At 42.9% G+C, this 276,719-nt stretch overlaps 6 protein-coding genes and 1 long non-coding RNA gene across 11 annotated transcripts; 4 read left to right on the forward strand and 3 right to left on the reverse strand.

The window, feature by feature from the left end:
* Positions 1-4,595: 4,595 nt before the first annotated feature.
* Positions 4,596-47,779, reverse strand: tns3 (tensin 3). Its single transcript, XM_086128574.1, has 27 exons — positions 47,467-47,779; positions 36,828-36,995; positions 36,579-36,629; positions 35,928-36,050; positions 34,990-35,054; positions 33,006-33,089; positions 31,754-31,866; positions 30,525-30,585; positions 30,369-30,444; positions 30,152-30,281; positions 29,903-29,968; positions 26,506-26,619; positions 20,203-21,360; positions 16,957-17,108; positions 16,745-16,877; positions 15,873-15,959; positions 14,718-14,850; positions 14,107-14,636; positions 13,942-14,025; positions 13,118-13,249; positions 10,723-10,818; positions 9,843-9,920; positions 9,655-9,732; positions 6,547-6,715; positions 6,402-6,470; positions 5,405-5,434; positions 4,596-5,315 (listed from the first exon to the last, which is right to left on the reverse strand). The coding sequence occupies exons 2-27, from the start codon at positions 36,975-36,977 to the stop codon at positions 5,171-5,173; spliced, it is 4,107 nt and encodes a 1,368-aa protein (XP_085984700.1). The 5' UTR covers positions 36,978-36,995; positions 47,467-47,779; the 3' UTR covers positions 4,596-5,170.
* LOC147194445 (uncharacterized) lies at positions 40,857-47,195 on the forward strand. 3 transcript variants are annotated; one of them, XR_015102784.1, is made up of 4 exons: positions 40,857-42,452; positions 44,145-44,403; positions 44,484-44,607; positions 45,926-47,195. It is a non-coding gene; the product is annotated as an uncharacterized LOC147194445 (long non-coding RNA). The 3 variants fall into 3 exon arrangements; XR_015102785.1 differs by having other exon boundaries at positions 44,251-44,403; XR_015102783.1 differs by having other exon boundaries at positions 40,857-44,403.
* Positions 47,780-48,798: 1,019 nt separating the features above from the next.
* On the reverse strand, positions 48,799-66,562 carry dspa (desmoplakin a). 2 transcript variants are annotated; one of them, XM_086128436.1, is made up of 24 exons: positions 66,124-66,562; positions 64,512-64,596; positions 64,211-64,329; positions 63,966-64,113; positions 61,803-61,928; positions 61,627-61,686; positions 61,375-61,542; positions 61,191-61,295; positions 60,870-60,965; positions 60,653-60,778; positions 60,360-60,518; positions 59,952-60,106; positions 59,601-59,727; positions 59,334-59,520; positions 59,054-59,241; positions 58,015-58,196; positions 57,784-57,922; positions 57,163-57,356; positions 56,896-57,058; positions 56,724-56,807; positions 56,504-56,611; positions 55,096-55,194; positions 53,194-55,008; positions 48,799-52,499 (listed from the first exon to the last, which is right to left on the reverse strand). In XM_086128436.1, exons 1-24 carry the CDS (start codon positions 66,399-66,401, stop codon positions 49,299-49,301), a joined length of 8,112 nt encoding a protein of 2,703 aa, XP_085984562.1. In that variant the 5' UTR covers positions 66,402-66,562; the 3' UTR covers positions 48,799-49,298. The 2 variants fall into 2 exon arrangements, with proteins under 2 accessions (XP_085984562.1, XP_085984563.1); XM_086128437.1 differs by having other exon boundaries at positions 54,511-55,008; positions 66,124-66,561.
* A 9,759-nt stretch (positions 66,563-76,321) lies between these two features.
* On the forward strand, positions 76,322-115,496 carry slc22a23a (solute carrier family 22 member 23a). 2 transcript variants are annotated; one of them, XR_015102935.1, is made up of 11 exons: positions 76,322-76,867; positions 88,821-88,924; positions 89,026-89,180; positions 98,776-98,944; positions 101,923-102,050; positions 104,001-104,103; positions 105,914-106,149; positions 107,305-107,337; positions 107,606-107,729; positions 110,446-112,837; positions 113,486-115,496. XR_015102935.1 is itself a non-coding variant. In XM_086130103.1 (10 exons), the coding sequence occupies exons 1-10, from the start codon at positions 76,424-76,426 to the stop codon at positions 111,611-111,613; spliced, it is 2,664 nt and encodes an 887-aa protein (XP_085986229.1). In that variant the 5' UTR covers positions 76,322-76,423; the 3' UTR covers positions 111,614-115,496. The 2 variants fall into 2 exon arrangements, 1 of the variants encoding a protein (XP_085986229.1); XM_086130103.1 differs by having other exon boundaries at positions 110,446-115,496.
* Positions 115,497-118,405: 2,909 nt separating this feature from the next.
* Positions 118,406-124,009, forward strand: LOC147194448 (tubulin beta-2A chain). Its single transcript, XM_086130104.1, has 4 exons — positions 118,406-118,658; positions 119,666-119,774; positions 121,346-121,456; positions 122,423-124,009. Exons 1-4 carry the CDS (start codon positions 118,602-118,604, stop codon positions 123,493-123,495), a joined length of 1,350 nt encoding a protein of 449 aa, XP_085986230.1. The 5' UTR covers positions 118,406-118,601; the 3' UTR covers positions 123,496-124,009.
* A 2,471-nt stretch (positions 124,010-126,480) lies between these two features.
* Positions 126,481-136,152, reverse strand: dsg2l (desmoglein 2 like). The gene is made up of 14 exons (XM_086129783.1): positions 135,944-136,152; positions 134,850-134,963; positions 133,944-134,099; positions 133,711-133,852; positions 133,459-133,622; positions 132,129-132,263; positions 131,872-132,057; positions 131,343-131,617; positions 131,116-131,258; positions 130,659-130,880; positions 130,123-130,353; positions 129,658-129,779; positions 129,259-129,573; positions 126,481-128,890 (listed from the first exon to the last, which is right to left on the reverse strand). Exons 1-14 carry the CDS (start codon positions 135,998-136,000, stop codon positions 127,703-127,705), a joined length of 3,450 nt encoding a protein of 1,149 aa, XP_085985909.1. The 5' UTR covers positions 136,001-136,152; the 3' UTR covers positions 126,481-127,702.
* Positions 136,153-141,571: 5,419 nt separating this feature from the next.
* On the forward strand, positions 141,572-153,287 carry dsc2l (desmocollin 2 like). The gene is made up of 16 exons (XM_086129556.1): positions 141,572-141,858; positions 141,968-142,058; positions 142,194-142,390; positions 143,239-143,337; positions 144,124-144,279; positions 145,589-145,733; positions 145,822-145,976; positions 146,060-146,194; positions 147,578-147,763; positions 147,837-148,084; positions 148,160-148,302; positions 148,938-149,162; positions 149,249-149,470; positions 150,475-150,590; positions 150,695-150,940; positions 151,900-153,287. Exons 1-16 carry the CDS (start codon positions 141,820-141,822, stop codon positions 152,098-152,100), a joined length of 2,604 nt encoding a protein of 867 aa, XP_085985682.1. The 5' UTR covers positions 141,572-141,819; the 3' UTR covers positions 152,101-153,287.
* The last annotated feature ends 123,432 nt before the right edge of the window (positions 153,288-276,719 follow it).

Here is a 276,719-nt window from a genome sequence, read left to right on the forward strand (position 1 = left end):
CACTCCTGATAGGCAGAGTCATTCCTGGGGAAATCTTGAGCTGCAAAGGACTCTATAGCCAAGGCACATGATTATAATTGCAATTGGTAACATGAATAAACAGCAAATTTTAATGAGAGAGGCCATTATGTGTCCCCCAATTTTTTTTGATGTTGATTAACAACAACAACAAAAAAAAGTCTCTACTTTTTTTTTAAACATTCGGTTTTTGAGATATTTTCATTTTTCCAAAGTTTGACCTATAAAAGCTTGCGCAATACAGGTTTTACCATGACTTACAGTTATGTTTGAGGAAAAAAAGAATTCCACCTGCTGGACTCAACCGTTAATTCATAAATATTACGAAATATATTTCTATATAGGGTAGCATGGTGATCGACGGGCGGCCCGGTAGTCCAGTGGTTAGCACGTCGGCTTCACAGTGCAGAGGTACCGGGTTCGATTCCAGCTCCGGCCTCCCTGTGTGGAGTTTGCATGTTCTCCCCGGGCCTGCGTGGGTTTTCTCCGGGTGCTCCGGTTTCCTCCCACATTCCAAAAACATGCATGTCAGGCTGATTGGACGCTCTAAATTGTCCCTAGGTGTGAGTGTGGGCGTGAATGGTTGTTCGTCTCTGTGTGCCCTGCGATTGGCTGGCAACTGATTCAGGGTGTCCCCCGCCTACTGCCCGGAGATGGCTGGGATAGGCTCCAGCACCCCCCGCGACCCTAGTGAGGATCAAGCGGTTCGGAAAATGGATGGATGGATGGTGATCGACTGGTCAGAACGTCCGCCTCGCAGTGCAGAGGCAAAGGGTTCGATTCCGGCTCCGGCCATCCTGTGTGGAGTTTACACCTTCTCATTGTGCCTGCGTTTGTTTTCTCCGGGTACTCCAGTTTCCTCCCACATTCCAAAAACATGCAAGGTAAGTAAATGGAACACTGTAAATTTTCCTTTGGTGTGACTGTGAGCGTGAATGTTTTTTTTTTTTGTCTATGTGTACACCCTGCGATTGGTTGGCATCTTTACATATTCTCCCCGTGCCTGCGTGGCTTTTCTCTGGGTCCTCCAGTTTCCTCCCACATTCCAAAAACATGCATGGCAGGATAATGGAACACTCTAAATTGTCCCTCGGTGTGATTGTGAGTGCGGATGGTTGTTCGTCCTGTGATTGGCTGGCAAGCAGTTCCGCCTACTGGCCAAAGATGGCTGGGATAGGCTCCAGCTCGTCCACGACCCTTGTGAGGATGAAGCGGTTCAGATAATGGATGGATATTATTATATAACCTTTTATTCTATTGTTGTTATAATATTATGAAAACCTGATTTATTGGAGACAAAACAAGGGCAGACTCAGAATCAGCACCCCCGCCCCCCAAAAAAATGGAGAAAAGTTTCCTTGCATCTCAGATTAAAAATAAAATCATTAAAAAAATTGAAGGCGCATGTCACCGTGGTGTGGACTGATGTCATCAGGTGGTTTCCGTTGTTACGTAATTGGGTGTTTTGACCCTGATCCGACAGTGGATCTCTGCTTCCTCACTTTCTAGGATGTTTTTACTTGGCTGCGAAGCCTGCGTTCATGGTGTGGCTATCTTGGAAGTGGGACTTGGACCAATTGTTGCCCCCAAAAGCTCAATATTGAAATTGATTTAAACTGCAATTGATTTAGACTATGACGATTGGACTACTCCTTTGAAAGAGATCCAATTTCTCTGTTTATTTCTGCACTGACAAAGATTCAGTTAGCTGACTCCAGTTTTCAGTGGTTCAATTTATCTCACAAAAAAAAAGAAAGAAAGAGCACTAGTTATTTCGGCATCCCAGAACACATTTTTCCGTCGCCCTCCCTCTCTCCTTCACTTTAATATTTGTTCCCCTTCGAGGAAATAGATGCCCCGTGAATTAAAAGCACGTAAAGGGATCTGCTTGCAAACACGTGCTCTCATATCTCTGAAAAAACCTGGCCCGCTGCTGTTTATTGCCACAGGCCTCCTCTACTGTACATGGTAGATTTAATGCTTTCTAAATACAACCTGGTCTGCTCTCTTGTGTATTTTTTCTGCAATTACCTCTCCTGTGTCATTAATCTGCTGCTAAATTCATAAATGATGGCAAATTGCTGCACGGGCCCCCATGAGTTATCCAAACCCTCGTGCCCTCGTGTAGTCTTCACAATATTGCTTTTTTTCCCCCCTTCCAGCTTCTTGTATTACAAATAACAGAGCAAGACGAGCTTTCGGTTCCGCTGCAGTCGCCACACCTGCAGGCCTGCGCTTCCTTCCTGCCCACCCCGGGAATTCTTAACTTTCACCACCTGCAGATGGACAGTAAGGAAGAGGTGGAGGAGGATGAAGACACTTTCCCTCCCTCTTATATTCTCTCCCACCGCCATCAAGACAACCTGCCCAGGCTTGTGTTGCAGGTAAAATTCTCCAGCGTTTCTGTCCGCAGCAACCGAGGTTGCCTTCTTTTTAATCCAACACTTATTCAGTGGCACCTAGGGCAGTGCAGTTGACTTGTGGTTAGCACCTCTGCCTTATGGTTCTACACTGAAATTAATGGTGTGTTGAATTGACTTTATTTCAACGACGGGATGCTCAAAATAAAATGCTCTGGTTCCAGATACATTTTTAAATCAGATGCATAGTCTACGTAAATCACATATCTGGTTCCAGATGGTTTTATTTTGGGCAACCACTTGACAAAATTATCCATTTTCTCATCCGCTTATCCTCACAAGGGTCGCGGGGGGTGCTGGAGCCTATCTCAGCTGTCTTCGGGCAGTAGGCGGGGGACACCCTGAACCAGTTGCCAGTCATTCGCAAGACACACACAGACGAACAACCATCCACGCCCACACTCACACCTAGGGACAATTTAGAGTGTTCCATCAGCCTGCCATGCATGTTTTTTTGGAAAGTAGGAGGAAACCGGAGTACCCGGAGAAAACCCACGCAGGCCCGGGGAGAACATGAGAACTCCACACCGCGAGGCCAGAGCTGGAATTGAATTCGGTACCGCTGCACTGTGAGGTCAACGTGCTAACCACTGGACCATTGGACCACCTTTGACTAAATAAAATGGAGTAAATTCGGCAAAAACGTTTTTGCAGCTTAGGTTTGAATCTCAGCTGAGGCCTTCCTGTGTGAATAAGGACAAGTTCTCCATACACTCTTCAAGATTGGTAGGTGGATAATGACTGCTTAAATTGAATGAAGGGAGTTGGTTGGCAACTTCAAAATAATGCACAATATTTAATACAAATGTTTCATTGTTTTTATTTACAGAGCACAACGAAACAATTCCCTTTGCATATAAGAATAAACTGTAGCTCAGAGGTCCAGTATACAGGAGGTACACTTACATAAGGACATTTTACCATTTTTTTTCATAAGAAAGACAGATCCACACTGTGGTGATATAAGCGAAAGCAAAATGGAAATACAGGTTATGCCTTTCACAGCAACCACACGGTACACATAATACATGTCCTGGAAAAGACCGAATGAACGTTAAAATTACGGCTTCTTTTTAGACACGGATACAAGAAATATAGTGAAACATCCTCCAGCGCTGTAGTTCTGAAAACAGCAGTTTTCAAAATTTGCGGGAACATCTTCCCCTAGGGGGCACCAGAAGAAGGGGAGGCGCAGCAAAATGAGAAGGACAAAGCAAAGAATTTTGTAGCAAAATTGACTACGGTAATTGTTTTTTTTTTTTTTTTTGTCAGGTGCCTTCAGAAATTCATTTTAACGAGAGTATGGACTGTTCTCCTTCAGCCCGCAAGGGGTGCCAAAGATCTTAAGAGAGGCAGTAGAATGAGAAAAATAGAGAAAAATACTTCTAAACTAACTTCAGGTTGTTTGACGTGGAACGAGAAGATAATCCATCCCACGAAATATATTTTTCAGCTTTTCCCCAGCCACTATTGGACAATTCTGCAGTACAAAAAGAAAAGGATTTCTTTCACTCTTTTAGTTGAACAAGGGCATGGCAGCTTCAGAGAAATAAAGACAATATTTGGAAACCCGCTATTCAAACTTCATGTTAAAGAATCAGCTTTGAGGAGGGTTAGGACTAAATTCATGGCAGTCTATTGTATACAGAAATACTGCGCCATCCGTATCTGAATGAATAGAAAAGCTCGAGAGAAGAGGAAGCCCATTTTGTTACTGAGGTCACGCCACCCCTAGGGGGCACTATAGGACTTCAAGGGTGAGGCAATGCAGCGTGAGAAAGAAAAATAACGTATCAAGAAATAAAAACTGTTCGTAACAAAATTCTCTTTTTTGGTGGTGCTGGGGGGGTTGAGAAAAATAAATATTATTTTTCTTTCCAAACTTTCGAATAACTTGATGAGGATTTAACAAGGGATGAACGTAACAGTGTTGTCCTCACACAGTGTGTTTCAAATGAGCAGCAGTTTCAGAACAATAAAGAACAAAGAATAAGATTCGGTGATGGCAATATGAAGACTTAACAAAGGGTGATAATACAGCGGTTTATATTTGCAGCTCTTGATTTTCAAAGTAGGGGTAATCTTGAAACAGACTTTTTTTTTTTTAATTCACTGGGTTTGGTCAATATTGTTTTACTGTGAAATAATTTCATAGTGTTGTTTTCAAATGTTTTATTTAAATGTTGAATTGGCTCAGTGTCCCACAAAGTCATGCATGGGGACGTGCCCTCATAAAAAGGAAAAACAAAACCCCCCCAAAAGACAATACATTTGATATAATTGGACACTGTAACCAGCTTGTGTCATGGGGTAGAGGAATACACAATATATATTAGGGTTTACTTAAAATCATTTTCATCTCACACACACAATCACTCGCTCTTTTTCATTTTTCATGTTGACAGCTGTCGTACACACAGAACGGAAGACTTATAATGCAGAACATGATTAAGTATGGTTTAAAAAAATAAAACTTTTTTTTATGGTGCATAGATCATATATGCACACTATACATCCAATCAAACCAATTTATATACACGCACGCCACTCTAACACACACTTCTCCATGATTTCGTAAATGAAATGACATTATTAATGCCCTTACTGTTTAATAGTGAAACATCTCATATAAGGGTGTGGAACTGAAGTCATGAGAGTCCATGTTCAGCTGAACGTCTCGCTCGTCATCCTCTCACATTTATAGTTCCTCGTTTTTCCAGGAGGCGGGCCTCCTACTTACTCTTCAGCGAGCCAATCATCACCTTGGATACAAAGTTGACGATGGCGCTGGCCGGTTGCTCGGGGTCATGCTCAGCAAACAGGTGGCACACGTTGTCCATGGAGGTGCCACTTTTTCTGGCCACGAAGCCAAAGATCCTGCGCAGAAGCGGAGCAACGGGTAAGAGAAACAGCGATTGTGTGAAAAGGCTCTTCGGCTTCTGGTTGCGTATGAATCATGTCCTTACTTTGCTGACGTGCAGCCATCCCTTTTCCACCTGTTAGGAAAGAAAAGTAAAAATGGGAAAATTACACTCACAGGCCACAACATGAGGTGCACCCACATCCTCTGAATGCAAATATGCAATGATTAGCTGACATCTGGAAAAAGATGCCTCAAAAATCAAACCCAAGTGAAGAACTAAAAGATTAACAAAGTCGTTCTGGCTTTTTCTTTGTTTGTTGGGAGTTCACGGAAAAAATAATAATAATAATAAATTAAAAAATGTCAAAAAACATGCCTCAAAAGTCAAACAAAATGAAGTTCAAGCACTCATAATATGGCAACAAATCGCATCAGACTTGTTCAGCGCAGTAAGCTTTTCATGTTTGTTGGACTTCTCAACTCAACTCAACTGTATTTATAGAGCACTTTCAAACAGCCATCGCTGCATACAAAATGCTGTACATGGAGCAACTAACATATACAACGGTAAAGCAACAAATCGGTGACAAAGACGGCAGAAAGCACCGAACAACAAAACCAAGAACAAATCTGAGTCATGCTGAGTCAAATGCCAAAGAATACAAGTGAGTTTTGAGGCGGCTTTTAAAGATTTCTTCAACTTCAACCGATCTTTTTCTGATTTAATTTACTGCACCCGTTTCTCAAATTTTTTCGAAAACTGGGTGTTTGCAAATATTTAAGTACTCTTTCCTGTGCCACATTTCCAGCGCCTTTTCAAGTTCCATTTATATTTATGTAGTTAGCACCACTTTTTGTTTTTGTGTCGGCGGCTCTGCAGTGCCGTCACACATAACATTTAAAAAAGGGTTAAAAAAAATACATCATGAAGCCAAAGAACAAAGAAAAACAATGTGGAGAAATCTGGAGATGTGCACACCCGTGGCTCGAGCTCGACATTTCGTTTGACCTTTGACGCCGATTTTCCCCAAGTGTCCCACTTTTTTGGACCATTTGACTTTGGTGCTTTTGGTCATTGTTTTTCCAGTAATCTCACTCACTTTCTATCTTGAGGATCCAAAGCACAGAAGATGACCGTGTTGGCATTGTAGTGCCTCCTGAAGAAAAGCCTACAAAGCAGACAAGGTCTTAGTGCGTGTGCAAACTATTATACTGTATTGCGTGGTGTGTGTGTGTTCCACTCACTTCCTCTGGTTGTCAGTGAGGGTGATTCCCTGCGAGGACACCTTGAAGTGGACCACTGTGGAAGTGGGAGGCGGGTTGGAGCTCAGGGTCAGGCCGGTGGCTTTCTGCACCGCCTGCACCCCCGTCAGGGACTCCATGTCGACCGAGCCCAGGTACCACACATTACAGGCTGTATACACACACAACAAAGATTAGCATTAACCTTCTCCTGACTAGACTGCCTCAAGGTTTTTGTTGTATTTACACTGACGATGATGATGAGGCAGACGTGAACAATAATGAATAAATGATACAAACGCCAAACTTGAATCGGCCTCGACTGATTTAAAATGGGGACACTCCCACATGACTCCACCGGCCTCCATCTGCGATTATTGGCTAATTTAATGATGGGCATGCCTCGAAAGTGGCATATTTACTACATTTTAAAATTTACAGTGGTTGTTTTTGACTGTGTGTTACGTCAACGTCAAGAGCACATTCGCGGTTTCACGTTTATCCGAGCCGGCCGGATACAGTATGTAGACCGGGGCTTGTTGAAACATGGATAAGTCGTCACGTTGCAATATTCTTTTTCTCCACTAGAGGGCACAACTAAAAACTGGAATACAGTCGTACCTCTACTTCCGAAATTAATTGGTTCTGGAACAGGGACGTGCGGTCAGGGGAGGCAGGTGAGGCAGAGCCGCACCTCTGATTGCGCATTGCATTGCGCAATCATCACAAACTGGGTTGATACATGCAACTGGCACGTGCTGCTTGCCGTACATCTGCACGTCGCCAATATAATGGTTGCAGATACGTTTATTTGACCTGCTTTTCCACAGTCTGGCTAATGTTTTTAACCATTCAAGTTTAATGGTGCGAGTCAAGTGCGATCCTTTTTTAAATTTGCTGCGTCGGACTGCCAAAATGGAAGAAGAGGATTATATATCAAAGCTTAAAAACTTTTCAAAACTGGACCTTCAGTCAAAAGTGGACGTGATTAACACAGCTAGACCAACGCCGGAGCGAAAATGTTTGCTTCAAACTACGGGACAGCCCGGACAACTTTTCAAACGGAGTGGTACAGCCGAAAAGAATGGTGATGTGGTTGTCCTTCGAAACCCGTCTTTACTGTTTTCCCTGCCTTTTGTTCTCAACTTGTGACAATGTCTGGACTAACACGGGATATTGTGACATGAAAAGCGCAAGGATCGATTTGGCATTGAACGAACAGCGGAGGCTCAACGTTAGCATCCACAATGCCAAGGTAAAGGAAAACCGAGAGATTTTGAAAGACCTCATTCATGCAACCTGCTTTTTCGCGAAACAGGAGTTGGCATTTCGTGGTCACGACGAGAGGGCAAGCTCTTCTAATCGTGGCAATTATGTAGAACTATTACATGCTTTTGCTGAGAAAGATGAGAGGTTAGCTAGACATTTGGACTCATCCACTGTGTTTTCTGGCTTGCCCAATAGAATACAGAACGATCTAATTGAAGCAATCAGTGATGTGATAATAAATGATCTAAAAAGGGAGATCAATGCTGCCCCATTTGTTGCTGTAGAGGTGGACGAGACTAGGGATATCACAAACAAAGCACAGATCTCTGTTATTTTGCGCTATGTAGCCAAAAGTGAAGTGGACTGTGTGGTGAAGGAAGCATTTTTAGGATTTGATGACGTAAGTGATAATGGGCGAGCCCCTGCTGTAGCTGCGTATGTCTTGGAAGTGTTGGAGAAAAACAGCTGTGTTAAAAAACAAGTAGCGCAAACATATGATCCCGATCGCTGGGACAATGACACTCAAATGATGGATATCACTGGATATGATCGATGGCTGTCAAAAGCATCGACATGCTTTTTAATTATGGCATATGAGGGCTTTTTCAACGAAACTGATGCACTTTTTAGAGCGCTGCAAAACAAAGTCATGGACATTGGATATTGTTGTGCGCGAACCCACGACACCATCGGAGTTGTTGAACGCATGAGACAGGACTTTAACACACTGTATGAGCGATTTGAGCAGAAATGCAGCACACTTGGCCGAAACGACAGCGGAAGAAATCAGTCAGTCAGAGATGAGAGAAAACAAATGTTCTACAAGATTATGGACAACGTCAGTGTTCAGATGAAAGCCAGGTTTGATCATTTTGTGAGCTAGCTTTCCTCGGTTTGGTCGACTGTACAAAATTTAATGAGATGTCACAACATTTTGATGACACCAAACTGCAGAGCCTGTCAAAATATGCAAAGTTTTTTGACTTGTGTGCATAATGTAAAAAAACAAAGAATACAGTAAAGAATAAAAATGATGGTCATTTAACTTTTAACTGCGTCCTCATAGTTTTTTGCCCTCTTCAGTCTCAGAAGTGGATTTTGCCTGGCGTTTTGTAATTAACTCAACCGAGGACCTTTGCTTTTGTCGGCTTTTAACAATCCTTCGAAAATGTCCAAGGCAAACATCATCAGCATAAGGAGCAATTACCCAACTGGTGAAAACCTTTTCTGTGTGATTCACATTTACGTAAAACTATCGGAACGCCTCATGGCCCGATGGCCGAATGACGAGGACGCTGCATAGACACATATCTATCTGTCTACCTACACACACAGACACATACGGTAGAAGTCCCTCTTAGCCAATGGGATGCCAGGATGATGCTCGGTAATAGCCAATGGCAGAGCAGCTATAAGTATGTTGCGTTCAGGAAATTCGGAGCTGCGAGTAGCAGGCCATACTGTATTTTTACTTTTCGTATCTTGATATTTCTTTCATAACAAGAGGCAATATTTTCCTGTTGAGACGTTTCGTAACTAGAAAATTTCGTATGAAGAGACGTTCGTAAGGAGAGGTTCCACTGTACTAGTTTTCTTCTTTTATGTGGTCAGAAGTTTTGAGCCTGTTGCGAGCTGACCTCAGCGTTAATGAACCATCTTGCACAACCCAAAGTAGACTTTAATGTTAACTTGATATATTTTAAAAAACCTAGCAGTTATATATGTGGACTTGTGATGCCAATTGAGAGCAAAAAACAAAAAAAAAGAATTGCAATTGTGTCACTTGACCCAGGCAGTGTAAATGTACCGGTACAATCAAGCTAAAGCATTCTTAGAAGTTACCTGCTCCCTGTTTGAGCAGTTCTGCAGCAGAGTTAGTGACTGACTGAGACATGTTCTCCACCACATCTTCTAGAGGGTCTAAAAAAAAAAAAAAGTGAGGGTGAAAAATAAACAGTCTCACCTAAAAACAAGTCACATATTCGAACAGAATCAAGTCTGAGAAAGAGTTTGTGTTTGTGTGTTTTTACCTCTGTCTGGTATGATGAGTTTACAGGGCAGGGCCAAGGGAGTTATTGAATGTTGACAAACTAGTGCAGTTAAACTTCCTGTCAAACAACAGCAATGTGTTTTGTTCAAAATCAACATACATGTATCATACACACAGGGGATTTGATGCTTTGTCACTCTACCAGGGTTTTTTTTTTCAATTTTAAACACGTTATGATTTGCTTAAAAAAAAAAGTCCTTACTTTTGGAGATCTGTCTTGAATATCTTTTGACCGGCAATGCATTTAAAATAAAAAAACGGAATGCTTTTTGCTGGTCAGGAATTAATATGAGGTATAATAATGCTGACAATAGAATCGTTTTCAAGCTGTAGAAAGCAGGCCTCTCAATACTTGTGTTGGTCAAATGTACTCAAACGTTTTGAAAGTAACTTTTCAAACACTCTCCAGGGCTTCATTTATCTGATTCAGGTTCCCTCAGCAGCTTTTCGGCTGTCAGTACTCAATGTACTGCGAAGAGACTCATGTAAACATATTTTAAACAGGAATTTAAAACTTTGTGTGACAGCAGAGATAGGCCTGTTTGTTTTTGTTTTGTTTTTTATGGTGCAGTGTTTTGATCAGGCAACATCATCACCCACAAAAAAAAAAAATAATAATCGTAGTGTGCTTTCAGTACAGCTGGAACAAAATTGGGCTGTAGAGTGCTAATTTATTCATTGTTAATCAGCCACAAAAATCACGAGCACTTTGATCCATGTTTGTTTGTATTCATTTATACAATGGTAACAATATCAAATGAAAAAATCCTGGATTGTAAAATGCATTCGCGAACAACAGAGGGCAGCAGAGTGTCTGCAGCGACGGATCAATTGACCAACAGCCAAATGATGTCACTCACCAAAATAGGGCTCATTGGGGCAACCCTTCAAGCGAACACCCTTCTGTGTGCACTCAATCAGGAAGTGGCGCACTAATTCATTGGCAAGATCGCCGCCTGCCAAACACAAACACACAAAACAAGGTCATTACCGTACTTAATGATCCGTGGCCCGTTTTAGCAGGACCCGCCCGGCTGATTGGCAGCAAAAACAGCAATTCCCTCCAAGCAAGCCGGGTAATTCCCCCCCCCCCCCACCCCCCCCGAAGTTGCCGCCACTGGTGAGATGAATGGGATTATGATTCCACAGAAGAGCCTCGGAGAGGGGGGGGGGGGCAGGAGGAGCTGAGGAATGTCTCGACACAAAGGCTGGGAGAAAGACCCGCTCCTTGAGATGGGTTGAGTTTCACACTCATAAGAAAGCACAATGGGCTAAGCTGAGAGTGAGGAGGCGGGGGGAACCGTGTCATGATGTCACCACAGGTGCCTTTGGATTGGACAGGGATCATGTCGAACAAAAAGGACAGGTGTGTGTAAGCATTGGCCAGAAAGGTATGTCTGTACATTTTTGTGCCGTTAGGAATGAACTTGAGAAAAAAAAGGGCAGCATGTATTTGGATGCACACAGTTTTATTGTCCCGCAGAGGTACAATGATATGCAACTCTGTGTTCCTTTGTGTCACGCTGGAACATGTCCAGAGAATGTTTGGTTTCCCGCAGTCGGCGGTTTTGTTCCAGAAATAACTTCTTCTCACTCAACAATCTCACTTGTGTGACCCCATCCAGGCAGGACAGGCGGATTTCCCAGGAGAAGGTTTCTGGATGAATCACGTCCTTTATGAAGGGCCGAAACATTAGCTGTTCATCCGAGACGTGTCAGGCAACGGTGCTCTGTTTTGTTTCATCGCAATGACGCCAAAGAGGAGCCGTACAGTGTGATGAAAGGGAGACTATGGTTCCGGCATGCGAGGGAGGGCGGGAGGTACAGTGGACGGTAACACGAGATGGCTTAGGGAGTGATTCCCAGGATGTTTTTGTATGTTTGATTTTGGGAAGGAGATTATTAAACTCTCTGAAAGGCACTTTGTCAAGTACGGATGAGGAGCTAAAACCAGTTTACAGGTGGGGAGACCACTTTACCTTTAACTACTGAATAGCGCCAAAGCTTATTTATTACTTGGGTCTCTTCGTAAGCTCACAGAAGAGAACAACTACCATGTCAATTTTCACAAAAACCTGAAGCATATAAGCTACAATCAAGCAAAGTAGAGGAAAAAAAAACTGACATTTTGAATTACAGAAATATTTACCATGGTTCTTGCCGAACTTGACAACTATTTAGCCCAATTTGAGCATTTTTGTGCCCTTCCCATCAAAGTCAGCAAAGACTTGATTGTCATATGTCTCGAAAATATCCTGATCAATTATCTTTTGGTGTACAGTGTGTACAGTGATCGCCCCCCCCCCCTTCCCAAATCAAAAGCGGTCTGAGCGTACAATTGTAAATGTCAGACCTGTTTGATATTAATCCTTCAAAGTCTTTACAGTACGCATGTGGTCAACTAGGGCGGCCCGGTGGTCCAATATTTAGCGCATCGACCTCACAGTACAGAGGTGCAGGGTTCGATTCTAGATCCGGCTTCTCTCTGTGGAGTTTGTATGTTCTCCCCGGGCCTGCGTGGGTTCTCTCCGGGTACTCCGGTTTCCTCCCACATTCCAAAACCATGCATGGCAGGTTAATGGCACACTCTAAATTGTACCGAGTTGTGAGTGTGAGTGTGGATGGTTGTTCGTCTGTGTGTGCGCGCCCTGCGATTGGCTCGCAACCATTAAGAGTAGTTCCATGTGTCCCCCGTCGACTGCCCGAAGACAGCTGGGATAGGCTCCAGCATCCCCCACGACCCTTGTGAGGATAAAGCGGATCAGAAAATGGATGGATGAATGGATGGATGTGTTCAACTCTGAGTTTGGCTGAGTTTTATGAACTGTGACAGCAGCCAAATTGGAAGCTTGAGTTTGTTGAGTAGGATATTGTGTTGTTGAGCTTGTAAAACGTGTCATTCCCCACAATGAAAATAACAAAGTTTGAGGTTAAAACTGCAATGCAGTTACCAAATGCAGTAAACTAAGCTTAGCTCCTTCCATTGTGTGCGTCAACTACAATTTGTTGTCCTTTTTGGAATTTCCCAGCATTCTGAATGATTTTGGGGATTTGTGGTCAGGCTATTTTTCCTCCTCATCCGTAGGTTCTTTCACATTCACAAAATCTGTTAGGATGTGAATAGTCTGCATGTGTGGACCCTATTTAAGAGAAGCAAACCACCATTGCACACAAGGCACCAAAGTCTTTATACTGGACATTCCAAAATGTTAAGATAACTAGTGAACAATTCAGCTACTCGGATGCATTTTGTACCTTTTTTGCTCTGCTGGAGGACAGAAGCCGGGGGTGTGGCCACCTTCATTGCTAGCCCGTAGGCGCCTCTGAAGGAATGGCTGTCGCGCACAATGAAGCAGCCTGGTTCCTTGTCCTTTAAGACTGAGATGGCTGTGAGACAGAAACATAATGATCATGAGTTGGCTTTAAACTCGAGTGAAAGAATAATTAAACCCGGAAGCAGGAATGAGCACAGACGACTTGACTTGAAACATTTGATGGCAATTGCAATGTGAGGAGCGGAGCTATTGCATTGACACATTTCTGCCAGCAGTGGTCGCCCTCATTTCAGGGCAAGACGGGCTATACCACACAAGACGCTTGGTCCCACTTGACCTTTTGATGATGAGTTGTTATACCTGTTGTGTGGCAAGTCAACAAACATCCGCACCATGCTCTGCTGACATGCAGTGCTGCAAACTCAAATTATTTTACAGTTTACCATCAGACGTCTGTGCAGTACATGTGGATCAAATTTGACAGCAATCAGACAAAATGGACGTGTTTATTGTTAATGCTACCTCGAAATGACCCAAAATGAGCCACTTACAACCAAAATAGTAGACTTCCTGTGCCCTTTCAGGGACAGGTTTTTGAGAATTTTTTTATGAGTCTACTAATGATAGATATGCCTCGTAAATTTCATGTTCAGCTAACTGGATTTGGACTGTTTCACCTGAATGAACATGAGTACAAAATGTGGTGAGTTTTTTGAACATGTGAAAATGGCCCTTTATTTGTCCTCAAATGAAAAATGACAAAGAGACCAAGCAGTTTGAAGCGGTTCTGCTGCATAAACCTACCTTGGTCTCTTGAGATGTCAGGCTTGTACCAGAATTTGGATGTGTCTTGTACAAATTTGACAGTAACCTTGCTCGCAAGCACATCTGCAAAACAAAACGCAGCAGATTGAATTCTGAGTTAATTTTCAAGGCCACTAGGCACTTTTTTTTAAGCTCTTGGCTCACCTGGCAGAGGTGAGCCCGTTCTTGGTATCTGAGCCGACAGGTCGGGCAATACGTTGGGGAAGGGGATGCTCAGCGAACTCCCGCTGTGTGGACTTGAGAATCCGCTCAGGGCTGGGGAGGCTCTTCCCCCACGTTCCCCATCTGACACCCTCTTCTTCTCAGGCAGATGTGGGGGTTGCATCAGGAAGGACTGTGATTGATTCTCATCCAAGGAGCTAAGGTTATCCCTTTCCCTACTCCCATTTCCGAGCAGCAAGACAGGGGTCAGACAGTGTGAACCGTAATCGAGACCTAAGTCATCCTGCTCGTCAAAGCTTTGGGCCGGACTGTGCCTGAGGTCATAGCGAGCCATATGGCTTCGCTGGCTGCTTCGAGGCGAGCTGTGGGCGTTAGGAGCCGGGTGGACGTGTTGGGGGCCATAGTCCAGTGACGTGGGATGCTGGGGGGCTTGCCTGTTGGAAGGGAAGCTGTTCAAAGATGCTTGACGGCTCAGGACGGGATGCTCTGGCCAAGACTGATTCACTGATGGACTTCAGTTGTGAAAAGGATGACAGGGGAAGATCAACAATGACAACACGTATTTTTATATACGGAGCTGGACGGAATCCTACCTGTCTATCCGCTGATGCGACCCAACGATGGAGGCAGAATGTGTCGTATTTTGTATCCTGTGGCAGCTGATGGCGGAATTTGACACACCGTCAACTCCAGCATGATTGATCATCTCTGAATATCCTCGCGAATCTGCGTGAGAGACAAGAAAATGATAGAGCTGTTTTCTTTCCATTTTGTGTTCATTTGAATTGAAAGAACCCACAAAGGAAAGCATAGAAATAGCCATATAACTGGGAAATATTGCCTCAGAGAAGAGCTGTGAATTGAGTCCAATCAATATTGTGGCTTACAGGAAATGAAAACAGGAGTCATCAATCTTTATAAAACTACCTACCAATTATTTCCGCCACAAATCGGATTCGATTGAGCAGACTGACATAATTAGGTAAAAGTGCAGTGTTGTTAAGCTTTAGGCGGTTTCTTTTTTAATCAGTTGTGTGCAGATATAGCGTTTGTATTTCCCACTGCGTACACAGAGAAAGTTTCAGACAGGGGGAAGAAAGGTTTGTCTTTGTCTCATGGCTTCCCTGGCCCACAGTAACCATGGTAGTGAGACAGAACTGAATGTTGAATGTTGCCAGGATTCTGGCTTTGGGTGTCTCTGGTTTGAAGAGGCACAGCAGGGGCAGCGTTTCGTTCCCAGGCCGTCCGAGAGAAAGATGAACAAGTTTAGGCCACAATGAGTTAACGACACAGGGAAGTTGAGTCCAAATGAAATACAAGACGGCAATACCAACTGTCTGTTTGTGGGCACCTCCAGATTTACAATGTTGCTGTGACGTTGTGCGCTTAACAGAAAGGCTGCAAACCAACACGATGAAAGGATTAAGTCCATTTTATTGAAGTCCTTCCCCCACATGCTGGTACGACTTCCTATCTCGGTGAGCAATCTGGAAGACAGACTGTCTTCCACATCGCAGATAAACCCCACAAAACCAAATGGGTGTATTTTAGTCATCAGACTTGTATTGTCTAAAGAGGTTGCACCATTGAGTGGAACAAAGAAACCAAAGACCAGTCAGGAAATCGTCCCAGGTTTGAATTTTTTGTTTTGGTTTTTGGTTTCTCTCTCAAAAACATCATTGTGAAGATGTCAAGTCACAGAGCATACAAACGTATGCATTGCCTTGACAACATTGAAATGGACTTACCGTGATCTGTCCTGAAGCCTCCATAGGAATGAATGCTGGGAGGTGGTGTTTGCCGAAATGACTGAGTAAATTCTGACACATTTTTCACTGAAAAGACAAAAACAAGATATTTTTATTTACAGTATTTTTTTACTGAAAATCCTTTACAAAACCTGAAGGGCACCTCATCATCACTTCAGATCAGACTACACATCTTTCCAACGAGTTGTCAATCAACAGTGGTACTTGAACCGCGAACCTCCATGTCCAAAGTCCTTACAGATGATTAGAAGTCGAAAGACAACCTGAGAGAGATTCACCAAACCACCCATTTCTACTGCATCGTTTAGATCAGCCTTTACAGAACCCTTCTGGTGGGCATATCCAACTGGCAGAAAAGCCTTAGACATACACTAGACCAGTGGCGTGCGGTGAGGTGCATGGTTGGTGAGGCACTGACTCCTTTAGTGTCAGATTTACAAATATATAAGGAGCAAAAAAGGGTAGCTTATTCAATTGGCTAAACATTATATTTGCAGATATACGGCAAGCAGCACGAGCCAGTTGCATGTATCAACCCAGTTTGTGATGATTGCGCAATGCAATGGGCATTCAGAGGTGAGGCTCTGCCTCACCTGCCTCCCCTGACCGCACGCGTCTGCACTAGACTAGAGGGACTTTAACAGACTCCTGGTCTAGGAAAATGTTGGTGACGTGGAAATGTCTCGGCACCCTCCTCTGGCTCTTAAACCACTAATCATTTTCTGAACCAGCGTCACACACTCGCATCATATGAGGACCAAGACAAACCAAATCATTGTGAAGCATCTTGCAAGAGTATTTTAGGGCAAAATAGTTCTCTTGCACATTAGGGAGACACTAACTCGACTCACCGTAGGGTGTAGGTGGCGATATTGGGAAGGCGGGCGTGGGTGGAGTTCCGCCACACCCAGCTTCAACACCGCTGTCTGCATCTGGAACTTGCGTCCTGTAGTCAGCACTGTTACTCCTGCACAACACGGTATGCTGGAGACAAACGGTATAAATGGTAAAAAGCCACATTGAACACAAAGCTAGTCGGGAAAAGCTGTAAGGTTGATCGTACCTGTGTCTGTGGTAAACGGGGTGAATGTGTCCTCTGGTTTCTGTACTCCTCTGGTCCCGTCCTCCCCGAGTTGCAGAACCTTGGGCGATCTGTGACGTCACTCCCTTGGCAACTCAGACTTCGTGTGACATCCGCTTTGTCGGACTGGAGAGCTGGACGGAGGAAGCGGTGGGTTATTAAATGTGAAACGAATTGCTCTAGATGTGTTTGGGTTAGCTGTTGGCACATTTGCGTCACGGTTCTGAGAATCTGCGGGTTCAAATCTTGGCTTTGGCATTCCTGTGTGGAGTTTAGGTATTTTCTGGGTGCTTGTGGGGGTTTTCTAACATCACTACGCCTTCCTCCTTCGTTCCACTTTTTCCATATGTGTGTGAAAGCCTGTTTGTGACTAACTGGTGACCAGTCCATGGTGGATGCCACCTCTTGCTAAGACTCTAAGCGCTATAGAAAATGGGTGGATAGATGGATGTGCTTGAGTAGCCTGTTGGGAATATCCCTAATAATGGGGTGGCCTATGATCGGTCGAGGTTGTCGCCCACAGCCGCTGCAATAGCCTAAAGACGATGAGGCATAAAATAAATTGTTATACTAATGGATAGTATGGCAATACCGTCCACACTCATTATCTTTTCGTAAGTGAAAAGGGGCTTAAGGCATGCTGGCAGGTTCCTCAAAGGCTAATGCCTGCAGTCATGGTTTGAGAAGACAGCTGAGGAATGCTAGTGAGCTATCTGGTAGGCCAGCGTGTGTATGTGCGGGTGGGAGGTTGCGGGGTCTCGCTGCTGTGACTACGCTGAGGAACGTCACTATTCAGCACTAGGGTGTTAATTTGAACCCTCCCCGTGAGCTCAGGACTGTCAGCCCCCCGAAGAATGCTAATGATGCCCAAGTGCTAATAATGGGGCTCATTAGTCGCATTGTCTGATGATTGACCAAGAGCTGTCAAGTCGTGGTGGTCACATTTTATGAACTGTCTGCTGTTGAGTCTATTTCTGTTTCACTAATCCAAATATAGTTTTAGGACATTAAGTTGTTTTTGCGTAAAAGCGATCACAACTAAAACGTCAGCAACAAACGTCTCTGTGTTACTCGCCAGGCTGACAACACCACGCAACTAGTGGCATCATAACATATAACTGATTAAATTGAACCTCAATTTTTCCTCATCGTCAGCCTTTAATGTAGCTCATTTTTTTCAGTGATTAAGTATCTAAACTAGCATGGTGTTTTTTGTTTTTTTGGACTGCAAGTAAGAGTGAATAAAATAGAAAAATCCATAACATATAAAGGCTTTTTTTCCACGCGTTTTTTTCCTCCCCCTTAAAAACGCCTTCTTGTAGCTGATATGCACAGACAGGTATGGCTTTCTTTGGACTCAAATGGAAAAATACTTGCCCGAAGGCTCACAATTCCTTCTCGGAAATTCCTCAGGCCAACCATCATCTTCACCAGCCCTCCACTTTGCCAGCCACAAATACATGCTGGAGTTGTGATTCACACGCAGCCAGATGTGGATGACTGCCTTTTCTCTCTGCCTCATTAGTTTCCGGCTAAAAACACAGACTTAAGTGCATTGCAGCTGTCATTGACTATTCAAAGATTTAAGTGAGTGGAACCTAATAGCCTTGTTGTTTTTCTAGGCTGAAATTCAAAGATGATGATCAACTCTGACTTTTCCAGCGTTGTGAACGCCACACTGAAAGCTATCAAGACACTTACATGCTGCCTTTGATTTTTGCGGCATCCACCGCAGTGTTGAGCACAGAACGGCAACGGAATGATGCAGCGCGGCACAAGCTTGCCCATGTTTGGCTTTGGTTGCTAAGTATCTGAACGGGAAGTAGCCTGGTGCCTCTTCTTGTTTTGGACATGAAATAAGCTGCACTGTTGCAACGGAAGCCTCAGGCATTGCTTATAGCAATGAAGAAGAAGGACATCTACCGTAATTGAAATGATGCAAGTGTGGCTATGCTACATCTTTGTACTGAAATCCTGTTTCTTTCACTTTCAACCAACGTGGTACATTCAATGGAGTGGAGACCCCCCCCCCCCCCCCATCACTTTTCTTTTTGACCATCTGATCAGTCTGGTGTCTGAGAGCTCAGGACACTGGGACACAATTGATTGATTCCTGCACTTTCTCTCTTCTTCCTCAGTTGTTTTCACTGCAGAACTCATTCCTGCAAGTCTCTTGCTATTGTCACTCTGAAATCACTCTGCCAGGGTCTTTCCAATTGGATGCAACTAGATGTCGTGACAATGTAGGTTAAAAAAATGTTAAACATGAGTATGCCTGCCACGGCAAAGGCCTCACATCCTCATTTGCCGACGGTCATTGCGCTGCAGTAGCACATACACAATGAATAGGCTGTTGTAATAAGGCTTTTGGGCATAGAGAACTGCACAATTTTGAGACTGTTGAACAAGGACATCAAACTCATTTGGGAAAAATAAAATCTTGCCTGTACAACTTTAGCCAATAGTAACATTGAAGAATGTCCATCCAGCTATCCACCCATCCATCCTTTTTCTTTCCAGCTTACTCCAGCGGACTTCTTTTGAACTGATCGACGGTCAATCAAAGGGCTCATTTTGAAAAGGTCAACCATTCACACCATCACAGAGTGGGAAGTTTCCAAATTTTGTTTTGTTTCCAATAAAAAAAATCCAAAAGAAGTAGAATAGCAAAAGAGACACGCCGAGGCCAAGAGTAATCACGCAAATGCGCTGATAATGAGAACAACGCAGAGTGTGATGTCGGAAAAAGGAGACATTGGCTCTTCACCTTGCCAGGATTTCCCCCAAAGTGACTCTCAATTTGCAGCTCGGGTTTTTAAAACTACCTTAATCCATGTTGACATTGCCTGATTTATTTTAACTCTTTAATGTACAAAATATGTACAGACAAACTCTTTGAGGAACAATGTTCAAAAAGGTCCCCCCTCCCTCTCCTCGTGTAATGTGCTGGTCCCCCTTCTGATAGCTATACGGGCAGGCCTGAACAACGCGCCGACCTGCGAAACTTACTGAAAACATCTGAAACAGCTGGCAGCAACCCTGCTATTTCTGCAACTCAAACACGCCGGGTTGGGAATGGGGAGGAGAGATTAGGGCTGTTCACTCCACTGTGCAGTGCAGGAGGAATTATGTTTTTAACTTTTAAGGTATCATAGCTTCTTCTACCTTCACCCCGGGTCAAACATATCACTTTATCAACATCGCATCACTGCTGTGTGACTCTCTTACCTATCTGCTGCGTGTTGTTCTCGCTGAATCGCAGATTGATGACGTTGGAGCACTTGGAAGCGGAGCCATTTACATGCGCGCCGCCGTTTCTCTTGATGGAGCTGCTCTTGCTGGAGAGCGGCACAAAAGTGGGGTCCAGGTCCATGATGAGCTGGTTGAGTTGATCGATGGAGTTGTCAATGTCCATGGTAAGAGATTTGAACTCGTCGTCTCGTTTGGTGTTGTTATTGTTGAGTGTTGCTTGCTCCTTATGAGGATCTGTGTCTCTCGGAGCGGAGTCCTGCTGCTCCGAGGTCAGGCCTTCTTTAGGTGAAGTCCTCCTTTGTTTGTTCCCTTGGTACCTTTCTGCATCATTTCCATCCTCAGGCATGTAGATTAACTGTTGTGCGGCAACCATCTGTTGTTGGCGGACCCAGGACTGTGTGGAATAGCTTCCCTGTAGGTAGACGTGCTGCTTTGGCACAGAAGCGATGCTGGGCTTGGAGGGAACCACGGAGTTGCTACCGGAGCCAATATGGTCCCTTCTCGCATCACCGTACTGTCTCTCAAAGTCCTCCATGGGAGAAGGTAGCGTGTGATGGAGCTGAGTCTGGCTTTGGCTTTGCTGCTCCTCTCCCCCAGGACTCCCAAAGCCATCTGAGAGGAGGGAGTTCTGGCTGCTTTTATGGCAGGATGACGACAAGGTCCCAAAGCTGTCCACGCTATGCAGGTCCTGGCCTGTAATGACCTCATCATCCAGGATGTCTGTTTCCCTCTCTCGAGGACCTCTTGAGGGATGGCCATTCATGTGCACTTGAGCTGGGATTATTTGATGCATGCCCACTCTTGGGGATGGATCATCCATCTCCTCCAGCGAGGGGTCTTCCACTCCGAATCCACTCAACAGCTGTTTGAGCTGGACTTTCTCCTGCTGGCTGGGACCCTGGTTGGAGCGGACGGTGGTAGAGGTAACGGCGGCGGACGAAACGATGGGTCTGTCTGTCCAGAGGGAGGTGCTAGACAGGCCCGAGTCGCTGCTGACGGAGAGGGCGTGATCGCTGTGGTCGGGACTGGAGGTGGCGGATGTGGTGCAGGTCCCTCGACCCAGTGTGGCCTCTCCTCCGTTGGGGGTCTTCTTGGTAGCTGTTTTGTCCTGGCTTAGACTTTGGGAGCGTATCACTGTCAAATAGGAAACAAAAGGTTTAGTGAAAGGGTAGTGAATGCGCTTTTAACTAGCCAGAGGAATTCTTATTTATTTATTGGTAGCATTTCTGTAATCATCAGAGATTCGCAAACGTTGCGGTCCACTGAGCCTGGCTTCAGTTCTCAACTCAGTGATAATGTGAAAGTGAGACAGGATGGTCATCTGTCTTTATTTGTGTCCTGTGCGTGCCTGGTGACCGGCCCAAGGTGCGGTTTGCCTTTTCCCCAGTCAGCTGGGTTCCAGTTCACCCTTGAGCATGAACCGAATCAGAATCAGGATCAGATTTATTGGCCATGCAAGAAACATACTAGGAATTCACCTCCCAGTTACAACCCGTTCAAAGGAACAAAGTCAAGACTGACATGGGCATGATAGAATGCGGATAAGCGGTATAGAAAATTGATGGATGACTAATGACTCCAATATCAGTCAATGGAGCAAATACCTCATGAGGTTTTTGTTTGCTTTGTGGGGCATCATATTTGTGGTTGTCCTTTTTATTGCGGTAATTGGCATCATGCCTGCAGAAAGGCAATGGAAAGATTCTGGGGTTTGGACAATTCCACCATTCGTGACCCGTAGTGAAAATTGTGCAGATGCCATTCATTTGCAGTCTGGACACGGAGGGATGAACATCTCAGGAAGTCTTTGAGACACTCCAGAAGTTTTCAATAATACGTCCCTTGAGTTGTGGCTCGACCCTTTTTCAAAAAAAGAGTTGCTTGAGCGATTGGAAAAGTTGGTCGCGCATGACGGACGAACGTCAGATCTCTTTTTTTAAAGACACCTTGGCGCCGTTTTTGAATTGTGTAACCATTTTGCACTTTGTTGCTATTGTCGCCACAACAACTCTTTGCCTCCCATCAGGCATTCCAAGGGAAAGAAAAACACCCTTGAATCCTAATGCTCAGATTATATAACAGACCTGGAGCGTCTTCTGCGTGTCAGACGGCTGCACGCCTTGACCTCTGCATTCCTCTCCCTGCTGTGATCAAGCCACCCTTCTCCTGCCGACTGCCCCTTGACCCTTGGCATATGTCCAAACAACCTCTTTAATTCTCGAGAAGCACGGGAGGTCAGTCATTTGTGGCCGGGCCGAGTCACCATCCATCACTCCAGAGACATCGGGAGCAATACTAGAAGAATTCTGTCTCACTGCTCGTTTGACTTTTATGATTCCACTGAGGAAACCAAAGACATACTTGACTCACTTGATCTATCGCCTAAAGTTCAAGCTTTTGCCTCACACCCTGGCCACATCTAAATACCAGCCATGCATTATAATGACCCCCCCATGCCCACACTCCTGCTGCTACTCCAGTATGTATGACTTACCCCCCACATGCACAGACACACTGGTGGGAACGTGCATCCGGCCTTGCTAAACTAGCTCGGCTCAGGCCTCCTCTCGCAGCTTTCCAGTAAATCCCTCTCGTAACATTCCAAGCAAGGTGCGAGCTGCTTTACAGGCAGATGTTTGCCCCCTCTTTGCTGACCATCAATCCCTTGTCATTTCACCACACTAAATACTCCTACCTTTTCCGCAACATGCAGGTGGGCGCACAAGAGAATCCACATCTCCTGAGAAGTTGATGAGCAGCGCAAGCCATACAGAGAAACGGCAGCGGACATGGCTTTTTCCTTGCCGGATAATGTTCAGGGTCAAAATCGCTGGAGTGAGTTCTTTCTCCAGCGAGAAGGTGAGTGTGTTTGCACTCCACACAAGGAGTGTAAAAGGTGGGTGGGGGGGGGGGGCTCCACATCTCCAAAAAAGGGCAGAGGAATGTAAACATGTGAGGCGGGGCTTAGGGGAAGGGAAGGGGGGGGGGGCAGGGGAAAGGCAGTAACCAGACCTCCTGGCCTGCATCAGAGGGACTACCCCAATGGGGGGGCGGAAGGATCACAGAATGAAAACAACATTCCTTCCTGACGACTTTTCACTCTTCAGAAAGATACAGTACTTTTTAATTAAAGCGATTGCCCTCCACTTTTCACAAGAAGCGGCATCCTGGTAGTTGTCCTCTTCCCGCTTGTGTGTGTCATTAAATCGCATTCCTATCATCTATAGTGTACAATATCGTCCAGAAACAGATGTGGCCTACACTCAATTATGGGGTTCTGGAATCATGTTTGACCTTCATTATGGAAGGCAAATTCGAGAGCACTGAATCTCTGCGGCGTTCTTGTTTGGTGAGTTGTGTCAAAAACATGCAATGATTCATGGAGAAATATGTTGACGTTGTTAGTTTGTACTTGTTGGTCTGATAGCTTCTTGTGTAAAAAGATGTTATGCAAAAAGGAGGATTTTGTTTGGTCAGAAAGTGTGTGACATGTCGTGTGTTGGGCATTTTTTTTTTTCAGTTTCGACAGCAAAACATTTGCATCTGAGTTTATTATGTGACATCTGAATGGATCAAACGGTGAATTTGATGGACCGACTCTATCAATTAACTACCGCAGCTGCAATTTTAATATTCCATCTCAGTGTGTGCTCATAGCGGGCGTCTGTGGCCTTACTTATTCCGTCCACTTTGAATGTTTAATTTGACTTCAGGGCAGCACAGCAAACTAGTGATAAGCACATCTGCTTCCTACTTATGAGGTTTGGGGTTCGATTCTGGGCTGCATGTTCTCCCACATTTAAAAACCGTGCATGTTATGTTTATTAAAGACTCTCAATTGTCAATGAGTGGGAAGGCTCATTTATCTGTGTGCCCCACAAGTGAGTGGCGACATTATCAAGGTGTACCCTGTCTAGTGCTCAAATTCAGCTTGAAGAGGCTCCATTTGTTTGCAGCAATGGTTCTATTCAACTTTTCATATGAATAGATAAATAAATGAAGTTGAGTTGAGAGGACACGAGCGCTGTAGAAAATGGATGGGCAGAATTTGACGATACTCCTCAGTGGCTCAATGTTCTGACATGCGCTTTGCACACGCCATCCTGTGTATTGATGAGGAAATGATGATTCGTATGTTTTTCAAAGGGACTCTTGCAAGACAAATGTGCTTGCTTTGGCTTGTGTGAAAGTGGGTCAGCAAGTAGCGAACATGTGAAAATAGAACTCCGAAGGAGCAACATGATGCCAAAATTGTATGTCGCCTTGTCGCCTGTGGTCAGCCCCAAAATGATCCGCAAGAGTCCTATAGCCAGCTCTTTAGGAGGAGGTCTGATCTACGACTACGCAAATATAGAATGCGTCCTTTGGTCCCAAATTCCTACAATTCCAACATCCCGAGTGTCAAAAACATGGACACTTGACTTGGAATGAGAATGCTGATCCTTCTCATTTCCTTCTACTCTGCGACGATAGAAAAGTAGCGACTAAACAAAATTAAAGCATTGTGCGGTTGTCAAGTAAAATGAATGGCCGATTTTGACTGTATACTAAACTGTTTTTGGGCAGGGAACGCTTAATATTTTCTTTGCCCCATTCAAATTCAACCGGATTTTCAGAACATTATAAAATAAAGTGTGACTATCCTTGCGTTCCCTTCTCAGTGTTTATTATTATGAGTTGGCATCAGTTGGCAGAAGGACACCTTTAAATACCAACTTCCTACGAGATTATATAGCGTGTGATAAAAGAGGAAAAAAGGTACCGATTCATTATTTCTCCTTTTAAAACCAACTTTCAATCATTTCCAGCTGTTAGTGCCCAACAAAAATACCGTTTTGTCAGTAAACACCCGCTCCAAACTCCTTTTAAATCCCATTCTTAATTCACGCCTAGGGATAAACACACATTGGGACTGAATGGAGAAAAAAAAACAGCCATTGAAGTAAATGAGTTCTTTCTCCCCTGCCTCAACACACGCCATTTTAGCACTTTTGTGGCAAACACTTTTGAGACTTCCTCGGGCTGTGTCGCTTTGGAGGCCGTCAAAGAAGGGGACGCCATGTCTACTACGTTGCTGGGAAGAAGATGTCGAATTCTCACAAAGTCCCGCTCGGATGTAGTGTTTACATGAGAAAGCAGGGCTGTAAATATCCCACATGAATGCTCCAGAATCAAGTGGCGGGGTGGGTCGGGGGTCGGGGTGGTGGTGGCTGCGGTTTTGTTCAAGTCCGCTCTTTTATTTTTACTTTTTTATTGAAGGAATAAACGTTTATGTGAGCATAACACAGGTCATCTTCATCAAACCTTCATAAAAGCATCCAGTGACTCATGGGAATCGGGTGGATCTGTATCTATTCCGGGAGGCTGTTGTGAATGGCGCGGTTGCGTGGAGAGCAGTGACCACACAGAGGACGGCACGCCGCCAGCCTCTGACTGCTGAAGCGCTACAGAGGGTATGCGATGGTTCAAGCGCAACTATTCATTTGAAGGAACAACAAAATAGAAATGCCCTGAGAACTCAAGCGCCTGCCTTTGAAGCCGGCGCTCACATTCTTCACAGCAACACTCCTCCCTTTGACATTATTGAAGCCGTTGCGCGTCAAGTTCATTTTTCCTTCTCTTCTCCATCCATCCATTTTCTACAGCGCTTGTCGGCATGACATTTGAAGCTGATCCGAAAGCCTATCTGAGCCGAATTTTGGGCAAGAGGCAGTATGCGCCACCCTGGACTGGTCACCAGCAAATCGAAGGGTACATATCGACAAACACGAAATCACACTCATATTCACAGCTATGAACAATTTATAAGATGGCGGAATACCTGGAGAAAATCCACACAAGCACAGCGCGAACACCCAGACTGAGAAAGGCTGGCGCAGAGAATCAGACCTAACCTCAAAACTACAACGCATAAAGGCACGCCAAGCACGAGGTAAAAGAGGTTTGAAAATGTTTTGAAACACTGCTTAGCCAGTTGTGAATGATTTTATGCTTTAATGATGTGGAAGTTAGACCCAGGAACAGATTCATTTAATTTCTATTATTTCCTACGAGGAAAAGGCTTTGAAATCAGAACTTTGAGTTTCCAGTGTACGGTAGACGCCGCGATTTGTAGATAGGTCCACCCTATCTATCGATCGATCTATCATCAAATTGATGAATCCCGAGTGCAGAAATGTTTGTTCCACTGCAACTTTGTGACATTCGTTCTGAAGCATTCACACAACCACAAACGTAATATCTGATGAAGAAGGTATATATGTTCAGAGGAGTACTTACGTGCTCCAGTACCTTCTGCTTCACACATGTTCTGGTAGGAGTCCCAGCGGATCAGCGGGTCGGCGGTATTGTAGTCCACAGTCACGTCCGTGCCGTTATGCCATCTGTCAGCACCTGAGGCCAAAAGAAACATCAAATCTTGCAATGACCTCCCTTTCAGTACAATTTAGGGAATACTGTGCCGTAAACTCCCGCCCGAAAATAATAAAACAAAGAGCAATGCAAAAGTCATCATATCCAACTGTGTTCAAATCCATCATCCATGTGTGCAGTTCCCATGTCCAAAGAGATTTATTTGTCTCCGACATCTTCATAAGAAAGTTGTATTTCAAATTTGCTTGGAGCCAGACGATTCATCCATGTCTGACACGGGGAGCATAAATCTCTTCATTGAAACAGACAAAGGACTTTGTTACCAAATTGTTCACGACAGTATTGATTTAACCCTTTCGGGGACAGCGGTTACGATAGTGGACAGCTTATCATGTTATCAGGTTACAGGGTGCATTCAAAGGGTTAAATGCTAGAATTAAGCAATGGGGGCGACACGGACCACTCTTTGTGACTTTTGCTCAATCTAGTAAGATCAAATCAATTCCATCCAAAGCCATCCCAATTTTGCTCCTTTGTAGTGTCACTCCACCAGCATGATGAACAAAATGGAATTGTCAGATTTATGCCCAAGAAGGGTTTTCATGTTTACTGGATTTATGCCTTCAACCACGCATTCCAACACACATACAAATTAGAACTGAAGTTTGTTGTAAATGAACGACCCTGGTAAAAGCCTTTTTTGAATGCCTTGACACTGCAGGGGTATCAAACTCATTTTTGTCGAGGGCCACATTGAAGTTACGGTTTCACTTGGAGGGTCGTTATGACTGTGAATTTTGTGAAACCATATATATGTTTGACCGCCTCCACATATTACATACACAGCGAGCAACAAATAGATGCCTAACTAATTTTGAAATCAGAAGTCAAGAATAATGGATTGTTTAAACATTGTAATTATTACATTATAGATGAAAATTTGAAATTTTGGTCCAGACTTTAACAAGCATCATGGAAGTTGGCATGCTTGAATTGCTTACTCGGGCCATATAAAATGATGTGTCGGGCCAGATCTGGCCCCCGGGCCTTGACTTTGACACCTGTGCTTTACAGGCATGAATGAATCTCATGATATTGTTAAAGTGTACCGTACGTTGCATTTGGTGTGTGTGTGTGTGTGTGTGTGTGTGTGTGTGTGTGTGTGTGTGTGTGTGTGTGTGTGTGTGTGTGTGTGTGTGTGTGTGTGTGCAGCACATGCACACATACACACTTTTTCTCTATCTAGGCTCCAAGTAAGCACATGCTGGGCTTCGGTACCTCTCTGTCAGCACACTCAGGACTACATTTGTCATTTTGCCTCTGCAACATCCCACATCCCTTCACCCCCCCCCCCCCCCCCCCCCCTAGGGAGGCAGACCAAAGTGGAAGGAACAGGGAAAAGGGATCGAGGGGGTGCAGGGACTGTCTGTTTTTCCTACATCAAGTTTCTTTCATTAGGTTGTGACTAAAGGAGCAAAGGGCTTTGAAAAACCTTTTGGAAAAAGGCGGACTGGAAATGGTCTGGAAACTTATTCCTCAAGAGTCAAACAACAACATGTGTGACGTCACAAATCTTGTGAGACTTTAAGTTCGTGAGCGTCTAAATGATTGTTTTTTGTTTTCCTTTGGCTTCTATGTGTTCTTCACCACAGAATCAAGACCACCAATGGCAAGGAGAAAAAGTGTGATGTAACCATAGAAGAGGAAATGAAAACATTGCTGTGACATAACATCCATACTGGCACCAGTAGTAGGACAAGTTAGGCTGTCCCGTACTTATAAAACAGCCATCGGGCATCTTCAAATGGTGAGTTGGTTGACTTCTTTTTATTCTTGAGTTGTATGAAACGTGTATGATTACTTCGGCATGTTGTAATGACCTGTTTACCAAAAACATTGCCTGTGTCTAATAAAATGTAACTCCGGGATGGGGAACTTAAATGACGGAGGTGGCCACAATTTTCCATCAGTGCCAATGGGGTGGGCCACACAAGACCACACAGTTCCTAACGAGATGTGTGACAAAACATCTCTTTTTAAAAATGAGCAAAATCTGATCAGTGCGCATGTCCGTTTTTTAGTGAACAAATGTATGTCACAGTACCTTAATATATTTCATGCTCAATCCACGTACAACGATCTAGCTTTTGACCGCAACGTGTGTGAACAATCTAAAAATAACCACATCCTGTGATCCCCTCCTTCTGTTACAAAGGGCTTTCGTGCAGAAAAATTACTATTCAAGGAAGGCAAAAAAAATGCTGAACAACATCCATCCATCCATCCATTTTCCGAACCGCTTGATCCTCACTAGGGTCGCGGGGGGTGCTGGAGCCTATCCCAGCCGTCTTCGGGCAGTAGGCGGGGGACACCCTGAATCAGTTGCCAGCCAATCGCAGGGCACACAGAGACGAACAACCATCCACGCCCACACTCACGGACAATTTAGAACGTCCAAACAGCCTGCCACGCATGTTTTTGGAATGTGGGAGGAAACCGGAGCACCCGGGGAAAACCCACGCAGGCCCGGGGAGAACATGCAAACTCCACATAGGGAGGCCGGAGCTGGAATCGAACCCGGTACCTCTGCACTGTGAAGCCGACGTGCTAACCACTGGACTACCGGGCCGCCCGCTGAACAACATACCAACATTTAATGCAAAAACTCACTCAATTAAAAAACCTAAAAATGATTCAGGCACCATGTTCGCCCTGCATGTCATTCCAAAAGCACAATAAAATGTATTTGGCCAACTCATATTGTAAGTGATGTCTGCCATCGAGTGGTCACTGATGATATTCCAACTTGAAACTTTACAGCGGGACCGGGCCACCCTCAACACTTCCTTTGCGACTGACTTTTTGTAATGAGAACAAATTACCGTATTTTCCGCACTATAAGGCACTTACTTAGGACTATAAGGCATGCCTTCAATGAATGGCCTATTCTAAAACTGTTTTTATGGATAGGGCATTATAAGGCACATAGAATAGAAGCCACAATAGTGGCTGCAGTTGCATTATACGTCCACTAGATGGAGCCACGCTAAACGGAATACGATATAATACAATACAGCTTTATTTATAGAGCGCTTTCATAACCTCAGCATCTGTAAAAAAAAAAAAAGCACTTTTCAGAGCATTTAAAATACTACGTCGAAGAAATCGGAATATTGATCCATATATAAGGCACATCGGATTATAAAACGCACTGTCGGCTTTTGAAAAAAATGGAACGCTTTTAGGCTGCACTTTACAGTGCGGAAAATATGGTACCTTTTTTTTTTTAATAAATTCAACTTACCAGGAATCTTTTCCGGTCCCTCTGAGAAAACTAGCTCCACTTTTCCGTATTCTGGAAATCTGGAATCTGAAACACAACACAATGATGCCATGAGCATGAAGAGACAATATCCTGTTTTGCGGATTGGATTTGTGGAGAAGATTATTGGTCTTAAAATGTCAGGAAGTGAGAATTAAACCCGATGTGCTCCTTGATAAAGGAGACGAGTCGTGACCTGTTGGGTTTTTTTTCCGTTTGTTTTTTTTTTACCTTTGTTGGCGGCTTCCATGTCCTCTTTATCGAACATCAGCTTATAGCCCTGCAGTGCTCCCGTGTGGAACTGCAGCCTGAAAATCACCTCACGCTCTGACGAAATCTCACTCTTGTGGTAACATTTAATCTAAAACGGGAATAAACAAAATAATGTCAAACTGAAATAGAATACTGATGTCATTCGTGTATATTGTGCGCCGTTTATTTTCCTGACCATAATGTCCCCTTTGAGAAGCTGGGCAGGCTCTAAGGTGACACAGATCCGCCCCCTGTGGCCTGGACCGATGTGACTGTCAGGGGAAAAAGTTTGAATCAAACAAATTTTGAACCCTGAATTACAATTTAAACAGAGAGTGACTGCACTACTTACTAGATTCCAGATGAATACACCGCTTGCATTCCCTGGTAAACTTTGACGTAGGGTCGACATACTGCAAAAAAAAAAGAGATGTTATTTTAATTAGGGAACCTCATTATTCATGATTCATCCATCCATGTTCTAATCACTTTATCCTCACAAGGATCTGGAGCCTATCCCAGCTGTCTTTGGGCAAGAGGTAGGGGAAACCCTGAACTGCTTGCCAGCCAATCGCAGGGCACACATTGACGAACAACCGTTCACGCTCACAGTCACACTTCGGACAATTTAGAGTGTTCCAATAACCTGCCATGGATGTTTTTGGAATGTGGGAGGAAACAGGAGTACCTGGAGAAAACCCACACAGGCACGGGGGAGAAATGCAAATTCCGACGCGATAACCAGTTGACCACCATACCCCCCCTTTTATATTGCATGAGTTAATAATATTCTGTATTTGACGGCATATCCCTGATGGTTATTGGCTAGCATGGCAACTGCAAGAAAAGCTTCTCCTCTACGGTAAATGTCCTCTACTGTCAGATGTCTTCATGGTTTGATTCGTTTTTACTTTATATTAGCTTTATTTCACTTTGGTTAACTTACTGAGGCCCTCGCCCAAAAGCTAGGAAGAGAATCATAATCGCCGATGTATATAATGAGAGAAGCATCCGAGCAAAGAGGAATTTTGGTTCTCTCTCTTAAGTTACCTTTCAGGCATCTGCAAATGGTGAGTAATATTACTTTATTTTAGTTTTATTTTACCGCAGCTAGTATATTTTACACTTGCGTGTCCCTCAAGCCTGTTCCGTAACATTTCACAATTTTACTACGACCGTATTTCCACACTAAAAGGCGCACTGGATTATGAGGCGCAATGAATGGCCTATTTTGTAATTTTTTTTTCATACATTGGGCGCACCGCATTATAAGATGCAATCTACAATGCATCCACTAGATGGAGCTATACTCAAGGAAACACCAACAGAACGATCAGATGTCAGTAAAACTTTTTTAATAAAGCAGCGACACAGTTCGCTTAACCAACAACAAGTTATAACATTGACTCGTTAACGTTGAACTCACTTGCCGCTGCTCTATTTCCGCGTTCAACTGTGTAACCGATTGCCTTAAGTTTGAACTCTGCATTGTCAGCATGTCTCGAGCAAGGAGCCATTTTGCTGTCGAAATATTACCATATGTGGCAGAAAACCAAAAAAAAAAAAAAAACAACTTTTAACCTCCAGAGGACTCAAAGTTGGGGATTCCGTGGAGGATGATGCAGTGCAGGAATAAAGGTGAGGCGTTGATCTTCATGGATCCGCTTAGGAGACTGTTGAGGATCCAAACATACCTAAAAACACAACGATGAATCAAAGTTAGACAGGCAAGTGTGCAGGAAAGATTTACTTCATGTTTGCATCTTTGCAATACTTAGACTCTTTGCATATTTTGTTGTTTCCTGTTGTCATGGGTTATTTTATTCAAATCAGCAAGTCATCAACATTTTCTTATTTGTTATTAATTACAGTAATCCCTCGTTTATCGCGGTTAATGGGGACCAAAACCACCCGCGATAAACGAAAATCCGCAAAGTAGCGAACAATAAACATATACAGGTAATTTTCTTTTTTTTAAGTCCGCAAAAAGTCCGCAAACGCTCCGTGAGAAGCTGCAAAAAAAAACAGCGAGTCACATAGAGCAACATATACAGTACATGGATTTTTAAAATTATTTTTTTTTTTCTCATGAATATGTTTGAAAAAATCCCAGATGCACCGAAGCCGCGATAAACAAACTGTGAAATAGCAAGGGATCACTGTGTTGACCGGATCAAAAGTGGCTACTTTACAAACTAACAAAAGAGAGAGCAAAAATACTTCTATTGGCAAATTTGGTCCCAATAGATTGTGTTCGCTTTAGTAACATTAAACGGCCATTTTGCCACTTGCTGTTGACTGCAATTGACATCACAGTTGCTCAGGTAATGAATGACCAGTCATGGCTCAGCATCAGTAAACATTATTTTAGCTCCGTTATCAGCGTCATTTGATTGTGCTTCTCATTTCATTTTATGGCAGAATAGGAGAGTTATGCCGTTTTCATGTGATCGTAGCTTCATTATGAGGTTAGTGGTTGCTGGGTTAGCTATCAAAAGAAGTTTTTATACGCAATATGACATTTTTGGTAGATAGGGCTTGCTCCATTTTATAGTTATCTTCGCAGTGCTTTAAGCAAAATTGGATTAGTCATGTCATTTGGTAGGTATGTAAGCATAATACCTCGATATAATAGTTACGGTGAGCTCTTTTTGTGGCTGCGATTAAGTGTTTTAATTTTCACATCTACCTGTGCTGTAGAATGGCAAAGAAATGGAAGTCACGTACTCATTAATGAGACTGAAAAAATATCAAACACGGCTTCGTAATCAGTGAAAGATGACATGTTCCTCAAAAGTTGAATGGCGATCCCAGAAACTGTCGTGGTTCTTACCGCTTCTGTGAAGGGGTCATGAGAGCAGACACCTTATCATCGTAGTATTTCCTCATGGCGAAGCGGTCCAATGCCTGATCAGCACTTTGAGGAAATAGATGGGATGGGGGAGAAACAATTTATTTAACACTTGCAGGAATGATGACTCCGAGAGATTCAAGTTGTGCTGCCCCAGTAATTAAAGTGCGTTAACCCTGACTTGTACAAGGTCAACACTGACACACATGCATACACATGCATAATGGAGACGAGTGAAAGTAAGCAGAGGGACAAGGGATTCCTGCAGAGAGGAAGAGAATGGCAGCTTTAAGTAAACAGGGAGGCGGAGAGGAGGCAGTGTGTGCACAACTCGGCCATTCAGGCATCCCTAAAACCAACAAGCGTGGGGGCCTTTTCACCCGGACCCTCGTGCCTCCACCCCCCCACCCCTCCACGCAAATCTATTCTTTTGTAAATCTGACGCATTCTCTTCTTATCTCTTCCTCTGACTTTTCTTTTTCAGAGACTCCTGTCTTTCACGTTCACCTTCCCGACCGCGTCCTTTCCATCGGACTCTTTCAAAGTGACATTTCTGCAGCCGCATTTACGCACATGTGCCTTTTATACAGAACCCCGCAAAGTTTTGACATTGCCGCGACTTTCATACAGTGACACGAAATCCAATAATGAGATGCTTACTGCATAGTGAGGTCAGCATCGGAGTCTGGTGTGGCATAAAAAAAAAATGATGTGGCTGGCCAGATCCCAACATTCACTTCCCAGTCCAAAAGGTATTTTGTACAAGTGCTTTCAACACAGATGGGGGAAGTGAATGTTGGGATCTGGCCAGCCACATTATTATTCTTTTTTTGTGTCCGTGGGAGCAGCAGATACTTCTCATTTCTTCCAAAATCGGTTGTCATTACAGTAAACACATATTCACTCCAAGGATGTTCTGTGCTGCCGTCGTTCATGATCTAAGGCTTTTAAGCATATACAGTTGGATTGTTTTCCAATTTTTTTTTTGCAATATTTTTTTAATTTTTTGGGTGAAGGGGTTGAAGAAACTATTATCCTAGACTTCTGATTTCAAAACTTGTTTTACCTCAATTTGTTGTCTATATGTAATGATATGAAAGGGTACCTAAACATTCACAGTATACGGTTTCACAATCATAACGGCCCCGTGAAAGAAACCGTAAATACAATGTAGCCCGCGACAAAAAAGGAGTTTGCCACCCGGTCGACGATGCTAAATGCATGTAAGGTCCCATTCACAGCGCCGAAGAGCCACAGCAGAAGATAGCGGCGGGGCTAAGCGATAGAGTGGTCGTCTCCCAATCCAGAGATTGGGGGTTCCATTCCTGGCCAATGCGACCTTGTCGAAGTGTCCTTGAGCAAGATACCGAACCCCCAGTTGCTCCTGATGCTGCATCATCAGTAGATAAATGAGGAAGCAGTGTAAAGCGCTTTGAGTACCAAAGGTAGAGAAGCGATATATAAGTGATAACCCATTTAGTTTGATTCCGGCATCCAACGTGTGCTAGATCACCAATTCCCAGTTTTTGCGAGTTGCGCGTAAAAGGCAACAATGGAGAAAAGTAAATGTTCTCTTTGCCGAGCTTCACTGGGTAGACCAAGTAAAAACAGTCACATGGACTGTCAAAGTTGAATAGATACACCGAAAGTGACACCGTGGCCGGCGGCTATTACAGTGGCCACTTTTTTCTCTCTCGAGCTGATTCATGTCATTCTATATGGGGTGATTCACCACTTAAATTGTGTGGTTTTCCCTTTTTTTTCCTCCCTTCCTTGTCAGCCTCTGAATCACATCGACCTTGAATTACAGGAGGTAAACAAATGACTTGACTTAGTTCGCGGTCCGCCGAATGAGTCACGATGCATTGTTGTGGTTTGCTCGACGGAGACGGGGAGTGGGCAAACGATGACAAACGGCGTCGAGAAGACAAACATAAGACATTTATAGACACACATGAGCGCTTACCTGGCGGATACGTCTGTGAAGTGCACAAAGGATGAAATGACAACGCCGATTCGCCCTTTGCCGCCCTGGATAACAAGAGACGAGTCATCATGTTAAACAACATTGAAATGCTCTTCACAGTGGCTCCTTTAGTTAAAAAAAAAAAAAATCTGGGATGCTTTGTTTGCATTTCGAAACACATTTTTCCGCATTGAAGATAAGATAAGATAAGATAACCTTTATTTGTCTCACACTGGGGAAATTTGTAGTCTACAGCAGCAAAATTGGGGGGGGGGAAGAAAAAAAAAAGTGTTTCGATGCACAAAATAAATGTTTCATAGAGAACTGTACACAGTTCAATAAAAGTGCAATATAAAATATAGCATTAGCAATACAATATATTTGTAGAATAAATATAATAAATTAGCAATAGAATAGAAAACACAGCATAAGGTGGCTGTGCTATTTACGATGGTCACAGGTTTTCACGTATGTTTATTCAGCAGCCTGACAGCAGTCGGTAGGAATAGAAATAGAACGATCTCCGTGTTTTAAATGAGATTTTAAACAAATCATCACTCATACAGGGGTATAAATGAATTAACCATGGTAAAATGAAATGATTAAAACACACTGTACACTGCATATTACATCAACTGTCATACACGTTTAAAAAAGTTTCAGCGCCTGTTTCATTGGTCCACTGTGTTGTGTTTGGCAATTTCATTGGTCGGAGGTGATGAGGCTAAATGGAACTGGGGTATGAACTCGTTAGTAAAGACCCATAAATGAAAACAAAAGTTGCAAAGATGGCTGGAATATGGTGTGCACTCTAAATAATTCCCTAAAACACGAAAGGCAATTCCACTTCACCAAGAACGTCCAATACTTAAATGTTAAAGCACTGTTTGTTTGGCATTTCCAGGGGTGGGGGGGTCGGGGGGCTTGTGAATGCTTACCCTGCAGTGGACAACCACCACATGCAGCGGGTTCGCATTGAGCCAGCTCTCCATGGCTTTACAGATGGTGCAGATCTTATCGAGAGGTGGGGCATGCATGTCAGGCCAGCCAGTTTCCAGAGTCTGAAAACACACAACATAGTGTGAACACTACGCAATAGGGATGCATCAAAACCCGTTGGGTCTAAATATATCAATGGATCTTTGGCTTTTGTTGATATTTTTGTTCTTTGAAAAACATTACATAGGCTCCCTTCATAATTTTTTTTTTTTTTACTATTAGCACCCTTTATTTATTTACTGTTATTTTAACACTCGCCAATGTGATAAAATATGCACGTTCTGTTGATCTAGCTTGATTTTATTTCAGACACGGCAGGACCTCGGTTGACGTTCCATTCCGACAGCAACACAAATTAGTACAAAAGTTGGAACGTGCGAGAAAAAAAGTCATCATTAAGGCGAATATTTGTCTGAGAAACACATAGATGATAAATATAAAACAATCGCATTAACAGTCATGATGGCGCCAACCGACGTATTCTTGGGCCACTGCATGAACATGTTCTTCATGCGCTTTTAGCAACCTAAAAAACGGCATCACGTATGATGTACGGCAAATCCGGGCCTACCGTGGTCTCAAAAATCTACCTTTGGATTCATTCTTGACAGGTCATGTCTTTTCTCCGACAGGTTGATAATCTGTGGAAAACACAGGCAGTGAGTCAATCTGCATGTTCTTTTTGGACATCGATTCTCTAAATAGTGAATGAGCTCAGCATTAAAAAAAAAATCAGTACTTGGTCAACATTCATGCAAGAGTGACATCGATGCAGTGTGCGCACTTTGACCCCGAGGCCACAACGGCGACAACAGACTGTAGGCGTGCGTTATACTGACGAGGTAATTGTCTGCGTGCTTGGACTTGAGCATTCGTGTAACATCCTTCAGGTTGTGAGCGTAGATCTCTTCCAGGCATCCCCGCGGGAAGGACACTGCGATGATGCGCTCCGTGATGTATGTCAGGTCCAGCTCGTATCCCTCCTCCATGCTGAATGCGGGACTCTCCTGTCACAAAAGGAACGATACCGGTGAGTCAGGGCCTTCAAGCCACTTCACACCATCGCCACTTGCGACAGGTGACTTTGCCCGAGTCAATATTTGATGGGCAAAGTCCTCAGCGGTCCGTGCTTGTCATTGTGTCCGAGTTTTCCACCGATATACATGGAGAAGGACCTCAAAAAGCAGATAGCGTGGAGAGTGTTTGCACAGTAACGGTCGTCAGCTTAGCGCCACGAATGAGCAAAGCATCGGCTTGTTTATTTGAAAAGATTAAAAGCACTTATCTCTGCCAGTGATTCTCAACCAGACTGCCCGGGGTGCATGAGTGTGCCGTGTGAGAGCTCTTGGAGGCGTGTTGCGGCAAATGATCCCGTTTCACTCAATTGCTCCAAAAATGATTTTCTTTGCAAAAATGAATATATCTTTATTCAATTACCATATCTATGCCGACGACGGACAGTGCTAGACAGAACAAACAAATGATCTTCTATTAGATGACAGAAAATATATACAGTGGTAGCTCTACTTACGAAATCAATTGGTTGTGGAAGAAATTTAGTATCTAGAAAATGTAAGTTGAGACACGCTTTCCATGTAAATGCCCTAATCCGTTCCAAGTCCCCCCGCCCCCTCCCCAAATTCAGACATAAATGTTTTCTGCATAAAAATGCGTCAAAATATGTAACAAATACGTGTTACAATGAGATTATTGCACAATAAATGAGAGTTGTGCATAATGTAAAAAACAAAGAATACAGTAAAGAATAAAAATGATGGCCATTTAACTTTCAACTTCCTCCTCATGATTTTTTGCCCTCTTTAGTTCATGTTCTCTCTCAGAAGTGATATCTTATTACAATATTTTCCTGTTGAGGCGTTTCGTAACTTGAAAATTTCGTATGAAGAGACATTCGTAAGTAGAGCTACCACTGTAACTGAAACACGTTGGCCTCAGTGGATGGCGGGCTGTACTGAGCTCATGACAAGGCTCAAAGCCTGTCGACTTAATTCATGGATGACAGGACCTTGGCCAGACAAAGTCCTGGCCAAAAATACCTTTCACAAGTTGTACAAAACAAACAGTTTTCCCTTTATCCAGTGTGAAGGAAACACCTGTCAGCCGAGATTCATTTTTTTATTGTATTAACAGCTTCCCGGCGCACGGCCCTTATCTCTGTCCTCATTTCCTAAAAATTGTTTAAAAAAATCTCTAACCGACAACTCCAGAGGATTTTGGTTTCATGTGAGAGGGCCTGAGATTATGTCGAGGTGGGTCGAAGTCAAAATGTTTTCCAGTGTGGGCGGTCTGATTTTCCTTGATTGACAGTAATAGCAGTACAGTGGTGGCGAGGTAGTACGTCTATCTGCCTTGTAGTCAACAAATCTTAAAACCTCCTTTGTGGTGTTTTGATGTTCTCCACATGCTTGAATAAGTTTTCTTTAGGCTCTCCGGCTTCCTCCCACATTACCAAAACATTGATGTGAGGTTCACCCAAGACTTGAAATTCCTCATATTATGAGTGTGACTGCAAATTTTTGTTAATGGCTCAACAAACATGCAGTTTTGTTGGCTTCTTCAAAAGTTTCGGTTTGAAGAAATGCAAGGGTTCCGCCGATGCTGAGTTCACACACACAAAAAGTTATTTAGTGTGCTTTGAAATGGCTGGTCCACGTCTACTATTTCCAAGATTTCATGACCAAGAATAAATAATGAACCCATTGGCACCAGCGACATATCTTGCTCAAAGGACGATTGGGACTTGATCCAAACATAAGCACGCAAAGAGTTTCATATTTCTAAAAGAGGTGAAATCATATTATCATCCTTCTCATATGACCCTCTGATTGCTAACTGTGATTTAAACTATTGACAGTCAAGAACGCGTCTGAATGTGTCAATTGTGAAAAGCCTGCAGGCTACATCCCAACACTTTGAAGGGGGCCCGAGAGGGAGCCATGGAGCGGGGATGTTTCAGCCGAGCGGAATGAAAGAGGCCATGTGTCTGAAGAGGTCATCGCTCGGGGAAACGGAGCCGGGCGTTCAGTGAGTGTGCATGAAAGCCTGGCCGAGAGGTCCTTGGGGGATTGCTGAAACAAATGCCAGGGTTAGTCGATTTCCCTTGAGACTCTGTTGGAAACATTTTTTGGACTAATGGCAAATGAATGAACAGGCCGGCCAGCAGAGAGTGTCCACCTATCTTCAGGGCAGGGATGGGGGTTGGGGGGGGGGGGGGGGATCTTTGTACTTTTTGGATGTGTCAAAGTGCTTTGCTAACTGAAGATTAGATTGGAATCTAACCAACACTTAACCTCTGTGCGACCCACTGTTGTGAAAGTCTTTGTTTATTTGGTGTGTCAATGAGATGCAGAATGATTTCAAAAGAAAGGTTGCTTAAGGTTGGAGGCAAATTCCACACCGACAGTCACACGGAGTGTATACTGTAGATTGCACACCTACTGCACATGCCTGAAACTAGAAGAAAATGAGGCCACCAAAAAGAAATCCACGTCTTTCTGTTTTCCTCGAGGCCTTTGCAGCTCTCCAGAATGTGCCAAATACCAAAGCGGAGGTTTCTCAAAATCCATGAGCTAGGAATAGACATTTGCGCTATCCACAATGATTCCCAAACAAAATTAAATTATTACGGTTAAATGGATAGTCTGGCGGCCTGGCGGTCCGGTGGTTAGCGCGTTGACCTCACAGTGCCGAGGTGCAGGGTTCTCCAGCCTCCCTGTGTGAACTTTGCATCTTCTCCCCCGTGGCTGCGTGGATTTTCTCTGGGTACTCCGGTTTCCTCCGACATTCCGAAAACATGCATGGCAGGCTGACTGAACACTCTAAATTGTCCCTCAGTGTGAGTGCCCATGTGTGCCCTGCGATTGGCTGGCAACCAGTTTAGGGTGTCCCCCGCCTACTGCTCGAAGACGGCTGGGATAGGCTCTAGCGCACTCTGTGACCCTTGTGAGGATTAAGTTGATTGGAAAATGGATGGATGGATAGTCTGATATCATCATTACACAATGACATTGCTAATTGTCCCCATAAACCAATATGACATTAAATATTTCACCCAAAATCAACATAAAAATTGAACGGAGAGGGGTGCGAAAATTCAATCAGAGGTGATTCGTGGTCTAAAAATGAAGGAGGACCTTTTGTTTTTCAATAATAACAACATCGGTATACTCAACTCAACCTCCAAATTTCGGGAAAGGCTAAACTGTGGGAACTAATTTTAGTTAACGCTGTATTATTTATGTCACTCTCTTTGAAAGTTCTGAGCTCATGTTTCGCTGTCAACGTCATAATGTAACTGAATCAAATGCAGCTCCGCTGGTTGCAGCAAAGTCACGCACTCTCCATCAAGACATGACTACAATCAAGCCGAAGTCTTGACAAACGACTCCGTTAGCTACTGCCAACCCACAAAGACAAGATGAGCGTAGACGACCCTGACCGCGATAACACAATGTCTCGACAACCACCTCTCAAGCTTCCAGATTCATCCATCTCGTTCGTTTACCACCCACAATTGAAAAAAAAAAGCATCAGCAAGCTATTGTGTCACTAAGCCATAAGAAAATCCATCCATCCATTTTCTGATCCGCTTAATCCTCACAAACGTCGCGGGGGGGGGGAGGGGGGTGCTGGAGCCAATCCCAGCTGTCTTCGGACAGTCGGCGGGGGACGCCCTGAACCGGTTGCCAGCCAATCGCAGGGCACACAGAGACAAACAAGCATCCGTGCTCACACTCACACCTGGGGACAATTTAGAGTGTTCAATCAACCTGCCATGCATCTTTTTGGAATGTGGGACGAAACCGGAGTACCCGGAGAAAACCCACGCAGGCCCCATGCAAACTCCACACAGAGCTGGAATTGAACCCGGTACCTCTGCACTGTGAGGTCGACGCGCTAACCACTGGACCACCAGGCCGCCCGCCCTAAGAAAATCAATTGTAAAATGCCATACATTTACAGTACTGAGGCTTACCCGTTCCACAGCGAACCGTTATGTGCAGCCCTGCCTCAAGCTTTCAGCTTTATCCAAGACCACGTCTCTCATTCATCAGCCAAACCGACAGGAGCACTTGCCCCGGCACGCACTCAAGATAATTGCTCTTTAATTAGCTCTGACTGCTTTTGTTCTGGTATGAGGCACAAGATTAGGTCACAAAGGTAGACTAAGCTTTGCCAAGGAGCTCAAATCTTAAGGATGCACATGGCACTCCGAGAGCTGGCCTGGCGAAGGATCCAGGCTCGGAAGAGGTCCTTGCAACACTGACAAACCAAAAAAAAACCCCGAATAAAATAACAACAAATGTTGATCAGGTCTGCTCTGAACAAGCTGCGACAGGTTTATTAAGGTCAGGATGTTTGGGGGATTAGGGTGTGTCTCGCACACATAGCTCTTACCCTGCAGGTAAGAGTTTGGACTAGGTGGGCTCTTGATCCTCACTACATACATACAAAAGAGTAAAACATTTCGGAAAGGGAAGCAAAGGGCTGCAAAAAAGTGTTCGCGTAAACAAACCTCTTGTCAAGGGCGCCACCCTTTCATCTGGCCGGCAATTTATTACGGAATAATCTACCACACACGCAGCTGCCAACGTGAGCGGAACGTTTGGATTCCAAAACTTTGGCAATACGGGTTGAATCACGGCCGATGTTTTTCATTTTTGAGAGTTCATCGTGATGACAACAGTTGGCAAGAACTTTGCATACTTGGCTGTCCCAATGAATGAGACTGGGTTGAATCGCGCAGACGTTTGTTTGTGTCTGATTTTCCCGCTTGCTACATGCGTCGACAAGCTCCCGGGCTGTGTTTTCCATCACTGATGGCAATGTGGTCATCAGTTCAGCAGATTGTTTCTACATTCTTGTTTAAAAAAAAAAAAAAAAGGAGTCATGGAGGAAGATGAGGGAAACAAGCTGAACGCATGAAGAAACACTTCACGTTAATGCGTCAGTCATGAATTGGGTTCGAATGGAATCCAGTGAGGCTTTTATTTTCATTATTGAAGCAGCACTTTTGTAAGTTAGTATAATAAAGGGGATTCCCCATTTACAATAGTCCCGACACATTTTCCATGCTAGTATTTACTTTAAAAATATGAGGTTAGGCGGCCCGGTGGCTCGCGCATTGGCCTCAGTGCAGAGGTCGTGGGTTCGATCCCGGCTCTGGCCTTCCTGTGTGGAGTTTGCATGTTCTCCCCGTGCCTGTGTGGCTTTTCTCCAGGTACTCCGGTTTCCTCCCACATTCCAAAAACATGCATGGCAAGCTGATTAAACATTCTAAATTGTCCCTAGGTGTGAGTGTGAGCGCGGATGGTTGTTCATCTTAGTGTGTCCTGCGATTGGCTGGCAACCGGTTCAGGCTATGTCCCGCCTACTGCCCGAAGACGGCTCCAGCACCCCCTCCAGCGACCCTTGTGACGGATGGATATGTGAGGTTACGAACGGTGAGCAACTTGCATTCTCAGTGACATCAGGTTATGGTGTTCCACGACACAAAAGATCCGACACTCGGGTATGGACAGTATAGTTTTTCATTTCTTTGTTTGTTGTTTATGACGTAGAAGTGCTTTTCCTACAAATTTTGACTGTACTTCTGAATTTCCTACCGCGTGAATATAGGTCAGTGAGAGACTCAAGTGCATTTGGATTTATGTACAAATGATGGTGATGCCGCCACTCCAGCATAAGAACACCATAGCAAATTGAGTAACCTTGGCACGTACTGTATGCTGCGCATTCGCAAATGGTAACGAACAGGGCAGGCGTTTATTGGACGAACATGAAGCAAATAAACATTCACCAAGTAAATCTGCCTTGAGCTTACAGCATTATATGCAAACCCCACAAAATGGACCTGCAAGCTTTTTAACCCAACCACTTTGGCAAAACTGGATCTAAATATGCCATAGCAAAGGAGGCCAAGTCCGTTATCCCAACCCTCCGAAAGACATCTAGTTTTACCATATAAGCAATCGACCGAGGGCTACATGTTGCCCATTTGTGAGTCATGCAGCGCTTTTTAGCCCAATTAAAGAAAACTACAATTGCACCGCAAACGTCATGCCTGCAGACATATGAAAGCAATCTAAGGTTTTCCTACCCCCCCCCCTCCCACCCCACCCCACTACTTCAATCATTGGAACTCCAAGCAAGCTGACATATTGTGGAATCAAATACACTTGTTAGGCTTTAATGTGAGCTATATCGGTTGGACGCCGTGCTGACATTGTGAGCACATGATGGCTCAAATCCAAAATGAAAAAAAAAAATCATTGAAAAAATGGTACGAATGACCTATCATACATAGAAAATGGCAACAATGGCCGTCATGCGCGATCGCTACTTTTGAAGCACAGTGGTGGACACCATCAACTGATCAACTTTCGCTTTGCAAAATACAAAGTAGGAAATGCCAGCTGCTAAACTGCATGCCTTTTAAATCCTGCTGACTCGCACTCAAGAGTACGACAAAAAAAAAGATAGTGGGTACAACTAGCATGGGGAAAAAAAGCGATTTATTTTAATGCGTAGTTGTTGCCAATAAAACTGGACACCACACTCCACACATGGAGTAATGTTTTTTTTTTTTACGTTAACATCATATTTTAAACAGAAACCATTGACCTCCCTGTTCTATTCCATAAAGTAGTTCCAGTGTAAGCACGAGGTTAAGTATGGTTCTAGATCATCTGAGGCACCTCGCAAACTCTAAACTTACAGACGTATTGTCGCATGATGGACAACATGGGAATTTGATTGAACGGTACGGTGTTTTTTAAGGGTATAAACGGCTCGTCCTTACATGGGAGTGTCGGCGTGGGAGGAGCAGGAAGTCGTCGGATGGCTACTTTTTACTGCCCAAAATACATTCACACACACAAACAACAGAACAAATATATCCGTAAGGCTGTTTTTCTTAAAAATCGGGAATAATAAATGCAATATTCTAAACAGTCAAATCTAGTGAGTGACTTTAAAAGGAAAAAAAATGTTGAACTGGGTCAACATCTGCAGCCCTCGGCGTACAATGCTTTCGGAGAACAACTCTCTTCTTCCAATACTTACTACTTCTACTATTACTACTCTTCCTTCTGCAAAACCTGAACTGAGGCAACAGGACTCTTCTTGTTTGTTAGGTCCAGTTGCCTCGATTCAATGACCGTGACCCAGATGAATGGGATTCTACCTAGACCCTCCTCAATTGTCCATCCATCCATTTTCAACATTGCTTATCCCGAACAGGGCCGTGGAGAGTTGCCGGAGGTTATCCCGGCTGACATCAGACAGAAGGCAGACTACACCCTGAACCGGTTGCCAGTCAGTCGCAGAGCACAACTACTTGAAGTAATTTCCACCAGTCTGGTTGCCCTGTGGCACAGGTCACACAGGTCACAGGTCAGTCTTGGTACCATGACAAACATCAGCTCATCAGCAAGCTTCGCGAGCCCTGAAACAATCATGAACAATTGAATCAGGTGTGTTGGAGTCGGCAGAGGATCCAAAAGAGGCACGATATGGCTCTCGAGGAACCGGCGTTCCCTACCCCCTGTCATAGTCAGTCATGGCATGTTCATCTCAAGTTCACCATTCACTTAGAAGGTCAGTCAAAACACCTTTGTTTTTCCTGGAGTATCTTGCTCGCGTTGACAAAATCAGTCGGCCTACTGATGGTTGAAATCGCTTTTTGTGTACATTCCAGCGGTACAAGAGTTGAAATCAAATAGCCACTTAAATAGCTGTGATACAAAAAACAATGAACAAGTGTTGTGTTGAGACAAAATTACTGCCTGGTGCAGTTTGTCTTAACATGGATGAAGCCATTTTGTTTCCAATTTACAGTCATCATTAATTCATTCCAGGCAATCGAATCAGTTGGCTCTTTTTCGACTGAATTTCAACAGCATGGTCAGTTTAAACCCCCAAAACACTTGTTAGGCTTCAACATGACAACCACAACAACGGTGTGTACCCAACACCCAAGAAAACAAACAAACATAAAAAATAAAAAATGGGGGGTAGGAAAATCTTAGATTGCTTTCATATGTCTGCGTGATTATTGTTCCACATGATCAAACCCTACTTGAGTTTCTTGACTCCTGTTGGTTCAAATCAAATACCGGCAGTGATACCATCGCTCATGTAAATTTCTTCATACTTGGCAGGAGCCTTTGCCTCAAACTGCAGGAAAACATGTTCACGGTGACATAATAGAATCATTATAAGGCCAGAATTAGGTCCTGCCTTTTCCTGTCGTGTCTTCAGGCAGGCTCACACTGTGGCTATGACACCCATTTGAAGCTAACAAAACTGTAAAAAAAAAAAAAAAAAAGCCACAGATTTGGAGTTTACATTTTTAGCAAGTTTATAGGGTAACGCTAGAAGGCTAACATGTATTTGTCACACTTTTACATGTGAACAGAAGGGAAGAAAAACAACACAAGCCTCACTTTGTGAGAACAAAAAAAAAAAAAAAAAAACGCAGCCTGAAGGCTGTTAAAGTACTCCCTCATTATCCGTTCCTATCCCAAAGTCATGGTGGAATGTGTCCCAAAATGGATTTCATTCCCACTCTCACTCTATGTTCATCTCAAGCATTTCTTGGTCCTTCCTCTCACTTTAATGGCTTACACATGGCAGCCAAGTGGCGGCAACTCCCTTTGCCGAACGCACGTTGCCTCATCACAAAATAAGGGTTGTGCTTGTTCGACACATTTGTTTACCTTTTGCGGACATGCACCGTTCACATTTTTCCGACTTCCAAACAAAACCAGCAACAAAAGCCATAATTGGCAGTTTCAAAAGTGTTTATCCCGTTTTGCCGGGCGTGTACTTCATGTTGAAAGAAGGCTGCCTTAGAAGAATGATGCGCGAGGAGGGTGCAGATGGAAGCATGTGGGTCAATTGACCTTCCGTGCAGGGGAAAGGCCAACGAGTGATAAACTCGAGGTGAAGAGGAGAGGATCGCCGCCGCCACTGCTCTTGTGATGGAAGTGGGCTGGTATATGGCGTCAAAATGATGGCCACCCTAAGGCTGCTCTCACAACATAGCGGATGTGTGCTCCAAAGACAATCTACCAATAGATCCGAGTAAACACTGACACTCACAAAAAAAAGAGAGCCTTGTTCCTTTTTTGGTGCTCGGAAAAGACTCCCGGCTAAAGTCATCCACAATAATGGCAGCATGTGTTTCACATTATGAGCTGCGCCATATCACACCGAAGCCAGGAACCATCGCAAAAGTCATGGAGGAACACACTTTAACACTGCCATGGGGAATCTTTTTCTTCAGTTTTAGTACAAGTTATACTGCTGTGAAAAAGATGACGGCTGAGAATGGAAACGGAGCAGAGAACCTTCGCCAAACTAACCGATGTCTATTACCACTCTATTATGTCTCCAAACACATTTTTTTTTTCAGTTTTCGGAAGCAATGCAAAATGTACCAGGAGAAAAAAAAATTAATGCAGCAACTTAAAACATTATGTTTTTTAAGAATTTCATCGTTTGATATTTTGAGGCTTTTTTGTTACAGTTTCTGTGATAAATCATAAAAACCACATCTGGTCTTTTTAAAATAAAAGTTATAGACATTTATGGGAACGTTGTTAATTTAGCTAAGTAAGCAAGTTGTTTGTTCCTGAAGTATTTTTTCCTAATATTTGTCAGTTGGGGCAACAATAAAAGGGACAACAGTTCTGCAAACTTCTGAAATGCAGGAGCTTTCCAATTTTCACAACAACATAACTTAAAATATTTCGTGAAACTGCCTAATTTAAAATGTTAGTTTTAAAATTTCTTTCCTTTATGAAAGGATTTTGTTGTTCTACTTCTTCCTTTCATAACTTTGCTGCTGTGAATTGGGAATTTCTCCATTGCGAGACCAATAAAGGTTTTCTTATCTTAAATTTGTCGCCTTGAAATTTTGATTCACCCAATTATTTTTTTTTGTTCAGTGTAGGTTTGATGTGCTTTTCGTATTATAACATATCGAAGGGCCGAATGCTCCCAAGGGCTTGTATATGGCCCACGAGCCTCAGGTTTCCCACCACTTCTTTAACAGGTCAGGTTGACCGGCATAACTTCCAATAACAAGTACAAAAATAAACTTTCACATAGTGTGCTCAGTTTGAATGACTCCTTTCTCTGTCCTCAGACTCCTGTTGAAAGTTGTGGACGAACACACACGCGCGCACACACACACACACACAAACACAACACACACAATCGAGTGAGTGTAGGACGCAGGTCCAACGTAAATACGGTGTGAAACGTTCTGTTTTGCTTTTGCAAGCCCAATAAAACGAGTTTGTGGGGTGGCGGCAAAAAAAAAAAAAAAAAAAAAAAGATCCACTGTGCTCCACTATTACCTTGTGAGCAGGCAGAGGTTCAAATCCTCCCTGCAGCTGGTAATGATTGACTGTGTAAAGGCGAAGAAACAAGAGGAAAGTTCAGCCTTACCTTTGCAGACTGCGTGGAAGCACTTTTTGTGAGTCCTGCTTTGCCTCCCCCTCTTAGTCAGTCAGAGATGCAGAAAGGGCTGAGAAAGTGGCGAAGGTTTGAGGTCACAGAACCCTCAGCCCGTCATGGAGCTCACTCATTACAGCCTCGCTTTTGGACGATCGGGAGGGAATTCAAGATTGAGAAGGGCGTTGAGGGGCGATCCTTGCGGAGTGGCGCTGAAGCCGCCACTCGTTACCTCGGCGCACTTTCCTCCAGTCGAAGCTGCGCGCTGCAGAAGCAGCAAGTCCTGGCATGAGGATGGTCCTCCCACTGCTCGGATGGGGCCGTCTTCCTCCGGTTCCCCGCGCCTCCCAATCCAGGCCTGCCCCCCTCCCAGCCTCCTCCCCCAAACTCTGTCCGTTTGTTCACACGCACATTTCCTCCAGACACCCTCCCAACAGGACGCCGCCGCCTTCCCCCATTCCTAAATCCTCCAATGTGGAGACCAGGCTGGAAATGAATTGATACTTTATGAATGACCGTGCACTCATGATAGCACGTCGTGTAACGCGTGTATTATGCGGTCTTACCCATCTAAACCAATTAATATTTTTATCGACTTATGTTTAATTGTAGATTTTTATTCATGCTATTATTTTTATATATCTATGTTGTGTTTCCTTGCGCTATGTAATTACGAAGAACTACAGTGACTGAATTTAATCAAATTGACTAGTTCGTCCAATTTTGTTCTCATTTTCAAAATGAATCAATTTAAACTAAAAATAGGGATTTGGGATTATGAATTTACATTTTCCTCAGTGAAAACATAATTTTACTGTATCACGAAAAATCAATCTGCGTATAGTGAATTTTAGAGAGCTTCTCTTTTTGGATTGAATTATAAAAAATAAATTACGTTTGCCATCGAATTCAAATTTGCTGAGGTGTACCTGTATTATGAGTTTTAACAAGTTTTAAATTCGTTAAAATCTGCATTGTGTTCCAATTATTTTAAAACAGAGCATAGGATTTAGTATAACCTCTGAGGTTTTATTTTCTTTGACTTGCTCCCACCCAAAATGTCGAGATCTTATTTTTTTAAGTGAAAATTGGCGCCACCTTTTGGTAAGAATCGATACTACTGGTTTGTAAATAGAGTAGAGTACTGTACAGTACCTCATTTTTTTCCCCTCCATAAATATCCATTAAGTAAATTAATATCAGGGTGTCCCCCGCCTACTGCCCGAAGACGGCTGGGATAGGCTCCAGCACCCCCGCGACCCTAGTGAGGATCAAGCGGTTCGGAAAATGGATGGATGGATGGATATACAAAACAGAATCAAAACATGGAAATCAAGCCTTTATTTTTTTCAATCATTTTTGAGTAGTGTTAAGTGGCAGTAGTATTTTTACAGCTGATCAGTACTTTACTCAAGTCATTGTTTACAAAGTAAATGCATAAAAACATTTAAATTGAGCTTTTTTTCCTGCTTAAGAATAAAGCACATCAAAAGACAAGCTACAACAAAAATATCAAAAATGGCAAGAAGTACAGAAACTAAGTTGAATAAGCATTTTCAAATAAAAGACTACACTACAAAAAAAAAAAAAAGTATATTAAAATGGGTTGTTCCGAATATATTCAGGTATGCAAGGCTGTGAATTATAGTTAACGTAAGTTCAAAAAAAAAGAAAAACACCAGATCCAAACACTCATCCACGTCCAAATTCATATCCAATTCTTAAACATCCCAAATTCTCATATATGCAAGCAAAGACCTTTAAAAATGTTAAACTGTAAAATAGTTAATAAAAATCTATACTTGTAGTAATGACAAGATGTTGAATTAATAGTTGGCACTTGTGTTGTTGGATGAGAAGCCGTAGGAGTACGTAGATGAATAATCCACACTGCCTCTCCGAGACCCGCTTCTGGAGCTAGGCTTGGACCCAGACCGAGATCCCGGGTTGGAGACATTGTAAGGGCTGCTGAGTCCCTTTGATGACACGGACGAAGCCTGCAGCATCTTCATCCCGTTGCTCTCTTCGACCATGCAGCTATCCAAGGCTTCCTTGTAGGAGATCTTCAGCTTTGTCTTGGGACAGGTCAGGTTTTTCGGATAGTTGCGGGTATCCTGAAGTTTCTGCGCCCCAAGGCCATCCAGCCAACCTTTGCGGATGGCCTCCTCGATGGTAATGCGTTTTCCGCTGCTGGGTTCGACCAGGCCTCCAGTCAGGTACTGAAATTCCAGGAACCTCTGCCCGGCCTCGTAAGGTAGCCACGTCTCCTTCACCGCCTCTGCCGCGGACATCCTTCTCTTTGTCTTCACGTCCTCAAAACCAAGATAGGCTTTCTGCGCGGCCTTCAGCTTGCCGGCCATGGCTTCTTCAATCACACACTGATGGACAGCGTCCTGCAGTGTTAGTCTCTGCCCAGTTGCGGGGTTGATAATTCCTCCGGTGCTCGCCTGGGCCTCCAACAGTCTCTGTGCTGTGATGGTATCCAATATTCCTCTCCTGTGTGCTTCAGGAATGGTTATCTTCTCCAAAGTCTCGGTGTCGAATATGGCTCCCACGGGGCTCAGGTCATCAAAAAGCTCTGGGGGAGAGACTGTGATGGAAATACTGTTGAAGCGTTTACGAACGGTGGGAGAGGACGGTGCAGCCTGGGTGGGACTACTGCAGGTAATCACGTCTTCGGCACTGCTGGCTGAGATTGTCATATCGGTGCCGCTGCTCTTGCTGGAAATGTGGTCGGCAAACTGTGTCAAGGTTAAGGTTCCGGACCGATACTGATCCAGGGAGTTCTGGTCAATAATGCCACGCCGCATGCAGTCCTGAATGTCATATTGTGTCCCCGTCTTTTTGTCTACTATAACCAAGCGCGTTGAGCCGTCTGATCCTTTGATTGTGATTTCTTCCCACTCGCACTCCTGTTCTGACAAATCTAGAAAGGTGTCGTAGTCGATTAACTCGCGATGATAGGCCTCTCTCACTGACATCTCCAGATTAGTGTCTGGATCAACAATCACCACCCGCCTCTTGCGGAGGACATTACTTCGGCTCTCTTGAAATGCCTGTGCTTTCTTCTTGTCTTTAAGAGGCAGGAGTACAAGACCGGTCTTGGCATCCGTGATGCACCTCTCCTTTAGCTGAAGATAGGTTAGGTTCTCCTTTGTGTTTGGGTCAAAGAACCCTTTTGTGTCATCCCCTTCGTAGGTTAGGATCTCATTCATCTCCTCATCAAAATATCCTCGTTTATAAGCAACGGAAACGTCAATACGATGGCTCTGTTTTGGGTCAATGATCCCACCGCTGGCAATCTGAGCCTCGAGCAAACGGATTCCGTGGCCTTTCTCGATAAGCTCTTTCTCAATGGCCTGGAAAAGGGAGATGATCTTTCCTGTGGCAGGGTCAGTGTATCCAGTCACCGCCCTTTCTGCAGATAGCAACTTATTCTTAAATTCTTTTCCTACCAGGCCTCGCAGCGTGGCCTCTTCTACTGTCAAGAAGGTGTTGTTTACTGGGTCAACGATGAAGCCCGAGGCAGCTTGGGCTTCAAGAAGCTCCAAGGTGGTTCCCCTCATGAGCAAACCTTCCTTCATCGCCTGGTAAAAGGGCCATATTCTGTCATTGACCTCATCATAGATCCCTGCAATGCAGGTAGATCCGTAGAGGTAAGACCTCAGCTTATCCTCAATATCTTTGCTGGTGATCCGCCCTTCTTTAAGCCTCTGCAAATCGGTTTCATCGAGCAATTCAGAATTGATAAGCTCTGTCACAGAAACTTCCCCGCGGAGCCCCTTTACCGTCATGGGTTTGTCTGGGCCATGAAGCAAAAGTAAACCATGGACGGGTTCCACCGTACACTTTCTTCTAAGGTCACCATAGCTTGTCTTTTCTCCTGTTGTCGGATCCAGGTAGCAGGCGGGTCTTCTGTTCAAAGCTCTGTAGAGCTCCTCATCAATTAGATTGCGATCCAGGGCCAAGTCTTTTGGCAGGAACACACTCAGAACGGGGTCCAATATCCCCCCAACAGACTCCTGAGCCTGCAGCAAACGGAGTGCCGTCTCCTTGTCGATTCGGCCTTGTTTGCAAGCCTGGCCCGCAGACAACACTTTACCCGTGTAGGGATCTTTGAAACCAACACTCGCGGCTTCAGCTTTCACCAGGACGTCTCTGTCTTCTGTGTCCACAATCCCCCTGGAACAAGCGGTGTCCACGGGCATCTTGTCATTAAAAGCAGGGTCTGATATGTAGCCTGTTGCCGCCTGAGCCTCTAACAACATAAGTGCGCTCTCTGGGCTGAGGAAATTTCTGTTTTTTGCTTCAGTGAAGGCCATTTTGCCTTGAGAACCTGCCATCATACCGGCAATAATGCCTGTGCCCTTGAGATTCACTTGGATCTCAACGGCGACCTCATCCACTGTCTTTTTCCCCTGCAGCAGCAGCTCCAGAGTCGACTTGCTGATGATACCGCAGTCACAAAGCTGGTGGGCTGTGACTTTGCGACGCACCCCGTCAAATACAAGCTTCGAAGGGTCGATTGTGGCAACCTTCATATCCGTCTGGGTCTGTCTGTTCGACGTGCTCGGCCTTCTCTGCAACCTCTCAATCTCTCTCTGCAGTGCATCTCTCTTGAGACCTAGCTCTGTCACCTCCTTCTCAGAGCTCAACAACCTGCTCTTGTAACGTTCCTCAACAAGTCGAAGCTCTCTCATCAACCTCTCAATCTCATTCTTTAGACTCGACCTATCTTGATCTGTCTTGGACCTGTCTGATTCCCACTGCCTGAGCTGGGTTTCCTTCAGCTCGTACTGGCTCTTCAAAAGGGTGAAATCCTTGATAACTGTGTTTTTCTCGTCAATTAAGCGCTGCTTGTTGCGAAGCTCGGTCTCCAGGGAGTGTTTGATACGGGCCAGTTCATCTTCAAGGCGCTTTTGACGGTGTTTGTCCTGGTCCAGCAATTTAAGCTTTGAAAGCAAATCATCCCTCTCCAGTAGCACTTCACTGTACTTGCTTTGAGACTCGTGCACCATGATGGATGTCTGTGGAGATATGAGCAAATGCAAGATTAAAACATGTGAAGGGAGGTTGCCCAAAACCAAGTAGCTACGCGATCTCCACATACAGTGGACTTTCAGAACTCGGGGATTGAAGGGAGCTTGCCCAAAAACAAGTAGCGACGCCATCTATGTGTACAGTGGACTCTCAGAACTCAGTGATTGAGTGATTCAACCTAAAATTTTAAGTAAAACGTAGTCAAAGTAAAATACATTGTAAAATAATCAAATTAAAAAATAGATATTTCTCATTAATTCTACAGCGGGGGTTTTTTTCCTATAAGGAAAATTCATCTGAGTAAAATGAACAAACTACTGGAATGGATTCTGGTTGCGTTAAGTGGGTCCACTGTCATACTTTAACTCTGCATAAACAATTACGTACATACAATTTGTTTGAAAAGTGCCATATCGATAAAGTTTGATGGATGGATTGATTGAATTAGTACACGGTGATAATGAGTTAAAATCTGGAGTTGGTTATGGTTATAAGCACATGCGGATTGGAGCAGCAGCGGAGATTTATGACTAAACTCCCTAAACACACCATCTTGTGTTTGGCAATGTTGCATACATAAATGCTTGAGACTCCATAATTGTTCATGCAAAAGCAGAAAATTTGAAAAAAAAAAAAAAGTGGAATTAAGCAGAGGCGTTCCTTCGGTGCAATCAAAAATACCTCAAAGGACTGCTTTTGGAATTTGTCTATTTCGACCATAAGCTTTTCCCTCTCCTTGGTCAGGTCGTTGACGAGAGCCTGGAGCTCCGCTGTCCTCTTGCTGCTACTCTGAAGTTGGACATGCAAGGCTGAAATCTGAGATGCATTTTCTCCATCGGCAACATCCCTGCTCATCATCAACCGATCCCTCTCCTGCATAAGGACCCTCAGCTCCTCCTCCCGCATCAATTTCTCCTTTGTCAGGTTCTGAGCCTGAGCCTTCAGACGTTCGATTTCAACGGTGCATTCGTTGAGGTGGCGGCTCTTGTCCTCGATGGTTTTGTACAGACTTTCATTTCGCTGGTTGAACTCCACAATCTGGAGTTGATCGTGGTGGAGCTTCTGTTTCAATGTCTTCAGTTCGCCGATCACAGCTGCCAGTTCATCTTTGGTGACTTTGTGCTCCCTGTGGCTCTTATCCAGAGCATCCTGAAGAGCTCTGAGATCCTGCCCGTACTTTCTTTCAGAGTTCGAAGCCTCGACCTGAATCGACTTGAGGCTTGTGATGGTGGTGGTGTACCCTTTGCACGTCTGTGTCACCCTCTCTAACTCCGACTCCAGCCTCTTCCTGCGTGTGAGCTCGTCTTGGGTTGCCTTCTTTTGCTTCTCCATATCGGCTCCCATGGCATCCAGAGCGCATTGGAGTTCCCGGATGTGGCTCTGGAGCCTCACGGCACTCTGCTCTGCCTTGTTGCGGTCACTGGTCTGCTTCTCCAGCTCCACTCGGGTGATGCGGATTTCCTTCTCAGACAGTTTAAGCTTGTTAATTGTCTCCAGACAGGAGGCGTTGGTCGCCTTTAGCTCTCCCTCAGACTGTTTCAGGAGATTGATTTCCAATTCCAAGGCCCTCCTCTTCTTCGCTTCTTCTTCAATGTCACGTGTAAGCATGCTGATCTGACGACCTTTTTCTTGAATATTTTTGGTGGCCTCCTTGAGTTTGAGCTCATCGTCATCTCTCTGCTGCGTGAACTTCCTGATTTGCACTTCCAGCTCACTCCGCATCCTTGTCTCTTGGGTCAATGATGACCTCTGCTGGTTAGTCTCCATCTGCGCTCTGTTTTTTTGCTCTTCGGCGTGGGCAATGGACAGTTTGAGTCTACGGAGCTCGTCTTCGAGATCTCTCTTCTCTCCGGTGAGCTTCTCGTACTGCCGCCTCAGTTCGGCTGAGTCCTCTTCCTTCTGCTGCGAGGCTTTCAGGACAGTGGTCTTGGTGACGTGGATCTGGGTCTCGTACGTTTGCTTAAGTTGATTGACCTCCTGGGTGCACTGTGTTCTTACCTTTGAAACATCTGACTCGGCACTGCGGCGACGTGCCGCCTCCTCCTCCAGCAGTATCTTCAGCCTCTCCATCTCTCGTTCCTTGTCATTGACAGTTTTTTCCAAGTCAATCTTGAGCCAGTTAAGCTCGTCCAGCTCTTTCTGTCTGCGGCGAACGGCCGCCTCATATTCTTCTTGTTGGCTAGTGTAGCGCTCTTCGGCCAGCCTCTTTTTCCTCTTTTCTTCCTCCAGTTGGTACTTGATGCGGTTGAGCTGGTCAGTCAGCTCTTGGATCTGGCCGTGGGTACCTTCCAGGCTCTCCTTGGCGACAGATACTTGAATGGATGTGGTTCTCTTGACTTCCTCCAGAGAAATGAGCTGGTCTTTTGACTGGCTGAGCTCCAGCTTGAGGCGGGCCAACGCATCTTCCAGAGACTTGTTTTTCCCGCCACTATCCCCAAGCTGTTCCTTGAGGCGTCTAATTTCCTCCTCCAGCAGCTCGATCTTGGTGTTCCTAATCTGAGGAGAGAAAACCCGTTTAGATAGGCTTGATAATTTCTCTTCGGTCATCCAGCATACCAAGTACTAAAAAGTCCTGAAAGTTACCTTCAGCTCTTCCATGTTCTTCAGCAACTCCCCAAGAAACTTGTAGTAGTCACCTGAGCGAGTGAGGAGCTCGATGTACTGGGATTGGATGTTCGACGCCTGATGGTAGACAGAATTTCTAGAATCAATTTTCCAGTAGTATTGAACTAGACACCTATTTTGTGGGCGTTTATTGAAAACACAGGATTACAGAGTGTCCTTGGTTTACGAAGGGAAATCCCTTCCTATGGTGATGATTTAGCCAGACTATGTACATCAACTGTAACACCACGTAGTGTATAATTGACCTAGTTAAAGTTGTATTCCCAGTAAATATTTGTATTAATGAACTATAGAACTGTGAATTATAATTAACAATACAACTAGAAAAGGGCATTTAAAATATACAGTTATGTGAAATAATATAAGATTTTAAAAAAACAGAGACACAGCTCTGAGTATGATACGGTGGTACCTCTACTTACAAATGTCTCTTCGTATGAAATTTTCAAGTTACGAAACGCCTCAACAGGAAAATATTGCTTCTTGTTACAAAAGAAATGTCAAGATACGAAAGGTAAAAATACAGTCTGCGCTGCTAATCGCAACTCTGAGTTTCCTGAACGCAACATACTTATAGCTGCTCTGCCATTGGCTATTACCGAGCATCATCCTGGCATCCCATTGGCTAAGAGGGACCTCTACCGAATGTGTCTGTGTGTGTAGATAGATAAATAGATTGATATGCGTCTCTGCAGCGTCCTCACCATTCGCCCCTGCGGGCCATGAGGTGTTCCGATAGTTTTACGTAAATGTGAATCACCCAGAAAAAGTGTTCACCAGTCCAGCGATCGCTCACTATGCTGATGTTTGCCTTGGACATTCAAAGGATTGGTAAAAGCCGACAAAAGCAAACGTCCTCAGATCGGTTCTTTACAAAAAAACACTTCCGAGAGAGAACATGAACTAAAGAGGGCAAAAAACCATGAGGACGCAGTTAAAAGTTCAACGACGACCATTTTTATTCTTTCATCTATTTCTTTGTTTTATGCACGACTCTCATTTATTGTGCAATAATCTAATTGTAACATGTACCTGTTACATATTTTGATGCATCTTTATGCTTTAGAAAACATTTATGTCAGAATTTTGGTGTTATCGGAACGAATTAGGGCATGGACATGGAAAACACGTCTCTACTTACAAAATTTTCTAGCTGGGAAATTTCTTCCAGAACCAATTAATTTCCTAAGTAGAGGTACCACCGTATATGGCAGTTGTACACCACAACAAAATGTGAATCCTTTCATTTGTAATATCTTTCTAAAGCCAGATTTGGGATAAATCATTCTCATCATGCAAGTGTACTTAATGAAGCGACCAATGAGTGTGGAGTGCTGTGACTCAACAACTAAAACATGATGAATACCTCCTGTCTTATAACAGCAGCGGGCGACTTCAGCATGGTTCTCTTGATCGGAATATTAAGGAGCGTTTCCAGGCCGGAACTGTAGGAAGCGAGCTGCAACTCGTAGTCCTGAAAACACGACACACAGTCAGAAGAGAGGGGAAAGATTCATCTAGTAGCCCACGAATCTTTTTTTTTTTTTTTTTTGTCTTTAAGAGCACACATTTGAAGCCCGACCAACCTTAATGGAGGCGGCGCAGGTGTCTGCATCTTTCTGGACATCCTCCACCTTGTCTTTCTTTCCTTTGATTTCACCGTGAAGTATCTACGGAGAGGTTGTTCAGTTAAATGAGACTTTTCCATTTTGGGGACTATAGACGAATGTAAAGAAGGAAGCAGGGGTGGAAATATGCCTTCTGCTGGTTGAGGTAGTCCATGACCATCTGGATGTTAGTGAGTTTAACATTCTGAAGGCCGTCCTGGCGCTTCCGGGCATTGTTTATCCACTGGTCAGTGGAAGTGCTGTTCTGCTGGTAATTTTTCAGCTGCTTCTCGTGCTTCTCCAGATCCCACAATCTGAAAGAGGAAAAGCGTGGGAGGAGGAAGGATGAAGGGATGTTTTTGAGCCTCCTCCTTCCAAGAAGCCAAACAAAAAAAATCAAATGTGACGTTGTACTAACCTGGTATCGATTTGGGTTTGGATGCGGCGCCAGCGGTCAGACAGTTGACCCACCACTTCTGCGTATTTGGACAAGTCCACGTCGCACCTGTGGAAGGACTCCGAGACTTGACCGTTCCATTGAACCGCTTTGGCTAGCTCCGACTCCATCGCGGTCAGCAAGTCTTTTTTGTGCTCCAGCTCGATCTTCATTTGCTTTGAAGTAAATAAATACAAATCTGACATCATTTGAAATATCGGAAAATGTAATTGAGTAGATTCCTGATTGAAATTACATTTCTAAGAACAGATTCACACAGACACAGGTTTTATAACTGATTTCACAATGCCTCGCTAATATTCCATATGCAAACCACCTGTGACACGGCACGCATTCTTCTTTGAATTTATTGTGCCGTGTCCAATTCTTCTTTCCAGATGGTGCATTTTTATTGAAATTCCTCCCGCTCCCGTTTGACTGTTTTCTATTGCTCATCCTACCATACTTCATTTTATATTGTTCTTGTAACCCTGCAAGGTGATTTTTGTGACATGAAAGGGGCCGAAATGAAATGCTTGGTTCTTAACCTGTTTTTTTTATTTCTGGTCAAAGGAAGGAAAGGAAGTCAAAATGTGTAAAAACCTTCAGAGTGCTCTGGTAGTTGTCCAGTTCTCGCGGGTCCAGTGAGGTGGTTTCTTTTTCCGTCAGGCGGGCCTCATGGACTTTGACAACATCTTCAACCTGGAGAAGGGTCTCAAGCAAGGACTTCAGCGCTGACACTCTGTTGGCAATCACATGACATCATCGATTTAAACAACACTGAAGTGAATGCGTCCTTTTTGTTGTATTTCTTTTTCCAGGATGAAAGCGTACCTCTGGATGTAAGCTGAGTAGAGACCCTGCAGACCCCCAAGTTTCTGGCTGATGATTTCCAGCTCTGAGCGCAGGAACTTGGCTTGCTCTGAGTCGGGAGGGATCCCTTCCAGCTGCTTTAGAATCTTCTCTCTGAGGCGCAGGTATTCATCGTGAATGGAGTCCAGATCTTGGTGCACCAACTGGACAAGAACATTGTAGGGCACATTAAATCCAGCCTTGTCATTTTCAGAGTAAACCCTCGACTGGTCATCAGGTGATCATACGGTACATATAGACCAGCGATGGGCAACTTAAATGCTGCAGGGGGGGCACGCTTTTTAATCGGCGGTACTCGGTTACAAAGGACCACAGACTTCCGAGCCAGTTGCCCATCCCTGATATAGACAAACAAGCGCTCAAACTCGCATTCCCAACTGTGGACAATTTAGAGTTTCGAGCAGGGGTGCCTAAGTCCAGTCGCGTAGAACCCCTATCCAGCCTGTTGAAGCCTGATTCCAACGATCAGCTCATCAGCAAGCTTTTCAGAAGCCTGATAACGACACTGATCATTGGAATCAAGTGCGTTGGAGCAGGGAGACATCTGAAACTGGACACGGGCTCTCGAGTACCGACTTAGCCACCACTGGTCTAGAGCCCATAGATGCCACAAAGTGCTCAGCTCACTTCAACATAGTTCCTTGGCACCGAGATGGAATACGATTGCAGCAAAGCAGTACTTTTTGTTTAAATTAAGCTCATCAGCTCATTCCTCGTTCCTTTACATCAAGTTGCAACAAGATGGCAGCAAAGCAATGCTTATTGCTTTGAGTGAGTGACTTACTGCGGTTAACCGTGTTTACAAATTTACTCCCATATGCAGGGAAAAGCCACACAGGAGATCATATCAACTCCAAAGAGGGACGGCCAGACCCGAGATTCAAACCGCAACCTCAAAACTGTGAGGCAGAAATGCTAAGCCCTTGGCTATCGCTCTGCTCCAGCATTTTCAAGTGCTTGCAATTGTTGCCATTTACCTACAAAGTGATTCGTGCCATACCTGCAGTTGTTCGATGTGCACTAAGCACTCTTGCAGGCTGTTTTCCCCCGAGCAAATGTGCAGATGGCCGGTGAGTCCGGTCTCGGCCAGCTCCAGCCTCCTTCGCAGCTCCTGCAGACTATTGAGCAGCAGGATGCTGAGGGCCTGGATTTTGGGAGGCGCGGGTTTGCTTGGCTCCTTATCCTCCTCTTCAAATGCAAAAGAAGAAAAAAATTGTGATGTTAGTTATAATCAAATCAAATCAAGCTGTAGGTCATTGATGGCGAACCAGACAACTCACTGTAACCGGTCAGCTGGACAACCAGGGTATCATAATGGTTCTGGGCTTGATCAAAGTGGCCCTGGATGGTGAGTTTATCCTCTTCCCCGAAAAGGTCACAACCTTGACTGGTACGCAGAAACTCTTGGTAGTGGGTCTCCAGTCTTTTGATGATGCTACGGTACTCCTCGGGGCGCATTTTCGATATCTGCCAGGCAAACGACGACACGGGAGGTGAGCAAAAATCGGCCTAATTGTTGGAGTGGAGTCGAGGTTGTAATACGTTACCATGGAGAATGTGAGAGAGTTGATGTAGTTGATGTCCTTGAGGCAGTACTGCCACGAGATGAGGCTCTTGATGTTAATGTACAGCTGATTCCAGATAGCCAGGATGGCCTCATAATATTGCTCGTTCCTTAGGGAACAACCGCGTTTGAAGCATAAGAACAGACACGACGACTACAACACCAAGGCAGTAAACATGCGCTTGATAAAGCGCAAGTCAAGCCAGAATTTTCTTGGCAATGAATGTTCTATGTTCTACCCTTCTCAGGGGGGGGGCTGCCATTTTGCCCTGTGCTGACGACCGCTAGCAACTGAAATTGATGTCGATGTGCATTTGTTAGCGACTGCTCTTACTTGTTGGCCAGGCCGATGCTGAGGGGATTCGGCGGGGGGATCAGCAGACACACGGAGGGAATCAACATGTCCAGACCTCCTGGGCCAGTCACGAGCCACTTGCTGCGCTGCGTGTTGTCTTTCAGGATGCCCTCATTCCCTTTGAGGATCCCTTTCTAAAAAAAACAATTTCCAACAAACCACATCGAAGACATACTGCAAATTAAAAATCTTGACGAAGGCTTTCCAGATTGCTATTTATTTTGTCATTATACTGTCATGCAATGACATAATGACTGAAATACTTGTTATTTTTGCACTCAAGATTCCCTGACTGTTTTGGATAGAATCACACCTAAGGTGGTCAGGGTCTGTGTTGAACAGCCACTTCAGTTCCCAAATATGGTTCATTGCCCTTGGAGGACCCACCTGGTCCTGCTTGAAGTCACACAATGCCTGGACCATGATGGGGTTGTTGGTTGCTGTCGGTTCCTCTGGGTTGCGGGGCTTCAGCCTCACAATAGTCTTGGACTTGTTGACCAGGCTTTGAACCTGTCTCTTATTCTCCATGATTCGTTCCTTCTCTTTCTATAGGCAGTGAAAAGTGTGATTGGTGCATCCCATCCGAAAAATATTTTTTTTAAATCACAAACTAGAGAAACAAGTATTCAAAATCAAGTTGGAATATGTCCCAAAGGAATTTTGTATGTGCGCATTAGTACCTCCAAGAGTTTCAGGAGCTCCACAAGGTTTTCCAGTGGGGTGTTTTTGTTGCACTTGAACTTGGTCTGGACGTTCTCGCGGTCCTTTTTCAACTTCTCATAGGTCTCATTCGCCTCTCTGAAAAACTAAGCAGGAGATTTTTTTTTAAAAACACGTTTTTAGCATCTCCTGTCAGTTTTGACCATATACGACGAAGCCATTCAGGTGCTATTTTACTTGGCTGTAGGCTGCATTCTCCTTCAGATGAAGGTGAATACACTTGGTGATCTGGAGAAGCCAGCTCCACTGGGTCTGCAAGGTATCCATGTAGGCCTGAGGGCAGATACGCACAGAAAACCATCAAGAGGATCCAGCATGGACGACACTCACAACAGATAAAATTAGCACTTCCGAGGCCTATTTTGTACCCCCAATTATATAATAGGCGTCATACTCAGTCACATGTGCTGTCATATTGTTTCCTCGGCAATGCCTCACTGACCCACACATATTAGAGAAAGTACAGAGGGATCCGGAAGCCGGAAAAAAAAAACTCACTTCAATCTTATCCGAGGCTGGATGGTTGTTGCTCAGGAGGCCGTCTGCTTTCACCTTCAGCTTGTTCAGCTCCTTCTCTTTCTCCTCCAGATCTTTCATCAGCCTCTGTGTGAAGAAGAGGATCGAGGTGCCATGTCCCAAACGGTCCACCAAGTTGGGGAAGCGGCAAGAGAGCAAAACGTACAGAGTAGCTCTCTTGCTTCTTGGGGATGTACTGCTCGATGTTTTTGTCTCCCCAGTCAAAGACCAGTTCCTCTTCCTCCTTCTCGTTCACCCACATGATCGCGCGAGAGATTTCCTCAATGATGCTTTGCAGCTCGCGCAGCTGATTCACTCGGTTGTGTGACATTTTCTGCAATGAAACGCGCAGTAAATCAATTCAATCGATTCCCCAAAACCCCCGAGCACTTTTGCTTATCAAAGATTTTCTTCCTACCTGCAGGCTGTCCCATTCTTGTTCCATGATGTAAAGGTTGGACTTGTCACCCCTCATGCCCTAAACACAAGTCCTTTTTTTTAATTCATTGTTAAAAATGACCTCAGTTAAGAGGCGCTTCAAAAGACTGACAAACAAAAGGTCACAGAAGAGTGAAGCAGACCACGGTTACGTACCAGTTCGTCCCGGGCGCGGTCTACTTCCTGGCTCCTTTGAATAGTGCTGTGGAATTTGTTGTGGCTCATGATTTGTTTTTCGATGGTGGCCGAGTCTTCCCCCCAAGGAGCCGTCTGAATCATGCGCTGCAAGTTTAAGAATAACGTTAATAAGTTTGTGAATGTGAATGTGCATGTGTGTGTGCGCGTGTGTGCGTATGTCTACATTTTAAATAGTTTAAAATATATATATATATATATATATATATATATATATATATATATATATATATATATATATATGTGTGTGTGTGTAAAACGTGTAAACTTTAACTTTCATTGCATCGCATTGTACAAATGTACCTCATGAATTTTTCCAAACTGTAGCCTTCTCCCTTTTGTCCTCTAGGTGGCAGTCTATGGCCAACCCATCTTAACATGCAGTCGCAAGGAGGAAACTATTCCAACTATGCCCCTCTTTGTTCAGCTCTGGTCTTTTGATAAGAACAATCTCTGCCTGTCCCTGCACTTTACTACCATTTTTTTTCCACTCTCTCTTCTCTTTTGAGTCTTTGTTCGCACGCCACTCCCTTCTTCCTTGCTTACTGGGCTGAAGCCACACATGACGGCCTCTTTCACCAGCACCACTAAAACGTCTTCGTAAAAAAGCAGTCAGACCAAATCAGGTGTTATGTTAGTGTCAGCAAACAGCATTATGGGTGAGGTTTTGAAGAGGGCAGGAGGGCGTTTTCCCATAAGCATGTCGACCTGCCCTGTTCTTCCAACATCTGTCTGATAAGTGCCACAATTCACACTCAGTTACTGTTCTTTTTCGGCCTCCCCCTCGCAAACACATCGCTTCGTTCCCTTCAAACTAATCCGCCATATTCCCCTTCCCACGTCATTGTTGCACTCCTCGGCCTCGTTCACCGGCGGATCAGGTTTTGGCAGTGTGTCAATATGGTTTCGGTTACCAACAGGTCAGTGGGAGTGATAGGGAGAGTGCGCACCCTCCTCCTCCAACTCCTAGACTCATACATGCAATTATCCACGCAGCTTGTGCAACTTGGAATATGTCTTACGTGTTGCAACAACGCCATCTTCGAAGTTGTGCAAAGCTTTGAACATCTCTGATGCACGGGAAGGCCCCACAGACACTCGCAAACAAACTAAACTAAACTAAAAAAAAAAAATCATGTCTTGTCATCCCGAAATAATCAGAGCACATCACAAATAGAAACAGCAATGTAACTATATAATACAGTTTATTGTCTGTTTTTATTTTTGCTTTGTTTTGCTTTGCTGTCTGCGGCCAGGTTGGCATTGCAAATGAAGATCTGTCCAATCTGGATTAACAAAGGGAAAATAAATAACATAAAAATAAAATAATATTTATTTTTAAATGCTACCACAAGCTAGGCACTCGTCGCTATTTCTTGTGGAAGAGCTGACTGGCAGTAGTTGATCAGATTTATTCATTTTTAAAATTAAAATGTGTTCATATTGGTCTGTCTACTTACTTATTCATTTATATGTCTATTTTTTTACTTTTCCTGTGGTGTTGAGAGCCATTTTGTTTGTGATAATGGTTAGCACTGTTGTAAAATTGAAATGGGGAAATAAGTTAGCATTTAATGGCAAAATAATGTATTTACAAATATTCGCCAGTGTAGCAATTTTGACAAACTTTAAAAACCATTAGCACGCTATTTAGTTGTAGTAGTATTTAGTAGTGTGTGCGTGTGTATGCGTGCACCATGCCATGCATTTGTGTGTGGGCATGTATGTACATTACATCTTCGCTTTTACTTCTAAATTTGAATGATCATCTTTTGTGACACTGTAGACTTCAAAGTGACACTCAATAACAAGCTGATGGTCACAATCAATTTTCAGAGGTCTGCCATTGTTTTGCTATGTGGTGATCTCATCCAAAAGAGACCCAATGCTGCCATCTGCTGGCCATAGTTGGTGTTTTTTTTGTTTGTTTGTTTATTTTTTTACTTTCTAATACTCAAACTAGAGTTGGCCGTGACTTTTCTTTGTTCGTTCACATAAAAAAAAATGTTGATCCCAGCTGCCGTCACTGACTTGACAATGGCGCTCAAAGAGTTAAAGCGGAAGTAACATTTTGTTTCTCAACATTTGCACTCCAAACACCAATTGATGTCTTTAATGTCTTACCTTCTGCTGGCTAATCCAGGCCATTGCGTCTTTAAAGAGCCTCCCTCCTTCGGCAGCGCCCAGACTGCTGACCGTGTTCCGTTTGATGGTCATGGTGCCTATTAGTTGCTGTTGGACACCGCCATACATGTGCTCCAGCTGGTTTACACTGCAAGTTTAAAATGAGAGGAATGACATATTCAGTCTGACCAAGAATATCCAAATTGTTCGTTGCACATAGAAGGTAGACGCTTTTTTTGGTTTACCTGGAGAAGACGTCGTTGGGGATGCGCATTTGCTGCAGGTCCATTCCGTACGTCCTCAAGAGCTCCATATGATCGGACGCCATCATCAGCATCTTCTCGGCCTCCGCCGGTGGTCCGCCCTGGCAGGACAGCCGCAATAAATCAACGCGAGCCACATTCTCCGCTTTTCCCGCGACCACCCCTACCAGATTGGTATGTCAACAAGCCATTTTATCACTGTAGTGCAGTCACCAACTGACCACTAATCTGCTTTGTGCTCATTTCTAGCAATCGGGGCGCTCATGTCGAGGAGAGTACTCACACTCTGCAGGATCATCTTTGCTCTTTGCAGGTACTCATGACTCATGGCTTTCAGCTGCATTACTTTCTCTTGAATGTCCTCCACACTGCAATGCGACAAAGCAATAAATATTCCCGTTTTGACAGACAGCTTTCATTAAAACGGTTCGCGAGACAATTGCTACGGCTCTCAGGTTAGGAGGTTATTGCACCTAATCCATCCATGTCACCATTTCCCAACCATTATCGAGCAGTGACCCGTTTTTACATCAGGAAAAAACTGTCAGTACACCACCACACCCAAAAAAAAACCTTTATCGGTAAATAGGAATTAAGGCAAACCATTTGTATTGAATAGATAATTTTGGGACCAGTTCAGTAAAACCGAGTAATGTCCCGTGGCATGCTTGATGATCGCTCAAGGCACACGAACGTGCACCAACTGGTCGGAAAACACTGATCTGGGTTACTATGAGTGCCGGTCGTGGATTATTTATTTAATATTTAACGTCGAGGAAGTTTTCGTAGCCATTCCAAAGAACACAAAAGGTTGTTCTAATTAAAAAACAAGAACATACATTTATTCACATGAACACACACACACACACATTCTCCATGGAATTGATGTGAAGGCTTAAACAATTAAAAAAAAAAATCATTCCAAAAATAGTAATACGCTGTTATTAAGTATACAAAAGATGACCTTATGTACATTTTACCCTTCAACCTCTGTTTGATAAAACTTCATAGTAACTATTGAAGAGGTTGAACACACATGAATATTTTAGAAGTTGGCAGAAAGTGATAAAGCCTGATGATTTATTTTGTTTAATGCACTGAGAACACAGTCATATCTGGTTCTGTGACTATCATCATAAAACACTGATCTTAAGTCCCACAAAGTTGATGGTTGCGGGTTTTTTTTTCTTTTTTTAACATTTGAGGCTTTTTCAACGATCACTGTATAAATAAAATTACGCAATACCAACAAACAACAGTGTTATTTATGCTCTAAAGACATTCTAGGTTAGATTTTAACATTTTATCATTCTAACTTCAAACCTTCAGATTTGTTTCTTTTATGCGTACTGAGCAAACGGGTCTAGTGTCATATGTGGTTCAGTGGTTATCAAAAGTCTCTAAATAATGACATTGGCTTGACCTTTTTATTGTATGAATAAAAAATATATACAAATAGAGTCGACTGAAATGCTCAAATTCTGAAAGAAGGCTTTGTTAATAAAAGAGGAATAAACTATCGGCCACAATTTGCAAACGTCCAAAAGTCTGCGTGAGATCACCCAAGAGGGGAATTAGGGAGGGGCGTTCCAAGCATTTCCTCTGTTGTGGTCAGAACCTTATGCAAGAACATTCTCTGGAATCAAAGTCACCGCATAATCATTACGATACCGATTTTTTTTTAAAAACATGCTGATTCAGCACAGCTCCTACAAGGACTATGCCGTTTTTTTTTGTTGTTGTTGTTATTACTACGACTACTTTCGCTCTTGGTTGTAATTCTAATAGCCTTGTAATAGAGCAGTAACAGCATTCAAAAAAAATTAATGTGCCTTGGAACGATTATGTTTGATGAAGTTTGAGCGAATGCAACAGGTGATTTTGTCGCAACTTACCTTATGACACCTCCCCCGCCGCCGCCGCCGCCAGCTCCCATGCTAACTTGCATTTTGCGTCCGCCGGTGCCTCCTCCGCCGTGCATGGAAGACCTGGAGTAGGTAGTCTTGTGCGTCGTGTAGCCGCCGTCCGCCATCTGGTAGTCCCCACCTTGGAAACCGTTCCCAGACGCGAAAACGTCGTTCCTCATGTAGCTTGACGACGACAAGTCCGGTCGGGAATTACTGCGCTGGCCCATAGACGCCAGTCTGGACGTGGAGCCGCCGAACATACTCATCTCGGCACTGGGAGGGGGGTTATTTATTTATTTGTTTTGGTATCGGAGGGGGAAGTCAACCAGAGAGATTTTGTTGATTATGGGGACAGACCGTGCACCCTTTTTTGCCCCCGGTAGCCGTCTCCTGGTGCGCTGAGTTCGGTCTGCTGGGAAGAGGCGGAAGCTGAGCGCTTTTGGATCGCAAAGAAACCACACCTTTGACTGTGTGTGTGTGCGTGTGTCTGAGTGTGCGTGAGTGTGTGTGTGTGTGTGCGCGCGTGCGTCTGTGCGTGTTTGCAAAACACTCCCCACTCTTGCGCTGTCGCTGACAGGAATGAGGACTGAACTCACTCACTGACAGTGACATTCTACTGGTTGGCTCATTGCACGTCCAAGACTTTGCCAAGTTAGGGAATTGCAAGAGTGCATTGCGTTTGTAATGCACCAAATGTACATTTTAATAGGTTAACAACTTATCAATGTTTGTTTTTTTAAGGACAGGTGGCAAACGAATTTACACTTTACGTAGAATTAACAATGCTGATAAAACAACTATGCTGGATTTTTTTTTTGGAGGGGGGGGGGGTCAGATTTCTTTGTACTGCTTTTTCAGAATATCATTTTTGGTCATTAAGAAAAAATTTAAATCTGAAAAACAGGAAAACGATTCAAATTAACAGGTATTTTTTTCCTGAAAAAAAACCCTAAAAAATCCTGAAAAACAAAAACAATCAGAAAACAAACAGAAAGAATATTAAGAAAAAGCGGAAAAATATGCCATAAAACAAACAAAAAAGTGAACTAAAAATAGTTTAAAAAATGAAACCCCCAAAACACTAGTAAAGTACTCAGGAAAAAAAATCCCAAGTGAATCCAATACAATTCCCCCCAAAAAATGCTGAGCGACCTCTTAGCGCAAAAAATTGTTTTCCCCTTTTCTTATTTTATATAGTGGTTGTCCTGACAAGGAAAAAAATATCACTGAATAGACAATTTGCTGCAAGTGGTTAATCTTGACTGAAATGACAAAAAAAAGTCCTGCAAGAGCAAAACAAAACAACATCAGTGCTAAATCGGCAAAAAGTAGTAAAACAAATCCCCTTGCCTGTTTATGTATTTTTCAGAAATGTTTAATTTTTCTTGAGGCCAATAAAATCCAACACATTTCTTAATTGGGGCCATGGATGCGTAATATCTTGCTTCTCCGAATCTGTTGCATCTTTGATGTTAATGCCCCCTGCATGGTGTGAGCCCCTCTGCAGGGGCAAATCTGGAATTTGAGATTTAAGGGTGCTGGTAGATCTCAAAATATCTCAATTTTTTTGGGATGCTTACATTCACTTTTCGGGTGCTTGAGCACCCTTAAAAATGAGCAAACATGCCTCTGATCTTCTGAGTTGCTGATGTCCCCTCATTAAGAAAATGACAAGAAATCTTGCAACACTAGCAAGTTGAAGCATAATCTATTGTAAAGTCTCATTTATTAAAAAAATGGTTTTACCAATGCTCACTGCAAAGTCAAAGGTGAGACCTCACAAATCAAAACGTGTGAAATGAGTAAATCCTACAAGAATCGACTGCATTAAGCGTGTGTGTTTTGCCTTTTCTATTCTGCTTCTTTTTTTTTTTTGTCAGTGACGCAAAAGAGGAAAATAATGATGATAACCATAGAACAGGGAATTGGACTTTGGACTGTGACTCAGCAACGTTTGATAAGTCATACGAGATTCATGCAAACATGAATTCCCTGTGTGGTGACTTGTCCGTTGACACCAATTAAAAGAAGCAGCAGACGCAGTGGGGGGGAAAGAAAAATAAACCAATAGCTGTGGTCGCGTAAAGAATGTGTTGTTCCCGGTTCAACATTCTTGAGGTGACCAGGAGTTCCATTTGAGAACGTTTGTTGAAAAGCCAGTGACACTTGCAAGCAGCCCTTCCCTGACGACGAGCTCTGCGCTCTCACGCTGTCTAATTGCACCGTTTGCATGCGGCCACATGCAGGTAGGCGTGTCGGCCCCAGTGAAAGGCAGTGAGGAGTTCCAAGGGTGGGTCCGAATGCATGCAACAAACGTGTAGAGAAAGTAACCAATTGCCGCACACGCGTGTGCGTTAATGTAAGCACGGATGCGTAGTGTGAGGGGCCGGCTGGGGTGCAATTCAGAATTAGCTCATACCCACAACTAAAATGCGCCCACAAAGCATATTGAAATGCTGTCATACTAAAATGTGCATTTCAGTCATCTGTATGGTATCATATAGTATATATAGTAGTGAATGTGAGTGAAACATTTTAGTAGTGTGTGGAAAAAAAAAAACAGGAGGAGACTTTATTAAAATAGCACATTTCATACACAAGATAGCTCAATGTGCTTGATATCAAGGACTTTTAAATGCTTTAACAAACAAAAGTTAAAGACATTTAAGAGCAAAGGAAAGAAATAAAAGTACCTTACGAAAATTACTAACTGAGGTAGTGTGTCACAGGGTGTCAGTTGTGTGTCTGAGAAGAAAAAAAAAAGCACTGTGAGAGGATTTCCTTTGTTTGTGAATGGCTGTTTCGGTAGTGTGCAATGAGTGCATTTCAGTAGCAAGCGTAAAACTGTTTTCGGATGACGGGAAGAAATATGTGGTGTGTTGAGAGTGCTCGAATTAATAATGTATGAGCGAGATTTTTCTCAAATGTGATCAGGCTCTTTCAGTAGTGTCTGAGAGTATTTCAGAGTCTTATTATTATTATTATCATTATTATTATGACTATTATTATTTGTGTAGCACATTTCATACACAAGGTAACTCAATGTGCTTCACACAAACAAAGGCATAACACCTGCAAGACAACAAACAACCTTGAGAACTATGCCGACATTTTTATGTGGTCTCTGACTATATTAAATACTACTCTATTTTAATTATTGATATATAAAGTAAAACTGAATTAGCACAAAAAAATGATCTACGTAAATTAGCCTGCAACTCTGATTGTCCATGAGAGCGTTTCAGGCGAGCGTTTTCAACCCCTCCTTGTCACTATAAAATGTCTTCAGTGAGAGCAAGAGACAATGTGCCCTGTGGCTTGACAATTGCTGATCTATTGCAAAGTGGAGCGTCCTGTCGTAAACGTGTGGGAAAAAAAGGAGGGGAGGCATGGCTGTGCATAAGAAGTCAACTCAGACTCTTAAGTTCTCAACAAAACCAACACCCGGAGGTGGAATTCTGCCCTACTCTTCCTCCAACGTGTGTGTGTGTGTGTGTGTGTGTGTGTGTGCGCGCGTGTGTGTGTGTGTATTTCCTCTCAGCTACAGCGTATTCTCCATTTCCAAATAATTGATGACAGTCTGTTATAAACCCCCGTTTCTGGAAAGGCCGGTCTCAAGCTGAACACACCCACCGGCTGAGACACACCCAACATTTTTCCCTTTCTGAGCTCAGGTGTTATTTTTTTTTTTTTTCCCTCTCCAAATGCTTCAAACTAAACTTGACTGAACTCGTATGAGAACTCTGGCTAACGTGGAATGAACAACAGCAGCGAGGCCAGTGAACTTTGCTGCATTTTTCAGGGCTTGTGTTGCCGGGAATGAAAGTGTACATCACAAAATTCCCATGTAAAGACTCACGAGTGAAAGTTGAAGCTCTTTCCTCGTGCCATGTTCAGAATCGGTTTTGAAGAACAGAAGATAAAAAGATTATTTGAGTCATGAATTTAAGGTCGCAAATGCGGGGGGGGGGGAGTTTCGACTGGTGGGGCGTAAATATTTAACACGGTGTTTGCATGGCTCACTCCTGTTTTGCAAGCCGGTGAGGAATAATGACAGAGCGCAGTGACATTTGCTGCGTCCAACGCAACACTTGCTTGACTCCTCCATGTTACAATTTGCACTGACTGTGACACCACCTTGTGAGACGGTGTGACCTCATTTCCAGACACTAGTGTTGACATGATCCGCTGAGTAGACAAAAACTATATATTCAGTATAGAAAAAAAATAAGAAGAACTGGACTGACGCGCTCTCATTTGTTATGAGCAAGCATGTTCTCATTTCACTGGACGAGCCCAAATATCTCAGTGGTGAGAAATCGCCCTCTTTCCAGGACCACTGATGAATGTGTTGTTTTTTCTGCGAGTCGGCTGCACGGTGACCTAGCGGTTAGCACGATTGTTACATTTCTGTCGTTCGGGATTTGAATCCTTGCTCGAGGCTGACATAACTTTGGATTACGGCAGCACATAAGAATGGTGGTTAGAACGGTGGTTAGACCATATGCCTCACGGTCGATATGTGATGTATTTAAATTTCAGGTTCAGTGAAGACACCGCTTGTATTTTTGATCAATCAGATTTGAATTCACACAATGATGAAGATTTTTCTTTGTGGCGCAGATGATTTACAAATGTGCCAGGGCGCACAGTATAGCGACAACTACAGAGGAGGATATCCAATTTTTTTTTGGCCGATAAGTATCAGTGGCTGGATATCGGTAGCCTCCGCAACTATCTGATACCATAAAATAAGGCCCATATATAGTAGGCCCGATACCGATAACCTCAATCGTAATATCAGTAGTCGCCCATCCCTTCTTATATAGCTGCACAACATATTTAGGTACGAATGTATTCTTTACGTTTGGCTTTTTCCTTGGCTTTTTTTTTGTGTTATGTCTTTGCCAGTGTCGCAAAGTCGAAACATGCGACTATGACTATATCTATCTATCCATATTCTAATCCCCGTATCTTCACAAAGGGGGCGTGCTGGAGTCTATCCCTGCTGTCTTCGGGCACAAGGCCGGGTACACCCCGAACTGGTTACTAGCCAATTGCAGAGCACACATAGACAAACAACCATTCGTGCTCACAATCACAACTATGAAAAATTTGGAGTGCCCAATCAACCTGCCGTGCATGTTTTTGGAATGTGGGAGGAAAGCCGAGTACTGGGAGAAAACCCAAACAGGCTCAGTGGAGAACATGCAAACACCACACAGGAAGGCTGGCGCGGGAATCACCCGTGACTAGAACTAGAGAAGTGAAAATGACTCATCGCAACATAGTAAAGTTTCTCTATTGTAGTACCGAGATTGGAAAAGATAACTTTTATTTGTCCATTGTCTTCATAAAACCTCACAAATTTAGATTTTTAAGTCTGCATTTTGGTCCATTTGATGGCCATCATGCTATTTTGCATCACAATAATTCCAAGTATAATTCCTCTCATGCAACTAAAAACCGCAGAAAAGTCGCAGAAAAAAATCGGTTTATTTTCTCTTCATCTCCGAGAAGATAACAATGGTGTGAATTTAATTACATGCTTGTAAAACACACACACACACATCACACACACTCGCACACAGAATATACAAACGAGGCTAACATGAACTCGCCAAGGCAATACATTTCATAATAGTTTATGAGTATATCAGTTGAACTTTGAATCCCTTATTTCATGCCTAGTTCAAGGTGCAATCTAATAGTGTGCATGGGTGGAGTTTTAGTTCTTTCGGCATTTACATCAACCGCCCTCAGGTAGCTATAGGCGTTTGCGCCGTTGTGGGAATGAACACAGCTGACATGATTTGCGGCCAATCGAAGCGGCTCCCCTCATTCCGTTTAAAATCAGCATTACATGACCTGTGCCACAATTTAGACCTGTTTTCACCTGGTCTAAAGTCTAGTCTGCTTTCTGTCACCAAATTGTCAGTCACGCCGGTGGCTTGAAATAGAAAACGCCCTCGCTCTACCCAGCAAGGCGCAATGCTCTCTGCCAAATTCTTAAACGCAATAAAACTAGACTTGCCTTGGCATGCAAATGAAGCTGCGCCACCGCCTGTCTACGAAAATAGGGCCTACGTATTTTCCTGTGTTTATCTCATATTAACATGGACAGTCAGAAGCAAATGGGAGTACCAGCAGTGCTGTTTGCTTCCTAATACCATACTCACTACAGACACACCCTAGAGGGGTTTTTTTTCTCCAACCTTTTATGTATTACACATGTGTCGAGCCGGTTTAAGGGTACTAACCAGACTCTCTCTCTCTCTCTCTGCCACCCACACACAGACACACAGACACACACACACACACTGAGTCACTACCTGGCACAGGCCAGGGCGGCTGCTGACACACCTGCGTTAGTTGCCAGGGAGGAGAACAATCCAGGTTTGAACGTCAACAAACAGCACACAAGCGGGACGTAAATGCAGGAACGACGGTTGACTGGTTTCTGTTGGAGCACAGCCAGGTGTCTTAGTTTTAAGTTATGTGCACCCGCAACTTTGTTTGAGGGGTGTGTTTGCATAGAAGGAAAGTCATGATGCCTTTTTAATTGTTTCTTCACTTCAAAGGCAGTTAGAGAGCAGTTTAAAATGTTTGGATCTGATTGAATGATCGCACACAAGATCGTGTATAGTATATGCTCAAAAGTGCCAAATACCCCACTTTGTTCCCAAATATACTACTAACTGTACGCATGCGAAAAAAGAGAAGTCAGTTACTCCAAACTTCCTGCAGGGAGCACTAATATGTAAGAAACCACTCAACACTAAATTTTTTTTCCCCTCACTGAGCAACCTCATATTCCTTCACCCTGTTTTAGCCCGAAAGTTAATTAAAATTGTGATATAAAATTCTGTGAACTCCAAACGTTAACATTAATCTGTTAGAACAGTTACAGCCTTAAAAGCTTCCACAAAAAGGTGATCTTTGCATGTATTGACAAGTTATGACCACCAGGATGTAGCATTGCCGCACACAAAGTAATACGCTCTCAGAGGGTTTCTTCAATATATTTCATTGGACAACTGTGGTTGGGTAAAATATCAGCATTGTATGAGAAGTTTATTGCCTTTTTACACTGCCGTATGTTTTATTTCCGTTATAGTTATTATACTAATGGATGAAAATCCCCGCAACTGGCGCTTGTTTGCATGCTTTATACACCATTCACGAGTTATGTCTTCCAGCATATTTACTTCAATTACTGTTTTTATTGTTTGATGTATCACCCCTGTAAATAAGTCCATTTCGTTTTAAGCAAGGCTTAAATGTGATAAAACGTATGCGCAATTTATGCTTTTTTTATTACCAATGCAAACTTAATGAGCCCAAACATTATGATTTGGCAACCTTGTACAAAGCCACAGGCTACATGTCATAAAACGTAAATTAATGTGCACTCTCCTCCTTTTTATTCGGTCCACGATGGAAGACAAACCTCAAATGAATTATGCACACATACAATAAATGTATTGCTTCATTCAGGACTTTATTTAAAGAAAAATACATAAACAATATACTTGACATGTTCAACCACAAATTTGATTTGTTGTCACCCAGGGAAGATGAATGGTTTTCGGTTTCTTCTTCTACACAGAGTATCCATTTATTTGGTGACACTTTCATCTCATAATAATGTCCGATACAATATTGTGCCTTGACAGAGATAACGTCGCTCTATTTTGAGTGACACTGGAAGAAATATATTCATTTAACAATGTGGTTGTGGTATGGGCCATTGCACGACCACACAGCATTTGCTGTACATCTGCCAGCTGCTAGAGGAAATTATTTCTCATTTTGCTGCACATATCTGCAGTAATAAAGATATTGCTAAGTTACTGTCTCTCTTGTAGTGTTTCTCAAAACTAAAAATTGCTGTCTGTCATTGGGTGTGATTATCCAAATAATAATCTGGGACTGTCAACAGCAAAACAATGTACGTATAATCATAGCTAATAGTTTTTGTGTGATTAAAGCAGCATATGAGAGTAGCATAGTGAATAAGAACACTCCGAAATACAAACTTAGTTATTTCTTACTTATTTAATTAAATGAAAAAAAAACCCCACACACAGCTGACTGTTTTATACAGTTAATGCTATAAAAGGCAATTTGTACTAGAGTGAGTTTTTAACACGTTTACATTTTTTATGTTTAGAAATGGGAAACTAATTGGTTTGAGTGTCCTGCAATGAATTGGGTTTCCGCCTTTGAGGTTCAACTTTACGAAACAGCACGGAGAAACAACAGTCAACATTAATTCTATAACTTGACTGAAAAACTGAAGTTAAATTCGAGCCGATCAAATGGCAAACTGGCTGCGATTCTACAATCGTTCCTGGTCACGCCGTTGCCTCTTTTGTTGCTAGGAATATATATAACATCTGAATAATGAAATCTTTGCATAAACCAGCCATGCCTGCTTGTTTTTTTGTACCGACAATGGAGAGAAAGACATACAGACAAATGTATTACAGAATTATGAAACCAGTTAATGTCCGATTCTCATTCTTAGTGGTCATGTCACACATGACCTCTTGTTGCCACCTTTTGTCCCGCCCATTGGACGCTCAGTGTCTCTGGGAGTCTATGGACAGTGGGCGTGCAGAAGCTCAGCTTTTCTTCATGATGATTGGATGATCTCTCTGAGGCTGAATCTCTTTTTGATTGACAGCGAAATGAGCCAATCACCGATCTTATGGTGAATGCATCCTTTTCATTTTTTGAAAAGGAACGGAGAGTAGAATTCACGTATAAATAAACAGACACATTTTATGATGTAGGCCGAAATTTAGCTTCCCCTCCTTGACAGACCAGCATCCGCCACTGATAGAATGAAACCAAAGACCAAAAATTTGCAAAGGTAAATTTGGCAAGCTGTACAGAGACGAGATGCGGAGACTGTTCACGTCGGTCAGTGCCTTAGCCAATCAGGATGCAGAACGCAATTCACTGTTTAAAAGCATTTAAAAAAACTGCACAAAAAAAAAAATCCGTGAAACATGTATATACAGTGATCAGTGATCCCTCGCTATTACGCGGTTCGTTTATCACGGCTTCAGTGCATCGCGGATTTTTTCAAACATATTCATAATTTTAAAAAAATCATATACTGTATATGGAGTACAGTACTGTATATGTTGCTCTATGTGACTCGCTGTTGTTTTGCTGACTTTCGCAGCTTCTCACGGATATATATATATTTATGTATATATGTATACACACACACACACACACACATTATATATATATCTATATATAGATATATATACAGTGATCCCTCGCTATTTCGCGGTTCGTTTATCGCGGATTCGGTGCATCGCGGATTTTTTCAAACATATTCATACATATACATGGAGTACAGCACTGTATATGTTGCTCTATGTGACTCGCTGTTATTTTGCAGCTTCTCCCGGACTGTTTGTGGACTTTAAAAAATAATAAAAATTAACCTGTATATGTTAATTGGTCGCTACTTCGCAGACTTCCTTTTATCGCTGTTGGTTTTGGTCCCCATTAACCGCGATAAACGAGGGAGTACTGTATATATACAGTATATATTCATATATGGGCGTCAATTACACACGAATTGTCGCTATTCGCGGGTAGGCCCGGGGCCCATGTCACGCGGATAGCGGGGGTTCACTTTATGTCGAAAAGAATTAGCATAATATACGGAAACGGAACGCAAATGACCACCCCTCCCCTTCCTCCAAAAACACCAGCTTTTGTCAACGTTTTTTAAATATTAAATTGTCATTATTTTGATTGTATTTGATGACCACGAATACGCATATTAATGTAACAAATGAATTTGGTTGTTTGATTGGAGATGACGTCCCTTGCCTGGAGCCATGTTAGGTGAGTCCGCGTTTGCACGGGACTTCATGCTCAGCTCAGGTGTGTTACCAGCCTGTCACTTCCGGGAGCTCGCCGGCACCGACACAATGAACCGGACGACGGGGAGGAGAGTCGTCATATAGTTGGTGGACCGCTGCGTGCGCATCGGCCATACACAGTGGTGGCACAAGAAGTGTTTGCCTACAACAGAAGAGTCTTACTTCCAGTCCATTCGGTGTGGCTCCCCCCCTGTAACTGAGCGGATTGACGTAATGTGGAGTCGACAGGGTGGGGGGAGTTGAGGAGGTGGAGGCGGCGGAGGAGGAGGAGGAGGCGGAGGTGGTGTTCGTAGTGGTGGTGTTGGAGGGGGGCGCGCGCTGCAACCCCTCCTTCCCGAACACAAACCGAGGAGACATCCACCGGCGGAAGCGCGATGGCCGACACCGACGACCATCAACCGGAGAACGGCTTCGTGTCCCCCGAGAGCACGTCGTCGTCACCCGGTCCGCTGACGCGCATCGACTGTGCCGTCCTCCCGTTTCTTGGCGGCTTCGGGAAGTACCAGAAACAGCTGATCCTGCTCACATGGATCCCTGCGCTCTTCATCGGATTCAGCCAGCACTCTGACAATTTCCTACTCGCCCAGCCCAACAACACATGCATCCAGCCCTTCGCGAACACCAGTGCTTCCACCACCGCCACTACGACTGCCGCTGGAAACGTGACGTGGGCCCGCTCCTGGACGTCGGATGGCCCCCAGAACGCGAGCGGGCTGGCTGCTGGCGTCCACAACGACACGGGCGACGACACGCAGTGCCTGTGCAACGCGTGGACCTTTGAGCTGCACACCGGCCTTGTGCAAAACGTTGTCACGAAGGTAAGCTGTTGTCTTACTCCTATTTACACATTCATTCATTCATCCATCCATTCATTCAATGAATGAATGAATGAAGGGGGGGGGGGGGTCCGCAGGGTATTCTGTGCCTGACCACCTGCTCCATTTCAATGTTTTGCCCCATGAGTGTCCCCCAAAGCATGTCTATATGATTTCCATTACACCATTTCTACTCTGCCCTCTTTGACAACAGTCCACATTTATTATCTGGACCCTTGGCGTCACCTTACTGTCAGGCCTGGTGGAATTTGCCGGTGGTGGCGGCACACCAAGAAAACATAGTAGACCAGAGCCGTTCGATTTGGGGCGAAGGTCTTTAGGACGCACGCTCTGGAATAATACAACTCCTGACGAAACATCACCCCCACCACCTCTGCCCACCAGCTGCCCTGTGACTTAGCAACATACATTATTCCTGCGCGGCTCATTCGGGAGGGGGGGGGGGGCTTTTTCATGTCGCTTCATGTTATTGATCGAATAACCTCGCATTGCCGTAATTTTCTCATATCTGCACAGCAATTAAAAATCTGGCCAATTTGTGTGTAAAATGACCACGATCAGATAATGGAATCAAATCTTCGACACGCGCCCAACAAGGAGAATCAATGGAGATGAAAGTGCAATTTGATTAGCTCGCAGCTGCAGCCAGACAAGAGGAACTTATCCAGATTCCGCAAATGAATGCCGGTTGAGTTTTGCTGGCTTATCGGCACACACGCAGTGTGATTTTAAGCCAAGCTTTGAAGCGTCTTCGCTCTAATGGTGGTTGGGGCACCCTGGGCTCGTGTCCGCTACGGTGCCAACAGCCCATCTGCTTATCTCCAATAATGTCTGATTTAAATAAAGCAAACAAACCACAGCGACTCAGGACTAAATTGAGCAGTACAGTAATCGATTACATCTTCTGGTCAGAATGATTGATTTATTCATAATGCAGGAAATGTTTTACGGCTTCAACAGGGCACGCACACGCAGTTTTTTAATTTTTATTTTTAATTTTGTAACCAAATTTTAAACCTGAAAGACTGCCCTAGAACAATGTTATTACTGTTGCTTAGGTGCCCTGAAAGTCTGGACCCGTAGGCAATTGACTGCAATATATTAACTCATTCGGTACCAGCCAATTCTAGACCAAGTCTGAAAAGACGTTTATAAACGTCTTTGGGAGTGAATGAATAATAATAATTATCCATCCATCCATTTTCAACACCGCCTATCCTGAAGAAAGTCGAGGGGAGTTACTGGAGCCTATCGCAGTTGACTTTGGGTGGAAGGCAGAGTACACCCTGAACTGGTCGCCAGTCAGTCGCAGGGCACATATAGAGACAAATGACCATTAACACCCACATCCACACAGTCACTGAGTGGGAACCAATCACACCCTGCTTGCACACAAGTCAGGCGAGTGTACCACTTCACCGCCAGCGAATAATAATCAGCATATTTAATAATGATGGTGATGATCTTTTAGAGATGTCTGACAATCAGGCCCTTACTGCTTTTAATGAAAAGGGATTTGGGCTGAATGGTGCAATGAATTCAGTTTACCCAGCTTAAGTGGTAAAATATCTTGCAAGTGACTCTGTATTTTTTTTTTCTTGCGATATTAAAACAGTGGCTCATCCTCTCATGCTGGTGTCACCTCTGTGCATTCTGTATTTGTGTTGCCTTTGCATAAACACTGAGAATGTTATGTTGATGCCACAGCATGCTTGAATGGGTAGTAAAACCATACAACCTTGTCAACCTGGTGGCAAGGTCACCATGGGCAGAGATTGAATCAGAGGCAGCACTAGTCTACTCTCTGGATGCTTTCTATGCATTTTGCTACGCAGCTCTGGTCTCGCTACACTTTTCTCGCTTGCCAGAATTTGTAGATCACGCTCGCGTTTTGCCCATGGAAAAAAAGCGACGTGGTAGTTCTGCAAGGCTGGGTATCGATTCAGATTTCCAACATTGATTCGATTCACAAGGGCCCGATTCGATTCACTTTGATTGATTTTCGATTTAATCCAGGATTTTATAAAGTCCCAATTTATTTCCATTTGGAAAACATTCAGAAGAAGCAATGCTGCCAATAGTCGAAACATCTTGCTCTCGCTGAATATTTACTTTAAGAATTCATCCCTATGCAGTTGCATTAATCCTGTATTTTTTATTGAACATGACCTGATCAAAAAAAAAACAATAACAATTTCAATGTATCCAATCAAAGCATCTCCAACTGCATCTGCCTCGGGGCTGATGAGCACTGTGTTTGCGCCGGATTGCGTCTCGTTCAAAGATTTGTTGTGTTTCCAAAATACCTCACTTCCAAGAAGCAAATTTTTTTGCTCTCATCCTTTTTAAACATTTTTTTGAAACCCCAATACTTCCAGGCATCTACCTTCGAGCCGGTGAGCGCTGATTTCAGTGCTTTTGCCATGTTGTTTTGTTACGCTTCTCTTACTTAGTCTTGACGAGATCTTGCACGACTCGACAAGTCACATGAATTTATTGGAAAAAGACATTCGAAGGATCAAATTATGGTTTTTATGAATCGATATTGGGCAATGAAAATGAAATTGATTCAATTCGATTAATCAAAAATGTGTTTTTTTTTTAAGCCAGCACTACTGTTCTGCCCTCTGGGCTGTTTCAATAACATCAGGCAGAAAATCTGTAGCAATACGAAGGAACACAAAGACGACGACCCGAAAATGAACAATTGTGAAGTAATTTTGTTTTTAATTCTTTGTCCTTGTCATGTGAGATACTGTATTTACATGGCTTCCTGTTGTTCACCAGTAGTAAAAAAAAATGCATATAAGTTTGACGGAATGGCAACACCTCTCTTGTTCCTGGCTGTGTCCCACATTTTTGGACGGCCTTTTGTTGCTAGGCAGAATTGACAAAGTCATTGAACTGCAACAGGAAAAAAAAAAAATAGTCCATGCCAGTCATTGCCACTGGGCTGTTTGAAGATTATGTGATAAATGTCACATGCCATGCCAGCCAACCTACTTTTGTTGTCTAGATAGCGGCGCACAGATGGTCGGCAGTAGTCGGAAAATTACAGAAAGCACCCCCCACCCCCAAAAATCTGTAGAGCAGTCATTTGTGCCCGGCATAAACCACACACACGCGCACACGCACACACACACACAAAAGGCACATGCCAGTTTTGCCCACTGGGCTATTTGGTAGAAGACCAGCAGAACCAGGAGCGGTAAATATATTTTCGTCAAAAAGCACTACAGATAAGACTTTTTCCTGCACATTTACTTGACAATAAAAGCTAAAAGATAGATGCTTTGGAGGCGTCTTCATTTGCGTCGAATGCGGCGCCTCTCCCACTTGGGCTCCACCTCGTGTGCATTGCCACATGTTCCTGTCTCCAAGTAGATAAAATAGGATGTGGCAGAGCAGCAGGAACTGATGACTCTGCGTTTGCGCCTGTGTTTGGACAGCGTGGACACAATTGAGTTCAGCTTCCCATGATACTGTGTAAGTAAGGCAAGTGTCAACACCGGCCTAACACACGCACGCACGCACACGAGGCCCCATGTGACTGGACTCTTATGATCATGTGTGAATAACATGAGGCCACACTGTACTCTGCCACTGTACTCTGTACTCTGGCCACATTGAGTTCTCACTCTTCAGCTGCGAGGAAAGCTGCCTCCAAAGTTTCAAACGGTGAAGTGCTGAAATGAGACCATTCAAACATAATTCAATTCCTTGAGATACAGGACAATACTCCCCGAGAGGCTCTGAAAACATTTGGAGAATTGTCAGTCTGGTCAGTCGTTCTGTTTTCAGTTTGCAAGAGTCAATTCATGAGCTCTATTCCCGACAGATGCTTTTCAGTTGGTAGGGTGTGGTGCCATTTCTAGTACCTACTTCCAAGTGTGCCTGGCACATGGGGCTGGGTAATTAACCAAAATGTGAATGTGATTTCGATTTATGCTTCTTACAATCTTACAACCATTTAAATCGAAGAAAAACGATGAATGTGCAGAACGGCGTGGCACGTTTGCCAATTCCTGATGTTGCCAAAGAACCAGAAATGCACCATGTTGCTTGTGCTGCAAGCGTTGGGTGATTCTGCTCTCCCCTGAGTGTGCTCTTGGCTGTTTAATGACACCCTGGTTGGAGTTTATTGTAAAACTAAACAACTGGAAGAATTACACACATTGTATATTTAAATACGAGACGTGTTTCGTTGTTAATACATCGATTAGTGCTAATGCTAATGCTAAAGTCAAATCCTATTGACAAGCAAATAGAAATTACCATCGGCTTTGTGAGTCATAATCCATCAAATTACGAATACTCACACACAAACACTGCTGGAACACACACGCACACAGGTAACTTGACAATACTACAAATTTATGAAAAATAAGTTATAGTATCAGAGCACAATTGCAACTGTTGTCTTCTATTCGACTCTTACGTCCATTTTTGTACGCTTTGCCAATACATGTATTGCAGGAACAGCTGCTGTGTCTTATTGATTTTATTTTTTATTGCTTTGATTTGAATATATTCTTATTTTACTGTTGATTAAATTTTTTTGGTTGTTCTTTGAAGTTATAATTACCATTGAGTTTTCAAAGAATTCCAACACATTAACACACACTTCCACATGATATGGGATGAAATACGATCCCGCAGGCTGTTTTATTTATTCAATTTATTTTCGCTTTAGTCCTTTTCTGGGTTTACCACTCATCGTCGGCGCCATGATTCATGAGCGCCGCTTGCTGAGTTTAAGTCCCTTCCTTGCTGGCACTGAAAGTAGCATTTACAAAAGGTGGCAAAGGATCCAAAGTGGTTCATGTGAAGACCCGCTCTAATTGAGTCAAAGCCCTCCTCAGGGTCCGTCTTAATTGGACTGAGCCTCTGAAATGAGAATGTATCATTACCCTCTTGTGTAACTGACACTTCTCGGCTCACACTTGGAGTCTGAAACATTAGGGCGAGATCCAAGAGCATCGCCGGTCCGACGACGGTGTGGGTGGGTGTGATAAGGGAGGCCGTTACGTAAAAAGCGGCCGGGCCTCAGATGTGAAAGATGATTCTGTAGGATGAACACCCATGACGTGAAGAGGCCCTCACTGCACCGAGTGCACCTTATTCTGTTTAGCCAGCTGTTCAACTCCCCCCTCTCTGCCTGCTGCTGATCAGTGTAGGACACTCAGCTGTAAAAAGGAGGTGACCTCCGCCCACTCGCCCCATCAGCCCAGCAGTGCAGCCACTCAGGGTGCACGCGTGAGCGTCACCCGGGGGACGAAAGACGCCGGTGTTCGCCACAGATAAAACTTAAGACGAGGACCCTGCATGTCAGCTTTGTCTCTGATAAATGCAGTGAACATTTGGAGAGGCGGGGTTCAGTTATATCATTCATCACTAAAGTTTGGCGCAAGGTGTGGGGACATGATATCAGTATCGCACTGCAGATTTGTCATTTCATCACTGCGACATTTCAGGGTACACGGCTAGGGAAAAAAATATATATGCTAATGTTAGCTAGCCATATTGATTAGCCAATTTTAAATGTGAGAACCCCCCACTCAAAAAATAAGCATGTCTACTAAATGCTCTTTTAGTGTGTGGTGTACTTGAGTTGGTCAACACAGTAGCGCTGTCACTGGCGAATAATTTTAGAATAGGTTATCTCACCGATTAATCGGAATAGTCAGAAAATTAAGTATGACAAAAGAATTGCCAATTTTTAAGTTAAACAATGGCTCGAAATGCTTAATCTTTCAAAATAAATGTTGATTAATCTGATCATCGATTAGTTGTCGATTGATGGATTACGTTGGACAGCCTTACAAGGCAGAAAACGACACGTGTAACCGTATCGACATAGACTGCGACTCTCCTTCCTCATATCAGAGTTCTGTCATATGACCAAGACTGACCAGTGACAGTGACATCGTGCCGCGATATTACAGTTATTGTATTAGTGAGGTTTTTTTTTTTAATAGCTGTGCGGTCATTATCGTTGCCAAGCGCTCAATAATACATCGTTTTGATTTTGTTTTTCTGGTGGACTGGCTTGAAGTTGCCAGGCTTGAGCTTCCTATCGGTGTTTGTGAAATGCTGTTGCATAACTTAAAATCAATTTAGCTAGAGTATCTTCGAAACAACCTCATTACAAGTTAACTTCACCAGCTCCAGTATGGTTGCAAGTTTTGCATTTTCCTTTTCAAGTGTGAAAATCATGATTCAATAAATGAGTCCCCAATTACAAAAACAGCAACTTAAAAGTAACGTAAGCGTGAGTAACTCATTACTCTGCACCAGGGGTGTCAAACTCATTTTTTGTCGCGGGCCGGTGCAAAATCTCAACATTATTTGTTACCCATGACAATTCGGTACAGATTTCAGCAAGAATCATGATAGTTGAAACACATGATTTGCTCCCGCTGGCCAGATAAAATGATTTGGGGGCCCAGATCTGGCCCCCAGGCCTTGATTTTGACACCTGTGCTCTACACAGACAGTAATCATGTAAAGAAACCTTTTACTTTCAAATGCATGAACTCGTACGATGTAATATTTGACATGATGGAAGTCACTTGCCCAACAGTGACCGTGTCACGATTTGCATCTTTACTTTCTGCTAACATTTCGTGTTATCGCCACGACTTGGGTGGAGCTTGACCCACTGCAGTTTGCTGATTGGTTGTCAGAGAAGCGTCACTTCCTTGTGACAGCGGCACTGGAACGAGAAGGAGACAAAAGGCGCTGTTTCTCAAACAAAGCGGGTCTTTTTGTTGGAATGAACATGTACAAAGAGCACGCCATACCCCTCTTCGTCGAATTCATTCTTTGTACAACGTCACACTGCTTTGAAGGCAAGTCAACGGAACGGATACATCACGGAGCTAAATGCATATTAATTGTGTGGGGTGTCAATATTGTTTGTGACCTCCTGGCGGCGTGGAGACAACTAAGGTTTTGTTTGTGTCTTCCCCTCATGCTTGCCCGAATGTTCTTGTGGTCTGGCTTCCTCCCAAATTTCAAATACATGCATGAACAATGAACCGAATGAAAATGGACATTGATATGAAGTAGAATGCAATTTCAAAACGCAGAGGCTGAAATGTGGAAACAAAACCCGCTTTATTTCATGTACTGTACGTATTTCTATATACATTTTAAATGTAATGTCTCGATTAATAAACGCAGTCTGAATGTTTCCATGGAGTCTCATTGCTTAATGCAGCATGAAAAATGGAAGTGATAAAGCCACGGGTTTGTTTGCATTATTGTGGTAATCGGACTCATGATGACCGAATTGTGTTTACGCCACACTTGCTTGTATGAAGGTGTCGCTGTGAATCCTTCAAAAGGCTGCGGGGGCAATTAGGTCACAACTCCACTTGAAGTAGGAAAATAAACTTGCGTTTATATTAATTCACGGTTCATTTGCAATTACGTTCGCGTGAGCCTGACCTGGAATACCGAAACATTTATGAAATGTTATGGTGTCAAATGGACAGATTAATTTATTGCTTGTGTTTGTTTAAAAAAAATGACATGGGAAAAGGGCCTTCACAAAAAAAGAAAAAAAAAGAAAAAGCAGTTCAACGCCATCTTAGCAGTGAACCTAATTAGCAAAGAAGTGGGAATGAGAATTATTGGATGGATCGTGTCGATGGACCTGATGAAGTGACCAGTGAGTGTCTCCTGCTCTCCAGAGTTTTTTCCTCACTGCAGATGGAAAGCAAAGTGAAAGCATATTCTCATCCGTTCACTGGCTTTCTTTTTTGACGTGATATTGTCTTCAAGCCCCCACTCTGCACGCCTACCACTTCACAGTGTTTTCTACCCATGGGTGAGGTACAACTTGGAAGGGTCTGATTATCTCTGTTGCTAGGCAGTAACTATGCAGCAGTCTCGCCTGTTCACTGTATCTTTCTCAGATTGCTTTTTTTCTACCTTCTCTTTTTACTTATGCATTCCTCTTCTTCTTTTTTAGATCTGCTGTTCACATGTACCGCATGTATTATTATTATTATTATTTATTTTTTTCGCCTTTGCGACTCTAAGTGTTTCTCGTTCCCCCCACCTACTCCTTTGAAACATCCCACCCACGGCTTTAAAGTTCAGCAGGTTCAGAAAAGAGCAGCTCCAGCTCCAACTGTAAAGCACTTGGCTGAGCTTTGAATGTGCTCTTTCATTATGACTTTGATCATTGATTAATCGCGGTCGTATTTTTGCTCGGTGTTCCGTGACAAAATTTTACATAAAAGTGGGCTTCCGTTTGTTAGAGAGAAGTGGGGGGAGAATGCTTTGATGTGACATTATTATTATTTTTATTCAACTTAGTGCGAAGTATCTTCATTTAAAAAAAACAACGACAAAAACAACAACAAAAACCCTAAAGTATTTTAGCTTGTTTCCTCAATTAAACCTTATAAGTTTACATACTGGTACATTATGTAAAGTAGTATTTTAGTAGCACTAAATGGAAAAATAATTTTAATTAATTGCTGTAAATTTTCAGAAATCAAACTTCAACTGTAATGCTGCACATATTGCACCACAGCTTCACCGTCTCATTTTTTGACATTCTTGTTAATTCGAAAAAAATAAAACAACATTCTAACCAAAAATCTGATTGCATGCTTCGACGCACATTGAACTGAGGTCTTTGTTGAACTCCAGCATAGTTTCTGGGAAAAAAAATTGGTCAAATTCCAGCAGCGCCATTTTGACTTTAGGGTTTATTTCCCAAATCACGCTCTGTTAGCACCCCCCAATTCAACATTGTTTCCTCACGCAGCATAGGCCGCAATTGAGCAGCATGAATCCACGTTAGGTGTCTGACATAACCATTGTTCCACTGCAGTCGCAGTCATTTAAGAGAAGTCAGCAGACACTTCGAGGATTTTGACGGATTTTCTGTCCCCCCGCCCCGCTCTTCACGCTTCGCATTTCTGTCCGCTAATAGGTTTATCCATGCGTCTCGCTCAACTCTGCACACTGCCTTCTATTCATTATTCTCTAATGAGCAACACAATAGCAAGGCACCGGAACACAGGCGGAATGGGCTGCCTCGCGGACCAACTGCGCATGATGGGACTCGGACTGAACCTGATTGTTTGGAATTCTTGCTGAGAATCCATTCATATTCGTCGAGTAGCACCTTAAAGGATGAATCTAGAACACACCTTGTCTGTAAACAAACAAAATGAAGCTCAGCTTCCGGCTTGTAGATGTCATGGGCAATTTAAGTTTATTTTTTAAAGCATTCAATCTGTGAAGTTTAGTCATCAGTTTCTTTAGCATTTTTGTTCCCTTGCTTTACCAAACATGAACTGAACCACGACGTTAAAACCAAGGTATTCATCATATGGACGTTTTTGTTTTTGTTGTTGTTCTTTATGGTTCCACCTCAAGCGATTAGCCATTCCTGTGTTTTCACCATTATCGCCGGCCTCCTGAGTGCGACCCTAACTACAACGTAGCCCACAAAGAAAAACAGTCCCTTGAGTAGAACCTTCAGATGTCACCCTTCAGTATGTCGATGGTAACTGTCAGAGATGGGCACTTGACTCTATTTTGCCAGTCCGTCCTCCGTCCGCATCCTGGGTATGCTTCCGTCATCGTCCCTCCATCCATAATCATATAATTAATCGTCCTCCGTCCCCTTTCTTAATCGTTTGGATTGATCGTTTGTGAAATGGGTGTCCGTAGGCACTTTATGTTGTCTTACAGTACGTTCTCAAATACTGTTGAGATGAAAAAGGAAGGAGAGGAGTAATGTAATGACGACTAAGCGAGTCGTACGAACTAGTGTTGTGCTGTTAATAGCCTAATAGGAAAATACAGTGTTTGGCTACACTTTGGTTTGTTATTTTGCCTCCCGACACCACTGACTTAACCTGATTAGGGACGATTAAAGGGACGGATGAAAACCCACTTCGTCCTTCCTTAATCCGTCCATTGAAAAACATTTCTCGACCTCTCTGCCCCTCTCTGGCAACTGTGATATCACAATATGGCAGTAATAGATGGGAAAGTATGGTTACGAATAGCCCGGCAGTATCAAAACGCATGAACTTATGGCACAAGAAAGAACTGTTACTGCTGCACTCATTGTTTTTCATTTGAATGTTTAATATCTAAGGTGTGGAACTGTTTTCACACAAATATGAACTGGAAATGTGACTTTACTTCTATGTTAGCGTAGGTTAGTGACACATTGCAATGCATTTTGAATGCCTCGAAGCACTGATTTTTGCTAGTACAGTGCCATCACTATTTATGTCAGAACTTCAGTGATTTTGGTTATCATTATGAAAACTATTAACAGTTAGATAATCAGCTCCTTAATTAAACTCTGAGCTATTTTTGTTGTATTATGTTTGTCCTTTGCTGATAGCATAGCGGTACACTCGCCTGACTTGTGTGCGGGCAGCGTGGGATCGGTTCCCACTCAGTGACGGTGTGAATGTGAGTGTGAATGGTTTGAATGGTTGTTTGTCTATGTGTGTGGTCTGTGACTGACTGGCGACCAGTTCAGGGTGTATTCCGCCTTTCGCCCAAAGTCAGTTAAGATTTGCTCTAGAAACCTCTCTCCCAAGTTCAGTATAAGTGGTGCTGCAATGGACATTTAAAATAAACAAGAAATTGAAGAAACAAGGGTGGTCTAATATTTTCTCCATGACTGTAGAGAGAGGAACATGTGTCCTGTCGTTTTTGCTAGTGAGAGCTGCTAGCTCTATTTGCAGCATGTAGTTCCCATCAAAGAATTCACAACCTCGGTCAGTGAGAGATCTAGTTAATAATAAATGTGTATTGACGAATACCTTCTGCAGAAAATCATGCTCATGACATGTTGACAAGCTCCCCTAATTTTTGTGCTGTACAGTTTGGTAGCATTTGATGCTAGTCATCCAGTTGCACTGGGCCACAAAGGTCGCCGCATACCAGCTCATCTAGCCTCAGAATAGTTTCAGTCTTCCAACAAACTTTTCTGTTTTCATTCCGTCTCTCCGCTGTGAAGCGATTGCACAACAGGAACTTGTTTTGTGAGCCTCTTTTTTTTTTTTTTTTTCCTTCGAGCGACGGCGATACCAAAAGTGTGAATGAGTGGCATTCCTGGATCATGTGATAACTGAGTGATTCTGTGTAATCCTGGAGCGTTCCATTCGAAGCAAGTCGCTGTGATAGAGGTCATGTCAGGTTGAAGCAAGCGCCCCTAGCACCATGACATCCTAAAAAAAAAGAAGAAAAATATGCATTTAATTGAGAAACATCATGTAAGATGTTTATATTCTAACAACATGGAGAATGGGCACTATTTTGAAACATGTCCCTCGACTGAAACTAACTGATATCATCGATACCAGCTGTAGTGGAGACATAATGGTTGAACACAGTCAATTTCGGACACAGTGATTCCAACCTATTTTCTACCCACCGGAAATTATGTAAACAGAAATGATCTGTTCAGCTCTAGGGTTAACTCTTGGCAGGATAACGTCTTTATGCACTGTACAGGCAATGCTTAGTTACCATTTCTTCAATTTAACCACTCAAAAGTAACAAACGGCGTTCAGAAAAGAATCTGGGATTTGATTTCATCTGCATATTATTAGTTTGGAAAGTTCAGTAAAAACAACAAGTAAAAGGAGCGCATAGCTAAGTTAAACGTGGCAGACATTCTTTCACTTATATGACGCAGTCACCCTGCTCACGTCCCACCATCCTTCATGAGATGTCATGATCATTAATGGCCAGCGCTTCGGGCACAGCTTGTGTGGTCATTGACCACCACTGATCTCTAGCTTGGGAAATTTCTATCCAAGTCTGTCAAAAAGGGAACGCGCCACTTATAAATGTCAAACAACAAGACAGAATATAAAGTGGGTATTTTTTTTTTAACTTGACATACGTTTCTAACAGCTGTGTTTTAATGTGTCTTCAGTGGAGTCTGGTGTGTAACTCGGCATGGAAAGTCCACATTGCAAAATTCTCACTCTTGGTCGGGTCCATCTTTGGATACCTGGTGTTCGGAATCCTCGCAGACTGGTAAGACATCCCAAGAACGTAACACCCACTACAATAGTTTGACATTCAAGATGTTTTAAGATGGTACTGTAAATATTTTGTCACTGTTTCTTATTGTGTAGGTTTGGCCGTCACCCAGTGCTGATCATATCTGTGCTGTTTATGCTGGTGTTCGGCCTCACCGTGGCCTTTTCAGTCAACGTTCCCATGTTCAGCACGCTGCGATTCTTCGAAGGTTTTTGCCTGTCTGGCATCACACTGTCACTCTACGTCCTACGTAAGTACTTCTTCTTGAGGTTTTACAAAGTATTTGATTTTAGAACTGGGTGGCGGCCCGGATTAAATGTTCTCACGGGCCATCTTTTTGTATGAGGCAAGTTCCAAAACCCAAAGCAGTTTACAGTATAAGCAATGAAATTATAGTTTTGTGAACATTTTTAAGCCAGGCGCCCCCTCTTCAACATCCTAACAAAAGTGCCCCGTCCCACTCCCCCGTGCCAAACACTCACTCAAAAAATAACAAAACATCAAAGCCCACTTACAGCCAAGGCAACATGATTAATTATGCATCCTGTTGGGGGAATCCCTGTCATACAGGGAATGTCCATATTAAACCCTTGTCAACAGCAACAATGTAACTGCGCAAGTTTTATGCCAGGCCTCCATACTTTCACATACCGCAGTTTGGTGGACAAATATTTTTGTAGTTGTAGAAAGTCTTCTCAGGACTTTGAAAGCTGCTTATAGCTGTAAAGAGGGTTGAACATCTTCAAGTCAAGTCAAGTCAACAGTATTTATAGAGCACTTTCAAACAGCCATCGCTGCATACAAAGTGCTGTACATGGAGCAATTTAACATGCACAATAAACAGTAAGACATCTTCATATATTTTGATTTATAATGGTATAAAAAATGTTTCTTGATGTCCATATGCTGTTTTTTTTGGGGGGGGTGGGGTTTCAACAGAAGCAATTTTATTGTCGGGATTAACCTTTGAGTGTGAAGCACACCTGTACATGCTTGTTGAAGCTTTTTATTTATTTGTTTTTTTTTTTAATATTTGTATGGGCTTTTGTCTTTTCCATGTGGGCCTACCTGTATTTCTGATGTGTTTTTGTGTGACACTTGATATTTACCCTGGAGCCAATCTGTATTGACAAAACTCCGCGAGCACTCTGAGACGAAGGGACGGTCATTCAATAACACATTAGTAGGGAGAATCAATCCTGTCTGACCTCCACGCGTTCCCCTTTTAAGCATTCGCTGAAAAACTAACGTTGACAGTGGCCATAAACAACACAGTTTGCAAAAAGCGTCACGGTTTTAGGAGGTTTAGGCTGGGTAAAAAATATGCCACCGTCTTTTTCTGGCTGGATTTGTTTGCGATCGCCCGGCGTTGGTTTGTGCACAGCAGAGATGTAAACACTAATCCCCTTCCTTCCTTGATCATCAATCCACGTGCAATTAAGTCTCCTTCATGTTATCATGCTGCACTTTATCCTTTTACGTCATCCCAAACAGGCAGTGAGTATTCAAGGACCGAGCATGTGGCGCTTTGAACATGCTCTCCAAAAAGCTGTTCAGTAACATCCACCTCAAAGTTGGGGCAAAAAAAAAGAAAAAATGTAGTCCTTGACATGAGTCTCGTATATCCAGTGGATGGGAAATTTGATCGACAAGTTTGTCATAAAAAGACTCACGAGAAAGCCTAAAGAAGCCATGCCTGAAAACAAACAGGAAATGAGCTATCTGAGTTTAACCGGACATGCTCAAATTGGGCCCATCGGTATGTGCGTAACTCGCTTTAAATTATTTGTCACAGTCCAAATTTGAACCATTTGCACTGTACTTGAGAGATGGGCAAAATTCAAATGTGTAGCGTATGATTTTAGCACACAGTGTCAAAGTTTGCACACCCCAAAAACACAAAACCCGATGAACTCAACTCCACAAGGTCAGATCTCAATCTAACCCTCAAGTGGGATTCATAATGGCACCAAGCTGTGGGGTGTGTCCTGCCTCAAACCAAAGTGAGATTCATTTAATCGCTCTTTGCAGAGGATAAAGAATACAGTATGTGAGTACTGTTGTACTGGATTGTCTGCTCAAAGGGTTTTAACTAAGCCGCATAGATGCCAATCATTTCCTCAGTTAGCAATAGCCATAAGATAAGATGTGTGGTTGTTTTAAATACACGTATAGTTCGCTTTATTTTATGTTTAGTTGAGTAAACTTACACTGAGAGTGGCAAAAAACATCTGGAAATTTGACAAATGACAACTCGCAAGTCCGTTCACCATTGTCATATCTTAAGGCCTCGCTGCATTTAAAAACATGCAACATATTATAGAGCTCTCAGAACGCAAATCCTGATGCTGTAGTGGCCCGTAGAAAGTTTAAAAAAAGAAGAAGAAAATGTAGGAAACAGGATGCTAACTCATTATGTATGGCGGTTTAAAAAAAAAAAAAGCAGCTGCTGCAAGAAAATGTGGACACACACTTTGCGTCAGACTTGCCTGCCGTGCTGAGGCTTTAGAACGAGTTCAAACGTTGTTGATACGATGTGACACTTATACAGCTCCTGACGCTATCTGCCACGCAGGGAAAAGAATGAACGGGGAAAAGAAGGAACGCTGGCCGGGAACCGGGCAAAGCAGCCTCTTTGAATAAAGAGCGGTTGAAGGAATGTGGAGGCTCGGCATAGCTGACGAGGTTTCTCACCTGTGATTTGCACTTATTTTGTATCAGTTAAGGTGATGAAATCAAACGTCATGCTGCTGATTTTTTTTTATTTTCGCTGCAAGGAAGAAGCAGCCATTTATTATAGAATTGATGCAAGCTTTCCATTTATTTTATTATTTTTTTTTTTTTACCCTGACCCGCCAATGTGTGCTAGCCTAAGCAGTTAGCCAGCGAAGTGTGCAGGCTCTCCTCAGACTGCACCACTTTTTTTTTTGGGCATCATCCAGCACTTCACATTCCTCGCCCAGAACAATCCCAGATTCCCAACTAGTCTCCATGAACGGCCAAGCATAAAAGTAGAATGTAAAAACTCTCTATTCAAACAAACAAACCAAAAAGAATTGCAAACTTCCAACCACAAATGGGGTACCCCTGCGATCTTATGAGGTACCAATATTATTTCACTCAACCTCCAGTGAATTCAAAACGTAACAATAAAATCACACCGTTGTTTTTTGAATCAGAATTTTACTCACTTATCATGTGTGTTTTTCTTATGCTATGAAGCGTTTAAAAAGAAATAGCCGATGGATGGAAATTCACCCGTGCGGATGATGATCCATTTCGTGCTCAAAGCGTGCACTCGTGGGGCCTGTGCGTGATAAGCCCCTCCCTTAATTAAGCAAAAAACACTTGTTTAGAATGTTTTACGCTCTGCGAGCAGTCTGTGTAGTCGCTTGGCCGCCAGAAGCGATATTTCTCCTCTGCTGTTTTGCGTGTCCGAACGGGCACACTTGTGCACACGTTCGCTCTCGTACACGAGTGTGTGTGTGTGTGTGTGTGTGTGTGTGTGTGTGTGTGTGTGTGTGTGTGTGTGTGTGTGTGTGTGTGTGTGTGTGTGTGAGTGAGAAGGATGAAGAAAATGCAGACAAATCTGTGTGGATGTGTCATGACGGGCTTTTTTTCCCTTTACCGACGAAGAGATTTTTGCTTTTGTAGAGTACCGTCAGCTATAATAAATAAAGAAATATGACTGATTGCTAAATAGTGAGTCATTGCATGTCGTGGGTAAAGGGCAAGGTCAATGGAAAAAAAAAATGCCCATGTCAGTGCTTCTGCTGTTTAAACACTTGTGTGTTATTTTCACGTTGTCAGGCAGCTTGAGGACATCCTGGCGGAAAAGTTAACACACCAATTGATATCTCGCAGCGATGAGGCTTCATGATTGTTTGTCCACACAGGTAGCTTCCTTTGTGGTTGCTGAATGAGAGCAGACAGGTGTCATGATACTGTATGTACTCGTCTTAGCTTGGATAATTAAGCGACACGCGTAGGCGTGAATGATCTGGAACAACTGTTCAAACATGTTCATGTTGTGTGTGTGTGTGTGTGTGTGTGTGTGTGTGTGTTGTGTTTACGACACAACTTGAGAGCAAAATGTATTTAGATTTCAATTTTGAGGGTTGAAATTAGAGCAATTGCACTGGACGGGTAGTTGTGCTTTTTTTTTCCTTTTCTTTTTGCAGATGATACACACAGACTGCATTTTTAATGAACTTTGTTCAACCAATGTCTGAAGTCACATTTTCACATGTAATACATGTTAAAAGAAAAAAAAGCCATAATTCATTCAAATTGTCTTTTTCAGGCGGAGTGGTTGAAATCATACACAAATACACTTTGCCATGTCCTTGACACCCCCCGCCCCCCGCACCCTTTACAATCTTTTCTTCAGTCATCATCTTGATAAATGGGTCAAGGTGCCGATTTCTCCCTATCAAGGAGGGTTAAAGTTCCCTTCCGTGCGAGCTTTTGGCCCGTGCAAGCTCAACAAAGCTGCTTCTGCTATGACTCTACTTCAGCTTTCATCTGTCTGGCTGGAAAAAAAAAAACACTTTCCTGTTTGTGAGCGTGTCATGTAACCTCAAGCTAGCTCTCAAATTCCTGAGTGAAATCCACTGATTGACCACATCAACGCGGGCGATCTTAATTTGGCTATTGTAAAAATGAAAGAAGTCAGGGCTCGGTTCACATTGGAAAAAAAATTCCAAAACGTTATTTCGGGGCGGGGTCAATGTTCTGTATCGGTGACTCCTGCAAAGTTTTTGTGCTGATTGAACAAGTGTGTGTGTAGGAGGAAGGGGGTTAAAGTCCAAACAGACAAATACGCTCAAAAGGAAACACTCACCCAAGCTGAGTGTTTGACTGCACTTTTTAATGGCTAACTCTTTCAAGCACATGAATTAAAAAGATGGTGACCTGCGGCTTTTTGGCAGTGTCGATCACGTCCTTGATCAATGGCTATGGCCTTATTAATCGTCAATAGCTCCCTTTCATTACTCCTCGGTATCGACAGTGCCTCGGGTTACTTGTGTGCCAAGTCGAAACGAGTTTCCCTTGTTTTGTATATAATCTTGAAAGGTGAAAGACTGTTGCGGAAAAGCCTTCCAGAGATTTACCGGACACATTAAGTCAAATTGAGATGTTTTTTGATATATGCCACTGAGCTGCTATAAACGGAATTTCCTAATGTGGCAAACTGTCACCAACTTTCATTGTTGTTTAGTTATAAAGCCATATTAAAGGTGTACAAATGAGTTAGCCACTGTTAAATAGAAAAGGGCCTTCCTCCAAACCGCAAAGTTGGAAGCGTAGAACGATGCCAAATGTATTGATAAGACCAAGAATTAACATTAAGGGAGAACAGAGCGCGCATACTTAATGTCATTTAAATTACCAGTGGCTCTTCCTCCAGCCCCTCCTCGCACTGACAAAGCACTTTTCCTCGCTCGCACAAAAGCTCCTCCATCTGTAGGGCATCCAGTCGAGCAGCAGGGCTGGCTGGCTGGCTGGCTGCAGATCAGGAATACGCACCGTGCTGACAATGCTGCACTGGCCTGTCAGTCACAGCGAGCCAAAACTCATCAGCAGCATTGCACATGACTGAGCTCGCTTTGGTGCAGACGAGCACTTCCGACAATGACTTGAGCCTTAAAGAAGAGCCGGTCTTTAATCGCGGCTGCACAATCAAATACAGTCTAACCTCTAGTTTACGAATGTCTCTGTTCTCGACCAAATCGGTTTTCGAATAGGAAATTCGAGACTTTTACGACTCGGATTACGACCGAAAACTGTTTTTCGACCAAATTGAGCAAACCCGAATACGCCACTTGACTCCTCTCGGCTTCCTTACACGAGGAAGTGACGCTTCTTCGTGCAGTGTTCATTGTGAGCAGACGTGTTTGTTGTGATTTACGCAAATCTGACTGTTTTTATGTTATTTCTGCATCGTGTATTCACCCCTAATCATGGGCTAATAAAATAGTTTCGGATTTCGAACAACCTTCTGGAACGGATTATGATCGAAAACTGAGATGTGGTGACTGTACAAGACTATATCGGTAAATTAAATACAGTATATGGCTTGGGAAAGTACTGTATTGGCCCGAATATAAGACAGTGTTTTTTGCATTGAAATAAGACTGAAAAAATGGGGTCGTCTTATATTCGGGGTCTTGACATTATAGTATAATAATGTATAATAATTATACCCATTCACGACGCTAGATGGCGCCAGATATCATTGAAGTGAATGCTTAACTTGGCTCCCCGCGCCAACGTGAACCCCTGTCACAAAGAATAAAAATAAATATAGCAGTAGCACGAAGAAGAAAAATAAAAAATAGTGGTTAGAAATAAAAGAGAACAAAATAATAGAAGAGATAACAGAAAATTGAGAAACGTAGTGACAAGCTGGAGAAAAGCGGGTCGAAGATCGGCCAGGTTAGCCGACAGCTGAGGAGAAGTTGTGATGTAATTTACACTTCAAAAACCAGAAGCCATTCATTGACGAATGTGATTGCACTTTACATATTTAAATGTTCAGATATTAGGATTTGAATGATGCAAAATAACATGCTTTTTCTCTCAAATATATTGTTATAATCATTTGTTTCAGATGTACTGTAATTATTTTCTGTATAAAAATTTATTTGGTGTTCAAAAAGCATTTTCTCAACTTGAGTGTTTGAAAGTGCTCTATAAATACAGTTGAGTTGAGTTGAGTCTTGAAAAAGATGGTGTCGTCTTATAATCAGGGCCGTCTTATATTCGGGCCAATACAGTAATAGGATGTCGCTTTTGGTGGATTTTTTTTTTTGAATTCATGCACATCTGTTAAATGACCTTTTTTGTCAGATAATTTTTGGTTCAGTTTATGTCCCTCGTGGTGCTCTGACCTTGTTAAGTGTCATTGTGTCTCATGATATTTTTGAAATTATGTTACTAAACCCCACTTTATGTTTTTAAGTTACATTATGTCCTGTTTTGTGATGTGCGTCATGTTTTGCTGTGTCATGTTTTAGTTTATCATTTGCTTTTATCATTCGAGTTGTTTGGTTAAATCGAGTTTTAGTTCACTTCATGTCATGTCACGCACATTTTGTTTCGATGTTATTTACATGTGTGATAGCCACCGCAAACATGCAGGACAATCAGCGCACGTTGTTTCGTTCCACCTAATGATTGACTAAGTTGCATTTTAGAGGACAAACATTGGTTTTGTGATCAAACAAAAGACAAGCCGGAAGGATTCAACAAGCTGTGTCTTAGCTAATGTTTGTCACATTGCTCAACCCCTGAAAGCGTCACTGTTTTTGCAGTTAGTCACAGGCGGACAACTGCCTTTTTTCTGTTCGCTCATTTTATCTCCAAGGCCCAACGACAACGCGTGGGGCTCAAGATAAGGACACGTATCTCTGCAAACATTTGTGGCAAAGACCAAAAAGTTAGATGAATGAACCTGACAAGCTGCATGGCCAAAACGGCGTCATGTGACCAGTTAAAGGTTACCGTGGGTACAGGAAGTGGCGGCACTGAGCGCTTGTCGTGGTCAGCGGAGTCAAACAAAAAGTTTCGTCGGTTGAGCCGCGCTAGACGTCTGCCGTGGCTTGTATCCGATTCGTTTTCTGCTTTGGCTAGTCAGCAAAGCAGTCAAAGCTTCTTTTGGGATTATTGTCGTTGCTAATTGGCTCTGAAGTAGAGTTGATTACATCATTGTTGGACGGAAAAGTACAGGACAGCAGAATTTGGAAAGTTGAGGACATGGATGTTCCTAAAGGCAGTTTGTGCTACGAATTGTTCATATTCAGAAGTGTTTCCTTTTGCGACCATAAAGCATCGAAATGCAGTATCGATGACACTGTAATTGTCATGTGACTGCAAAAACATAACATTTATTTTCGTGAATGAACTGAATTGCAGACGTGTGGTTTGTCTTTTAGGAGAAGAGCTTTTTTTTCCTCCCTTTCTCGGGGGGGGGGGGGGGCACAAATACCGGTACTCTATATTAAAATAAACCGAGACAAATATGTGGGAACAAACAAACGACGTAGCTCCTCAGAATCGAGACACGATGGTGTGACCACGTCAAGTCTAATTGATAATAAAGTGTCCGCAGAACACAAAATTATGTTTAATGCTTTGCACTCATTAACAACATGCACGTGCGGGCGTATTTGCGACACTTCAATTAAACCGAAGGACTTGACATGCCTTGCTTGGTGCTGCTGTTTTGGTTAGCAGCTGGGCTCTGCCCATGTGGGATGTCTTTGAACTGAGATAGCTTGTTACTCTTTCTAATCACTATCCATTTTATTTGATTCATTATTTAAGGGGAGACTAGAAGTAAATATAAATGTACATATAAATACAGTATACTGACTGTGTTACTGCCTTTGCGTTTTGCACCATCACCACTCAGATGCAAGATCTAAAAGTTTGTAAAACCATTTTCTTGAATGAAACGTTTCCTTTCCTTTCCGCCCAAAATAGAACCAATTAGATGAAGCCCGTGATCGAGACGTTTTCATTTCCTTTCATGTAACGTAACAAGGCAGAGTGCGCTGATTGGTATGTCATTCTCGAGAACTTGCAGGCAAGTCTTTCGAGTTTGTGGCGTGAGATATGGTAATTTTGGTTAGCAAGGGATTTATGTCAGTTGGGCACTAGCTCAAGCTCAACATTGTGCGAATGCTGACCCAGCGATCTGAAGATTAGGGTCAACGTGAAGTGTAAGGCGCTTAAGGCTGCTTTTGTTTTCACTGTTTTTGCGTTTGTCTTTTGAACATTCGGTCATCATCGTACGGTTTCATACCAAAGTGACGCGTGTATATTCTTGCATCTGTGTGCGCTGTCTGGCCCGTTTGTTGCACATGATGCCCTCCGCCAAGATGAGGAATTCTAATCCCATGCAGGCCGCGAGCAGTGAACCGTCTTGAGTCGGGTCAGACTCAGCGGGTCCCGGACCCATCGGCCCGCTCGCCTCTCATTGGCCCCGTCATTCTAGCTGTGACGGTGTCCGCCAACAGAGAGCATAATTCGTGCCCGCCGAAGGCGGGGGACATCCTAATTGAAATTCCAGTCCTTTTATGCTGGAAACGAGCGGGATCGCTCGCCCCGACACCCACCTTCTTACGTTGACCTCTGTCACCTTACAAAGCCCGTTTTGGAGAGAGTTCACATTCTGGGCAAGCAGTGAAAGTGACGTTCAAGAAGATGGATGGATGAACACCGCTGATACTGTACCGTTCGCCCTCTGGGCTGTGTTTTGAAGCCATCCCACTGCGGCCACGAAAGGACTTCGCTGTCTGTGGTGACTTGCAGCCTGTGTGGTGTGAATGCAAATGCTGGAATGAATTGGTGCCATTCTAATAGTGGACAAATGAGCACAAGGACACTTTTTTTCCCCTTCATCCCCTCACAACAGTGCACTGTGCTGCTATGTTCAGTCTCACAATAACAGCATCTGCTGATTTATTGGAGATAATTAAAGTATTCTCGTCCTATTGTTGGCTTTCAGGGCTGCTTGGCACGGGTGTTTTGTTTTTAAAACTAGGGTCTGTGCTAGTTTTGTCGGAATGCAAATGTTACCTGGGAGTCATGGTAAAAAAACAGTAGAAGACATAAAAAGGCGGGGCAATCAATGTATCATTCCTTCGATTTGGAGGTGTTTTCCTAAGAATGACATCATCTTGAAAATTCATGTCAGTACCTGTGAGCCTGCGATGATCAACAGTATTTCTTGTTTTGGCGCATGACTCATCAACCTGAGCCCATGGTTACCATTCGCTGTTGTACTCACTCACATATTCACCTTGTTTCCTTGTTTTGTTTTGGGTCCCCCCGAGCAGGGATCGAGCTGTGCCTGCCAGGTTGGCGCTTCTCCATGACCATGGTGGCCAGTTTCGTCATGCTGGGCGGCCAGTTGCTGATGCCAGGTGTGGCTTACCTGTGCCGTGATTGGCAGGTGCTCCAGGCCGTCATCATCTGCCCCCTGCTGCTTATGCTGTCCTACATCTGGTAAGTTGTGACCCAGGTCCTCGCTGCAAATTTTTCAGTTCATTTATAAAAAAAAAAATCCTTTTCATGTTGAGGCACGAGTGGGCCATTATACGACCTGAGTGAAACAATGTCATGTGAATTAATGGCTATGTTATGTTTTCATTTCACCATTTAAAATGGTTCCAAGGCGTCTTGATAACAAATCTCTGACATAGGTTACCTCATGGGTCAAACCTGTACAGACCTTATTTCTTTTCTTGCGGAAATTCACCTATTTGAGAGTTTGGCTCCTCATTCCATATACAGTGAAACTCCTCTACAATGAAATCATGTTTACAGCAAGAAATTTTTCACAACTGGGGACTTTTCACTGTCGCAAATTTTATCTCAGATGTAAACACGAACACACACAAAAAATGTGCATGTGTACTTTTTATTTTTATTCCAATAGTGCATAAATATGAGCATACACTTATTTGACACTTCATATATCCAGCGTAGAAAGAAAAAAAGGGGAAAAAATTGCGAAATTTACGATCAGCATTTACTTTCACTTACATCAATTTTTTTTTGCTTCCTCCATCTTTCATTTTTATGACCTTTATCCTGTCTTCAAGCGTTAAAGCTTTTCTTTTCTTAACCCCTTGGTATGCAAAGGTCCGTTTTCTTTCGCCATTTTAGCAATGCAACGTTCGTGCTGCGTCTGAAACAAATAACTTCCTGTACTACTGCACATGTTTAAACCAGTGTAGTGGTTGCTGTTGCCGTTTCCGAATGAAGCAGTAGAGGTCGCTGTGGCATGCTGAGGTTGGATTAGACTTTTACGGAAGGCTTGTTTTTGTTGTAGTGAATCTCGTTGCGAGGCAAGAGCAGAGAAAAAGATTTCGTATAACGGAACAGGGGGATTTTTCGTTGTGGGGGGGGCAGAAAAGTGGGAATGGCTTTCATGCATAACATTTTTTTCACATTAGGGGGTATTTTCGCCCATATAGGTTATGTTGTAGAGCAGTTTCACTGTACTACAAAGTATGTATTTTAATGTCATGATGACTGGCGACAGAGCCATGGGTGGCTGCACTTCAAACCACAAAAGCCAAAAAAATTCACTGCAAACTGAGAAGCGCATATGAGCCCTCACAAAGCAGCATGGATTCTATTTTCCCCCCAAAACTGAGAATAATACTTGTCGATTGTTAGGTGGACCCCTACATGTGGCGGCGCGGACGCATTGGCAATCATGTGCAGTGCTGCTTCGTTTTGTTCTTTAATGTTGTGTTCGGTCCCTTGCAGTCCAGACTGCAAATACTTAAAAATAAAAAGGAGACATGTTCTTGTGTGTAATTCAACGTTACACGAATTTGTTCACTTTCTAGTGACCTTGCCCGAGACTGGAATCCGTCAGCGCACTCCGTCTTGTACTATATGTACACTGCTGAGGTCGACAAACTTAGAGGGAATTAGATTTTATGGTCGTGCGTATGCTGACGTTTGGCGTTCCTCCAAGGCCTACCTGTGCAACTAAAGGTGGTTACGCTCAGGAGCTCTTGAAAGGGCTACTCTGATCAAATATCAATATTGGAGATCTTAATGCACACGAGTGGGCTCAGCTGACTGCTGGGGCTTTCCTCTTTAGAGAGGGATGATGTACTGCGGGCGTCAGGCAAATATTGTTCGACTGTTGCTGTGCCAGCCACTTAGGGCAAATAAACACCTCGCTCCAATAGACGGCTCCTTATTTCCATCACTAAAAAAATAGGGACCAATTGTAATTATTTCAGTTTCAAGGCACTATTATGTGCATACCAGGCCTATTTGAGCTGTGTTTCTAACCAAAACAGAAGCACCTCACTGACGATGAATTCAAGGTTTCTTCCCAACGTCGATGACTCCACAGCCTTGCAGAGTTGTTATTTGGAATATGTTTCTATTTTTTGGATTATAATTACGATCAATTATAAATCGCTCCCGCGAATAGGTCGCACCAGCCATAAAATGCATAATAAAGAAGAGAAAAACCCCACTGGAGTCCGAATCGCACTGGAGTATAAGTCGCGTTTTTGGGGACATTTATTTGATAAAATCCAACACCAAGAACAGACATGTCATCGTGAAAGGCAATTTAAAATAAAAATGATAAAGAGAACAACACCATGAATAAGTGTACGATATGCTAGCGTTACATAACGCATAAACATCGAACTGAGAACGTGCCTGGTATGTTCACGTTACATATTCAGAGTTATCCAGATAACTATAGCATAAAGAACATTCTAGCAAGTTTACCAAACCATCCGTGTCACTCCTAATCACTAAATCCAAAGAAATATTCATCCTCCGTGTCACTTTTAAGCAACTCCGCCAACTACTGCGATAGAAGATGCGATGCGGCGCTTCCTCTTTTACGTCACTTACGTCAGAATCATCATCGATTTATCAACACCTGCCTAAAGCGCCCTCTTGTGGTTTAATGTGAAAATAACATGTGAAATGACAAAATAATGTGTTAATAATTTAACACATAAATCGCACCAGAGTATAAATCGCACCCCCGGCCAAACTATGAAAAAATACTGCGATTTATAGTCGGGAAAATACGATAATTCACATAATACAGGTTCTGTGCAAGACGAATAAATCCTTTACAAAGGCATACATAGAAATAAAGCTTAAAATGTAGATTTATATCTAGTATTCTACATCGAACAATAAGATACTTCTGCCTCCACTGCACATTACTGTCATCATATGTGAGCTAAAGCAGAACATGGCAGCTCAAAGCAGAAAAAAAATGGTGTAGATGGGACAGAAGAATCGAGTGCACTAGGAAAGATTTCCTCCCGCTTTTCATTTTGAGCTAAATCTGCCGCTGCAGATATGAAAAATGAGGTTGAATAGTCCATCCTCTCGGTGAGTAACCTCATCCCGCTTGAAAATGAGGTTTCGGACTCGTTTGTCGCGACCGATGAGCGAGGATTTCACTCTCGTCTGCTTGTCAGGATCTTCCCTGAGTCACTGCGTTGGCTGCTGGCCACGCAGCAGTATTGCCGCTCCAAGTGGATCATGGGACACATCGCTAAGAAGAACTGCGTCAACATGCAGCAGGACCCGGACAACATCCTCGCAGGTAAACAAAATAAATAAATAAATGAAATGAAATATTGAACAGAAATCAGCAGAGAGGTGCATTGCAGCGGCGCTTTCCTGCAAAAAGGCCCAAGTGAGACCATTAGATCAGTTTCCTGTCTGGTTGCCATGGCAATGGGCCACTCCTCAGGTAGAAGAAGACGCCGAACGCTATATTATTGCCACACGAGGACTTGCTTCGTTTTATCACAGCTCAGGTGGGCAGACGGGTGAGGGGTCGAACCCTTGAACCCACTTTAGCAACAAAGTGTGCTGTCGACGTTTCATACTTCTTTGCAACTTATTTTGATGCTGATTTGGTTCGTCGGCAGAAATTGACAGGATGGTTGCACCGACAACAGGTTGCAATATTGTTTCTGTTTGACATCCAACTTTGGGGAGTGCTCGTTTCACCACGGACCAGACATTTCCAGATTACGAATAATGGTGCCAAAAGTAACAAGTTTTGCGCAGCAGCATAAGAATACTAGGAAAAAAAACGCAATCTGAAGCCTTGATTATTCTGTAATTTTTTTCTTTTCTTTTTTAAAATGTTACTTATTTATTTTATTTATTGTTTTTTTTTTTAAATATTTGTGACCTAGAAATGTTTTGAATGGTGGTAAAAGCGTTCCATTTTGTACATCATACGTGATATTAAAAAAATATCGGCGTTGTATGAGGAATATTTCCGCCAACTGTATGTTGATTTCTGGACCTTCTAGACTCGTGTTTTCTTCTGACGTCCTTGGATACTGCATTTCATTGTAGCTTTTTAAAAAGCTCTGATGCAGCCACATGCGGAACAATCAATTGAAGAGTGCAGTCAATGCCGCACTGATCTTTAGCCTCGAGCGTCTCGCTGGGAAGTTTGCAGCTTGGCCATGGGGATCAATGTAAAAGCTGAGCGATCCGGTCAGCGATAACCCTGCAGGCACTGGTTTCTGGAATGTTGTCACATGCCCCAAGTTCACATGCATGGAAACGCCGAAGCGCAAAGTGTGACGTGTGTTTCACCGGCAACCAAACACATCCTGTAGGTGCCATTTCTTCTTTAATAACCCCTCCTGGGTGGTACCTTTTCTTAGAAACTGCTCAGTGAAGTATCACACCTGTCTTTCAAAGCAGCACCGGTGCGAGCACACATGCTCATTTTGGTAAGTTTGTATTGGGAACTTCGCACTCTCTATTACGGGGTGGCACGATACTGTTGGGGAACAACTCGGACGTGTGTGTGTGTGTGTGTGACATCATCTCTGGTCCTTGAATTAGTCTGCACTGACACTGGATTTCAATTTTGTTTTGTATTGGGATGCACCTACGCCAGTACAGTAATGGCAGTACTCTATGCTTGTACTCCTTCGATTCATCAAAATACTCTGATGCTACGACACCGATACCACTTCCCCAGCCTGCCATGCCACGTGAGCCGTATAGAGATACTTTCAGGGTAACACAGGTGACAATACTTAGCAGTCGAATGGAAGTGAAGCTTTTCAAAATGTTTGATGTGTTCTTAACTCGCCACAAGTTGTCTCGCCTATTGTGCTCCGCGCTGCTCATGACACCTTGGAGGCATTATCAGGTACTCTGTATCTGCAAGTACTGCAATGTCAGTAAATTCTAGTCTTGGTAATGTTGCATCCCGAGTATTTTATGACCAGTCTGGGGCATTTTCCCCCCCATTTAAAGCATGCAACAAAATTACACACATTGCGTTCTGCAAGGCCGCCTTGCTACTCTTGCTACACCTGCTTACTGTGGTCCAGATGGATTATAAAGTTGTTTCTTTATAGTTTCCTTTGAGTCCCAACCTAATTGAAAAGAGCTGAGTGAAATACAGTGAAGTAAAACGGTTTTCAGTCCAACGTATTAATTGTCATTGTATACATTGTAATTAATGTCAAGATTCCATCTGACTGCTCCGTGATTTGAATTTTTGTGTTCCCAGAATTGCAGAGAGCTCTTCAACGCAAGCCCAAAAAGACGTGCATCGTGAAAATGGCCCGAACGAGGAACCTGTGGAAGAATATTGTTGTGCTCTGCGTCAACTCGTAAGTGGGTTTTTTTTTTTTGGGAGAGGGGGCCGGGGGGGGGGGGGGGGGTCCGTGTGCCACACTCACTCAATTTAGGCGAGATTAACACTGTAAATTCAGTTTGCCAATTTCCATTTAAGAGCTACAATCTGTCAGATTTTTGTTTGTTTGTTTTGAACAGTCGATGTTCATGTACATTTTGAGTCACATATAGTATCCAGATGACGGTCTTTACATTCAATACATACTAGCATTAAGCAGAAGTAAGCAATAATACCAGCACATATATAATGCAAATAGGTCATGTTACGTTGCATTTATGTGGTCCTGAATCTTTTGTAACCGCTGCATAGACTCCACTGGCTACCATCAGCAATTATTTTGCTTATTTACTGACAGGCACGTCACCAATAGCAAATTTCTACTCGATCTCACGGTCTTTCTCTGTGGTGCAGTTATTTTTGAATGTGTTTAGTTGTCGTTGGAGCAGACATGGGCGTGTGTATATGTCACCGGTTTTTAACGGTGACGAGCTTGCGTTGGTGGGGCAAATCTCAATCCATCTTGGATTCCACTGTTCACTCGCAAATTCAATCCCTCTGTACTTATACCCATATATCACCGCTCCTCAATTCTATTTTGTCTTTCAAGAAGAGCACTTTCTTTCCATTTCTACCACGCTATCTGCTCTTCCCTCCATCCCTGACCTGCTCTTGAGCACGTACAGACACTCACCACGGCGTATCGCGTCACTGACTCCTGAAGTCGGCGTAAATTTTACATGAGCGGCCGTCCTTATGAAACTTTAGTCACACACACAAACGCAGACAGGCAAGGTGGGAGCGCCGCTTATGCTTTTGTGTGTTCTGCTGCGCAGGATGTGTTTGCTTGTGTGTCAACATGTGCGTGTTGACAGAGTACATTGTGGATTGCGTCGGATTACACAGAAGCGCAGTGGACTTTGAAATGTCCTTTTATTAGATGGGGTTGAATCAACACATCTTGCGCAACATCACGCGTGTTTCCTATTGCAAGTTTTAGGGTAATTTACAATCTGTATTTTTATTTAATTTTTAAAAAAATGCATGTACTGTATTGTAGATACAGTTAAACTCCTCTACAACGAAATCATGTTTGCAGCTAAAAAATCACAACAGGGGTTTTTCACTGTAGCAAATTTGATCTCAGATGTAAACTCTCACACACACACACACACACAAACATGTGTTCTCTTTATTTTTATTCCAATAGTGCATAAGTATGAGCATACACTTATTTGACACTTCATTTAGTCAGTCTAAAAAGAAAAAAAGGGAAAGAAATTGCGAAATTTACGATCAGCATTCACTTTCACCTACACCAATTTCTTGGATAATGTCTTTTATTTTGCTTCCTCCGTCTTTCATTTTGATCACTTTTACCCTCTCATCCAGCATCAGAGCTCTTATTGTCTTAGCTGCTTGACATCCAACGGTCCATTTTGTAGCCATTTTAGCAATGCAATGTTCTTGCTGCGTCTGAAACTATAACAAATACTTCCTGGACTACTGCCCATGTTTAAACAAGTGTGGTGGTTGCTGTTGCCGTTTCCGAACGAAGCAGTGGAAGTCGCTGTTGGATTAGACTTCGTTGTAGCGAATCTCGTTGCGAGGCAAGAGCAGAGAAAAAGATTTTGTATAACGCAAAAGGGGGTTTTTTCGCTTCATGGAGGGCAGGAGATTGGGAATGGTGTTAATGCATGATGATTTTTTCACACTAGGGGGTATTTTCGCCCATATATGTTTCGTTGTACAGGAGTTTCACTGTATTTCTTTTCCAATGTGTGCAGGCTAACAGGCTACGGGATCCACCACTGCTTCGCACGCAGCATGATGGACCCGGAGGCCCAGGAAACCACCATGTTTCACGACTTCTACGCCGACTATTACACCATGGCGGGCATTGCGGTGGCGTCCTGCCTGGCGCTGTGCCCGGCGGTGGGCCTGATGGGTCGGCGCGGCGGTCTCCTCATGTTCATGATCATCACCGCCTTGGCATCGTTACTGCAGCTCGGCCTACCCAACTGTGAGTTCTCACCGAGGATCACGTTCAATCAATCAAATGCTTTTGCAGTTTTGACACTTGATTCAACAATGGGTCTAATATTGTAAGAGGTTTTTGGATATATTGACCCCACCCCCTCCGTCCCCCCATTGTTTTTAATAATGGTAATTATAAATACTCTCTATAGTGAGATCCCAAATAATAGCTGGTACTGTATTAGATTTTTTTTGCCTTTTTGTCTCCATATTCATTTAACAGTACGATTTTTTTCCTCAATAATTTATTCAGTTGCAGAAAGTGCGACTGAATAAATATGAGGGGGGTGTACACAAATAATTGACACTGAAATTAGTGAATGGATTTGGCATTGTTCGAGGGTGCGAATATATTTTATTGTCTTTATTTTTCATGTTTTCTTTGCCTATTGAAAAACTCAAAATAAGTTTTGCTTGATACCAATTTGACGTAACAATAATTTAAAAGAATAACAAAGGAACGATCGAGTCAAATGTATTCCTTATTGTCTCTTCCAACCCACAGTTAGTGACTTTTTTTTGTTGTAAATGTTATTTATTGATACATTTAAAAATATATATATTTCATTTAAAAAGAAAACAACTCACAAAAATGTTATTTGGAACTCAAATTGTATTAGACGCAATGATAGCAGTATAAAATATGGAGCAGTGTACTGTTTATTGTCAGATTGTTGTGCCGTAAATATTAAATTATCGAAAGATTATGAGTATTCATAGTCCATTCTACAGCAGGCCGAGTTTTGAGGACGTATGGTAGGTTTGTTATTATGATTGTCGATAATTAGCTTTCAGTTTTTCCTATTTTGAGTCGTTTTAAAATGTGATTATGCAGGCTTAGCGAATGAAATGTCCAGTGCTTGCACAACGAGGCGTGTCTTGTGCTCATGTCAGCTGCTCATAATGAGCGTTTGGACACCACTGCAAACGGTTTGGGTGGTCAATGTGTACCAACAAGACATGAATCCGTTTACTCAGTTACAGGTGACTTAATGTTCAGCCCGTGTCAACACATCATTGTGTTGCATTGCACATTTGTGTTGTGACAAGCTTTTCTCATAGTCATTTTTTCGTATTTATATTTTGTGTGTGTGTGTGCGCCTTACGACTGATGCACCCTTTCTCCTGATGTGTCTTTCAGTGCTCGGAAAGTACAGCACCCATCTCAATATTGGTAAGCGTATTTTGCATGATTATAATCAAGTTTTGGTCGCTTAAGTAACGGCTGACTGGACTCATTGCACTTCACGTCACAGAAAAACAAAATAGGGCCAAATCCATTTGTGCTGCTAGAGCGCCCCTAGAGGCTTGATGTGCTGCCACAGTCTAAAAATACTCCACTCCAGTGCTATCTGCAGAAAATTGGTATTTTTGTTGTAGTGATGCATGTAAAAAAAATGAAATGAGACCGAACTAACACACATGCTTGAATATCTGTTTAGATAGCTCAGGCACTCTCAAGAAGAATTTCTCCATCGCCTTCTCCATCATCGGGATGTTCTCGTCCCATGCCGTCAGCAACCTGAGCATCTTCTTCTGTGCTGAGATCACACCCACCGTTATCAGGTAAAGCCCCTTGGGACCAGACCACCACAGCTTTGTGAACCCGACGGGGTCTACATCCCGGGGGTGTTATATGATATTTTTTCATAGACCTGTTGACCCTTCAGAAGGCTTTTTTTTTTCATTGAAATGCTTTCTATGTGTGGCCCAGAAATACAGTTTGCTTGTGTAGTTAAGACTTTTTACTGCATTGGCATAGCTTAGTCGCATTGCCACTTATGTACAGATGGAGCAAAATTCCTGCTGTGTAAATCAAGGACAAGCAACACGAGTGAGATGCAAAAGTGACTTCAGCCCTCTTGAATGGATTTGCTGCTCACTGGGTTGGCATAATTGAGCACGTTCCCCGAGAATCCTCTTTTGTCCACATGGTTGTCACATGAAGGCGACAGCTTGGACAAATCGCCTCTGAGCACTGCATGAGCTTGACTGTATGTGGCCAGACGGAAAGTGTGCCGTCTTTTTCCAAAGTGCGTGAAGGGCGCCACCTGGTGCATTGCAAGTCGCGCCGGCTGGAAAATGAAGTGGTGCTGCAGCACTCTTTTGTTGTCTCGAACGGGCTTTAAAATATGTCACAACGGACTCCAATCCAGCAGGGGATCAAATAATCACTTGATAAATCACAAAGCAATAAACAGGCTGTAATTTGTGTAGCTTGTTTATTAATTATGTGGGTAGAGCCTCTTTTGAAATCATTTAATTTCTAGACTCCGCCTTGGAAAATCCAAGCTCTCCTTCCTTCCACAGGTTTTCTCCTGGTTGAATGCTGTAGACTGACTCGGCCACTCCGTGACCTTAATGTTTTTCTCCTTCAGTCGCTCCTTTGTTGCCTTGGCAACATGCAAATGTACTTTGGTGCATTTTCATCGTGGAAGGCCCATGACCCATTATTGATGTTCTTGCTGAGGTTTTTATCCAAGAATTTAAAGTTTGTGACTGTGTTTATTGGTCCCTCAGTGTGGTGAGCCTTTACACCGAAATAGCCACAAATCTTAGAGAGAGAGCTTACACGCACAAAACCGCACGCACACACACACACAAATGATCTGATAGGGCTGGTCACTTCATCAAAATCGGGATTTCAGTTTTTGTTTAGTGTGGTTTTCAGCCAAATCACCTATTGAATGCAGAATACAAGCTTTTTTTTTGAAAAGGTATATTTTGTACGCCACATTTAGAGTGATGGTTATCATTTTTGATTTGGAAATACAGTACCTCAAACATCTGAACAGTTCTTTTCTTCTGTAAAATACCAACAATGAAAGAATGCGTTTGATGTCAAAATAATGTATTCACAATGAATCACCAGTGTAACAATGTTGCATTTGATCAAATTTACCCACAACAAAGTATTTGCACGCTATTTAGTAGTAGTAGTATATAGTAGCGTGTGTGCGTGCACGTGCGCCGCCCTGTGTGTGTTTGTGCGTACATTATGCCATCACATACTTCTAAACGTAAATAATCTCCTTCGTTTTTTTTCCTCTCTTTTGTGATGCTCTTTGTCATAGATTTAAACGTGACAAACATTTGTCGCATTTCCAAGGCTCCTCCAGGTTTTAGGAGTTGACATATTGTTGTGACACACGTTAGCTACTCCAAAAGAGATCCAATGCTGCCATCTGCTGACCATAGTTGCTTTTATTTGCTCTTGTTTTATTACTTCTCCAGCTTAATGATCTAACCACAGTTGCCCAAGAACTTTCTCTACCCATTCCCATAAAAAAAAAAAAAATGTCGGCTGCAATTGCAACTTTCTTCTTCTACTATTTAATGTAATTATTCGCCCTTATTGTTTAAATTGTTTTAATATATTTAGGTGGAACGGTGGGCGACTGGTAAACGCGTCAACCTCACAGTGCAGAGGTCGTGGGTTCGTTCCCAGCTCCGGCCTCCCTGTGTGGAGTTTGCATGTTCTCCCCGTGCCTGCGTGGGTTTTCTCTGCGTACTCCGGTTACCTCCCACATTCCAAAAACATGCATGGCAGGTTAACGGAACACTCTAAATCACAAGTGTCAAACTCGAGGCCCGAGCCAGATGCGACCTGCCTTATCATTTTATGTGGCCCGATGTGTGTCAACTTCCATGCGGCTTGTCCGTACCGAAATGTCAAATTGTCACGTGTAATAAATAACGGTGAGATTTTGCACTAATTTTGTTACCATGTTCACACTCACTCAAACAATAAATGAACAAACCATTATAGTAAATTTGGCTGAATCCAAAACTGATCATCCATCGATTTGTTGTGTACAAGTAATAATATACCAACATTAATTTAGTTTTACTGTCATAATGGTCCTCTGAGTGAAGTCGTGACCACAAAGTGGCCCGCGACAAAAATGAGTTTGACACCCCTCCTCTAAATTGTCCCTAGGTGTGAATGTGAGTGCGAATGGTTGTTTGTCTATGTGTGCCCTGCGTTTGGCTGGCAACCGGTTCAGGGTGTCCCCCGCCTACTGCCCGATGATGGCTGAAACAGGCTCCAGCACGCCCGCGATCCCTCGGGTAAGCGGATTAAAAAAATGGATGGATGGATATTTTCAAGTGTTAGAATTAAAACTTGTTACAAATGTATTTTCTGGGTGGTGTAAGTTCAATTTAAAGTTGAATTGGGTTGAATATATACAATGTCTTGAAATAATTGTGTTGATTAATTGTGATTTCAATATCAATCAAAGCCCAGCCCTAATATGATAAATCACCGATGTCCGTTTAGGGGCGGCGGCTTGGGCCTGGTCCTGGCGAGCGCCGGCTTTGGCATGCTGACGGCGCCCATCATGGAGCTTCACAACCAGAAGGGCTACTTCCTGCACCACATCATCTTCGCCTGCTGCACGCTCATCTGCATCATCTGCATTCTGCTGCTGCCGGAGACCCGCTACCACCCGCTGCCCGAGACGCTGGCCGAGGGCGAGAGCTACACGCGCCAGCCTCTGCTGCCTCCGCGCAAGCCCGGTGAGCAGCGCCTCCTGCTGGCGCCCTCCGAGAGCGCCCGGGATTACACGCGCGTGCACGATACGCCGCTGCATGAGGCGGCTGCCACCGCCGTCTCCACCATGGACTCCGCCGCCTCGCCCGCCATCGACTTGACTGCCCTCGCCAAGCCCGAGCGGCCCGATGACGACGACGAGGGAGCGCGCGCGGCGCTGACTGAAGATGATATCAAACATGCTAGCGAAGAGCGCCTCCTGTCTTCTACGCCTGTGCACTCGCACCCCCTGTTGTCGGACGAGGACAAGCCTTCAGAGGTAGTCCTTGCCTCTATCGAGCCCCTCGCTCAGGCCGTTGTCCTCCAAATGGACGACACTCTGCATCCGTCCCCTCCGCAGGAAGCTCTTTCGGACCCGGCCTCTGAGGAGCCCCCGCCGGAATCCCCCGAGCATCTGGACGCGGACCTTCCGTCCAAGGAATCGGGTCCGCCGTCGCCAGAGTACGCCGACACCGACCCGCCGTTGCCGGCGCCCTCTCCCTCGAACTCGGCCTCTTTCTGCTCAGACACAGACATCCACTTGGGAATAGAGGACGAATCAACGTCATCGTCACCTCCGCCGGACCCCCCTTGTGGCGATGATCTTTCTCCCCCTCCTTCCCCCACTCCAGACTCTGTTTTGCCCTCGTCAAGCCATACGCCACCGCCCCGATCCCCTTCCGCGTCTCCTCCCCTCAGCATTCCCCCTATCACAGAACCCGCCGCTGCCGCGGCGACCTCGGTGACTGATCATCCCTTGCGGGAATCCCTAGACTCAGACTCCGATTCCAACCCTTCAGGAGCGTCCCCCCCCCCTCTGCTGGTCTGTACAGTTTCCTCCCCCATCGACTCTGGCGTGCTGTCAATCAGCGCCAGCACAGAAAACAACGTCCTCACCGGCGTGGCGTCATCATGATGATGATGATGCAGCGAATAAATCCCCTCGCATTTAGAAAGAAGACCGTCCCAGCCTGGAGTTGGGGTGGTCTTTAAACATAATCCCTTTCCTTTTCTTGCACAAGAGACTGCTTTATGACAGAGCTGCTTTGTTTTGTTTTTTTTAAAGGTCAGTTAACTGGAAAAAAGAAAAAAACAATCACCAGCCTTTGAACTGCATCGATGGAATAAAAAAAAAAAAATCTGACTTTTCAAGAATCAATCGGAAAGAAGCGACAGAACGTGATGGCAAATGCTGCTGAGAAATGCACACAACTAAATGTTTGTCACACATGCAGTGCTGAACACGTTTTATGAGGCCACATTCCCCGAAAGTAGTTTCTTCAGCTTCAGTGAGGCCAGGTGAAGAATCTGGCAGCAGACCACCGAAAACACGTCACAAAAAAAGCCCACTGCCCTCCATAATCGCTGGCACGCCTTGCTTACGATGTGTTCTTTAACTTCTCATAATTACATTTCTTTTTTTCTCTGCGGATTTTCAATGGGTTGGAATCTGGGGATGAAGCTGGCCATGGGAGGAGCTTGATCCTCTTCTCTGGTCAACCGCTTGTATCATTTTCAGTATACGAGTATGCTTCTGCAAAAAAAAAAAAAAAATGGAATTCATTTGAAGGCTTTCGACACATCTTAACCAGGAGTGCCAGTAATAATGGCGGGCACTGTATATGCAGTGAAACCCGCAAATAGCAAAAACACCCGCATAATTGACATCTCCCTTGAAGTGGTTTACCACCCGTTAATGGCCCAAAATGGCGCTGAAGCACTACCCCCCCCCCCCCCCCTCCTCATTGTAGTCAATGATGAATAATATTCAGAACATTTGAGTTTTTTGGTGGTCCTTCCTATATCATCCGTGACAGAAAGTGAAACAGCGGTTTTGGTCATGACTAAAGCTGTTCATTTTGGATTTCTTATGCACTGTATGGAAAAATAAGACTTGTTTTGGGGCCGTGTACCCGAGTAAACAATCACAAGAAACGGCACAAAATAACCCCCACGCCCGTAAAAACCAAAATGAAAATGTTCAAATGGTGCCAAAAATTAGTATTGCGTGTTTTGGGGGCTTGTTTGGTGCAGCCTCCCCCCCCCCCCCCACCCCTGCCATAGACTGAATGTGGATGGCGGGAATCAGATCAAAGGAGGCAATCGCAATGTCTTTCATTGGAAGGAGCTGCATACAAAGGTACGTCATTTTGTATTGATATTGTCAATAGGTGCATAATTCCGTGTGCGTGCGTGCGTGTGTGTAAACCAAATTGAAAACTACGATTGACCTGATCAATGTACAAAGCTCTTCATCCTTGCAATATTGGTGACGCCTCACACCGGACACAAAAGAGTCGGCAAAGACAAAAAGCTTTTTTTAAAATTTTTTTTTTTAAATGAATGCTTTGAGTGCGGAGTTTTTTCCCCCTTTTACACCCACGGACAGTTAAACTGCTTTATGAAAGACTTGACTCTTTCGTCGATACTTGACAGTCTTGCTGAGACGTTTACAACCATAAAGCAGACTAAGGGTCATTACTGTAAAAAAAAAAAAAAAAAGAGAAAACTCCAAAGCCAGACAAATATTTTTCTTTCTTTAGTTTTGTTTTGGTTTGTTTTAAAAATGTGACTCATTGTCTCGCGTGGAATTTGCCCAGGGAGGAACAGAAAGTGGCACTCTCGAAAGTTCTCGTGGTGCGTTTTTATTAAAACATGCTCAACAAAAAAAAAAGAGAAAAATCACAGGTACTTTCCAACAACATTCTTCCTCCATGTGCGCTAATAACAAGATTGTGCTTTTTTTTCCCCCCCCCCCTCTTTCCTTCCTGTGAATGATGTAATGCAGCTTGGGTCAAAGTACAACAGTGGTCAAACGTTGTTGTTGTTTTTCAAGGTGGCCGTACGTGGCGGATGATCAAGTTGTGAAATATTAATGCCAGTGTCTGATGCTGCTACACACCTCAAAAGCACAAATTCCCTGCAATCATGTGACATCACAGTGGCGGAGTATTAGAGCCGCATGGAGACGAAATCAATAAGGCGCACGCCAACATTGTACGATAGTTTTTACCTGCTACAAGGGAGAAAAAAAAACATGCTTAAGTTGTGCAAAGGAAAATGAATTGTCATGAGAAAATATTCAATGGTACCAGGAAAAAAAGTTGACATTTTCAGGAATGAAAAAAAAAAAAAAAAGTTTATTTTATTTTTGTTACATAAGAAATGTTTTTCCGGTAACACAAGGAGAAAGTCATAATTTGAAAATAATAGTTAGAAGTTTACAGAAATGTCATTCTAGAAAGGAATAAAGTTATATGATTAATACCAATAATTTAAACAAACAATTTTTACAGAAATAAAGTTGTCATTTCATCCCAAAATTGTTAAACTATTTCTTTTCTTCAAATTATCATGGCATTTGTTTTTAACCAGTTTTTTTAAGAAGGGAAATATGTAATTAGATATTAGAATTCTAAAATAAGACATCTTCAGACAAAATAAAAAGTTCTGAGATGAACGCTTGAGTGGGAGTTGACTCCCTAATATTTCAACTTTTTTCATATTTAATGACGTTTTCTCAAAACTGTACCATTTGTATTTTTTCGGAATAGGCCTTTTCCTTTCTTTGAATAAGATCTCGATTGGGAAGATTTTAAACTCGGCACACTGACATGCTCAAGACTTTGAATATTCCCCTGATGACTTTTTTTTCAGCTTGCGCTTGTTTGATATTCTTGCCAAATGAAGTTTGTAAATTGCAAAAGTATACCTGTAACATGAACTTTACTCTTAAAAGACAGCTCTCTTTGAATTCTAACCAAAATGTGGCTTTAAAAAAAACAACAGGAAATATTCTGCCTTTTTTTCCTGCCTGTTTGACCGACTGAGACATTTTTTAAATAAAACATTTAAAAATATATATACATTGATCTTGGAAAATAACCTCTAATGACATATTGTGCAATATCACTTTTTTCTCCCCTCAAAATTTGAATGTTTTTTTCATCATGTCTTTTTCTGATATTTTCAATTGTCAGTCATCATACAAAATTTTCCAGAAAACGGTTTTGTCTTGTGATAAAATGTCTTCCTCATATAAAAATATCCCAACAATTGTAGCATTGACTCTATTTAAAATACATTTCCCCCCCCCCAAAAAAAAATTGTAGCATTGACCTATTTTCATCTATTACGACTTTTGATCTTAAAATGACGCAGATTCTTATAAAATGATCAGTTTTTTTTTTTTTTTTGTTTTCCGTTCATGTGGCTCTAATACTTCGTACATTCAATGGAGCTTTTCCCAAACAGGAAAAAATAAGTAGAAAAGGGAAGGCGGAGCTTTCTTTGAACAATTGATGATGCAGACCTGAACAGTGGAACGGGGGACATCTGCTGCAGACATTTTGCTTCACCTTTGCTTCCTTCCGTTTGTTGTGTGTGTGCGCGCATGTGTGTGTGCGCGCATGTGTGTGCGCGCGCGCGTGTGTGTGTGTGTTGCAAACACAGCGGCCATATTAAAATAGTAAACGAGACACCCGTGTCAAATCTCATCAAGCTTTTGCTCGGTGCATCTGAAATATAACAAGTACAATGAAACATCGGTGGACGCACTGATCGTTGGAACAGTGAATGTAAACATGAAGGATTAAACATAAACGTTTGCAAAGTGATCAAGTGTTCAGGTTCTGCTTCCTTCCTCTCTTGAAGAGAGATTTGAATGAATGTAAAAAAAAACATGGATTGTACCATTTCCAGTATGATTTCTGAATGTTCGGTTTGACGTCGATTTCCAATTCTTCCACGCACCTGTATATAAGGCAAACCTATTGTCAGAATAAACCACTATTTATTGATCTGCTGTTCACTTTGTTTTACCAAAGAGCGAAAATGTATGATGGTGGAACTTCAGTTTGAGCACGAAACCTTCAAGGTTCAACAACAAAAAAGGTCAAGAAAAGCCGACTGAAACATCTTTTTTTAATGTTTTTATTAAGACACTTCATTTTAGTTGAATTTTTTATATATGGAGTGTCAAGTACAAGATTGAAAAAAAAAAGTCACTCAGCATTGAGTAATAATATTGATCAACAATTAAACAAAAAAGGCTCCAATTGGGATTTTCCATTTCATTTTTTAGTTTGTTTCTATTCATTTAGGTCTTTCAACCAAATATATCAGAAATGCAAGAACGGCTCGACCGCGAATGAGAAACCCAATTCACGCCCACCGAAACTCGGCATTCGTCGTGGGCGGGTGTCCCGAATACGTCGAAGGGAGCCGAAGACCTAAACGACTGCTGTGTGTTGCCTTGCTGCATCAGCAAGGCACAGTAAGAATGAGTCGCGCTCTGACTGTGTGACTCCGTGTAACCAAATCCTGCTCTAAACTCTAAATCCTGTCTGGACAATTTCCTTGCAGGGAACACAATGAAGTTGCTTGGCAACCGGCTGCCGTGCAGGAAGAATGCCCCCGCTGTGAACGTGCCCTGTCTTTTTACTTTCCACTGTAGCCGGCTCTTGACTGCATCGTGATGGATATTTCAGCAATGCTATCAATCCTTTTAAAGCTACACACACCTGCACACACACACACACACAAGCATGATTAACACTTCCCCCAAAACGCAACAACAGGATTGAGATCCCCGCCGAATACAACCTCTGCTTGGCTCGTAGAGGACAAAGGGCAGCTTAATGAGTAACTCGCCGGAACAGTAAAAAAAGTAGCAGTGTGTGCGCGTGTGTGTGCTGGGAGAAAGAGAATGGAGTAAACATGCTTTGAAGGCCGCCATTTAATCCCCAGCCAAACAGGATGTGAGACAAAAAGAGAACTTTGACTTGCATCTCCTTCAGTTTGGCTCAACCATATCAGTCAATTTTTATTAGTTTGTTATAGCGGCAGCAAGGTGCTCTTGTGGTTGGGGCGGGGAACCCCGCAGGCCTGAGATTTGAGATTGGGAACGTAGCCGCGGCCTTCCTGTAAGGAGTTGATCCTCCGGCTTCCTTCCACTTTAAGAAACAAAAGGATGCTGGGTTCATTGAATCCTTTTCAAAGTTCTCCACTGTGCGATGAGTAATGGTTGTTGTTTTATAAGATAAGATAAGAAACCCTTTATTAGTCTCGCAATGGAGAAATTCCAGATTCACAGCAGCAAAATTATGGAAGGAAGAAGTAGAACAACAAAATATAGGAGCTGCTGGAAAGGCAGCCACTCACGCGGCGCCATTTTGAAGTTTCCTGAGTAGGAAGAGTCGGCTCTGTCCTTTCCTAATCAGGGTGTCCATGTTTGTAGACCAGTCCAGTTTGTTGTTCAGAAGAACACCTAGGTACTTGTAGGAGGTCACCCTCTCTATGTCCATACCCTGGATGTTCATCGGTGCTGGTGAGGACTGTTTCCTGCAGAAATCCACAACCAACTCCTTAGTTTTCCTAGGGTTGATATGGAGTAGATTCTGCTGGCACCAGTCCACAAAGTCCTTTGTCAGTCCCTTGTACTCCCGATCGTCCCCCTCTGTAATGAGGCCAACAATCGCAGAGTCATCGGAGAACTTCTGAAGGTGGCAGTTTGGAACTGCCTTAATAACTTAACTTATGTTAAATTAGTCAAAGAAGGACGCAAGGTCAGCAGAAAGAGGGCTGCGCTGTTGTGGGCGTGGTCACTGACATAACTAAAATAGATTTTCATTCACAAAATTGAAATGAAAATGCTTAAAAAAACTATAATTAAAGCAAAAATGTCCCTCGTTTTAGTCATCAATTAATATCATACATAAGCTTCGGGGCTAAAATAGTGCCGAGTGATGCGCTAACACATAAGTTAACCCCCCCGCCAACCCCAAATATAGAACAATTGAGCACCTTTGTTCCATCAGAAGCGCGTCGACTTCACAGTGCAGAAGTGCAGGGTTCAATTCCGGCTCCAGCCTCCCTGTGTGGAGTTTGCATGTTCTCCTCGGGCCTGCGTGGGTTTTCTCCGGGTACTTCGGTTTCTTCCCGCATTCCAAAAATATGCGTGGCAGGTTAATGGAACACTCTAAATTCTCCCTAGGTTTGAGTGTGAGCATGGATGGTTGTTTGTCTGTGTGCCCTGCGATTGGCTGGCAACCGGTTTAGGGTGTCCCCCGCCTACTGCTCGAAGACAGCAGGGATAGGCCCCAGCACCCTCTGCGACCCTTTTGAGGATAAAGTGGATCGGAAAATCGACGGATGGATAGATGTTCCATCAGAGGCTAGACAGTGCAATCACGACTTGCTTGGTGATAATTACTTGTCCAATTGCCACCATTATAGCATGTAGCTAGCTTGCTAGCTACACCTCCACCGCGACAGTGTGTCTTCCTTGTGCGTCACCATTTACAAAATAACTCGGTGTCATAATTTAAATTCCAAATATATAGTTGGTGTTGTTTGGCCTACCGTAATATGGTCAAAGGTGAAGTTTTGCTTTTATTTTGTTTTGCCTTATACTGGATTATTTGTCCAGAGTGTGTTGATATAAAGAGCTGATTCACCCAGGAAGTGCAGTGATTTGATGTGACATCATCCAAAGAAAATGTGATGAGTGCACATTACGTCGCAGATCAAGTCATGTTATCGACACGTGCAGATGGAAATTCACTCTCACTCTCTCATGTCCCACCTGCTTGACATAGAACGTCCTCATTTTGCTCCTGAGGCAGGCCGATGCTGATGATGATGATGCAGCACATTTGGCGCTTGGGGATTCGCTGCGTCACAGCCGAGCTCTGCCATTGGCCGACGGGGATGCTGAAGATGCCGCGACGTCATCCTCCATCCGGCACCATTAATAACGCGTCTGAGGGAAACACTGACTCGAAGCCGCGGCGCAGCCCCACGACACTGACGAGCACACGTCGGCCGAGGCACCACAGGAGCGGACCCACCCACCACACGACCCACCCAGTCAGCCATCGTCCATCAGCGCAGCGCCCTGCACCATGAGGGAGATCGTGCACATCCAGGCCGGACAATGTGGCAATCAGATCGGTGCCAAGGTACTCAACTCGTCAAATGCTGAGAGTTGTCACTTTCACTCGACGTTTTTGCATGTTTCAACAATTCAGTTGTAATCAAGTCAAGTTCGGGTTCGGTAATCTATGAAGAAATGCATGTTTCATGTGATTTTGACACCAAGCAGATGCGGACTTGCTGAATGGAGGTCTCGCCAAGGGCGTGGCTTTTGTGTCTCGGATGTTCTGTTCGGGTGCAGAATCCTGGATATGTGTGTCATGCTCTTCCAGTCCCAAAACATCTCCGTTATTTCTTTCTTTCTTTTTGAGGGGTGTTGTTGTTTTACTGAAACATATCGGCAGCTCGGTGATGTGGTTATCACAGCTGCCTTACAGTTTTCAGGTTCAGGTTTGTATTTTCTTCCTGTGTGGAGTTTGTGTGTTTTCCTGGCTCACCCCCACCCCCACCCCCTCCTCCCATTCCAATCCAATTTTAGATTTATTACAGGAGGGGGGAAAAAAACACGTATATACGTCAAACAAACGAAATGAGCTCAAAAACATGGATGGTAGGTTAAGGAATGTAAAAATAAAATAAAATAAAATAAATCAATCGGATTGGAAAACTTGTTTAACGTTCATTAATGACAAAATAAACATGTCTGCTGCATTATAAATATGTGAATGTTACATCAATTATTCGCAAAATCTGTTATGTTAAGCTATTTAAAAAATGCACGTTGGACTAATTAAAACAAAAACAATAACGTGAGACCAAACCAAATATTTAAAGACAGCAAATTTCATTCAGCTGTGAATGTTTGTCTCAGATCCTGCACAGAAAATGGGGACCAAAGTATCGGAGCGGCTTCTGGAAGTGTCAATCATGGTCATGTGTGTTTTTTGGGACGTGTCATTGTGAAAATGCGGAGATTGTGCAAAGATGTTGGGACACCTACAAGACGTGACTTGAATGTGGAGTGTGGACAAAGGTTCTGGGACACGTCCAGGAAAGGAAAATGTGAGACGTGCATAAAACTGTTGTCTTCTAGTTCTGGGAGATGATAAGCGACGAGCACGGCATCGACCCGTCGGGCAGTTACCAAGGCGACAGCGACCTGCAACTGGAAAGGATCAACGTGTACTACAACGAGGCTTCAGGTACACAACAACCCCAAATTATAAACGCATGACCTTCCCCGCGAGAAAGTAGGTCCTGACACAAATGAACGCAATCAAGGAGAGTAAACAGCAGCTAAAAAAAGAAATCTTTCCTTCTTCTTTTGTCTCCATTTCCATGTCCACCTCCACCCATGTGTCCATAGGAAGCACAGGTATCTTCACTCGCATCTCATCTCGCTGCCTCCTGCACTTGCTGCAGTGGGGTTACCTTAGGTCACAACTCACTCAGCTGGCAGCGGCAGTCAATCACTGTCTATCAAACTATCTCTCCATCCATCCATCCATCCATCCATCTATTGAGCTGTTTGTCTATCTGTCTGTCTCTCGCTAGCAGCTAGCTAGCTGTCTGTCTATCTATCTCTCTATCCATCCATATATCCATCCTGAGAGTTCACATTGAAGTCCATACTCATTGTTGCGATGCTGTCAGAAATGCTTATTGCATGTTGCACACCGTAAAAATGTCCCGATTATCAAATATTTTAAACTTTTTAGGGTTTTTTTTCTTCATTGAAAAAATCTTAATGTTACAGATTTTTTTTTAATTAAAAAAAGTTACAGGGTTGAGATATTAATTTTATTTATTTATATCATGGACAGTACACATGAATAAGTACGTCAGTTAGCCAGGCTATTTGTCATCTGCAGTCGCAAGATGGATGTCAAATGCCACCCTAAAGGAATAAGAATAAAATGCATCATATTAACAATTTACTACTATTAAACTACAATTACATATTTTCATAATAATTACAATACATGAACTAAAAGTGCTATTGAGGCTAAAACAAATATCAAACAAGTAACAATAGTATGTAAGTGAGGCAATGTTTTTTTGTGACAAATAAGTAGCAATGATACATGAAATAGGTAATATTGCTTTCAAAAGAAATAAGTAAAAAAAAAAAACATGAAAATAGTGACTTGTGAGAAAAAAAGTAATTTATTCAAAGATGACTTACAGACAAGTACACAAGGTTTTTCAACAGAAAAGTGCCCATTACAATTTTCAGACAAAATGTTTGAGACATACTTTTAAAGTTACATGACTAAAGTCCAATTTTTCATTTTAAGAAGAATAGAATACTAAAACATATATATTTTTTGGTAATAGTAGTAACGACATATTTTATAAGACACCCACCACAAAAAAAAAAGTGGCGATGTTCTGAAAATAAAGTCATTTTTCTGCGAAAAGTCATAAAGTCGCGATGGGGGACAAAAAGCTGTTACTGGTGACTGCAGAGCACAGGGGCTCATTGTTCCAACAAAGACGAGGCTTGAAAGGAAGACACATTTTTGGGAAGGGCCTTGCTTGAACTGACAATGCCGACCTCAGCACTTTAAGAGGCTCAGTGGTCTGGAAGAAGCAATTCAGTGTGTTGCAGCCCTTTGCTGGCGCGCTCAACGAAAAGGGCGTATCAGGAAAAAAAAAACCCAACAACAACAACACGAGCAATTTAATAAGTCAGAGACAGATGGAGAGACATTTAGTCACTAAGTGAGGAATGATATCACTCAGTTGCTCTCTCCCTTTTGTCATCCCAAAGGCAGCAAATTTGTCCCCCGGGCCATTCTGGTGGACCTGGAGCCCGGGACCATGGATTCGGTTCGCTCGGGTCCATTTGGCCAGCTGTTCAGGCCTGACAACTTTGTCTTTGGTGAGTAGAATTATGACACCCCCCCCCCCCCCCGCCCTCCTCTCCCCTGAGTCAAACACACACACACACACACACACACGGTAAGTGTGTGAGTCTCCCGAGAGCACCCGACACATTCCGCAACCCTTCACGGTATTGTGCGAGTGGAGTGATGCATTGTTGGCGTGGCGCTAGGTGACACGCTGTCAGCTCTCCTGGTGGTCACAAGGGAAGGGCTGCCAATATCATCAGCAACAGTCCGGGCTCGAAGCCACTGGCACGTTGTATTGATTCTCATCATGGCCAAAAGGAAACCGTGAGACAGGAACTATTTCTAGCTCAGCCTAGTTTTTGCTGAAAATTATTGAATGAGAAATCCTGTAATCCTGCTTTTTACGCCCACAGAAAGCAATGACTGTAAGTGTTTTTTAATGTTTTGGCATGATTATTGATGTCAATTGTGAGATCAAACGTCACATCCAGCCTGGTAAATTAGACTTGCCCCAACACGAAAATCAAGATGCACTAGTTTTTACGCCGAACGCATGTGCACAGTCTGTGAAGATAACACCTCAGACGTTAGGGATGGGGATAGGGTGGATAAGGTTTAGAATTAGTGGTTAGGTTAAGAGTTATGGTTAGTGTTAGGGGGATTAGGGTTAGGAGGATAAGGGTTAGCGGGGTTAGGGTTTGTGTTAGGTTGAGGGTTAAGGTTGGGGTTAGCGGTAAAAGTTGTGGTTAGGGGGTTCTGGATTCGTGTTTTGGTTAATGTTAGAGATATGTGGGTTCGGGTTCAGGGTTCGGGTTAATGTTAGGACAAGGGGGATGTGGTTTAAGGTTACGGTTAGGGTGTGAGGGTTTCGGTTTAGGGTTTACATTTAAGGCTTAGGGGGGTAGTGTTAGGGTTCGGTGGTTAGATTTAGGCATTGAGGACGGACACAAACCTTTTACAGTCGTCTTATTTGTGATGGAACATGCGTCTCGCAGGTCAAAGTGGAGCGGGAAACAACTGGGCCAAGGGTCACTACACGGAGGGAGCCGAGCTAGTGGACTCGGTTATGGACGTAGTGAGGAAGGAGTCTGAGAACTGCGACTGCCTACAGGGCTTCCAGCTGACCCACTCGCTGGGCGGTGGCACCGGCTCCGGGATGGGCACCCTGCTGATCAGCAAGATCCGCGAGGAGTACCCCGACCGCATCATGAACACGTTCAGCGTCATGCCGTCGCCCAAAGTGTCCGACACGGTGGTGGAGCCGTATAACGCCACGCTGTCCGTGCACCAACTGGTGGAAAACACGGACGAGACCTTCAGCATTGACAACGAGGCACTCTACGACATCTGCTTCCGCACTCTGAAGCTCACCACGCCCACCTACGGGGACCTCAACCACCTGGTGTCCGCCACCATGAGCGGGGTCACCACGTGCCTGCGCTTCCCCGGTCAGCTCAACGCCGACCTGCGTAAACTGGCCGTCAACATGGTGCCCTTCCCCCGCCTGCACTTCTTCATGCCGGGTTTCGCCCCCCTCACCAGCAGGGGAAGCCAGCAGTACCGCGCCCTGTCAGTCCCCGAGCTCACGCAGCAGATGTTCGATGCCAAGAACATGATGGTAGCGTGTGACCCGCGCCACGGCCGCTACTTGACCGTGGCGGCCATCTTCCGCGGCCGCATGTCCATGAAGGAAGTGGACGAGCAGATGCTGAGCGTGCAGAACAAGAACAGCAGCTACTTCGTGGAGTGGATCCCCAACAATGTCAAGACGGCCGTGTGCGACATCCCGCCGCGCGGGCTCAAGATGTCGGCCACCTTCATCGGCAACAACACAGCCATCCAGGAGCTTTTCAAGAGAATCTCAGAGCAGTTCACCGCCATGTTCCGCAGGAAGGCTTTCCTGCATTGGTACACGGGCGAGGGCATGGACGAGATGGAGTTCACTGAGGCCGAGAGCAACATGAACGACTTGGTGTCCGAGTACCAACAGTACCAGGATGCCACCGCGGATGAGATGGGGGAGTACGAGGAAGATGAAATGGGGGACGATGATCATGGCCGCCATTGAGGAGGTGCTGCCTTGAGAACTGTAAACCGGCGTTGAATCGATCGCCACTGGACTGCTCTGTTTGTTTTGGACGTTCCGCCTCTCATCTGAGAAGGCTTCATCATTTAATGCTAATGTGGAAAAGCCAACTATTTCTGGTGCAATTTGCCTCCAACTTGGAGCATCAAATTTGAGTTTTCCACACCAACTCAGACTGGTCCGTCCTAACCAAGCCTTGTTGCATGAACTGATAAATCCTTCTCTGATGCGAGGTGGTAAAACATCTTAGACAAACAGAGCAGTCCGGCTGCGATCGATTCAATGCCACGAGAAAGAAATGCGATTAATGAGAAAATACACAAACCTGCAGTATGAGAACAAGAACAGATGTCAACATAGAGCTTCTCGATAGTACATGTCGAGTACTATCAACATGTTGTACATGTGACCCATTCTAAACGCTGATTGAAGCTGACATTGCTGTTTGTGTGATCAAAATTTAGGTTTAGAATTGCAAATAAAGGCTACACATGCATTTCGGCAACTGTCTTATTTTAAAGCAGAAGTAAAATGTCTGCAAAAAGATCTAATTCTGGGAAAGAGCAACTAAATAAAGGTCATTACGGGCACTTTACAGTAATGAGGTCGAATATGATAGCATACAGCAGTGGGAGTGCAGTCCGCCTATTTACTTTGAAGGGAAGTGTTCCAGGAAGGGGGTGGCTGACACTAGCAACACCAAAACATTGAATCCCAATGTGTTATTCATTAATGGTGGTGAAGCCCAATCTGAATAACGTGAAGAAACCCCCACTAATACACAAATATTTCTATTCTTGTTTTTGTCATACCAACATGAAACTGGGAGGAGCCGAAACGTTCTGAAGCAGTTACTCATCGACAAGTTTGCAAAGGCTGCATCAGCGCTATCAGCAGACGTGATGAGCACGAACGCTCTTGAAATGCGGCCACACCCTCTCCGGTCTGTCAGCCAGGGACGAACGCCTCATGATGAGCATATTTGCTTTGACATGATTGATGACCTCACACGCACGCAGAAAAGTGGAGAAGTGTGAGTGTGAGTACACGAGTCCTTTTTGGTCAAATGATGAGCAAATCTTTGTTCAAAGGAAGTGAAATTTTAAAAAAAACAACTACTCCGGCAGACACAATCTGATGAATTGTATAATTGATTGTGTGACACATGCAAATTTCAGTGGAATCTTGAGAGTTGATGAAGTAGCAACGGGTCACCTCTCTGACTCATTGTTGATCTTTTGTAGATCAGAAGGTGGGAGTGTGTGTTGGTGGGGCATTTGAAGTACAGCGGAACACCGATGACGTTGCACAAGTTGGAATTCTCCACGCGTTTGTGACTTGGTTTGGCTTCTTTTGCTGACTCGAAACATGCTAATAGACTCGAACTAGTGGCGGCATAACGCGAATTTGTATGCAGGTCAGAAGGCTGGCAAGAGGGTAGTACAGTTATGTGGAACAATCGAGTGAAAAACCGTTAGTTCGACAATACCTGAGCGTGCCTCCTTGCGACTGAGGATTCTCATGCCGCTGCGCAAGCTAGGTCATTAAGTATCCTCGAAACCAGGTGTGCTCATTATGTAGATCGCGATCGACCGGTAGATCGCGGACTGGTCCCAAGTCGATCGCGAGGTGTGTAGAGGAGAAAAGACAATTTGTGTGTCTTTGTGCATGTTAGTAATATATATTTTGTGTTAATGTACACTGCATCCTGTCAGTCTCATTTTCACAAAAAGTATGAAAAAAAAATCAACCTAGGGTGGCGCGTGACCTGCGTCACCGGAGGTTGTTAGCGCTCAGCAGTCTGCAATTGCAACTTGTGATCAGAGCTGTTACGCTATATCTTTTATTGTTATCATTATTCTCATTCAAAGTTTGTTTCGTGTACAATTCACCGAGGGCACGGGCAAAGAATAGGAATCTGGAGGGTCGAGGGAAGCACTGCAAAACGGTACGTGTGAGCTACGATAGTTAACAGGCTGCAAAAGTGTGTCGTATGCCTCCGTGTCAGGCTGTTGCTCATCATGGTGTGCACGTGCGCGGGAATGTGTTGATCGCGGGAGGTTGCTTGATCGAAAAGTCGATCTTCGGTCCAAAAAGTTTGAGCACCCCTGCTCAAAACCTTGTAGGTCAGGTTACCTTAAGAAGCGAGGACGACTTTCATTTAAAAAATGTGAGGCATGAGCCCTGTCAACAAGGAAGTAGAAACAGATCCGTTCTTTTCTATGATAATTGGAAATAAAATGATTGGAACGGATTGTTGCTAAGGGCGGCCCGGTGATCCAATGGTTGGTGCGTCGACCTCACAGCTCCTCCCTCCCTATTTTGAGTTTGCATGTTCTCCCCGTGCCTGCATGGGTTCTCTCCGGTTTCCTCCTACATTCATAAAACATGCATGGCAGGCTGATTGAACCCTCTAAATTGTCCCTGGTTGTTCGTCTCTGTGTGCCCTGCGATTGGCTGGCAACCGGTTCAGGGTGTCCCCCACCGACTGCCCGAAGATGGCTGGGATAGGCTCCAGCACCCCCGCCCCCCACCCCCAACCCCCTCCCGCGACCCTTGTTGCGGCCCAGAAAATGGATGGATGGATCCTCAAGATGTCACTTGCAATAACTCGTTGTGTGCGTATGGTACTTCGAGGGAAATAATGCATTGTTGTGCCACAAAACTCTGGCTTGCTGATGATATTTCTTCCAGCAGGTCAAATTTAGTGGAGAATAACTGAAGAGCTTGTTGCTAAGTGCTGCACGATCAAGTCAACTGGAGAAATGAATGAACGAGGGAAATCTGATTTCATCTCCTCAACCTTTCTTTTGCTTTATGGCATGGCCGCCTGCCCATGTTCTACTTCAGACAAGGAAGCAGTTGTCCACTACATATTTCCACATTTCAACGTGAGACACTTGTAAGAACAAAGCATTGCTGCATCGTCTCTCATGCGTCAGACATGAAGAGGCCGAGGGAACAAACTGCTGTCCATTCAATTTTATTATGACAGAAATTGCAGGTTTTTATCGCAATACAGGCTATTTACATTTAGAATGTTAGAACTTGTATCAAATATTTGCGTATCAAAAGCAAGGAGAGAAATATTTCTCCATCGCCGGGAAAAGCAATTAAACCAAAACACATACACAACTTTAAACAGCATAAAACAGGAAGGAGTGCAAAAGAAAACTAAATGTACTGCATTCATTACTCAGGTTTAATTGCAGGATTAATCATTTGTTTTTAAAAAGTTCTTTTTTTTTTGCAAAAGTGCTTGTGTTAATACAGTTCAGTTATTCCAGTATTTTACCGCAAGTAAACAACTGATTAGTTGCACTATAACTAACGCTCAATACGCACAAGGTCAACTCCAGGAAGTTAATCTATTACAAACTGATCGTTTTTCAAAATCTCACCAAAAGTGCCTTTGTCCACCGTCAGTGGACAAAGGCGCCATTAACAGAATCGTTCTGGGGTGGTGAGTATTTCAAGCTGAAAACGCAAATGCAGCACAGGGGTGATTCTGCTTCAAAGCCTTTCAGAATTAAAACAAAACAAAACAAAAAAACCTAACAAAAAAACTGAAGCACAGTATTTTCATCCTACTGCGCTGTGCTAAATGGTCTTACAATGTGTTTTGGAAAAGGATGGGATCAATTATTGATATCACCATTGTGTTGTTCTCTCTTAAGGGTAAGGTGCCATCGATGTATTTGTATGGGTAGTTTTTCAAAATATGATTATTATTTTAAACAATTGTCTTTCAAAATGTATGTTGGGTGAAACTGGAGTTTAAAACTAAATCAGCAACGTAAACACGGATGCACACAATACTATGGCGCAACCACAGTGACGCTAATCGCCATCGAAGTCACCGTCTCCACGGAACGGAAGATCAGAATACTGTGCATGGAACTCGTTCCACGACGCATTTTAATTGACCTGTGACCGTGTTTCAGTGCTGCTTGACTACCATCAGGGTTCAAAAAGGGCTCAGCAATTGTCTGCCCATGAAAAAACTACCCAATCTTCTTTCCACTGATATAAAAAAGAAGGTGTCGATTTGAGGGAGGCGTTAGCTAGCTAGTTTTGCTGTGAAATGAGACAAAGCCCATTTCTTTGTTTTAGCTGGAGGTGCAACCCCCCCCCCCAAAAAAAAATTTCTATGTGTTTCCAGTGAACATGCCGATAGCAAACATGACCTTTAAGCTCTCGATGAAGATTCTATATTCCTCTCTGTGACCGACACCTTCTTCCGCTGCTGCACCACCACTCTCTGGCCGACTTGCGACTTGGGTGTGGCTTTCAGGACAAAGTCCTCCTTTGACACTGTGGAATCTTGAGAAGGCAGTGAGAAACTCTTAGCCTGTACACGTTGACCCCTGACGTCCAATCCTTGCTCACTCGATCCCCGACCCGTCTGGACTAAGGCTATCTGCGCACCCCCGCCTGAAGACCCCTTCTCCACCACCACAACTTGTCTAGATACGGTTGCTTGCTCGCGAGATCCCTGACCGGTCTGGACAAGGGCCACCTGTGCACCGTGCCCCCCACCTGTAGACGCGTTCTCCACCACCAATACTTGTCTTGGTAAGGTTCCTTGAGCCGCCTGCCCATCCACAAGCACCATGCCTTGAGATCCCTGGAGGCCACCGACTTGAACCAGGCCTTGCGTCAGCCCCACCTGACCCACTCCCTGCTGCCCGACTTGGACCAGACCTTGCGTCAGTCCAACCTGCCCCACCTGCCCCACTCTTTGCTGCCCGACTTGGACCAGACCTTGCGTCAGTCCAACCTGCCCCACCTGACCCACTCCCTGCTGCCCGACTTGGACCAGACCTTGCGTCAGTCCAACCTGCCCCACTCCCTGCTGCGCGCCTCCGGCAACAAGCACCATTTGGGACTGGGGCTCAACGACATACATGGGCGCGGCGGCATAGTACAAGGCAGGCTGTTGCACGAGCAGCGTTTGACTGGGAATCACGACGTTGTCTTGGACGTGCACTTTGGAGAGTGTGGATGAACCCTCTTGGACAATCGTGGACATTCCAGACGTTACCTTGGAGGTGGTGAGAGTGTCGACATGGACTTGATCCCTGTCTCTAACGGTTTCAGTGTGAGTCTGGACTTGCTTCTGTGTGGAGGGCCTGACTGGAGACACGGGTCTAACTGTAGGATGGATACATATGCCCGCGTCCACTTGAGCTGACCCCTTGCAAATCTCAGCCAACGTTTTGAATTTAGGGTCCAGGTCATCGAGAAAGGAGAAGTCGTTGTCGTTCTCGTGGAGGCTGCAGCAACCCACAGAACCCGACAGAGACCCTCTGCCTTCGTAGTCATAGACTAGTATGGCATCCTTCTCCTGGGACTGCTGGGCAGCATGGTTGGACTTCTGCAAGGAAACACAACAATCATTTATAGAGTTGAGTTCAACTTGATGATGCTGTATTTCAAAGGTAGGCAAGCGAAAGCTCGTGGGCCATATACGGCTCACTGTGCAACTCCAAAAACAGACCAGGTGGCGCAGTGAAAAATAAAGGAATGTGAGGTTCTAATTTGCAGAAGGCTAAAAATCAAGTTCGCCTTTGTCTGTCTCTAGGACAAGTTGGAAGCAAAGTAATTTCGAGAAGGTCTTCACAGCGATGTGTAGCACTACTATTAGTGACTGGCATATTACATTTTGTCAAACCTTCAGTGTAGTCGTCAGAGGGAAAAGGTTCTCCATCCCTGTTGCAATTCCCGAGGTTGTATGGTACTCACACTGGAATAATATTCCTCCAGGAAGTGATCAGACACCGCCAAGTCGTCAAAGGCCCCGCCTCTGTACTGGGAGAAGTGACCTTGTCCTGTCATCATCCCGCCATCCATGCTGTTCATCCCTCCATGGCCAGAAAACCGGTTGTACTCATTGTACAGGTGCACATTGTCTGTTGTTAAGATGCAGTTTTCATTGCCAGAGATGAGTGCTCCACCCCCTTCAGCCAGTCCCCCGAGGTAGGCGTTTCCTCCAAAGGTGTTGATGTTCTTGGAAATAGTCACCTGTCCAGCATCTGGTATGTGGAAAAGTGGGACTTCCTAAAGGATAAAAGCCCAAAACCTGTCACACGTGAGGCTTTTTGTTTTCTTGTTGTTATTGACTAACCACAAAAATCCCATTACCCGATCTTCTCCTTGGCACTCTGTGTGATAGGAGATCAACTCCTGTTTGGTATCAAACGGAATGGTTTTGAAATCTGCTGCGGTTCCTCCACACAGGCAGAACAGCAGCAGAAGAGGCACCACTAAGACAACAACAGGACAGGTGATGCATTTGTACACATTGAAAGGAGAGTGCTAGCAAAACCTTAGTTTGAACATATGACGTCGCATTTGTGGTTGTTTTCATTTTATACAGCCATCAAGGATCAAGTTCCATTAATGAGACAAGAGGCATTTGTTACACCTCAATAATATTCTTTGACTTATACGGCAAGTACTAAAATGTTATTCATTGCCTGTACAGGTAATAAAGGTTTATGACAGTCTCAACTCTGGAAAAAAAAAAATATTTCATTGAAATTATTTCGATGGAAAGACAACCATAATCCACATTCAAGGTCAACAAAAAGAGGTAAACATACTTACAGAGCAGTAGGAGTAATCCTAACAGCAAAAGGAGAATTCCTGGAACGCCAAAACCCGAACGCCTTTCGATGTGGGCCATACACGTTCTCGTGTTTGCCTCGCACGTGCACACAACCACGTCGAGCATCTGAACATTGGCGCACGACTTTCCTTGTTGGTCCTTGATCTCAACAGCCACTTTGTACATGCCCGCCCACAAGTGCTCTTGATCTCGCAAAATTGCCGTCGTCTCTGAAATCGAAGACAGCGAACACATTTGAAAAATCGCGAAACTTTACTATCACATATTTTGTCTGGCGTGTGATGGAGCGAAGATAGTTGTCAGTGAAGGAACACTCATGATAACATTGGTCTACACAAACGACGGAGTGTCAGAGTGCAAGCTAACGTTAGCATGTGTGTTTGGCCATCTTGACGACTGTGCTGTATCAATGGCTGAGCAGTGAGCACTGCAAGCGTGGACCTTGTAGTGCCAAACGAAAAGTGTAAATAGGAAAAATGTCGTCAGGAAGTATATACTCGGTACTCGGTCTTACCATTGAGATGCTCCACTGACCACTTCCCGTGGCTGCTCGTCGAATGCACCGTGAACTCAAACGGAGCCGAGTTGGGGAACTCGTCTTTATCTACGGCCGTGACGTAGATGACATTTTCGCCAAAGCACATGGTGTGACTTGTGGTGGTCACTCTGGGACAGTTATCGTTGAAGTCCTTCACTTGAATGGCGATGGTCCCCGTGGCGGTTTTTGAGGACTCTTCTACAACGCAAGGAAGCATAACGCTCAAAGTCAATCGCTAAACATTTCTCTGTCCAATTTCGTTAGCTGTATGATTGTGGGTCGAGCAAGACTGGGGACAAAAAAACAAGATACACTCACGTCTACAATTAGGGGCAATTTAGAGGCTTCAGTGAAGAAAAACGAGGTTGATATTTGTGCTTATCACGAGCTCATTGCGCCTCCACACAAAACATTGTATTTGTACGAAACTCACTCTCGCTAATGCATATGATCTGGGCGTAGTATGTTCCGTTGATTAAAAACTTGGACTCTCGATCCGGAAGTTTATTCAGCCTAATTTCGGCAGTTTTCTCATTCACGATCAGCCAGTTGTCGTCGTCGCGGAATTTAACGTACCTAGAACAAGACATTTTTTTTCCTGAGTGTTAGTCAGACGCTCCAACTGCATGCGATGTGTGTTTGGACAAAAATATGTCAGACCTCACGTTGGTGGCAGTCTGGTGCGTGTCGCTGTCAATGGCAGTGTAGGTGGTGATGACTGAGTTGATGGAGATGGAGGTGTGATCCTCGGACAGAGTCACCACTTTGACAGACGGCTGGAAGCGGGGACCCTCCTTCTGATTGATCACGTTGATCTTCACAGAGTACGACTTTGAGGTTATGGAAGTGGAGGTCGAGCTTCCGAAATTGTACTTGGCCTTGTTAGAAACTACCACCCCCAAATTGAGGGACTTTATCTCCTCGTAGTCCAGCTCCTGCAATGGCAAAGCACAAGTACAGGGTTGATTTTTACAGTATTTATCCATTTATTTTCTGAACCGCTCATCCTGTTAAGGTCCTGGGTGAGTGGGAGTCTGTCCTGGCAGACATTGAGTGAAAAGCTGGCTTCATCCTGGACTGGTGGCCAGTCAGACACACAGAAAAGACAACCATTCACACTGTAACCAAGTGGGAATCGAACCCACCCAGTGTGATTTGTTTTGAAATGTACATCTTTCAAATTGCTTACCTTTTGAATCATTATTATCCCCTGGTTGGTTTGCGCATCGGTGGTGATGCTAAAATAGCCTCCTTCGTTCCCTGAGATGATTTGAAAGACGGCCAGCCAGTTGTCCGTGTATTCCAGGTCCAAGTCGATGGCCTGGATCCTGAGCACTTCCACATTGATGGTGTTCTCCTCCACCCTGCCTTCATACTGCACACAACAGGAATTGAGGTCCGCCCAAGGGATTGTTTCAAACCTATCGTGATGTTGTCTTGACGTACCGATTCTTTTTCCAGAGTGGGGATGTTGTCATTTATGTCCAGGATTTTGATCTCAATTTCACCCATTCCCACGTTTCCTCCAACTTGTCCGTTCAAATCCGAAGCTCTGATGACCACTTTGTATGTATCTTTTGTCTGAAGGAATACAGCACAAACATAAAAAACACTTTTGCAAGCTTCAAAGTTCCGAACATTTTTATTTTTATCCTCAGGGTTACCGGTAATTTAACTCTCCTGAAATTGATTCGAAATAGAAATGTGTTTGTTGACTTTTAAAGATCCTTGAATACGTTTCTTTTTCAGCTATAGTAAAAGAGCCTCGGGCATTGACAGAACATTCATTCATTCATTTTCTAAACCGCTTTAACTTGATCGTGCAGCACTTAGCAACAGGGTCTTCAGTTTTTCTCCACTAAATTTGACCTGCTGGAAGAAACATCATCAGCAATCCAGAGCTTATTACACAACAATGCATTATTTCCCTCTGAGTACCATACGCACACAACGAGTTACTGCAAGTGACATGGTGAGGATCCATCCAACCATGTTCTGATCCGCTTTATCCTCACAAGGGTCGCGGGGGGTGGGGGTGGGGGGGTGCTGGAGCCGATTCCAGCTGTCTTCGGGCAGTAGGCGAGGGACACCCTGAACCGGTTGCCAGCCAATCGCAGGGCACACAGAGACCAACAACCGTCCGCACTCACACTCACACCTAGGGACAATTTGGAGCGTTCAATCAACCTGCCATGCATGTTTTTGGAATGTGGGAGGAAACCGGAGGATCCGGAGAAAACCCACGCAAGCACGGGGAGAACATGCAAACTCCACACAGGGAGGCCGGAGCTGGAATTGAACCCGATACCTCTACACTGTGAAGCCGATATGCTAACCATTCAACTACTAACATTTACAGAACATTGAAACCCCCCCCCCCCCCCCCCAAAAAAAAAACCATCATCATGTGGATGTGATTTTTACCCGGTCATCACAATCTAATCAACCCAAAGTCATTAACGCTTCACTTCAGTCAACAATGCGCATTTACAAGAATCACTTGCTGCATACATGGCAGAAAGTGCCTATAGATTTGACCTGTCATGCAAGTACTGCTAATTCCAACCAGCCACTATTTGTAACACACGGTAACTGTTTAGGAGCTTTAGTGCTGCAGTTTTAGTTACCAAGGGATTCCAACTAGGCTCAGCAGCCAAGTCTTTCATGTCCGTGAGAGAACATGCGCTTCGATGAGCTGAGGTCATTCGTTATGTTGGTAACACAAGAAACAAACTCAGCCAAAAGTCATTGGCGGATTTCCACTGAAGCGCCTCACCTCCCTGTCCAGTGTGTTTCGCAGAACCGACACATCTCCGGTCTGAGAGTGGATGGCAAACATGCCGGCAGTGCTGCTCGTCTCCACGATGCTGTAGAAGATCTGGGAGTTGATGGTGCCCTCTTGATCTGCGTCGGTGACGACCACACTCATGGCAAGTGTCCCTGCGAGCAGACCGATCGATGGTTTCAGAAAAAAAAAAAAACCAAAAACTTTGCGATAAGTTGAAGCAAGCAGACGTCGTTTGGATACCTGCGGCGCATGATTCCTTGACAGATCCCACTTGTCCCATTTTAATGATAGGTGTATTGTCATTTTCATCCACTACAGTAATTCTGATGTCGACGTCCTTTTCAGCACGAGTCCCGTCTTCATATTTTGCCACTCCTTTTAACTAAAACAAACAAAAGAAAAACAAAGAAACCTTGGGCTTGACAGAGTGCCTGGTTTTGCATTAAAAAGCTCGTAGATCTAAGCGATCTTACATCATAAAAGGCGATCTCCTCTCGGTCCAAGACTTTATAGGCTTTCAAAAAGCCAGTTCTTTGGTCCACCCCGAATACGCGAATGGGAGGCTCGTCGGCACCGGGCCCCCTGAGCGAATACAGTATGGTCGTAAAGTTCTCTTTATCGGAGCGAATCTGTAACACAAACACAATACGTTAAAGAAAGCTCACTCTTCTCAACGGCATGAACAAATGCGAGCCAGTTGTTACATATGACGGCTCCTTTCTTTGGTGACGACTCTGAAAAGTACCATTAGCATTCAGTGCTAACACAAAGCCAAGAGGTTGTCAGGCTATGGTCCAACTTTTCACTAAAATATAGGTTCACCGTGGCTATTATGTTGCCATAATGGGAGCAAATGTGACATTAAATGTATCCAAGCGGTTACGGTGGTTTTCGATTTATACCATGATGACGATGATTAAGCGACCACTAAGCATCAAACCCCACATACACGTCTTTCATCACACTATAGTTACCCAAACCCAACATACAACTAAGATGCTCCAGCAAAATAGCTTTCGTCTTAAGTGGAGGTGCAAAGATTCATTGACAACAAATCGATTATCAAAGTAATGGATTATTTTAGATCAACTTTGTGTTAAATCATTTGCTTTGACAATGATCAACTTTTTTTGCACTTTAGCATAAGACATAAGTCATGATTAATTTATGTTTGTTCAATTTCTACGCCGTTAATTTAAAATTATGCCCTATTTTAGGAAAAAAAGGGGGATGGAAATCAAAACTTTTTTTCAGATTCATCGACATAATTGAAAGACTAATTAATTAGAATAATCATAAATTGCAGCCCGAGTCTTAAGGAGGTACACGACCACAATCCTTTTGCACTTTTTTGCTTCTGTCTGAAAAGTAGCACTCACTCTGCCAATGCTTATGCCGGAGTAGTCGTGGTTCTCCTTCAGCTGCCGAGGATGACGAATCCAATCTCTTTTCTGCCTGTGCAGCCCATTTCCCTCTGCCCGCACGGCAACAACCTGCAGGTATGCACAAGGAGGGGGTAGGGGGATGGGAGTGGGAAGAAACATTCATAAAAAGTGTGTCACAAGTGTGGTATTTCAAATACAATGCCTACAATAGATCACATTTTAATGCACAAAAATACAACGCACACACACACACATTACGTGTATGCATCAATATTTTTATGAGGATATAAAATGTAAATACATAAATGTATTAATAGACCATTGTGATAGGTACTGATGTAAAAAAAAAATTCACACGTCAATATAGGCCATTATTCTCAATGTTAAACAATAAAATCTTAAAATGAGCATCAATTATTAATACTATAGACATTGCACATGTCATGATAGTCAAAGCTGAATACATAAAGAAATAGCATAAAATGTATTTGTCAACAGATTCAATCTTAAATATCTACCCCCCCCCCAAAATGTAATAAAAATACATTCACAATCTGCATGCATTGTACCTGTTGACATTGTCATTTTTGTCCATATATTTTAAAAGATCGCCATAGGTTTTACTTTAATTTAATTGGAACAAAATACATGAAAAGTGAACAAAGAAAGTCCACAATTGTCAATGTTGACAAATATACATTCTAGGTTTTAAATTCCCTTTTAAGAACGTAATCATAATCACTTGATTAATGTACTCTAAAATCCCTGACATTTCACTTTCCTTCTCAATATATTGTGTCATTTACGCTTAAAATCCATCACGCTGGCTCCACTTTTTCACTTTAGATTATAGAGGAGGCACTCCTATGCGTAAAAATCACAACATGTCTTTAAATATCGCCACGAAAGCGCCGCGATCACTTTTTCTTGTTTCGTGCGCCAAACGGACCGAATTCCACTCGGACTTGAGGCAGTGACGTGCTGCCTCGTCCTGACACGAAAACCCAGAAAGAAGCCCGTACGCAAGCCCCACCTGAGTAAAGTCCGTTACTCTCCACGGGGACTGCTTTGAACGGCTCCATACTCACCGTAAAGCAACAAAGTAGAGCAAAAACGATGCCGCTCAACGGAGCCGCCATTGTCATGATGGTGATGGGGGGTAAAAAAAAATCAAAAAAAATCCACTTGTTTATCCTCAAATATTTGGACGTTATTTTCCGTCTATTGTTGCTGGCAAACTTTGGCCCTTCGCGGGGCTCGGAGGAAGAACATGTAGTGCAACGGGAGGGTGGACGGGCTGGTCCCTCCCTCCTGCCGTTAGCTGCTGCTGATAACGGGCGGAGAAAGGAGGTGCATTGGTGGTCATCCACTTTTTATGCAGAGCTGCCAGATTTGTACGCTGTGCAGACCACAGCAGTAGCAGAGGCTAAAGACAGACCAAAGTTATGCAATTTACAAGGGAAACTACTCAAAGTGATAAAGAACAGTACACACATTTCATCCCTGTTTACTGGAAGTCAAACTAAGGTTCAAGCAAGGATGAATCACAAGTTTACTTAGGGATTCTCAAACTGCAATTGTTCTAATGTATACATTTCTTGTACCGAAAATGCACTTCGGCGACTTTTCAAATCAGTCAGTTTGGGTAAAGAGCTTTGAAATGTATCCATTTGTGGGGGCAGGTGATTCGTAGTTATTTGAAGAAACAGTAATAATGTGCATCATTATGAATGTAAAGTATATTTATGTGATTGCTTTTTTTTCCCCAAAATTTTAAAAGAAAAATACGTCACTCGTTTTTAATTTGAATCTTTGGAAAGAATTTCAAATCATTCACTTATCTTAGAAAATATTAAGTTGAATGCATAAACAAAACATTTAATTTTACGAACATTTAATTCATCCATCCATCCATTTTCAACACCGCTTATCCTGAACAGGGTGCGGGGAGTTGCTGGAGCCTATCCCAGGTGATTTCGGGCGGCAGACCACACCCACAATGATCGCCAGTCAGGGTAACGGGGTAACAACCAATTATGGCTAATGTGTTTTCTGAGTTTGGTCACGTGACATTCACAAGCTGAGTCGTGATTGGCCGTTACCTGAGCCGCATAGGCACTATGATGTCATTTTCGGTTGACAGCAAGTGGCAAAAATGGCCGCCCCTGAGGTGGATAAAAACAGGTGGATTTTGCTGCTTCATTCATATTCCACCAACACAATCCCAATCTGAATGCCGTGTTTAGACAAGTGGGGGTTTTGATTTGACTTCTCCTTTAAAATAAATGCCTTTAAATGAGCCTTGGTTTGACTTGAGTATATGTGAGAGAGACAGGGAGGCCCCATAATAAAATGAGTGCTTCAGAAAAAAACAGTGTGTTCATACTGGTGAATATCATTTTACTAGAAATATTGATCAATTTGACATATTGTTATACTTTGACCATTACTGCACTAAACTTTCAGCGGGAGTCATTAAGTGTTACTTTTCTATGAAATGACAACAATTAAATTGGCCCACTCTATTCTCAAAAGCTCAACTGTCCATGGATGCGAGTGTGAAAGCTTGTTTACTGTATGTACGCCCTGCCATTGCTGGGGACTAGTCCAGGGCGGACCCTGACTATTTCCAATTTCTCAGAATCCTTCCGTTTCTCATTTTTTCAGATAAACACTAGACTCGACATTTGCTCGTAATATTGTGTGTCTGAGGCTTTGTGTTGTGTACGTGCACTCACCAAAGTGGATGGACGGGCATTCCGACTCATCAACACTGTGACTCATTTTCAACGTAAGCAAAGACATTTTGCAATAGCATGAATACAGATCTTTCACACGTTGGGAGGATTTTTATCATGAACTTGTCATTGCCTTTTTATCAGAAAAACCATCTACCCCCTTTAGATGAGTCAAACTGTAAATGATGCAATTTTTGTGTGTGTGTGTGTGTTTGTATCCCAGAAGCACACACAGACAACATTTCCTTGCAAAAATGTAATTACTTCCTCTCTGCCAGCCCTCTGACTGCACTTTGCATCGAGACAACGCTATCAGCCAATGTGTGCCTCTTTCTTTATCTGTTCCTGCCCACCTCCTCCCCCTGAATGCATTAAACAAACATGCACACCAAAAGTCACAGGGAATGCTTATGCGGTGCCAAAGGTGTGCTCCCAGGGAATGTCGCAGGCAAGGTGCAATTTTTACACTTCAGCGACAACACATCAGTCTAAAGACAGGCCAATGTATTTGAACAGTACACTGTTACTGTATGTTTTAATCCAGGTTATTTTTTTTTAAGTCATTGTCAGCTTTTGTTTAGTCATCCATTTTTCACTAGTCCTCATAAAAGGTGAGCTGGAGTCTTTGCGAGCTGACTTTGAGCAAGAATCAGGTTACTCCCTAGATTGGTCACTTGTTAAATACATGGCATAAGGAGACAACCATTGTGGGAAGTGATACCATCCGTGGTCTGGTATATGCCTCCAACTTGCAAAAATAGTCCGGTTTCCACTCCACCACTAACAATAGTGCTGTCCTCACAAAACTTGTGCACGAACTGACATAGCCAGTTGTCATGTGAGCGTGATGGTAGTAGACCCACAAAAGCAGGAGAACCAAGGACTACCGAACAAGATGTATTAAAAAACATTAGCAGGGGTACACTGGAAAAACAAAATCCAAAACACAAAGAAGGGAAAAACCTCAATAAACCAAAATAACAAAATGAAACCCCATGGCGGTAACACAAAATGTGACAGCAACATAAACAAAACATGAGTGTAACAACGATCTGACAAAGACTGACAGGAACCAGGGAAAAAAAATACAAGCAAACTGACGAGCCAATGTATGCCTGGGCAAGACACAAAAGGTTGGGGGAGCTGATTGGTTAACACAAGCGACCCGGATGACAACAGGAGGAAACAAAACCAAACAAAGACAAAAAGCACTGGAGGAAACAAAACTGAAATAAAAACAAATGTCATCTAAACAAAAACCGAATCATGACTCCAGTTAGGAAATAAAATGTATACTTGAGTAACAGAGGTGAATACAAACCAATTTTTTTTTTCAAATGATCTTACATCTCAATCCGATTGCTGAAGCCAAGCAATGCAAGGCAAAAGTTAAGTGACCAAGACGTGGTGCCATCTCTGATCGAATGGAGCTCCGATCATTCGGCCACCATGTGATTGGTATCAGAATCTGTATCGGCAGATCTCACTAATGGATGATCGTATGTGTATCCACAGCATAAAAACCTGATCGGTACAACCCAAGACTGATATGTTTCATTAGCACCTATGCTAGCAATCACATTGCTAGCAGATTTATAAAGAGAGGAATTTTTAAACTATTTACACATGTGCATGTAAAATCAAAATTGAATCCCTGCCTACACCTGAGAAACTAAGGAGAGTGCTATTGAATGTGTTAAGAATAAAGTATTCACATGTCCTTGATAGCATCTGCTGTGTCTGTTTCAGTCACAGACTGAGACTGCGGTTGTCTTCTTCTCTGATCAAAACAATTTTGTCTTCTACACTGATGAAAACAGTGTGTCCCCTAGTGGATACTCCATGAATTGCATCTTATTAAAAATATGCATTCCGTGTCTTTTATGCATTTTTTCACTTTTAAATGATCCTGCGGGCCTGATTGAACCTCCTTGGGGGCTGTTCCCGGCCCGCGTGCCGTATATTTGAAAGTCCAGCTTTAAAGTATAAATTTACCACAATATTGTCTGGTCATTTTAGAGTGCAGCAGTTTGTACAATCATTGCACACAACTATGAACAAAAATAGCATCTATGCTAGCATGAACACACCATGAGAGATGTTTTGGCTGGTCCACCAATATTATAAATCACTTAATCACTATGGTCAAGAATGTTCAATGATATTCTATTTATTGCAAAGAGGTGTAGCATCAACATGATTATGAATGTTTTTACTTGTGGCCATCTTATTCCCAAATGTTGCTTTAAGCTTGACGGTCATGGTGTCCTTGACTTTACAGTGCAGTCAATCTTAATGCTGCCATGAGTGTTCTCATGAGTTTGATTCTAAACTGTTATCCCGTTATCACTAAGCCGCTGTACAAACTACACACCAATATGAGGGTGCGTATGTTTGTCGAGCAGTGTGTATTGCCAGAAACCCTACCAAAACGCACGTGTCATGCCCGCTGGACTCGCCACTTTGCCAGGCACACGCCCGGAGAGAGTGGTTACATAAGGTGCACTGACAATATACCTCATTGGTTGACAGTCTATTCTGGCACTTGCACACAATCTTGTGACATTGATGTGACCTTTGCAATGAGATTATATGTACAATGGCACCGGCGGCGCGTTAAGTTTGGACACGTGCAGATTGTTTGGATACGAATCTTTCTCTTAAACTGAAATGCAAGTTGAAAGCTCTGATGTGAGATGTGTTGATTTGTTGTGGTTTTTCATTGGAACTTTCCAGACTGCCATCCATCCATCTATCTAATAAATTAACATATGTAAAAACAATAAAAAACCCTGAGGGCTCATATTCTGTGCTCCACGGATACGTGAGGTAAATGTTAGATGTTTTTCATTCAGAAATACTGTACTGTATATGAACATTGGACATCAAGCCCTTTGAATCAAAACGGCGGTTTATATCCTGTTTTTATTCAATGAAATGTGTGCCGTCGGGAGTCCGACACGCATGTGTTGACAAACTGTCAAAGCCTTTTTCGTACATCTGTCTTGCAAACTTTCAAAAGTTCCACTTTTGAGAAGTTTACTGCAACACTGAAGTTCACAGGAAAAATGACTCATCATTGAGTGAAGAGTTCAGGACTGGTGGAGTGTATTATAGGGAGGATTGTGGAGGGGGGGGGGCCGGCGGGGGGGTCGTGCTGTTTCAAACCGTGTGTGTCCGTGCGTACGCCCCAGTTTGAACGTGTCTCATAAGTCACTTTCCTTCTGGGAGTGACAAGACTATTTGCTGAGTCTGTTTTGCGTTTACTGTTATGGCTCCCAGCTCTGGGCGGTTTCCTTCTGTCCACGCCCATGACTCACTGCAATCTTCCTGACATTTTTCTCACCTTTCCTGTGTGCGCATAAAGTCTGGTTTCATTTCTACTTTATTTCTTGCTCTCACTCTGCTCTCAGTTCATGCTTGAGGACACTGACCTGCAGTGTTGTCAACCTTTTTTTTTCCTTTTCCCCCCCTCTTTTCTTTCCAGACCCTTTTTCGAGATAGCAAGTGGGAAGACAGCTTCCCCCCAATGCCAGGCTTCATTTAATGCACATTCCTGCAGTGCTAAGAGAGGAGCCTTAGCTGTGTTAAGGAAAGAGGAGGGGCACGCAGAGGTCATTCATCTGTGCAGACTTTGGAGAACTTCCACAGACCGGATACACTAGAAAAACAAGTAGACAAGACAATTGTGTCAAGGCTTGATACGCACACAGTGCATGCATTGTCTTCCTTTTACAGTAGTGAAGCAGGATTATTTGAGTGGTAGTGATATAAGGTGCAGCTTTGTTTTGGAAGAAGAAAGCTTTACGAGCCAATCTGCAAAAATAAGATTGATCTAAAAAAATTAATAATATTTAAAAGAATTGGGGAAACGGCGCCTTCTGCTGGAGGATATTTCAATTACTCAAATTTGGAGGAGTTTCCAGAGCGCTTGGTGCACACAAGTCCTCCTCCCTGCTGCAGAGCCTGCTGGGGCAGCTCAGCCTTTGGGTGGGGCGTTCAAGGTGTGTCCGGATTATTGACACACCGCCAGCAGCGAGGGAGAAGAGCGAGCGCAAAAGGTGCCATGGAGGCGTAGGAGAAGCAGCAGGATTCCTTTCTTCTTCATGTTCACGGCTCCCAAATCACCAATTGATTGCTTGTAACTTTTTCTCTTGTTTTGCGCCGTGAGAAGACTGCTTTGTGCTTGGAGCAAAGTCCAAATTTGTGCAAAAAGAAAAAAAAAGATGGCGAAAGCCGTCATTTTCAACGTATGCTTGGCGCTGGTGAGTCCAACATATGTGGGGTTTTTTTGTATTTATTTTATTCTTTAATGAACAAAGTGGAACATTCGATCCGAAGGTGATATTTGACACTAACGTTGTGTAACTTCAGATCCTGACCGGAGTCGAGTCTTGCTTTATCCCGAGTCTCCTCTTCGTCCCAGTGCCGCAAATTATCCCGGTCGGATACGAGATAACAAGAGGTGTTTTTTTTCCTCTTTTTTAAAATTAATTAATTCTGATTATTATTTGATTGAGCTAACCGGCGCTGTATCTATTCGGTTTAAGAACAAACCAAAAAAAAAAGTGACTAACCGCTGTTCTTCCGTGTATTGTAGTTAATGTGGCGAGCTGTGCGAGCGTCACTTCCAACGACCGTGCATTCGCAGTTCGGGCCAATGGCTCAGTGACGGCTACAACCGTCGTCGAGGTGTCGTCCAAAGGCAGAACTTTCTCCGTGTGGGCTCAACACAGCTCCGGGTCGCACATGCAGATGGACGTCAACCTCATTGCCAGCGCCCAAATGAGCAGACAGGTACAAAAGCATGACACTTTCAGATTTGGAAAAACACTCACACAGATAGTTGTGTAAAAAACACTCACTGGTACAAGTAGACAACTCGTTTACATTTAGTAAACCTATACAGACTGTGCAGTGTACTTAAAAGCTGTAAAAAAGAGAAGCCTTACAGACAATTATTTACAATAATACCCGTTTTGATAATTGCACAATGAAAGAAAGTTTATCTGCACACAAAATGGTTTCCCTCTCCGATTAACCTAAGTGGTGCTTTCACTGAGAAAAAAAGAACATGTTGAAGCACCAGCTTGCACTGGCTCAACTTGTTGCTGTCAAATAACTGACAAAAATGCTAAATTCGCTCAGGATGACTCAACTTCCAATGTTGGGGTAACACTTTACCATAATATATTACAATAAGATGTCAACAGAGTAGTATAACATATTGTTACAAATATTACAATTACTGAGTCTGGGAATGATTCAATCCCAGAATATCTGTCTTCTCTGAATCTGTTTCTGTCATTGTCAAGGTGTTGTCGTTGTCTCTGTTCCGCCATATCTTGCTGCCCTTTTTTTCTGTTCCATTTTTCAATCAGTCAAAATTTCACTCCTGGTTGCTGTTACTTTTTTCCGTTCAGGGATAAAACCAAGTAACCTTTCCATGTAAGGACTACAAAGTACTGATGTGTTTTCCAGAAAAAATCCATACTCAATGTGCAGATACTTGTAAAATCTGAAGTGCAAAGTATTGTTATAGTAACAAAGTATTTGTTCTGAATTACTTCATACCACTGTAATTGATTGAAATTACATCCTACGACTGTAATTGATTGAAACAACTGTTCCCGAAATGTGTATAGCCCAATGACGTGCTGAAACGGTACAAGAGACGCTGGAGCCCCCCACCCTTCAATATCATGGAGAATGACCGCGGCCCTTATCCAAGAGACATTGAAAGGGTAATGTAATGAAACATACATAACACACCAAGCATTTTAGCCCTTATGCCATTCAGTGTATTCTTTTTTTTTATTTTATTCAGAGTCATGAACATTGTCACTGTTAGGAAGGTTGTATTTTGAAATTGGCTACATTGGTGTTGGAACTGGAACTGTCGTGCATAACAGCAATTTTAAAAAACGTTTAGCCATTCGTGTCTCGATACAGTATTGTAACCATTGACCGACACGAGTGGTGCAAAGCAATCATTGGAAACTGCTGTCCGTATTTCAGACCACTGCAAACAATTACCACATATTGAATATATACCTCACACATTGTTGATCAAACCTCAACATTGTACTCTCTATGTGGAAAATCCCTCGTAAACAAAGCAAGCGATTACATTTATTTAATACAGTGCCATAAAACCATTCCCCATTTCTCATGGCCACTTGGGACAATTATTTTTACAGCAAATGACTCACACACGCGTACACACACACACACACGCAGGACACATGCACGTGTGTGGGTGCGCCGACAACTGTAAAATCAAGAAAAAAAACATACTCCCAACTGCCTTCAGATAAAAAGGGAAGAGCTTTCATTTATAAACTTGTCTCTCACACACACACAAGAACGAAGTATGTTCTCCTCCATTTGTTGTTATTATGAAGGGTATTCAAGTTAGGATAGGCCTGTTGTCGGATCAATTTAAAACATTTAGTTTCTGTAACACACGGCCAGAGAATTTGCCCCGATGGAAACCATATTATTGTGCTTGTCTTTGGATTCTGTTGCAGCTTGTGTCTGACACCGAAGCAATGCGTCAGGTATACTACACTCTGACGGGGCCCGGTTATGACAAGTACCCAGAGGGTGTGTTTAGGTTTGACAGCAATACCGGAATGTTGACTGTGCTCAAGGAGGTGGATCGCGAGGAGTTCCCGCAGTTCGCCGTGAGTTGGCGCTTTTCCTTCTTCGGAATTTTCAGTCAAATGTCATTTATTTCTACGCATTTTAGATACAGTGCATTTCCCCCTCAAAAAAGTGACGGAATTTGAAATATTTGAGTGGCGTGTGCTCGGGGGAAACAAAATTAAAGCACAAAAGTGCTCGTTGCCATCATGTGTAATATTTTTCATTCTATGCCCCAATCTGCTTTCCATTGGGTGTATTTTTATTTCCACATACAGTAAATGCATGCGGCACACGCTTGGTTGACTGTGTTCTAACACAGAAAATACCTTTTTGTTGCTACCCGAAAAGACAAGGAAAACTTTAAACCAGGGGTGTCAAACTCATTTCACATTGTGGGCCACATATGGTCAGGTGGGCTGGACCATTAAAATTATACCATACTCTGCTATAAATAACCAAAATATGTTGTCTTTCCTCTGTTTTGATATGAAGAAGCACAAGAACATGTTGAAATTTAATGAACATATCTATTCCAAAACACTTCATGAAACACCTTAGATTTCCTTAGACAGATGTGCTATTTACTTTTATCATTCACAAATGTGCATTGCAACTGATCCCACTGATTGTACAAAGGCACAAAACTTTAACAAGTAGTTGGTATTGACAAATATAGAAAAGCACTTTCAGAGTAAACGAGATTTATAAAGAATGGACTTTTGGAACCATTTTCACATGTGCATATAAAATCTAAATTTAATCCCTGCCCACAGTTTACAAACTAAAGAGAGTTCTATTAATGGTACTGGGTTCTGTCCACAATTTGGCAATTTTGGACTGTTGGAAGGTCACCACGTCTTCAAATCCTGGTACGAAGGATATGTGCAAAGAAGAACATATTCACATGTCCTTGATGCCCCGTCTGCTGTGTTGGGTCTGTCTCAGTGACAAACTGAGACTGCTGTTATCTTCTTCTCTGATCAAAGCAATGTTGTCAATGTTGTGGATAATCCATGAATTGCATCTTATTAAAAATATTCATTCCATGTCATTTATGCATTTTCTTTCACTTTTAAATGATCCTGCGGGCCTGATCGAACCTCCTTGGGGGCCCGTTCCGGCCCACGGGCCGGATGTTTGACATCCCTGCTTAAACCTATCTTGACACGCTTTTGGGGAAAAGCCTGTATTATTCCGTATCAATTTAAATTGTAAACTATTTCATGACCCTCACGGAATGAACACACTATTGTATCTACTCGAACTATTTATCCATCCATTCAACGAACGAATAAACTACAGTACGTTTGCTCAACCAAACAATTTTTTCTTTTTTTTTCTTTGCAGTTAATAGCCAGGGTTTTCGACAGAACAACGCGGCAAGAAACCGATGACCCTTTGGGCGTCTTTGTGAAAGTAGACGATCAGAATGACAATGCGCCTCAGTTCAGCGGCCAAATGCAATTTACCGTGCCGGAGAAAAGCAAAGCTGGTGAGGAACATGACACATGACTGTGGGCTCTTTGATTGCTTTGTTCTGACAACAATCTAGAAGACGATCACCCTTTTTCCATCCACAGGGACAATTATGGGAACGGTGAACGGCACCGATATTGACGAGCCAGGCACCGACCACGTGAAGATCCGCTATTCCATTTTGACCGAATTGGACCGATTTGCCATCAACCCAACGACGGGTGTCTTTACCACAGCCACAAACACATTAGACAGAGAGGTGAGAAGCGGTGGAGCCCGAGTGCAATTTGACTCCGTTCAATTCTACCATGTGCGATGTGGATGAAAATCTTCTTTCGTCAGGCTCAAGAGAAGTATAACGTGATTGTGCAAATCAAAGATATGGACGGCGCAGCCAACGGTTTGTTCACCACGGGCACGGCGACCATCACCCTGAGCGATATCAACGACAACCCGCCGACCTTCACCAAGAAACTGGTAATTGATTCACGAATTCATACAGCATTTGAGTTTTGTGGTGGGAGAAGTAAAAAAGATGCATAATATGGAACGGTCATGTGTCGGCTTCCGCTCTTCTTACAAGATTATTATTTTTTTGTTCTTAGAAAACTTTAGAAACATTTAACACATTTTAAAAGGAAAGAAATGAAACTAGTTTCTAAAATTACTAAAGGAAAAAAAAAAAGTGAACGAATGTTAAAAAGACCGTAGTCAAAGGTACGGGGAGGACAAAAAAAAGCAATGTTTTTAACCTGGATTTACACTCTGAGCTGATTTCACTTCTGTCAGAGGATTATTCCATTTGCATGCAGCATAACAGCTAAATGCAGCTTCACCATGTTTACTTTGAGCTCTGAGCTCCACTAATTGACCCAATTCTGTAGATCTTTGTGCCCTAATGGGTTTCTATTCAATCAGGATTTCTTTCATGTCTTCGGGGCCCAAACTACTCAGTGATTTATAGAGCAGTAGCAGAACTTGAAAATCTGTTCTGCTATTACAACAAACACAATCTTGTTCCCTACAGGGGCGTTCGGTGCAGCCATCGTTAATAATCCAAGCTTTCTCAACATATACAGTTGGACTTTTTCCCTCTCAATATATTAAAATAATGTTGTTTTTTTTGGGGGGGGGGGCTAGTGTTGAATCTCTTCCATCCCCCACCCACCCAAATTCTGAGTATTATCAGAATAATAAGAAGAAAACCTTTATTCGTCTCACAATGGAGAAATTCCCAATTCAGAGCAGCAAAGTTATGGCAGGAAGAAAGTAGAAGAACAAAGAGTACAGGAGCTGCTGTAAAGGCAGCCACTCTCGCGGCGCCATCTTGAAGTCATAAGAACATAACAAAATGGAATGATTACCAGCGTTTTGGGGAGAATTTTGAGGTTCTAATTGTTATTTTTCTTCCAATGCATTTCAATGTCCACCAGTTGGTCGAGATTTGTGGCCCAGGCGAGTCCCCCACGAAGGAGTAAATATACACGTTTTTTCCCAAAATGGATTCGTGTTGATTCTGATTGGTTACTTAACTCACTGATCCAGATCCACAATCCCGATCACATAATGCTTACTTCAGCAGTTTGTGATGATGGATCCGAAAGAGGACGGACCCCTCGACTCATAATCGATTCTAGTTTTCCCCCCAAAAAGTTGTAAGTCTTAAGTTCCTCCACACCGTTCACAAAATCGGATTGTCCAAGATGTCGGATGAATGAGTCCGGCTAAATTCCTGATTGCATGACTTACTCATTATGGGGTGTATTCCGATACATGAGTGTTAAAAAGATTGACTCTCAGTTCAGCCGATGATAAGCAATTGTTTCATTATTTACCAAGCAATTTTTTTTCATCCTGCAGTATGAAGCCACCGCAAATGAGAATGAAATCAACAAACTTATTCTCCGAATGCCCGTTGAAGATAAGGATTTAAAAAACACCCCCAACTGGAAATCTAAATTCATCATCACAAAGGGAAATGAAAATGGCAATTTCCGGATGGAGACGGAACCCACAACAAATGAGGGGCTTCTGTACATCGCAAAGGTGAGTGATTTTCAAATTGAAGCACCGCCGTGAGTAGTAATCTTGAAGTCAAGCGTCCGGTCGTCTTTTCCAGCCGTTAAATTTTGAGAAGTCCCAAAAACTGCGGCTGGAAGTCATGGCGCGCAATGAAGCTGAACTGACCGGCACCACGGCCAAGTGGGAGATCGTCCCCGTGGACTTGACGGTCGGCGATGTTGACGAAGGCCCCGAATTCACGGCGCCGACTATTCGCTTCACGGTCAAAGAGAACACGCCAAACGGCACATTGATTGGAACTTACAAAGCCCTCGATCCGGAAACCAAGAGCAGCGACGGCATCAAGTAAGCAGCCCCTTGCGCTCATTCGAGGTACCTCGCTAAAAAAGACTGACGAGGACTATTTGGGCCATTTTGCAGGTATTACAAGATCATGGACCCCGCAGCCTGGATCAACGTGGACAGGAACACCGGAGAACTCAGGGTGGCAAACACCATTGACAGAGAGTCCAACTTTGTCAAGAATGGAATTTACAACATCACCATGAGAGCCGTCGACGCAAGTATGACGCTTTTCAAACCGATCATAGCAAGAATTGGGATCAACCCAAAATGCACTTCATTTGGTCCGTCTCTTAACTTTTTAAATACACACGTGCCGCAATACTTACGCAACGTGCCATCCTCTAACGAGGCATTGACTGGCGAAATTCACAATTCACGATTAATCAAGCAGGAAAATATCCTGCTACACCTTTCTGTGACTCTTCCAGTGTCTCTGAATCGATCGCAACTTGCTGATGACGCTCTTGTGAGACTCAAAGCGCAGTGGCCACCATGGTCGGCACTGTTGATCAATTGTTACGCGTGGTCTTGGTCCCGTGATGTCAAAATGTAAACGGCATGATGAAGAGGACACCTTTGTCTCGTTAAATTGCTTCTAATTGGGTTTGGCAAATCACCAATCAGTCAGGTAAATGCATCCTGGGAAGGCATCTGCACGTCGTGTCACCGCAGACGGCGTTCGCGCCCCCCCCTGCTCCTTTCGGCCATTTTGTCGCCGCCCAAGGTGATGCGGAGCACCAATTCCTCGGCGCTTACCTGTCTGAGCTGCACCCATACTGGTTCTGTCGGGCCGGAGTCTTTGCGGGGAGTTTCAAATTCCACTTTGACGACGATGGTCTGCCTTCCGTTTCAGCTTCCAAGACTGGGACGGGAACGGTCATCATCCAGGTGGAAGATGTGAATGACAACGTACCGATTATTGTCCCCCCTGGCGAGAGGGTGATATGCGAGAAGGAAGGAGAACTTGGCTCGGTGTTGCTTGTGGCTGAAGATATGGACGAGTCGCCCTTTAAAGGCCCCTTCACTTTTAGCCTGCCCGATAACACAGACGGCAAATGGTCCGTGACCAGATTCAACGGTCGGTGCTCACTCTCCTTCCCTTTTCGATTCATTCATCCATGCTTTCATCACGCCCTAAAAACAGATCGCGTGCTTCCTTTGTAGACACGGCAGCTACGTTGCGCCAGGTCAAAGACCTTCCCTTGAAGACGCACAGGGTTCCCGTTGAGGTCAAGGATCTGCAAGGCAACGGGAAAATCCAGACAGTCAACGCCAGGATCTGCCAGTGCAGGAACGGCGCCTGTCTGACCAAGCCTTGGTCGGCCTCGCTCGGCCCGATGGGCTGGCTGGCGTTACTCCTGCCTCTGCTCCTCCTCCTGCTGCTACGTCAGTTCCTCTCTTATATTGTTCACATATATAGCGCACCGTATGTAGCAACTGTGTTTCCAGCGAGACAGTAAAGAGAACAACAGAAAAAAAAAAATGCAGTTTTAGACCAGGAAAGTTGCTGATCGAATTTGAATTTTGTGTCTCGTAATGGAGTCAGAAAATTGCAGTGCAAGAATTCAAATCTTAAACTAACTAAATAAATAAAAGAACAATAATACTACTCATAATACACGAGGCATAGAAATGGATGAACTAATTGTTGAAATTCTGTCCATTTTGTGGAGTTGAATGCTAATTAATCACAAATCTTCAAGTAATCGAGCCCCAAAAATAATAATAGTCAACTTGCTAATTATCTTCATAATCAATTCATTCAAATGCCCATTTTAGTCGTGGTTTCTTATGGTTAGCACATAAATGCTCACCCAAGGCCGGCTCTCATCTTTGAATTGGTCTACAAAGCATTTACATGATCAAGAGTCCAATAATATTTGTTGCTGTTTTTATTTTTCTTATATATTGTTTTTATTTCTTCACCTCAGTACTTAATTGGAACATTCAACAATTTTACATAGACATTGAACCAATTTATTAAACCTTTTTCCTATTTATAATTTAATTACATTACAAGATTTTGTGCCTTTTTTATTTTTGTTTTGTCTGTCCAATGTTGGAAATCAATTGTGGTCCCTGACTGAGCACAAAGCTTTGACCGCCACTGTTGTAGATTATAGAACATTATCATTAGAATAAACAAGATGTAATTGCCCTTGTAAGACAGTACAGACTAAAAGAAAAGCACAAAGCAATGATTTGGTCTCAAAGGCACTAGCAGGCAAAGGTTGGCACGTATGGGGGCGTGCCAGAGGCAGTGCCCATGCGAATAAGGATTAGCATCATACTTAGGGAATGCGAGCATTTTTAGATTTTACATTCCTGACTTATTGATTGACAAGTTTATTCAGCACCGCCATTTAACACGAGCCATGTTTCTCCTGCAGTCTTGCTGCTTGCCTGTTTCTGCACGACAAAGCCAGACTTGCAGATATTGGAGGACACAACTGACAGCGGTGGAATCCTGATTAAGTCAAACACAGAAGCCCCGGGGGAAGAAGTGGTAAGCGCAAAGGAGTGTTGCTTCTTCAAATACAAGCAACGTAAACGAACCACTTTTCAACCGCTGCTACGCTTTGTTTCCCAACTGGTGCTTTTGGTCGACAGGACGCTAGTCTCATCAAGGTCCCCCTCGCCGGCTCTGAAATCAAGGGCTCAGTGGCCAATCAGGATTGGCAAGTGAAGGGCTCCACCATCGGACGCCAAGACACCAGCCTCTACAAGACCGGCTTTGGCAACACCGAAACGGAGTTCTTCAGCGGACATTACGACAGCCAGTATGGAGCCCAACAGATGAACTACGACGCGAACTTTCTCAGCACCTGGCAAACAAATGGACGCTATTTGCACCAGGTAATGTTTCACTCCTACTTTTCTTTGGGGGGGGGGGGGGGGGGTGTTGAGAGAGGCAGCGCGGTTGGTTAGTACATCCGCATCTCAGCACAGAGGTGTAAGGTTCGAATCCGGCTCCGGCCTTCTTGTGTGAAGTTTGCATTTCTCCCCGTGCCTGCGTGGGTTTTCTCCGGGTACTCCGGTTTCCACCCACATTCCAAGAACATGCATGGCAGGCTAATGGAAAGACTCCACATTGTCCCTAGTTGTGATTGTGAGCGCGAATTGTTGTCCGTCTATTAGTGCCTTCAATTTGTTGGCATCCAGTTCCCTGCTTACTGCCTGAAAAAAGCTGGGATCGTCTCCAGTACGCCCACGGCACTTGTGAGGATAAAGCCGATCAGAAAATGGCTGGATGGATGAATGGGAGAATTTCTGTAGACTAGCCAACTCTACGACTTGATTTAGAATGCAGGTTTTGATTTCAGACCTTTGTTCCGTCGGAAGAAGTAAACAATAATACATCAACAATCATAATATTATATGTTGCATAGTGTTTCGCTGGCCTGGGCTGACTCTTCCTCCACCGATTTAAAATTGGGGTAATCTTGACATTACGCCATTGGCTGTCATCAGCTGTTACTTAGCTGAATTCACGATGAATGCGCCGCTAATGTAGCAGATTTATTTCAGACTTTATTTTTGTGTCTATGCTTTAGCTGTAGTTAAGATGAACAAAAGTTTGTGATCTGTTTTTTTTTTCTCGAAATGACACTGCCATCACATTTCCCCCAACGTTGTCATATGACGGCAGAACATTGGAATTGACTTGAATCATGCGGTGTAATTCCAAATTTAATGAAGGGCTGCCAAATTTATTTTTTTTTTTTACAAAGTAGATATAAGATAATACGGGCTGTCACATGTAAACATCTTTATTCATACGGTATGCATTTGTGGGTTTAATGTATGCCTTGCAGAAGCTTACCTATTTCGGGGGCGAGGAGGACGGGCGGTACGCCGATGACATCATCCACCAGTACGGCTTTGAGGGGGTGGGCTCGGCGGCCGGCTCGGTTGGGTGCTGCAGCGACGACGGCGGCAACAACGAAAACCTCGACTTTCTAAATACGCTGGGACCCAAGTTCAAAAATCTCGCAGGCGTTTGCAAAAAGACATGAACAACAAAGCCGAAGAATCTCAGTGTTTTGCCTTTATCGGATGCAGCGCGCCCCCTCCCACCCACGTGACGCCTGAACACGAAGAACGAAAGAAAGCCGAGTCATGTGTTTGTCTCTTTTGCTGGATTTTAATTTTTTTTAAACCTCTGCTGCCTTGTTTTGAGTCGCAGGCACTGATAACCTCGCTGACACTGTCATTTGTACATAACTGTTGAGTTGCGCTTTTTGCAATCTTGGTTTTGCAGGTCGTTAGTAGCTGATGCATTGATGTGTAGTGACAGGCTTTGGGTATTTTTGTTCTTTTTTTTTGGTGATAATTTAGTAACAAGTTCAGGTATTTTTGGTTCTACTAATTCGACTTGTTCATAGTAAATGACGTGCAAAGTGGGGTTGGTTATTTGTTGAAATGGTTCCCCAGTTTGTTTTGTTTTTATAGAGTTTTGATATTTTTCTATGATGAAATAATATGAACTAAGATACAGTTTCCGAAGAGACATTGAACTGCGGACTTTAAAGTAGGGTTGGGCATGATAAGAATTTCGTTGCTGATTAATCGCGTCTGGAGGCAACGGAGAGCAGCTGGCGCACACCAGTTGGCTGCGGCCACTCCCACCGTTGCCGTCTAAAGAAGTTCAGCACGATGTCAGCCATGAGACGTTGCGCTGTGACCGCTCGCAAATAATCAAGTCCAGAACTGTGTTTTATCACGCAATCAAATCATGTTAAAAAGAACAACGAAACACATTGAAATGCCCGTCCCCACTTTAAATTCATTTTGTGACTCGTCTGCTTCGAAACTATACGAGAGCTGCGCAAACGTATTCCAGCAGCGTCGGTTGCGATCGTCAAAGGCGGGTGTGGCTGCAGCAGCAGCCGCCGCCAGCGGTTATTGCAACATTCTGCCAAACCTGTGAAAGTCTGCACAAGGGCGTCAACTCGGCGACCAACGTATGACTGACACAAGACTGACAACGGCGACACAGAAGTCGAGTCGACGGGAAATCTGGCATTTCCGCGTTTTGCATTCGCTCGCTAACTGGCGATGAACATTCTAATCATCTCGTGAAGAATACGTTAAAGTAGATTTGGCTTAATTTATTGAACATTTGACTTCAACAGCCCGAATGTCTTTTCACTGTAACATCTGTATTGTGTGCGACTGTAATATAATAAAAGGCTCTCTTGTATGAGTGTGACTGTTTTTTTTTTGAATGCTCATTTTTCTGGCGGCCGCTGTGAATGATTTACTGGGTGTGGCAGCCTGGGCGTGCGTAATTTGAAGCATGCTGTGGGACACCTACGGCTACAAAAGCGCCCAACCTTGTCTCGTTGATGGATCGGGTTACAGTGCATACCGTACAACCCTTTTACAACTATGGAAAGCCGTTTGAGCATTACTCGATAGCTGTGGAATTCAAATTCGGGCACATGTAGGCCCACTGAGCTCTTTGTCTTCACCAAGAAGTTAATTCCGCACACGAGTTGAAGTAAAAAGAAAAAATCCGCTATAATCATTGATGTTTCTACACATCCCAGTTAGCAAAGGCATCTGGCCCGGATTCGGCATGAAGCTGGCACAGCTGGCCTTGAGTCGGCACTGGCATAATGCATGTGGGCCGAACACGGCCCAGGAGTGGCAAAGGAGGCACTGGCTTGACTCTGGCAAACCAGATGAGGGCCAGTTGTGGAGTGAAGTATTTGGGCCAGAAATCAATTTACAACTCCGGCCCGTATATGGCCAGCCAGTATTGAGCCACCCTTAAATGCAGTTTCAGATTTATTTTTTCAAAACACAGCCTTGTTTTACAATTGCACACCGATGCGGAATTCCATTCATCACACACACACACACACACACACACACACACACACACACACACACACACACACACACACACACACACACACACACACACACACACACGAGGTTCAATCAGGCCCGCAGGATAATTTAAAAATGAAAAAAAAATGCATAAAAGACTTAATTAATTAAGAATTAATATTTTTAATAAGGTGCAATTCATTGGGTATCCACTAGGAGACACTGTTTTGACCAGAGAAGACAATAGCAGCCTCAGTCCGTCACTGAGACAGACCCATGACAGCAGACGCTATCAATAGCACTCTCACATTTACACATTTAATAGCACTCTCCTTAGTTTGTAAGGTGTAGGCAGGGATTACATATAGATTTTATATGCACGTGTAAATGGTTTAAAACAGTGGTCCCCAAACTTTTTCCTGTGAGGGCCACATAACTTTTCGCTTCTCTGATGTGGCTCAGGGGTAGAGAAACCATGTGACACACGAGCGGTTGGGTGTTCAATCCCCAGAGGTTGCAACCATATCCCTTCCTTCTTTGACCAACATGATAATAAGGCTTGTTGAAGTCATTTTTTGAATCGGAAGTTTTTCGCCGAAAAAACCCCACCATGTATAGTCAGGCGTTTTTAGCCGAAAAAAAGACCATGTATAGTAAGGCGTTTTTAGCCGAAAAAAAGACCATGTATAGTAAGGCGTTTTTAGACGAAAAAAACGAGCATGTATACTAAGGTTTTTAGCCCAAAAAAAAGACCATGTTTAGTAATGCGTTTTTAGCCTGAAAAAACGACCATGTATAGTCAGATGTTTTTAGCGTAAAAAACGACCATGTATAGTCAGGTGTTTTTGGCGTAAAAAACGACCATGTATAGTAAGGCGTTTTAGCCGAAAAAAACGACCATGTATAGTAAGGCGTTTTTAGCCGTAAAAAACAACCATGTATAGTAAGGCGTTTTTAGCCGAAAAAAACGACCATGTATAGTAAGGCGTTTTTAGCCGAAAAAACGACCATGTAAAGTAAGGCGTTTTTAGCCGAAAAAAAGACCATGTATAGTAAGGCGTTTTTAGCCGAAAAAAAGACCATGTATAGTAAGGCGTTTTTAGACGAAAAAAACGAGCATGTATACTAAGGTTTTTAGCCCAAAAAAAAGACCATGTTTAGTAATGCGTTTTTAGCCTGAAAAAACGACCATGTATAGTCAGATGTTTTTAGCGTAAAAAACGACCATGTATAGTCAGGTGTTTTTGGCGTAAAAAACGACCATGTATAGTAAGGCGTTTTAGCCGAAAAAAACGACCATGTATAGTAAGGCGTTTTTAGCCGTAAAAAACAACCATGTATAGTAAGGCGTTTTTAGCCGAAAAAAACGACCATGTATAGTAAGGCGTTTTTAGCCGAAAAAACGACCATGTAAAGTAAGGCGTTTTTAGCCGAAAAAAAAGACCTAGTATAGTAAGGCGTTTTTAGCCGAAAAAACGACCATGTATAGTAAGTTTTTAGCCGAAAAAAACGACCATGTATAGTAAGGCGCTTTAGCCGAAAAAAACGACCATGTATAGTAAGGCGTTTTTAGCCGAAAAAAACGATCATGTATAGTAAGGCGTTTTTTAGCTGAAAAAAACCGACCATGGATAGTAAGGCGTTTTTAGCCGAAAAAAACGACCATGTATAGTGAGGCGTTTTTAGACGAAAAAAATGACCATTTATAGTAAGGCGTTTTTAGCCTGAAAAAACGACCATGTATAGTAAGGCGTTTTTAGCCGTAAAAAACGACCATGTATAGTAAGGCGTTTTTAGCCGAAAAAAACGCCTTACTATACATGGTCGTTTTTTTCGGCGAAAAATGCCTTACTATACATGGTCGTTTTTTTCGTCTAAAAACGCCTTACTATACTAGGTCTTTTTTTTCGGCTAAAAAACCCTTACTATACATGGTCGTTTTTTTTGGCTAAAAACGCCTTACTATACATCGTCGTTTTTTTTCGTCCAAAAAGGCCTGACTATACATGGTGGGGTTTTTTCGGCGAAAAACTCCTTCCGATTCAAAAAACGACTTCAATAAGCCTTACTTATCATTTTGGTCAAAGAAGGAAGGGATATGGATGCAACCTCTGGGGATTGAACACCCAACCGCTCATGTGTCACATGGTTTCTCTACCCCTGAGCCACATCACCACGTAACTTCTTGCTTGTTTCGTGTTTTCTTCAATAAAGCTGCAAATGGTGGTTCAAGAAAGATGTGAACTTGTTGCAAACACTCGGAATCGAACACCTAACCGCTGGATTTGGGTTTTCAGGTTTCTACCACTGAGCTAACCCACCACGATGAACCTTTGGCTTGTTTTGTGTTTTTCCTCAAATAGGTTGTATGTGGTGGTTAAAGACTAGACATTGTTGAAACAACCAGGGATCGAACACTCAACCGCTGGCGTGGTACTCCATCATGCTACCACTGAGCCAAAGCACCACATAGAGCAGTGGCGTTGTGTTTCTTTTATTAATCATGGTCGTTTTTTTTCGGCTAAAAACGCCTTACTATACATGGTCGTTTTTTTTCCGGCTAAAAACACCTTACTATACATGGTCGTTTTTTTGGGCTAAAAACGCCTTACTATACATGATCGTTTTTTTCGGTCGTTTTTTCGGCTAAAAACGCCTTGCTATACATGGTCGTTTTTTTTGGGCTAAAAACGCCTTACTATACATGGTCGTTTTTTTCGTCTAAAAACGCCTCACTATACACGGTGGTTTTTTTTCGGCTAAAAACGGCTTACTATACATGGTCGTTGTTTTCGTCTAAAAACGCCTTACTACACACGGTTGTTTTTTTCGGCTAAAAACACCTTATTGTACATGGTCGTTTTTTTTCCGTCTAAAAACGCCTTACTACACACGGTTGTTTTTTTCGTCTAAAAACGCCTTACTATACATGGTCGTTTTTTTCGGCTAAAAACGTCTTACAATACATGGTCTTTTTTTTTCGGCTCAAAATGCCTAACTATACATGGTCGTTTTTTTCGGCTCAAAATGCCTAACTATACATGGTCGTTTTTTTCGGCTAAAAACACCTTACTATACATCAGGGGTGGGCAATTATTTTTTCCAGGGGGCCACATGAGAAACAGAAAATATTGTGGAGGGCCGGCCAAAAGGCTGATCTCAATTCTGCATATAATTAACTGTACTTCTTGGTAAAAAGCATTAAATAGCATTGTTTTGACAAGCTGGTAAGAGTATATGTTATAATTAAGCAATGAAAACATGAGGTTGCCTTCCAAAAAATGTAATTTATTCAAGCAAATTTCACAAAACAATGGGAAAGGCAATTAATCACTAAAACGGCATCATAAAAACACGCTAAACATGCTAATAAAAATAACCACAATACAACTAAAATCATGCACAACTCAACCATTTAAAACTTTTTACATTTTTAAGTTATTTTTTCTTGTTCAGTGAGAGAAATCTAGTCTCTGCTGGGCTTTAACGGGTGCATCAAAATCAGGTTGCATGTCTGAGGTGGAGATGCGAAGCACAGCTGAAAGATGATCGTCAGTGAGAGATGATCTGTACCTGGATTTCATGAACTTCATCATTGAAAATGTTTGTTCACATATGTAGGTAGAGGCAAAGAGAACCAACATCTTCTGAGCATGTCTCTTCCTGTTTGGAAAGTTCTCCTCCTTGAGAGAAGAGTAGAAATCAAGCAGAGATCCTGATTTAAAGAGCTGTGCCAGTACTGCATCAGACTGCAGGTCAATGAGTCTTTCATTGAGGTATGTGGGCCGAGTGTACGTGCCGTGTCTGCCCCAGAGCTGGGCAGGACCAATTTTGCTGACTGGGATACTATTGTCTTGACAACTATACATTACTTCTGAGGCAAAACTGAAGTAGTTGACATCTGCGTACTTCTGTAGTCTGGAAAGTCGTTACGAGCATTTATCTGATGTGTGACATCCAGATTATAGTCCACATGCTACTTCACCAGTAAAATCATTTAGGGCACTAAGCGTACGACAAGGCACTACTTTAGTACTCGATTACTCACCGATTACAAGTAACCGATAACGCCATTGTATAAAATTTCTTTAAATAAAACAAAACAAATGTACAAGTACAGCCGTCTGTATATACACACATGTACACACACAAGTCAGGGAAAGCGCTATCAATCAATCAAACTATTTATTGCACTTTTCAGACATAAAAACACAACTCAAAGTGCTGTGCAATTAAAACTTCAACATTGCAACAAAAAAAAGAGGACTCCCTCCCCCCGACACACAGATATATATCCCCACAAGCATGCCTGTGCTTGCACACACACAGACAGACACGCACACACACTTTGAAATGAAAAAAGACATGGCAGGAAAAGAGCACCCAAGGGGAGCTAATCAACACTGAGTGACAGCCGTCACACCTCCCAGCGTGGACACCCGACAACGAGAGGAAACACCCGCGCTTATAAAAAAAAAAAAATATATATATATATATAATAATGATTAAACAGGGAGGCCCAGTGGTTAGCGCGTCGACCTCACAGTGCAGAGGTTCGTTCGCGGCTCCGGCCTTCCTGTGTGGTGTTTGCATGTTCTCTCCGCGGCTGCGTGGATTTTCTCCGGGTACTCCTTGTCGGGACTCGTGCGGCCGAGTTTTGGAGTAGTTGTGAGCTTGAAATACTCCAAAAAGCAGGTGGAGAAGTAGAGGCAGTGACACGCGCTGAGTAATTTGTAAACAAGAGTCAGCTGGGAGTGGAATTGATGGCTGGATGTTGTCTGCTCGTATCGAGCTGCCCAGAAAGTTTGGATGATAGGATCAATAGTTGCCTCACCCTGGATAATGAAAACCCGTGCACCTTAGTCATTCTAACCAGCGTGAATTTGGGTTATGCACCCCCCTCAGAACATTTTTAATCCCAGAACCCAGTTTAGACAATAGTTTCCCTGATCCAAACACACAGTGATCCTCCAAAAATGTTCTTAAGATCTGAACCAAAGTTCCTACGGTGGAAATTAATTCATTGATTAGACCGGTGATCTCATGTTGTGCGTTTCACGCAGTTTGTTAAATTCTGCACCTTTCTCTATTTTCTTTTGTTTATCCGTTGTCGGGTTAAATGGCAATACACAGGCAGTGTTGCTGACTATTTATAGAAGAAAAGCCTTCATTTTGTGCAATAACAAAGAATGGCATCCCTATATTATTGTGCGTGTGACTGTTCTTTGGCACAAAAAAGGGTTGCTTGTACATGATCTTCAATCTTATTTTTATGATTATTATTTTTTTTAAAGAATCATAAGAAAAAGCACCGTAGCATGCAATCAGCATCCCCCCCCCCCCTTTGAATGAATAATTCACAGCATAATTAAAATGGGGGAGATTCTGTAGATAACAAGCTTATCTACATTATGCAGCAAGAGCCATAAATAAGTCATCCAATATGAAAAATGAATTTGAAACCTAAATTGAAATTCGCCTTGACTGAAGACCCAGGGATTATTAATTCATCGATGATTTCGTGTGCATGTGCAGTAAATTATCCGCAAACAATTGTTTTGGAGAGTGTGCTGATCATGCATCAGTGTGATATACTGCAAAGGTGGGATCTCGTCAGAGATTACAGAAACACTGTCAGCATGTGGTCGAGTTGTAAACATCAAACCCAAATCCCACTGAGGCCACTTAATAGAATCCTGACAAGTCCAAATAATGAAAATAAGCAATTAACCCGAATAATTAATGAAGGCTCTCCAACCACAAAAGTAGCTCTCAAGCCACATTTTCACAAATAAACTCATCCTTTTTATTTTATTTTGATTGCAGTCCTTGTCAAAATGACTTCAGCTTCAATAAGGAGGTGAAACTGCATGATGGAAATTTGACAGAACAGTACTGCTCATTAAATCACCACAAGCTTTTTGTTTTGTTTAAAAGGAGATATGATTTGAATATTTTTCCCCACTATCTCAATTATTTGCCAGGTGTCTATGTCAAAATTCCGGTACACTTTATACTCAATATATTGTCTTGTTGAAATAAATCCATTGAGACAGCCCTCATTCTGCCCTGTACTCTGCTGAACCAATGAGGAGAGCTGCGATTGTTACCGTGACGACCATGGGTGGAGCCTGAGCTTTTCAACAACAGTGGAGACTAGGCCTGCCTCTTGTCATCTTGCCAGCAAGTGTATGCATGACAGCGGGCTGCATCTCACTAATGAGTGTGTGTGTTTTCCACAGCCACCAAGACAAGGCCTGTCTGGAAAAAAAGCACCCGATTTAATAGACGGCGTCGTGTCTAGCCTTATCAGAGCTGCTTCTGCTAAGATGCAATTAATTCCAAAGCAGCAGTGTGAAATTAATTTATTGCTTGTTAACGAGATTGCAGCCCAGTGTGAAAACAATCTTTAGAAAGGATGCTTTCCCTGCTTCACCTAAAAAAGGACAAGGCCTGGCTTGGATTGCTGGCAAGCAACTGAGGGTGTAACCCCGCCTACTATCCGATGAGAGTTGAGATAGGCTCAATTAATACCTTACAGACGAGACGGCGCTTACTTTGCTCCATATATTCGCATAGCACTGCTGATGCCATCACGAATGCCGTGTTTTGCGACAACCGTAAGCAAAGATGATCAAATACAACATTTACATTACATAGTCAAAGACGCCTTCTTGAGTACCTCGGTGCCGCAGCCGTGTAGGATGTGGCAACGTGAAGCCCATTGTGAATATGCTTCCTCCTTGGAGATGTATCATCAAGCAAAAACTCACTGGATTAATACAGAATTATTGCTTTTGATTGTATGATGATATCCGAGCTCAGGTTAATTTATATCCGCCTGCCTCCCTTATTTTCAGTAACATCGTGATTGGCTGTTGCTGAGAAGACTGGCCATCAATCAAGCAAAAAAAAAAAAAGACATCACTTTTTCTTCATATTTTTAATGTGATAAGCAACTCAAGATGAGTATAAATAAATAGTTACCATGCTAAAATAATAATAAAAACTTTATTTTAGAAATCCTCGCCATCAGCATGGTGAGACATGCAAGGCAGACCGGCTGGATTGATCGTTGGTGAAATGGGTGTCCGTCGGCACTTTATGTTCTCTGACTATACACTAGGTGGCAGTGTTGCTATAAAAACACTTTTGAAATGAAATACAGGTAGCCAATTCAGAAAATACTGTACAGTGTTTGGCTGGACTCTAACCTTGTTATTTTGCCACCACATCCTTCGGTTAGGAACGATTAAAGAGACCGACTTCCGTCTGTGCTTAAACCGTCCTTTTCAAAAGAATGGGCGTTCGTCCGGGACGGACTGACGGACTGTTCCATCCTATGGACGGAACGTCTATCTCTGTCATAAAGACTACAGAGAGACTAACTCCCTATTTTTTATGGCTAGGTAATAAATATATTAAATTTAAATTTGGACACAAACCAAGAGACATATCTTTAATTCTGCTTTTGTGTATTCATTGTGTTTGCACTCTTCAAAAATAAGGCTGTTCTGAGTGCTGTGATATTACCATCATGCACATTAGATGGCAGCCTTTCCCTCTCGTACGAGTAGAAGGCGTGCCGTCTGAGGCTTTTGAAAGGAGAACTTGTGAGGGGAACAACCAGCTGACAGCACTTCAGTTAGGCTTTAACTGTCACTTGTCTGACAACATCGCAAGTTTTCTCGTGGGCACACACCTGCTGGCTCATTAAAAAAGTCACAAGGGATTGCTCTATGACGTTCCGCACACAACCACACACAAGCTTTGAAGTGACTTGGGTGAAGCTACATTCTGCAACCGAAGAAGAGAAACTGGTAGAAAGTTTTCAGCATGGTACAAACTAATACTGTGTGTGTGTGTGTGTGTGTGTGTGTGTGTGTGTGTCCGATCTGCTTTATCCTCACAAGGGTCGCGGGGTTTGCTGGAGCCTATCCCAGCTGTCTTCAGGCAGTACGCAGGGGACAACCTGAACGGGTTGCCAGCCAATCACAGGGCACACAGAGACGAACAGCCATCCGCACTCACACTCACACACCTAGGGACAATTTCGAGCGTTCAATAAGCCTGCCATGCATGTTTTTGGAATGTGGGAGGAAACCGGAGCACCCGGAGAAAACCCACGCAGGCACGGGGACAACATGCAAACTCCACACGCATACATGAACTAATTATTAGATTAATTTAGCATAAGAAGCCATCAAACATCTGTTCAAAACTGCATATAAGCTACTTGAGCGTTCTGATCGCAGCAGCACGCATATGTGATGATCAATATAACACATCGCGTTCCAAATGATGTAAATTGGTTTTTCTCCTGTTTTTATAAATAGTCTATGCAAATGGCACCCGGCATGATCAAGTCATCAAATGCTAGAGAATAATTTGAATGGTTTTCAACAAACCTCCCAATGAATAACAGTATATTTTTGTTTTTGTAAAAATGCACTCTTCCATATTCCTGTGCACAGTGGTGTTTAAAAACTTTTAAATTATTCTCTAACAGTTGATGACTTGAAAATGATGTGTCCTGCCATTCAGTGGCGGGGCTAGACTTTTATCCTTGAGGGCCCACGGGGTGACCCAGGCTATCTCAGAGGCTACGAAAAACAAAAACTTGGAAAGACAAAATCAACATCATCCATTTTTAAACTGAATACAATTACACACACGTGCATGCATACCTGAAATATTGGCATCACCAGTTACAGATTTACAGACAAAACATTTTACAATAGCTGCAGTGGAAATAATAATAATAATAATAATAATAATGCATTAACGCTTTAGAAACCCATCATATATCTTGCACCCCCCCCCCCCCCTTCTTTTCATTTTCCATGCACCTTATGAAAAAGATAAGATAGCTCCACCAATGTTGCCATTTGCATAGAGTAGCCATAAAAATCTAAGAAAAACATCACTTTTGGAATGTGGTGTCTTGCACTGCGAAAACCACATCACATTGAATGAAGTGGTGTGCCGTGGTCCCTCGGCCTTTGGGAGGAATTTGGAAACCTTAATATACCTCCTCTCAATGATAAAAAAACATCAATATTACAGAGCACAACTGTGCCACCAACAAACGGTAAGGAGACTAATTTGCTCATCGATTGGATACGTGAAGGTTTTCGTTGAGAGTTTGGTTGGGCGAGTGCACGAGACCGTACTCTGTGTTCTTCATATTGAGAAACAGCCAGAGTTCAGATAACATCACACGTTCGATTTCATATTTTCAATTCCAACCCGTGGCACAGATCAAACTAATTGATCAAGAAGTAGAACACATAAATCCAAGTTTGGCTTAACCTTCCCTTGGTTTGGTCTGTAAGCAGGAGATCATTTTCATTCCTTTCACGCTACGGTCGGAAATCAACATAAGTAGTTCCAACCCCAACACTGCCAGCAAGTTACAGAGTGGGCGGTCGCCGAATGAACAAATCACCAAAGGAAGAGTAATGGACCGCAAGATAAGAGAAAGTGAACCAACCAAAAGAGATGATTTCTTTTATGATATTGATGTGTTTTCTCTCCACGTATCAAATGACAAAATAAAAGCACAAAACAAACAAACAAAAAAAGCGTGGGATGAAAGCGCAACTTTCATCGGGTTTCTCCTAATGAGGATCTAATGCGGATCAAACCGCACAATCCATCAAACATGTCTCACCATGGAATGCACATCACAGAAAATGTCGCACATTCATTACGATGAGGAGTAAAGGTCTGTGGTCCTCTGGCTATTCATCTCTACGGTCACACCAAAACCTGTGTTTTTCGCCCTTTATTCCTATAAAACCTTATGAACGCAACAGGGTGCACTTCCTGTCCATTACTGTCCACCCCATAGCTGGAACACGCTTTAGATCGCACGGCTCGGAGCAATGTTCTGAGAGATGTGATTTAAGTCCAGCGCAGCATGATTGGAACCTTGGCTGTTTTTAACGCGAGAAAAATGACAGGTGAGGCACCGACCGCTGAGGTGGGTGACATCCTCAGAAGTCTACGCTGCACTCACCCCCTATTTTGCAGTGCTTTCTTGGAATTGCTTTTCCAAGAGAAGAGTACGAGGGTGGTCTTATATCTTTGCACGGTATGGAGTTGGTGGCGGCGTTGTCGGATGACGATAGAATTCAGTTTCGACGGTGGCCACGTAACACGAATTTGATCTTCAGAATCAAAGTAAACTGTGCCGTCTAGTGCATCACTAACATAAGATAAGAAAACCTTGATTTGTCTCACAATGGAGAAATTCCCAATTTACGGCAGCAAAATTATGAATGGGAGAAAGTAGAAGACAAAAAGTATATAAATAAATACAAATATAAAATATAAGCATTTTAATAATAATAATATATATATATAAAATAATCATATAATAAATAAATAAATACAAATACAGTAACACAATTGTGAGGTGCGGTCGACATTTGGTTGAAAAACCACCCAATCAAAAACAGCGGTAAGTGAGCCTTCGTGTGTCATGTGACTATACATTTTTACACCACATGCTTTTGCAACAGCTTCTTGCTCGGTGGAATTCAATCTTTTGTCACTTATTGTCTGACGAGATCATTTGAGTGGCAAGCAATACGCTCAAAATGCCATGCAACTCGGGAAAACGCACATAAGTCTAGGAGTGATTCAACTACCGTATATGTTTCATATTTGCCGTATGGCAAATATGAAACATATACAGTAGTTGAATCACCCAACTTCAAATGTTATTGAAGTTTGTTGCCTTGAAATTTTTCAGTTCACTTTTGATGTTTTTTTTTTTTGAGAACCTAAACTTTTGCTGAAAAAACTATTTGCATTTTTTGTCGTCCGGACAAAGCAATGAATATGTCGAAGTTTGCTGAGGGGCTTACCGTACAACCACTGAATGAAACCAAATGATTTGGAACAAACATGAAATAGAGTCAGAAATGAGTGAAGCGTGTAGCTTTTTATATTGCATGTTAACCCTTTTGCGTCTACTATGCGATACATTTTTTTTAAAGTACAGTTCAGTTGTATTTAACTTTTAAAACAACATTTGCGTTGAAAGAAGTGCCTGGTTTAAAATGTTTTAAACTTCTGTGTTCTAGCTTTTAATGGAATCATTATCTATAGTTGGTACAATTTTCATTTTCCTATTTTTTTTAAACGCAGCGTTATTGTGCAAACTGTACACGATGTTACGGTGCCTTACAAAAATACTTTTTAGAATACCTACGATGTTGATGTATTTTAATATGGGTCAATATGGCGGTACTTCGAGAGCTAAATATTTAGGGAGGTGGTACGCTGCGTAAATAGTTCGAAAACCAGTGCACTAAGTACTTCAAATTACTTCACAAAGAGCACTGGAAGAATTCTAAGAAACTTCAAACCAAAGAGCGCAGCTGACAAAAAGATGAGAGGCAATAACAGACATGTCAGTAGGGCGGTGAGAAGACTAAACGCCTCACGGTGCGTCTTGTCAGAATCAGAAGAGCAGATACAATATTTTCCTCTCAATGAAAGGTGTCTCGCACCTGCTTGAACAAGGAAGGAGAAAAACTGGTGTGTGGGCTTGTGAGCTGAATGCGCAGCGAGCTCATGTCAGGTTTTAAGTCAGCGTGTCACCCCTGTGAGGATCTATAGACCACCGTCTGTGCGACTTGCTGCTTTGCCTTTTCTGGCAGCGCTTTGAGGCTGAGAGACGACAACCTGCCGGCTCGCACGAGGGTCGCGGACGGATAACCGCACAGACTGTGTGTGAGGTTTAATTGGCCGGTTGCGCATTTGAATTTCAAGGTTTCTCCCCGCTTAGTTGGGGCTTAAATAAGGGATGATGCTAGGGGTGGAAGGAGAAACTCAGATCTTGTCCCTGACTGTCACGACAAAAATTGCGCCCCCCCCCCACCCCCACCCCCACCCCCTCCACGGAAAGCGACAAACATTTCTGGTAAAGCAAAGAGTTATTAGTTCCTCTTCCTCTCTAACAGCATGTAGCCTGATGACGTATTAAACCGAAAATGCCGGAATTTGTACACCTCGGTTTAGAATTTCAATCAAACCTTTTCCTCAAGTCAAATCAGGCACTCAGCAAGGCAGACGAATCAATTCAGTTCAGGGTGTCCCCCGCCTACTGCCCGAAGACAGCTGGGATAGGCACCAGCACCCCCCCGCGACCCTTGTGAGGAGAAGCGGTTGAGTAAATGGATGGATGGATTCATGTTGACATTTCCGTTGACTTTGGCCACCTTCACATACAAGTTGTTTTCTGTGTAAATGCAGCCGTATTGGATATGCGCCACTTAAAATGGACAGGGAAATAGGCAAAAATAAAAAAAGGTGGATGGGAGGGAATATATACATTAAATCGGACGTTTGGATCTGCAATGTGAAACCAGCCTCAATCAATCAGTCCGAGGTTAGCCTGCAACTAAAAATATGCTTCTGACTTTTTGGCAACAGGATCTAAAAAAACTGCGCTGCTACCAATCGCCGACACAGACGTACGACTACATTGTTTAGACGCTACACTTCAAACCCGGATTTCCTTCATGTTTATGATGGAGCTTTGGATAGCTCGGGGAAATAAAATGTATCGATTTTTTATTTTTTATTTTTTGCCAGTCTTGACCCAGAACTCTCCTATCGGGAGGTCGAGCATCTCGCAATGCAGCCAACAAAACACAAATAGAAAACAAATGACAATGTGTGCTGTAGGAAACAGACGCTTTTGACCCTCTGTATGTCACGCAACTGGCTTCCCAAAATGCATGCTTGCGCCAAGTCCCAGCGAGCACACTTGGATTGTTTTCCCCAAATATTGGCAAGCCAATGAAAGATGCCAGTTAAAATTTGATTCAACCGAATGGGTGTATTGAATTGCCAAGAGGAAACAAAAGACTCGCGTCACGGCAGCACACTTGACCGGTGTAGACGTAACTTGTGTAACATAGATGCAGGATCCATCCCACATCAATTAAAATGAAAATCAATGTTACTTTTGAGTCAATCGTTTTGATGATGGTGAATTAAATGTGATTTTGCCTTCCATCCACATTCAAGCACAGCCGTAACAACTCAGCTTGCAGAAAACTGGCCAGGGAAAATACTGAAAACGTCGTGTCCAAAGTGTGTAGAACGGGAGTCTTTTTTTTTTTTCTTCTTCACTTTTGGCTTGCGTCATTTGAAATGAGCAATATTATTCCCTAAACTCGAAACGTTAATTGCCTGAAGCGCAAATGCCAATTATCGGGCCAATTTTGAGACATTTTCCCCTCATTGTTGGATGTCATTCCTGAGCAATTGGCCCGTGGTTTGGCGTATTGGCGGTGACAGGGACTGTGCCCTGATGAAAAATAGCGGGGAATAAAATAAAGCAAATAATTGACATGCCCCCACCTCATAGAAATGTTTATACATTGGTTCCTTGACAAAGCCATAACCAGCCATAAGTTTTTAAAGATACCTTGGGGACAGTGAACGCTGCTCAATTTCTTCACAGATATGATCACTCGGAAATTTTGGACAATTTTCCCCGGTCATCATCCTTCCAAAATCTTCTCATGTTTCCCTCCCACTGATGACACTTCATGTTCCAGTCACCAAAGGCCCTCCTCTCCATCCATCTTGAATGACAGCTAAAGGAGTGATGGAGGAAGGGAAATCGATGCATGAACATTCCACAGTCTTTCCTCTCCTCTGGCCTTCATTCCTCACCTCGGAGAGGTCAAATCAAAGCGATGTCATTTGCAATTCCCACAACGAGGAATGAATCACCCGATGCGTTAGCATGCTTCTTTCAGACGTATTAAATATGTCTAGACAGAATGACTCTACTGGATGTACGGAGGTCTTTTTAAAGTAGGGCTGGGAGTTTAATGCATTAATTTTGAGTAATAAAGAATGATTTCGCTTCATCCTGCAGCACTTCAAGCCTTCGTTATTACCTTAGTGCGAAACACTTTGCACTGAACACTAACAGCGAGCGAGTAAACATTAGCATCAACGAGTGCAAACAAGGCTAGTTTGTCTCCGTAAGTGCCTGAATTGGGAGGACAAATAAGGTTGGTCAATGGGTTATTATCTCCCCCGCCCCCCAACTTTCTTTTGAGTTGCCGGTACAGACAAATGTCAGACAGTACATTGCAATACTGTTAACATTGTTCCAGCGTGAGGATTACTCGTCCGCAAATTACTTCTTGATTTGTTTTTGACAGTAAGGAAACGTTTTTAAACTTACTGTAAAAATCCCGTGTATAAGACGCCCCCCTCACCTCAAATAAAACAAACAAAAAAAAGTTGCATCACAATCAGCGATTTCAACATCTAAAGCAGCGCATTTGACAAAGCCTGGTTTCTTAAAAAAAACTGATCGGTAGGAATCGCAACTGTCAGGCTGTCAGCATCAAAGTGTGCAAAGTCACTGACGTCTAATAAACTGCCTTTGAAAAGTAATCCAACGGCTCTCGCCTGTACCGAAATGTTTTATAAACACCGGCAACGGGCGCTTGTAGAATACGGTGTCAGAGTAGTTAACATTTTCTTTAGTGCCCTTAATCAGCAGCTGAGTGCTGTTAAAGTCAGTAGCAACAGTTGGTAATGGGCAATACCTAAGAGCAGGGGTGCCTATTACGTCGATCGGCCGGTAGATCGCCGACTGGTCCCAAGTCGATCGCGAGGGGCGTAGAGGAGAACAAAAACAAACAACTTTTTGTGCGTCTTTGTGCATGTTAGCAATATACTGTGTAAATTTTTGTCTTCATGCGCACTGCACCCTAATCATCCCATCAGTCTCATTTTCACAAAAAGTATTTAAAAAATAAAACAAAATAAAGCAGGTAAATCTTTGACCTACGGTGGCGCGTGACCTGCGTCACCGGAAGTTGTTCGCACTCAGCAGTCTGCAATTGCAGCTTGTGATCGGAGCTGTTGCGCTCTATCTTTTATCGTTATCATTATTCTCATTCAGAGTTTATTTCGTGTACAATTCACCGAAGGCACGAGCAAAGAATAGGAATCTAGAGGACCGAGGGAAGCGCTTGAAAATGGTACGCGTGAGCTACGATCGTTAACAGGCTGCAAAAGTGCGTCGCGTGCCTCCGTGTCAGGCTGTTGCTCATCACGGTGTGCGTGTGTATGCGCGTATGCGGTAACGGGTCGATCGCGGGAAGTCGATTGATCGAAAAGTCGATCTTCGGTGGAAAAAGTTTGGGCACACCTGCCTAAGAGGCTGGAAAAGGAGTCAAGTCAGCCGTTGCATCGTGACTGCCGGCAACAACTTCAAAATAAAAGCTTACCTATGATTTGGTTGGCTCAGGTTTATTTTGAAGTTCACCTTCTTACCACATTGGCGGTGTGAAGCATAGCATGAACTATTGTGGTTGGAGTGCCTAGGTAATGTCCGAGCACTGGTAAATGTCTAAAGCAGGTGATAAATTTTTGGGTCACATTAACACCTGTCCCGTGTATTATACTCCCCCCTGATTTGGGCTCATTTTTTTCGAGGGGGGGGGGGGCGGAATGCCTATTATGCACGGGATTGTACGCTTAACAGAACAGCAACAGCTGTTTAAGATCATGCCTGTCTACTTGTTTATTGTATTTGCGCTGAAAGACATAGCTTCCCAAGCCCAATATTTTTATTTGAAGAAACGCGATAAATAAACAACGCCTCAAATGACTTTTAATGAAGTCCCACTACTATTTTAAAGATTGTGCAAGTCGATTGTGGCAGAAGTTGGCTGAATACGTGCAGTGATGAACTGATATTGACACCCTACAAACTCGGGTCTCCAAAAGTCAAAGCCGCTTTAGGAATTTGACCTTTGGAGGCTCCAAGACGATGAATCCCTTTTAGGTGGAATGAATGCATTAGCCTCTGCCGGTGATTAATTACGAACAGCAAATGGCTGCCATTGGTGACAGCTCGTGTGATAACATTTCTTATCAGTGACCTCCATCGGCAGACCTTGCCATAACTCATACATTCCTGATTTAGAGCCACAGTTAATTTCATGATTGATTCCCCGATTAAAGAAAAATAAGAAATTAATAGAGACAGCAATTTCTCTTTCACATTACTTCCATCATTAATTGCTGCCAGTAAGATAGATTATGATCATGTCAAGCACAAGTCGTAAAACAGAATTTGGTAAAGCCACAAAGCCGGTGAAGATTTATTCTATACATGTTGTCGTATTTGTGGAAACTCTCTTCCAAATGTATAATCATGTTCTCTAGGTTTTGATGAGTTTGAAAACAACATGATATAATTTACAATAACACAGCCATTAGTGGGTCCAGGCAGGAGTTGTGGGAGAAAAAAACGCCAGTAATGAACTAATAAAAGTGAAAAGAAAATACTGCTCGTTTTGTACATGTCAGATCTCTGTGGAGCTAATTTATATAAACGGCATGATTTTGTAGGATTGCTTTATTGCTTTAAGGCGCCATGCGTCACAATACTTGTGTCGGTGTATTGGCTTATTTAAAAAGTTATTGTTGGCTATTACCGGCGGTGCACGGGGCTAAAATTGCAAATATCTAAATTCAGGAGTTTAAATTATTCCGTAACCAAGCTTATACCTCAATTCACTTTTCCCTTCATTGAAGTTACTTGAAATGCCATTTATTATATAAACATAATAAATGTGGACGTAAAGAAATACAGTAAAAGGCGCTCCATGGCGGGATCACTTTTATTTACTTATTTTTTGTGCAAATTAAATCTCTATTTTGTTCTGCCTGCCAATTATGTTTGGCAATTTGATGAGTGAAAACGGGAAGCATTTCTTACTGCCTGTTTTTTTGCAGAAGATGATTGAATGACAAATGCTTTTCAATCCTCCTTTTTACGTCAGTCGGTTTCTAGAATTGTAGATCATACTGTAATTTGACACAACTAAGTGAAATTGACCATTTGTATCTTTGAGCTGCTTTCATCCATCCATCCGTTTCTAGTATGCATAATGGGAAGTCGATCCCACCCTGGACCGGTTGCCCGGCCAATCGCAGGGGCTTACAAATGAACGAGCATTCACACCCCAAAACGAATTTAGAGCTTTCAATGAACCTAACAATCTTTGTTTTTGGAATGAGGCAGAATAGAAAAGTCAATATCCTCATGGAGATTTGAGCATACTGTAGATGTCCAGACTGTGAACCGATGTGCTAATCGCTATTTCACTGCACCGGCTTTTGCTTAAAAATGGCATGTACCGGGCGGCGCGGTGCTCAAATGGTTAGCAGGTCGGCCTCACAGTGCAGAGGTGCAGGGTTCGATTCTGGCTCCGGCCTTCCTGCAGGGAGGTGGCATGTTCTCCCCATGCCTGTGTGGGTTTTCTCCGGGTACTCCGTTTCCCTCCCAAATTCCAAATCCATGCATGGAAGGTTAACGGTACACTCCACATTGTTCCTTGGTGTGATTGTGAGCCCAAATGGTTGTTCATCTATGTGTGCCCTGTGATTGGCCGGCAACCAGTTCAGGGTGTACCCCACTGACTGCCCGAAGACAGCTGGAATAGGCTCCAGGATGCCCGGGACCCTTGTGAGGAGTATAGAAAGACCAAAGATAGACCAACGATAAACCAAAGATAGGAAGCGTATTTCAAAATCATTGCGGAAGATGTTCTCGGATTTAAAAAATGGAGACAGGGTAAAAAAAAAAAAAAAAAGAAGTTTGTGCTCAATAAGAATTTTTCAGTCATAAAAGCTTTCCTGCAAATAACATGAATACAAAAGAGCAAGGTTATTGGAGAGTGTAAGTAAAACCTTGAGGAGACAATCTGCTTTTAGATTCCGAAAAAGCATCGAATGTTCTATAATAGTTGTTTGCACCTGAATGGCAATCTTCCGGTTCATCGAGAGCACGTATGTCGAGCCAGCGAATAGAAGATTCCACTTGAAATTGTTGCTCATCTAAAATACACAAGGAGACATTCATTATTCATGCGAATAATTCTTTTATAATGTTCCATTATCAAACTAAGTGACGAGGGCCCTAATGGGACCCACATACACATACGCGCTGGAAAACGCGCTTTGGGCTGACAAATACTGTATTTTTATTCATATAAATGATGTTTATTTCAGTGGCCATGACAATTGAGAAGAGGGTAGATGAAGGTTGCATGTAATTATATCTGCCCACTGGCTTCATTTGATCACCTTCAAGTCAGCGTTGTGCGATAGCGTGTGCATATGAACGGATAGTATGCCATTGAGGGAAAAAAAAAGGTATTTTTAATAGAACATTTTCATAGCCGGCTTGATTTGAGTTCTACGGGATGATGTAAGTTTTTATGACTTTGACAGGCATGCTTCAGACTCCTAAGCATGCTGTTTACCCAAACTGTCATGTCTGCGTTCTCAACAGATGAGCACGGAGTCATGACAGCTGACAAAACACCGCACAGTTGTGGATTGTTGCTAATAATGGAGCCTGAGCGTATTCATCGTCATCATGATCATCATCATCACAGCTCGTCTTTTTTCCTGCCTAGCGCATGAGCGTGTTGAGGTTGCTGACAAGCTTAAGTGTGCTGGTGTGGGCTCAAACTAATTGGTGCAGGGTCAAACAAATTGCAACGACCAAAAATACTTATTTGACAGAAAAGTGTACCGACAAAGTTAAAAACAGAAATTGCTGGACAAAACAAAACAGAAACTAGTGGTCAATACCTTATTAGACAGTGTGGGGCAGCTAGTGAAGTTGTTATGGTTTCCCAAAAATTATAACCCTGACCCAGCTATGTACTACAATCCACATTTTACTGCATTTAAAAGAAAAAAAAAATATATATATATATATATAAATAAGAATCAGTGAATTGTGAAGACCAAATATGCGGTGGTTCACTGTTTTTTCGTTGGTTGCTTTTTGCACACAGCCCACACTCTGGGCTGCGGTCCTGCAAATAATGGTCAATCCAGCGCTAATGTCACAACTCCGCCACACTGTAGACACCACTTATATTTTTGTGCCCTAAAACAGTCACTATAGTTGGGGGGGGAGCCCAAAACCTTTACTCCGCATTCCGTTTTATAGACTCTTCTCAGATACCGTCATCACAGAGAAACTGCTCGGATGCTCATTTAATCACACTGGAATTTTTCCAAGGTGACATTATTGCTTGCATTCCATGTTGCACTGTGCTCACTCCCCCCCCACCCCACCCCACCCCCCAACAACCAGCCCTCCGGTCTTCCATCGCTTCCATTTTTCATTGTCATTTTAAACTGTCAACCTTTACTCCTGCGCTCTGCGTTTCTCTTGTGCCTTCCTCCGTCTAAGTACCCGTCGCTTCAAACTGGGAGCGCCGTGATTAGCACGCATGGCTGTTTGCTGGAATGGGGGAGGAAGCCAGAGGAAAAAAAAAATGTTGGCTTGCATTTACAGCTAATTACAATTCTATAAATATGGGGAAGGTGGGTGGCGTGATGGATGTAGTGTGTCGGAAGTGCGCTGAGCATGGATGTCCAGGCGATCAAACCTGGAATATCGAATGCATTTTGGCACATAGTGCCTAATGAACCAATGGCTTTTATCTGTTAATTACATGTGAAAATGGACACACACACACACGCACACACATGCACGCACACACACACACGCACAGGATTTAGCATTCCTCTCACAGTGCTAAACCATATCCTGACCCGGCGAGATAATGGACGGTTATTTCGCATAACAAATCGACCAGCGGCGGGCGCGTTCCTCTATTTTCGCCCACTCACATTTTATCTCCCCCCCCAACCCTTCCCAAGCTTTCATTTACTGCAGGTAATTCTCAATTCGACAAATTGGATGCTGTATCTGTTGAATGCAAGACTCTCTTCGTCCCCCCCAAAGCCTCTGAATTTATTCTGCTCAACGTGGCATCGCTGTGACGGCGGACGGCTTTCAATATATTGGGGAGGTTAATCCGGTAGTTGGTCTGTTGGGAAATGAACAAACGTGTCTCAGTCCTGATCACGGTTAACTTTTTGTACACTCGAATAAAAAGAAAAAACAAAATCTGTCTTCTATTTCCATTAGCTACATGGACAAAAAAAATGATGAAATATGAAGCATACTGTGACAGGTTGCTCTCAACTTTCCACTGAAGTGATACATTATAACAAGCATACAGATGCATTAATTTCTCAAGGTTTGTATAAAATAAAACAGAATTTCAATGGTACTTGTTTTCTAGGCCTTACTCTCGGAATGAGCGGAACCATCTGTGCTGTAAGAATTCCCCAATTCAGAAAACTGCCATTGCAGATTCTGGAGTGACAAATGAAACCAAAACAAAACAACAACCATGTCGCGTAAACTGGTATAATCTCTCATTACAGGATGAATTTGAACTCAATGTTACTGGTGGGGGTGTAGATTTTTCATAACAGCTTTATTTCCGATTAACAAGTTTCATTAATGCCCGGCAGTCAACTGGTTAGCGTGTCGACCTCACAGTGCAGAGGTCGTGGGTTCGATTCCCGGCTCTGGCCTTCCTGTGTGGAATTGGCATGTTCTCCCCGTGTCTGCGTGGGTTTTCTCTGGGTACTCCAGTTTCCTCCCACAATCCAAAAACATGCATGGCAGGTTAACAGGACATTCTAAATTGTCCCTAGGTGTGAGTGTGAGCGCAGATGGTTGTTGGTCTCTGTATGCCCTGCGATTGGCAGGCAAGCGGTTCAGGGTGTCCCTGGCCTACTGCCCGAAGACGGCTGGGATAGGCTCTGGCATGCCCATGACCTTTGTGAGGATAAAGCAGATCAGAAAATGGATGGATGGTTGGATGTATTGTATCCTTGAGAGGAAGAAAAAAAAACCCCATTGTGTCACTGAAACCATACAATGTAAATTCAGCCCTTTGCTCATCTAGGTTCAAGCAACAACCGGTACACAGCAATGCAATTCAGTGGGCCCTACTTTAATTCTGGCAGACCAAGTTGTCACACTCACATACATGCATGATCAGGAGGTGGAAGGAGAACTCTTGGTGCCCAATTTTACCCAGATAGACTTGCACTTGCCATGAAAACTGAACCCTGTATGTTGAGCGAAACTGAAGTTTCAACAAAAGAAAAAGAGCAAGAGAAGAATGCAGAGAACCGGCAGGAACCGAGACAGACAATGGAATGGGTATAACAATAATTGTTGTCAAGGACGCATTGTCCACAAAGTTTGAGAACGTCGACTTTTTACATACCATTTACGTAGTTTGGTGCTGCTGTTTTAGTTAGCAACAGAGCTCAAATGAGCTCTACAGTTCATTCTATCATTTCTGTATGACAGGTTCTATGAATTTAGGTAATTTCTAACACCCCCCCCCACTCCTCTTCCCCACCCCAAGTTGAAAAAAAAAAGGTTTCTAATTGAGACATGTCTATCCAAGTCGTGAATTTCCATCCAGTGTGCTGTGTGAAATGAGTCTTAATTGGAAGGAAAATGATTTGTTACATATAATGAATGTTTGTTCAATTACTGTATTGACGCCAGCAACACTTAGAGACAGGCAGAATAATGAAATGTTCTTCCACAAGCTGACAGAAGGTCGATAATCAACCTATGAAACAAAATTTCAACTTTTTTACACGGGCTGGCATAATCTTTGTATATGCACTGCTCTACAGGATAAACATATTACAAATGATACAGCTAAGGGCATTTATTTTGAGCAGCCTTTAAAAAAAAAATCATTTGTTTGACATTTTCAACTTCCTCCGCAAACACAAACATAAGCTTGACCTGTGAGGCCATTAGTTTTGGCCTCTTCAAGTGCACTCGAAAGCTCTTGGCAACTCTCCTCCCATGGGCACCGCTTCTATTTATTTTTAACTTGAGCGGCTGCACCTTGTCCTTTCTTTCGCGTTCGTCTTTGGGCAAATCTGACAGATAAGCCGGGAGGGAGGACGCAAACATTGCACACAACAAGTTCTCCTGGTGCTCACAGTTATTTACAATGAAAGGATTTCAGTAAACCCGCTCAGGTGGAATAGATTCGAAAAAAGCGGCTGTAACGTATAAAGAGCGCTATTAAACGCTAAGCCCAGTCGGGCTGGTCGCCCGTGCACACCGCAACCGTGTTGCAATATGTCGGAGACGTGTTGAAGATAGAGCGGCGTGCAAATGTAAATGCTAACTCCAGTCGGACGGCTTCAGCTAGCTTGCAGGCTTTTCTTAAAAGAACTCTTATGCAACTACTGATTGCTTCTTACACAGCAGGGAGTGAAGCCTACTTGGTGCAGACTGTTGCGCACTCCAAGCAAACAAGTCTGCATGACCACTTTTGAAGATCAAGGCTTGATTTGATTTGATTTTTCAAGCGGTTCCTCTTGAGCGTGAGCAAGCGTCTGTCATACGGAAAAAAGTCCAAGATGATCATTTAAAGTGAGAGGAGAGTGCTCCGAGGCACTTATAAAAAAAGAGTAAGAATGCTTGACAAGCAAAGTTCTCTCCAAGGGTTTGTTCACGCCACACGATTGGAGTAAAAGCTGGAAGGTTTTTCCTTTGAGTTTGCGAAAGGCGGCCATAAGCATGCCATCGCGGTACATAGCGTTGGAACGAGACACGGGTGATATTTGGCACAGCTCGTCCTCTCGGATTGATTTATTCCGTTTTTTTTAATACGTCACACTTTGTTGGAGAATTCCAGCCGTTCATGTTATATCCTGCTTATCATTTTCAGGGTTGCTAATAGCAAATGATTTAAGACTACAGCCTGGATTGGTCAATAGCCAAACACGGGGCACAAAATGAGACACACTGACATTTAAGTCCTTTTCACACTGCACTTAACACGCGGCATGTCGTTGGCGATATTAAATCCATTCATTGTCGATGTGCTATGAAGGCCAGATTAAAATCACGTTGAGAGCCGGATCTAGACTGTGCACCAAGTAGTAAGTGTCAGACTCCGCTCAGTAAAAATGTACCTTTGACATAACTGGAAGTCTCGGATTTGCATACAAATTTGGGTGACAAAGCTATGGTATGAAAAGGTACTCTGTCGAATATTGAGGACCAACTGTACACAATTTCTTTTTTGGACAGATGACGCATAGCAGGTTGTAATTTGTGTGGCACTCCCCTGTAGAATAACCTCAAGAAAAACATCAATTTATGATTTTTATTTTTGTCTTCTGTATTCCATTTGTTGTTTTGGGGTCTGATTGAAGAGCATGCTTTTTGGTCATGCGAACCTTGGAATTGGTCAAAATATAAAGTAGAGCATTTTAAGTGCAGCCAAAGCACCTGTCACTACAGTAACTTTTACAAATGGCGTCTACGTTAGAAAATGAAAAGGTCCCTGTAGTCAAATGCCACCACGCAGGAAGCTAAATTTCTCTCTCTCATCAGTATTATAAAGTGGCCTCTTATTGTTATGAGATTTTAACCGGGGCCCTTTATCTTGACCAATCACACCTGTCAAAATAACAACATGCTATAGAGCTCACGAATATTCTACATATACAGTAGTTTGAACAAATCTAAAGAAAAACAAACATTTGCATGCATGCAGAAATGATGATCGATAGGTTTAGTATGAATAGAGCGCAGGGCTGCCTTTGAATCTGATCGATTAAAAGCTGTGTTGATTGAAGGTCATCTGGCATTGTGAGGTGACGTGTCAAGATCCGAAAGGTTGCCAAGAAAAGGCAATAAATACAATTACTCCTTCACCTTTGTGCGTGCATATGATAACTGATCACCGACCCGATCAGAAAATGGAGAAAATTAAGACAAATTATTATTCAACTATTCGTTTTGGACAATTGGGATGGGCCCGGCCCACGAATAGCCTAATTTGCATGCAATTGACACATTGAAATTAATTTGAAAAAATCCGCCCCCATAATGTTGAACATTCAATATACGAATACCTCCCCACCCCAAAAAGAAATCGTAAAAAATTGAAAGTGAAAAGAAAAAAAAATCCGTGTATTATGAGAAATGTTGGATTTTTAATGATGGCAGCACAGAGTTTCCCAGGAGTTACCGACATCGTGTGTGCTGTCATGTCTTTTTATTTTTTTATGGTGTCAGTTTTTGATTGGCAAATTATGGCATCACAACAGATCATTCATTTCAATTCAAAATATCTGCTGATCCAATCTAGCCAAACGGATCGGACTCTAATAGGATTCCTGACATGTTGCGGACATTTGATTAAAGTGTAAAGTAAAGTGTCGAGGATGTTTTGGGTCGGGGATCATCGAACTGTTTGACTAAATCGGAGGATGATGATGTCAAACACGACCGTTTGAGGAAAAGAGGAAACTATGGTAGGCATATCGAGCACAGTCCACATTTGGTGAAGCGGTTTTTGCACCACCGCTGTGTAGGTGCTGTTCCTTTATGCAAGAAAATTTAATCTCGTCTCACTTTCCTGGATATTTGTCATTTTAACTCATCTTTAATCTTGTCTTGCTTTCCGAGATATTATTTGAAATGAAAATACTTTGGCCATATCAAACTTCCTATGAGAGATTTGTGGTATACCACATACATATTTTTTTTTTGAGCTCATAGTGACATGAGGAATTTCTTGAGGCCTTGCGGGGCTTATTTTATTTTTATTTTTTTCTCAAATGGCGTTAAAAAGATGCCTACATGAACAGCATAACTGTACCGGCCGAAGGTTCTACTGTATAAACCACTTGCAGTCGGCAACGCATCGGTTCAGAACCGCAGGAAAAGAGCGTTACTGCTTTAACGGTCGTTCCATCCTTAGGGTTGGAGTTTACTCGCTTTCGCCGTCACATTCCTTACTCCCGCCCCGAAAGGACGGTCCAGTGGAGCTGAAAATGGATACAGCAGGCACCCCGCAGGCCTAAGAAAAGCCAGAGGCCGTTAGGAAAGGTGCCAAAGAAAGCTTAGCGCACTCCATGATGAGCTCGTGTGGGCCAAATTAAAATCTAATTCTGGGTTGATGTCGAGAGCGAGCGAGCGGGAGAGAGAGAGAGAAAGAGAGAGCGAGAGAGAGAGTGTCATTTCTTCAATTTACACCACTCTTCCATTCCATTAGAGATGTAATTTCTGCTCATCAGACACTGGATGAAATTTGTGCCCCAAAGGAGTGTTTTTTTTTCTATTTAAAGTAATTAGCTGCTACGAACAGAATCGTGAAAGCATGCATGCATGTGTGCAAGCGAATGGATAGTGAAAAATTAGAAAAAAAAGTAGGCGGAGAAGAACTTCATAAACGTCTTGTTACTTAGTGATGGAGACTTAAAGGACTGACTCATTTGAATTAATGACCAAATCTCCGGAGAGAAACCGATAATGTTCTTAAAATGACCAAGTCCATTTCATTAAAAAAAAAAAATAATAATTTTCAGGACTTGTTCACAGTGAAATAAAACACTGAAGGTTTCATCTTTTGGCACTTTTTGGGGAATATGCATCAACGTGGTGTTACCAACCGGGAGTGCAGAAACTTGGACATGGCAAATTTTGAATGAAATAAATGTTTTGTTGAAATGTCTTTTCCCCAATACACCTCCTGTTACAGGGTTTGACTGTAATCAGTTCGGTTAGTTCCTTTGCTGTATTAACCTGGACAGAAGCAAGCATTTCGAAGAAATAGGTTTCCATTGCTGCTCCTGAAAGTATAAACAACACAAATACTTCCTTACCTGGCAAATTGCTCAGCTCCAATTTAAGGGATGTTTAACTGCATGTTGAAAATGGTCCCAAATGCCTTGTTTTACCAAGCTATGAATTTTAAACCCCACCCTCTTATCCATGCGCTGTAGCAGAAACAGACAAGGAAAATGACCGATTTTGAAGTTTGCCAAAAAAAAGCCCTTAATTACAAACACTCTCAAAGGGCTTCACGCATGCCCACAGTTGACAAGTATTCATGACATTCCCTGACCTGGAACCCCAGGAGGGCAAGGAACCCCCCCCCCCCCTCTCTCCCCAAGGGAAAAAACAAATCTGGGGAAAAATGAGAAACCTTTAGAAGCGGTTGCAGGTGGGAAATCCCCATTCCAGGATGACTTATCCTCAATGGATGTCTATTGGGAAACATTTGACATAATATTGTACGATACAATGTTAGAATGCTATATAAATCCATTCAACAAGATGCAATCGGAGAGGTGGGCGCCCCCCCTCTGAGATGGTTGATTAAGAAATCTTCAGAGCAGTGCCTCCGAGCGGTCGCCCCAGCTCTTGTCCAGCTCAGTGGGTGCAAATCATGTTCATAATGGCTCCAGCTATTGAATATTTCAATATTCGACTATCCTCCTGAAAATTCTATCCAACAATTGTGTGAGGCGTGAACTGCGATGTTTCCAACCTTGCTTCCCCATTTCGAGCTTCCTTGCAAAGCTTATTAGAAAACGGACTCACCCAGTCACCGACTGAGCTCTTTCATCCAGACGCTCTCCAGGCAGGGCAGGGCGACCATCATAAGAAAGGCAGAAGCCGTTTCTGCTCTTTGTAGCCAAGCCGCCGGCCTTGTGCTGCTGATTGGATTTATTGTGCTTTAGTCCGTATGAAGCGTCATTTGATCGTGCCCCGGTGACGCCGTCCAAACGGGAGGAAATACGCTCAAACTACCGCAGAACCTTGCGCTCCTGCCTGGCCCAGTAAGGGTGCTTATCAGAGAGCACAAAGCCGGATGATAAAAGGAGGTGCTCAGAAATAAAAGATAGACAGGCACAAACATTTTTTTTTTTTAGCTCTTGAATAGCTAACAGTGTGAAACCTTAAATGAGGGCGCCTCAACAGGGCAGCGTACTCAACGTGCTGGCAGAAAAAAAAAAAGGTGGCACATTTAAGTCTTTTGCGAGTAAACCCGCCAGTTGTCATGACAATTGAGTTGAATTTTATACTAAAAGTAAAGCTCTCTGATTAGTAAAGGAAAAAAACCCCATCACATTTTAAAATCAGAGAATATTACAAAAATACCACAATCAATTGGCTCGAAAGAGACAATGATTCAATTAATCAGCGAGTATGGACTGGTACATGATTTGATAGTGGACTGTGTTTGTTTAAGCCGCGAGGAGCGGGCCATAACATTCTCCATTTTATACCAAATCCTCAAAATCAACTTTAAACGTCATGTTCAGGCCACATTAACTGGTGAAGGCAAACAAATCCTAATTTAGTATTGCTCTTGTGTCTAGGATGCCTCCGCCTAACCAGGGGCGGAGTTACGTGGTGGCCATGGCCCCCCTAATCACTCTCTGGCAAACTCCCACTCCGGGAAGACTTGATCTGCCATTTGATTTTTATTTCTCTAGTCAGAGTTTGTCAAAATACAAGCTGGAATTTGCCCAGGATGGCTGCTGCAACCCAAATTGTCCGACTTCAAGCATGGGTCTTCAATAATTTTTGTCTCTTGTCATAATAGCCATGTTATCCAAATTCTGTGTTGATGGATGGAACTGGGGGATTAATTTTTTTTTTAAACCATCACCGCTGGTATGGATCGTGTAAGAGCGACAATCAGAATAAACCAAGCTAGAGAGGCTAACCACTAGCTCGTCGACAACCATCTTATTTCCAAAGCGCAGAGATGTACGAAGCGAATGTTACCTTGTTGGCGGCTTGATATTTTGCTGCTCCGCAGAGCGCTCCCGTCAGGCGACAGCAGCACACGGGCGAGTCAAAAGTCCTCTTGACCGGCCCACTGGAATACGAGTTGCCAAAAACACACTATTAGTACACTTCAAGTATTTAGCAATGTGGAGTAGTAAACTAGACTAGTCAACTACCGGTAGTCTTACTGATAAGTCGCCATTCTAACTTTGTGTCATTTTCGTTTTAGATCACAACTAGGATTGTTGTCAGGATACATTTGTCAATCGTAAACCTAATCTGTTCGAGGGTGATTAGTGTTGCAGAGGCATGTCTTAAAATTGAAAAAGAAAATGCGGACAAAGGAGCAGATTCCTTTGCAGGTACATTTAGAGACCATTGAAATGTTTGAAAGTAAATGCGAGGAAACTTGTTGACGATTCATCTCAACTCCAGCACTCCATTGTTGTACCTGAACAATGTGAGCGCCACCCGTCTCCTCTTTCTGCACATTCCATTTTTCATAAAACACCGGAATGAAAGCAGGACATTCATACCCGTAACACAGTGAGCATCATTCCGAAGGCAACCAGCAACAAAACACTTGATATTTCCAGAACATTTTTTTCCTATTATGCCTGACAAGGTCAAAGAAAAATAATAGGGTGAAAAAAATAAAACTTAAAGCAGCATACAGTGAAGTATGAATGACTTTCTTCTCGGTCCGGGCAATAAATTGATTTCAAACACAGCTCACTCTAACAATTCGGCTGCAGATTGAGAGAAGCTCGTTTACTGAAGCAGTCATTGTTGCCAACTTGGACTGATGTTTTAGAAACTTTTTTTTCACCCCTGTTGCAACTATCTTTCCAAAAAAAAGCAACGAGCAAGTTTGATTCCTGCTCGGAAACCGACATGATCGTTTTCATCTCGTTTTCCATTTGACAAGAAAGGAGCCCGGCGGCAGGCAATCATGGAGTCAATCATGCTGAACATTGCGTAATAAACTTTGCAAAATGGAACAATTTATTGTGATGGTGGCAGTTTTTTTTTTTTTTTTTTTTTAATGCGAGGTACTGTATGTATGTGATTCCAAGCCGCAAATACTTTGCGACGGTTTCCTGACCTCATGTGCACAAATGAACATGAGGGAATCACCCAAAGAAAGTTGGGAACTTGGGAACATTAAGGAAATAATATTGTTAAGCGTTAGTCAAATTTCATTCATCCTCCCAACATGGCAGCTGGACTTGATGCTGTAACCTGGTTTCAACTGAGCACAGCCTAGCCTCAATATAAATGTTAATTAGCATGCTTAAACCTGAACAACTGTCTTTTTGGTCAGTTTCGTCACAGGGTATTACAAACTGTTTTCTGGGTGATTAAAGTCCTGAAAATTCCTTCAGATCATTCAAAGGTTCTTAGCATGCTCTTTGAGGCTGCTCCCTGACCTTTCTCATGATCATCCTCACTCTTCCACTGTGGAAGGATGGCGGCATCATGACGCCAACAGCAGTCTGATCTCACCGAGCCTTTTGCTGATGGTTGGGGTGTCAAACTCAGGTCGTGGCGGGCCGCTGTCCTGCATGTTTACCAAGTCTCCCTGTTGCAACGCACCTGATTCAAATGAACAGGTTCAATGTCAGGCTAGCGCAGAGCTTGCTGATGATCTGATCATTTGAATCAGGTGTGTTGCAACAGGGAGACTTGGAAAACAGGCGGGACACCGGACCTCCAGGACCGGAGTTTGACACCCCTGCTGAAGCCCATACGGGCCTCCTGAAGGTCTACAATCTTGTCCCAGATCTCAGCTATGTGGTCTGACCCGTGACGGTGTCGATATTGGGTGGTAAGAAATTGGTTCCCTTGAACAGGTGTGCTTGATTCACATGACCAGTTGGGATCAGGAAAGTTTGGTGATTGGTTGAGAGGCACAGCTGTGTGCTACATGGCCACCAGCCAATCCGCGGGAAGCAAATTGCTGGCTGAACTGTAGGGGAAACACCCTCACGTACAGGTGTCAAACACAAGGCCCGGGGCCAGATTTGGCCCGCCGCACGGCTTCATTCAGTCTTCGAAAGCTAATAAATGGTGTCCACTGAATCTTTCTTGCTCTTTTCAAATCCAGTCTGTTCAGTCGTGGAAATCGAGCTTTACAAGCATTTTTTTCTCCAAATCTCTTCTTCACATGAATTGAACCACAGTTTTATACTTATACAAGTGTACATCTACATGCACATGTGGCGAAGACTCTCTGGAGCTTCCACGAATAACTCGACAGAAAGAGCTTTCCCCCTCTGCCGAGGTGAATTACTTCAACAAGCTTCCTTGATACCAATTTCTGTACTGCCTTCATGTTTCTCTGCCTGCCTTTGGTGACGACGCTTTGTTTTTGGTTGCCAGTCTCCTTTCGTGAGCGTTGGTGGGTGGAGCCTCCTGCATTTGCGCCTCCTGTCAATGACAAGACAGACGTGGATTTCGTCACGGCAGAAGGAAGGAAGGAAGATGCCAGCTTGTCATCATAATCGCAAGCTTTTTACATGATTGTTCCTTATCTGAATTTCATCGTTTTTTCCAGCCCTCTGTGATTTGACATTATTTTGTGTTTATTTTCGTTGTGCAGGTTTGATTCCGTGTCTGTTTCGTTGACTTCCAATCCCTGTGGCTTTTTGTTGCACTGTTTGGTTCTCATTTTTGCCTGCACGTCCGTTTGTACAAATTCTGTCGATTGCTCTGCCTTTGTGGAGTCTGATTCGCGTATCCACAATTCGGCATAGTTGCCTTTCTGACCTTAGGCTTTGGCATCTCAAGGCGCTTCCGAAAAATACGATACAGCACAATGCGTCTCTATTTGTATGGCACTTTCACAATAGCTGCAGCTGTAACAAAGCGCTTTACACAACATTTAACAGAAAATAGCAAAAATGGTACAACAGATAACATAAAGCATGGACAATAATACAATCATAACAACTATTCCTGCATACGTCTTGTTGTTTGAAGCAGTTAAACAAACACACAAAAAAAGAATAGGATGTGGAAAGGTTTTCAAGACAAAAATGCAAATACTGTAGATGAGGCAGTTTGATTTATGTAGCGCATTTCATTCACAAGGTTAACTCAAGATGTGTCACTTAGGTACAGTTAAAGGCAACATTTGAAGGCAAAATACAACATTAAAAAAAATAAGAATTGAAGACTTTTTTAAAAAAAAATGAAGAATTTAAGACATTTAAGAAAAGTAGAGCAAAACAAAGTAGTTTACTAAACTTCTTAAAAGGACCTACGGCGCAAGAAAATGAGTTTTGAAAAATTGATGCAAAAAATTCTCGAAAAGACCTTAATCAAAGGTATGGGGGCGGGGCTTATTCCATTGGCGTGCAGCATAACAGCTATATGCTGATGCACCATGTTTGCTTTGAACTCTGGTCTCCACTAACTCATCTGACCTGAATAGTGAACCACAAATCTGTGCATGACTACTGTATTGTAATATAGTCATATAGTAATTTACTCTTCAGAACAAAAGTTTTATTCAAAAGTAAAAAATATTGCATCACCAAGTACATTCTAAAAGTAGTTTAGCCAAGGCTGATTGTGACTGGACCCGCTCCACCATACCCCAGCGCTCTTTTTTCATCTGCCGGCAGGGGGAAGCTAGTAGGGCATAAAACAGAGGAGCTTTACGCTATCTCCCCCCATTTCCACTCCCCGCTGTGCAGGCACCTGGACCGAGTGCACCGAGCGATAAGAACATTCATCACGCACGCTCTCAGCTTTGGGAGCGCTTGTTGGGGTTGGTGCACCGTTAAAATTACCCCCCCCCCCCCACCTTCCTATCTCCCCCAAAAGAGGTGGCTGGCTGGAGCGCTGCGCTCCCATGTTGCAGGATGGCCAGCCAAGGAGGCAACGTGGTCCAATAACACAGGCTGTCAGCTCGGCCCGCCATGATTAAACTCGTCACCGGCTGGTGACACAATGACTTGAGGTAGCAGAGGGGTTTAGCTCAGTGCAAGTTTTCCACTGCTGCCTTTTGCCATGACTTTTCATCGCGGGAGCGTGCGTCTGTGAGAAACGGCAGAGCAGACACAGGCGGCGAGAGGTCCCACTGCGCCGCTGATTGATCTCTGATTTATTTTCCATGTAGCGGCAGCGGAAGAAGAGATTCCGAAAATTTGTCTCCCTCTCACTTCAGTTGCTGTTTTGCAGTTCTCCCTGCGGAAGCTTACATGGGCCTGACCCACATACGGCATCTCATATATATATTTGCATCACATCATAAGACTAATCGGCTGAGAAACTTGTTGGGCAAAATTTTCCTAAGGGTAATTATTGCAATGTTTTGCAAAAGCTCTCAGGAGAGAAATTATTCATTTACATAAGTGGTGTTACTTGAAAGAACTGCGTCTCCATCCTAAAACAATTAGTCTTGTTTTGTTGTTTTGTTGACATACACACAGCATCGTCTACGATCTGTACCTTGCGTGAGTAAAAATGCTGTCATCATCTTCACGGAGCATTAGCTCATTTGTGGACTGCGAAAAAATAAATCAATGCAGCTCTGCTTACCTTTAAGCTTGGACGTGACAGCAGGGGCAATGCACCCAGGGCGGGTGAGGGTGTTTGCATGATAACGTTTCAGACAAAGGAGTCGCTTGAAAGTGGCTTTGGATCTTCTGCCAACCTATTGAAAATGTTCAATACTGAAAACTAGTACTGTGTTGTATTGAAACAACAACAAAAGAGAACATAAAGAAATAAACGGCTTTTAATAAGCATAATTACTGTACTTGCTGTAGTATTCATCAGTTGGATGTGTCATTTTAGGGGCCTAGTTAGGAATGTCCTCGCTGGAGTCTGCTTATTTCAGTGTGAAAGTCTGTCGGGAGGAAGAGAAAAGTGACAAATGACTCTCATAGCTCCTTGAGCGTGGCCTCATTTTGTATTTGTGCGTTGGAGAGTTTGTCCCATTCCATCAGTGGCTGAAGGTGGAACAGCCACTGTGACTGCGCTTGTCCACGTGCAAGGCCATAACAATGCCTTGATCGCTAGTCCAAAATACTACTAAGTTGGGGCACTAGTTAGTCAAGGTACAGCTGTATTTGTTCACAAGTCCTTCAAAAGTCAGGTTTTCATGATATTACCTCATCTGACGATGGCATGACCCACAGATGTATCAGTATCACTTGTGTGTTTGTGCACGAGCGCGCTCTGCTCTCTACCTGATTGTTTGTGTTGACCTACTCCTCAGCGAGGTTTGACTCTTGACCCCTCCCTCCCCGAACAGCCCTCTCCTAGACGTCTGGAATATTTCAGCAGCCTTTCACCGTGCGTGAAAGGTCCAAGACGGTATGATTTATTTTCCCTGTGCTGGCCATAAGGGGCACCGCAGGGTCAAAAGATGAGCACTCTATTTTATCGTTGCTCTTGTATGTTGTCCTAAGAGCGCTAAGTCAAACGCTGACGGGTTTTATTGCACAATTATCATCCAACATCTATTACTGCGGAGGCTAAACAGCAGTTGGCCTGACAAACATGATGCTTATTTACAAGCGAGACACACTGCAGTCTTCGCAGTGGACAAATAGCCTTGCAAAAACGCCATGAATTACAAATGGGCTGAGACTGCTTCTAAAGAGAAGCTATCCAGTTTAAAATGAAACCATCCATCCATTCATAAAGTTCGCAGACGACACCACGGTCATCGGTCTCATCAAAGACGGCGACGAGTCTGCGTACCGCCAACAAGTGGAGCAGCTGGAGCTCTGGTGCAGCCGACACAACCTCGGGCTGAACACGCTCAAGACTGTAGAGATGATCGTGGACTTCAGGAAACATCCTTCTCCACAGTTGCCCCTCACACTATCCAACTGCCCTGTGTCAACCGTTGAGACCTTCAAGTTCCTGGGAATCAGTCTCCCAGGTCCCCAGTCAACACCATCTCCATCCTGAAAAGGGCCCGGCAGAGGATATACTTCCTGAGGCTGCTGAGGAAGCATGGCCTGCCACAGGAGGTGCTACGTCAGTTCTACACGGCAGTCATCGAATCAATCCTGTGTTCTTCCATCACGGTTTGGTTTGGGGCCGCCACAAAAAAGGACAAAATCCGACTTCAACGGTCAGTTAGGACGGCGGAAAAAATCGTTGGCACCGCCCTACCCACTCTTGAGGACTTGCACACTGCAAGAATCAAGACAAGGGCACGGAAAATCCTCCTGGATCCCCCGCACCCTGCCCACCACCTTTTCCAGCTACTCCCCTCAGGCAGGCGCGACAGATCCATGCGCACCAAATCCAGCAGACACTTAAACAGCTTCTTCCCTCTAGCCATTAACTCCATCATACAGTACAGAGACCATATAGAACCATTGTTAGTTTTACCACTCCCACGTGCTTTAAACTCTTGAAAACAACTTTTAAAGATATTGCTAATGTACTAGAATGCAGTAATTCGCCCTCCATTGTGTTTTCGGTCCATTCCAGACAACAGCGACAATAATTGAAATCCAAAATATAGAAATAACCCAGCACCCCTGCTAGTTTTCTTCATTATATTTGCTGCGAGGACATGCTATACACAGCAAGTCCCCAAATTAACATTGAATAGTACAAAATGAAACACAAGCACCTTCTCAGGGTGATAAAGCTTTACTGGAGTAAATCATGTCCACCCACAGCCACGCCTTGAAACCTCCACTTGCACTTTCACTTCTTGTCTGTGTGAGTGAGTTTTGGGATATATCTTAAAAGACAACAGCAATAAATCTGCGTCAGACTAACACGATAAATCAGCTGTTTTTCTGACTGTTTTAATTGAATCACATCTTATCAATAAAGACAATGTAATTAAATTAAAGATGCCATCTGGAATAATTGCTTGTTTGTTTCTTTTTTTCACCCCCCCCCCCCACCCCACCTCTCCAAATGAGAAATATAACTCAATTGTAAGTCACTGTTGTGAATGCAAATTGGTAAATGCTGTTTGTTGACACCCGGTGAAAACACTGGTGCTGCTATGAAGACTGTTATATTGGTACTGTAACAACAGATTAGGAGTGAGGTTTTCGGGGCATATACACAGCTGATGCCAACTTCAGAAATAGTGCTGGCCGATGGGTTAGCCTCTGAAGCGGAGATGGGCAAACTATGGCCCGCGGGCCGGATCCGGCCCGTTGGGCTTTTTAATCCGGTCCGCCGAAGGTTGGTACACAATTATGATTCGAGTAAATGAACGTTTCCTGGAATGGTTTGACTGTTATCGTGTTAAAAACTCGAAAGGCTTTAAGCTTACTGGTTAGCACACTCGACTCTCATCCCTGGGGATGGTGGTCACGTAGGTTTGAGCACTAAGCAAGACCACGACATATATTGTAAGTATAAATGCAGTATGTACATAATGCTACAAAATGATCATGTAAGCATTTATGCTAGCGCTAACCCAACATTGTGAGGTATCCTGGTGGGTCCAACAACATCATTGATGACAACAGGAGAGGATGCAGGGGGAAGTCGGGAACCTCAAGTTGTGTCGAACTCATCAAACCAAAGTCTTTATCTATTGATATTTGTTTTTAAATGCATCTGTCGTTTGGATGCATACACAAGCTAAACAACCCCCAAACACTCACTGCAAGCCTCTGGTACCTGCCTCTATCTCTTACTGATTTGACTTAATGCTGATAAATGAGGCAGCGGGCAACCGCAGTATTTGTCATTCGGAGTGACCTGAGTGGATTTAGCGGCACTCTGCAGTCTTTCTCTGTGCGCCTTGCATTTGTGGAAATGCTCGCAAGGAAAAACAGCCTGTGACGCTTGCGGTGTTCACGATGATTGCTGAGCATGTAACTGACACAGTAACTTGATAGCGAGCGAGTCAAGCTACTTTTGTATTGCAAACAAATCTACATGGGGATGTTTTCTGATTTGAGTTGATGTTAACATAGAAAATGTAATACATGAAACACTTTAGAAGAGGACATGCAGTATTATGGAATAGTTACGTTGACCTTACTTTTATCTGTCTTTGTTCAGTTAGTTGTAACTCGATAAAAATTTAATTTACAAAAAACTATTTCTGAAAATGGGTCTGTGGACCAGCCCCTCGACACTTTGCCTTGCTGTTACAAAAAAGTATTTGTTACTGAATAACCAGTCCGACACAACTTTTCAACTCATGACATTTTAGCTAGGCTGGGAGAAAATCCAGAGCCACTTTCAAGCGACGACACTGTGTGAAACAACAGAGGCACTGTTATCCCAAAACGCTCACTTCAGCCAGATTTCACACAGGAGCAGCACCCCTCCTATGTTGTCAAAGCCAAAAGGTAAGGAGAGCAGCATTGCGTTTCCAATCGATGATGAAGTAAGGGAATCGGAAGAAACTAAGGATAGGAATCCATAAAATCCCGAATCACAACCTTTTCCAGTGAATAAAAGAAAAAGCACCAATCAAACAAATAAACATACTTGTCTTACACTCTATGAAGTACTGCCTCCATGAAAGAAAATGCTTTGACTGCCTCAAGCGCTTGTTTGTTTCCCGACATGCTCTTGCAAGTAGAGCCTGCTCTAAGGCTCCGCCCCCGAATTTCACGGGGGTCAGACTCACCATTGGCCCCACCCTGTTACTCACTTGCATACGATGTGACTTCCACTGGCTGTTTTCAGCAAGACAAGAAAAAGAGTATGTAAAGTGTGGTAGATTTTTTTACCCTTGGTGCATTTTGACGAAAGCATATCACAGCCTGGGACCTGTTTTCAATTGTGAAAGGAGGGGGGAGGAAAAAAACAATCTTGCAATAAAAGCAGGATTTTTAGAGCGATGTGACGGGAAAGCAAAACTGGAATAAAGTCTGGGGAAGAATATAGAAGCAAAGCACATACCGAGATGATTTATGTTATTATTAACTCATTCCCTAGATAAAAAAAAAATAGCTTGTCATTTGAAAAAAAACTACACAGCTAATCTCTCCCTTCTGCAAAAACTGTGGTACTTATTTAAATTTTTGACTCCTAAGTAAGGTGAGAAGGAAAAAGAACCAGTAATGACAAAGAGGAAAAAAGTTTGAACCATGCGAACACAACTGGACCAGCCTGCATTAGTGGAAATAATCTGCCCCACACAATGAACTCAATGAATGTAATCAACCAGGTGTTAGACATCCGTATCATTCCAATGAAAAGGCCACTTGGTGTCAATTGGCGTTTGTGAATAGGGGACTACAAGAGATAATTGGGGCGGGATTGACCTTACCTTACAAAAATATATAAATAAATGATGGAAAGACTTTTCGCTAATTAAGGATTGGCTACAACTTCATTGAAACCAACTCAGGTAAAATTCTCACCTACAGAATTTTGAGTCTTCAATTAACCCCCGATGTTGATAATAGTTAAAAACTCGCTCTGTAAAATATAAACCCATATTAAACATCATCAAAAGTGGCCTAAACTCATGCTCACGCACGCACACACGCACGCACACAGTCGTATTTGTCCGTGAACCAGTGCCTTTCGGAGGCGCTGCCCGGTGAGTGACGCTCGAAGCTCTGACCGCAGCCTTTTGCAAATTTCCATCCATCTATCCATTTTCCGATCCGCTTTATCCTCACAAGGGTCGTGGGGGGTGCTGGAGCCTATCCCAGCTGTCGTCGGGCAGTTGGGGCACACAGAGACGAACAACCTTCCACGCTCACATTCACACCTAGGGACAATTTAGAGTGTTCCATTAACCCGCCATGCACGTTTTTGGAATGTGGGTGGAAACCGGAATACCCAGAGAAAACCCACGCAGGCCCGGCTAGAACATGCAAACTCCACACAGGAAGGAAAGAGCCGAGATTGAACGCACGACCTCTGCACTGTGATGTCGACGCGCGAACCACTTGACACCGGTCCGCCCCCTTTTGCAAATGTGGTTCAGTATTAGCTCTTCTACATGCCCCTTGCCAGTGTTTTCATTTGGTTTTTGTGTGTTTGTCCGTTTGTCCTGCGCAGTAAACGTCTGAATGGGCATCAGCGACAACGCTCAAATTTGCTGCTCTTGTTGTTCTGCGTGTGATGTTAAAAATTGCTGTGCGATGAAAGAACCCAGATTGAAAAAAACGAATCTTATTTTTTTGGGTTGCTGTTATTAGTATTGTTCGTTTGGCGCAACAATTACTGTTGCAGTGTCTCAAATGAAGATAAAACGTGCCCGAGGCTGTGTATGGAAAATGAAAAAAAAAAAGAGCTTCCATTGGACTACTTAATTCCACCTTTGAACAATAAAAGCAATCGCCATATTCAGGCTTATATTCCAATCATAGCAATTACCGCGGCCCGCTCCTCCGATTGCTGTCTGAACAATTTCGGCCACGCTGCCTCCATAAAAAAAACACTGAGCAGTTATTGTTATGAAACTTTATTCAAGTCATTGTTATTCAAGATCACTGCAGTCATTGTAATCAAAGTTTACTCAAAAGTTGTTTCAATAGTTAAGGCTCCAAGCAAAGCGGCTGAAAACTAAAACACTTCTTTCCAATTGAGACGAGAAGTTCTTCTTGATTCGAATGCCGGGATGAATATTTTTCATATTTTTTCACCCCTCTTATCATCGTGAGTCACTAGCGTCTAATTACACGCTTCTGCCTCTGAAATGCTCTTCAATCAATATCAGTTATTTGGGGATGGATAAACAAATTGACTCTTGAGAAAACAGAGGGAGGGTCGCGACAGGTGCGCTCAGTTCATCGGATTTAATAGAGCACGGCGGCGTGCCTCTGTTGTCGTTTCAACGCCTTCTGCGTGGGCATGACCGCAAAATGCGACATCGTCGTTGACAATACGAGATTCAGACATGTCAAAGAGTGATTCATTACCCTGTCTGGGAGCCTCCCCGCTTTACCGTGCTGTCCCCGTCTGGTATTCGCCCCTCCGGTTCGGCACCAACTTTGTCATAAGCTAAGATCACACTGATTCAGAAGTGCATAAGTCACATTCCAGTCCACACATAACGAGACCCCTCACATTTCGTGAGTGAGCCAACTGCTCCAGTTGGGAGGTGTGCCAGATTCTCCCTTAACAATCTCGAGTCCCACACATCCGTCAAACACAACCGTGAGAGGCAGCATTGTGCCACGGGGCATCCAAACTGCAAAGAAAAAGGAGCAGTACTGATGCAGCTACAATATACAGTGTAGCATAATGCTGTGTGCGGCCATGCTGCACTGGCTTGCATGGGTCTGCAAAAATAACAAATCTCATTCTACAGATCAGTTTCATGTGACGTTTGCATACAGTGAAACTCCTCTACAACAAAATATACATGTGCGAAAATACCCCCTAGTGTGAAAAAAATCTTCATTCATTAAGCCATTCTCCCTTTTCTGCTTCCTCCACAACGAAAACACCCCCTGTTGCGTAATACAATTTTTTTTCTCCACCCTTGCCTCGCAATGACGTTCACGACAACGAAAACAAGCCTTCCGCAAAAGTCTACTACTCCAACCTCAGCATTCCACAGCGACCTCTGCTGCTTCGTTCGGAAACAGCAACAGCAACCACCACACTGGTTTACACATGTGCTGAGGACTGAGGAGGCAATTAAGAACGCTCGTCTTTGTAAACAGTAACGTCATTAAGATGCGCACGCATCTTGGGGGCAATATTTGCCAACATTGAAACTCATCTAGAGCTCACTTCTGCGCAGATTTACACCGAATTGCACTCGAAACAAAGATGGCATCCATTGTTTTACTCCGGCAGTTGCATTGTTTAAAACCCCATTTTATAACTGCTGTTATAAATTGTAACCTTACTTTGAAACTCCCAAACTTCATTTCAACCTTAGCAGTACTCCCATCCATTTTCCGATCCGCTTTATCCTCACAGGGGTCGCGGGTGTGGTGGAAATGATCCTAGCTGTCTTCGGGCAGTAGGCAGGGTACACCCTGAACTGGTCGCCAGCCAATCGCAGGGCACACAGAGACGAACAACCATTTGCGCTCACAATCACACTGATGGAGTGTTCAATCAGCCTGTCATGCATGTTTTTGGAACGTGGGAGGAAACCGCAGTATCCGGGGAAAACGCACGCAGGTGCGGGGAGAACATGCAAACTCCACACACGGAGGCCGGAGCCGGAATTGAACTGTACTTTAAAACCCTAATTTGAAACCCTAAACCTACTCTGAAACCATCCCTTGAAAAGTGACTTTGACAGCCAGAACAGAATTTGAAACCTTCTGCTGAACCCGACTTTAACTCCAATACTCGACATTGAAACCATACTTTAACACCCTACTTTGAAACCCTACTTGATGCTCATATTGCACTAAGCAGCCAGATTCTTGATGTCATTGTAAGCATCCGTTTCTGATTCGATTTATGACTGGTTTTCCGAGCACTCACTCTTCACACACCACGGGATACTGAATGTCCTTGTTTATCGTAGTTGCTTGTTATTGATGTACTAGTGTAGCCTATACTACCGGAGACAAATTCCTTGTGTGTTCTACATACTTGGCCAAGAAAGCTGATTCTGATAATCATGCAGAATAATCTCTCAGGATAATCTTTCTGAAACATCCGGTAATTTGGCTTTTGATGACTTTGATCACAAGGTGGGAAAAATGCTCCGATTCGGCCCAAGAATCTGTATCAGTGCTATAATCAACCTTTTCTATACTCTATTAAAATGAACCACTGAAGTTATTTGGATGATATAAGCATCAAGAATGTGTTTTCTCATACCTGAATTTAAGAAGTTGAAAGACTTGTTAGAATGACAGACACCGCGCTTGAGGTTTTGTTGGACCTTGGAGGTAAAACCTTCCATGAAAAATTGGCCGAGGGTCCACTGCATAGCATTTCCTGTTAGTAGGTTTCTGAACTTCAAAACAGGCATTTAGTCAATAGCATTGCCCTGCACCCATGACCCCGCTCAGTCTAACAGTGACGTGCGGTCTCAAAGACGTGCGGCCAGCTGCGGCATAGCTAATAACATCGACGGCGATAACAACTTTGCACGCACAAACAGAGGCTGCCGACATATTTTTCGACAAAAGCACCACCGTCGAAATATGTGCAGATGTTAACTTCACACTGAGCCGGTTCACCACATCTGTTAGTTGGTGGGAGATCTCATTAAATCCAGCCCCCCGACATCCAGCGCTCATTGGCACATTGCACAACAAACACCGATGCGATGGAAAAGCTCTCTGGTCGGATATTATGACTTCCAACTGTTGCTACATTTTGATTTCATCCTCTTGTTAATACATTGCTAGCCATTTTCACACCCTTTTTTTACCCTAATATTGGGAGGGAAATTCCGTTTTTACACAAACTGTGTGTTGAAGTGGTTGAATGAAATTAATTCATCTGGATCGAGAAACATTTTTTAAGTAGACTATACAGCTACTCAAAAAATGAATCTGGTAGAAACTATTTTCAGTGCATGTTGTCCTTCTATGTGTCATGTTTCAGTTCCTGTTAGTCTCCAGTAGGTGGCAGAGGTGATAATCCCGAAACGTTATATAATTATCCGAGCATGATTCACCTCGCTGGGCATCAGAGGGATGCTCACCTCGGATCCTGAACCTGCCCTGCACCCCTCGTCATGGTGTCCTTATGTTTTTGACCAGCATCATTATTTGTACTTTGTCGGTCTTGTGATTGTTAGTAAACATTTTTTGTAGTATAATCTTATCCTTATCTACATTTGTGGGATCCACGCATATCCGGATCATTCCGGGAATGTTGCGGCTATGTTTAGTTGCATGCAGATTGTTGTTATTTGTTTAAAACAAACAGTGAAAATCAGCATTTTCAGTAAAATATGGATTATTAAAACTCTGCAAATCAGAACAAATAATGTAATACAACAAAAATATGATTAGAATGTTTGCTTCCATCAAGTCACCCAATTTATTTTGATATTATTGCGGCGGCCATACAGAAGGATTTTCAAACCGTAAATTGGGAATTGTGGTTCATTTTATTACACAAGGTTCTCCCCCCGTATCGGAACAATATCTTGAAAATACTGTATAACCTAACCAAATTTTTAAAAAAAAGGGGCGGCCCGGTAGTCCAGTGGTTAGCACGTCGGCTTCACAGTGCAGAGGTACCGGGTTCGATTCCAGCTCCGGCCTCCCTGTGTGGAGTTTGTATGTTCTCCCCGGGCCTGCGTGGGTTTTCTCCGGGTGCTCCGGTTTCCTCCCACATTCCAAAAACATGCATGTCAGGCTGATTGGACGCTCTAAATTGTCCCTAGGTGTGAGTGTGGGCGTGGATGGTTGTTCGTCTCTGTGTGCCCTGCGATTGGCTGGCAACTGATTCAGGGTGTCCCCCGCCTACTGCCCGGAGATGGCTGGGATGGGCTCCAGCACCCCCCGCGACCCTAGTGAGGATCAAGCGGTTCGGAAAATGGATGGATGGATGGATGAAACAAAGACATTTGCAAACGTCAAGGGCACAGCAGGAACCTTATTTCATTAAACCACCATCATCATCACTATGCAGTGTCAAGTGGAGGTCCCCTGCGGATAATATAATTGGCTCCTCGTACTACACAAGCAAGGTATTCAAACAAAACAAAACACAAAAAAAAACCCCCAGAAAAAAAAACTGTGGGCGTGCACACATGCTCGTGTTTGGGTGAGAAATGACACAAACATACCAGGTTGTCCTCATTAGTCATAAAGTCATGTGAGAATGTTTGCGTGCTCGCTGCACATCTCTACATTTAGCAGTCACTCTCCCCATCCAACTTGCTCTACTTTGCAAAGTGTACTTGGTGACAAATTTGCATACAGCCTGTTCGCAGGGGCCGCCCTCTACAACTCTTTATGGATGGCAAAGGAAGGCAGGCAGGCAGCAAATCGTTGACCTTTAAAGCTGCTTTGTTGGCCAATCCATTCTTGCACACACTGCAGTAGCGGGCCTCCGTGTTGCCCCTGCTAGAATTAGGTTGATTGAGCATGGCCGCAAATGGATCAAGCGTATCTTGTATGGACGGAGCCCAGGCGGGCAGCGCATAATCGCCGGGCCGACGTGGCAGCCAGATAGCGGGACTGTTTAGTTGGCAGGTTCCGATCCAAAGCTTTAACAGACTCCTGTGACTGTTATCTTGCTGTGCATTAAATTTGAGGTACAGTGAAGACTTGAAGTCCATCGTAGGATACAAGGTGGATGGCTTTGTATGGAAAACCCACTTCCAGTTTTGAAGGGAATTGGTCACGTTGTTTTTTTTCTTAATCTATCAAAAGTGGACTCAATAATTTTTTTTCACTTTGTTCTTCCCAGAGGAATTTGAAAAACCAATCGTGTGTCATTTTCTTGGCACTGTACAATTAAGCTATGTGTTGGGAAAGTTCTTGTATGCCAAGGCCAGTCCTTGAGAGCCCCCATACAGCCTTTTTTCGATGTGCCCCTCTCCAATGCACCTCATTCAAATGATCAGGAACGTTATCGGGGTTCTATTAAAAAAAAAAAAGAAAAACGAAAAAATGTTGTTTGGATTGTCTTTTTTTTTTTTTAAATAGATTCAAACAAAAATAGGGCACCCCGGTGGTCCAGTGGTTAGCGTGTCGACCTAACAGTGCAGAGGTACCGGGTTTGATTCCAGCTCTGGCCTCCCTGTGTGTGGAGTTTGCATGTTCTCCCCGGGCCTGCGTGGGTTTTCTACGGGTATTCCGTTTTCCTCCCACATTCTAAAAACATGCATGGCAGACTGATTGAACACTCAAAATTGTCTCTAAATGCGAATGTGAGCGCGAATGGTTGTTCGTCTCTGTGTGCCCTGCGATTTGCTGGCAACCATTTCAGGGTGTCCAACACCTACTGCACAAATACAGCTGGGATAGGCTCCAGCACACCCCGCGACCCTTCTGACGATAAAGCGGATCAGGAAATGTATGGATGGGTAAAACAAAAACAAGACTGAGGTGCTGCAGTAACAAACATTATCGGCTTTCGGTTGAGGTAGAAATCTATCCAGCCTATTTATTCCATCTTTCTTTCTATCTTCCAGCTGCGGCAGGGACAAGACAATGGAGCCGCTACTGGACGCCATTACAGTAATCCCTCGTTTATCGCGGTTAATGGGGACCAAAACCACCCGCGATAAACGAAAATCCGCGAAGTAGCGACCACCCCCCCCCCCCATATAGGTACATGTACATAATATTTATAAGGCCAAATTTAATGGTATACAGTACATGCATGTAGAAGTAAATTTTGAAGTAATTAACATGACTTAATGCTGTATACTAATAGATTTTAACATGTATAAATTAGGTTAATGAATAACAAAATACAGTAAACATATTAAAAAACTATATTAATTTTTTTTAAGTCCGCAAACAGTCTGCGAGAAGCTGCGAATGTCAGCAAGACAACAGCGAGTCACATAGAGCAACATTACAGTACTACATGTATATCATGTATGTATGTTTATGAATATGTTTGAAAAATCCGCGATGCACTGAAGCCGCGATAAACGAACGGCGAAATAGCGAGGGATCACTGGAATGTTTTTTGGGTGGGAAATGATCTGTTTTGACTTTCTGTTGCCATTTCATTGTATTTTTTTTAGACACCCGAGTATGCCTGGAAGGCTAGCATGGTGCTTTAAATCAATGCTGCGTTTCAGATTCGCTCTTTATGTCATTGCGGTCTGTATTTGCTCTTCAAAATGGGGTGGACAAAGATTACGACAAAAGTCAGATCTTTTTTTTTTTTTTTTCCTGGTCGTAGCGCTGCTGTGCTTCATGGCACTTTGCTTCAGGTACGCCACTGTGTGTTGGTCTAGCACAAGCAATTTCCCCCCCTCCCCGCCGAGAAATACATGTAACTTTGGTGGTTGAAAAGTGCTAAGATGTCCAAGAGGTATGAATAGTTTCACAAGCACTGATAAATATTCACAAACCTTCATATTTATAAGTGGATATATTACACTTTTGATCCACACATGTCCCAGACGTGTACACGCCGCAGTTTGAGAATCTCCGACTTAGGACCTTGCTCATACGCGGCATGTGTGGGGGTGCATGTGGGCAAATATTGCTAAAACAAAAGGATATTAAAATCAAGCGGGCCATAACAAGCGTCCCTCCCACACAAGTAACATGAGCTGAATTTTGGTATCCGCGATTTGGATTTGTTCCATGCGGGGGGGGGGGGGGGGGTGCAAGTTGAGCTGGATCGTGATGGCCTATCAAAAGCTCTCAGCCTCAACTGCCCTCAAGAGTCACATTGCATGAAAAGAGCCGAATTTACAATCTTAGTGGCACAGCAACAAATGTCAGCGCCAGTAATAAAATAAAATGCAACAAATTTCACACGCTCACCTTCCTTAAAAGCCAGAGAAGCTCTTCGTGTCAACAGACCTCAGTGGGCCTCTTGATAGGAGATTAGATGAGCTTTTGACAAAGAAAAGTGATGTGGAATATGAAGATTTAGCGCTTTCTCCTCGAGAATGTGTCCCTCCGCTGGGGGAGGCGCTCGCGCAGCTGGGGGCTAATGCAGAGTAGGATGGCTGCAGATGGAGACGTGCCGCGGGAAGATGAATCCCCAGCAGGGTCGCCGAGAGAGCTCCTGAGATTTTAATTATGCCCCTCCACAAAACACGACACAAGCGAGCGACGAATTAATAATTCATACGAGACGGCAGATTTTTGTTCGGTTCAACGGAGGTCTGCACGGCTTTGGAGTCAAACAAGTCCTCCTTGGCACTATTAGAGGTATGTGGTGTCATCCTCAGGAATGGCGAAGCAAATAGGGAGGGGGTGGGAAGGACGTTAACTTGTTATTTACTCAATTACCATTCACTATGTTCTTAATTGTGTTCATACACCAACAAAATCTAATCGATACATAATTATATATATATATATATATATATATATATATACGCATACAGGTATATTGTGTGTGTGTGTGTGTGTCGTAGTTCAGGTGAAGCTCAGAATATCTCTTGCATGATTTATTCCAAAGAGCAGTCATTGGCAAAGATGCCGTAATGGACTGAGGACAAATAGATAAATAATGCGACAGGAAAATCAATAAATAAGAAGAAGGCATGAAATTAGAACACAGACAAGGCGATTATGGTGATGCATGACGGGAATTAATCAAAGAAGCGCTTTGCCTTTGTCCTGCGTGTGCGCTCAGTCAGCCCACAAAGTGACACAAAAGGCTTGAGTCAGTGTGACTCATGCGGTTACACTTCTCGGCCTGTTGGGGGCCACGATGATCCAACATGAAAAGAAGGGTGAGCCATCAAGACGAGAGATGCTGTTTGAGATGCCGTGACAATGAGTCGCTCCCATCGGCGAGCTTCAGACAAGGGATCCACTGTTAGTGTTTTGTTTCATCATAGAAACCTTACAAACTGCTGTCTGCGTTGATCAAAATGTGCACCGCGAGGGTGTGAATGTGATGACTTCACAGAAGAGAAAAGCCCCCCTTTCTTTTTTGCATTCAAATTGCTCTGAGAACAACTCAATGGCAATTTACTTTTTTTTAATTTCACTGGTCTTATCCAGCGTAGTATCTCTCTGTTTAATTGCTTGACTTGACATTATCAAGGTAGAACATCTTACAATGCCAAGAGGTGTAAAATCTAAGACAAATTCTCATTTTCTTATCGGATGGAATACCGCGAATGCGACTCGACTGGAGAGTACTGCTGCTGCTGCTGCTTATCAATTCTAATTAAGTTTTCATTTCAGCTCGTTAGCGCCGGCAAAAGGAGCCCTGCGTGTGTGAAAATGGAGGGGGACTTCCAATTAAACATTTAATAGACATAATGTGAAGCTCAGGACTGGCGAGAACGGAGACATTTCTCACATTTGTGAGCCTGCACGGGTTAGGGAAAGTGGGTTTGTGAATTTGGATTGGGGTTTTGGGGGGGGGGGGGCAGGTTTTTGTCATGGTCCAAAAGCAACTTTTCATTTTTGGGCCACAATACCAAAAGGTATGTTTTAGTGCCAACAAAACATTGCCATCCCATACTTACAGTGAAGCAAGGTAGCAGCACCATGCTTGGGGGCTATTTTCTTCCAGCTGGGACTTAGACATGGTGGAAGGCATTATGAAGTGTTCCAAATAGGACCTTCAGGCTTCTGCAAGAAAGTTAAAAATGAAAATAAAAGACAAGAAAAGCCTACAGGAACAGCTAAAACGTCTATATACAGTATCATTGAATGGTATGGATCCCGAATGCATTCATGAAATGCAAATTGAATAAAAATCCATCAGGGTTCATAGGTCTGTGGACTCGGGTCAATTAGTGGAGCCCAGGTTTCGAAGGAAACCACATCGAATTGATCTGTTATGCTGTTCTCAAATGTCATCAGAAATGAAGCTGTGCTTTTTCACATTCCTTTGAAATAAGGTCTTAAAATCTTTTTTTTTTTTTAAATCAATTTCACTATATGGTCTTTTTGTCATTTCAGAAAGCGACTTTTTCTTTCTGCAATTTGCTTTTAAAACATTTGCTCATAAATGCATTTAAATGTTGTCAATGTACATTCTTGTAGTCATTTTAATGTTCTGTCTGCAAATGCTTTTCGGTGTTGTGCTTCTGGTTGTGTAAAGCACATTGAGTTACCTTGTGGATGAAACGCGCTATGTCTTGCCTTGACTTAGTGGTAAGTGTGTGTTGAGTTCGATTTAATTCATTGAATCTGATTGGTTAATTCCAGACACAGCCTCAACATATCGATGACTGTGTTGACTGATCAAGTTTTCACAAAGTGATACACTTCTGGGCGGAGTAAAACCTTCATTATCTATTGATCGATAAAACCCAGCACAGACAAAATGCACTTCAGCATGGTCTTACAGCGATGATCACGTGGTTGTGCTTGTTTGCTCTATTCCGTCAAATTTAATCGGGAAATCGCTCTCATGTTTAATGACTTCCCTCTGAAACTAAAACAAACAAAATAATTCCACTCATTGTATGTTTAAGCTGCAGCTGTTGTGAGAGCACTATAGAAATACATCCGTCCGTCCATTTTCTGATCTGCTTATCCTCACAAGGATCATGAGCTTATCCCAGCTGTTTTCGGGCAGTAGGCGGGGGACACCCTGAATCGGTTGCCAGCCAATCGCAGGGCACACAGAGACGAACAACCATCCACGCTCACATTCACACCTAGGGACAATTTAGAGCGTTCAATCAGCCTGCCATGCATGTTTTTGGAATGTGGGAGGAAACCGGAGTACCCTGTGAAAACCCACCCAGGCCCGGGGAGAACATGCAAACTCCACACGGGAAGGCCTGTAATACATGTAATACCGAATAAACATGTCAATTACAATTACATGTGTACAACATGAAGAAAAAAATGATTTCATAAGATAAGAGACACACAACTGTAGCGTGCCCACTTCATATCTGAAAACATTCAGTAAGCAAATGAAAAGTGTCTTCTCCAGATTAGGATGTGTCGCACCCCAAAGCCGTTTACGATCATCTTTCAATTTGTTGGCCTGAACTCTGCCATGATTTTGTTGCCATTACGGATGATTTTCAACTTTGCCAATTCATCGTCTCAGCTGAGCTTCGTTTGGGAGACTCCCTTTCGAAAAGTGAGAGACAATTTCAGCCTTCGCATCCAGCGAGATTTGTTTCCGTTTACCAGACATGTTTTCAGACCATGTGCTCAAGACTGCACCGTGCCTCCGGAAGTACAACACTGTACACGTCGATCAGTAGCGTCGCTGAGCAACATAGGGGAATCTCGCACTGTACATTTTGTTCATAACCAAGAGTGCGGTGGCAGTTAGCTTGCGCGGTTCGTTCTTTTCACTATATTATAATGAATTTTACATTATGAAGCTGTTTGCTGTCAGCAAAATCGGCAAAAAGGAAAATGAATTTCATGAAATCAGGACTTTGAAATCTGACCATTATAGGGGTGAAAACATAAATGGGGTACAATGAAAAATGGTTCGACTATAACAGGACAAAACAAGTAATGTGACTCACAATTTGAAAGTGCTGACTGCACGCTGCTTTGCAAAAGTAGCACAGAAACAACTTTTCTCTGTCTGCCAATCAACAGAAGAAGAGCGGCGTCTCATTAAAATCCACGCCTGGTATTGTCGACTTGAAAAGTCCACTCGCGAAATATTATGACATCCCACGTGGAGATGGAAGCAATGACTGAAAAGCGGTTGGGATGACAAAAAGGTCAAAGGACTTTGACTGGTCGGCGCCGAGCCCCCCTGGGACCAAAATGGCCAGAGGGCACGGGATGGTTGGCGGACAGATTGCTCACACAAGATAAAGAGGAGGGGGGGACAGACTGAGCAGAAGAACCAGGAGTCTGCAAACGCAAGTGATGGAGTGCTCGGCTGCGTATGATGACCGGGATCTATCACCTGTCTTTCCTTTCCATAAGGGAAACCATTACCGTGATTGATTCCTTGGTGGGACTGCTGCTCTTGTTGTTTAGAATCCAAGGAGAGACGTCGATTGTATAGCTGGTGATAACCAAATGTGTGCTTGTCGTTAAGGGGCATTATCAGCGCAAGACAGCCGCTTTGGCAAAGCCACTTCTGAGCACACCAGCCCACCTTTGTGGTCAGGCCTCCAAAAATTGGTCAGTGTTGATGCAAGAGCCGGTAAGATGAGGCCAAACGTCCACCGCCTTCCATTATCGCCATCAAGTTGAACAGTTGGCAAATCACCTTTTGACAGCAATGACTCATTCAGCAGGTCCGTATACACTTTGGCAGCCGACGAGGCATCATTAGAGCGACAGGTCACGAAAAGGGAAGGCTCGGTGTTCGGCGGATCGCAATTACTGGGATGCATTGGAGGGGTCAGGACTCTTGGAGATCCATGTCAAAAATATCCAGAGGATTATGTTTACTTGTCAGGTGAGAGCGAGGATGATCGTAGATGATCGCTGGTCTAAAGAGCCCGCGGCAGCTGTCAGAATGGGAAAATTATCCGATCGGTAATATGCACCAACAGCTGTACACGCTAATGACGTTCCAATCTGCCATGAGCAGGTCGAAAGTAACTTGACTGAAGATGGGGAAATGTATTGAGCAGTGAATACAAATAAGACTTTTTGTTTTATTAAGGCACTCCTTTCATGTTCTGAACTCCTGAAAAATGTATTTATGATAAGCGTTTAAACCATCCATCCATCCATTTTCCGAACCGCTTGATCCTCACTAGGGTCGCGGGGGGTGCCGGAGCCTATCCCAGCTGTCTCCGGGCAGTAGGCGGGGGACACCCTGAATCAGTTGCCAGCCAATCGCAGGGCACACAGAGACAAACAACCATCCACACCCACACTCACACCTAGGGACAATTTTGAGCGTCCAATCAGCCTGCCATGCATGTTTTTTTTTGGAATGTGGGAGGAAACCGGAGCACCCGGAGAAAACCCACGCAGGCCCGGGGAGAACATGCAAACTCCACACAGGGACCCCGGAGCTGGAATCAAACCCGGTACCTCTGCACTGTGAAGCCGACGCGCTAACCACTGGACTACCAGGCCGCCCGCGTTTAAACCAATGATGGGCATTTGATGAATTTACCTTACCGTATTTTCCAAACTAAAAGGCGCACTGGATTATGAGGCGCTCTGTCAATGAATGGCCCATTTTGCAATTTTTTTCATATATTGGATGCACTGCATTATAGGACGCAATCTACAATGCATCCACTAGATGGAGCTACGCTCAAGGAAATGCCAACAGAATGACCAGATGTCAGTAAAACTTATTTAATAAAGCAGCAACACAGTTCACTTAACCAACAGCAAGTTATAACATTGACTTGTTAACGCTGAACTCTCTTGCTGATGCTTTATTTCCGTGTTCAACTGCGAAATCGATTGCCTTAAATTTGAACTCTGCGTTGGAAGCATGTCTCTTGCAAGGAGCCATTTTTGGTCGACATATTACCGTAATAACAATACACAAGGCGCATCGGATTTTAAGGTGCACTGTGAGCTTTTAAGAAAATGGCAGGCTTTTAGGTGCGGAAAATACGGTAATTGATTAAAGGGAAAATTATTGATCAGTTCATTGTGTGTGGGGGGGGGGGGTTCCTTGTTTTATTTTATCTATTTATTTATTTACATTAATCGGTCATCCCATTAAGTGTCGTTTTAGTAGATTTTATTTGTATTTGTATGTATGCTTCCATGAGTGTTGATGCGATGAAAAGGAATATGTGTGAAGGGGGTTAAATAAGTGATGGGCATTTTTTCAAAATGTACTTGATAGATTTCCAGGGGATTAACGACAAATCAGAAGCCACGCGCTTTTTGTTGTTGTTGTCATCATTTAGTGTCATTTTGTATCATGTCATTGTTGATTGAATTTGTGTATCCATGAGTGTGATGTGATCATCAGGCAAAGCACGATTCACAGGTTTCATAAAAAGGTAATAGATTGGAGTAGTCAAAAGGGAGATAAAAGTGCCAAGAACAAAAACAAGAAAAATCATAGCAACGCTGGTGAAAACTAGCAACAGACTCCGTTGCATGAAAAAAAAAAACCCAGACATGGGCTGGTTTCTCGCCGTTGGCAGGGTACGAGATGATTTGACTAAGGACAGGGGTAGACCCACTTAACTGCAATTCAAGTGATTGTTCTTTTGTAATTATCATCCATTGGATGTTTTGAACTGCTGCTTTGGTGCCAATATCACATTGAGCAGAATCATGTTGTCGCGGCAAACAAAGCAGCGCAGCTGCTGCTTGCCACCAAGTTGTGCTCTTCATTTGGTTTCATTTACCATTAATCGTTTCCAGACAAAAGATCAATGAATTGCTCAAAATGCCCATCCCTAACTACTACTACAAAGTAACTTGTTTTTGAAAGAGTAAACCCAGCACCGGGGCTCTACTTTTGTTGCGAATGATCCCCTGTGTAGGTGCGCCACTATTTTCCCATTCTTTTATCCCAGCGTGTGGATTCCAGCGGGCCTCCTATTGCTTTATTTTTCTTGTATAAAAACACAAGCTTGGTGTTTATCTGCTCCATCAGCATCTGGCACTTATTACAGAGATGGGGTTGGGATTATTAGGATTACCAGTGGATTGAGAAGGACAGGATTCATAGCAAGGTTAACAACAGCAAACACCTCTTTTACCCATGCAGCAGCCGCTACGCAAAAAGCTGCATGCTTTCCCTTACTTCAGTGGTCCCTAACCTTTTTTGCCCCACGGACCAGTTTAATGTCAGACAATATTTTCAAGGACCGGCCTTTAAAGTGTGGCGAATAACTACAACAAAATAATATGATATGACCTGTTTGACAATGTGGTATTTTTTAAACATAATAATAAACATGAATCATGCAATGAGGAACGTCCTATCTGGCCGCAACACTCTCTGGTCTCCGCGGTAACGTTGAAACGTCCCTTCAAAATAAGATATGCTGCAAATACAAAGTGCATGAAAGATACGGCTCACCATTGCCGCTTATTATGCAGAGTGGGAGATAAATCCGTATTTTAAGTAGGACTCCTGATACTGTCTATTAAATGTGGCCTTCTTTTTCTTGAAAGTCTCTTTTGTATCCCGGCAGGGCTTTTCTCCCCTTCTCAAAGAAACTTTCCAAAGATGTTTGTTTTTTACCCATTTTGTTAGCTCCTGGGTTTCATTTTCGCTGTAACCTATCACGTGACCGAGAAGCGCGCCTTGACCTGCGTCAAGTGTGACATAAATGTTGACGGATGTAACAGAGAATCCGGTAATTTTCAAAATAAAATATCGTTCAGATTCTGAAATAATTAAAACGGAAGTAATGTAAGTTATTTATTCTTTCTGTGCAGCCCGCTACCAAATGACCCACGGACCGGTACCGGTCCGCAGCCCAGGGATTGGGGACCACTGCATTACTTAGCAAACATCTTGGCCTTAGCCCACTTTGGGAATGAATTTCATGGGAAGACTTATACGGTAATGGCTCAGCGCCTCTTCAATAATAAAAGTGAGCGGCTTACCTGAAAGGGCAAACTGAGTAATTGTAACTGTATCTGTCACAAAGCGTGTAGTTCTTTGTGTATTTTGGTATTTGTTATTCCAAAAGACAGGCAGATTTTGAAGGAGCACTAATCCAGAGCGACAGAGGAATAAACACAATCCCTAATCTCACTGATCCCTGGCAAAATCATTCAATTAGACTCCGTCTGGCACCGCACACAGTGGGAGTGGCGGCGAAGGTAAGAATTTCTCACGGGAAAGGAGAGAGCCAAGCATACCTAATGACTGAATGCCACACACTGGAAGATCCGTAGAAACCTTCTTGGTGGATACACGGCAACGTTCATTCATCACGACCATTGCGACAGCACTTGTCGGATGAACTGGAGTCCGCCCCTGCTTCTAATAGACCGAATACAGCCAGTATATGAAACGGTACATTTGTGTACTGTACTATCAAGGCCGGATATTCTTGTCCATCTTCCCTCCACCGTGCAGGAAATCAGAATGTTGCTAACATTAGGAACATATCACTTTTGCTAGGCCCTCCTTTGGAAAAATAATTGTCCTAACACTTGCTTGCGACCATGCTTGTAATAGCGTCCACAAGCTTGCAGATAAAATGAAATTACCACGTATTTTACCATTTACTTTGATTTCATGGTGACTGTGAGGGCCGGTCAGTCAGTGTCTGTGGGCGAGCCGCATGTGGTCCCCGGGCCGCCGTAGTTGTACCAGGTCTGTGCTCTGGTCTAAGCCAATTGCGGCGCACCCATAGACAAACAATCGTTCACACCAATAAGCAATTCAGACATTTGGCAAGAAAAGTGGGGTGCATCATGGACTGATCACAAATCACTCGCATGGTGCATATTGACAATACAATACAATACAGTACTGACCTTTATTTATATAGCACTTTCACAAGAGCTGCAGCTGTAACAAAGCGCTTTCACGGTAATATAACACAACACATAACATGACTTCGACAGTCATGTAATCAAAAGCATATTCCAGCACACGCCTTGTTGTTTGAAGCAGTTCTAAATGAAAGAGGAGGGAATCAAAGTATCTTTTTCACCAGTGGATCAGAGTCGTCATGCTCCAAAAATGTGCAGATGTCTGCTGCGAGCTAAGTTTGAAAATAAACAAGAACCTGTAGCATCCATTGATGAAAAAAGGAGATTGGTTCACTTCTCCCGTCCCATGTAAATCCGCTTCAATTCCAAGCGCTGACTCTCAGGTCCAAATGCACATCAGTGTGAAACGGTGACGCTCCTTGATCCTCAACCTCAGCTCAAACAGCCATTCATCCTGCAGCATCAACACAGACTGTCCAACAGCGCCCACATCTCATTTGCGCTGACCGTCAAATAGTGCCGCCCCATCAGAATCAGTGCTGGTCCACGCGTGCTGCCGAGAAAGGCGCAACCATCAAGCACAGATTATTCTTCTTCGTGGCCAAAATGCTGAAAACAGTGCAGGACGGGTCCACACGAAAGACAGCAGACACCATATGACAAAACAAAAAACAAAATCGCCAAAAAAGCAGTGCTCTTGTAAAGCTCTCGCAGGTGGCTGCCAACTACGGCGCCATCTTGATGAAGCAAAAAAAGCATGGCCGCTCACTGCGGACTTATCAGTGAACTTAATTTGCGGGGGGAATGTGGGAGGATGCAAAACACAAACTCCACACAGGAGATTCGATCGAACTGCCTGAATGGAATCACAAATGCTTTTGAAATTCCCAGGTGTTGTATAGGTTATACAATATAAGTGAATAAAATGCTCAGTAACTTGCCTCATAGACATTGTAAGAGATTTAAATAATATTAACATTTGATTAGTACTGTACTGGCAAAAAGCAGTGTATCTTGCTGTATAAAGCACAAGCCCCACCACTGGTGACCTTCCGTGCAAAGACAGAGTAGGTTAATTATTTCCTGGTCAGCCACATGCCAGACCTTCATGCCAGCTTCGACAACATCTGGCAGCGGGCATCTGGTGCCATACATCAAACCGCCTCCTCTGCTCAGCACGGCCCACAGATTCAACAGTCAACCAGATAAAACCGAGGTGTAAACAATAACAATAGCATATGAGACATCGACAAGGCGTTTCACTCCGAGTTGAGTCCTGCTGTACTTGTGGTTTGAAAACTGCGAGAAAGGCTTGAAACGCCCATTAATGCTCGCTCATCCACATTCACAGCGCAACGTCACCACACCACCAGCTGCCTCCTCCATGCCCGCCTCCCTGCCCTCGCCTTTGAAGCCACTTGCTGAAATGTCACAAAGCTTGAAGTGTTCCAAGCACTCCCGAAGCGCTAATGAACAGGATGAAAACACAACCATGTTGCTGTCACGCCAACATCACAGTCGGTCGGGGGGGTGGCGGGGGAGGGCAGGATTTCTTGGTTTAGGAATTTTGCCTGTCAGACTTCATCTCTTTCAACTCATTTCCACAAAGTAAAACACTTTGGCTCAAGATAGGTCACTGCGCTTTTGCTGAGACCTGCACCCGGCCTTAGTTACTGTTGCTAGCTTTGGCAAGCGTTTGGGAGACAACATCAATTACTCCGAACCTCAGGAATTTGAGGCAAACGTGCTTACCACTAAGCCAGTATTTGTAATTTGCGTATATTTGACTTTCGGCATGAAGTAGGCTACAGCATGGATAGGTTGTCAGCCAATCACAGGTCACCAGAGACTGCAGCTCTGTAAAAAATTAAGAGACCACTGCAAAATGATCAGTTTCTCAGCTTTTGCCATAAATAGTTACAGTATATGTTTGAGTACAATTAACATTATTTACTACTGTTAACAAAACTCCCAAGTGCAAAATGTTACCATTTGCGTCATTTGATTATTGTCACGGCTGTCTAGACCTGTATAGCGTATCTAAATTTAAAGGCTGCGTGTACATCAAATCGAACCAAATCAAAATGTTCACAATATTTTATATATATATATATATATATATATACAGTATATATGTATATATATACTGTATATATATACAGTAATCCCTTGTTTATCGCGTTTAATGGCGACCAAAACCACCCGCGATAAATGAAAATCCGCGAAGTAGAGACCAATTAACATATACAGGTAAAAAAATATATATATATTATATATATATATATATATATATATATATATAGTCCGCAAACAGTCCGGGAGAGGCTGCAAAAAAAACAGCGAGCAACATATACAGTACTGTACTCCATGTATATGGAATTTTTATTTTATTTTTTTTATGAATATGTTTGAAAAAATCCACGATGCACCGAATCCGCGATAAACGAACCGCGAAATAGCAAGGGATCACTGTATATACACACACGCTGTAAAGCAACCACTCACCCTCACACTGTGTTCCAAGTTAAGTCATGCTTCAAAAGTTTTTTATTTTTTGTAAAAGTGGCTAAAATATAGGAACATTTTAATATAAGTATAACATTTCAAGTGACCGCGACGATCCATCAATACTTTTTCAATAGCGCTTATTCCAATTCTTGGGTAAGCTGGAGCATCTCCCATTTGACATTGGCTGAGATGAGCTGGGGGTACTTTTTTTGTTCTGGCTTGGTCAACAACCAATCGCAGGGCACATATAGACAAGTAACCATTCAGATGTACGAACAAAATATCAAGAGTCCTCAATGAAACTACCCCCTCTGTGAAGGTGTGCTTATAAATACACAACATTGCTGCCAGCCGTCACTGAATGAAATGTCAGATGTAGCAATTGTGGCTTTTTTTTTGGTCAAAGCAATACAATATATATAACAACGTGTATTACTTTCAAATGACCTAAACAAGCACAATACTATGTATTCATGTCTGGAAGTAACAAGACAGTATGCCACAGTGAAAATATGCATGTTTGAATGTGTGCACAGTATAAAATATCAGGGGTTTTTTGTATCTGGGAATGTATGGCGAACATGGCCCAATCTTGGGGCGTATTCCTCGGCCAAAGTGTACGTCTGCCAGCATCAGGATAAATTTAAACAAGATGTGGCATGTTCTTGTTTCTTTGAAGGTGTTCCACATCATACCTCCACTCGGGCCGAGGGTAGGAGCACGGCCATAAAAGGACACTCTGTTTACCTTAACCTGCCAGCGTCTGCTCGCCAGATGTTCCCAAATCGCTCTTTCATCTCCTGGCTTAGAAAAACATATTTATAGACTTTGCTGCAAGTTTGTTGCTGTTTTGCACAGACGAGCACCAAGAAAAGTCAGCTTTGTTTTCCCAAAGGCTAAATTTAAACACGATTTAATTTGCCTCCGAGATCTTGCTGGGATTTGAAGGCATAGAAGGTTCAGCGCTCTGTCCTTCGGGCTCCTTGTTCGCGATGGAGTAAGCGATACCAGGAGGCTGGGGCCTATAAACATGGGCTCCATTAAGTCATTGGCTTTGGCGAGCAAGCGTACATACACATGTCGGCATGTCTCCCAGAGTCGGTGTTATTCTTACCTGAGGGTTTCAATTGGCTCCGATTGCTGGTGACTGTTAATGGTTATTCGAAGTCATTTTCTTTTTGGTTCGTGTGCATACACGAGAGCTGCGCTCTCACTGTACACATTAGGTACGCCTATAAAAACGAAATTATTGTCATAACTCCATTTTTTTTTATTGCGAAAGAAAATTCATTTTTGTTGAAAGGGGAAAGAGTATTGACCATTGACTTTTAATCAATTGCATGCATATACATGCAGTTGGTGCCTGGGAGTTCCTCCTCACCCATGAAGTGTGAAACAGAACAAGACCACTAATATTTTGTCGTCCATTTCTGAAAATGCGTCTGTGAGAAACCGCAACTGAGCCTACACCAGGTTCTCTACGCATGACTTAACCAGCTAGGCTTGATGAAGACCCACAGCTACTTTCAAGAAAATAGCATGTCAAGAAACATGACATCCCCCACATGTGCTAACAGCCCTGGTATCAACTCAAAGCCAAAAGGGGAGCAGAGCTCCATTTAGTTTTCTTGGACACACAGATTTGAGCTAAAAACAAAAGGTCTTGATTAGCGGTACAGACTTAAATAGCGCTCTGTGAAGGTTAATGAACTTGTGGCGGAAGTTATTTGTTTTTGGTGTCCAGGTGCTACAAAAACACAGTCTATTGCAGTGGTTCTTAACCTGGGTTCGATCGAACCCCAGGGGTTTGATGAATCAGTCTCGGGGGTTCGACAGAGCCTCTGCTATGGAGATTAAGACACACCCGACTCAACATGTCAATTAGTTATGACATGCCCGCTTGGCCATCAACGGCTTTTTCATTTTGTGCACAATTAATAAACATATACTTTATACTTATAATAATTGTGTTTACCTTTTTCTGTTCTCAATAAATGCATTTTTTTCAGAAGAAAAATAAGAAAACCTTTATTTGTCTCACAATGGAGAAATTCACAATTTACAGCAGCAAAGTTAACAAAGGAAGAAAGTAGAAGAACAAAAAGTTAGGAGCTGCTGTAAAGGCAGCCACTCTCGCAGCGCCATCTTTGAATCATAATAATATAATAACAACATAACACAACACAACACATAAGATAAAGACAGTCATTCAATCTTAACCACTTTTCTGCATCCTCTTTGTTGTTTGAAGCAGTTATAGATGAAAGAGGAGAGGATCAAAGTGTCCTTTCACCAGTGGATCAGGGACGTCATGCTCAAAATGTGCACACGTCTGCGACATGTCTTGAATTTGTAAAAAAATAAAATAAAAACTAATATTTTTGTTTTTCACGAATGAAGGGTTTGGTGAATGTCCATATGAACTTGTTGGGTTCGGTACGTCTAACAAGGTTAAGAACCACTGGTCAAGTGTAAGAAGCGCTACCCTCGTATAGTAAAAATGCTTTTAGTGTCTCCCATCCCCCTACACTCTGGGCTCTGCTCCTGCAAGTAGAAGCTACTCTAGTCGCAAGACTACACTGATAGTCTAGCCTGATAATGAAAGCCAGACTTGTCAAGGAATGTGAATCAGAATAGCTTTGTTGTCACTGGGCGCAACGAAATGCAACAAACAAAACCCATCCAAGAGACACACTGTAGAAAGACCATGACCAATACGGAAATATAGAATGGAAGTCCGCTGAGTCGCCTTATACAGTGCCTTCTTTTTTGCAGATGAAAAAGGAGGCGGAGGGGAAAAGAATAACCCCTGTAAGAGGAGCACAGTATGCACTTGAAAAAGAAAACCATAGCAAACAGGCTAGCACATGTGGAGGTTGGAATGACTGAATCTCGGTGGGGAACATTACAGTCCACCTGCAGAGGGTGCCACCACATCCTGTTCTCCAGGTGCGCCATAATAGAGGGTGGGGGGGGCCAGGGGGAAGGCAACGATGGGGTTGTGTACTGCATTTGTGTGATCGTACAAGTGGTTATGCGTGAGTCTGCGTCATTTGTCCCAGCTACATGCCAACACACCTTGTTGCCATGGAGATGACCCTCAGCCGCCACCCAAATAGGAATGAGAGAGGGCTAAAAAGAATGCAGTTTTGCAAGACAAGAAATTGCAGGTGTAAAGTAATATATAAGTCTTGGCCCTTATTTTAATGAAAAAAAAAACGAGTAAAATTAAAACCAAAAAAATTGTCTACTTAAAAAAAAAAAAAAAAACTCTTTTTCCAAAGAAAAGTATAGGTCAAGCTGCCATTTTTCTGTTCTTGTGCATTACAGTTTTACATGCATATGAATATTTATTGAGGGAAACTGGCTTTACCAGACGTAATTCTGAGGGAATTGTACCTCGACATAAAATTTTCAACGCCTGCTTTTGAAGCGAAGGCACATGTGATTTGAGGTCATACACCCTCAATACTTTCCATATACTGTATTGCCTGGAACGAAAATGCAATTACAACCCTACAGAGATCGTTTATAGGAGCCTGCAGAATCCCCTCATGCATGTTACGTTGACTGTCTGGTTCTCTAAAGCTTACGCTTAAACATACTTTTGGACAGTCTTTTTAATGTCATGTTACATGCATAGTCAGTACTTGAATGGTGAGTCTGTGCGCGTGTCCACTTGTTATATATAAAACTGTCCATTCTCTGTTCAAGCCACGCAAACAGGATTAGACAAATGGCTTTAAATCCCAGTTAACACCAGTTCCCATCACAGTTTCACTCAATTTGACATTCCCGTACTGGATTTAAATGGCTTTTGCACGCATGAGGGATTCACAGAATAGGACGCATGTGATCATAAACTGGAATCAGCTGCTGCAGTGTTGGCCGAGTTTAAATTATAGCAGATGTTATATCGGTGTACTGTGGGGAGTCCCCTGCTTTGAACCGTAGATCTGCTCCAGTATGAGTCCATAGAAACTCTTAATCTGGGTCACTTTTTAACAGAGTGAACCGGAAGCAGACGCACGAGTGGAATGGCGACAAAGTGCGCTGAATGTCAACACATAATCATCAATAAATGGTGCACTAAACGCAATATTTTATGCATTTGTTTGAACAATTGAAAACAGTTCCAGGTGTCCCAATAACATTTCTGTTTTTTACACGCAAATAGGGAGAACTTCATCCACTACACTGAAAACGGCACAAGTACACCTCACCAAAGACAAATAGCCCCAGAGTGACAGGTTCACCAAAGCAATCACATGCAGCGCTACTCCGAAGCTAATGCTAATATTTACGTCCAACAAAACTCAATACGGGTCTGCTTATCTTTTGGCTTTGACATGATAGCAGGAGAAGTTGCACCTGTGGAGAATATGTGAGATTTTGAATGAATAATATTTCACAAAGTGTTGGCCACCGGTGTCAAAATCAAAGCCTGAGGGCCCGCAACATCATTATATGGGGTATGCGAAGGTAAATCGTGTGCGTCAACTTCAAATTGTTTTTTGAAAATCATCTTCACTTTTAACTCATTCACTCCCAAAGACGTTTTTAAACGTCTTTTCAGACTTGGTCCAGAATTGGCTGGTACTGAATGAGTTAAGAACACTAAAATCTGAGAAATTACTTTTGTTCCCAAACCCCACTTTAAATGAAATTATAAAATTGTTGAAAAAAAACAAATATTTTCTGGCTTCTGTTTTCAAAACTAGTAATCCATTGATTTGGATATGTGATAAGATAATATTAAGCACTTATTTGTATGGGTTCCCAGTCATAATTGCCCTCGAAGGGAAACCACAACCCATGACTGAAATGAATAATATCTAAATGCTCCTTTAAACAAAATGAGCTTATTTGTTTGCATGATACACTGCTTAAGTTAATCTCTCGCTGCGTATCGCCTGCCAAAGCATGTTACATGACCTTGAGGTTGTCATGGTAACGCCAGGTATCATCAAATTAAACATAAATCAAAAACACATTTCATCTAGGATTTTGAAACGGATCTTGACTTATGTATTATGGACACAGGAGTGACCCTGACAACGCGCTGTGTGTGTGCCACAGAACTCATTTCAATGTCGAGAGCAGAGGTGGGACACATAAAATCCATCCATTTTCTTGACCGCTTATCCTCACAAGGTTAGTAGGCGTGTTGAAACATGTCCTACCTGACTTTGGGAAAGTGGCAAGGCACCCCCTCGATCGGTCGCCGGTCAACTGCAGAGCACTTATGGACAAACGCACAAACAACCATAAGCAGACACAAGCAAGGCGAGAAAATGCAAATGAGACACAGGATTTGCATCGCCAGCCTCGGAACTGTCGGCGCTAGCCACTTGTCCACCATATGCACAAATTTTCAATAAGAATTTTCCTTGAAGACAATAAAAGCATTTTGACATGAAGAGGCAGCCCTGCATGCATGACCACACCAGCTAAAACAAATACCCTTGGATCACTGCCCTCACTTGACTCAAGATCCTTGTCTAGCTAATCCTACGATAGAAAGATACACACATTTTTCAGAAATTCAGATTTCAATGTCACACTTGATGGAGAGCAGCCATTCCAGAGACCCAACAATTTGTATACAAGCCATTTCAAAGTTTTCCATATGTCCCCATTAAAGTTATTTTGTCTCTTACGAATAACCAAAATGTCCCAATGACAGCCATGAAGCTATTCAAGTGAGAACACATGTGCCACGTGGCCCACCCACGTTTGTTCCAACATCCACCTGCTCGCATTCTACAAAGTGCTTTGAGTTGCGTTAAGTCCATCATAATCGCTCCTGTTTCTCCGCCGAGGTCGGTCCATATTCCGGAGGAAAGCATGCACCAAAATAGAAATGAATGGCTTATGCTTTGAAACACTAAGCGCTCGGTCAGATGCTCAGCAGAAAAAGAATCAGGTACAATAAAGGGACAGCATGGACGCCCTGATCAGTTGTTATCAGCGGAACAGGCGTTTCAACTGCCACCTAAACCCTCTTCTTGCACCTTCGTCTGTGCCCTAATAAGTGACGCTTTCAAAACGCTGCCCGATTAGAACGTGTCCATTTGATGCCGGGGCCCTGCTGCTGCATTGTCAGCCTCGTCTCATTTTACACTACACATGCGCAAGTGTGTGTGTGTGTGTGTGAAGTGATATGCAGCTTCCTTGGAATGAAAGTTGTACCAGAAATAAAAACGTCAACAGCTTCACAGAAAGAAGAAAAGAGGTGCGAAAGCAGATGCTGCTTCCTAGAATGTTATGTCGGCGGATACGACGCATCGCACTCTCTTTGTGTTGATGCAGTACATCAGATCGCAGCAAGTGAGACTTCGGCTGCACACAGCAAATGGCTTTTATGTCGCCTTCGTTAAAGTTTGTAATCTGATGAGCAATTGACAATACTGCACAAACGTTCAAACGCTTTTTCGCAAATAGCCGCCGGGGACATTTAGTTACTCAACTACAGAATCGAGAGATGTTTTTGCAATTGTATTGAACCATGGTACTGCTATAGTACAATGTATGTGGAGTGCATCCGGAGTTTAAAACAGACCAAAAAGTACTATAATTGAGACATGCAGTTACGTCGGTCCCTGGAACAACAAAAATATACTCGCACAACATTGTGGAGCGATCATCCATTCATCATTCCAGCAATGCATCCATCATGCTTCCAGATTCAAGCTGTTTTAAGGAGGGGCAATATGCAAATTTTGACTCGCACACTGCGAAAACACTCATGTTCAGGCTGGCTCTGAGCATCTGACAGTTCCTGGCTGAAAAGAATATCCATGTACAGAAGCAACCTCCTGATTCACCCATCCTGGCTCCTCGTGAATTTATATCTCTTTAACAAGCTCTTCAAGGGAACCCATTTTGTAGACATGGATAACGTCAAGATGGTCCAGATGATGAGCTGATCCCTGAGGAATCCCTCCAGCAGCGCATGGAGGTGGGGCAGAGACCGCTGGAAAAGTGTGGTCGATTCCCTGGACGTTATTTTAAAGGGGGTTGTTTGGATTTGTAATATGGGACAACAGTCTTGGAACTTTTCTGACACATCTTATCCAGAATGTCACCAGATTGCAGGGAAAAGTCAAGATCCGAGCCAGTGTGGGCATGATCACTAAGTTGGAAAACTCCCCAAAACATAAACGTGGACTGACGCAAAATAATGGAGACGTCACATGTGACAGCCGAAAACAATATTAGTGGTATTGCAAGCTATGTGAACGGACAGCAATCCAAGCGGATCCGTGGAAGGAATACACTGTAAAGTTCCCCAGGACAAAACATGGACTCGCTTAACATTGTGAATGGAACACATCAACATCAACTGCAATGCTAATTGGCAATGCCAATGCTGTGTCAACACAATGTAAAATCATCTTTGGACAAGAACAAACTCTACTTTGAAAAGTTGCCTGCGCCTGACTGGAACAGATTAACTTTCGTTATTTCCTATGGCATGTGTTAGTGTGCGTTGTGTATGTTTTCACGCATTGTTTTCTCACTAATATGATTAATTCATGGTCACGCTCTGCTCTCGCATTGAGTGCGGACAAAGCTCCGATGCGCATCTCATCGTCCATTTACCAAAAAAACTAATAAGGACGACAGTGGAATAAATACATAGTCGAGGTGGGGGAAATAACATGAAGGAATGTGCCCGCAAGCACACGCTTCTTTGAATGTGGGGGAATAGAAACATGGGCTGACCGGTCGTGTTGACCACCCTTGGCCCAAGGGACACGTGCAGCACCTTCGCATTGCCCAATCGGAACAAAATTACTATTTTTAAAACACTCTGGTTATTTCTTACAGAGCTTGCCCTCAATCGTAATCCTGCGGAGATGTAACGAAGGCATGGATTACTCTTGCTGTGAAAGTATCAGTTTTTGTCATCAGCATTTGGTGCAACTTCGTGGAAAAAAAGACTGTAGGCCATGATTTGAGGAATGTGACGATTTTCTCCCGGTGCTTGCATGGGGTTATGCTGACTTCCTCCTACATTCCAAAAACATACAGTTTTTGTTGGGTCCATGTGTGCCCTGTGATCGGCTGTCTGTCCTACTACAGCTCTCATCCTAAAGTTAGCTGGGATAGGCTCCAGCGCATACTTGACACATCTTGATCTGTAGAAAATGAATGGATGCATACCGAATGCATGCTGAATACTGAAGTAACAACGCACTGTGCTTCCTGTACCCATGAAAAACACCGGCGCATCAGTCCACCACAAATTCTGCCATTTCTGAGTTGGGATAATTGAAGGTAACAGGCTCTTCTGTGTCAATCTGTGCAAGACCTTTTCGTTCTTTCGTAATGATGCCGAAAACACGAAACGAGCGGCTCAGCAGTGAAAGGCTCGGAAAGCGCACGCAGCTAGCGTCTCTCATTAGCCGCGCAACCGCCGTGTTGATGTTACACCAGCCAAGGTTACTGATGGGGCCCGTGCCAGCCTGACTTCAGCGGGTGGTCGATGTGAATTTTAATACTGAAGGCCCCATCGGGTAGTATGCCGAAAAAAGACGAATCGTAATTCGTGTACATTCGCTCTGTATGTTACTATGGTTACCGCTGTCTTCGGCCAACCGGAATATTCACTTTGACAGCTCTGAAATGCACGGTGCGTACACTTATACTTGTACTCAAGTGAGAGTACTGTTAGACGTCAAATTCAAACCATGTCACAGACTCATTTTCACCAACATCATGCACAAAACAGGAGAAACATTTGGATTTTGATAGCATGAGACCTTTGATAGTTTCAGACTCCATCAGTCTACTAAAGCTAGACAGAGTTTACAAACTTTGAAGTTACATGACTTGATATTGTTATTGTATGCGAAACCCAAGCAAAATAGAAGCATCATGCATAATAACTCGAATGTTTGTCACTTACGGCTGTTTGGCTGTCTTTAGGGAAGCAGCTGCGGCGCTACGATTTTACCCTTGGGCAAGGCTCAAATCTCAGGAGGTCCCCAAAACAAAAGCTTGGAAATATGTGATCAGCAACCAACATTGACTTTTATATTGAGCTTTTATATTGAGTACAATTCGTACATGCACACACAAACATAAACACAGTTACTAACATTCATATATATATATATATATATATATATATATATATATATAAAATATATAATATGTATTGTATATATATATACACATCTAAAGCAGGGGTCGGGAACTTATGGCTCGTGAGCCATGTGTGGCTCTTTTGATGATTGCATCTGGCTCGCAGATAAAATTAAATATTCTCGCTTGTTTAATTCATCCATCAATTTTTTTACTGCTCATTTCCTGTTCTGGGCTGCAGTTGGCTCCAGGAGCAATTTTGATTGGATAATACTGGCCTACGTTGGCCGTTGCTGCGGAAACAGATAAACGGCCCTTTTTGAATCAGCTCTGCTCGGTCTTTAGCTCAAAGCTAATCCTAAATGAATAAAATGGCGAAAAGAAAAAAAGATGACGAGTATGGTACACTTCAGGATGAATGGAGCAAAGGATTCGCCTTTGTGGAGGGAACAGGTTCTGCGGTGTGTCTGATTTGCAATGACAAAATACCATCGATGAAATGATCGAATGTAAAGTGGCACTTTGACACGCGCCATGTTACGTTCGCATCAAAATACCCTGCGAGAGACAGCGGAAAGGAAGCGTGTAAGCTACTGAGCAGGGTGCAAACTAGCCAGCAGCAACTCCGCGTATGGAGCCGGCAAGCTGACTATAATTCCGTTAGTTTTGCTGGAGTTTTAGCAATCATGAGGAACGGAAAACCATTCACATCAATGGTGAGTATTATCACAAAATTATTAAAATAAATAATTTACTCTCACTGGAGCGTTTCGCAGCCGAGTGTGAAGCGGTTGGGATGAAAATCAGCACCTCCAAATCTGAAACAATGGTCCTCAGTCGGAAAAGAGTGGCCTGCCCCCTCCGGGTCTGGGAGGAAATCTTGCCCCAAGTGGAGGAGTTTAAGTATCTTGGGGTCTTGTTCACGAGTGAGGGAAGGAGGGAGCGAGAGATCGACAGGCGGATCGGTGCAGCGTCTGCTGTGATGCAGACTTTGTATCGGTCTGTCGTGGTAAAGAAGGAGTTGAGCCAAAGAGCGAAGCTCTCAATTTACCAGTCGATCTACGTTCCAACCCTCATCTATGGTCACGAGCTATGGGTCGTGACCGAAAGAACGAGATCCCGGATACAAGCGGCCGAAATGAGTTTTCTCCGCAGGGTGTCCGGTCTCTCCCTTAGAGATAAGGTGAGAAGCTCGGTCATCCGGGAAGGGCTCAGAGTCGAGCCGCCTCTCCTCCACATCGAGAGGAGCCAGATGAGGTGGCTTGGGCATCTGATTCGGATGCCTCCTGAACGCCTCCCTGGTGAGGTGTTCCGGGCATGTCCCACCGGGAGGAGACCCCGAGGACGACCCAGGACACGTTGGAGAGACTATGTCACCCAGCGGGCCTGGGAAAGCCTCGGGATCCCCCACAGAGAGCTGGAAGAAGTAGCTAGGGAGAGGGAAGTCTGGGCTTCCCTGCTAAAGCTGCTGCCCCCGCGACACGGCCCCGGATAAGCGGCAGAAGATGGATGGATGGATGGATATTTAAAAGAATACAGTTTTATATATATTTATATTTATATATGGCTCTTACTGAAATACATTTCCAAATATTTTGCTTTTATGGCTCTCTCAGTCAAAAAGGTTGCCGACCCCAGATCTAAAGCATTGGCAACACCAGTTACAGAAATACAGTAATAAAACAGTTTTTAGAGATAAACAGGTTTCAATTGCTGTAATGTACAGGAAACAGTCAACTACATTAACCTGTAATTGACGTTGTCGCTCTTGAGAAACCACTCATCTCGTCCACCTGCCATCTTTCATTGTTACTTCTTGTCTGGCATCACTCACAGTCACACAATGTTATCAAATATCCAAGCTAGTTGACGACAGGCCGCGGAAGTTGTTATGGCAACTTTTTACCAGTAGAGGATGCTAACAGACATATAACTGCATATATGCACGACAAAGTGGTGGACAACAACTTTTAAGACACGTGCCGCGCTGTTGCCATGTAGATTTTCTGGAGTGGTACCTGGGGGTGGGGGGGTCCAAGCAGATTCCAGGGGTGGTGCCTGCCCACCCACCACTATCACGGCCTGCGGGTGGCAGGAGTATCTTCACTGGCTGCCCACCCAGGGAGACACTCATTCCAGAACCGCCACTGCTTCCTGCTTCGTGTGCACTGTACTTCCTTTTTAGCCTACACACCACAAAACTCTCTGCACTATATTTCCTGCTGGAAAACACGATACTTTCTTCTTACATTCCCACTTCCTGATTCTGTAACGCGACATTTTCTGCTTAGCTAGCTAGCACGATACTTGCGACCAACATGCCATCATTCCATTCGTGTTGTTCTATCACATTTCTTTTTTTTTTCCAAAAGAGAAGCTTGAGCTTGTGTTTTGCTTTGAGACGATGGAATGATGCGCTCACGTCCGTGCAGTAACAGTAATTATAAAGTCGGTCTTTGAATTGAACGACAAAGGCTGGAGTCTTTTGAAAAACTACTATACAGACTACTTTTTGCTGCCGCTAAACTCTGGTAAAGTTTGTGGAATGAAATTGTAGCCTTTGTCCGTGTGTATGCACGTGTGTGTGTGTGTGTGTGTGAGCAGGTGAAAAAAAGAGAAGACGAGGCAAACGTGCTTTTGTGTCTGTGTTAGACTGACTCAGTCTGTAGGCGGTTCTCCATTAGCACGCAGTGACTTCATGCAATAAGCATGCAAGGGCTGATTCCTCCCAGGCCCGAGTTGCTTTATCACACATGATAAAGCCTCTCTTCTGGTAAGAGGGAGTTTGCAGGGAGGGGATGTTTCAAAGGTGAGCAAAGCCATTTAAAAGGCCTCTGCTCCCACATGCATTCCGCTTCAATTGTCGGGAAAATTGGCAAAGCGGCGGGCATGAAAGAGGCTGATCAAGTTGAGCAAGCGTCAAAGTCTAAGAAGAAAAGAAAAGGTCCCACTCGACAAAACAAGACGAGGACGAAGAGGAGGCGGAGAAACAAATGGGTTATTTTTAGAGCGGCTTTCACAGCTGCAAGCGTTTTGTACAGCAACCAAACACAGGCACTCTTAACTCGGCGGGGATCAACGTGGGAACGCTCGTGACCATATATGGACTTCGGCGAGAGGCAGGTTGGTTTCTCTGGCGAGGTTGAACTTCCACTAGATTCCATGTCTCACAGAGGTGTCGAGAAAGGGGAGTTGCTGTTGTGTCTGCGCAGAAGTGAAACAAGCTGTGACACACCACTTCCATCTTTGTCCCGGTCTTGCAGATTTGCACAATATATGGGTCACGCCAGGGCGTCAAAGGTGTTCTTACAGTACACATCATTTAGACACGGCCTTGTGTTTCCAAGGTTTGCCTCCTATGAAAAACAGCTAGGTGGGCCGAGTACAAAAGCAAGAGAGGATTTGGTATCCCGCGACTCGAAAAGCTTAAGTGATTAATAAACCTCCCACAGTGTGTTTTCATATATCACACAGCCAGAGAGAACCGTGGGAACGTGTGGTCCAGTAATGAGTTTCCTACTGGTACGCATACTGTGTAACTCAGCTAGATAATTCTAGAATGGACCACGTGAAGGGCAAGCAATGCAAAACCACTTATTGATTGGTTGGATTATAAATTATGTGGTGAATGATCTTGCCTTTTGTTGGTGGTAATGTGCTTGGGAGAATCTCTCTCTCTATCCATCCATCCGTGCTTAAAAGAGAGAAAGAGGGAACACTATTGGTATGGATGGTAATTCTTTGGGGTGGATACGCGACAAAAAAAATTAATAAATAAAATAAAAATACCTGTTTACATGTGAAATGGTGTAGTGTGGTAAGTTCACATGATAAACAACAACTTCACATTGACAAGCAGCCAACATTCCACCCTGGCTGATGAACATCACTTCTAAAACGATGATGAAAAGGATTCGTGCAACGACCCCCCTCCCCCTTCAATACCAATTAGCTCTCCAGAGACTTGCATGGTCTTCTCCAAAGAGTTCATTTTAATACAAGCCGACTCGGCCTTGACTCGCCTCGCACAGCTTCATTCTCTCGTCTAAACAGACATGAAAGCTTGGCATGTAAAAGCCCTGTGGCGAGCTTTTGAAAGCTCCATGCGGAGATGTCTGCACGTGCAGAAAGTTTGGACACTCACCAAGACATCAGCGACGACATAAACATGGAACCATTTTCTCTGGCTCTCCTTTGGGTTGGGTTTCCATGACATAGTGTCAGTGACATAGGGATGGAATTTTTGGTGACAGTGTTCTTTATGCTTGCCTACCTAGGATCTCAATTTTTTTTGTTGCGTCAATTAATTTATCATTAAATTATGCGTAAAAAGAATTACTAAACTAAAAAATAATTTCTTTAATCCCCAATCCATTGTGAGTAATCAGTCAAATCCACAATTTCAAAAAAACTCCTTTAAAAACATCCCAAGCATGTTTTTTATCGCATTTATGGCACTTCTTTCTTAAGGTCTTTAAGACTTTTGAAATAATACATGCACATTTAAAATCATATTTTCAGAGAGTGCAAGAGCATTGGATAATATTATATATACTGTATATATATATATATATATATATATATACAGTATATTACGGTGTTGCAGTGTAATTACACTATGTGTTTACAAACTAATAACTCAACTCATCTCACAGTACACGTCAATAATCACGCACAATCATCATAAAGTGCACACACAGCCACTCTCACTTTCTGTAGGCATAAAAGCAGGATTAAAAAGGATTTCGCATTCAACAATGTTAAACAAAAAATAGGCTAAGCTTTGAAATACTTCCTGCTTTCATTATTTGTTTATTCTTTTCATTTTTGATTAAACAAAATAGATTCTTGAATGTCACCATTTAAAATGTCCTTCCAATTAAGTACTGACAAACGAAATTGTCAATTTAATGATAAGCGGGGTTGTTGGCATCTGTTGGATTTAATTAAAGCATCTGGTAATGTAATTTATTTTTCAAACCAAGTTAAGTCATCAGTAAAGTTACTTTTTCGACAAGGTAATCTTGAATCCTGAAAATACCCCAAAACAAAATGGTAAAATTAAATCATCCAGTCATAACAAAAATCCCAAATACTTTCAAAACAAGAAACTATTGAAGCAAGAACGACCCTAAACATGAACGTGGCATCTAGAAAAGGTGTCTTGGGCAAACAGCAAGCAAGGTCAATAATCCGACAAAGACTTGACAACTTGACAGTCCTTAATTACATGACAAAGCTTGATTGTGAACGAGAAACAGGTGCACTGCTGAAGAGGCCCGCCCCCCCCCCCCCACCCCAACACCCCCCATCGGCCCCTCTCCCAGTCCAGCTGGCGCTGAAAACAAAAACAAAGACAGAGCAGAACATGACATTGTGGAGTTATTTACGTGCAATTTGTGCGTCCGTGAGTATGGACTGTTTCATGTCCGTCAGTGTAAACATAGCCAGATGGCATACTCGTCACTTGAAATGGACATGGAAATATACAGACTCACAAAAAAACAAAACAAAAGGAAACAAAACCCCAACAACAAAAACAAAAACAAAAAAAACCCCAAAACAAAACCGAAAAAAAAAAAAAAAAAGAATTGGGCACTGAAGCTGCAGAATGAATCCCGCTTTTAATATGGTGAATGCACCCCCCCCCCCCCCGCCCCCATCCCCCACACCCCAATCTTTTCCAAACAAATAAAACAGCATCTGGGACGTGCAGGCAGAGCACGCGTCATGTTGGTTTGTGGTGAATTGTGATTCGGGCGTCAAGATTGCAGTGCAAAGCCGGCCTCGTATGTCTTTGTCATTGCTTTTAGACAGACATCGACAACTACAAACCGTCGTCAAGAAGACTGAGCACCTCTTTTCGGAATCGCAGCCAACGAGAATCTCTCCGGAGGCAATCAAGTATGCGGACGTCGCCAGCGAGAAGTGCCCGTTACTAGTAGCCAGAGCTCATCATCGCATTTATCAGGGACGTGAATTTAAAAAAAAAATAAAAAATGGCGGTGGCTTTTCGTTCGTTTGAGAGACTAGACACAATCAACTGTCGCTCGGGTGGAGGCGATGCTTGCATAGAAGATTTGGAAAGTGTTTTTCAACTCAGCGGAGAAAAAAGTCAAACTTATTTCCGCCGGAGGGAATTGCAAACGCAAAGTGAGAGGGCACGTTGTAAATTGCCAGGGTGGCTTCTGTAATAAAGGAGACGTAGTCGAACGGTGTACTTTTCTTTTTATGTGCCAACAATAAGAAAAGATATGTTCTTCTCTTGATTATGGGGACGTCGCCCATTATCGCTGAGTACAAACTGCACAAATAGCACTCGTAATGTGTGCATTTTTTGGGTAATTATAGTAATTACCCAGGCAGGCTGAATATGAAAACATATATCGTGGAAACGGCAGAAGGGGAAAAAGGGATATATTAAAGGCCTTCTGCGTGCCTGGAGGCTTACGCATAATTTCCATCTCTCTCAAAATATTCCGCTAATTGTGTTTCACAGCCAATATTGCGCCCAGCCGCACACAAAAGAGAATGTAATATATTCCCCAATAACCATTCTTGCCCATTATACATTTATAAAGATGACCATATGGGTGGAACTCCTAAGATGAATGAATAAATAGTTCAAACAAGATATCACCTTTTTTTTTTTTTTTCTATCTGCTCATCTTGGGTTTATATCTGACAGTTAAGTTCCCTGTATGCAATTTTCTCTGCGTTATTTGCCGTAGTCAACGAACACACTCTTTTGATCAATCAATATCAATCTGCGGGCAGGAACCGGGATTGCTTTAGTAGCCACCAAAGCTTTTAGTCGAGGAGGGAGGCGGGGCCTTTATTGGAGGTTCGCCTTTATTGGAGGCAGGCTAAATTGATGAGACGTCTCCTCATTTACATCCTTTTTGATGGGTATATTTGCTCAGATGTTTGTATGAACGCGGCTTGTTTTCAGGCTGCCCAGCACAGCCGACGACAAGGCAACAAGTCTACTAGAAAAAAATAAAATAAAGAAAATCGTCGGGCGGCCCGGTAGTCCAGTGGTTAGCACGTCGGCTTCACAGTGCAGAGGTACCGGGTTCGATTGCAGCTACGGCCTCCCTGTGTGGAGTTTGCATGTTCTCCCCGGGCCTGCGTGGGTTTTCTCCGGGTGCTCCGGTTTCCTCCCACATTCCAAAAACATGCATGGCAGGTTGATTGGACGCTCTAAATTGTCCCTAGGTGTGAATGTGAGCGTGGATGGTTGTTCGTCTCTGTGTGCCCTGCGATTGGCTGGCAACTGATTCAGGGCGTCCCCCGCCTACTGCCCGGAGACGGCTGGGATAGGCTCCAGCACCCCCCGCGACCCTAGTGAGGATCAAGCGGTTCGGAAAATGGATGGATGGATGGAAGAAAATCGTCACTATTTACATGAGGGTGCCAGGCTACCAAAATAGGGCTCTTGGTACTGACACTAAACTAAACTAAAAGAGTGAGAGACAACGAACTGAGCTTTTTGTTTCAAACCCGAGTTTCTTTTCGAGAAACTCCAAATAGGTTTTACAGGTATGCGCTTCTGAGATGCCTTCCTCATCAGCAGTCGAGTAAAACAAACAAAAAAAGCCAATTTGACCACTCGTCATCTTTTAATAGTGTCTTGAACTTTTCGTTCGACTTTCCTGATTATGCTAATTGGAGCCGGTTAGTCACAAAACACACTCGCTGCCCTGCGATCACTCACCAAAGCATGTAACTCTCGCCGATATTTCCGTTATTATTGTCAGAAGACAAGTGTGAAAAGCATTGCTTTCCCAGTGGGAGTGAAACAAATGTGATTTGCTGCTTTGACTCGGCCGGACAGACAGGCTGCCGTGATTAATGTGCCACATCTTTGCTCACACACACACACACACACACACACACACACACACACACACACACACACACACACACACACACACCTGTGTTTTCATTCCATCCGCTGCTACGTGGCGCTGATGAAGTGACAAGTTACGACTGACAGACAACAGAGGCACATTCTACTGCACGTTTTTATTACTCTTGTTCCACCTTATTATTATTATTTTTTGAATCTGTGTGAAAAGGACAATACAGAAGAGAATTAAAAGAATAATCTTTTGTTAATCTCGAATTTCAGAGGCTAGTATCTGTCATGTTCTGGCCCGCCCTCGTTTTTGTTTTGTTTCAGCACCAGCTGGAGTGTTGGGCGTGACCCTTCAGCGGCGCACCTGTCTCTCGTCATGAATTCAAGCTTCAATGTAGTTATGGACTGCCAAGATCATGTCTCTTTGTCAGATTATTGACCTTGATCGCTGTCTTTGCTCCAGTGCCTTTTTCTAGACTTCTTGCTCATCGTCGCTTTCATCGCAATAGGTTTTGGTTTTCGAAGTATCTTTTGGTCAAACTATCGTTGATTCATTTTATGTTCGTGTGATTGGACTCTTATGATTGAATTTTTGTGGATTTTCGGTATTCAACCTTACCTTGCCGTTTGCAAGCGCTTTTTGTTTCTCATTTGGTTTTGCTGGCTTTTCGTCGCTAGCAATTTGGGTTTACTACCAAAAATCGCTTTTCGATAAATAATTATCTTTTGGTATCGTCATTTATCTGAGTCTGCCTTTTTGGGATCCACTTACCACCCGGTCTTTGTTCATATCTGGTCATTAAGTTTGGCTCTGTAAAATCCTCAATTATCACTCTGAATTAATAAGAAACACTCATTTGATTCATCCTGAGAATAACACATGAAAATTAAAGATGCACGTTAATGAAGCCGTTTATCATCATTTAAAGTGACTCGGGCACTCTGGTGGCAATTCCTAAATCGTGCTGGGCACTTGAGTGAATCCTTATAATTAAGGTAATTCGCAAAATTTTAGATGAGTAAGCCAGCAGCATTTTTTAATGTGTCACTCTGGTGGTTTGACTTAACATTAAATGCTATTCAAAATGTTTATAAGCAGAGTTAGCTTCTGCTAAGTGGCACTTAGTTGATTGCGGGCTGATGTTGTCGGCGGTGAGTAATTTGGGCACGGTGATGTGTCCATTCACCGCAGGCACACGGTGAGTTGCGTCTGCGCTTTTTCAACGTGCCATTCGTGTTTGTAACCTAACATCACATCCAATTAAAATGTTGATTAACGGGCTGAGATTCTGATAAGTAACACTCTTTGTAGCGCCAGTGCAGTCATTAAATTCTGTTTGGTGGCCTATTTCACAAAGGTAGAGTTTAGCCTGAATTGAACCAAAAAGCTTACTCAGTCATTTATTAACCCTTTCGGGGAGAGCGGTTACTACAATGGACATGCAGTCATGTTATTTGGTTACCGGTTATCATTATTGGTGCGTGAAAGGGTTAAAGCCTTTTATTTGTATCGTCTTTTTTGGGAAAAATACTGAACAATGTTAATGGTGCATTACGAGTTGTCCATCCATCCATCCATCCATCCATCCATTTTCCGATCCGCTTATCCTCACAAGGGTCGCGGGGGGGTGCTGAAGCCTATCCCAGCCGTCTTCGGGCAGTAGGCGGGGGACACCCTGAACTGCCAGCCAATCGCAGGGCACGCAGAGACGAACAACCATCCGCGCTCGCACTCACACCTAGGGACAATTTTTGGAGTGTTCGATCAGCCTGCCATGCATGTTTTTGGAATGTGAGAGGAAACCGGAGTACCCGGAGAAAACCAACGCAGGCATGGGGAGAACATGCAAACTCCAGACAGGGAGGCCAGAGCTGGAATTGAACCCTGCACCGTGAGGTCGACGTGCTAACCACTGGACCACGGGGCCGCCTAGTTACATGTTGTGTCTCGTGAAAACTGTTGTTAATTGTTACAAAAGTTTCTATGGTTAGATTATGGTACGTGCAATGACGTATTTATAGCTTTTGAACTGTCAACCAAGATGGCATTCAGCATTAGCCAAAGCAAAAACACGATCACCGGTTACCAGATTGACTAGCGATGGTCAAACTTTTTATTCATCTGTCTGAGGATTAAGGAACTCCTTGCACGGCGATTAAAAGCGAGGAAGAAATGTGGCGATAACCGACATTTCGCGTCCAACCGCACACTACGTGAACATACAATGAGTCACAAAGATAATGAGCTTCATAACCTGGTACAACTTATGTTTTAAAGTAGCCCCACATATTGATACTGCGCTTTATAATAACATGGGCCATAAAATACGATGCAGTAATCGCAGCTCAGTGTTAAAATGCATATTTACATAGCGTTCCTTGACTGAGGACTAGTCCAGCACGTACGCGGCTTCTCTCCAGCTCTGATCAACTTATCCAGGACCCTAATGAGGACAAGCGTGATAGAAAAAGGATAGATGGAAGCCTTTCATGTTATACTATACTTATGAATTGTTATTTAATTAAAACATAATACGCTATCATGAATATGCTCCTCGCTGTACAATAAAAGATTCAAAGGTACACCGCTGAACAAGACTGAATCATTGAAATGGATTCCTCAGACCTCCCCGCGCATCACAAACAGAGCACTTAAGGCGCACTCGCTGGTGATTCACGGACACTTGCATCATGTATGGCAGACTTCTGCTTATCCAGGGCCTGCAGTTTGATATTGAATCAATCTGAATTAATGATGAGGCCCCGTCAGGTCCATTAGAAGTACGGGCTTGACCATTGCATTTTTAATTATGCCCGAGTACTAACATATCGGCGAGCTGTCCCGCGTGTCACCGCACACAACGAGAGAGGGGAAATGACTTCACGTATTTCGCGCTGAATTTGAGATGAGACGAAATGTCGCACAAATTTCAGCTTTTTTGTGCGACACACTCTTTATCACTTTATTAGTTTCCATCAACCTGCCGTTAAAATTAAATGCATTTCAATGAATTAGAAAAATAATTCGTTTTAGCCCAATTCAAAAAGTCAAACTTACATCATGCAGATTCAATAAACACATTGAAAAATATTATATTATATTATTGAGAAGGTCAATTGCTACCTAATTTATCAAATGAAAATCTATCTGGAATGTTTCTCATGTTCTAGTTGGTACAGCTATAAACAACCAAATTATATCAAAATGTACACTCGTAAAATATTTTTGCTCCACGTGTATACTGAAAAAAGTTGTTTAATTTACTCCATTTAATTTCGTCACGTTGTCACACAAATTATAATTATTTGGAGCCAGATTTTTTTTAAGTAGACTACATCGACTTAAAAAAAATGCATCTCAAACCAGTGACTTTATTTCATGCAACCATTTGACAAAAAACATGGATGCACACGCAACATTACATGGAACGACATCATCTCTGCATTACGTACAGTTATCTTTAATTATCGCACTTTAAAACATGTAGTAAGACTCTACACTTGAGCAGAAACTGTTCATGTGTTTTGGCAAGTGAATTTAAACGGTCTTAGCGGTCAACTCTTGTCAATGGAGGTGAATTAGGTGGGTCAGAAAAGTTCCGGGGTTGGTGTGACAAGTGACGCATTTCAAACGCTAACGACCAAATACGGAGTTTTCCCCTTCAAATCGGGCCACTTTATTTCCCAACAAGAGATTCTGTGATTTGATTTTTATTTCGCCGCGAATGAGAAAGACGCTGTCTCACCATGACAATGCAAATGCTCACAATGCCCTGAGCATCTGGCAATTCCTGGTCGAGAAGACCGACCCCGAGCTGTTGCAACCTCCCTACTTATATGACCTATAGGCGTGATTTTTCTTCTTTCAAATGCTCAGGCGGACCCGTTTTCAAATTGTGGATGACATTAAGATGGCTGTAATGATAGCGCTGCGGGGAATGCCAAAAGAATCCTTCCAAGTAGCGAAGGTGAGACAAGGAGAACAATAGCGTCAATGTCGTGAGATAATTGGAGTGATCAAACATGTTTTTTTTCTCTGACTGGAAAAATAAGGAATTTAATGCGCGCACAAACAACAGCAACAATTTGAGGGAGGCAGTTTTTTTTTTTTTTTGTCATCTAACAGAGTGTTTACATGCTTTCTTGCTGTTGTCTTGGTTAACAACACAGTTCAATCTGGGATCAGCAGATAACTTCTTAAAGTCTCTGCGTGACCTGATGCGGTATTTGCCTTTCTCGGCATCTATTTCAGTTTATTTTTCTCCATCTAATTGGGCCACAGTGACAATCACAATTTGAGGAAATACGATATAGTGAGCATTTCAACAAAAACAAGCAAAAATGAAAACATGACCAAAAGTCTAAGACTTCAGGATCCCATGGCGATGACAGCCGCGAGCATATGAGAAAAAAAAAAAAAAAGCTTGCATGTTATGTTGACGGGATAAAAAGTGAAGATTGTTTTGTTGAAGTTTTTTCTTTTTTTGTTTTTTTGCAGAATGTTACCAGAAGCGAGACTTGTTTGTTGAATAATTCAGTTGTCAATGAATAATTTAGTCGTGGAAGATCAACAAAAAGGCCAATTTTTTTTCACAGCATCTGTAAGTCTTGCAGCTAACGTTAATGCTACGGGTGCTACATTTTTCCCTGTGCTTCCGCACAGGTACGTTCAACAGTCGGAACACCAATCAAGTTCCCAATAACGTTCTCTGGTAAGCTCAAAAGATATTAAAAGTAAAAACCCATTCTAAAGTCCAGCTCAACATCATTTTCCCAACTGCCTCATAACCATTAGGATCACAAACTAATTAAGTGCACTGGGAACTTTGAGTCACCCATGCAGACGGCGGTAACACACATTAACCTATGAGAAAGAGATCACAACAATAACATTCTCAGTGGAAACGTGGTCATCGATAATAGTTAAGAGGTGTGCTAAGGTTCGTAATTAGATGTTAGCTGCCTGCTTGCCGTGCCGGGAAAAGATTTCCGCAAGTCGTTGTGGGTCAAATGAAAGCAGTCAATATCTGATGTCGTGGCGGTAGCGATCGTGGATGTTGTAGTATCTTCATTTTTACAGTAAATGCTTGGATATGAATAAGAAACAATCAAAAAACATTGAAGTGCAGTAGCAATTGGGCATGCCTTCATCATTGTGTAACGTTTGTAATCTCAAGACGCCGGAAACTGCACAACCAATGGAATTAAAAAGTCGTTATTATTTGGCAGTTAGGCTTCTTGATTTGCCACCGACAAGAGCTAAAATACACAGAAGCACTAACGTCAAAACCAAATAAAAGTTGAGTTTCGGTGTTAGCGCGGGCCGTATTCATGTTAGCTAACAGTAAATTAGCCAGTGGTGGCTTCACACGGGGCAAGTCTCGAAGCATCTCATAGCGGCCAGCAGTCTCCAAGAAAACCACAAAAAGTGGCTGGAGTTGTTCCTTGTCACTCTTCGTTGTCAGTACTAGTACTAATAGGCGCGGCAGAAGAAAAAAAAATCAGGACAAGGACAGGGATTTGCAATAGAAAATATTTAACAGGTTCAAACATTGCAAAGGTTGAATTGAAGCATTGTTATTTGAAGACCGTTCACCTCAAATTCAAAAAGGCTTCTTCAGGTTTCATTTTTAAGTGGTGCCCACGTGGTGGTCAAAAGGGTTCTTGTTGTTTTCGTTGTTGCCCGTCAGTCCTGCATAAGGACAAGTCGTTCACCTGCCGAGTGGTCAAACTGCTTGTCAGTGGCCACATTTCCTGTGAAATGAGACAATTGGGGGGGGGGGCATTTTTGCAAGCAGAGATAGCACAAACCACCTCCTCCTGTTGAGATGGGTATTTCTAGTTGAAGATAGATGCCTTTTTTTGAGATTATTGCTCTCCTCACTGCACTGCACCGCGCTGAACAGTCGCCACTCATGAGCTGTTGTGCCACCGAACAGGTGAATGATCGGACGATATGCAGACGGTCGGACCACAATCATGCCAGACAATAACAGCAACCCATTTGTGACCACCCTCGAGGGACACGCCCACCAGAGACACGGAGAGACCCCACACCGAAACATCCATAATTTACGAATCTTTTGAGATCCAAGGTGGAAACGTCTTCGCCATATAAGAAGGGTCCGGATGCCTTTTATCAATTTTTGCGGATTACCGCGACCTGGATGACTGAAAATCTACACAACCAACATTTAAGATGACCATCTTCTGAATAGATCAGAGAGCAAAATCACCCTTAAGATACACCACACCAAGGATACTTTATCAGAGACATCCTTCAAGCCTTTTTCTAACTTTGATCGTAAGGGCGGGAAATGCACAAATTTGGCCCATTTGTCAGATTTTTTGTGCCCCACCTCAAAAACACGTGCATGGTCATCACACAGATTTGTTCAAACAGACTTTGTGAAACAGCATCTGGGGAACTCCTGAAGAGATATGGAATTTGCTCAATTCTAATTGCACAGTCCTGATGGGTCGAAAAATGTTCATCATTAGAGCCATTAGTCATAATAGGCGGCGCTTAGGGCTGGAGCTGACATCAACGAGCACACACTTGATGGCTCCAGTCAAGGGGGGGCGGCCGCCCGTGTAACAATCATCGCTTGTGACAGGCGGCGGTTCTTTGGAGCCTTTCAGGGGGCAAGTTGACCATCTCATTTCTTTTGGGGCTTTCATTATGGCGTATTGTTTCACGGAACAATGTGATTTATGAGCATGAATGATTGCTACATGCTTGCCATGAGTTGAAACGCGCGTTATGATGGATGATAGCAAGGCGGCCGGGTCGTAATTCCAATGCTGCCGGTGACTTTAAAGCGTTCGACCCACAGCCATCGATGGAAGCTCCCTATATATTTGGTGAGGCGTTAATCAAATAAAATTGCCCTGGCCCTTTCCGAAGCGGTCCGAGCGCATCCTGTCACGCTTTGCGCAGGGCAGATAAGCAGCGGCGAAAGGGCAGCGAGGTCATCTGCAGTGCGGTCTGTAATTAACTCTGCGGAATTAATTGTCGATTTCCGACGCTTCAAAGGAGTAAGGCACAATAAAGAAGTCAGGGGGGATATGCCGTGATTGGCTTTCACGCTAGCTTAGGCTGAAATTTGCGGATAATGGCCAACATTGTGTATTAGTATTCCATTACAGTCTAGCATTTGCTACATAAAAAGAAACAACCCACCAGAGAATTTTCTGTGCAGAGGTAACGTTTCACTCCGGCTTTATGGCCATTTAAGTGAAAACGTGAAGGCTTGTGCGAGAATAAAGTCAGTTTACAAGAAGGAAACTTTAAGAGTGATATATTAATTCATAATAATAAATTCATGAATTTATGAGAAGAGGTTGTCATTTTAATAGCAAATGTCAATTTTACAATATTAAAGTTTACGAGTCATCGTTTGGCGGGACAATTTGGATTTGATGAGAATTGGAATAAGAATTAGATGAATAAGTCATAATTACATACTAGAATTGATCATATACAAGCGTAAAGATTTTTATGAGACTACATTTGGAGAATATATATCATAAAACTAGAATCAAGCCATAACGTTATCAGAACAGCGAGTTGATGATGATTATGGTTAACTCAACTCATTCAACTTAAATTGAACGCCTCCCCACCAAACCCAAACAGCACGGGTATGGCCCAGAGCTCTGTTATGGTGGAACTTGTGGATGTCGCAAGCAAAAGACATGAGCGATAATACACCAAATATATTTGCCAACCGTCAACCGAAAGTAAAAGAAGAAATGAAAGAAAGAATGAGTAGTCATGGCAACTAATGTGTGACTTATCATTAGTTTAGCACGCAGTTTACGCCACAACGGCGATTTACTAAATAGAACCTTTTGCTACAATGCGATGCAGGATTCTAGTTATGGTGAGTCATTTTAAACTAAAAAGAAAAAAATTCCGGCCTCAGAAGCGGAGGTTTTGACGCCAACTGGAATTCGTTCATGACTGTCACATGATTAGGGAACAAATAATGGTTAGGGGTACATGTCTCAGGTGCAGTTCTTGGTCTTAATTTTTGTGAAATGTATTTTTCCCCCAAATGTGATTTATATTCCCACGTAACTTATAAAAGGACCATGTATTTCGGACTATATATTTTTTTCCAATGTACATCAATATACATACCACACTCTAATGGAATACAACAGGACCGCGTTCTATTCAAGTTTAGTATTCAGAAATGAAAAAAACTCATCCGCTTATCTTCCGCCCAGAGGTCAAATGTCACTCGATTTAAGGTCATTCAAGGGAACCCATAATATGAACAAAATGAAAGGATTTTTACTTGAGCAAAGCCCTTCTCTGGGTCACTCTATTTGAATTGTTTGTCCAAGCCGGAGCATCATTGTCCTTGAATTTCAAATTAATTGCGCTCTCAGCAATCCAAGGAGAACTCGCCTACTCATGTGCGCTCCATTGCGAATGCGTCACGTTAGCACAACGGCTTGTACGGATCGGTCCTTGGTGAGCCAATGTCAAATCTTGTACAAAAAGGGGCTCAAGCTGTCTGTCAGAATCAGACCAATCTTCGTCTATCACACTGAATCATCCATTGATCAAAAAAAAAACAAAAAACCTTTTGATTAATTTAGACAGACGTTTGTGGCCTCAGAGCCATTTTACAGATGACATGGAAGAGACTAATCACTCACAATGTGGCGGCATAAAAGACAAATGGGATGACGGGTTAATTAGTTTGGTTTCATCCTGTTATGCCACAGAAAGGTTTCAATTGGTGCCATCAATGGGATCACGGAGGGACAGGCAATGAGACCCAGCGGGTTTAGGAAGGATTACAATGAGCTCTACTGTAACCAAATTGTTGCCACGACGACTGGGGGCGGAGCCTGATCTTCTCCACAGAGTCTTAGTGGTCTGCTTCTTGTCATTTTGCGTGCAAGTGCATGCATACCAGTGTCTTCTCTTCATACACTACACCACACATGTCAAACTCAAGGCCCGGGGGCCAGATCCGACCCACCGTATCATTTTATGTGGCCCGTGAAAGTAAATCATGTGTGTCCATTTGCCATGATTCTAACTAAAATCTATACGGAAATGTAAAATTGTCATGTGTAATAAATAACGTTGAGAATTTGCAATAATTTTGTGAGCCTGTTTACACTCAGGGTGGCCCGGTGATCCAGTGGTTAGCGCGTCGACCTCACAGTGCAGAGGTACCGGGTTCAATTCTAGCTCTGGCCTCCCTGTGTGGAGTTTGCATGTTCTCCCCGTGCCTGCGTGGGTTTTCTCCGGGTACTCCCGTTTCCTCCCACATTCCCAAAACATGCATGGCAGGCTGATTGAACACTGCAAGTTGTCCCGAGTGTGAGTGCGAGCGCGGAAGGTTGTTCGTCTCTGTGCCCTGCGATTGGCTGGCGACCGTTTCAGCGTGTCCCCCGCCTACGGCCCGACGACAGCTGGGATGGGATCCAGCACGCACCGCGACCCTTATGAGGATAAAGCGTATCAGAAAATGGATGGCTGGATGTTGATACTCACTTGAGCAATAATTGAACTCACTATTACAGTTCACGTGACTGATTTCAAATCTCGTAATGCATTAATTTGGTAATAATGTGGTAAGAGGACAAAACATTTTTTTGCGCTTTCGCTGTCATAACGGCCCGCCGAAAGAAGATGTAACCCCAAAGTGACCCACATGATTCAGAAATGGATAATGAAAGGTGTCGCCCTTGAAGGGTGAACATGCATTCTAGAGAATCAAATATTTGCACACGCTCAACCACTTTCGTACATTGGTGAATAAATATATTAATTATCATTTCTGTGGAACAAAACCAAACCATTGCTGAAAGGAACAACTATTCGCACCCGTTCTGCGCTCTTTCTGTAACCATAAGATGCCACCCAAACATTTTACTAAGGACTCATGTCAGCATAGCAATATTGCAAGGGAATTCAAAATGTATTTCCAGGCATGACAAGTCAAATTACACTCAATCCAACTGTTACTGTAGCTAAATATCTCGAAGCTGGTCAGTTGGATGTCAAACTGTAATATGATGAAAAATTCCAGCAGAGGCAGGGCTCCTTTTTTCTTGGCTGCACCAATACAGTACTAAAGTTAATTGGACTAAAATATTTGACAATAACATGATATTCACAGAGATGCCAACCTGCAGAAACATTACAAATATTACAGCGGGACTGCATGCAGGAGAGTGTTTTATATCATATTTAGTATTAATGCTTGAAAGAAAAAAAACATTCAGAAAATTGTTATTTACTTAGCAGTGACATTTCAACAATGCACAGATTTTTAAATAAAGGCATGAACCCAAACATGTTCGTGCTTCTGGCCATACTCATGTGAAGACATTTTCAAGGACTAAAATAAAAACAAAGGATTAAAAATGGCTGTTTATATTCCAAAAAATGTTGAGTACCGGTACTATTATGACATCATGAAACAATGCAGTGTCATCGTGTTTTGTTATCTATCCATGTATTTTCTGAACCACTCATCCTCAGTAGGCGGGGTGCGTGCGCTCGCAAAAAAATGTACCCCAAACTTCAATATTTCATCCATCAGTACATATGAAATTGTGAATATGGTTATTAGGGTCGAGAACGCTTTCATTTCTCCTCAATCGGCTGGTTGTACATGTACAACCGAAGATTTATTTTCAGACGCCTTTGTGAGTACACACAGACACACACGCACACACAGCAATCTCAGTGTGAGAAATGTGAAGAGCGGGATACCCCAGCTGTTTTAGCATCATCATCCCACTGCTGACTGGACAGGTGCTAGGTAACAAATGGGACAAACATAAACGCTCAATTGCAACATCCCGAGACGTCATTTAGCTCCTCAAATGAAATAGTCATGTTGTCTCACAGCTCTGTCAGGCAACATCTTTCACAGCAGTTGCGGCTATAAAAACATAATAGAAAAAAGAAAACATGATTGGTGGCGCACCAACAGAATTTCATAGAGACACGGATGCATCTTTGTAAATACAAAGAGGCACAAAAGCCTTGCACTCAGTATTTTTGAGGCTTGCTAAGAGGGAATTTTAATTCACAAAATCCTTTCAGGTGAGGAAAAAGAAAAAAAGGTTTGGCTTTTTCACAATCACTTGGGTGGGAAACAACTTCTGCTTCAAAGATTCTTACAATGGTTGTTATGACAAAGGAACATTTATGAACAATAATTCAACTGATGCTTCTTTGTTTCTTTTGGAAAACTTCGGCATGGAAAAAAAGTTTCGCATAGTACAACAAATCCTATTGGAATTATTCTATTATATTATTGTTCTAATTATTCTATGTCAAACCAAAACATGAACATTCTTTACACTTTTTGACTATCATTAAAATATCTATTGATACAATGAGAAATCAAAATTGAATACCAATAGGTGGTATTCATGCTGGATTTGATTTGTAGGACTGCGAGGACAAGGGTGGGAGGGGGGTTGAGTCTGGATGCAGTTTGCATATTCTCCTCATGCCTGCATGGGTTTTCTCCGATTACTTACATTTTTCCCACATTCCAAAAACAGGTGCGGAAGGTTAATGGAACACTTCTCCTTCAGTGTGATTATGAGAGTGAATGGTTATTTGTCTTTGTATGTTTGTGTGTCCTGGCCACTAAAAATAAAAATAATAAAAAAAGCCCTATGACTACATTCCTATAACATACAACAATTTTCTTGTATGAAATGGAAATTAATTACCATTGCACCTGTACGAGTACAGAGCAAAAAAATTCACTAAACAGTTGAATACCGTCCAAAAGACATCAAATAATGACCAATAGAAGGAGACAGGAAGGAGAAGACTGACGAGTTGTCAAAACTCGGTACCCCGATTTTCTTAGGTGAAAAAGAAAAACACAGGCTGAGGCAGGGGTGTCAAACTCATTTCACATTGTGGGCCACATACGGACTCGGCAGATGTCAAGTGGGCCGAACCATTAACATGATACCATTCTGTGCTACGAATCACCAAAATATCATCTCTTTCCTTTGTTTTGGTCTCAAGAAGCATTGATTGGCGCTTTCATATCATTTGCTGCGTTGGGTCTATCTCGGTGACAGACTGAGACTGCTAGTTTTCTTCCCCGATCAAAACAATGCCGTCTTCTACTGTGATCAAAACAGTGTGCCCCCTAGCGGACATCCACGAATTGCATTTTATTTAAAATATTCATTCTGTGTCTTTAATGCATTTTTTTCACTTTTAAATTATCCCGCGGGCCGGATCGAACCTCCTTGGGGGCTGGTTCCAGCCCGCGGGCCATATGTTTGACAGTATGGGTTTGGGGGAAAAAAAACTCTCCAAGAGCTGCACAAATAGGTGATATACTGTAAACAATAATGACTCAAATACTTGCCGATACGGGAAGGGAGGGGCCGTTGGGAAGTGGCAGACGTAGAAATGCACAGACACACGACTGCAGCACCGCACCTGTACTATCACTGAGGAAACGAAGCCTTTGATCTTAGCATTGTATATTGTGTGATATGATCATGTGACAGTGTACATTTGGTACACTGTCACATGATCACGAGAAAGACCCAGCCATCAGACCCATTCTGACATGGCTAGAAATGTAGGATTGCAATGTTACAAGTGACTTTCATCTTTTTACATATCCAAAACCTACGTTTCTTGGAAAACAAGACAACTCGTACACGTTTACTTTGTTCAGTTGCTAACCTTTTTCATTTTTATTGTCTTCAAATTTTATTGAAAAAATGTTACTAGAAATAATTATGGAGAAAAGTGTACATTTGGTACACTGTCACATGATCACTCCTTCCACAAAGTTGTTTGCTCCTTTAAAGTGAGTTTTACCCAAGCACTCTTACTTAATATTCATTGTAGAAGAAAGTGGTTTTGCTTCAAGGCTGAGGCGCACTGTTCACCGTGAGCTCTTCGCAAGTTGTGTGGAGCTGGATTTAAATATGACCGGCCTCGGACACCGCTAACACAATACATTTGTCGAGGCCCAAGAAAAACAAGCCTGACCACCTGTCAACCTAAAAGCCCTTTAGAATAAATCTCGCCGACCTGTACCATCCACCGGGGACCAGCTAAGTAGAAAGAAATGGAGGTAGAGGAAAACAAAGAAACATTTTAGTGAGAAGGAAAAAACATTAATGATCCTCCGTTGAAAGAAAGGTGCCAGCAACACCAAAATCTAGCAGATTTAATCTTTTTCCATTAGTGAGACATGTTTACCGACCCGGACCCGCGGTGCCGTTTTAGTGTTGGCTTTGCAGCATAAGCAATTTGCAAGGCTCTGGGAGAGGGAAAGCACTTGTTAACTCTGCAAACTTTTAACTAGAACAATTAAGGCATGAAAAAACAACATTGGAATACAAAATAATAAAAGAATAGTCATCAGGCTGCCGCGACTGCCATGCTGCTAATTGCCGATATCTGGCTGATACGTTAAAGGCGACGTGACGTAAAGCCGGAAGGGCCAATGTACACGTGTAAAGTAAAAAGCTTAATTGCAAACAGAGCCACATTTGTTGTTCAACCGAGTTGTGTGGACAATGCAGAGCGGAATGGTAATTACAACCTGGAATTCAATTAGGGGACAAGACCCCAGACACAATATTTTATTCATCTAAAACAGGAGAGGTGAAAGCAGACGCTAACAAACGACAAAAAGTGTCAACATAGTCATAAACATCACAGTACCGAGCATTAATATATTACGCATCATATATTTATAAAGGAGCGATTGCACGTGACAGTTTTATGAAGGAGTATCAGGGCCACACTGAAATCAACAACAACAAAAAAGACATTCTACTACGACAATAGCATCCTGTTGTTTTTTTTTCTTTCAAGAAAAATAACACCTTGAACACATATCTCAGATGACTTTGGGAAAAATGCCGATTACACACAAGACTGGTTTTCCGTCAATAGCAGGGCAATCGAGGCAGACAACCGTTTACACTCCCATCCACATCGTCACTCATTTGGAACTGAGCTGATCAGGGGAGCGAACCACTCCGCCATCAGACCCATTCTGACATGGCTAGAAATGTAGGATTGCAATATTACAAGTGACTTTCATCTTTTTACATATCCAAAACCTACGTTTCTTGGAAAACAAGACAACTCGTACACGTTTACTTTGTTCAGTTGCTAACCTTTTTCATTTTTATTGTCTTCAAATTTTATTGAAAAAATGTTACTAGAAATAATTATGGAGAAAAAGTTACAAGTAGGACTGTTTTGGTCTGATTAGTATGGTATGACTTTTTTCTCAGAAGAAAAACAAACAAACAAACATCTTTTAACTTAACTTCACGAAAAAAAAATCCCCCCCAAGATTCCCTTATGGCTTTTTCTTTAAAAAAAAAGTCTTGATTTTATTCTTGTAAGAATTCAAATTTTGGGGGGTTTTTTTGGTTTGTTTATTGAACATAAAACATATACAGTAATAATTTGACAGAAAATAAGGTAAATAAAATAGTAAAAAAGTAAGAAATCAGTCTTCATTCAACACAGTTATTATGTTCAAGGGAGTAGGAAGAAGTAAAAAACGTATCTAGTCCTACCCCGTTATGTGTTTATATCTAATAAATCATTTTAATATCAATCAGAAAAGAAAGAAAGTAAGAAAAAAAGAAGTCTCCATTAAGGCTCATACTTTACCCTTAACCGTGATATTTTTACAATTTTTGGTTTGTATCGGGATTATATACATCCACACCCTGGCACTCTTGTGTCAATTTTCTCTTGTATTCATAATGGATATTTCAATACTTTTCTCTATTTATCAACTTAGTTCTGATTTATCATTATATTTAATGTTTAGAATTTATCATTTTAACTCTGATTGATGTAGGTTGTTTGTACTATTCTATTTGTTTTTGAACTCAGCAAGCGATTTACTCATTTTCAGGTCCGTTTCGAAATTATTCCACAGATTAACACTTCTTTGCTTGATGTTTGTTCTTGTTTTGAGTTTTTTGAATAAGTTGGTACCTCTTAAATCATAGCTGCTTTCTCGAATTTCGAAAAACTTCTGAATGTTTTGGCAGAGCAGGTTATTGTGTGCTTTGTACATTAATTGGGCGATTTTAAAGTCTACAAGGTCATAAAATTTCATCGTATTTAATTTGATAAATAGTGGATTTGTGGGTTCCGTATATTTTGATCTATCTAAAGGACAAAATCCGACTTCAACGGACAGTTAGGACGGCGGAAAAAATCGTTGGCACTGCCCTACCCACTCTTGAGGACTTGCACACTCAAGGCACAATCAAGACAAGGGCACGGAAAATCCTCCTGGATCCCCCGCACCCTGCCCACCACCTTTTCCAGCTACTCCCCTCAGGCAGACGCTACAGATCCATGCGCACCAAATCCAGTAGACACTTAAACAGCTTCTTCCCTCTAGCCATTAACTCCTTAAACAGTCACTGACGTAGTCACTCTTCTTGTACTACAAATACTGCTACTGGTTACTCTAAAATGGTTCAATGATTTGTTGTTTACGATGATACTAATGCAGCGTGTTATACCGGAGACAAATTCCTTGTGTGTTCTACATACTTGGCCAATAAAGATGATTCTGATTCTGATTAATAATTCAAATTGCTTTTTTTTGTAGTTTTAGAATAGGGAGTGTGTTTGTTTTGCAGGCATTTCCCCATATTTCCACACAGTAGGTCATATATGGTAATAATAAGGAAGAGTATAATGTGTACAAAGATCTCTTTAGCACTTCCTTGGTTTTGTAGAGGATCCCTACAGTTTTGGCTATTTTTCTTTTTACGTTATCGATAGGGCGGCCCGGTAGCCCAGTGGTTAGCACGTCGACTTCACAGTGCAGAGGTACCGGGTTCAATTCCAGCTCCGGCCTCCCTGTGTGGAGTTTGCATGTTCTCCACGGACCTGCGTGGGTTTTCTCCGGGTACTCCGGTTTCCTCCCACATTCCAAAAACATGCATGGCAGGCTGATTGAACGCTCTAAATTGTCCCTAGGTGTGAATGTGAGCGTGGATGGATGTTCGTCTCTGTGTGCCCTGCGATTGGCTGGCAACCGATTCAGGGTGTCCCCCGCCTACTGCCCGAAGACAGCTGGGATAGGCTCCAGCACCCCCCGCGACCCTAGTGAGGATCAAGCGGTTCGGAAAATGGATGGATGGATCGATTACGTTATCGATATGTGGCTTCCAACATAGTTTTGAGTCTATTACTAATCCGAGAAACTTGGTTTCATACGCTCTTTCTATCTCAATTGAGTTTACCATAATTTTAGCTTGGTGTTTGATTGGTCTTGTGCCAAAAACAATTAACTTCGATTTTTTTTCAGGTTAAGTGACAATTTATTTCTGTCGAACCAGTATTTTAATTTGTTTAATTCGTTTTCTACGGTTGTCAGGAGCTGTCTCAGATTTATTCCAGAACAGTAGAAAGTTGTATCATCGGCAAATAGGACACATTTAAATTGTTTTGAGACCTTGCAGGTATCATTTATATATAAGATGAATAGTTTTGGACCAAGCGCTGACCCCTGAGGAACTCCATGAGTGATTTTCAGTTGCAAAAAAAAAAAAAAATCATAGTATTTGGTAAAATTATGAGGGTTTTTTTTCCAATTAAAACAAAGCAAAAAACAATTTGCTTTGTTATAGAAAACTGACTTTTTTTTTCCAAAGGTAATGTCCTATTCTCTGAAAAATGACTTCTTTTTTTTTTATGTGTAATATTTTTCTGCACTATCCAGCTACTTTGATACATCATATTCTAATCGCACATGCTGACTTTTCAAAATAACTTCAGCAAGTGGCCAAACATGCCTATATCACAGTGATGATAGCTGAAAATATTTTTGGAGTTCAGGCTGCAACGGTGGTTAACAACAAAGCAATGCATGCATAATTGCCTGACTCTGATTCCCATAAATATTTTGCAACTAATAAGATTTATGTGTCTCATAATAGTCAAAGTATGCCAAACAAGACATCCATCAAATCCTTCAAATGAGTACAATTTTGTTGAGTGGCTGCTGTTAAGTAGGGAAAAAAAATGATGCAAGTTAGCCGCCGTGTAAAATATTTTACAGCTCCGCATTGAAAAACATGTTCATCACCAAAAAAGATGAATTACGCCTCTTTTTAAGTGAGGCGATATTCATCAGGAATGTTCGGTTTTTCAAAAGTCAACAACATCCATCTCTTGGTGTGAAGTTGACTCTTAAACCACAGCTTCCAAAGTTAATACCACGGCTTAATGGGGGAAGTAAAACCAACAGCGCTATGATGCGCTAGCATGGTGCTAGCCGCGCCGGGTGCCTTACATTGAACTGACGGCACTTTAGCAAGTTAACAGCTTTTTAGCTCCGTTAATGAAATAGTGTTAAGTCTCGCTATCACTCATCGGGCTCTGTTGCTTCCAAGGCCATGTCTGGTCTGTCTGCACGCCGTTATATGATGCGACTTATTGAGTTTCAGGAGCGATTGCCCATTTAAAAGCTTCAACCTGGAACATGTGGAGGACGCCACTTTATACGACTAAAAGCACCGTGGCGGCTTTCCAAAAAGCTTTGGAATAAATGTAATGAACAAAGAATCTCCATCCCGCTTCACTTGTCATGATTATTAAAGCCATCCTGTCTTTTCGTCTCCTTCTGCTCTTCCTCCGTGGAAATGTTTTCTTCTTTGTCAAAACACAATGATGACATTCAAAGGGAGTATTTAAGTACATTTTTGGCTTGGGCTTGAAAGAGCACTGAGCAAAACATGTGGATTTAGGAACCCATTTGTGGGCCCTGACGTGGTGCTCCCTGAATATATTTGCTCATAAAAACAGTCAGCAGCAGTGCAGAACTATAAGCACGCCCATGTCACACACTTCCGATGAAAACCATCTTGGTCACCTCTCTCAGAATGAGGCCTGATGAGAACTTAAGGACATGGTTATTGAATTTGAAGACTTGGTCGCAAGATAACCAATCGGGCCACAATTAGAATAGTTTTGAGAGTCAAATCTGAAGTAGGGAGAGAAGAGATTAGAAGTCGCAAACTGGTTTCAAACCGCCGTCTGCTGCAAAGTGGGAAAACGTCCATGACACAAAAGCATTGGCTCTGAGCCACATCTCATGCGATCATACGGCAATTTAGTTTTTGAAGATCAGCAAAGCACGTTTGACACTCAGCATATAGACAGATGTCAAAACCAGCCAGCACATACTGTATTCCTCCTCCGCTCTTAGAATTCTAATAAAGACCCACTCCCACGTGCTCATTAATAAAATATATGAATTTTTCTCCCACATTACAAAAGAGTTTCCAGGGCTCTTAATAACATGTCTCCAGTCCAAAATGCACAAAGGATCAATCCATAAATAAAAATACAACAAACTTATTCATGTTTAATACTGACTGAACGCGCTCAGGTGTAGGGGAGAGGGACTGGATTATATACTGTGAATGTTTAGAGCACTGGTGTCAAACCCAAGGCCCGCGGGCCAGTTCTGGCCCACCTTGTCATTTTATGTGGCCCACGAAAGCAAATCGTGTGTGTCAACTTGCTAAAATATGTACCGAAATTTGAAATTGTCATGTGTAAAAATTTCAACACTAATAATCTATTATTGTACAAGCAATAATTTTGTGGTTTCACTGTCATAATGGCCCTGCGAGGGAAGACGTAACTCCAAATTGGCCCGCGACTAAAATGAGTTTGACACCCCTGGTTTAGAGCATGTCCTTCATTTCCACTCCATTGCAGCAGAAATCCTTTGTCGAAAAGAACAGGACTTACACTTTTGGCAAGAGCAATGTCAGAGCAGCCCAAAATAAAATCGATGACACGGCTGACCAGCTGAACTTGCTAGAACATAAAGCCGGTGGAGCGTTATCAGCGCATTCGTGCAGGAGGCGCACAACGGCAGCAGGGAGAACAAGGACAGACCTTTGCGGCCTGTTTGATGAGGACGGACACAAACAAATAAACATTGTGGTCAGGGGGTGACCAAAGTAGACTCAGGCCGCGGTCGGTTGGGTTTTTGGTAAGGATGTCGATTAATGGATGAATGGATGCTTTGGTGGTTTGTTGGTTGATTATTTTGAATGCGAATGATAGTGCAAATAACATCGAAAAGGGATAGGTGACTGATTCCTGTGGTATGAAACGCACCTACTTTGAACAGTCCTAATTCAAACCTGACCTGTGGTTGGCTGGCGACCAGTCCAGGGGGTACTCTGCCTCTCTCAGTCAGCTTGGATAGGCTCCAGCACAGCCATGAATGACCCTGATGAGGTTGAGCCATATTGACAATGGACGGATGGATTAATATAAAGAGATCCAATCAAAGTCTTGCTCTCATATTAGACAAAGAACCGTTTAGAGACAGACAGACAGACACAGAGACAGAGAGAGAGAAAAAAATTTTTATTTTTAAATTGGAATGTTCTTTTGAATATTAAGCTAATGTATTACTGTGCCGACAGTCTAAATAAAGTACAACTGAATTGATTTTGTGGCATCTGCTCGTACACTTCATCCACAATCCACACGCGATTGTATTGATCACACCGAAGATGTCAATCAGCCTCCCCTGCAATAAGAGAGGAAGCACTCGAGGAGGGAAAAACAGCGCTACAATTAAGAAAGCGGCCAAAACCATTAAAGCGCCTGCTCGTTTAAGCCTCTTTCGTTTTTGGAGTGCACGCACTTCAATAGTCCATTACTGTGATGTACAGGTCGCAGAGGAGCAAAAACTCAATACGGGGGCTCAGACGGCATTATGAGCGATATCAAGTTCAGTCCGGCATCGACTCGACAAAGGAAGACGCTTTCAATGGCGTATATACATCACTTGTAATTTCTTAGTGCGATGGAGAGGAGATAAAAATAGCTTAAGACTGTCACACTACATCAAGTGTGACATGCAGGCGGACGGCAAAAACATGCCAGAAAGAATGAAGAGAAAATCCCTAACTGCAGTGGGCTCCATTTAAATCCACATAAATAATAATAATAATAATAAAAGTAATCAGTGAGGTCTTTGCTCATCGTGTCAGTCAGATACGTCAAACAAAGTACTCGCGCTGTATTGAAAGGCACCTATCAAAGGCTTAATATATGTGGAAATATCCATTCATCCATTATCAGAATCACTTATCGTCACAAGGGTCGTGGGGCATGCTGGAGCCGATCCCAGCCGTCGTCAGGCAGGAGGCTGGGGACACCTGGAACTGGTTGCCATCCAATTACAGGGCGCATATACAGTAGACGTACAAAGATCCGCGCTTACACTCACACCTTGGGACAATTTTGAGCGTTCAATCAGCCTGTCAGTCATGTTTTTGGAATGTGGGAGGAAACTGGGAGTACCCGGAGAAAACCCACGCAGGCACGGGGAGACCATCCAAACTCCACACAGGAAGGTCGGAGCCGGAATGGAACCCTGCACCTCTGCATTGTGAGGCTGACGCGCTAACCAGTCAGCGACCGAGCCATATGTGGAAATAGCTAGATCAAAATCACTCTCATATTCTGGACACATTTTTACACAACAAAAGACCAAACACGGGCAATCTGAACATCCAACCTGTCCCCCACATAAAAAATCATTTTCCCAAGCACTCTCTTTCTGACATGATTTGACAATGGCAAACAAGAAGCACATAGCACTTTCAAAGACCACATCCATTCTTGAGCCCACTTAATGCTCAAAAAATGCGCTTGAATTTGAATGGAAATAACAAACCAATGGCCTTGGTTCACACGCTTTGGAGACTTGAAGCAAAACACGAAGCCCAACAAACGGAGCGCAAAATGAGCCTGTGCTTGCTGACGGGAACAATCAAAAGGAAAGTCGGCTCACACAAATATGCAAACCACATGGTGGAAGTCATTGATAGTTGAGTGTCTTCTAACCCTTCATCGAAGTGCTTTTATAATAGATTGTAATCACACATTACGCGGTTAGCACATCTGACTCACAGTTGGGAGATTTCAAATGATTTTTTTTTTTTCGCTCTACTTGCGGAGGTTTGCGCCCACATTTGGAAAACATGCTTAGGTCAGGTTCTTTGAAGACAAAATTTTCTCCGGGTGTAAATGTGAGTGTGAATAGTTATATGCGCCATGTGATTGGCTAACTTGCGCAAGATGGATTTGACTATGCCGTTTCAGAAAAAAAAAAACATCCCACCTGTTGCTGAACCCAACCCAACCATTCGTTTTCAACATCGCTTATCCTGAAGAGGTTCGCAGGGAGTTGTTAGTGGCAGACTACACCCTGAACTGGTCGCCAGCCAGTCGCAGGGTACATATAGAGACAAACGACCATTCAAACCCACGTTCACGCAGTCACTAAGTGGGAACCAATCCCACGCTGCCCGTACACAAGTCAGATGAGTGTACCACTACTACACTTTCAATGACACGAAGCTAACCCATCTCCATCTATCCATTTTCTGATTCGCTTATCATCACAAGGGTCACAGGCATTAAATTGATCCCAGCTGAAATTCCAACCCAGATTTTCTGACTGTGAGGCCGACATGCTAAATAGTACGATGGATGCTGTGCTTTCTGGAAGTCAACTTATACATTTTGTTGAGTGGCGTGAAAAAAAAAAAAAAAAGTGTGGAGGGCCATTACATATGCCAGAGTTTGGAACTGTTGATCCAAGCCAATGGTGGGGAACTTGACTAAAGTCAAATCAAACCCCAGAGGAGCGTTATCCAGCCCAGCTCATATGATTAGGAATAAGTATATGCCAAATTGTTTTTTCAGAATTTAGTACGGCTCTCAGAGGACTTCCTGCCATCACTTTAGTGTCAATTTGTGACACATGAATGCATAAATATGAATCCGCTCTCATGGATCCTTCCTCCCATGCTGTCTGTTAAATGTCCAAGCGATGACAATTTAATGAGTCATTTTGTTCAACGTTTTGAAAAATCCAATCACGGACTTTTGCTTTCTTTGTTTTTTGAGGAATTCACTTTTTGTTCCTGAAATGATCGAATGCATCTCCCTTCTGGGCTTTTCCACAGTAGCTCCCTCTTGATAACAGCCCAGCTCGCTACTTTCTAGCGCTTGAAAATGTATATTTGACAACGTCCTTCATCACAAGATGCTAGCTGACAGTTTGACACCAAGAGATGCTTTGTTTTCCTATCAAAGCCTTCTTTCCCCACCTCTGTTTCTGTTTATATCGGAATGGCTTTGATGATAAACACATTCAACTAAATTTAGGCACCAAAACTCTTTTGCTGCTGCTGCTGCTCCGAAATGAAAATGCATCGCCATTAAACCTGCAGAAGGTCTCCAAAGATGGTCAGAGGACAATTTATTTTTAATGGACATCCTTTTTGAAAGCTGTATTTAATCATTATTCTGTGAAAGACATTTTCAGACCCTTTTTTTTTTTATTGTAACTAAATCCGTGCTTGTGGTTAAATGTAAGGAGTTTTTAAAACAAAGAATCACACTGCGGTTAATTATCTTTCCAATGGATTCATACCGTTGTCTGTTGCTCACTGAGGATTACATTTGCTGTGACAACACTTAAATGTTCTGCACTCTGCAAGCTGTTTTTGTCAAATTGGGAGGGCCGTTGCCAACCATTTTTGACCGTTTTGACCAATTTTTGATGGCCTCCAGAAATTGTTATTCTCTGGCTCTTTAAGCAAAACTTTCACCGCTTCCTTTCATAAGAAGTACATTTGTACCTTTCTTTAATAAAAGGCAGTTGAACATTGCCAGGTTTCTTGAAAATACTCATCTGCCAGAAAAATTCTGAGAAAAACAGCTTTTTGTGAAAGGAGTACAAGCAGAACTTTCACACTTTTTTTACCGAAAGAAAAACTAAACGCTTCTCTCCTAAATAAACACAAAAAGGTCATTTTAATTCCAAAATAAGTTTATTGCAAGATAAACACGAGACAGAGGCATGACCTATGTGTGACGTTTTTATGAATATCGAACTTTGTGTGCGCCTCCATCCGTGTGTTCATCAAGGATGACAATGGTACTTTTTTTTTTTTTTTTTTTTTGAAAAGGCTTCGTTTCAGAGTTGGCTGCCGATATCTATCCATACAAATATGAAATGAAAGCAATAAAAAGAAAAATTACACATACTTTACAATGGCTCGAGTGAAAGGTTAAGTCAGCAGGCTATATCTTCACATCTTGTCACACGGCACTCCCAATCACTCTCCAGCCACTGATATGATGCCAATGACAGACTCAATTTTCAATTCACTTTATTTATACAGCTCTTTCAAGACAACTATTGATGCATACAAAGGATTGAAAATTGAGTAAAAAACAAACCAAAAAAAAAAAAATCATAAGAGCATCGACCACAAAAGTCTCGTCTTCTTGCCTCGCAGTGTGACATTTCTGAAATCGTCCTTCGGTATCGAGTTATAAGAAGACGGCGCCTTCGTACTTATGACGAGAGATTGGATATGGCGCACACAATCACAATGTGGTGTACATGATTTAAAAAGTGACTTTAACAAAAAGGGGAACTACTGGAACGCACGTGTCGCATTTCAACTCATGCTACATTTGCTAAGAGCAAAGCTAGAAGCCGATTAGCAAAGGTGGTGTGAAACCACTTTGCTTCCTCAACTTCTTTTTGAAGACTACATAGTCCAGACCGCCTCCTTTTATTCATATCCATGTACTGTATTTAAACCTACAAGACTAAGATACAGATACTACACAATATCTTGCCCTCAGAACTGCAAGGAGGAGGGTGGTGCATCGGGCAGGGGCGTTTCCAGCCGAGGTCCAACGGGATATCGCCAGGTGAAAGTGAGGCAATCAGCTCGCAAGCAAGCAGTGATGCTATTGAGGACATTTCACCAAGAACTGAAATTTCATCAGCGCTGGCCTAGTATAAAGGATTAGATGCGTTGACTCAGACTTGACTCCAGCGGTTATGTTGGAGTTGTTTTATTTAACAAAGCTTCAGGCTGAACCATTCGGAGAAGCAAGGCAACAGAGCTCGACTGACATATGGACTGTGTGGGGTTAAACTGCTGAAGGAGTATACTGTACTTACCCTATTTCCTCATATTGTGGTTTATTTATTCAACAGCAGATATCTGTTGGGGAGAGGACTTTATTGGTTCACTTTTTGGAAGTACATTAAACACTATTATGGGTACATTAGGGCGGCCCGGTAGTCCAGTGGTTAGCGCGTCGGCTTCACAGTGCAGAGGTACCGGGTTCGATTCCAGCTCCGGCCTCCCTGTGTGGAGTTTGCATGTTCTCCCCGGGCCTGCGTGGGTTTTCTCCGGGTGCTCCGGTTTCCTCCCACATTCCAAAAACATGCATGGCAGGCTGATTGGACGCTCTAAATTGTCCCTAGGTGTGAGTGTGGGCGTGAATGGTTGTTTGTCTCTGTGTGCCCTGCGATTGGCTGGCAACTGATTCAGGGTGTCCCCCGCCTACTGCCCGAAGACGGCTGGGATAGGCTCCAGCACCCCCCGCGACCCTTGTGAGGATAAAGCGGTTCGGAAAATGGATGGATGGATGGATGGATGGATGGGTACATTACAATCTGTCAAACAATTGACCACAGCATTGTGGGGTAAACACATCAGCGTATACTGGAACTGATCACTACATAAATCATATCTGATAGTTTGCAGGGTACAGCGCATTGTGGTTAAGTTCCCAAACTTTACTTAATTCAAGTGCTGATGTTTCGCTTAGCAACAGAGTAAAAACCGGATCAGCGGCACACAACAGAGCATGGATTTCACCATCCTGGGGAGCAGACTAAAGTGAGGAAACCACCAAAAACAACCAAAAACTGGAAGAGGCTGCAGTAAAGGCCTGGAAAAGCCCGTCAAATGAAGGATGCAACAGTCTGGTGAAGTCAATGGGTCACAGATGTGATGCAATTATTGCCACCAAATATTCAGCTATTCACTTGAAATGAATCTACTCATTTCCATTCCAACACTTTTGCTCACCTGAAAAGTGGGTAGGTTCAAACTAAAGGTGCACTGTCCCGAGTTGTTTTTAGATGTAAATACCATGAAATGAAAGCTGGAATTCTGAACTTGTGTGATATTCATCTTTTGATCAGACACTCAAATGTACAACAAAAATAAAAGAATTGACCTTGCCACTCCAACACTTTGACTGGATAATTGTGATGCAATTGAATGGTTTTTTTTTTAAATGATTCTATGAATAACCTAGCATGATGTAAAACATTGTTTTAAATGTCCTGTTAAGTTTGACCCTGAAGCAAATTAAATAATACAATGATTTTCTTTACGTCCTTCAGGGAATGACTTGGACCTTCACCGTTCCACGGTCATCATATCACCTATCCATTTGGACAAATTTTAATGGTCTGTGCACCGCCCCCCCCCCCTTTTTTTTTGATAGCATTTGGTTTCTAATTGATCAAAGTGTTACCCTCTCGAAATGGGCACTCTAATGTCCCTCTGTGGGGAGATGGCTCAAATATTTCTCTCGAGTTCCAAGTCAATCACATTTAAATCCCTCACCTCCCTGAGTGTCAATTTTGTTCGTTATGCTCCCTCAAGTACTTAATGTCAAGAGGAGGTAAAACGCAATTTTAAAATAAATAAATAAAATAAAACTGTTCATCACTGGACGCGACGTAACGGTTTGTGGCATCATTAGCGACGTCCCATGTAGCGTAGCCACAGGGGGTTGCAAAACAAAATAGTCAAACTGGACTCCCACTAGACGAGATCATCAACAGATCAGCGGGACGTTAATAGCATCCCTACCATGTTCCTCCTAACAAGGATATATTGTTTATGACAATGCAGCAGAAACCCTTGTGTTCCCATTACTCTTAACGTGAACGCCCAACATTTTGGATGATGTGGTCGATGCTAGAGATGTTGACCAATCAATAATGTTGACAGCTAATTTATCATTTTCTGTCACTGCTGCTCAATGAATGACTTATCTTTTCAGTGAAAATGCCCCTTAAATGGAGATTACAGCCAGACTTTGGTATTTAAAGGGGCAGGAGCCATGCGCGAAGTTAATGTTTAACATTCCACTAATGCTGAATAATCGAATAAACAATTAACCCTGTAATTGCAATTAACCTCCTGATTAGAAGCTACTGAAGTTGCTAATTACAGACGTTTTTTTTCACACTAGATATTAATCAGCATGCTCTTTTTCTCCAAATAGTGCCCGGGTGGGCATTTATTGACTCAACTGCAGATGGTGACGAGACCGTTAACTGTAAAAATCCAACAATATTACTCTATGTTAATGTCAAGTAAAGCAGGAATTCAAAGCACAGTGAAAGAAATAAAGAATTCCCAAAAAGTCAACAATGAAGCAATTCATCAATTAACACAAGGAGCGCAAAATACATTCACCCCCAAATCTTTTTTTAAAAAGATCAAAAGAATCAAAAGAACGTGGACGGTGGATGGAGTCATGCTGGAAAGAAGACACCAACAGAGATGATCGCATGAGAGAATCGAGGTCAGGACCAGGAACAAATAAACACAATTATCAAAGCAGAGGTGCTGACTGATCACAGACGGCAAGGAAAATACAGGAAGTACAACCACGAGAATGCCGGGAATTGCCAAATCCAACAGCTCTGCTCAAGAGAGTAACAATGACAGTGGATACGTGTCTCCTAACCGCCACAGCTGTGCTTTTAAACCATGTTGAATGCAGGTAGGTTTAACATTAGGCTGCGCCCACCAGCGCTCACACCGGCGACGTCAAAACAAAGCAAAGGAACATTTAAAAAGTAAACAACCAATACAGAAATGCGGCAGAAAATGTGCCACGTTTGCACGAAGCAACATAGAAATGTGCACAGTCTGCTAACATTTTCAATTGTGAAATTATTAAAATATTCCCTTACCAGTAACATGCTAATAATGCGCACAAGCGTATACACAGTGTTTTTTCATGAAAGACGGCAGTCCACAATTTTTTACTGCCACTTGCTATTTTAGTGTGAAGACATTTTCAAGGAACAAAATAAAAACAATTGATTAAAAATGTCACTCGCTACTAGCTCCGCTTCAATGAGCCGTGGCTGTTTGGCATATTCCAACAAGCATATTACACTCACAGTAACGACACGGTGCAATTGGAATTTGTTATTCCCCGATGAATAAAGTTGCCATTAGCACACAGAAGTAGTTGCGCATTAATTGCCACAATAATCTGCTGATGAAGTTTCACTTTATGCCGCTGCCAATGTTCGTCGTCTCGTCTAGCAGCAATCGGGATTTCTACTAAAGTTGTTAGCTGAAAGCTAACGTTGGACTCGTCGACTAGTTTCCACGAGTGAGCAGTGACACCTGTAGCGTCTGCGGTGTGCAGTATTGTCAAACATCGATCGCAATTATTCACCAAGCATTATTGCTCGTTGTCAACCCGTTTGAGCAATGTGATTCAAGATTTTGTTGGTTTTTTTTTTTATGTCCATAACAATCAGTGTAACGGACGTAACGCGGTAGCACTCGGCGATTTCCTGAACAAAATGCAAACAATCTGGAAGGATTAACAGCTCTGTTTAAATTGACAAGGTTCGGAAACAAACCAGATGGAGTGCGGATCCACACAAACTCAACGGAAATATGTAGTAAACGAAGGACGAAAAAGTACTGGATTAACAGAAATCGCTGGCGACAAAGAGCCAGGAAACCCAAATATGAACAGAAAGTGCTTGCAAACAGCAAGGTAAATTTGACAACCCCCCAAAAAAAAATGCACAAAACGAAATGTCAATAGCCTAAACACACATAACTTAAATCAGACCAGAATAATTGGAAAAACAAAATACTTACAAAACAATGAACTTTCTGCAAAGGTGCGATGATGAACGTGAAGTCTAGAAATTGTCTTTCTCCCTCTCCCTCCCTGTGTCTAGCAAATAACAGCAAAAAAGGTCAATAATCCAACAGTGACTTGGAAACTTGACAGTCTTTAAATACTAAGCTAGGCTTGATGAGGAACGAGGACCAGGTGCGCCGCTGACGAGACACGCCCACAGCTCCAGCTGGTGCTGAAAACAAAAACACAGACAGAGCAAAACCATGACATAAATAAGGGGTGACCTCCACATTACTGCGCAGAAGCCATTTATTTCAACGAATTATGGAAATTTGAAGTAAAATACATCTTCATTGTAACACATTTGCACTATTTTCTGAGTGTTATTTGTGTGGTTTGGGGTTTGTAAACGTCACCCGTGTATTTCAATGACCTCTAGCCGGCACATGGTTTATCCGATCTAAGCATTTACAATGCACTCATATTCAAAGACATTCGATATATGCAAGGTTGTTTTCACATTTGGAAGAGCCCTGATTTCAATCCAAAGACATTGCATCACATGTGTTATTTTCTCTTCATGTTCCCATGAAGCAGATCCCAATTATCACACTTAAAACATGCACTGCATCTGTTGAGACCGCAATTTATGGAACTAGGGAAAAGTGCGTAATAAATAGCTTTGTTTGCCAAGGGGTAAAGTAAATCTACACAGCTTTGGGACAAATCATCAACATCAATACTTGTGTCGAGACAAACAATTTGTTTTGGATTGTAGCAAGAACTTCACGAGCCAAAAGGTGTTTTCCACTTTGCCAACAAGATTAATGATCATCACAAGGCCCTTGAAGGACCTTGCTAGGTGAAATCTGTTGAGCATGTCCGTATGCACAGATAGAAAATTTCATCAGCCATTATAAGATAACACATTTTGCCCCTGCTTTGCATGCGGCGGGACGCCTCGCTGTCCTTTGGAATCGCAGCGTGCTTAATATAAATTAAATTAAGAGCACAATATCGCAAAGGGGTGGGGGATATTTTTAGCGTGCCATTTGGAGCGTCTTTAAGCCTCAAGTTAATGCTCAAGACTGAGCGCATCTGTCACGTCCGATGTGTTTGAGAAGCAGAAGATATGAATCGATGTTAATACAAAATGTACAACTAAGTTTTCCGCCTACTATCAGGCATACTTTTTGGCCTCCTTTTTTGCAAAATGCCACTCAAGGTTGAGGAAAGACCATGTTTTGCAAATAATTCAGTATCACAAATGTGGCTCTAGCCCAGGGGCAAACTTTTTGGCTCGGGGGCCGCATTGACTTTTAAAATTTGACAGAAGGGCCAGGTCAGCACGAGCTATGGTACATAAAAAAAAATAATGCATTCGTTGACAGTCCATATCAAACATCAACAGAACAAAAGCATGAAAGTACTGTATAATATACTGTTTTAAATGACAAGTGTTGTTGATGACCTATTTTAGCCTGTGCATTGCTGCAGATGGGTTGTGATCAGACCAGTAGAAGTAGAGCGATACAGAGGTCCTAGGTGGTCGAAAAGATCCCCCCCCCCCCCTTACCGGTGTTCTGCAACTTCAAGTCAATGCGCCACCTGGCGGTGAAATGCCTGTCATTACAAGTCCAATTGAACTGAATGCAGTCATTCACATCGAACCTTAATTATGGACCAACCTTCGGCGGGCCGGATTAAAAGGACCAACGGGCCGGATTCGGCCCGCGGGCCGTAGTTTGCCCACCTCTGCTCTAGCCAAAGCTGGATCTCAATTTTTCATTTAGCCATGGCCTTCCTCCTACAATAACCACAATACAAAGGGTTCTTTGCCCTCCAAAGCCAATGGCAGTGTTGAAATATTTCAACAAAATCTTGGCACTATCACTATTATTTTTACCTCACTGGCTTTGTCCACGTCATAGGACCAAAAAAACAAAACAAAAAATACAACAACAAAGCTTTGCATCCTCTGCAGTCCTACTAAAAATAATCTGACCAGGGTAACTTGAAATTTTAAAATTGACACAAGTCCTCCAATAGTTCCTTTTTTGCTTCTTGCCATCTCAGTCTCACCCCACTTAGCTCGATCCGCCAGTCTCGCTCACAGTAATGCAAGATGGCACTTTCCTCACACATTCCTAAACTCTCACCCCAATAGGATTTGTCATCACATTTGGAAGCTGGTGACATTCATAAGCGATGGACTGTCAGGATCGATTTCAGTGTGATTTCACGACGTTTGGTTCCTGATGCTCTTACATCAGGCACTGGGGTGTGATCCCTGTGTCTGAACATCACAAATGTGACCACTGAAACCTGAAGTAGTCCAGTTTGGGGAAAGATATGCCTCTTGTGTGACTTTTAACTCAGCGAGCATAAGCGCCACAAGCGTGTTTTGCTATTTATTTTGGCTTCTTATGGAATGTCACTCGAGAAGAAGAAAATGATGCTAACCATAGAATGAGATATGGAAGTCATTTTAGGAAAACATGTTAGTTTTCATTGAAGAGTCCCCTGCAGTTCATGGTGACCAGTCAAGGGTCTAGTATACTTCTCACCGGATAGACCTCGTCATGCTAACAAAAGCCATACTTGCCGTTTGCATTCGACAGAACCAACACCCCACACCAGAACTGAATCAGATCTAGCACTATTGTCTGAGTGAAGTGCAAACTCGAATTCTTTGTCGTGTGTGACGTAAGGAAGAACCTTTATTAAGACATCTGCCAACTCTTTCAAATTGCTGGCGGAAATTCTCAAGGTATTGAATCAAGTGCAACTGTGCTCTTCTGTGTTGGACAATTTGCCTCTCATCCGACCAGGCTTCAACAGTTCCTGCACAGGGTTTTTGACTTTTTTAAAAGAAAAATTGACCCAGCCAGTCAATAGCTGGCATCAATGCGCCAAGCCATGAGCTCATGACTCAGTAGGCTCTGGTTTTTTGCTGTGTTATACCCAGGACGGTTCCTAAATACACCGGCAAAATGAACATATAATTCTGTATCGAAAGGCAAAAAGAACAACATATTTTTTTTGTGGTTTGACATTTATAAATGTTGAAATTGCCCGCGGTGGACTGGTCAAGATTTTATGATGTCCATAATTTGACCCACAAACTGATGATCTATGTTTTCATTATTTCCTATGGGGGTAAATTTAAGCAATAAAGCAGGGCCACCTCCTCTCGTGTTTTTTTTTTTCATCATTGGAGATCAGCTTCACTTATACACACCAACTCGTATAACTTAAAAGCACTTTAGTGGCGAAAGCATTAATGATCTACTGAGCTGCAACAGCGAGCAGCAATCAAGGTGACGTCTGTCTAATTTGTCCCAGAGGCAGTAGTGAAATAAAGGCGTAATGATGCGTTTATGAGAAGTGATTTCTGACCCCCCAGGAAACAAAGTAAATTTGGCACCAGAGCATTAGTACTCTGTCCCTTGACCTGACTCCCATTATTCTAACATTTGCATTAATATATAGCGGGAGAAATTTAATTGAAGGTGGATGTAACCTTTTCATACACGAGGCCCTTCAGTGGTAATGTCAAGGCGGGGGCAGAGTGCTGACTTAACCTACTCAGCCATTACATCTCATATATGCGATTTTTGTATTAGAAAAGCAAAGTGGTAAAGTGAGTGAGGGCAACCTAATTAAAAGTTGACCATGAATCTGCGTGTCTAAAGGTCAGCAATCAAGTCTTACTGTACCCCGAGAGGCACAAAATTAACCTTGTCGCGTTAAATTAGGTTAAATATACTTGTGGCCCACAGCTGTCAAAACAAAGCGCAGAAAAAAAAAATCATTAAAAAAAAACCCCACTGCAATTATTCTTTCTATTTTTAGATGACTTGCCGAATTGTTTATTAGTTCTTTCTTAATGTGGAGAACAGAACGCCGGCTCTGCCAACAGAAATACTCTTGTCAGCAAGTTGATTGCATTTACATGGTAGAGCGAAGCGCAGGCTGGAGCGCATTAGCGAGCTGAGCCGTGAGCGCCAGAGAAATAGCAGACCCTTCAGCGAATGCCAAGTGGGAAGTAAAGTTAAAATCAACAACTGGATAATGTATGCTCTGTATATAAGAAAGCGAGGACAGACAAGCTCGATGTTTTTATCTCATTACAATCCTAGCATTTGAAAAGCACAACACACTGTACTTTACTGTAAATTACTAGTTGAGGAATCAATTGCAAACAAGTTTGAGAATTAGTTTACCAGATGAGCCTTATCAAAGGAATATTACTTCATAAAGTTGTTCCATGTGGTTAAGCAACATTGTTTTTTTGTAGTTTGTATTTGCAGTTTTGTTTTAGTTTTTGCAGTTAATTAAAAAAAAAAACATCATTTTTTAGGAGTTAGGAGTTACTGCTTCCCTCGGAGGGTCGGTGAAAAATCTCAAAGTTATTTATTACCATGACAATTTGACATTTTGCTACAGATTTCAGCAAGAATCATGATAGTTGACACACATGATTTGCTCCCGCGGGCCACATAAAATGATGTGAAGGACCGGATCTGGCCCCCGGGCCTTGACTTTGACACCTGTGCTTTAAAGCATCATTGAGAGGTCTATCGATGGGGGTAAACAGCTATAATACGATCTGCCATGCAGTTGAAGAACTTATCTCAATTTGACTTATAGAGCACTTTACAAACAACCACAGCTGCATTCAAAGTGCTTAACATAAAGTAAAAACAAATACATTTAAAACAAATAAATGCCAAAAAAACAATATACAAAATAAAACACTCAAACAATGCTGAGTCTCACGCTGAGGCAAAAGCCAAAGAATAAAAATGTGTCTTAAAAGGAGCTTTCAAGATGGACAGAGACAGGATCTGGCTAACGTTTAAATGGAAGGTCATTCCAATCGGAGTGACCGGTAACAGAAAAGCTCTATTCTCTGAGGTAAGGTGGGGCGATACCATTTAAAGATTTATTTACAAATGAAACAATCTTAAAAGGAATTCTAAATCGTACAGGCAGTTATTGAAAGGAGGCTAGAATTGGAGTTATGTGCCCCCCTCCTCCGAGCTCCAGTTAGAAGGCGAGCAGCAGTAATTTGGACCAACTGGAGGCTTGAGGGAGGACTAGCTGACTTCAAAATTAAGCGCAGTGCTGTACTCCAGCCAAGATGTAAGGATGGCATGGATTACTGTATTTCAGTGCTGTTGTGAGAGGAGAAGCTCAGCTTCAGCCAGCTGCCAAAAAAAAAAAAGAAGCTGGATTTAATAACAACACCAGTTTGCTGGTCCAGTTTAAAATCACCTTCCAGTTTTAAAAACAAATTCCAGAACACAATCATCTAAAAAATCTAAACAAAATAATTACTTCTGCGCGGTTGGTTTGTATGGTTGCGTTATAAGTTTCAAATTGACGTTAAAATCCACGATCAAGGTGTTAAATCAGAATGGCACACTTGGACCAGCAGGATAAATCCAGCAATACTGACAAGGATATGATTAGATGGTGAGCGCAGCATCCTACTGTCACTGTTTTACCTCAATCATAAAAAAATAATAATTATTTCCTGCCAGGATGTAATTACACTCTATGTGTCCAACTGTGAAGCTGAAACTTGGTGGTGAGTAGATTATTATAAATACTGCTTTGTCTCACATATTTTCCACAAACGATGAAGCACATTTAATTTCACTTCTTCTTTTGGAGAGTTACTGTTTTCCTGGACGGCTTTCAACTGCCTCCCCACCCCACCCCCACCCAAAAGAATGTGTCACTCGGCCACTTACACTCTTGATGTTGACACTGAGGTTAGGAACGTGTCCTGGAAACACATTATTTTGGTGTTCAATGCAGACTATGGCTCTGAAGTATCTTTGGCGACATTTCAAGGTCACTTAAAGGTCACTTGATGAAAATTCTCACGAGAACAGAGCCTCCAAGCAAATAAAAATAACTGATTTCAAAACAAGCCGTAAACAAATCCATTAATTGCATTCATTGTATATGGCCGTGGCCAGCGTATGAGCAAACACAGCCGTTATTTGTTCAAGATAATTGCCTATGCGTGTTAAGAAATTCCTTTGCCGGTGTTTTCGGTTCCGAGCAAGAACATTGTTGCTATCTCGGTCTGAAAAAAGTAAAAAAGAAACATTATACATTACTTGACCAGAACCAAGATAAATAATGCTGGACAGATTGTTTTTTGTCTTGTATAGTCACTGAAAATAGCCCACTGGTACAACAAAAAAACGGAGGAAAAAACACGCTGCATTCAACACATCACTCAGATGTGACGCGCTAACCAACAACAACAATGGTCTTCTGTATTTGCTTGTCAGTGTGTGGCGGTTGGATTTGGAAAATCACATCCTTGTTAAAATACATAAATAAATAAACAATTTCAAAAGCTGACTAAGAGTGCCAGATTTGTCATCAGTCAATGCAGCCATGTGGAGATTGTGGAGCATGAACCAGCAACCATCGATGTATGGTATCAGCAAAGCATGCCAATTAGAAAACTTGTCATAATTGGAGTTCAGAACTGTCAGATTGTCTAATTTGATTAAAAATAATGGTCCTTAATTTTCCTCAAAAGCTTCGTCTCGTTCGGGCTGCTCCACATCAAGGAGGAAATTTTGACACCTCTGACTTCCCTGTCACTTTTGACACAGATGCATGATTCTTAATATACCTTAATACTTTGCCACAATCAATTTTTATTATATTTAAAGAACAAATCGATAGTTACGACAGAACATTTGAGTCTTGTCAATTTAAATCATAGCAAGTGCATATCATGGCTGAGATGTAATTGTTATCATGCCATCCACAGTCATCGTTTCATCAGGCACACATACTGTATAATTCGTGCTACAAATAGTATCTTGCCCAACACGTTCATAATGCAAGCAGAAACAAACAAACCTTGAGTAAAAAGCAACACTTGCAGAGGATGACGAGAGCTTAGTGTCATTGAGCTTTTTAGATGTCATTTCAATGAACCATCAATTGCAGTGTGCAATATAGTGTCGACTGTTGGTGACAATTGATCACTCTGACGGACTGTTAGCTCACAAATCAGTGCATGAGAAGTAGATTATGAGAAAGTGCACAAAAGCAAAGCAATGACAAAAAATAGCATTTTGTAATAAATTAAGATGAGCAAAATGTTGTCTTTTATTTAGACTTGATCCTGCTTGTATTATGGGAGTGTTGGATAAGGTTCAGCACAAGTGTGAATTATATTTCATGAAGCCCTGACTATGGATGGTATGATAAACAATGACTTCTCGGTTAAAGTGAGGGTTCTCGGCATATGCATGTGAGCTGATGGCCACCTCTCACTTTGTCACCCCACTGAAACATTTCTGGCTCCGCCCCTTTGTCCTTTCACAATTCTTGACAAACTTGGTAAACTCTAGATTTTATATACAGTCATCTCTCGTTTATCACGGATGTTATGTTCTAAAAAGAATTATTACGTATACAATACTGTATTGAATGAAACCAAAGATGTTTTCAGGCTCAAGCATTAACAAATAAATATATAAATGTTTTCTTACAAACAACTGACAGTTTTTAGAAATACTGTACAGAATGTTTGGTTGGCATTGTGGGTTTTGTCATGGAGAAAATTTGGCAAGCTGTACAGCGATGAGGTGCGGAGACTGTTGACATTAGTTGACATTAGATTGGCTAACAATCAGGATGCAGAATAAAATGCACTCTAAAAAAAACTGCACAAAAACAAAATATCAGTGAAAGAGCCAAGCTGTCAAAGATGAACCGTGTTATAGAGAGGGATTACTGTAAACAAAAATGCAGAAAAAAAAAGTTGTTGTTCATTCAAATGCACTGATTTTTGTACAAAATTCTCATGGGAATAACAGATACGCACTATTTGATCCCTCGTTAATTTAAGAACAGATGCTACACACGGCATATTGAGCATACAAAGTGCCATATTGTGAATTGTTAATAGGGGTCCACATTAAAAAATTAGCATCGCGGTAGATAAAGCTTATTAATTAATATGGACATTAACGCTACCCTCTAGCGATTAAAACTTTTTGCCTTATTGCCTGCTCTGCTCTAAAATTTTATTGCTATCCACCCTTGAACAGTGATTGGCCTTAATGTGTCCCAGATATACATAATGTCCGCTAAAATGTGAAAGTGTACCCCAAATATGAAATTCTTTTAGTGGTGATGAAACATGATGATGAACATCTAAAAAAAAAAAAAAAGAAAAAGAATTCCTGGATCTGTCAAATCGCGACCAAGTCGGTGACACAGCAGCTGTGAGCAATACATTTGTTCATGGCTGTGTTTGTGTGTGTCCAGTCAGGTGGTGCGAGGCGGCGACAGCAGTGAGCTGAATAGCAAATGTAGCATAGCGCACACCTGAGGAGCCATCGCTGTCATCATCCGCCGTTTATAATGCGAGGCAAAAGGGGGACACCAGGCGACATTGAGGACACTCTTGGTAACCTTTTTCCATCCGCCGTTTTTATCCTCTCATTACTGGATGACAACTTAAAGGGGACGTATAAAAGAGAATTGCCTTTTTAATGGTGAGTATACAAATCGTTGAGTCTGGAGTTTGGACTGGAGCGCATGCCAACCAATCACATGTGAAATCAAACAACCAAGTTGTTTTTCTCTGCCTATTTCTGAAAGTGTGTCAGTGAGCGAGCCCTTCTGCACTGCTAATTCACATTGTAACGATCCACACGGAGTTACTTCGGCCATGACATTGGCCACAAGGCCGGTTGAAGATCCACGGCCACTTTCAAGCGACACATTGTCTGAAACATTTTTCATGCAGACGCACCCGCCGAAGGTTTTAGTGTATGCACAGTGTAGCAATTTGTTCTCCTCATTCATTCATTCATTTTCCAATCCGCTTTATCCTCGGGTTGCGGGGGGCTGCTGGAGCCTATCCCAGTCGTTTGGGCAGTAGGCAGAGGACACCCTGAACCAGTTATCAGCCAATCGCAGAGACGAACAACCATCCACGCTCACACTCACACCTAGGAACAATTTTGAGTGTTCAATCAGCCTGCCATGCATGTTTTTGGAATGTGGGAGGAAACCGGTGTACCCAGAGAAAACCCCACACAGGTCCGGGAAGAACATGCAAACTCTACACAGGGAGGCCAGAGCGGAGATTGAACCCAAGATCTCTGCACTGTGAAGTCGACGCGCTAACCACTTTACCGCCGGGCCGCCCGTTTTCATCATTCACCGCATAATATTGATCCGATTAATCTAAAAACCTAAAGAAGGAAAGGCTCGTTACAGTAAGGGTCAAACACAAGACTGACTCAGAGAGATTGACAAACACACACTCATGAGCAAATTAGTCTGGGATTAACCCAACATGCACTTTTGAGAGGAAGCCACGGAGGGAAGGCACACAACCGCAATGGGAAGGATTGTTAACCACTGAGCCAAGGACAGATTTAGGAAACGCCACACTCAAACCAAAATTTTCCAACTTGCAGGGAGCAAGTTGGAAAATTGGCACAAGGAAAGCCGAGAGAAGCGTTTTTACATTGTGATTGAAATATCGTAATTGGAGGGAATCGTATCAGAATTAGAGCCAAGAATGGCATGAATCATCGTCGCTGAAGGGAATGGTATAGCTTTGTACGTATTGTGAAGGTATCGTAACATTGGCAGTGTATCAAATTTGGTTTCGCATCGGCCTGGGTGATAATAGAGAAAGTAAGCAATGGCCAAGCGATCCCTCCGACTTCATTGACACTCACACCTGTTGTCACATATGGACAAGTGGACGCCTGGCTCGACTTCCTCTGCCACTTCATCCTTCACACCCCTAATTCCCAGCAGGCTTCTTCCGGACACTTCTTCCAGAGAGCTCAAGGTGAGACGTGGCTTGACTGGTCGTGCACCCCCGCCCCTCTTGATGATGCTTCATTTGGCCGCCCCGTCACCCCTCCATCATTCCAACCCCCCACTCAATGTAAAAGCGGGCGACCCCAAACCGTGAGCCTATTGTTGTTGTTTTTTGTGTGACACTCACTATGAGGGGCAGGTTGACTCACTTCCAGCTCACTGACACAATCATTCACTGCTCGTTTTGTGTGTGTGTGCGTGTGTGTGTGTGTGTGTGTGTGCGCGCCTGTGTGTGCGCACACCGCAGGTCCAAAGCCTGTTAGACAGCCTGGCTAATTTTTTTTTTTCCCCTCGCTTTTGCAGGGTCAGCAGAGAACACGGCCAAGCTACTGTGATGACCGAGTGAATCAATGGAAGCCAATTAGACGCCACCAAAAAGGTGCTAGAGAGATTGAGCCTCTAACAATGAAAGAGAGGGGCTAAAAACAACAACAGATAAAGACCTTTATGTAATGGCACAAGAGAGGGAGGGAGAAAATGAGACATTCTTGGCCAGCCCTGTTTTTGCTTTCGCAACCCGAAACTGAAACGTGCTAAGTGGGACAAGTCAGAAATTATTTTAACAAACAGTGCTGTGAAAAATGCTGGCTTTACACTGCAGGTTCAAATGTCCAATTCGCATTTTAAGGCCTCAATCTAGTCTTTGTTTTTGTACAGGCAGCGCAGTGAAGTCATGCTTCATCGGCAATGTACGTCTATCTGTGCAGAGGTCCAAATCTCGGCACATTCCATCCTCCTGTGTGAAGTTTTCATATTCCATTCCAAAAACATGCACCTTAATAGAAGAGGGTTATTCAAGCCTTCAGTGTGTCCAAATGTATGAGAGTGAGTGTGAAAGATTGTCCAATGTATTTTCCTGATTTAAATAAATACAGTATGCCATATGGTGGTGGTTACATTCACAGAACAAACATGAAAACAACCCACGAGAGCAGATGCCAAAATTGCACGTCAATACCTCACAAGCATCAATAAAGGGCATCAATAACACAAAAGCAAACAATGCTACGTAAATAATACAAATATTGATTACTACAGAGTGTTGAGTTGGCCTGGGCTAACTTGTTTTGCCTCTGATTTAAATGATGTATTTATTCAATGGGCCATTTTGATTCATTAACTATGGATACCGCTATGATGTTGCATCTCGCCCACCTCTTCAAATAAACGCCCGGGTCATATTTCGATCAAAATGATTCTTTTGCCCTAAACATCTCCTCAGGATGCTGACCATCTCTTGCTAAAATCAGCTACATCCATCGTTAAAGAGATCAATCATTTCTACCCCTGAAATGAAATTATTAAGAAATATAATCTAATCAAAATTTGGTTCCGTTTTTCATGTTTTTTGAGAAAAATGAAAAATGACTTTTAAGAGGGTGAGGATAATTAGATCACATTTAATTGTCTCTACTTTCCCTGGATTTTATATCGACAACAGACGTTTTTAATATTTGATTTGTTTGGGCACACAGGTGTGTGCAGCCTATTTTTTTCACGCCTGAAAAATTCATCAAAGAACGGTTACAAATCTCCGTAACACTTCCACAAAAAAAAAAGGACTTTGACTGAAAGAAAAATAAATCCATGAAAGTATTGGGGGCGGGGAGGGGGGGGATGGGCAACTTTTTGAATCTGTTGGCATGTCAGGGGTGTATTTCATTGTTGTCAAGCTAGCATGTACAGGGGCATCCAATCTGTGTGTTTATGATGGACTTGCACTGGTAGATAAGATTTTATTCCGTGTTTGGAAGAAGCCTGATTCCGATTTGAACATAACCAATGATTGTTTTTTTTTTTTTCACTTTACTCTGCTCTTACACATATCCCAATTGCGCCACTTGAAAGCAAAACAGTAGAATTGTGTCACAAAAAACATAGTGTGGAAATAAAGCCTTAGCGAGCACAAAATTGCTCAAGATTTGTCGGCTCCTACTGACTGAGTGACATTACAGTCATGTGGTAGGATAGTGAATAGTGTGTGTGTGTGTGCGTGTGTGTGTGTGTGCGTATTTGTGTGTGTGTGTGCGTGTGTGTGTGTGAGGGAATAAAATGCAATGTGTCTCATGATCACCTCCTGAGTGAGCCAAATGAGCAACCTGCCACTAACATCTGCTGTATTGGCATAAAATGCTCTTTTCAGAGGTCATATAGATTATGTACTGTGCAGCAGTCATCAAGTACATATATGAAAAATTTTAATACAATAAAAAGGTAATGAAATAAATGAAAACAAACATGCAAAATAAATACAGGTCTTGAGATAGAAGTTTAATTTATTCCGTGACCATTAACCATAGCAATGAATGGCAATGGCAATTAATCCGTTACAGCCCCCAAAAAGAAAAATAAATGTTATGATATCAATAACTTTGGATTATATTGTACTTTATAAAAACATAGTTGTGATATATACTGTATGTATCCATCCATCCATCCATCCATCCATTTTCCTATCCGTTTTATCCTCACAAGTGTGTGTGTGGGGGGGGGGGGGCTTGCTGGAGCCTATCCCAGCCATCTTCAGGCAGTAGGCGGGGGGACACCCTGACCCGGTTGCCAGCCAATCGTCAGCCAATCGCAGGGCACACAGAGGCGAACAACCATCTGGGCTCACACTCACACCTCGGGACAATTTTGAGTGTTTTAGAGTGTTCCATGAACCTGCCATGCATGTTTTTGGAATGTGGGAGGAAACCGGAGTGCCCAGAGAAAACCTATGTAGCCACGGGGAGAACGTGCAAACTCCACACAGGGAGGCCGGAACTATCCATATATATCTATATATAAATAAACACACTGCATTCGGGGTAGAATTAATATGCTTATTATATTTCATTATTTGTACAAACTTTAGATGACTGTTCTTATATCTAGGAAGGGACTCTCTTCCCATTGAGAGACAGCAGTTTTTGCAGGGCATGTGTGACTGATATCAACTCACTGACATCCTTGATGACTCAAGAGTTTTTTTTTCCCCCTTAGAAGTGTGGTCAAATTTCAAATTGTACTACAGTACTTCAGTGTTTTGAAATCAGCGGGTACACTCTACCGTCTCTTGGATGGCTGATTTCTACTCGGATGTCATTTTTATAATGCTGTGTTGTAATTTATTCTACCTTGTTCTTTTCGGACATTACAGACATCAAATCAGGACAACGAAAGCAGAATGTGAATCATTTGCTAACCTGCAGATTGCTAATGAACTGTGAAGATAGCATTATGCACCACCATTATAAAGCCGTTCCTGCGGATTTAAAAAAAAAATCACCGAAAAGCGCCTACCAGTCAGTGTGGAATGTCGAGCCACAGCAATTATAATAATAGGACAATCTTGTAATCACATTAAAACCTAATGTACGTATCGAATCATCTTTTCTGCGTCCTGCAATATGGGATAATGTGCATTTAACTCATTTTTTCTGACTCAATAAACCGCACCAAAGCGATACTTAAACCACCTAAAATTTAAGGTGGTACCGGCGACACTGATCCGATACATATATTTTTTTTCCCATAGTGAGGCTAATAAAATCTAAAAAATAAAATTCAAATCATTACATCAAAAAGAATACAAGACATCAGCTGAGGTTTTTTTTAAACGTACTGAATTTTAAACTTGGAAGCACCGTGTCTTGATTGTCTGCAGCCCCAATAGCTCCACACATGATTCCTCCTTACGCCGTAGTGCCACTGAACACAGGAAGAGTGAGCAGCACAGTATGCTGCTACGCTTGTGCACTTTCCAAAGCGGAAGGAAAAATAATTCCCCCAGACGCATAATGTTTAGACAAGATCTCAATGCTTTGGTTACTTTCCACTGTGTTCGGAAATACAGAGCATATCAAGATCTGGTATTGCGGTATTGATATTTCAGAATCAGTCTGTTCATCATTAATAATTGAAGCTGTAAGCAGGGATAAGCGCCCCTTGTCAGTCGCGTAAATTTCAATGGTGCAACTGGTGTTCTGCACCAGGGCCCAGACGGCGTTATGGGCCCATAAAAGGAGGGGGGGAAAAAAACAGCTGGCCAGAATTTTCACAGAATCCTGATTGTGTAAATTGGATTGGATTGGATTGGATTGAATACAACTTTATTGTCAAATAGAATAGCTCGGGGTGGGTCAGTCACACTAAGTAGCCGATATGGTTGGGGGAAATGATAATGAGTCCAATCGCCTGTCAGTCACGATGAGTCTCGATGACGTGACGTGGAGCGCACAGGAAAAGAAAGGAGAAAAATTTACAAGATGAGGATAACGTTAAAATGACCAAGATAGACTTGTTTTTTTAATCAATGCTAGGCAAAAGCTAACGTGCCAACAGTGTTGAGCGATAGCATGTCAGCTAGCTCCATGAGTGAAGTGGCATTGACCTTAGCGCCGCGTCCCGCAGGCCCACCTGCGCATCTGTTGCAGGGTCGACTCTGTTCACACACTTGCACAAATTTAAGTTTTCTGGCAGTATGTAACAACGTGGATGGGCCCTTGTGTTCAGGAAACCTAAAGGTAAAATTAATTGATCAGAAGGAGTAATAATAGACTGAGCGATTCCAAGAGGGATTTCGCCCCACCTGGTGTGCAAAATAATTTAATAACAAAATCAGGTTGATTTCATTTCCTTTGGCCGTCGCAATTTTAATCCTGTGAATGAGCACAATGCGCATCTCCACAATCTGGCAAACCTGGAGAGCAAACAAGCTTCAAACAGCAGTCATTAGTCACACATTGTTAATAAACTCCTGTACCGCTTGCATAAAAAAATTGCTCCATACGAATGTAAATTATCCTACCATTTAAAATTATTTATTATTTCTTCAATTCAGCGGCCCGGTAGTCCACTGGTTAGCACTTTGACCTCACAGTGCAGAGGTACCGGGTTCAATTCCAGCTCCGGCCTCCCTGTGTGGAATTTGCATGTTCTCCCCGGGCCTGCGTGGGTTTTCTCCGGGTACTCCGGTTCCCACCCACATTCCAAAAACATGCTTGGCTGGCAGGCTGATTGAACACTCCAAATTGTCCCTAGTTGTGAGTGTAAGCGCGGTTGATTGGTCGTCCCTGTGTGCCCTGCGATTGGTTGGCAACCGGTTCAGGGTGTCCCCCGCCTACTGCCCGAAGACAGCTGGAATGGGCTCTACAACCCCCCGCAACCCTTGTGAGGATAAGCGGATCAGATAATGGATGGATGGATTTCTTCGATTCAAAAAACAGCATCCAAACTGCGACATTAGTGCTTCATAAAAATAAAAAAAAGGCCATGCTGAAGGCAGAAGTCAGGGGGGAGGCGGACTGGAGCGGACCATCAGCTACAAAAGTTGGCGAAAAATTCATTAATGACCCGATGCCCCGACAGGCTGTTAGTCGAGCACTCCTAAATCGAAAAAGGCCACGCGCGCAATCGAGTGAACAATTTGGTCTTTTCGCAGATCAATAGTGAAATTCAACACATTTTGAGCTACAATCACTACAGGTGCACAGAGATCTGAAGACACTTTTGCTGTACAAATGGATAGCACGCAAGAACATGTGGGGGCATTTCAATTTCTTCCCTTATTTTTTTTTTTTTTTTTAGTTAAGTAGACTGGAATCATTTATTATTTATACTGTAACTGCAAAAAGCAGTAGAGGGTTCTGGGATTATGAAGGAAAAGCTAAAACGTTCACTAAGAAACTAAATGACCACCTTACTAAAGTTTTACATTTCATTGTTTATTAAGATCCATCCATTTTCTAATGCGCTTAGCCTCACGAGTCGCGGGTGTGCTGGAGCCTATCCCGGCTGTCTTTGGCCAACGCCCCAGATGGCGGCACGGTAGTCGATTGGTGAGCGCATCCCGCCTCACGGTGCAGAGGTGCGGGGTTCAATTCTGACTCCGGCCTTCATATGTGGAGTTTACATGTTCTCCCCCGTGCCTGCGTGGATTTTCTCTGATTTCCTCCCACATTCCAAAAACATGCACGACAGGTTAAAGGAACACTCTAAATTGTCCCTCGGTGTCATTGTGAGCGCGAATGGTTGTTTGTGTGCACTGCAATTGGCTGACAATCAGTTCGGGCTCCAGCATGCACGCGACCCTCGTGAGGATAAGCGGATTACAAAATGGATGGATGTTTTATTAATAGAAGGGGTTTTCAGGAAAATAATTTATTGTAATTACGGCTTTGGTCCTGAGTTAGCATTTGTTAGTATATTTTAAGAGCACGACATGACTCAAAGATGCTTTTTTTAGAAGAATTAAGGAAACATCATCTTAAATTTAAAGCAAGACACTATAAAGGAGCTGAAGAAAACGGCGAAAAAATATATTCGAGTTACTATTTTTCAACTTCATCATAGTGTCTTGTTTTTGTTTTTTAAAATGGTGAGAAAATACTCTCCATTTCTAATCATCAATTTGTCATTTTTTATCTTGTTTTACTTTGCGATTATCCATCCATCCATTTTCCGATCCGCTTTATCCTCACAAGGGTCGCGGGGGGATGCTGGAGCCTATCCCAGCTGGCGAGTGGGCAGTAGGCGGGGGACACCCTGAACCGCTTGCCAGCCAATCGCAGGGCACACACAGATGAACAACCATCCTCGCTCACACTCACACCGAAGAATTTAGAGTGTTCGGGGACTGTGAGGTCGACGCGCAAACCACTGGCTCACCGGGCTGCCCATTTGCGATTATATTTAGCTAATTTTTTATTTCCATTGGGATTTTTTTGTCATGTGAAATATTGTTGAAGTAACACTTTTAGCACCCCAAGAATCACCCCTACAGATGAAAAATGCAATTTATTGAAAGTCTTAAAAGGTTAACCATGAATAAATATTCCTACTAAACATGCAATGTGGTTTATATCCAACTTATTGAGAGCTCTGTTAACACAAAACAATACACACAATTTTCAACAGTAACATTAGCAGTGAAGCTAGCGGGAGTAGGAGATTTTTTATTTTTTTTCATCCCCTAAGTTTGTTGCAGCTGAAATTGTGAAAGAACAAAAAGGTCTAACCTTTCAGGGCAAAAAGCAAAACACAATGAAAAGTGAATGACAATAGAAAATAGAGCCCTCCATTTTTTGTGCGGCATTTCAAATCAATATCGATTTTTAATTCGAACACAAACCAATGATCCTCCAATTGGGCTGCTCTGCAGTTCAACATGATTTTTCCCTAATCAGGCAATCAATCATTATTAGATGGAGATGCAGCATGTGACGGGGTGCAGCATGCAGATAGATACGTGCGCTGCGATTCGTCCTTGCTAAAACGACAAAATCAAACAGTTAAATCCATGCAGACAGGAGAGAGAAGAACACTTTGAATGTTGCCATCAGAGATGCCGCAAGATCTTACAAATCAGCTTTTTTTTTTTTAAACCAAGGGCGTGGCACCAAGATGCTTTGAGGCACACGTTTTCATTTTGGCCCAAATGTTTTCATTGGATAACAGCACTTTTCATCTTCTGCGCAAAACATACTGCAAGTATAAATATTTGTATGTTTTCAATGTTATTTGGCTCCATTGTTCCAACGGCAGACGAGATTGAAAGGGCTGATTTGGCACCAGAGCAAAATAATCACAGTATTACTTTGGTCTTTAGAGACGCTTTATTGAATGCATAACAATGACTCTTGATTGGAATTGATAATGGCTCTGAAGAATAGGCCGCTCCTTCCCTGCCTCTAATTTGTTCCAAAGCAACCTTTGACGTGCGTGCGATTGCCAATGACAAGGTAATTAGAGGAGTGTTGAGTGGGGTCAAAATATGTGTGTTTATAGAAAAAGAGAACGTCACAAAGGAGTACAAAGGAGTAGTATTCGGGCTACGGTCGAGAGAAAAAATAGATACCAAGAGATTGATATTGTAATCTTGTTATTGTACGGTACTGTACCATGAAAAAATAAAATACTGTTTATGGAATATAAAGCATTAAAATAGAACGCTCACATGTGAGAGGGCAGGCCAGTCTGCCGCTAGTGTCAGACGATAGGCCGTGTACATCTCCACTTCATGCTCGTCATATAGCACAAACCGAGAGACTCACGTGCCACCAAGCCAGCCACAGAAAACCTGAGTCTTTTGTTCACATTAAGTTGGTTTTATTCGACTTAAGAGTCCTGTCAAGCGTTTGGGATTGGGGGGATGGGGGGATGGGGGGGGGATCCAAAATGTCAGCAGTAACAGCACAGATAAAGTAAAACACACAGTAAAAGTTTATCCTTTGACGCTGACTGAAAAGAGGTCAACCGAGAAGTGCCGACATCACGCGTCGTGACAGTTCGAGGTCACGATTGGTATGACATTCAAGGCATTTTCCCCAGAAAGCCCTTCCTCGACTCTCGGCGCCTCGGCTGTATCCATCTATGACGGAATGCTACAAGTGCCACATTTCTCATGAAATCAGCAAAAATGAAAAGGGGATGTGTGCATACTTTGTGAGAAGTTCATCTATATTTGGCTTTTTGCTTTGCACCGCAGCATGCGCCTGAGAGGCGTGACCTGCGGGACATTCCCGCATCAACAAAAAGTCAGTATGAAGAAGCGAATGTAAAAGCTTTGCTGACCTTGTTGTGTATTCTTCCGGTGGCATGAAAGCCACCGTTCTGCAGCGCCGCGGTACAAGGCAGGCGGCCTCGGGGGTTCAACCACGGGTCCCCCCCCCCGAGACCCTCGGGCACCCTCGCTTATGAGAGTCAAGCGCGGTGTCAGCGCGGCGGCCGACATGAATCACACGGCTGCCTCCAACGACGTTATCTTGTCTCTGCGCGGCCACGAGAATATATAACCCGTCAACTGCACAACAACCTTGGCGCCTCCTTTGACTGCAAATTTTACACCAAATTGTTTTGATGAAACGTGGAACATGACCCCGTGCGACGTGAAATGCGCCGACACCAAATTGGATCGAGGGACGCCTGCGCTCCTCGCGGTGCTGATGAAAGATAGCCTCCTTCGGCATGAATCAAAGAGATGAAGCGGTTTGATCACACTCTCAATTAGATTAGATTACATAAATTGAAGAATTTGTTCAAAATGTGATATCCATTCTCAACAGGTCATTCGATTTGATCTCCTCCTTGCTGCTTGCCACGTTGAATATGAATGTTTTTGACAAGAACCACCACCTCGTCGTGTTTGGTAATTGCTTAAAATACAGACACCATGGCAACCATGTCTTCTCATAATAGGATAAGGGTGATGATCGAGAGGAAAGTTGTTTGTCTATTTGCGTTTACATAAAGATGGGAAGGTTATTTTTGAATTTATTATTTATTATTTATTATTTATTATTGATCTCATTTGAAAGTTACAAACCAGCAAGCGTCTACCTGGGCAAGTTGGCGTTTTGTTTTTGTTTTTTCTCCAAGATGGCGTCCGAGTAGGCAGCCATCAGTGCTCGTCAAGAGCCTTGTTTTTTTTTGTTGCTGTTGTTTTTGTCTTTTGTTTTGTTACATTGTGTGTTATGTCATGTGAACCTGATGTGGATTGCTTTTCGCATTTTTTTGGGCCATGAGAGTCGTCAAAGGAGAAGAATCTGTGCTTGGTGGTTGCGCCTTTTTGGCAGCACGCGTGTACCGGCACTGATTTTGATTGGGAGGAATATCGGCGCCATTTGACTGTCGGTGCCGGACAGCCCCGGGGGGGCTTGCGTTTTTGCGCCTGTAATGGGCAGCATTTTTCACAGCCCCATTTTGTTCAGTGGAGATGTGGGCGCTGTTGAACAGTCTGCGTTGGTGCGGACTGGATGGATGGCTGCTGAAGTTGAGGATGAGGAGAGAAGAGCGTCGGCGTGGAGCGTGGATGCTTTTTTGGAACAGTCGCCGCTTGGAATTGAAACAGATTTACATGAGACAGGAGAAGTGAACCTATTTATTTCTTTCGTCAATGGACGCTACAGCTTTTTTTTTTTTTTTAACTTTGAAACCTAGCTTGGTGAAAGGACACTTTGATTCTTTCCTTTTTCATCTAGAACTGCTTCAAAAAACAAAGTGCATGAGGGAAATGTGGTTAAGATTGTCCGTGTTTGTTTATTATTTACTTCATGTTAACTGTTTTGTAAAGTGCTACGTTAAAGCTGCAGCTGTTGTGAAAGCGCTATATAAATCAGGATGTATTGTATTGTATTTGTCGCTCTAATGATCAGGAAAGTGAAATTAGCTTGCATTTTCAATTGTATGTATTTTTTGGGAGAAATCGGTATATAACGAACTACTCTGATAGCGTCTTTTTCTCTTCTGTAATATGGACACGCCCCCACTGATTTCCCCCCCCCCAATATTTCGGTGTGACGTCAGTGGAGGAACTGGACACAATTTGTACAGTGAAAATCAGTGAACATACATCGCTTACAATGTCTAAAAACTGCACTCAAACGGCACCCAAAAATGTGTGGACATCTCTACTTCTGCCCACTTCAACCTCTGAAAATATCACAATAAAAAGCCTCTCCATGGCTCACTAAGAGTGAGGGAATTAGATAAGGGGGTGCTTAGCCTTTTTTTTCTCTCATGCACGCCTGGTTTTCTTTGATAATTATCATAATAAATTAGAAATATATAGCGCCCTTCAAGACACCCAGGGAGGCTTTTAACGTCCAAACAAGAACAAAAAAATGGATAATGCTACTCCTTGCTGCCTGCGGGAACCAGAAGCCCGCGCATCGGCTGCATTAGCAGAAAAAAAAGAAGGAAATTAAGCCATTTCCTTCCTAACTCTGACCAAAACACTTAATCTTCCAGGTCAGAATCATTCAAATGTGCGCTGCAAACTACACTCGTCGTACCAGGTCCATCCTCATTTGTGCAAGTCAATTTCACTTAAGAGATCCATAGTTTACTCCATTTGTCATCCTAAGGGACTTTATGCAGGCTTAAGACCTTCTTTTGGCGTGCTCCTACACCCGACCGACCACAATGCATCTGTTCGGCATGTTTGCTTCAATGTTCAAAATCTGTTTGAAAACAGCAGGACGAGGACAAAAGAAGCCAGGAAACAGTACCAAAATGTTACCGCCGTCAGGGCTTTCGTATCAATTAAATAGTCTGTGCACAAAATCTGGCCGTCCCAAAGATATGCAGAAAGCCATCACAAAAAACAACCTTAATCACTTCTGAGTATGGAGGTGGAGGGGCGATTTTAATGCTGACATCGTTTTTTGCATGAAGATGTATGTCACACAAGTGACAATATTCAGCCCAATAAGCAGTCCCTTGAATCAGAGTTTTCATTTGCATTCAAGCGTTCCCCTAATTACGACAAAACATGAACCATCAGGCGTGATAATCAATGACATGAGTGCAAGGAAGCACAAATCACTCGTTACCACCAATGAGCACTCCTCTTCCTTTAAGTGGAGACTGAAAGTGGGCTGCAATTGCACTGGCTGTTTGCTTACGATTACAATTCGCCCTCAGGGGCGGATGGTTTGATTTATAAGGGGGAGCAGGAGGAGGAGGAAGAGATCAGCATTGCACCCATCTCCTTCCCGCATGATATGCCAATAAAGGTGGAGAACTACATGAGGAAGAGGCGAACGAAAACTCAGCTCAGTTAAAAACACACGTGTTACTTTAAAGTGAAAACCTTTTTTTTTTTGTCACAAACTATACATTCCACCCCTTAGTAGTTAATTAGGTGTCAGCAGCACAACTGAGTTGCTTAACCTTCATCAACTGTGAGCCTGTAATGTAAGGAGAATTATTCATTGCATATTTTAGCAGCACGTGGAAAAAAAGGACACTTAAGTGAATGAACAGAATGCAAAAACTGAAGCAGAAAAAAAATAACTCCACAGTGAAAAAAAGATGAGAAAATGAGAGCTAATTGGGCAATATCAGGGAGACAGACATGAACATAAAACATTGACAGATATGAATTCCCGAAGATCCAATGTTGCCATGAGGAGCAATTAGCACAGGTAGCTGTGATCCAAATCACCTCCGGATGATAGATGGTGTGGTCTATTCTTCTAGATGTAGAAGCAGGAGCAAATTGGCTGATAACAATCACATTCATTTGAAGCTAATTAGCAAAGAATGTTAAAATGCACCCTACAAAATAACATCTAAAAGTACCATAACACGTTCCTTGACGGCGTAGGCATCGTTTAAAATAACATTTTAAGGAAGGTACACTGATTTTTAAAAATATTAAGCTACTTGCAAAATGTGATTCAAAATTGAGGAGGAAAAGCTGTGATTGTAGTCGATAAATAAAGTTCAGTTGAGAAAACCATTGTCCGAGTAGATCAGGCAGGGCTAAAAAACAAACAAAAAAATCATTGCGTTCATTTGAGCTCAAATAAACGGAGCTTTAATGA

The sequence above is a fragment of the Hippocampus guttulatus genome, chromosome 14, assembly GCF_054856545.1.
Source record: "Hippocampus guttulatus isolate MCC_2025c chromosome 14, RoL_Hgut_1.0, whole genome shotgun sequence".
NCBI lineage: Eukaryota > Metazoa > Chordata > Actinopteri > Syngnathiformes > Syngnathidae > Hippocampus > Hippocampus guttulatus.

What these genes read in the sequence shown, in the direction of transcription:
- tns3 (XM_086128574.1), bottom strand. Translation starts at nt 36,977, where the DNA reads ATGGAGGAGGGATACGAGCTGGACCTGACATACATCACGGAGCGCATC. An exon ending in CATGGAAGCCGCCAACAAAG is followed by an intron (nt 29,969 to 30,151) that starts GTAAAAAAAAAA and finishes GTTGTGTTTCAG; the next exon opens with ATTCCAGATTTCCAGAATAC. An exon ending in AGGCTTCAGGACAGATCACG is followed by an intron (nt 14,851 to 15,872) that starts GTAAGTCCATTT and finishes TCTCTCACGCAG; the next exon opens with ATTCGCGAGGATATTCAGAG.
- dspa (XM_086128436.1), bottom strand. Translation starts at nt 66,401, where the DNA reads ATGAGTATGTTCGGCGGCTCCACGTCCAGACTGGCGTCTATGGGCCAG. An exon ending in CCTGCGCCGCCTCCATTAAG is followed by an intron (nt 56,612 to 56,723) that starts GTTGGTCGGGCT and finishes TCGTGTTTTCAG; the next exon opens with GACTACGAGTTGCAGCTCGC. An exon ending in CTGCTGTTATAAGACAGGAG is followed by an intron (nt 55,195 to 56,503) that starts GTATTCATCATG and finishes GTCTACCATCAG; the next exon opens with GCGTCGAACATCCAATCCCA.
- slc22a23a (XM_086130103.1), top strand. Translation starts at nt 76,424, where the DNA reads ATGGCCGACACCGACGACCATCAACCGGAGAACGGCTTCGTGTCCCCC. An exon ending in ACTGTCACTCTACGTCCTAC is followed by an intron (nt 89,181 to 98,775) that starts GTAAGTACTTCT and finishes CCCCCCGAGCAG; the next exon opens with GGATCGAGCTGTGCCTGCCA. An exon ending in CCCGGACAACATCCTCGCAG is followed by an intron (nt 102,051 to 104,000) that starts GTAAACAAAATA and finishes TTGTGTTCCCAG; the next exon opens with AATTGCAGAGAGCTCTTCAA.
- LOC147194448 (XM_086130104.1), top strand. Translation starts at nt 118,602, where the DNA reads ATGAGGGAGATCGTGCACATCCAGGCCGGACAATGTGGCAATCAGATC. An exon ending in GCAATCAGATCGGTGCCAAG is followed by an intron (nt 118,659 to 119,665) that starts GTACTCAACTCG and finishes GTTGTCTTCTAG; the next exon opens with TTCTGGGAGATGATAAGCGA. An exon ending in GCCTGACAACTTTGTCTTTG is followed by an intron (nt 121,457 to 122,422) that starts GTGAGTAGAATT and finishes TGCGTCTCGCAG; the next exon opens with GTCAAAGTGGAGCGGGAAAC.
- dsg2l (XM_086129783.1), bottom strand. Translation starts at nt 136,000, where the DNA reads ATGACAATGGCGGCTCCGTTGAGCGGCATCGTTTTTGCTCTACTTTGT. An exon ending in CAGACTGCCACCAACGTGAG is followed by an intron (nt 131,259 to 131,342) that starts GTCTGACATATT and finishes GTCTTGTTCTAG; the next exon opens with GTACGTTAAATTCCGCGACG. An exon ending in AGGATTACTCCTACTGCTCT is followed by an intron (nt 129,780 to 130,122) that starts GTAAGTATGTTT and finishes TTGTTGTCTTAG; the next exon opens with TGGTGCCTCTTCTGCTGCTG.
- dsc2l (XM_086129556.1), top strand. Translation starts at nt 141,820, where the DNA reads ATGGCGAAAGCCGTCATTTTCAACGTATGCTTGGCGCTG. An exon ending in CAAACACATTAGACAGAGAG is followed by an intron (nt 145,977 to 146,059) that starts GTGAGAAGCGGT and finishes TTCTTTCGTCAG; the next exon opens with GCTCAAGAGAAGTATAACGT. An exon ending in AAGAGCAGCGACGGCATCAA is followed by an intron (nt 148,085 to 148,159) that starts GTAAGCAGCCCC and finishes GCCATTTTGCAG; the next exon opens with GTATTACAAGATCATGGACC.